The sequence below is a fragment of the Lygodium microphyllum genome, chromosome 21, assembly GCF_053477565.2.
Source record: "Lygodium microphyllum isolate KBCC chromosome 21, Lygodium_microphyllum_v1.1.10, whole genome shotgun sequence".
NCBI lineage: Eukaryota > Viridiplantae > Streptophyta > Polypodiopsida > Schizaeales > Lygodiaceae > Lygodium > Lygodium microphyllum.
The window spans coordinates 125278887-125567244 of NC_141155.1; the positions used below are offsets into that span (position 1 = coordinate 125278887).

A 288358-nucleotide genomic window follows, 5' to 3' on the forward strand; every position below is an offset into this window, starting at 1 on the left:
GGCCACTGATGAAGGGTATTCCTACACCTTGCTTCAAAGGATGTCGACAATATAAGGATAAGGAGAGTTGGCAGATGTTCTACTTTTGTTCATCGAGTGTAATTCATTCAACTAGAGTGGATGAGCAAATTCAGAAGTCTTGTGGGCCAGCTCCACTTCTTTGGAAGGTTGCTAGAGGCACACGTTTGTCTACAGAAGAGACAACCAAACTCATCAATGCGGGTTTTATTTTGGAGGGTGTAAAACACAGTGTTTCCACTACTCAGACAACTTCGCCCAATGAGCAGAGGTGATGGCCGCATCATAAGATGGAAGGAGAAGATAAGCAAGGCAAGCCAAGATTGCATTAACAGAGCACTTATAATGGAAGGAGAGGTAGTGCGTGAGACAATTGTCAGTCAAGCAGAGTCACAAATTTTTGGGATTTCAACAACTGATTCAAAGAAATCTGGAATCTCCTTTGTGGTTAATGTATGTGAGTTCCCAAGGTGCTCTGGTCCAGAGTTTTCTTTGAGGGATCTGAAAAAAGAGTCGTACGTGCCATGTGAGCATATATATTTTGTGTTCATTAGGGTGTTTGGTTTGCAACCTGCAATACACAAATTTATGCATCAAGCTGCAATTACAAAGTTAGAGCTTAGTCAAGCACTCTCTCGGGACACCGCAATATTCCTTCTACTAGTGTTATATAGAAGGAATGTATCTACAATGTTTGGCATTTGGTTGGATTTTTTGATCCATTGCGAAAATACAGAAATTGTATTATGTAAAGCAAGAAATTAGGTTTGCGCCATAGTTAAGTCAGTAACTTTTGGGACATCTGTAATTTCTTATTCTAGTGTCTTATAGATGGTTATATGCTGTCATTCCTTTTTTGGTTCATTAAAACAGAGTCGCATTTTGAATTATGTTTGCACTTTTTTGATTGAGACAATACAAGTTTCTTTTGCTAATGTCAATAAGTTGTTGTTGTGTTGTAAGTTGTTGCTGTGTTGTTCTTGTGAGGGAGAATTCCATTACTAGGCTTGTGTATGCACTTTCTTTGAGAATCTAAAACTTTAAGATATGACTACGAGTTCTAAATGACATCGTCAAAACAACTTACTTGGTCTCTTACCGCTTGGTTTGGGTCCTCGCTCGGTTTTTTCGTGCTCGGTTTTTGGTAATCTTCTTGTGGGTGTAGGGAGTAGGTAGGAAACTTCAAGGACTTCTTGTGGGGGAGAAAATATAGGAGAAAAAATGTGACGATTTGAGTAGCAAAGGTAGCATGAAATTGGTGCAAATAGGCTACTTTAATAGGAAATCAACATTCATGAGGAGGAGGGAGGCAAAAGCTTAGGAAAGGAGGAAGCTTTAGTAAGAGGAAAGAGAGTTGAAGACTTTTGGATCCTTAGGGTATTGTTTGGGGTAGCAAAGATGGGTTCTTATGACTCTCTTGAGTTGTGAGAAATAGGGTAAAATAGGGCACTTGCAAAGTGTGCGCACACCATAAACTTGGCAAAACACTGGCAAAACACCAGAGGCTGTCATCATAGAAAATGCTAAGTTTGGGTACCACAAACATGGTGGACATCTAGAGGCTATAACAAGGGCCTCAACAAGTATACATAGGTTGTAGTATAAGGCTACATGAGGAGTTTACAAGCTTATGATAGAAGCATTTGTGAGGCTTGTTCTTCTCCTGGTGGTCTTCTTCTTCTTCTTTTGCTCCATGGTCTTCTTCTTCTTTCATTGCAGCATATAACACTTGCATGGAAAAAATTCTTGATGTGTCTGGTCCTCTTGCAAAAATCACAAAAAAGTTGGTCCTTCTTGCCGTTGTACATGTTGCCAACATATAACACTTGTTCATCTCTAGAGGTGCTTGGTTCTTCTTTAGTTTTCAGCTTCTTTTCCTCCTCTAATAGTGATGCTTGGATGTCAACAAGCTTAGGGTTTGGCATATTGATTAAGGTTGTTGATACATTATTATATTCAGGGGGAAAACTTTTTAGCAAAACACCAATGCAAACATCTTTTTCCATTTTAATGTTGATTCCTATAAGTTAGGTTAGAAGTCCTTCCATGTAATTTAGATGTGTGGCAAGTGATGTGCTGGACTTCATGTCAAGAAAGAAAAATTCAATCAAGAGACCATACTTTGATGAATTAGACTATGCACCAAACAAAGCGTCAAGTCTCTTCCATGTATCATGTGAAGTATCACAATTATCCACATGGTGGATATATCTATCATCTAGCTTCAGTTTGATAATGGTATGAGCCTTATCATCATTCTTTTTCCAAGTGAGTGCCAGGTACACATCACGAGGATTCTTTTCTTTGCCCCTTGTGATGTCCCAGAGACACTTCTTCATTAGGATAGCTTGATGCGGGTCCCCCACGTGTGAAACCCGACCCCCTTAAAGCGAATTGCCAGAGAGTCCTTGCCCATGTTGGAGTTGTAGGAATAGTAGCAAATTAGCTCCAAAATTCTCAAATTTTAGTAGCAAAAGAAATGATCTTGAGTGTGCTAATAAGCACAAGTGCCCAAAAAGCACTGACTAGTATCAAGTGATACTTGTGGAGCCAGATGCTTGGAAAATCTTCAATCGGTCTTCAAGAACTTCTAGGATCTTCAATGTTGTATTCACCTTCTTGATTTGATGCTGGAGTAGCCCAAAAAATCTCAAATTTGATGTAAGCCAAAGATGACATGAGTGATAAGAGTCACTAGATAAGTGTCAAGAGACACTATGCTTGAATCTTCTTGAAATGCTTGCAAATCTACAAAGATCTCCCCTCCTTGCTGATTTGATGCCAAAATAATTGCTGGGAACCAAGTAGGATGTTAGATCAGAGTGGCAAGAGGTTGATTTAAGTGGCACGAGAGAGAAAATGAAGGAGAAATGAAGCTTTTGAGTTTTGGCTATGGAAGTGAGCTATGAATGCTTGATCTTCAAGTCTTCCAAAAACACTTTCCTTCCTTGATGATTCGAGTGGTGAATCTTGCTTGAAAATTTAGAAAATAAATGGATTAGAGTGGCCTTAGTTGGGTAGGAGAGAGAGAATAAAGATGAGGTAAACTAGAAGCTTGAAGTTAAAAAGCTATGGCTTTCCATCTTAGGCTTTATAACAGGCGAGTGGTTTTTAGCTCTGTGTGAGCTATAAGCTAAATCATTTTCAAAAGTTTTCTTATGGAAAGAAATCTTGTGACATGGGCTTCAAAAGCCATATGCATTTGAGCCAGATTGCTACGTGTAGGGGAACTAGGGGTAGTACGAACTAATGTAGGTGCAACTAGGACAACGACGTGTTGTAGACGAAATGCTAAGCCAATGGAGGCTTAATGTCAAGGTCTTATGTAATAGAAAGCTTCATCCTGAGCAAAAGAATAAGTATCTAGAAGGAAGAGTGCTGATTTATGGCTTGTATTAAGAGATATGAGAGCTCCATTAGAGGTAGGTATTGTGTGGTGATTTATGGTTAAGGCCATCTCTCTATGCCTATGGGATTCCTACAACTTGCATGTCCTTAACCATCTGCTCTTACAAAGAGGCAGCATGGATGTGATTGCAAATCTCAACACACTTGATGAGATAAAGTAGTTGTTCCAAACTTTCAATATGTATTTGTAGTCATTCATAGTAACAGCTCTATTGTAACAACAACAATGAATGCAAAACCTTGCAAAATTAGAATCTACAGTGGTTAAGGTAGGCTATGGAAAATGAAATCAAACTATTTAATGGCCATGATCTTTTGAATTACTAGCATTTGCATGAAAATATATTTTTTTGGGATTACATGGCTTACATGGAAATAGTACTTTTTTTTGGCTCACATGCAGCATGAGTTAAAAGTATGCATTACCGAATTGTATCTAAAGGAGCCAAATTGGGATGAATTCAAAAGGATTTAAGAGAAGAGTTTTACATAGAGGATGCTAATTTGCTTACTCGCAGTATGTTCCAAGAGTGGGTAACTAAGCATGAAAAAGGACTTGTAGCCAATGAATTATTACGTGAATTTGAACATAGTTATGATTAGTTAGATGTAGCAAATTAGTAGGTTCTAGAGGCACAAAATAGTGAGATGTTCTTATAAGCATCTTATCAAAACTTATAGAAAGAGGGCCTAAGATAGAGAGGCATCATGTTTAGAATATCTTTTGGAGGATCAAACAAGAGAAAGGGGGAATAAGATAGAATGGCATCGTGTAAAAGAAGCTTTTAATGCACTTTTGAAGAAACAAAGAAGAAGGGCCAAATTGCATGTTGGTACTTTGCTAGTGCTTTTGGCAAAGCAACAAAATTTGCAATTAAGCCACATGTGCCTATTGAAGGGAGGTGAGCCCTAAAGTGGAAGCACGAGTGCGAGCAAGAGCTATGGTGAAAGACACACACACACACACACACACACACACACACACACACACACACACACACAATGTGGGAATTCCAACAATCACAATGTGTGACCGGCCTTCCCTTTATTCAAATATCACTAAAAGAATAAAGAATGAAATGACAGTGATGGGCGATGCCTGTAGTGTGCATGCATAGGTGCTATCAGTGTAGTAATACATGGGCGGCTAGTAGGTAGAGGCAAAAGTATAGTAGTACATGGGTGGCTATGAAAAATTAATTAAAACTATTTAATGGCCATGTTATTTTGAATTACTTACATTTGTATGCAGTGAAAATGTTTTTTTGGGGATTATATGGCTTATATGGAAATAGTACTTTTTTTTGGCTTACATGCTTGAGTTAAAAGTATACATTACTGAATTGTATCTAAAGGAGCCAAATTGGGATGAATTCAAAAGGCTTTAAGAGAAGAGTTTTACATAGAGGATGCTAATTTTCTTACTCGCAGAATGTTCCAAGAATGGGTAACTAAGCTTGACAAAGGACTTGTAGCCACATAATTGTTATGTGAATTTGAATATAGATATGATCAGTTAGATGTAGCAAATTAGTAGGTTCTAGAGGCACAAAATATTGAGATGTTCTTACAAGCATCTTATCAAGACTTATAAAAAGAGGGCCTAAGATAGAGAGGCATCATGTTTAGAAGATCTTTTGGAGGATCAAACAAGAGAAAGGGGGAATAAGATAGAATGGCATCATGTAAAAGAAGCTGTTAATGCACTTCTGAAGAAACAAAGAAGAAGGGCCGAATTGCATTTTGGTACTTTGCTAGTGCTTCTGGAAAAGTGAAAAAACCTGCAATTAAGCCACATGTGCCTATTGAAGGGAGTTGATCCCTAAAGTAGGTGGGGGCAAAGAGCTATGGTGAAAGGAGCAAGAGCAAGAGAGAGAGACACACGCAATGTGCGAACTCCAACAGTCACACGGTGTGAACAACCTTCCCTTTATTCAAATTTCACTGAAATAATAAAGAATGAAGTGACCATGATGGATGCCACCTGCAGTGTGTAGGCGTAGGTACTATCACTGTAGTAATACATGGACTGCTAGATAGAGGCACATTTACCCTCAACAACCTTCCACTTAAAGGAAAATCTGCCTTAGTGAGGAGAAAAGAAAAAAGAAAAGACAGTACAACATATACATAAATACAACAAGATGAGAAAAGATGTCATCTCATCCAATGCCCATCAACCTCCTAAGCAAGGAAAAGTGCTTTGTAGAGAGGCTTTTCGTGAGCAAGTTGTAATATTCCCACGCAATAAAAATTAGTTGGTTAGTTCAAAAGTTAGTTAGTAAATTAATAAGTTAGTAAGATTACTAACTGAAGACTAAATAAGGTAAAACCTGACTAACATTAATGTCATAATTTTTATTAATTAAAAATATATTTAAAAAAACTGAGAGTTATAATCTGACATTTTTCTCGGAGTGACAAGGATCGTAGCATATTTTAGATATTATCCTAAAAAGATATGGAGATTTCTAAAACTAGATGTCATTTAAAAGAAAAGACAAGTGATGTGTTAGTTAGTTTTGAAGATTTTATAAAAAGAAGAGAGAGAGAGAGAGAGAGAGAGAGAGAGAGAGAGAGAGAGAGAGAGAGAGAGAGAGAGAGAGAGAGAGAGAGAGAGAGAGAGGCGAAATTGCACGCGCCGCAATCGTAGTCTATAGACAGAAAATAACACTTTGAACATGGAAAAGGAGTGAACAAAGAGACTTCTAATCAAGTGTCTTGGGGTTTTACCTTCCTTTCAGAGCCAATTGAACCATCAGATTTATGATATGAGCATCACATCACTGATTTTTCCAAGATCCCCTCCACAAAGAGCTCCAGCTCTCAGCCACAAGCACTCTTCTCTAACTCACTATAAATTTGAGGCATGGGGAGGCACAAGGAGACACAAGGAGACCTTGGGAGGATGTGAGAGAGAGAGAGGTAGAGGGATACCCTCCAAGAGATTATGACAAGGATCTTAAGAGAGAGAGAAAGAAAGGAGTCACCCTGAGAGGCTGCAAGGGAGAGAGTTAACTTAATTCCCTCTATCTCGATCTTTGACTTAGCCATCTTCTCTTATGCTCTCCCATCTTGAACCTATTTGGCCTTCTTTATCTCTTGAATCTACTTGCAGACAACAATGACCCCCAAGCAAAGAATGTCGCGTGCGGATGGCAACCCTACAACCAGCAACGAAGCTTCGGACCAAGGCATCACTGTCAATCCAATTGCGGTATCGGTGTCTTAAAAGTAATGCGTTTCCAAATTGATAGATGCTTGCTTGATTCTTGTATGAGATACGTTAGGCTCCATACTATGATGCACAAGTATAGGTCATTGAAAATGATAAATTTGATCTCACAAATTCGTAAGATGGAGCTTGAAAAGTGTATGTATCAAGGAAAGTTAATTGCACCTGGTTGCATATGGCTTATTCATTGATAGAGCAATTACTAGGAAGAATTAGTCACGGGTTATGCATGGCATAATCATTAAAAAAAATGACGTTAAAAATTGTTCATACAAGTGTTAAGTAAATCTTACTCTTGGTCCTAAGGGGAAGAGTAAATGTGCAATGGAAATGTTATCACATCTATTCTTGCAATGCTTGGAAAAGAATACCATTGCTTTGTTGTTAATCAAACAACATGCTAAATGCTTTTACAATCTAGATTGTGGTTTGGATGATTATTCCAAGTATCTGTGTTTGATGGTAAATTCATGGCAGGGGTTTGTGATGGCAAATTGCCATGAGGATAAATAATTTTTTTCTTGGAAAAACGATATTAGGGCTGAATAGGAAGGATATTTTGCACGGGTGGATCACCTCCATGATCGCACCATGGATTAACCCAAAGGGGGTACTACTCGATTCATGGGCCAAAGGTCAAGTGGTGAAAAGGCCAACCATGGGAATGATGTTTCACTCCTAGATAGCTTGTGGGTCAAGTGGAGCTCTGGACACCCCTTCCTAGGTCTAGAATGGAGTTGAAGACCTCCATGGCCCCCAATGTCTGGGCATGTTGGGAGGCCCTATTCTAGATAAAGGGTAGAATTTGTGGTACCATGTGATTTGGACCAGTTACTTCTGTTGGACAGAAGTGGTACATAATTTCTCATGTATGGGTGCGAGACAAAGACTAATGTGAGGATAAGTTAAGAAATTTGTTTGAACTTGTTTTGCTTGTTCTGTTTTTGTGTCTGTGTTGTAAATTACGTAAATGAACCCTGTTCCCTAAAAGGATTAATTAATGAACTTGACTTTAAGTGTCGGGGACATAAATGTGGTAGGACCTAATTTGAAAACTAAAGCTATTAAGGGAAGCAGGTGGGCAGAACCCCCAACCAGTCTATAGCAGGATGGTCCCAAAGAAATGGAGGCTTCTCACAAGGTTTTGCCGACGATTAACCCTTGGAAATTGTTAGGATAGAACCCTGATTCATGCCGTTTTAGGGGACCAGAATGGGACTAGGCCCTATAGGTAGAGAGGTCGAGTAGTAGCGCATCCGTCTTGTTTCCCATTCTCTTTGAACTAAGTGCGACATGGGTCTGCTTCGGCTTGGGTATCTCTGCATAAAGTAGGATGTCCAGGATCCAATGCTAAAATGCTGTCAAGAGACCTTGGCCACTAGGAGCCTAGATTTCAGGTCGATCCTATTGGGTTCAGTCGCGAATGTTTTGTTGCGAGGAAGACTCGGAAAACCCTAGGCAACAAACCCCAAAACATTCCATGGGAGTACCAGGCAATGACACTTGCATTCATTTCTCAATAGACCACTTAAAGCGTGCCTGGACAACGGGCACGTTACAATTGGTATCAAAGCCAAACTTTGTAATGAGGAGTGATTGCTTAATGTATGGTTCGTAGACATATTCTAAACAGAATAACCTAAGTGGTATGACTTGATTGTCAAGCACCTTTTGCATCGATGAATGCTGACATGCAAGAGAAGAAATTCCTTCTTAAGTAAATTAAGCCACCCAAGTTTGGTGGAGAAGGGATAGATGTCCAGCAGAGGTGGAGATATGGATTTAGTCGATGGATGATTATTTCTCTACTTCAAGAACCGCTTTCCCCAATCAAGAAATGATAAGCAAACTTAAGTTAGTTGGCCAGACGACTCGGATATGGTGGAAGCAATGGTACAAAGATCAAGATATTTCTGAAACCACTGTCACTTGGGCTCAGTTGAAAGATGTTGTATGCGGATGATACCTTTCGACAACCTACCAGATTTCGAGAATGAATGAATTCTTCAAGATAAAGCAACTGGAATTAACCTTGGAAGCCTACTACTCAAAGTTTGTAACCCTACTAAAATACACACCACCTATGGACATTGCGTAGAAAATATCCAAGTTTTGCCATGGCCTAAACACTCCTCTCAACCACCATCTTGAAGCAATGCATCCAACAGACTTGTAAGATGCATTACTTCGAGCAAAGCCAATCATCCAAGAACTTAAATCGGGCAGTTATAGCAAAGATTATTCTCGAGATTAGGACAAGAGATGCCACACGTGGGGAGAGATAGGGGACATCTGTAGGAGATGTCCCTACCGTCAATGCTTCCATTGCAATGAGCTAGAATACGTCTAAGCGGAGCCTTGATGTAAGCCTAGAAGATATTGAGCCTCCAAGAAAATGAGGCTACACAAGTGCAGTCTTTGGATATATAGAGGAATTAGATGAGGATGAAGACCTAGAACCTATAACACCCCTTTAGGATGATTAGAAACCCTAGAAATTTTATCAACATGAAATACAACTTATATTGGAATAAACCTTACTCTTGTAACTACATTTAACTTGAGTAATATGAGTTGCATCTATTTTGAGTCTAGAACTTTTAAATGATTAGAGATACTCTAGTAAGGAGTGCTAGTTATAGCTTGCAATGAATTTATCTTAAGTCATTCCTTCTCAACTAATATAGATTGGGTCTTACCAAAATGTCGAAGCTTGGAAGTATTCTTTAGTATTATAAGCAAAGCTGATTGTCCATGGAGCTCAGTCCTGAACTAAGAAGAGGGCGATCAGGGAACATAATTTCCAAGATAACGGACCACTTCGATCTACTAAAAGGATCCTAGGACAATTTGGTCTAAATAAGAAACTCATGCCAAGGACAACCAAGAATCTTGTGACCCTAAGTGATAAAGCTCCACACTATTTTTATTGCAGGGAGTTAGGTCATTTCAAAAGGGAATGTCCAAAGCACCCTAAACACCGATGCTCTGAGTGCCACAACATTGGACATAACTACGACAATTGTCCCAACAAAACTCAAAGAGAACTTGAACTTACAAGGAATGAAAGTGTACAAGCTCTAGTAATCCAAAATATACCAAGATACTTAGGAAAAACCTAGAAGATATTCATGAGATGTAACTACAATAAAATTTCTCTTGTAATCCAGACTCGGATATATCAAATACAACAAGTTGTTATTTTAAAGACCACGTGCTTGTGAATGGTCAGAGTGTCGCAACGAATGCGTGGAGGGTTTTATTCCACAGATTCCAGAGTGAAACCCCTAGTTCTCTCGAGATAAGGACATCTCCATTTCTCTAAGGGGAGGAGGATGTAATATTCCCATGCAATAAAAGTTAGTTGGTTAGTTTGAAAGTTACTTAGTAAATTAATAAGTTAGTAAGATTACTAACAAAAGACTAAGGTAAAACCTAACTAATATTAATAACTAATAATTTTTATTTAATTAAAGATATATTTTTAAAAAAACGAGTCATAATCTGACATTTTTCTCTGATTGACAAGGAACATAGCCACCCTTCATGCAAGTTACAATGTAAATGAGAGTTATGAGATATATTAATCACTAGTATTAATGTGGTGAAGAATGTCGCATGCAGATGGAAATCCTACAACTAGCAATGAAGCTTCGGACAAAGGCATCACTGTCAATCCAACTGCGGTACTGGTATCGTAGAAGTAATGTATTTCCAAATCGATAGATGCTTGCTTGATTATCGTATGAGATATGTTAGGCTCCATACTATGATGCACGAGTATAGGTCATCAAAAAGGATAAATTTCATCCCACATATTTGTAAGATGGAGCTTGCAAAGTGCATGTATCAAGGAAAGTTAATTGCACCTAATTGCATATGGCTTATTCGTTGATAGAGCAATTACTAGGAAGAATCAATATCACGAGTTATGCATGGCATAATCATTAAAAAAATAAGTTAAAAATTGTGCATACAAGTGTCAAGTAAATTTTATTATTGGTCCCAAGGGGAAGAGTAATTGTGCAGTGAAAATGTTATCACATCTATTCTTGCAATGCTTGGAAAAGAATACCATTGCTTTGTTGATTAATCAAACAACACACTAAATTCTTTTACAATCAACTGATGGATTGTGGTTTGGATTATTATTTCAAGTACTTGTGTTTGATGGTAGATTCATGGCAGGGGTCTGTGATGACAAATTGCCATGAGGATAAATGAATGTTTTCTTAGAAAAATGATATTAGAGCTAAATGCCTTGTTGTGCTTAATTCTTAAAGGATTTAATTAAGGAATTATATTTTGCACGGGTGGATCACCTCCATGATCGCACCATGGATTAACCCAAAGAGGGCACTACTCGATTCATGGGCTAAAGGTCGAGTGGTGAAACGGCCAACCACGGGAATGATGTTTCGCTCCTAGATAGCTTGCGGGTCAGGTGGAGTTCTAGACACCCCTTGCTAGGTGTAGAATGGAGTTGAAGACCTCCATGGCCCCCAACATTTGGGTATGTTGGGAGGCCTTATTCTAGATAAAGGGTAGAATTTGTGGTGCCATGTGGTTTGGACCAATTACTTATGTTGGACAGAAGTGGTACATAATTTCTCCTGTATGGGTGGGAGATAAAGACTAATGTGAAGATAAGTTAAGGAATTTGTTTGAACTTGTTTTGCTTGTTCTATTTTCTTATCTGTGTTGTAAATTACGGGAATGAACCCCATTTCCTAAAATGATTAATTAATGAAGCTGACTTTAAGTGTCGCACATAAATGTGATAGGACCTAATTAGAAAACTAAAGCTATTGAGGGAAGCAAGTGGGTGGAACCCCGTGTCAATATTGTGGGAGAGAAGGAAGGAGTCTCACTTGAAGCTTTCTTGCTTGCACAATGGGGGAATACACACAAGGGTGGAGGTTGAAAACAGTTTTCCTCTTCTTAGTTGTGTAAGCCAAAAGAACTCTAGTACAAAGAAATAGAAGAACCCTATATATGGGTCTCAAACCAAACTCAACTAACTAAGGTGGCATACTAACTAAGCTACGAACTAGAGTAGATAAGGATAGATATCATGTAGCTATTATTCATGGGCGGTGTACCAACCGCGTCTACAACTGACACGTCGGTGACATAAATACACAACGATCACCCTGGCGTATCACGAGTGGAGCTCGATATCTCAACACTCCCCCTCGAGCTCAATCCCAATTCCTGCACACCAAGCAGGTCTCTGAACTTGCACAGCTTCTCTGAGCCCAATGCCTTCGTGAATATGTCAGCTACCTGATCCTCTGTGCTGACATAAACTAGATCAATAAGACCTAGTAAAACCCTCTCTCGCACATAGTGATAATGCACCTCAATGTGCTTTGTTCTAGCATGATAGACTGGGTTATTTGCCAAGTGTATACTACTCATGTTGTCACAATAAATGACAACTGGCCCATTTGTAGACTGATGCATATCATAAAGTAGCTTATGCAACCAAGCTACCTCACATGCAGCCATTGCTGCACCCCTGTACTCAGCCTCTGTGCTCGACAAGGCAACTGTAGGCTGTTTCTTGCTACTCCAAGTGACTGCAGCACTCCCAAAAGAGAACACATATCCACTGGTAGATCGTCTATCAGAAATACTACCAGCCCAATCAGCATCAGTGTATCCATGCAACTGTATCTGAACCCCAGTCTCATAAAATAGTCCATAGTGCAATGTGGACTTCACATACCTGAGTATGCGTTTAGCCGCATCCAAATGTGGTTTCCTTGGAGCCTGCATAAACTGACTTACCAATCCAACAGCATAGCTCAAATCTGGCCTGGTAATAGTCATATAAATCAAACTTCCTACTATGCGTCTGTACATAGTAGGGTCTTCTAGAAGCTTACCTGCATCTGTGCTCAGCTTCACATTCTGCTCCAAAGAAATTGAAATAGGCTTACAGCCTGTCATCCCATATTTGGACAGCATGTCCAATCCATACTGCCTCTGCAAGAGCTGTATCCCACTTGGTGATCTAATCACCTCAGTGCCCAAGAAATAACGCAGCTCTCCCAAATCCTTCATCTCAAACTTCCGCTTCAATAGCATTTTCACATGAAGGATATCTTCATCACTGTCACCTGTCATAATCAAATCATCAACATAAATGACAAGTAGCATAATACATTTCTCTGTTTTTCTCACATAAAGTGAGAAATCTGCCTTGGAAATTTGAAAGCCAATAGTGACAAGATAGTGTCCTATCTTGTCAGACCATGCTCTAGGTGCTTGCTTCAAGCCATACAAGGCTTTCTTCAACCTCCAAACAAACTCAGGATGAACAGCATGCACATAACCTGGTGGCTGCTCCATATAGACCTCTTCTTGCAAATCACCATGCAAGAAGGCATTCTTTACATCCATTTGATGTAAAGACCATCCCTTTGATGCAGCCATAGCAATGACTGCTCTTACGGTTGCCATCCTTGCAACCGGACTGAATGTTTCTTCATAGTCAATGCCATATGTTTGTGCATACCCCTTGACTACTAATCTTGCCTTGTATCTGTTCACAGAACCATCTGCATTGTGCTTCACCTTATAAACCCACTTACAGCCAATTGCATTTTTACCTTTAGGCAAAGGTACCAATTCCCATGTAGCATTTGCTTCCAAGGCATCCATTTCTTCATCCATGGCTTTCTCCCATTTTTCTTTTCCCATGGCTTGCTCAAAAGAAGTGGGTTCTGGTTCCTGTATCACTTTGACCATATATGCATAGTGAATGGCTGTAAATCCATCATATTTCAGCCTATCCACAGGATACCTAGCTCTCGTAGACCTGCGCAAAGTAGGTTCACTCCCAGGTGCTCTCAAAACATCCCTGGTCTTCCTTACTCCAGGTGTAACAATAGAAGGGATACCCAACTCATCATCAATGCTCTGTTCTGAGCCACTGGATTCACCATCCACATAAGAATGACCTGCATTCACATCAAACATGGGCTAATCAACCTTCTCTTTTCCTTTTCGTGATACTTGCATACCACTATCTGCATTGCTTTGAGAAGATTCTCCTGATCTCAATCTGCCTGTCCATGGCGAAGAATGTGAACCATTGCTAGAGGACGCTCCAGGTCACTAATATTTTGTGACTGCTGCTGTGAATTCTGTCCAGCATTACCATTTTGTGCATCTACATCATCAATCACATTTACTGGTTTATACCAGCTACTCATCTCGTCAAAAACAACATCTCTGCTCATTGTAAACTTACGAGTAGAAGGGTTATAGCATCTATACCCTTTTTGCTGCAGAGAGTAACCAATAAAAATGCACTTCTCAGCTTTTGGATCCAACTTAGATCTCAACTCATCTGGCACATGTACATAGGCAATGCAACAAAAAATTTTCAAATGAGAAATATCTGGTTTTCTACCAGTATACCTCTCCTCTGGAGTCATTCCATGTATTGCTGCAGTGGGAGTCCTGTTCATTATGTAGACTGCTGTAGCAACTGCTTCAGCCCAATAAAAATCTGGCAAGTCTTTTTCATTGAGCATGGCACGAGATACCTCTCCAATATGCCTGTTTTTCCTTTCTGCAATTCCATTTTGTTGTGGGATATGACTGCATGAATATTGCTGCTTTATACCATGCTCCTGTAGGAACCTTGCAAACTCATTTGAGAGGTACTCTCCCCCTCCATCTGACCTTAGGTATTTTATCTGCAGGCCTGTTTCTTTTTCAACCATCGCTTTAAGAGTTTTGAAATGCCCAAAAACTTCACTTTTCTTTTTCATAAAATACACCCAAACTTTTCTGCTATAGTCATCAATAAAACTGACAAAATAATGACAGCCTCCAAGAGATGCAGCTTTAGTTGTCCACACATCAGAGTGGATTAATTCCAATGGCTTCTTACTCTCTTGAACATGTCTAGGAAATGGTTTCCTTGCCTATTTTCCAAATTGTCAGGCTTCACATACCTTATGTATTTCTGCAACCTTGAATTTGGGCAATCCTGCAACAATATTTTGGGCCTGCATTGATTTAAGTCGCTGTACATTAACATGACCAATGCGTTTATGCCAGATATCAATATCTGCAACTACACCGGTCCCATGTGCAAACATTGCTGCACTCAATTCAGACATGTCTGCATCCAATGTAAACATTCTGCCCTTCTTCTTTCCTTTTGCTATCAAGCGATCTTTATTTTTCATATCCTCAACAAAGCATCCATGAGGATTAAATCTGACCTGCAAGCCCTGATCAACCATTTGACCAACAGAAACCAGATTCTTTGTGATATTCAAGACATGAAATACATCGGACATGTATTTCTTTTTCCTATCCTGCATAGACAAAGGAATTTCTCCAATCTGCACAATAGGATGTGCAGTATCATCACCAGTCTCCACAAATCCTGGTTTTTCCATTTTCCTTGCATCCTCCATCCATTTTGCATGACCTGTCATGTGGTTTGATGCACCTGAGTCAACATACCATACATCATTGCTTTCTTCTGCACTTGTCACATAATTGTTCATGTGCTGCACCATAAACAAATGCTCATTTCTGTCATCACCCTGTCTACTAGAAGATGCATAATTCCCTTGTTGCAGTTTTCCATTCATCATGTCATTCTGCTTTTTATAGCAGTCTTTAGCCATATGACCCATTTTACCACAGTAGTAGCATTCAACATTACTGTTTGCATTTTGGCCTCTTTGCCATCCACCATGACCTCTTTGGCTCCCCCTGCCTCTAGAGTTACCACGTCCTCCTCCATAGGACTGGTTTTCTTGAGTTTCTACATATTCTGATTTCTTCCATGGCCTCCAAATCGGCCTCCTCTACCTCTGCCTCTATCTCTTCCAGCATTTGAGTAGAAGACAGCTTCTTTTGAAGTTCCTCCTGAAGAAGATGCACCACCATTTCTCTGTTCCTCAGAAATTAGAAGAGCAATCAACTCCTCAAAATCAGGAAATCTTTCACGAACTGAAATGGATGTCCGAAATTGTGCGTAATCATTTCCTAGACCATTCAAGGTCATAGAAACTAAATCATCATCTTCCACTGGCGACCCAATGGAAGCAAGTGCATCTGCAATCTTCTTCACCTTCATGTGGTACTCATTGATGCTCATACTTTCTCTTTGCACATTATGCAACTCTTGCTTGAGCTGCATTTTCCTGGCTTGCGTATTTGTGCTATACATTTTTGACAAAGTGTCCCATGCCTCCTTTGGCGTACTTGCATCCTGAATATGCACAATCATAGAGTCTGAAATGTTGATAGACAGCCAGTACATAACTTTCCTGGCTCTCTCATGCCATGCTTTAAATGCCTACATTTGCTGTTGATTGGGAACATTAGGAAGAACTGGTTCTTCTTCATTTCCTACAACAAATTCCCAATATTCTTTTCCCATAAGGAAATTCGTCATTCTAAACTTCCATGCTTGGAAGTTGTTCTTGTCAAGCTTTTCAGTGACAATCTGTGAGAGAGAATCAGACGCCATTACAGAACACTGCAAAAAATTCTGTCACTGCAAAGAACACAGCAGCCTCACAAAGGCAAATCTGGAAAACTGGCGAAAGTGGTATTTGACCACACACTCACTTCCTAGTGACGATTTTGCATCAACAGGCAACAGGGATGATTCTGTAACTCCCAATGTCTCTGCGCACAAGCCCTCTCCCGTAGCATATACTGCCCTCTTGCTTCACCGCGAAGGGCGTCTCAACCTGAGACAATGCACTCCTGCACTTTCCGGCTGTGCTACCTGCAGAGATCTGCTCCCAAAACAGAAAATGAAAGCAACACTGCTCCTCTTACCAGAACACCGCGAGCTTGGCTTGCTTTCTTGAGCTCCTTACCACGAACAAGGCTTTGATACCATGTCAATATTGTGGGAGAGAAGGAAGGAGTCTCACTTGAAGCTTTCTTGCTTGCACAATAGGGGAATACACACAAGGGTGGAGGCTGAAAATAGTTTTCCTCTTCTTAGTTGTGTAAGCCAAAAGAACTCTAGTACAAAGAAATAGAAGAACCCTATATATGGGTCTCAAACCAAACTCAACTAACTAAGGTGGCATACTAACTGAGCCACAAACTAGAGTAGATAAGGATAGCTATCATGCAGCTATTATTCATGGGCGGTGTACCAACCGCGTCTGCAACTGACACGGCGGTGACATAAATACACAACGGTCACCCTGGCATATCATGAGTGGAGCTCGATATCTCAACACCCCGATGACTCCGTCCTATGGCAAGGTGATCCCAGAGAATTGGGAGTTTCTCATAAAGTTTTACCAACAACCGACCCTTAGAAATTGTTAGGATAGAACCCTCATTCATGCCATTTTAGGGGACCAAAATGTGATGCCAGGAGGCATATTTCACGGTGGATTCCGTGCCATGGTGGATTTCGTGAGGTTTTACGGTGGATTCCGTAAACTTTGATGATCGGGGCTCATACACAAAGTGGATTCTTTGTGCGAGAAGTTGATGGGGACGCCTGTCCTTTTCAGGCGTTTCATTAATTTAGTGTGTACATGGGTGATTCCATAGCAGGTGATTCCACAAAATGCATATTAAATTAATAAATATTTATGAGTTAAGAGTGCGCACTCATAATAAATTAAGGTTAGGATTGATTTCTAACCAGTTGATTTATTTATGTAGCTGAAGACTGCTAGGTATTCACTTTTGTCAGTTTAATTGTATTATTTTACTAACGATTGTGAATGCTTCAGTTGATGTGTAGAGATAGCAGCAGTGGCGGAGGAAAGCATTGGAGGATAGCGAGTATTCGATTTATTGATTATATTTTGATGGGCGCATACCATAGGCATGGCGCCTATATTTTGTTACGCCTATTTATTGAGGCATTGGATATTTATTATTATTTTGTATGCGCATGGCGCACGATTATGTTATTGGTACTTGGACATCGTATTGGGCATGCCAGACTCTTTGGGCACCGTCCGTTAGCTTTATTCCTATTTTGTGTTAAAGCAAACTCAAAAGCTAAAAGCTTGCTATTTTGTAATTTGGGCTATTATTTGAGCTTGAAGATGATTAATACATAAAATACATGCTTTGTGGAGTGCTCACACAAGGCATGGGGGGAGATTGCACCCAATTGGTCTCTTGTTCATGTCGTTCATGCTTTTTACATTGAATTTTGTGCAAAAAGTAGAGTTCTATTGTTCTTGGGGACCTTTCGGCATTCACTACGCGAGCGTACAGCATCCGATCTGCGCATCAGTGGTATCAGAGCGAAGCTGAGATCAAGAGCTGGATGAGCGTATTCCTCAGTACACCGAGCGCTTTTGGAATGCATTACTCCAGTTACACATGCTTGAAGACGTACCTGAAGCGACACACAAGCGCAAGTATATGTCTGGACTTCTTGGGCATTACTACACTGAAGTTAACATGTTCAAGCCTGCTACTCTTGAAGATGCCATTTCATTAGCTCACGACACTGAAGACAAGCTCCGAGGTAGAGACAAACGTCCACAGCAATTCCAAGCCAATGGTAACTATAGATCTAAACAATTCAACTCAAATTTTAGAAGATTTAATCAAGGTTGTTTCACTTCATCATCTTTCCGTAAGAATTGGGCAAAACCACCTGCTTTACCATCCAATGTCAATTAAAACCCTAAGCCTATTCCACATCCAAATCCTAATGTACCTAGACTTCCTGCCATTGCAAACAATGTAACCAAAGCCAAACCTATAGTATGCTATAAATGCCACCAGCCTAGACATCTAGCAGCAAATTGCCATTCAAAGAAGCCATCTGCCCATATCAACTACCTTGGAGCAATGGAAGATGAAGAACTTGAAGATATGCTTGATTTCACGGAAGATGAGGACGACATTACTACTCCTTCGGATACTTTACCATGTATGCCAACTCCACATTCTTTATTGACTATGAAATGTTTAGTGCATGGAAAGGAAAAAATTATTTTGCATGATGATGGTAGTACTCATGATTTTATTTCAGCAAAGCTAGTAAAAGAATTGAAGTTGCAGACTGTACCTATGCATTATCGCATTAAAGCAGCATTCTTAGGCACTAGGTATAATGGTACATAGGAAGTGCATGACTTAGAAATTCAAATTGGTCAATACACTTAAAGAAGAAATTTTCTAGTTGTTCCATTACAGTCGAGTGACATTATTTTAGGTATGCCTTGGCGTCATCAACATAACCCAGATATAGATTATTCCACGCATTCAATTAATATTCAATTTCAAGGAAAACATATTACATTGTCTGGTATGCATGCATCTAATGTTTTTCCACTGCTTTCGCATACTCAAGCTAAACGTGCATTACGCAAGAGTAGTAAACCCTATCTCATTTGGGTGAATGAACTGCAAGTAAAAGAAAATCATATGCACCCTAAGCATAAAGAATTTCTTGCACATTTTAAAGACTGTTTTGCCGAAGATCTACCACCTGGTTTACCTCCTTCACGTCCAGAAGACCATAAGATAGATTTGATTCCTAGTACACAACCACCTTGCAAAGCACCATATAGGCATAACCAGATAGAGCAAAAAGAAATTCAAAGTCAAGTTGAGGAATTACTAAATAGAGGATTGATTAGACCTAGTAGTTCTCCATTTGGTGCACCTGTTCTGTTAGTCAAGAAAAAGAATAATACCTATCGTATGTGCATTGACTATCGAGCTTTAAATAAGATCACAGTAAAGAATAGGTATCCAATTCCTAGAGTCGATGACCTTATGGACAAACTACAAGGATCTGCTATATTTAGTAAAATAGACCTTAAGTCTGGTTATCATCAGGTGAGACTAGATAAGTCAGACATATTCAAGACTACATTTAGGACACAGTTTGATCATTATGAATTTTTAGTGATGCCTTTCGGATTGACTAATGCACCTGCTACATTTAGTAGAATGATGAACCGTATATTTTTGAAATATCAGTATTGTGTTATTGTATTCTTTGATGATATTTTGGTGTTTAGTTAAAATGAGAAAGAACATTATGAGCATTTGTCATTGGTTTTCCAGTTACTAAAAGATAATCAACTGTATGCAAATCTTGAAAAGAGTGAATTCTTTAAAACAAAAATTGACTATTTAGGTCATATAGTATCAGCTGATGGAATTAAAGTTGACCCTAAGAAAATAGATGCAATATTGAACTGGCCTGTACTTAAAAATGTGCATGAGTTACGATCATTCCTTGGTCTTGCTAGTTTCTATAGGAAGTTTGTACGTAATTTTTCATTACTTGCTTTACCATTGACTAAACTTCTGAAGAAAGGTATTGTTTATCATTGGTCCGATAATCAACAGAAATCCTTTGACTTATTGAAACATACATTAACCCATGCCCCTATCTTACAGTTGCCTGATTTTAATAGACCATTCTTTCTAGTAGTGACTGATGCTAGTGGATCAGGAATAGGAGCCGTACTTCTGCAGGACAATCATCCTATAGCCTATTCTAGTTGTAAGTTGAAACCCTCTGAACTAAAATATTCCACATATGACAAAGAATTATTAGCTGTTGTACAAGCATTAAGACAGTGGAAACACTACTTAATGGGTTCAGAATTTATGATTAAGACCGATAGCAAAGTATTAGATATTTACTTAGCCAACCTCAAATATCTGACAGACATATCAAATGGGCATCTTTTATCCAGAGTTTTCATCCTATCATTCAATATCAACCCGGTAAAGAAAATGTAGTGGCCAATGCATTAAGTAGAAGACCTGCCATTCATAATATTTTTGTTATATCATTTGATTCTTTGATTGCTATGAAAGATACTTATCATTAAGATATTACTTTTTATGCTGATTGAAATAAATTAGTTCAAAATAACTTGATTCTTATTGATTCATTATCTTATAATGATGGATTTATGTTTTATGAAAAGAGATTGTGTGTTACAATTTCATTCAGATCTTTTGTTTTGAATGAGATTCATTGTCTTCCATATCAAGGTCATAGAAGTATCATATCTACTTTACGTACATTAACTAAAGATTTTTATTGGCCGCATATGGACACTGATGTATCTAACTTTGTTTCTGAATGTTTGATTTGTCAAAGAGTTAAGAGACATCATGGTAAACAATATGGATTACTTATGCCTTTATCTATTCCATCTAGACCATGGGAACAAATTTCTATGGATTTTATTACTGGTTTACCTAATACTAAATCTAACCATGATATGATTTGGACAGTAGTAGACAGGTTTAGTAAACAAGCATATTTCATTCCATGTAAGAAAACTTTAATAGCATCACATGCAGCACAATTGTTTTTGAAAACTGTTTTCACTAACCATGGATTACCAAAAGTTATTATTTCTGATCGTGATTCTAGATTTTGTAACAAATTTTGGATTACTCTGTTTGCTAACCTAGGCACAAAAATTGATTTCTCATCTGCATTTCATCCTGAAACTAATGGACAAACAGAAGCCACTAATAGCACTATTCTAGATCTTTTATGTGCTTATACTATTTCTAAACCTCAGACATGGGATACACATTTACATTTATTATAGTTTGCATATAACAATACACCACACACATCTACAAAGAAAGCACAGTTTGAAGTGATTTATGGTTATAGATTGTCTACATCTGTTGCATCTTTGTCAAATAGAATTCAGAGTGCTGATGATATTGCTAGTATGCATAATACTATTTTTGATGAGGTTAAAGCTATGATTGCCAAAGCCCAGCAATCATATACCAAACAAGCCAATAAGAAAAGACAAGCAATAAATTTCAAAGTTGATGACTATGTTTGGTTGAGAATAGAAAAAAGTAGACTACAAAGTGTAAATAGACACCCAGTTGTGAAATTAGCCCCTAGATTCTATGGACCATTTAGGATCATTCATAAAATTAATGACAATGCATTCAAGTTAGAATTAGCACCTCACTGGAAAATTCACAACACATTTTATATTAGTTTATTAAGACCATTTAGAGGCCAATTACTTGTACACCCTCTTTATGAAAACCCACCTTTTTTAGAGGAAGAGACTGAAATACTTGAACCAGAAGCTATCATAGATACTAAATTTTTGACCACTAGAACTAGCTGAAGATATTCTAGATATCTAGTTAAATTTAAGAACCATCCTGTAGAGGAAGCACAATGGATGCACGCTAGAGACTTAAATGCTTTCCCCACTCTGTTAGCTCCACATTCAGCTAATAGCAATTGAGGTCAATTGCTATCCCACCCCGGGGGTATGATGCCAGGAGGCATATTTCACGGTGGATTCCATGCCACGGTGGATTCCGTGAGGTTTTACGATGGATTCCATAAACTTTGATGACCGGGGCTCATACACAAAGTGGATTCTTTGTGCGAGAAGTTGATGGGGACGCCTGTCCTTTTCGAGCATTTCATTAATTTAGTGTGTACATGGGTGATTCCATAGCGGGTGATTCCGCAAAATGCATATTAAATTAATAAACGTTTATGAGTTTAGAGTGCGCACTCGTAATAAATTAAGATTAGGATTGATTTCTAACCAATTGATTTATTTATGTAGCTGAAGATTGCTAGGTATTCACTTTTGTCAGTTTAATTGTATTATTTTACTAATGATTGTAAATGCTTCAGTTGATGTGTAGAGATAGTAGCAGTGGCGGAGGAAAGCATTGGAGGATAGCGAGTATTCGATTTATTAATTATATTTTGACGGGCGCCTACCTTAGGCATGGCGCCTATATTTTATCACGCCTATTTATTGAGGCGTTGGATATTTATTATTATTTTGTATGCGCATTGGCGCACGATTATGTTATTGGTACTTGGACATTGTATTGGGCATGCCAGACTCTTTGGGCACCGTCCGTTAGCTTTATTCCTATTTTGTGTTAAAGCAAACTCAAAAGCTAAAAGCTTGCTATTTTGTAATTTGGGCTATTATTTGAGCTTGAAGATGATTAATACATAAAATACATGCTTTGTGGAGCGCTCACACAAGGCATGGGGGGAGATTGCACCCAATCGGTCTCTTGTTCATGTCGTTCATGCTTTTTACATTGAATTTTGTGCAAAAAGTAGAGTTCTATTGTTCTTGGGGACCTTCCGGCATTCACTACGCGAGCGTACATCATCCGATCTGTGCACCAAAATGGGACTAGGCCCTATAGGCAGAGAGGTTGAGTAACATATTCCTCTCATTTCCCATTTTCTTTGAACCAAGTGTGGCATGGGTCTACTTCAACTTGGGTATCTCTGCGTAAAGTAGGATGTCCAAGATCTGATGCTAGAATGCTGTCAGGAGACCTTGGCCACTAGGAGCCCAGATTTTAGGTTGATCCTAGTGGGTTTGGCTACAAACATTTCGTTGTGAGGTGGACTTAGGAAAACCTAGGTGAAAAACCCGAGAACATTCCATGGGAGTGCCAGGCAACAATGCTTAGATTTGTTTCTTGATAGACCGCTTAAAGCATGCCTGGATAGTTGCACATTACACAAGTATGGAGGATTTTGGATAGTTGAGATCTTGACAAGGTCAACTGACCTGTCCTCAATGACCTCACGAATGAAGTGATACCTTATCTCAATGTGTTTTGTCTTCACATGGAAGATATAATTCTTGGCTAACTAGATAGCACTTATAGAATCCAATGCAATTAGGGATGGCATCTGCAATATCAAGGTCAGCAACCAAAGGACCCAACCAAATGGCCTCCTTGCAAGCCTTAGTGGATGCAATATACTCGACCTTTGTAGAAAGGTTTTGCATTTTTACACCCTTGACATCCATGAAACAACACCTCCAGCTAAAGTGAACACATAGCCATAAGTGGACTTCCTACTATTTGCATGTCTTGCATAGTCAGAGTTAGTGTATCCCATGACTCATGTATCTTGGCTATCATAGCATATGCACATATCAGCAACGCCCATCACGTACCTCATGATACCCTTCATGGCATCCCAATATCTCTTGTGAGGTGTAGCCATATAACATGCCACAACACCAACTACAAATGCAATATCTAGATGGGTGGCTATCATGGCATATCTAAGACTTCCCATTGCAGATGCATAGGGAATCTTGGCCATCTTGGCCCTCTGCTCATTTATCTACACACAATCGGGCTATAGTACCTTCACATGAGAATGCAATGGATAGCCAATAGGCTTCACATCCTACATATGGAAGCACTCAAGGACTTTATGGATATACTCCTTCTGTGAAAGATAGAGTAGTCTCTCAGACCTGTCATGCATAATGCGCATACCAAGTATATGAGAGGCATGTCAAAAAATAGATGTAGAGCATGGTAGAAGCTATGGTGGATGGAAGATGAATGTACAACTCATGATGACATAGACTTAAATAGACTAACTGTTACACAAGTGAATTAGGTTCCAAGATAGATTATCTTGGACTCATAAACACATTCTTGTGTAAGATGGACAATGATACTGATAGTGACTCAAATTGATAGTTCCATTACCTTGTTATGAGTGTTAACCAAGTACATGACTTTATAGCTTTTTGGATAGTACCATTCTCCTCACTATGCATATGGGATTCTGAACATCTCTTCCTGGAGCATACATCATTTGTGTACCTTTCATACAAATCCACTCATGGGCAAGCCTCCTTTGGCATACATTTAGCCTCTATGGGCATACATCTCGCCTTTATGGCCAAGCATCATGTGCTATTCTCAACACCCCCCCTCAAATGGTGAGTCTCTTTACATCTTGGTAGGGTTTTTATATCCACTATGGGAAATTCTTTGTTGTTAGCAACGGAAATTTCTTTATCTTCTTCTTGCTTCTTTGACGTCCTTTGGTCTTCTCAATATTTTGGGTCTTCTTGGTTGTCTTTGTCTTCATACTATTTATCTTTGACTTGTTCTTTATTATCTTATGCTCTAGTCTTCTTTGTGAGGTCCTTTTGGTCTTCTTTCTCAGTGAGTTTGAGATGGGTGGGTACATTGTTGTGACTTGACATGAATCGTTGAACAATTACATAAATCTTGGGATACATAGCTTTTGGGATTGATTCATGGCTTGCCATTACATTGGACTTTCTTCTGAGATCATACAACATCTTATTCTTCATTTTTCTTGCTTTGTCACTCTTTACTTTGCTCACGCAGATTCTTTGACCTTGACTTTGCTCTTCTTGTCCCCCTTAAGCAAAGGTACCACCAAATTTGAGTTTTGTATGATGACCAAGGCACCTGGAATGTCTTCAAACACTTCAAAGAAATTTATTGATTGCTCTTCAAAACAAGTCAATCCAAGCATCCCTGCAAATAGAATAAACAAGTCTTCTATGTAGTTGAAATGAGCAACAAGAGTAATGCTACTCTTCATGAGAAAACCCTTCATGCACCGCATTCTCATTACTAAGAATTAGCCTCAAATCTTTGATTTTGCAGCAGAAGAGTTAAAAGATTTTGTGTCAAGAACACAAGTGCAAGGTAGTGTGAAGACACACTCTGTAGTATCAAGAGATACTATGTATGGAAGATCTTGATGTTGGCTTGATGTTGTTGACTTGATTCTTTCAAATATTCTTCTTAAGGGCTGCACTTGGAAAACAAGTAGATATGAATGATAGAGACTTCAATAGGATAGGAAGAGTAAGTAGTTGAAGTGTAAAATGAACATGGGTTGGGATGAGCTATGGTTGTGTTAGGGTTTTTGCACTTGACTGCTCTTTCCTTTCTACCAACGCGACCTGTCGATGATTTGGGCTAAGATTTGGTAGGAAGATAGTCTATAGTATAGGCTTTGAATGCCCCATATATGTAGGATAAATTGTAGCCTCCACAAGTAGTGTTGTGGAATGTACAATTGTCATTAGGCACAGATTTGATAGAGATGACGAATTTGCACAATGCTGCTTCAAGGAAGGGCCAATGTCAGGGTTTGTTGTGCCATGATGAAGTGCTTTGAATTGAAGATGATGTCTCTAGAAGAAAGGTTGCAAGGATATGGTCTCTATTGAGAGATCTAGCTCCTCCACCAGAGTAGGGTGCTCTTGGCTATGGCAGACCAAATAGGAAACTAGAGATTTGAGTAGAAGATGGAGTCACATAGTGGACTTGAGCTCACCAGAGTTTGTGAGAGATTGAGAGAGTAGTGAGGAAAGATAGATAATGCCCACCATAGCTCTGATACCATGTCAAAACATGGATGTAGAGCATGGCAGAAGCTATGGAGGATGGAAGATGAATGTCAACTCATGATGACATAGACTTAAATAGACTAACTATTACACAATTGAATTAGGTTCCAAGATAGATTAGCTTGGACTCATTAACACATTCTTGTGTAAGATGGACAATGATACTGACAGTGACTCAAACTGATAGTTCCATTACCTTGTTATGAGTTTCAACCAAGTACATGCCTTTATAGCTTTTTGGATAGTATCATTCTCACTGTGCATATGGGATTCTGAAAATCTCTTCCTAGAGCATACAACATTTGTCTATCTTCTATACAAATCTACTTATGGGCAAGCCTCTTTTGGGCACACATTCAAACATTAGGAAAAAAATGAACTCACAAATGGGCCTTTTAGCCCCCCCTCTCTCCTCCTTAAAACAAGGAAAAGAGGAGAGAAGAATAGTAAAATAATCCTCTTCTCTCTCCACTTTTGCAATCTCGTTTTGCCTTTTTATATTATCTACAAAGATATACTCAGATTCCTTCTCTCTCATCATTCAAGAAGCCTTTTTCAACCAAATTTTATATTAAAAAATGAGTTAGTTATGGGAGTGTGGTGCTTTGTTTTCAATGAAAAATGATTAGTAGATACGAGGTAATTGATTTTTTAATCGAGAATAAGGAAAACGAAATTTCAGATGTTCCTTTTAAGATATTTTGGGGATTTTTTATATCCTAGCTTTTGGTCAAAAAACAAACCAACTGGTCAAATTTTGTGTTTTTTGGATATGTTTTTGGAGGCAAAATAGAAATGTCTAAAATATGAAAAGTCTTGGACATCCCTACCCTCTTTGAGCTATTTTCCCCCATATCTATACTCTCTCATCGCTCTATTGTGACCTCTTCTATGTGTTTATGCAACCTTCATTAACAAAGTGAATTACTTACACCCTCCTTTCCCTTGGCACCTTTGTGTGCCTCTCTGTGCATCTCCACTCTACCACTTGTGACAAACAAGTAGGCTCCATGTTTCTATTAATAGAAAAATGAATACAGGAAAGAAGGAGCTCCATATTGAGGTATAGTTTGAATATGCCCATTATTCAAAACAACCCAGCGTACCAATGTCAACCCTCAAGTTTTGCAGAGTTACATGCAAATGGGATTGAAACATGTGGATTTGTGGGTTAATGGGGGAATCTACCCAATTGACCCCTTAAACAATAGACCTCCAACTTTCTCGGGAATCACAAATTTGCTAAAGTATGTGTGCGAGGGTGAAAATGGGTTACTTGGTTATACTAGGCGGCTCAATAATCAGGTGTCCAAAGTATTTACAACTTGCCAAGCAATCATAAAAAATTACCATGATGTGATCACTGCACATCAACTTCATATACAACAGCTCATAGCACAAGTGGTACAACTGAATGACATTGTAATTCAACAAAATAATCAAACTATTTCAATGCAGGACACTATCCATGACATTGGTATCTCATATGAGGAGGCAAAGGCACAATCGGAAAACTTGAGAAAGATCAACAGCAAGCTAACACAGGAGTACAAATGAAAGAACAAGCCAATCAATGAGTTACTTATGAATAGTGGCCAGTGGAAGCGACGTATCAAAGCATGTAAGGTAGCTCAGAAAGAGAACCTAGGTGAGGGTGAGGTTGGATCATGTATTAGTAGATTGCTGAAGGCAAGTACATTGGAAAACGCTTTGAGCAATTGTAAGTTTAAGGCTATGAAGAAAAAGGTGATTGAGTGTATATTAAAAGATGTGTCAAATGAGTTCTCAACTGTGGATGCATAATCTATTTATGACAGGGCCGACATTAGCACAACAACTTACTCAAAGATATTCAAAGGTGTGAAGGCTGGGTTTGGTCGTGTGCTAAAGAGAAATAGAATCATACCTCTTCCTCAATCTTCAAAGCTAATAGAGGCCCGATGGCAACTTAATACAAAGGTTTTGGAGTTGATAGGAGATCCCATACATGTTCAATGTGTGGAAACATTAAAGGTTGGGACCAAAAATGCATATGAGATGAAGTTCATCGAACTCAACAATTACTATTTAGATTTGAACAAGGTGCAGCTGGAAATGGTAATGTACTACAATATGTCTATTGAGGAATGTAATGGTAAATTGCAATTTGTTATAAAATTAGATGAAAGTGAGGTCGTCAAAGGAGTAAAGCTTGAAAGGGTTAGTGTAACTCTGATGAATAGAGCTTTACAATTCGACAAGAATAACCTAGGGAACGTTAGTGTTCAATTTGAGCTCCATGTGTGGTGGCTCACTGCATTTGAAGTTCCTAAGGAAACATTTGAGGTGTTGCAGTTATTCTTTATGCACAGAAGCATTCCAAGCATCATCGATCATTAGGAACATGGTGAGATGCTCTCAGTTGAAGGGTATGGTCAATACTTGGTTGAATGGCATCTTGCACGAGACTTGAAAACTTTAAAATGCATGTGTGGAATCTCCAATGGTGCAAATACAAAGAATACATGCCTATATTGCTTGATAGAGAGGGTGGAAGAAAAGGACGGAAAGGAGAACTGGCGAAAGGTGACAAGTGCTGCACCGGCGCGCAATAAAAAAGATTCCACTTGGAAGCCCATCTTCAACATTCCCTTGGATCGTATTCACATTTATTGATTGCATGCTTTTGTCAGAATCGTGGAGAAACTTGTATATGAATACATTTTCTTTGCTTATATGATACAACCAGAAAAAGAAGCCATTGCAACGTGTAGGAATGTGGAGCGAGTGCTATCAGAAATTGGGCTACACAAGCATCAAGTGACGATTGAAAAAGATGAGAAGAGATCAGGAAAATCTGGTAACTTGCCAAAAAAGCCTTACTTTGGAGGAGCAAAGGCTAGGAAGTTTCTCTCAGTACCCATCAATGAGGAAGGGAATGTCATGTTTTGTAGGCCGCAAGACTACGATGGGTGAAAAAAGTTACATTTTACAGTTTCTGATCGAAGTAATGGAGGAAAAACAAGATTGGCCAAAGCTAAGGTTTGGATAAGTCTTAACAAATTGGCTCCCTTACTTCGCAAGATGGTGTTTAACAATGAAGATAAGTAAGAATTTATCAATGCTGTGCATAGCTTCTACGAAAACATGGTGGAAGCATGGGGCAAAAGCTCTATCACACATTACATGGTGCATACTAAGTCAATATTTTAAAATTGTATGAATTGTATAAACTATTGAGCATAGTTTTACTCATGTGTGATATGTGTCTTTGTAGCATATCTTTGAGGCACATGGGCCATACTTTGCAAAAAAGGGAAGCATCGGAATTTGGTCCACACAAGGGATGGAAAATTCACATTGGATAGCACATGGTGCATACCAAAGAAAAACTGATCATGGTGGAGGGGTGAATGGTAGCAATCCAATTATCCAATTTCTATCTTGGTGGTATAGGATTATAGTAGCGGATGAAGCTAAACCCTCACAAAAGAGAGCAAATGAAAGTGCTGATGAATCGGCTGCAGACATGATGGAATCACGCCATATCACTAAAAGAGTGTGTTATGAAGCCTCAAGTGCCAAACAAAACCATGCCAAGTGGCTAGAAACAAGGCTTCGACAAGGTAGCAAATGGGTTCGAAAAGAGCTAAGATAATAAGATGAACAATGTGAGTCAATGTGAATGCAATTCATAGTTTAAGAGAGAAAGAGAGAGTGTGCATCTATGTGAATGAGTCTCATAGTTTAGGGTTATATAAAAGAGGGTTTCACTTTCTATCTTATTCATTGAGTTCTCACATCTCTTGTGCAGGAAAGATGGCTAGGTCTAAGGTAGTTGCAAATAAGCTTCCGCTCAGAGCCTCATATCGTGTTCAGCCCCTTGGAGCATCTACTAGCTCAGATGCACCCCCTTCTCAACCTAATCCACCTTCCTTAAGTCCCCCTCACAAGGGTCCTCCTCAGCATCCCCATAAGAAACGCAAGTGGAATCTAGGTATAGTGGCCTTGAGAGAAATTAGAAGGTATCAATGCTCTTTTGATCACATCATTCTGAAGGCGATCTTCTCAAGACTTGTTCACGAGATTGTGCAAGACCTCTACCGCACAGAAAGCATGAGGTGATTTTTTGCACAAGGTCAGGATAGACCTAATCGCTTCACAAAAGAATGTCTTCATGCTCTACAGTGCGCTGCAGAGGCCTTTTTAGTTGACTTGGTGACTGATGCTCAACGTTGTGCAATACATGCGAAGTGCATCACTGTAACTCCTAATGACTTCCAACTTGTAAGAAATCTTCAAGCAGTGAAGGATGCATTCGTTCCAATGAAATGAACACAGTTTGCAATGTTATCTTTTTTGGCATAGTGTTATCCTCGTGCATTGGACATATGACTATGTCCCAGTGCAAAACTATTGTGTGCACCCTTAAAATATGAATTAAAATTTTACACTTGTCCTTTGCTCTTAACTTTGACTGTACATCTTTGCTGTATTTTCAATTCGTACTTACAGTTTTTGTTAGCACTGTCAATTTCAATAGGAATAACATGCAAAAATTTGCTATTTCTTGTTGTAGTCTTTACTCCTAATGCCTCTATATAGTCTATGTGGTGCGAAGTTTCTAAGGGCCAATAGTCACGATGTTGATTTCTCAATTATCAATCCATCCATAATTTTGGTGTGGGATAGTTTTTAAAATACTCAACTATATCAGAATGTGACGAAACTTCACAGTGCACTCGTTAAGTGGCCAAGAGTCCAAATTATTTTTCTTTTTAAAAAAAGTGCATGCAAACCCCTGGTCCGAAGTCTGGTGTTTGGATGCCAGACTTTGGACCAGGGTCTACAAGCACTTTTTTTTTAAAAAAAAGGCTCTTGGCCACCTAACGGGTGCGCATGTGAAGTTTTGTTGCATTCTGATAAAAGGTTATGGATTTACGATCATATGATGGACAGTGAGTATGAAGCTGTATTAACCCGATTTTGGGGTTTAAATGGGTTAAAAGTTCATTCTTCTTCTCATTTTCACATCTTGATTTCTTTGCTTCCTCCATTTTCACATCCCCAACCTTTGTCTCTTCTCCGTCTTTCCCTCCTTGAGCTTGCACGGCACGCATCAAGCAAGCATGTCGCTGTTTTGGCCCCGGGAAGACATCACGCCAAGGCCCACAACCTAGAGCACAAGGTGGAGTCTCCTCTAGTGCAGCAACAGGTGCTTCCTGTAGAGCACAAGGACCACCACAGAAGAAGAGGAGATGGAAACTAGACACTTTCGCCCTTTGAGTAATAAGAAGAATCCAACACGGATACAAGCTTCTCATCTCGAAAAGTTCTTTTCATAAAGTTATTCGAGAAGTCATGCAAGACTTGGAGCTGAAAGGGATGGGAAGATTTTGGGCACGAGTGCGGGATGGCCCACTAGCAGGAAGGTAGACTATTGCTATGGAGGCCCTACAAACACCTCTGCAGAGGGGTTTCTCATCGACTTGTTCGATGATACACAGCTTGCGGCCATCCATGCAAAGCATGCCACAATCACAAATAAAGACATGAACTTTATCATTCGGCTTCGACATGGCAAGGGGACTCCGCTATAGTTTACTAGATTAATGATACAAGGTTTGTAATGAGTGTTACAGCGCCATAACATCTTGGAAGGCCAAAAAAATTTGTATACTTTGCCACATAACACAATATTAGTGAGTTTGGGAATCTCCCAATTTCCATTTTTTGAATACTAAAAAGGTGGCACCCGGATAACATGCCCATAAGTTTCTCAAAACCATATTATATGACCTATCATTGGAAAGCACTTGAAAAATAGAATCTATTAGGCTATAGAGTGCTTGATTTGGAGTTATAGTGTTCAAGTTATGACAAATCCAAAGATTTGACCACGTGTCCCAAACTTATGGGAAGGCCAAAAAGTAAAGTTGTTTTGTTTTGTTTCTTGAAACTCACGACTCTCAATTTTTGTTTGATGTACGAACGCATCAAAAGTAGTAATACGTATGGAAACAAGTTATGTTATTGCTTATGCACAATTGCAAGTGCAGTATTACGCATTGAATTATGTTAATATATGTGGATGTGTCATTCACGTACCACACATTATCATCACACTTACACAATCGCAAGTGCAGTACTACGCATTGAATTATGTTAACGTATGCGAATGTATCATTCACGTACCACACATTATTGTCACAGTTATACGAACCACACATTTATTTAATAAATATTTATTTGTAGGGACAAAGTAAAGTATCTTATATTCATCAAGAAAAATACATGTGATGGTTGTTAGTGATGGTAGATACAAAAAGCTGATAGCCAACAAGAACTCTCAATTGTTCCTTGGCTTTTTCATCGGTGGAGAGGAGGGGCCAATTTCCGATGAAAATATAAATTCCTTCTTTGCTTCAAAAATTATGCGCTCCCCCTTCAGCTCTTTCCCCAGAAGAAGCGGATCTAACACTTTAGTGAGGTCACCTAATGTCGCAAGCACACACATTGCTCCACCACGCATTTGATCAAACAAGTAAAGAAGCTTTGACCGCTTGATTAGCACCACCTTCTCCAAGGTAGATGCCACAAGTATCGCTCGAAAAGGTCCACAAAGCTCGAATTTTCATGATTATTTCTTGCCCTCTTGGTGAGCACTTCTTATGGAAGACCACCAAATCTACAACAAGGTTATCGATATACTCATTCATAGCTGAATCCTTGCGTCGATCCGCATGCCGAGCTTCTCTTGCCTTGATGTAAACTCATCTATATACAGTATGTCCTGAATGACAAAGTCAAATCAAATAATATATTTAGCGACTGACCTAGAGTTATTAGAAAGTGATGAAACTTGATGGTAGGGTGTGTCGGGTCCTTCGGAGTCCACCTGTGAAATCTTGGCCAAAAAGGATGCCTATAGTTGCCCTGTTCGAAGTCTGGCATCGGGTCCTTCGGAGTCTACCGGTGGACTCTGAGGGACCCGAGCACCCTACTGTCAACTTTCATTGCATAAAAATATATGCTAGTTAGAAATCTCACCTTCTCCAGATCATCTTGTATCTTCATTTCCTCATGTGTCAGGGAGGCACCTCTTTGGGCAAAGGGATCTACAAACTCCTTGGTAGAAAGCTAAGGCCTTGGTCTGAACAAATCATGTTGTAGTGCTTCAAATTCAACATATCTAGCACAAGGTAATCGTCTTCAACCGAGGTAATATGCTCCTATGCTGCTATGATTGCACTCACAGTATCTAAGCTTGTGCCATCATATCTTCCAATCTCTACCATTGTTGGATGCACATCCATGTAATCATAATCGATCAGGTCTTTCATTGAGTCCCTAACTAGGATAGAAAACAACTCTTCTTCCTTCATTTCCAAGTATTGCAGTACATCTGATAGAAGCAAGTATTGTACACCATCTACTTCAATGGGTGTGAAGGAGGCAAGGTTGGGTTTGTCGACTTGTGGTTGTTCTGAAGAAGATGGCACCATGAGAGCCAACCCTTGCTCTGCCACCACTCGATGTTCCTCTTCAACATTTGTGAGCTCTTTAATTGGTTCTTCTCTCGTGTATGTGATAGAAACAACATATGGAGTTGTATGTTCATTGCTCTCCTCCTCTAGGGGTGTATCCAATGCAAGGAGATAACTTGCCAATGCGCAATCACACTCCACGAGATCCAAAGGTGATGTACTTGGTGCACTTTCCATGGAAACAGTGCATACTCTATGCGAAGGATCCACACAGTAGTTGTAGTAGAGGGATGGCCCCTATGATGATGTTCGTTTGGCCTCCAGCCAATTAGTAGATCTTGGCTTACGCTAAGTTGCATGGACTGGTTGTCAGGGAGCGGGCAGGGCTCATCCTTGGAAGGATAGACCGTAAAGGGAAAAGGTGTATAGGAAGGGACGATACCCTGTCCACACCCTCAGAGATGTTGGTCAGAGCTTCCTTTGGTGGTGATGAGGGTTTCATGCCCTCCACTTGGAGGTGGGAATGATCACACAACTTCTAAATGTGTGGTGAGAGGAGGACTTGAGGAGCTTAGCCTGTTGAACCCAACTCTTCTCCCTGCACTTAACTATCATTGCTTGTGTGTGTTGACATTGTCTATACAGGGTCACAAAGTTAATTGTTTTTTTTTAAATGTACATATTTACGAATCCATGTCACTTCTCAAGGATAAAAGCCAATTGTAGAACTCCGGATTGTACTAGAGTGTGGCACACACATCTAGTACTCGTGGCAGCTTACTCAATACCGATAGATATTTTACAACATCGAGTAGCATGGAACCTTGTCCGAGTCTACTAGCAACATGTAACCCCTCCTCAGTGAGAACCTTATCAAACCGAGAGTTATCTTGGCTAATTTCAGCTAAGTCCGTACCCCGAATGGCAGTTAGCACTCGAAAGGAAGTTGGTGCCACATAGGTTGGATCTCTTTGAGACCACCATTTGGCTAATCGCTCCTCTGAGACTGTCATGATCTGGGCTCCTAGTTCGGCCATTGCAACGCAGTTTTCACACCAACGTTGTTCAAATTGACTTCAACCCTCTGATAATCGCTTTAGTTGCTCTATCTCTAAGAGATTTGGTTGGCAGAGCACATCATTGAATGTTACAGTTAAGCGTAGTTCACCGGCTTCCTCGTCAGAGATGAGTCGCATGCATTCATATAGGAGCCTGTTATAGTGCTCGTCAAGATGTTCTTGCTCTTCCCAAGATAATGGAAATGGCAAGTATTCTTCAAGTTGCTCTTTAGGGAATGCGCCCATGTGTACTAGGACATAGACACGTGAGAACACTTTGAGCTTAGCATCCGACTCGGTTAAGTATTCTACGACACTTCTATGTTTCAACGAGGGCTTGCTCAGTTGCTATCTCATGCAAGATTCTAGGAGTTTGCCTAGGCTTTAGCATAGCGGGGGGACTCAGGCTTGGATGATCAAGATCGGTCAACACTAGGGTTTCTTATGCTCTTGGGGTTTCCATGTTTCTCCTGGGGCTTTGTTATTGCGTCATGGTTCTCCTTGGATGTGACTGGTATAGATTTATCGCCCTGTTGTGAAAGCGTTGCATCCACTCTTGATTGGTCGATACGAGTTCTATTGTCAGTGGATTGAGTGTTGCAAGCAACTATTGATGGTAATGACTACTTTGATTTCTCAGAGCACACTGACGTGTCTGAGATTTCACCACTATTAGGAGAGGCATCAATGGGTTCATTGGTGGATGGGCTCGATGCTTTATTCCTCAGCTCTACAGTGCTCTTCATCTCAATGTTCTTGGGGTTCACACCCACTTGCAACTACTATTGTTTTCATTGTTTTCTCCTCTTTGTCTTGGTCAGTGAGGGTACAATTGCCTCCCTCTTTGGAGAGTCTAGCTCTTCAGCCAATTCCTTGTGTTTAACTCCTCTAGCCTAGGCTTTAGGCACTTTGGAAGGGCTGGAGTTGTCAAGGAAGTTGGTTGCGACACCTCCTCCACAGGTAAACTACTAAGGACACGTTCCGCAAGGGATATTGTCACGGCCAAGGGCTGTGACTGATGTGATCCCTGATTGGAAGTAGTAGCGGCTAGTCCAATGGGCTGGCTACTCTTGGTGGATTGCAGTGTCATGTCCCTAGGGCAATCGGAAGTGGTCGTGTCTTTTGTTTCCCTTTGAGCATTCATCTGTGTAGATCGAGCATGTGTTGATCTAGTCACATTAGGTTGCACAGGCATATCCTTGGGCCGAGAGCTACAGAAGGTGTCATATCCCACCTCTTGGACATTTGGAAGCTTAGATGGAGATAGAGATTGGGATTGAGCAACCGCCCTTGACGACTGCTGTAGTGCTTCCTATGTCTGTTTGGGAAAAGAGGGTGTAGTAGATCTAGGACTCTTAGGTGGATGTGGCACTAGCTGAATGATTTGCTCGAGGCTATTAGACGATTGTGCCATTTTCTTTGTTGAACAATCATCCTTCTCACGAGCAGCGTTGTGCCTCTGGTGCTCATTATCCTCTTGGGAAGTCAAAAGCTCCTTGAGCACTAGTGGTCTTTGTGCACGCTCTTCAATGGTCACATATGACATCTATTTATTAAGCATGCTAGGCCGAGGTTCTTTCTTTCGAACACTCATGTTTGGTTTCTTGCCTTGAGACCTAGAGTTTCTCTTAGATTTCCTCCTGTGCTTCATTGCTTTTGATGCAATCTATCCTTCTACTAGAGGTGGTTTAGCAGGGGGTTTTGGTACCCAAACCCATCGGTTACCTACATAATACCCTTGAGCATGTAGCAACGCTTTGGGTATCCATCACGGCATTGTGCTGACCCTCCATCGATGCCTTCGTCTATAAGGCTTGGACTTCTTTTGGGGTCTTCTACGATATTTGTAAATCCAAAGCCCATCCTTGGCATTGTCTCTTGACCTTCTTGTTTCAGGCATGGCCTCACTCACTGGTTCTCGTTGTTTGACATGTGCTTGTATCAACTCTTCCAACAAGTCCTTGCTCTCGTTAGTAGGCTTGACTGTTACGTTAACACCTTCCTTGACTTTCCCTCGAGGTTCGATGAGGTCACCCTTGCTAAAGATTGTGACTATCATCACACTCGGTAGTGTCAAGTGTATCCTCTATGCTACATAGTCGGCCTCACACTTGGTCGCCCTTTTGAAGGGTCTTCATAGGAGGGTTTCCTTCCCGTAATTAGCACTATTTGGAGGAACATGAAATAGGATAGGCAAGCTTTTAGTTTCAATTTTTTGCAAGGATTTTGCACTTCCCTATGAGTGCTGTGGGTGTCCCCCATAAGGGCTAAGAGTTGCATTAGTCGGTGTGGGGTTGGCCTAGTAGGGTCCATGATATTCATAGGTCAAGATATTAAAATTTTCTCCTTCATCAATCAGAGCATTGATAGTATGCTCTCTTTTTGTAGTGAGTTTGACCCTAAGATAAGTAGGTGGTACTATGTCTTTGTCTTGCGGGTCTTGGCTTGTAAATTTAAGCCTTCTAACAAATGCCCTTGAGTCCCCAATTGCACGACCAGATGTGGATTCTCCATTGATGTCTTGGATCGTCAGTGCAGTGCTATTCAAGGAGCATCTATTGTCAGGACTGTCATATCTAGTCATTCTCGATGTTGTAGCTTGATGTTGTCGCTTTCCGCTTTGACTAGATGCAGTCTGAATGCAACACATATGTGTTTTTGCAGTGTGGCCTTTTTACCCTTGTTGGCTAGATCGGCCCATTGATGTTTTAGAGTCTCTGTTTCCCTCTATTTGGGTATGGGCTTTTGGTTACTCTTTTACGAGTGAGAATCCATGCTCGTGTAGAGCCATTACTACACTAGGGTCCAATTTAGAGGACCTATCACGGTGCGTATTTTCTCTCCAACCTACTTGGGGGAGGTGTGGAGGGGGCAGAGCACCCTCTGCGGGGGTTCGGGGGGGCAATCCCCCTCGGCCCGTAGGGCCATTACGGTAAACACCATGCGCAATTTGGAGGACCGTTTATAGCCAAATTTTGAACTACTTGCTCTAAGTTTCAGCCTAGTGATGGATCTGTGATGTGCCTTTAGTTCTTCGTAGCCTTTGGGGTCAATTTGGGGTTTAGATTTTGACAATTTTTTTTTCCGATTCTCAGATGTCCGATTTTTAGGAGTCCGATTATCAAAATTGGACGTTCAATTTTGGGTTGGTCCGATCCGCCTAGTGGTCTGATTTTAGTCACGTCCAATTTCTAGAATCGGACGTCCGATTTTGACAGACGTCCCATTCTGAGCTTGTCCGATTCCTTGCGTCTGATTTTCGTGTGTCTGATTCTCAGGGTCAGAGTGTCCGATTTTCAAAATCGGACAGTTGAGTGTCCGATCAGACATGCAAAGGTAGTCCGATTCTAGGAGGACTGGTCCGATTTTGGGACTCGGATCGGAAAAGTGGTCCGATTTTTGGAGTGGTCCGATTCCCTCACTTCCTACCTATCTACCTCAAGAACCGGTTCGGGGAAAACCCTACTTCAATGCTCGATTCAAAGCGCGCAAGCGCTCAAGGCTTGAATCCATTTGTCCCGGCAATAGAACCAAAATGTGGGAGCTTTTGCTCAACCGCCAAGACCCACGGACCGCTTATTGTTTCAAGCATTCCAAGCCGAGCACTAATGGCTACCTCTCACATAGCCGATGCGCCATCCATATCTATGGGTGTAGTGAGCTTACCTCCATGCCGATTGAGTTACCTCCTCTCCTGCGCACTTTGATAGCTCCATGATCCAAGTGCAAGCTTCAAGCAAGCTCCATCCTCAAGCTCCACGCTCCAAGCTCCATCGCCGCGAGCAAGACAAGAGAAGAGAAGAGAAGGGAAGAAGAGAGGAGAAGATGGAGAGCTTCTCCTCCCCGGTCCTTCTCCCTCTCACACTCACTCCCTCACACTCTCACACTCCCTCTCTCAAGCACAAGCTCAAGCAAGCAAGAAGAAGAAGAAGAAGAAGAAGAACAAGAAGAAGAAGAAGAGCCACTTTTGGCCACACACAAGAATGAGCTTCTCATTCACTTTTCAACTTTATATACAAAGCCCTAAATCCCTTTTGGGCAGTCATCCCCTTATCCCCTTTTTTACATGGCCGTCCGTGGCCTAGGTCCTTTTTCCCATTGTCTTTCTATCTTCCTAGCTTTCTTTCCACCGCCCGTCTATATTTACAAATTACACGGGTGAGAGCCCGACACTCCTTAAATTAAATCATGATGCGCTTGCGCTCTTTTACAAAAGTATTGACTTGCGCTTTTCCTTGTGCGCCTTTTTTCCTTATTTAGGACTTTTCTACACTTCTTGTGTTTCTAGATTTTTCTTGGTGCGCCTTCGTCTTCCATTTCACTTTTGCCTTGGCCTTGTATTCTGCTTCAGCTTTTTCGAATTTTCCACCTTTGTTCATTTGAGGGTTAACATTGGGCAATATGTACTTGGAGTCATAGAAAAAAACAAGGTCCTCTGCGAGTTGCTTAGCTGTACGTCCCTCAAAGAGCAATCTACCAATTTCGAGGTGGTAACACTTAAAAGAACCAGTGAAACTCTCAACATTTTTCCACTCACAGCAATTCGAAGGGTATACTTCTGTAAATACGAGACAAGTTGTTACATAGGTATCATGAAATTTCTCATTCTCAATTAGTTGCAAATACTTACTATTTGCAATGTTTCGTTGAAAGGGCACAGTGGGCACAATATGTATTTGTTTTTGCATGAATACATGTTGTACAAACGCCTGTATTACAAGGTGAGAATCAGTATTCCTTTGTTTGAGAGCTAAAATTTTACCCTTCCAATGCTTTGATACATATGCAATTGCAGATGCTTTCACCCTGAAAGCTCCCTTCATACTTGGAAGCATATGTACCCAAGAGGAGCAATGATACATATCAGTCATCCAATTCCCTTCTTCATCTTTTCTATTGCGTACTTCTATCGAGAGAATGCTTGTTCTTCTCTCATGCATTATAACCAATGCATTATATGTAAAGATGTATTAACCCCTAAATAATAAGCATTTTAAGTCTGTCCAATAATCACCAATATGCCATACAAATCAACATGGCATTAAGAGATGTTTACACTTTTGTAAACAGACATAAACATCGATATCGAAACACATGTGGATATATACATCAACATAAAGTATAGATTTAATTTAAAGACATCACTTTAATAATAGCATTTACATGAAATATAATGAAAAGAATAGCACAAGAATACTCAAAGAATTTTGCCAAAATAAATTTTATTATAATGAAGAGGAGTCTGATTTGACTCAATACATTGTATGAAATGTGAGTATTATAGAGTAGTTGTTATAAGGATAGCAGCCACATGGCAAGCAAATCTTAATAGGCACATTGGATTGACACCTGAGATATTCTAAGACTCAACACATTGTGTGTTATATGGATGATATGATACAAGAGTTTCATGGATCATTGCCAATTGGCATGGAGATCCAAATGGACACATAGGACCAATAAAGTAGAGGATTTTTGAACCATCGACTTCCAGCAAATCCATATCATCCAACACAAAAGAATCACTCACCACATCAAAATAGTTGATGGAGAATTATATGCTTCACCTAAACCTTGTACAATATCTACATGTACAAAAAAACACCTGCATGAATCCCTTTTAACAAAAATACTTGTATGAATCCCTTTTAGCAAAAAATATCTAGATAACTGCATGAATAGAAGCAACACAAAACATGGCCAATTTACCTATAAGCTAATCTGCTGAAGATAAGATTGAATCATTGCTAATCAAAACCTAATGCAAATGATGGACATAAGAAAACATCAATCCCATCAAACATGAAAGTCACTAATTAAATGAATAAATTTTGGCACCACAAAATATGGCAGATTTACCTATAAAATGAGCTACAGAATCTCTGCTCTACCTTGTGTTAAGTGCTGCAACAACAATTGATCCTTAAGTTAGAACTAGGATCAAACCCTGTTGTAAAGATAGTAGAAAAGGGATAATGCAGAGAGGAAGAAAGAGAGAGTGTGTGAGTACGTGAGAGAGAGAAGAAATGAGCACTTATCCAATCTTGCCCAAATTGATATTTGCCAAAGACAATTTTGCAAGAGTTAGTATTTACATGAAGGTATACTGAAAAAAATAGTAGAAAAGAGGAAACATAGAGAGTGAAAGAGAGAGGAGAGAGAGATAAGCACTTATGCAATGTCACCCAAAATGATTTGTGCAATAAAGCAACGACAAGGGTTAGAACTAACATTGTGTTGTATTGAAAAGATATCAGCAAAAAAAAAAAAACAAACAGAGAGAGACATTAACACCTTTGCCTCTTGCTCCAAATAAAATCTGCAAGAAAACAACAATTAGAACCAACATCAAATTCTATTGAAAACACAACATAAAAGAGAAACAACACATAGAGAGAGGGGGGAAAGAAAGGAGAAAGAGATGAGCACCTCTATCTCCTACCCCAAACAACCTTTGCAATAAAATAACAACAGTAAGAAACGACATCAAACCCTATTGAAAAAATAGCAAACAAGAGAAAATGCAAAGAGAGATGGGCATCTGTGTTTTGCCCAAAATCTAGAGCTGCGTGGAGAAGAAAGTGCAGAGGTAAGTAGAACGCTCAAAACCCTAATTACTCTCAGCAGGGAGCTTCAATTGAGACAAAAATTCACGATGTCGGAGGGGTTTTTGTCGAAAGGTCGAATCCATCGGGGATCAGAAGTAGAAGGAAGTAGAGATAGGAGATGGAAGAGAAGATAGAGAATACCCAAGTGGTAAACACTACAAAGACAAATCACAATGAATTGAATCAATATGTATTTGAAAGAACCTGGAATCTTCGCACTACTCAGAAGCAATCTCCAGGCATTAGATCTCCTAGAGCTTCTTCGTAGAACAAAACGTACATAAAAGTTACAGCTCCTTCTCTGTTGCTTGGAACCCAAATCTGATGGCTCGTTGGCTCTGAAAGGGGGGTAAAACTCCAGGCCACTTGATCACAGATCTCCCAGATCACTCCTTCTTCTTCTTTCAGTTCAATCTGCAGTTTTCAGCCTGTTTTCAACGATCGCGACGTGCGCGATTTCGTCAATCTATCTTTTTTATGAAAAATCTCCTAATTGGTTGAAAAAGCCACTTGCTTTTTGGATGCCATCCTAATCTAGAAGCTTTTCTAACTTTTTTGAATTTTTACAATAAATAATATAAAAAATATGCTAAAATTATCCAAAAATCTAGTATTTTTTGATAATCCATGCAACTCATACTAGTACTAATGGCTCAGATCACATTGACTCTCTAGATCAATAAAGAAGTCGGATGATGATGCATTCCATACTTTTTCACACTATGTCCTCATAACATCACGACATCCACCCCCTCTGAACCTGCACATCCTCCGATATGTGCCAAAATCCTAGTTATCACCGGATTCTGAGTCCTCCTCATCCTCTACAACCATATCCTTTACTTCTTCATCTTCCATATCTTCATGGCTAGCCCCTGTATCATTTAATGCAGCTAGAAGTTTGATGGCTATACCATATTCTTTTCCTTGCTACTGGAAGTTTGATGGCTGTCCCATCCAGCTCATTTAATGCATAAGTAGCATTATCAAACACCTGTTTTACCACATAGGGTCCAAACCATCTTTTGGAAACTTTATGCAGCATGGCACTATGCTGGTTATCTAAACTCCTATCATAAATCAATACATAATCCCCATCTTGTATGGTTCTTGGTCTCTGTCTATGTCTTTTATGAAACCGTTTCTTGTTTTGTATCCTTGCTGCCCTTAACTTTGCAGTTGCTGCCTCTATGTCTTCTGACTTTCTTTCCAAGTGTTTGATGCGTAAGGCCAACAACTCCTCTCGATTCAACTCCTCCTCCCAAGGTAACACACTCCATGTGACTATCATCTCTTCTATCGGCATGATAGGTTTTTGACCATACATCAATTCTGCAGGCATATATCCTGTAACAGCACTATGAGTTGTTATGTCGGCCCACAAAGCATAAGGGAGCAATCATCTCCACTCTTTTACCTTCTCTCCACATGCTTTTTCCAATGCCTTCACAATAGGTGGGTGACCTCTTTCACTTTTTCCATTTCCTTCAGGGTTATAGGCTGAAGTTAAAGCAAGCTTTATCCCCAATCGTGCAAAGAAATCATGAGCTTCATCTGCATCCAACTCACCCCTATCTACTATAATTTTTCCCACACAGCCATACCGACAAAAGATCTCTTCTAAGAGAAAAGTACACACAACATTTGTTGTCTTAGTACATAAAGCTTTCCCTTCCACTTGATTAGTCAAGTCTTCATGAGCAAGCACAAGATACCTCATTTGCCAAAGACCTGTAGGCATTTTGTGACCAAATCCACCACCCACTTAAAATGAAGAGACAATGGATATGTGGGTTGTAACCCATCCTGATGTCTCACAATTGAATACATTTGACATGTTATACATGTTTCCACAAAGTGAGCAATATCCTTATACATACCTTGCCACTGTCAAGATTGTGGGAGAGAAGGAAGGAGTCTCACTTGTAGCTTTCTTGCTTGCATAATGGGGGAATACACACACAGGTGGAGGCTTAAAACAATTTTCCTCTTCTTAGTTGTGTAAGCCAAAAGAACTCTAGTACAAAAGAAATAGAAGAATCCTATAAGTGGGTCTCAAACCAAACTCAACTAACTAAGGTGGCATACTAACTGAGCCACGAACTAGAGTAGATAAGGATAGCTGACATCTAGCTATTATTCATGGGCGGTGTACCAACCGCATCTGCAGCTAACAAGTCGGTGACATAAATGCACAACGGTCACCTTGGCATATCACGAGTGGAGCTTGATATCTCAACACTCCCCCTCGAGCTCAATCCCAATTCCTACACACCAAGCAGGTCTCTGAACTTGTGCAGCTTCTCTGCGCCCAATGCCTTCATAAATATGTCAGCTACCTGATCCTCTATGCTGATATAAACTAGATCAATAAGACCTAGTAAAACCCTCTCCCGCACATAGTGATAATGCACCTCAATGTGCTTTGTTCTAGCATGATTGTCACAACTCTATAGAAACATAATTTGTATCATTTTTCATTAATTTGTCTATATAATTATTTATTAAATTTATTTCCTTTGCACTAATTAGATATAAATAAAAGTGCATTGGAGCTGGCCACTGATGAGTGGTCACAGGTTATGGTGGACCCACGCAGTGGGTTAGAGAAAAGATAGTTCACACTTCCACCTATATGACCCGATTGGGCGCCTGTGACTAGAACTCACGCATATCAGGGTTAGACTCGCACACAGAAAGGATTGATGCCTTGAAGTGTGGGCTAGATCCACCAGAATAAACAGTTACAATCAACAAGATGGCATGATCATGAAATGCTTGTATAATGTATATGTGTGGGCTGAAAGCTTGAAATGCATATTTTTTTGCATAGGAAAGTCACATGAAGATTCGGATACCATTTTTGCGATGTACACGGAAAAAGCTTTCATATGACACCCATATTGGGGGGTCCCTAAATTTTAGGAGATTCCTAAATTTTAGGAGGTCCCTAAAATTTAGGAGCCTCGAATTAGCCTAAAAATGCTAGTCCTAGAAAATAGGGATGTCATTCTAAAAATAGTAAGTTATGTACTCTGACTGTGCTTACTAAATTTGGTTGTTTCTATTCTTGACAGTATTCAACCCAAAAAGGAAGGCCATAGAGAAGAGACAAGTGTCAAGACACTTGTCACACAAGTTTCCAAGTATCCCACCACTTGTCACATCTCATGACATGTGGCTGGACACTTGTCTTGTGCTGCTCCACTTTCCCCTTTTGTAGTAGCTCTCCCCTCTCCTATAAATAAGAGCTCGTTTTTCTTCATTCAACATCATTTTTCTTTGCTGTAAACTCAAGTACAGCACCCACAGATAGCCAGAAACTGGCCCCATCCATCCCCATCATCATCCCCCACTTCTCCATTATCAAATTCCTTCATATTCCCTCTTCTATCACTGCTATTTTACAGGACAGCAAGCCTGTAAATTCATTACAGCACCTCCTTCTTGAGCTCTTTCTTCCATTTTAGCTACAAGAAGAAAACCCTATCCATGTACTGCTGATCAACGATGGAGAAAGGCTGAATTTCCCTTTTTCTTCTCTCATACTGTAAAGAAATCAGTTCTTATCATTTCATAATAGATAATGCATGTGTATTTGTACATCTTTGCATGATCTTGTGAGAGTGAGAATTACTTCTTCTCACTCTCAGGTTGATTGTAACTGAGCTCTTCCCTAAGGGACTTGGGTTGAGCAGAAATACATTCCTTCAAGGGGGGGGGGGGAGGGTTGCCCATCTTCAACCCTCAATCTTGTCTCCATTACTTTTACATTTTCATGGCTGTAATTTTGTGAGTAATTTTCATTTTCAACTTTAAGTGTTCATTCTCTTTTATATTAAATCACGAAAACAAGCGAATATCATAATTGCTAAGCATACTACGTTGTTCGGGGCGTTTACAATGATAGACTGGGTTATTTGCCAAGTGTATACTACTCATGTTGTCACAATAAATGACAACTGGCCCATCTGTAGGCTGATGCATATCATAAAGTAGCTTATGCAACCAAGTTACCTCACATGCAGCCATTCCTGCACCCCTGTACTCAGCCTCTGTGCTCGACAAGGCAACTATAGGATGTTTCTTGCTGCTCCAAGTGACTACAGCACTCCCAAAAGAGAACACATATCCACTAGTAGATCGTCTATCAGAAATACTACCAGCCCAATCAGCATTAGTGTATCCATGCAACTGTATTTGAACCCCAGTCTCATAAAATAGTCCATACTGCAATGTGGACTTCACATACCTGAGTATGCATCTAGCCGCATCCAAATGCGGTTTCCTTGGAGCTTGCATAAACTGACTTACCAATCTAACAGCATAGCTCAAATCTGGCCTGGTAATAGTCATATAAATCAAACTTCCCACTATGTGTTTGTACATAGTAGGGTCTTCCAGAAGCTCACATGCATCTGCGCTCAGCTTCACATTCTGCTCCAAAGGAACTGAAATAGGCTTACAGCCTATCATCCCATATTTGGACAGCATGTCCAATCCATACTGCCTCTGCAAGAGTCGTATCCCACTTGGTGATCTAATCACCTCAATGCCCAAGAAATAACACAGCTCTCCCAAATCCTTCATCTCAAACTTCTGCTTCAATAGCATTTTCACATGAAGGATATCTTCATCAATGTCACCTGTCATAATCAAATCATCAACATAAATGACAAGTAGCATAATACATTTCTCTGTTTTTCTCACATAAAGTGAAAAATCTGCCTTGGAAATCTAAAAGCCAATAGTGACAAGATACTGTCCTATCTTGTCAGACCATGCTCTAGGTGCTTGTTTCAAACCATACAAGGCTTTTTTCAACCTGCAAACAAACTCAAGATGAATAGCATGCACATAACCTGGTGGCTGCTCCATATAGACCTCTTCTTGTAAATCACCATGCAAGAATGCATTCTTTATATCCATCTGATGTAAAGACTATCCCTTTGATGCAGCCATAGCAATGACTACTCTTACGGTTGCCATCCTTGCAAGCGGATTGAATGTTTCTTCATAATCAATGTCATATGTTTGTGCATACCCCTTGACTACTAATATTGCCTTGTATCTATTCACAGAACCATCTACATTGTGTTTCACCTTATAAACCCACTTACAACCAATTGCATTATTATCTTTAGGCAAAGGTACCAATCCCCATGTAGCATTTACTTCCAAGGCATCCATTTCTTCATCCATGGCTTTCTCCCATTTTTCTTTTCCCATGGCTTACTCAAAAGAAGTGGGTTCTAGTTCCTGTATCACTTTGACCATATATGCATAGTGAATGGCTGTAAATCCATCATATTTCAGTCTATCCACAGGATATCTAGCTCTGGTAGACCTGCGCAAAGTAGGTTCACTCCTAGGTGCTCTCAAAACATCCCTGGTCTTCCTTAATCCAGGTGTAACAATAGAAGGAATACCCAACTCATCATCAATGCTCTGTTCTGAGCCACTGGATTCACCATCCACATAAGAGTGACCTGCATTCACATCAAACATGGGCTGATCTACCTTCTCTTTTCCTTTTTGTGATACCCGTATACCACTATCTGCATTGCTTTGAGAAGATTCTCCTGATCTCAATCTGCCTGTCCATGGCGAAGAATGTGAACCACTGCTAGAGGATGCTCCAGTTCCACTAATATCTTGTGATTGCTGCTGTGAATTCTGTGCAACATTACCATTTTGTGCATCTACATCATCAATCACATTTATTGGTTTATACCAGCTACTCATCTCATAAAAAACAACATCTTTGCTCACTGTAAACTTACGAGTAGAAGGATTATAGCATCTATACCCTTTTTGCTGCAGAGAATAACCAATAAAGATGCACTTCTCAACTTTTGGATCCAACTTGGATCTCAACTCATCTGACACATGAACATAGGCAATGCAACCAAAAATTTTCAAATGAGAAATATTTGGTTTCCTACCAGTATACCTCTCCTCTGGAGTCATCCCATGTATTGATGTAGTGGGAGTCCTGTTCATTATGTAGACTACTGTAGCAACTGCCTCAGCCCAGTAAAAATGGCAGGTCATTTTCATTGAGCATGGCACGAGATACCTCTCCAATATGCCTGTTTTTTCTTTCTGCAATTCCATTTTGCTGTGAGGTATGACTACATGAATATTGCTGCTTTATGCCATGCTCCTGCAAGAACCTTGCAAGCTCATTTGAGAGGTACTCTCCCCCTCCATCTGACCTTAGGCATTTTATTTGCAGGCCTGTTTCTTTTTCAACCATAGCTTTAAGAGTTTTGAAATGCCCAAAAACTTCACTTTTCTTTTTCATAAAATACACCCAAACTTTTCTGCGATAGTCATCAATAAAAGTGACAAAATAATGACAGCCTCCAATAGATGCAGCTTTAGTAGTCCACACATCAGAGTGGATTAATTCCAATGGCTTCTTACTCTCTTGAACATGTCTAGGAAATGGTTTCCTTGTTTGTTTTCCAAATTGACAGGCTTCACATACCTTATGCATTTCTGTAACCTTGAATTTGGGCAATCCTGCAACAATATTTTGGGCTTGACCATGCGTTTATGCCAGATATCAATATCTGCAACTACACCGGTCCCATGCGTAAACATTGCTGTACTCAATTCAGGCATATCTGCATCCAACGTAAACATTCTGCCCTTCTTCTTTCCTTTTGCTATCAAGCGACCTTTATTTTTCATATCCTCAACAAAGCATCCATGAGAATTAAATCTGACCTGCAAGCCCTGCTCAACCATTTGACCAACAGAAACCAGGTTCTTGGTGATATTCGGGACATGAAATACATTCGACATGTATTTCTTTTTCCCATCCTGCATAGACAAAGGAATTTTTCCAATCTGCATAATAGGATGTGCAATATCATCACCAATCTCCACAAATCCTAGTTTTTTCATTTTCCTTGCATCATGCATCCATTCTGCATGACATGTCATGTGGTTTGATGCACCTGAGTCAACATACCACACATCGTTGCTTTCTTCTGCACTTATCACAGAATCGGTCATGTGCTACACCATAAACAAATGCTCATTTCTGTCATCACCCTATCTACTAGAAGATGCATAATTCCCTTGTTGCAATTTTCCATTCATGATGTCATTCTGCTTTTTATAGCAGTCTTTAGCCATATGATCCATTTTACCACAGTAGTAGCATTCAACATTGCTATTTGCATTTTAGCCTCTTTGCCATCCACCACGACCTCTTTGGCTCCCCCCTGCCTCTAGAGTTACCACGTCCTCCTCCATAGGACTGGTTTTCTTGAGTTTGCTGCATATTCTGATTTCTACCACGGCCTCCAGATCAGCCTCCTCTACCTCTGCCTCTACCTCTTCCAGTATTTGAGTAGAAGACAACTTCTTTTGAAGTTCCTCTTGAAGAAGATGCACCACCATTTCTCTGTTCCTCAAAAATTAGAAAAGCAATCAACTCCTCAAAATCAGGAAATCTTTCACAGACGGAAATGGATGTTCGGAACTGTGTATAATCCTTTCCTAGACCATTCCAAGTCACAGAAACTAAATCATCATCTTCCACTGGCGACCCAATGGAAGCAAGTGCATCTGCAATCTTATTCACCTTCATGTGGTAGTCATTGATGCTCATACTTTCTCTTTGCACATTGTGCAACTCTTGCTTGAGCTGCATTTTCTTGGCTTGCGTATTTGTGCTATACATTTTTGACAAAGTATCCCATGCCTCCTTTGGTGTACTTGCATCCTGAATATGCACAATCATAGAGTCTGAAATACTGATAGACAGCCAGTACATAACTTTTCTGGCTCTCTCATGCCATCCTTTAAATGCCTGCATTTGTTGTTGATTGGGAATATCAGGAAGAGCTGGTTCTTCTTTGTTTCCTGCAACGAATTCCCAATATCCTTTTCCCATAAGGAAATTCGTCATTCTAAACTTCCATGCTTGGAAGTTGTTCTTGTCAAGCTTTTCAGTGACAATCTGTGAAAGAGAATCAGACGCCATTACAGAACACTGCAAAAAATTATGTCACTGTAAAAAACACAGCTTCAGCCTCACAAGGGCAAATTTGCAAAGCTGATGAAAGTGTTATTTGACCACACAGTCACTTCCTAGTGACGATTTTGCATCAACAGGCAACAAGGATGATTCTGTAACTCCCAATTTCTCTGCGCATATGCATACGATGCAATTTCTACGATAACTTTTCACCGACCTGTAGAACAGTGGTCGCACAACAAAAACAGTGCATTTTCTTGAGTGCGTGCAGAAAACTTCCGCTTCCAAAAGGGCGTCTCAATCTGAGACACTGCACTCTTGTACTTTCCGGTTGTGCTACCTGTAGAGACTTGCTCCCAAACTCGAAAAATGAAAGCAACACTGGTCCTCTTACCAGAACACTGCGAACTTGGTTTGCTTTCTTGAGCTCCTTACCACGAACCAGGCTCTGATACCATGTCAAGATTGTGGGAGAGAAGGAAGGAGTCTCACTTGTAGCTTTCTTGCTTGCACAATGGGAGAATATACACACAGGTGGAGGCTGAAAACAGTTTTTCTCTTCTTAGTTGTGTAAGCCAAAAGAACTCTAGTACAAAAGAAATAGAAGAATCCTATATGTGGGTCTCAAACCAAACTCAACTAACTAAGGTGGCATACTAACTGAGCCACGAACTAGAGTAGATAAGGATAGCTGCCATCTAGCTATTATTCATGGGTGGTGTACCAACCGCATCTGCAGCTAACAAGTCGGTGACATAAATGCACAACGATCACCCCGGCATATCACGAGTGGAACTCAATATCTCAATAGCCACCAATATCTTTCTTTGATCTTTGTAAAAGTACCCCAAACACCTCTATGACCAGCCCACAAGCTTTCATGAAATTCTTGCATTACTTTTACTTGTGAAGCTCTGTCACCCAAAACTCGCAATGGCATGGCCTGTTTCTTTTTAGCGTGTTTCCATAAGTATCCATCTTTTAAAAAAAACCCATACGCTTTCCTCTTGATTTTCTTAAATTTCTCATCTGACCATTCATCTCTCTTTGTTAATGTACTGAGGTATTGACCGATTCTTAGCCACTCTCCTGCATATTTGTCTTCCAAAAACACTTCTACACAAGATACAAAACATCTAAAGTGTATTCTCTTTGTTTTCCAAGCTTCTGTTAGTGCTGTAGCAACACCTCGCATTGCTAAATTCACTCTTGCAACATAATTTTCAACCATAAGGAAGTCATCTTCTTCCTCCTCATCCATCATCCCATCTTCATTTTCATAACGTGCTCGAGATAACATGTCTGCCACCCACACTGGGTTATCTCTTCTTGGAATATGTTGAAATTCAAGGTTCAAAGATTTGATGTATGTAATCCACCAGAGCATAGCAATGTCCGAAGTAGCACAACTAGTAATCATACCCAATACCGGCAAACAATCGGTCTCAATGACTACATGAGCACCCATAAAATACTCCTTATCACATTTAAGGGCTGTCACAATTCCCCATAATTCTCTTTTAACCTGTGGATATCTTCTCTGTCGTTCAGTCAATACTTTAGCACCAAAGTGAATTGCATATCTTTTCCCTTCCTCATCATCTTGCCCAATTTCCCATCCAATCCCGATTGGGCTTATATCAACAGTAATAATGATAGGCTTTACATGTGAATAGTCACCCTTTCTCAATGTAGGAGCAGATTTTAAGAGTTGCTTCAATTTCTTCATTGCTTTCTGATGCTTCCTTTCCCAATGAAAATTTTGACCTTTCCTTAGAAGCTGATAAAGAACTTTGGCTACATGTGCAAAGTGAGGAATCCATAGCAAATAGAACACACATGCATCCAAGAATCTACACACCTCTCATACATTCGTGCATACATCTTGCATTCTATCAATCCCATCTATTTTTGCTGGTGATGGCCTTCGCCGATAAGGCCTACACATATGCCCAACAATCAAAACCTCTTCAACTCAAAGATATACTTTTGTCTAGAAAGAGTTAAAGGCACCTCTTCTAGACGTGTCAAAATCCTCTCACAATCCACAATATGGTCTGCAACAAACTGTCTGCATCCATGAGCATCCATCTCTTCATTCTTTTCATCCACTGCACACCCTTTGATTGGAACATCATCCAAGAAGGGCATAGTCAATTGTGGTATAAAATCCCTAAGTACCCTATTCATAGCATTTTTCATGTGTGCCACTGAGTTTGTTGCACCATGTGGGAGAGTGCACATCCATACTAACCCCAAAGGAGTTTTCATGGTTGTGATATCCCTACTTTCAATTGCAAGCTGAAACTAATCATAACCAGAATAAAGATCACCCAAAGAATAGATCAATTTGCTTGCAAAATCCTCTGCAAATTCATCGACCACAGGACCTGCACCCACATTTCTTATGGTCACTTTATTGACCGGTTGCATATCTTGAATAAATCTCAAAGCCCCATTCTTTTTGGGCACAGTAAACCAATGATTTGAGTACGGGGCTGAAGAAGACTCCAAAATCTTCATGTGAATATTTCATTTTGCAAATCCATCAGCTTTGGCAAGTAAGCTTTAGGCACTGGAATAGGCCTCAAGTTCCATGGTACATGTGGTACATTAAATATGACCATAGGAGAGACAACATTTGAATCCACACAACCTATTTCACTTGGCTGAAATGCAAATCCCTTCCCATGTCTAGCCAACATCCACATAAAATAGTCTCTCTCAGCAGGCAAAAGAAACCCTCCTGCTCCAACTTTCAATTCCTGTAATGTTTCAGATGTAAACTGATGACCTATATCTTTAGGATCCCGTAAGCTTGGCTGCCTTAACACTTTTTCATACATGCCCTCACTCTCTGGTGAAAGTGGCAAAGCAATTGGTTTCACCTTTCTGTCAATTGTCTTATACTTTGTCTCCACAAGTGCTTTAGCCCATTGTAATCCTTCCTATTGAGCAAACAATGCTATAACATCATACATATCCAAATAACATACTGACAACACTCTATTTTCAGCCTCATTTTCTGCATTTATAGTTGCTGAAATTTCAGCCATAGTGTCATTAATATCAGCCCATAAAAGATGCCTGAAATGCCATCATTTTTAGCTAACAATCCCAATGCTCTCAGTTTCTTAGTAGCCCATTTCATAGATATGCGTTCAGCCCTACATATAGCTTCCATAGGCTTAAACCAACATGAACTGTTTACTGTAAACTGAGAATTACCAATAGTAAATACATGCTTCATTTCATCAAGAGGCGAGTACACCCACTGAACAGCACTACTGTAGCCCTGCATTATAGCAGTACTTAATGAAAATCCAAGTCTTTGAATTCCCTTGCATTTGGAACAAGAAGAGACTCTTGAAGCGTATCCCGATTTCTAGGATGATTAACACAAACAGTAAGAAATTGGACTGCTTTTCTCCCATCCTTGCTTTTGACTCTTGCATAAGCAAAACCATCATCCAGCACCTTTGTTTCCATATGCACACCTGTAATATAGGGCTTTCCCAAAATCACTTCATATGAGGAATTATCTTGCACAAAGAAGTGTTTCTCTTCGTGTACATCACCAATCGTCACTTTTACATTAGGACATGCAGCATAGAGCTCCCCTGAAGAATTATTTGTAGCCCTCATTCGCCAACCATGATCAGTGTCTACAGGCCATGCACTATTTTCATACAATCCATGCTCAATGACATTTATCTCAGACCCATGGTCAAGTAAAGCAACACAAGGAGTTTCACGTTCCCCTATTTTCACTACCATTTTAGTGGTAGCTCTAGCCGAATGATTTCTTATGTAGTGACTTCGAGGAATAAATCTTAGAGTCTTTTCTCCATATTGTTGCATTTGCCTTACTGAAAAATGCATATTGCTACAAGACAATGCATTTCCATCCACTTTCTTCTCTTTTCCACATGTTGTCCACCACTGATGATTAGTAGCATCTTGCATAGATAATCCAGTACTTACTTCATGCTCATATTCAGCTCAAATACCCAACAAACCAGTTTCCTCTTCAAATTGTAGCAATTCACTAGTAGTATCACCAAGAAACTGACACTTCCTTTTAATTATGTCAATGATCTCATCATGAAATTCTCACCTGGCAATGCCAAGCACCTCTCCCAAGGTAAATTCCACCCGACTGTTTAAGATCCGTTCTTCAAGAACCTTCTTAAGATATGTGGCTGTCTCAATGTCAGATTGCAACTTGTATCCTAGCTGCTTGCCCTTCTTTTTGCCCTCTTGTTTGTTATCATGTTTTTGCTCTTGACTGACCTCTTCCATAACATGCTAGGGAGGTGGCTGATTTGCAGCTTTAGGCTAATCCACACTTCTTCTTGTCATTCTTTTAGATGTCCCTACAATGTCTTCATCTCTTTTTCGTTTTTCTTCCACAAGTACATCCGTATTTTGTACCTTTGCTAAATATGCATACACTGAATACACATCTACTGGTGATTCCCAATCAGTTATGCCACGAATGTCTTGCCCTGTATGAGACATTTCACTATTAGTGACCTTTCTCTTTTTAGTTGTATGTAAAGCATGTATCCATATTTCAGCCTTTGGACCAACCATCATGCATTCTATCCAACTGTAGACCAAAAGTAGAAGCATGTACCGTCGCATAAGCATTTTGGATAGCCAAATATTCCAACAACTTCTGCATACCTCCCTTTCCAAAATTCAAAGCAAGAGGCAATCCCGTTTCTTGTGCATGGATCTTGCCATCTTTCCAAAAGATAATCTGTCGTGCCAAGGCCTCCTGATAGGCAGCACAATCCTTTCTCTCGTCCTGCAAATTGTCACACCACATACATCTTTTTCTAGGCTTAGGGGCTGCTGCCCGTCCCCTTTCCTCTTGTCCTTTTTCGTCCAATTTTGCAACCTTCAATTGAAGATCCCGCATGCCCTTGACCAATTCATCTAAGACATCTTCCCTAACAGAGGGAACAATAGTAGGTACAACCATAGGGTAAGCCACAGAATTAGGTGGCTTACTAGATACATCAACTGTCTTGCTCGTAATAGTGGGCAAGCTAGAGACATGCAATCTTTCTCTTCTTCTATGCTTCTTCACAAGTGTAGTAACAGCTTCCTTGATATGTCTCCACTCTGTTTTCAAACATGTCTCTGTAATCTGATCCTCCAACAAATCATCAAGCTTCTCTTGAAGCTCAAGATCAGCTGCCTGTAGAAACAATTCCATTTTTTGACTTGCAAGAGCTTGCTATTCTGCAAGATCTAACTGTTCAAATTGACTTTCAAATTCTCTTAACAATTCCACAGCCACAAGACCTTGAGTGTCTTCTTGAAGGCATCCTGTAAGTATAATTCAGTAATCCGTGCTTTCAGTTCAATCATGAACAGTAACACATACAAAATACGACTCCATGTAGATTGAGCCACCCCAAAGAATTCCATCTTCTGAGCATCGGTATATATATATGCAAATACATTCTTGCCATTGAATAACTTCACCTCACGCTCAACTACTTGCAAAGCATTCATCACAACACTTTCTGTTTGAGCTGAAGCTTGCATCACCTGTTGTTGTTGTTGTACCTACAAAATCATATTCATATTTTGCACCAACTGCTGTAAAACATCACTGGAGAATGTATTCGAAGATTCTCCCATCTTGTCTTTCCTTCTTCTAACGACCTTTCACATCAGGTTCACCAATGTCGGAGGGGTTTTTGTTGAAAGGTCGATTCCACCGGGGATCAGAAGTAGAAGGAAGTAGAGATAGGAGATGGAAGAGAAGATAGATAATACCCAAGTGGTAAACACTACAAAGACAAATCACAATGAATTGAATCAATATGTATTTAAAAGGACCTAGAATCTTCACACTACTCAGAAGCAATCTCCAGGCATTAGATCTCCTGGAGCTTCTTCATAGAACAAAATGTGCATAAAAATTATAGCTCCTTCTCTGTTGCTCGGAACCCAAATCTGATGGCTCTGTTGGCTCTGAAAGGGGGGGTAAAAACCCAAGACACCTGATCACAGATCTCCCAAATCACTCCTTCTTCTTCTTTCAATTCAATCTATAGTTTTCAGCCTATTTACAGCGATCACGACGCGTGTGATTTCGTCAATCTGTCTTTTTTATGAAAAATCTTCTAATTAGTTGAAAAAACCACTTGCTTTTTGCATGCCATCCTAATCTAGAAGATTTTCTAATTTTTTCAGATTTTTACAATAAATAATATCAAAAATAGGCTAAAATTATCCAAAAATCTAGTATTTTCAAATAATCCATGCAACTCACACTAGTACTAATGGCTCAGATCACATTGACTCTCTAGATCAATAAAGAAGTCGAATGATGATGCATTCCATACTTTTTCGCACATCACGACAACGAGTATAGAGAAGAGAGGGAAAGTGGTCTGTTGCTCAACTTTTGGGTCAAACTGATTTCGTGAGAGGGAAAAAAACCGAAATTGAAAATTCCCCAAAAAAAGGGGGAAAATATGAGGTGAGAGAAACTCAAATTTTGTGTACTATTCATTCTCCCTTTTTTTAATCCACCACTACCCCTTTTTTTAATAGAAAACCCAAGATTTGGAGAGAGAAGATTCACCCTCCATGGATGTCAACATCTAGCCTTTCTATTGGACAATCCAAAAGGCCCACATCTTAAACTATATTATTTTTAAGGGCCCATTTTTGAGTTCATTTTTTTCCTAATGCTCTATGGGTATACATTTGGCCTTTATGGCCAAGCATCATGTGCTATTCTCAAAAAGGCATGTCCCATATATTTCATCTCAAATCTCTTCTTGAGCTTAGCCTTAAGAGCGTCTAGTTCATCATGAGCTTTCCTTGCTAAAAGCATGTCATCCACATAGAGTATCAAAATCAATAATGAACCATCATGGGCTTTCTTTGTGTACAAGCAGCACGAATCCATAGCACTACATATGTATCCTTGTGACTACATGAATGCATAAAATTTGTGGTATCATTCCCTAGGTGCCTACTTCAAGCCATAAAGACTCTTCCTCAATCTACACACTAGGTGTTCCCTGCCAGGCTCTACAAAGCCCTTAGGCTGCTTCATGCATGTCTCATCATGCAAGTCCCCATGTAAGAAAGCTATATTGATATCCAACTGGTATAGGTCCAAGTCAAGCTGGGTAGCCAAAGCCAAGAGTAAGCGTAGGGTGGTCATCTTAACCACACGAGATAAGACCTCATCAAAGTCAATACCACGTTCCTGCTCAAAACCCTTTACTACTGTAGAGGTGAGCTCACACTCAAGTGCCAAGACCCACAGACCGCTTATTGTAGAGATGAGCTCACACTCAAGTGCCAAGACCCACAGACCGCTCACACTCAAGTGTTTCAAGCGAGGACCTATGGCTATCTCTCACCTAGCCAACATGCCTTCGATCTTACTGAGGTGTAGTGAGCTTACCTCTATGTCCAAATGAGTTTCCTTCTCCCTCAAGCACACTAGTAGCTCCATGATTCTAGATGCAAGCTCAAGCATCCTCAAGCCTCCACCTCCAAGCTCCATCCTCCATAGCCATGCGTGAGACAAGAGAAGAGAAGAGAAGAGAAGAGAAGAGAAGAGAAGAGAAGAGAAGAGAAGAGAAGAGGAGCGGAGAGGAGATGGTGAAGAGCTTCATCTCCTTGATCCCTCACACTCACATAATCACTCCCTCACACTCTCACACTCCCTCTCTCAAGCACCCACATAAGCAAGTAAGGAGAAGAAGAAGAGTCTCTTGTTGCCACACACTAAAAGAATGAGCTCTCATTCTTTTTTTGACTTTTATATACATGCCCTAAAATCCAATGGGCACCCATCCCCTTTTTTACATGACCGATCATTGTGGCAAGGTCCTTCTTCCCATTCCCTTATACTCTAACCTATTTCTTTAGCTTATGTCCATCTATCCTTTTACAATTTGCACAACAGGGAGCCTAGCACTCTTTTACAAAAGTTTTGGGGTGCCTTTCACTCAAAAATGCGCTTTTGCCTTTAAATTGATTTTAGAGGCCATCATTGTGCCTTTGCTTGTTCGCCATCCTGCTTCTTCCATTGTCTCCGTATTGTACTTCTTTTTCTTTTGTCTTGAGCTAGGGTTAAGATTACCCCCTCCTAGTATAGTGCCAATCCCATGGCACTGATGTGGAGTGGTAGGAAGTGTTGGGAGTAAAGGCGCCTTCACCTAGCCACCCATGTATTACTACACTAACAGTCACTGCCACTGCAGAATGCAGGTGGCGGGCACCCGTCACCATCACTTTATTCTTTATTCTTTTAGTGACAGCTTGAATAATGGAAGGCTCGGTCACACATTGTGACTGTTGGAGTTCCCATTTCTTGTCTCTCTCTTTCTTGCTCTTGCTCTCCCGGCGTAGCTCTCGCATGCAAGCTTCGATCCTTCTCACCTTTGAACTAGTATCAGATCTCGGCTTCTTGACTCTTGAACTTGGTTTGTGGCATTCTCAGCTTTCCATAGACTCCCCACTCGCATTGGGTCTCCTTCCCGACAGCCATATCCGACTCCTTTGAGCTCCCGTCACTCCCCGGCCTCCCGAGCACCTTCGCAGTCCCTTTGGGCACCCTCAATACATTCACACAGAGGTATTGCTTCACTCTTTACAAGGTTTACCTGAGTTTTCAGCACTCTTGAAACAGGGCAGCCATTACACTCCGAGCTCTCATTTCATATGTGGGCTGCTCTCCCCTTGCTGGAGCTTGTTTGAGGCCTTTCTTGGCTTTAACGGGACCCCTCCGAAGCTTGGCCACCATTTTTTACAGCCCCAGGACCAGTATTTATAGTTGGCACAATCATGCATCCCTCCCATATGTGTCTTCAGCATTGACAGTCACAACAGCAGCTCTCCCCCTCCATTGGCACTTGGAAAGGCTCCATTTTGGGCATATGAACATGCTTTGATGATTGATTTTGATGGTTGATGTGTTGGCATAGCATTTGGACTGATTTAACACTATTTTGGGACTGTCATAATAATAGTCCACAGGCAGTTTATGATAGTGTTACACTGACATTTGATGCTGCAGCTTGTTTGGCATTGTTATTTGATGCCCGGTTGGTCCCATTTGATGCCCGAATGTTAGGGGAATGTATGCCTATTGTTTGGCAACCATTTGGAGCTGATTTTGGTGCTAAAATTCTCAGTTTTGAACAGTAAATCACTGTTGTACACAGTTGGGCTGAATTCATTTTACTCATGTATGCTTATGCCTATGCTTTTCGCGGGCATATATGGTGATGTATTAACACTTGTTTCGAGCATATATGGTGATGTATTAACACTTGGGGCTTAACATAGAGCTTGGTTTTGATTCGGGATTGTTGGTTGAGCTTGAGCTCACTTTGCAAAGCATTTTGATGCTCCGTCTTGGATGTACTTATGGCATGTATGTTGCTTATGTCTGACTGGTCTTGACATGCTTAGCCTATGCCATTACTACATGCTAGTTATATTGTTTGGAGCCTATTGCTACTGGAGCTCGGTCTTGGCTTGACCTTGGATTCCCGGAGCTTACTTGAGCTATTTATTGGCTTGCCAGAGTTGTATCTTGGGATGTAGTTGATGTCTTACAATGCTTATGGATGCTACATATGGATGCTCTACCGCCTACATGTCTGGGATGTACCATTGATGCTTGATCTTGGACACTTGTCACTGGTGCTTGTACATGCTTTGTTTGAGCTTTGTTGCTTGATATTTATGGCTTTTGTGCCAGTGGGAACGTCTTTTGATGCTTGACAACCATTGAGCAGACGGTCTATGCTTTTTGAGCTTTTGAGACTATTTGGGATCTTTTACCCTTTAGGATGATGCATGGTTCATATGTCTTGGTTCCTCTGATACTTATGAGCTAACTCTTTGCTTTGGGTCCCTCTCTTTGTGAGCTAACACCTACTTGTGTCAAGTTTTGGTAGTGGGAGAAACACTTTGCCCCATTGACTGGGGGGTGTGCCTACTCACTGGCAGATGTTTGTATGACATGTTTGGGTGTTGGATTCATGCTTATCGACTGTCATATGCCTATGTTATGCACGGATGATTTCGGCTTTGGTCTTGACAGTATCTGATTGACCTGGGATCCGATTTTGGCACTGTTAGCTCTCATTTACTGAAATTTGTAATTTATTACAGCAATCATATATGTATGGACTAACATGGATTTTTCATGCTGATATATTGTGAAATGATGTACTTTCACTAGTACTTGGTGGGCAGCAACTTTGGTTACACTTTTCTCGCCATTTTCTCTTGATTTTGGTGATTTTTTTGTCATTTTCTACAGTAAACAGCAAACAATTTTGAACTGGCTACAGTCTTCCAGCTTGCATTATGGCAAGTTCATCCACTGAACATGCTATTTTCAACATCACTAAGCTTGATGGTACGAATTACTCTTATTGGAAGAGCCAAATTTGGCAGGTGTTGGTGTAGAAATCGTAGATCAAACCTTTGAGGTTGAGCAGGCATCTGCCTGCAACTATGCCAGATGACGAATGGCTTGAGCTTGATGAGTTATGCAAGTCCACTATTGTATTATCTCTCACAGAACAGGTTCATTACAATGTCTTTGAGGAAAAACAAAGTGCATGGCAGTTGTAGGATAAAATCAAGAATCTCTATGACAAGAAAAGTCCAACGAGTCAGATGTATTGGCTGAAGCAGCTTATGGATCTGTGCATGAAGGAGAATGTGACTATGTCTACTCACTTGAGCCAGTTCCATGCTATCCTCAAGAACTTGACTTCGCAGGACATCAGTTTTGCAGAGGATATCACTCCTCTTTTCTTGCTTGGTACTCTTAATGAGTCATGGGATGTATTTCGCACTGCATTATGTGCCTCTACTACTACCTTGAAATTATCTTATGTTGAGAGTACTCTTCTGTAGGAAGAGGTTAACCATAAGAATTTGGATGCCTCTCGTATGTCGCATGCTATGACAGTTAGAGGCAGGAATGATGGATATGGAAAGCATGGCAGTGGCAGTGGCAGTGGCAGTGGCAGTGGCAGTGGCAGTGGCAGTGGCAGTGGCAGTGGCAATGGCAGCGGCAATGGCCGTGGACGAGATTCTCAGAATTCTCGGTCCAAGTCTCGTTGGAAGTCACGTAGCAAATCCCGTGGCAGGAATGCAAATGTTATTTGTCACCATTGTGGGAAAAAGGGCCATATTAGGCCACAATGCCATGAACTGTGCAATGAAAGGCGCAAAGATAAGGGAAAAGACAAAGTGCAAGATAAGTCTTCTGATCGTAGCATAGTGCCTACAAAGTCCAATGTTAAAATTAAAGAGATCAATGTTATGCAGCCTGAGCATGTTGATGATGATGATTATATCCTTGCAGCTTCTTCTAGTGCTTCGCAGATGGCATAGATACACTCTATGTATGCACAGTGTTGGCTCTTGGACTTAGGTGCATCCTTTCATGTGACACCTTGCCAAGAGTGGTTTCATTCATACCGTACTGTTTTAGGTCCTGTGCGCTTAGGTGATAACAACTCTCTTGATATTGTGGGCATTGGTGATGTTAGGCTGCAGTTTCCTTCTTGTAGCAGTTTTGTTATGCAGGATGTACGTCATGTACCAACTTTGACACGCAGTCTCATGTCAACTGGACAGCTTGATGACGCAAGATATCATGTATGTTTTGGAGACTCTGCATGGAAGATCACTCATGGAAGACTTGTGATTGTGAGAGGTGCCAAGGCTGGCAGCCTCTATCCCTTGATTGTATCAGCTTCTTCCCTTAATCGTGTTTTGTCTATGGGTTCTATCCCACATGTATCTCTTTGGCATGCCCATTTGGGCCATATGTCTTTGAAGGGAATGAAAATTCTTTCTAGTTTGCAATACTTACCGCCCCTTGATTATGCATGTTTTGATTCATGTGAGCATTGTCTTTATGGCTGGCAGACTAGGTCTATGCATAAAAAGTATGGTAGGCCACACATGAGTGAGCCCTTGGCATTGGTACATTCAGATGTCTATGGGCCCATGCGTTGTCAGTCTATGGGTGGTGCCAAGTATTTTGTTACTTTCATAGATGATTTTTCATGAAAAGTTTGGGCTTATTCCATTAAGCTGAAATCCGATGTCTTGGATGTGTTTCAGAGATGGCTTGCATTGGTTGAGAACCAGTTTGGGTATAGGCTAAAATGCCTAAGGACAGATAATGGGGGTGATTATGTCTCACGTGCTTTTGAGCAGTTATGTGATGAGAGGGGTCAGTTGACCGCCCCCTACACCCCCCCAGAATGGTTTGGCTGAGTGGATGAATAGAGCCATCTAGAAGCGTGTACGTAGTATGCTTAGCCACACAGGCCTACCATAGAGCTTTTGGGCTGAGACAGTTATTACAGCTGTGCATATCATAAACAGATCACCTTCTAGTGGTTTGGATTTCCAGGTTGCCGAGGAGGTATGGGCTGGAAAACCTCCCTCTTATGCACATCTCCGTGTCTTTGGATGTGAGGCATTTTGCCATGTGCCCAGGGACAAGAGAAGTAAGATGGATTCTAAGAGTGTCAAATACATTTTCCTTGGTTATGGGGATGCAGGCGAGATGGGTTACCGTCTCTGGGATCCGCAGGTGCGGAAAGTCATCCGTAGTCATGATGTAGTCTTCCATGAAGACAAGATACATAGGAAACCTGAGAGAGTTGTTGAGATCCGTAGGGCCATATTTCAAGAGGAGTCGAGAGCTCCTGCACAGCCAGTTGGACAGCCTACAGCTGTAGTAGATGCTCATCGTCAGGGTGTTGGACAAGCAGCTGGGCAAGCAATAGAGTCTGTCGTGAGACAGTCTACTAGAGACAAACGTCCACCTGCCCTCGCATGCATTATGTCTTGGTTACAGCCAAAAGTCAATAAAGCAAACAAGGTGATGGACACCAGAGTAGGGTCTTAAGAATCATCTGACAGAGGGAGGCTTGGGGAGACTAACTGTTATGGAGCACCCAAGGCACATGGAGCAACCATGTAGGCCGGTTGGGGTTTTTAAGTCTCCAAAATTTGTATGCACTTTTGAGTACTACACTCTTAAGTCTATATACATGGCTCTCTAGAGTACAACTCAAAATCTTTGAATATAGGGGAGTAGATATATGATTGTATATTTCTTGATTATATGTCTATGAGGACACAAGCAAGAAATCGATTGACTCATATTATTGTTGACCATATCACTATGTTGAAGCATCAATTGTTGGGGCAACATAAAGACAAACTCGTTACCAATGGTAATGTAATATCAATGGATTTGGTGAGCCAAGATGAGAGTGGGAAGAACCATCCATGATCATCACCTTGATTACATTTAATGCTAGCATTTTTAAAAGCTTTGTGTGTATACATAGCATGTTTCATCATGATACCCATGTTTAAAAGACCATTCACACTTGTCACTTTTGCCATGTATTGCCAACTCTAATAAATTGTATGTATGTAGCTCCAACTCATGGGATTGTGGTTAGGATTTAATTCCCCAAAAGAGTTCTTCACAAAAACTATTGATAGAATGAATGAGACATTGGGCAAGATGTATATTTTATTGGAGATCTAGGGAGAGAGAGAGGACACATCGTGCATGTTGAGCTAAAACTTCAAACATTTCAAACACTAGATTGATTAATTGTAGTAATTGTAGTGATAATCATATTCCCATAAAATGTATGTTCTTGGAGATGAGAGTGGGAGAGTGCATATCATGCATATTTGTTGATTAGTGGTAGTAGTAATTAATTGCCTAGTTGTTGCCTTGCCCATATGGTTCTTTGCCCATCAATAGACCTTGCATGTCATCCTTAAGCCATTTTTCCTAATAAAAGGGATATTCTTGATAACAAGACCACCTTACTCATTAATTCAGTCCTCACCAAGTTCTTTGAATATGAAAAAATCAATTCAACTTAGACATGTCAACTTGTCATTGATATCCACCTCATTATGAGTGTAAATAGAAAAATGTTGGTTGTTACATCACTAAAGAGAACTAAGTTATGATGGGAATTGCAAAGGAATAATGGAGGTGATATATCCTGTGGATAATAAGGGATGCCACAAAGTAGTCGACATGTTTAAATCTCTTCACTTCTTTATAAGGAACTTCAAGTATTAATATTTTCTTACTCTTTACTAAATAGGTTTATTTTGTAAAGAGATCTCATGTTAGTTGTATGTTACACAAGAACATTTATATCCCTACAAATCTATAGGCATGAAACTTAAGTGTCTGTGTGCTTGACCTACCCGCTTTGAGGGCATGGAGGCATCCTCTAGAAAGAAATTGCCATGCATCCACGAGGTATTGTCTGATACCTTTAAGTTTCTTTATGATTTATGCAAGTAGTGAATGTCCATGTGCTAAAATAAAAAAAAATCAGCATTGTGCACATGTGGAAAATATTTCTTTCAATGAATTTGACTATCGCTCATATGCGGCGTTGCATGAACCTAGCACCGAGAAACCCTCGTGCTACTAGGTTCTTAATTTTTAATTATCGACCAACCTAAATAATATGCATAAAAACCAGCAAGCTTTTCATCATTTCATTCAGCATTTAAATACATTTTATACACTCTACCCACCCCCTCACCCGTTTAGGTTGTGCATTATTGATCGGTTCAGGGTTCATTTTCCATGTTTTTATTATATAAAAAGCAATAAAGACTCACTAGAACATAAAGGTAGGGCTGAATTGAGGCTAAACCTCATACTTCAAACCCCCCATACATACACAAACATGGTTCTTATTTTTCCTTAATTTTCGGCACTCAAAATCCATTTTTTCCCTATTTTCAATGTTTTTTTCTATTTCTTATATTTTTTGCAATATTAAATAACTAAAAATTAAAAATGAGTTGTGGGCCGTGGCCCTTAGGTTCATTTGCAGCAAAAACACAAATTTAGTTTGTGTGTCTTATTATATTTTCCATTTATATATCAAAAATACCCAATTTTCCCATATTTCGCGTGTTCTACGGGTTTTACACCATTAATTTCAGTCATAACACTTATGATTTTTTGATTTTTTGAGCATAAATTGATCAAACTCATAGCAAACAATATCATAATGCATAATCATCCCATGGGAACAAATACTCATGAAGCAAATTGCATAAAACATCAATTTCCTTTGTAAAAATGAAATTACCGTTCTTTACGGGTTGCGGGTTTTTATTTGCCATGTCTCGGGACTGATTTCCAGCAGCCATTAACGCTCATGACAGTCCACAATCAGCAATCTTCATTCCTCTTGAACCATGGAGCAATCCGGTCTTCATTGGACAAGCATCCGTCCTCCATTCTTCTTCTTCTTCTTCACCACATGAATCTACCCTTAGAAGAGAGAGAGGGAGGAGAGAGGAAGATTGAAATTAGAGATCTTCATAGAGACCGCCATTGGAGGAGCGAAGCACGACGAAAAGATAAACATCCAGGGGGAATTAAAGCCCCAATGTCAATTGGTATGGTTGTTTGTAGCCTGCATTCTTCATATGGGAGGATGGGGCGAAAAATGCGCCGCCCTGCTCACGCCATCCTCCCTTCTCTCTCTTCACATTTTTTCCCCCTTTCTTGCTAAGTGGCATAAAATGTTGGGCTCCCAAAAGGCATCACCCATTTGACCACTCTAATGTCCACCTCTTCGCATCTTGCCCGGTTTCTTGGCCATTGCCCCGTCCGGACTCCGAATTGAGCTCTGAAAAATCCTGGGCGTCCGGCTTGGCATCCCGCATTGGGCGGTAACTCTTGTCAACCCACACGAAAGTCTGAAAATTTATGAAAAATCATCAAGTGTCGCTCGGGCGTCTTTAAAGCACTTTGATGCTTAAAATCGTCCTAGATCGAGCCACTGCCTTCGACGTTGAATATTTTTCCCTTGATATTCGTAATTTTTAGCTATTTTTAAGCACTTCTTGGCATCAAAATTCTGCTCTCATCCATTTTCATAAATTCTTGGACAAGTTCTAAGAGCCCTAATATACTTCGTATGAAGGATAATATTCATGGGAAGGATGTGTTTATCTTGATAGATAGTCACAGTACACACAATTTTGTGAATAAGTCCATTGTGTATCAATTGAATTGTCTTCCCACCACTGATTTATAGCATCCCATAAGATTTGAGAAATAAAATGATAAAGAAGAAATCAGCACTCAAATATGCCCACAAGTTTCTTTATAATTGGCTACCAAAACCAAGGCAAAATTACTACGAACTAATAGCTAATTATGCTGCCCACCAAGTACCATCAAAAGTACATAAAATTAGGATGATTCAGCATAAAAATTCCACATCATTCCATGCATAACTTCTTGCTATAATAAATTATAGCCATGTACAATGAGAGCAAATTGTAGGAAAAATGAATGCACCAAGTCAACCACTAACTGTTAAAGTATAACTAGCATCAAGCAAGCATAAATCAACATGTGACAGTCATATGGACATCAAGAAAACACCCAAGCATGTCAAATGAATCTATTAGTAAGCCGGCACATCCACTGTGTAATAGGGAAAAGTGTACACAAAACTAGCAAGATCTGACACAAAGAGGTGTATGCTCAGGGAGTCCAAAGCTCAAATCAGCCCAAGTACATCTTTGAGAACCACCGCATATCAACCATGCAACATCCAAGTGAAGATCCCATTCTCAAGTATCTGAATGCTCAAGTAGCATAAACCACCTACTCAATGTATGTCAAGCATATCAAGATGCTCCCACTAGCACAAAGGCTATAAATATCAAGCAAAGAAGCTCAACAAGGGCATATGATAGCAACAGTGCCATAAGATCCAAGATCAAGTATCAATAAGACCTCACGAGCATATAGGCCGTATAGCATCCGTGCATAGCATCCATAGACATCAAGTACATCCAAACTATAACTTTGGCAAGCCAAGAAATAGCCAAAGTAAGCTCCGAGAAATCAAATGTCAAGCCAAAGCAAGGCTCAATGGCATCCAACTCCAAACAATATAACTGGCATGCAGTAGTGGCATAGGCCAAGCATGTCAAGATTGGTCAGACATAAGCAAAGTACATGCCATAAGTATATCAGAGATGAAGATCCAAATGCTATGCGAAGCAAGCTCAAGCTCAACCAATGATTTGAGAGCAAATCCAAGCTCTATGTTAATCCCCGAGAGTCACTACATCAATGTATACATCCAAGACATAACCCGAATGCAATAGGCATATCCAAACATAAGAAAAAGAGCTTCAGCCCTAAATATTCCAGTAGAAAATAAACGTCCAAAATTGAGCAAACAGTGGCTCAATCCTAGCTCAAAACCATAGAGAAACCATAGGTATACTTTACCATATGTATAGGCACCAACCAAGCATAATCAAGCATCAAATGACTATGCAGCATGAGCATAAAGTGTAATCACAAGACGCTGCTCTGTTTTGGGCTATCTCTACACTCTGTAAAACACTAAGTAAATTCAGTCCCATAATCATCTCACATCATAGGCATACATTCTCCTAGCATTCGGAGTACATTCAAGAATGTCAATGCCAACCAAGCATGAACATAAAGTGTTGATGTAACATTGTTTCTGGCTGCCTATGGATTGTGGAAAATAGTCCTGGACTAAGGTAAATCAATCCACAAATCAATGCCAATGATAACACTAATGTTGAGCATCAAGGGGGTGTTCCCAAATGCCAAATGAAGTGTTTTCAAGTTGCCAATAAGTGCCAAGGGAGGGATGAAGTAAAAAATAAAAATTTTTCAAGTCTTCAAGCTAAGCCCAAACTGATCTGGGGCCTATGGAAGGGCTCGGCAAGGTCAAGGCAAGGTTGGGGGAGTAGTCAAGGACCCTTAGGAGCTCCCTCTTGAAGGGCAAAGTCACTAGTAGAGAGTAGGCATCACAAGAAGCAAGAGGACATGGATGCCTTGCTTCACAAAACCTGTAGACTGAAGTAAAATAAAAAAAGAGAGCTCCAATACCTCTAAAGGAATGCCCTGAGGATGCTCAAATGGATCAAGTAGGTGCTCGAGAAGCTTAGGAGTGATGGGAGCTTGGGAGAGTCGGCTATGGCTGCCAGAAAGGAGACCCAATGAGTGTAGGTAATCGATAGGAAGCTAAAGGAGACATGAACCAAGTCAAAATGCTTGAGAAACCATGCTATGATACCAATTGAAAGGTGAGAAGGATCGAAGCTTGCTTGGAAGAGCTATGGCGGGAGAGCAAGAGCAAGAAAGAGAGAGAGACCAAATGGGAACTCTAACAGTGACGGTGACGGTGACGGGTGCCCACCACCTGCAATGTACAGTGGTGGGTACTGTCAGTGTAGGTATACATGGACAGCCACCACCTGCAATGTACAGTGGTGGGTACTCTCAGTGTAGGAATACATGGACAGCTAGGCAAAGGCGCCTTTACCCCAACATCAACTTATCACCATTCAATAACTCAAGGAGTACAAGAGTTGCTCACAGATTTTTGTTTTGTACATGAATAAAGAGGTTGAAGATCAATCTAAAAATTCAGTAGATCATCTAGCTTTGAAAGCTCTTCTTAAAGAGTACAGGGATTGTTTGAAGTATCTACTTCATTGCCTCCTAAGAGATCACCCTATTAATTTGGAGCCCAACTCAAAGGCAATTAATAAGCCACCCTACAAATTGTTTAAATGAAGAAGTAGCCAAGAAAATCAAGGAGCTTCTTGAGATGGGATTCATTGAACCTAGTTCTTCACCTTATGCATCTCCAATCTTATTAGTGAAGAAGAAAGACGGATCCTTTAGGATGTGTATTGACTATAGGAATCTAAACAAGTTCACAATGAAGAATAGGTATCTAACACACAGAATTCATGATTTGCTTAATGAGCGCAAGGGGGCAAGATTCTTTACAAGGATTGACTTGAGGTCAGGGCATCATTAGATTTGTATGTCAAAGGGTGATGCAGTCAAGACTGCCTTTAGGACTGATCGAGGGCTATACCATTTTCTAATGATGCCATTTGGGTATATTAATGCTCCAGCTACCTTTCCGAGTTTGTTGAACAAGATTTTACAGCCTTTTCTCTTTCAGTTTGTCCTAGTCTTCTTTGATGACATTTTGATTTACAACAAGACTCCACATGACCATGTATCACATATATAAGGACGGTTTTTGATGTATTAAGGCATCAAAGACTCTTTGCTAAGAAAAAAAAATGTTATTTCATACGGATTGAGGTGGAATACACTTGGGCCACATTGTCTGTGAAAAAGGAATCTAGGCTAACCCTAATAACAAGTAGCATTGTGTTAAAGATTGGCCAACTCCTACTACCACTACTTTACTTAGAGATTTTATTGGTTTATCCTTATTTTATCGACGATTCATTTTGAGCATTATGTGGCTATTGCACCTCCTTTGACTAACAAGTTGAAGAAGGAAGCTTTCTTTTGGGATGAACTTGCAGATACTAGCATCAAACCAGTTAAAGGAACTCCTTACTTCTGCTCCTATTCTAGTATGCCTGGATTTTTTGAAAGATTTACCTTACAATGCGATGCCAATGGGTCGTGGCATAGGAGCTATTTTGTTACTAAAGCATGGAGTGATTGCCTTTGAAAACATCAAGCTTACAAATAAGGAAATAGCTATGAATGTCTATGACCAAGAGATATTGGCTACCTTACATGCGATAAAGAAATGGCACCATTTTTTTTATGGCAGTCAGTTTTGAGTTCAAAGTGATCACAGGATCCTAAAGTATTTCCTCACTCAGTCCAATCTTACTCTTAAACAACGTAAGTGGGTAGCTACTTTACAACTTTATGATTTTGGCATCACTCATACAAGGGAAAAAGAAAATGTAGTGGCCGATTCTCTTTCTCGTATGTGAGCATGCAAAGTTATAGCTATGATTGAGCTATATAGTGACTGAATTGAAGAATTACATGAAGCCTATCTTTTGGATAATGAGCTTAGCCATGCTTTTCAAATATTACAGCAAGGTGTCATGGAGGAAAACTCACATTGTCAACTTAAAAATGGCCTAATTTGGTTAAACCCTCTATTTCTTCTTTTACACGGAAAATGATGAAGGAGTTACATACTTTGTCTTTAGCTTGACATCTTGGAGTTTCTAAAACCTATGATAAGATCACCAAAAGCATTTATTGGAAAGAACTATGAAAAGGTGTTAAAGAATTTGTTATGTAGTGTATGCCTTGTCAGGAAAATAAGGATAACACCCATAAGCTAGGTGGTTTGTTACAACCACTACCTATTCTTGTAGGCAAGTGGACACACATTACCATGGACTTCATTACTAGTTCACCTACTACCAAAAAGGGAAGGAATAGTATATATGTGGTGGTTGATAGACTCACCAACGTATCCCATTTTATTCAAAACCAAGACACATTTCACTACTTTGCAAGTGGCAATTTATGGATGAGATTTTTAGATTACATGGATTACCATGGGTGATTGTTCATGACAAAGATTCAAAGTTCATGAGTAACTTTTAACAGGCCGTATTCAGATCTATGACACTTAATTGGCTCCTTCTACAATCTATCATCCACAAACTAATGGACCGACAGAAAGGGTAAATAAGTGGTTGGAGACTTACATTTGCCATTTCTGTCATGATGTGCAGTATTCATGGGATTCTTGGTTGCACTTGGTTGAGTTTGCCTACAATAACTCTCCTCATGCTAGTATTGGAGTTTCATCCTTTGAGGCTATGTATGGTTATAAGGTGCCCTTACCCATAGTCATTTTCAATGAGAAAATCAATCCTCATGGAAAACAAGAATTGGAAAGAATGCAGACCCTTCTTCAGCAGTGTAAGATAAATCTTAGGAAGGCCCAAGATCAGATGAAGATATATATAGATGAGAAGAGGTGACCGTTAGAGTTCCAAGAAGGAGAGTTAATTTTGCTGAAAGTGCCCAAGTTTCGTTACTCTACCTTGAAGAATGGATCCAATAACAAGCTTGCTCACAAGTTTCATGGATCCTACAAGATCTTGAAGATCATTAGAGACTTAGCATATAGATTAGAACTACCCTCTTCTGCTAAGATTCATAATGTATTCCATGTTAGTCAGCTCAAGCATATCTATATGGTGCTTCTATGGATACAGTTGATGAGCTACCACTTGTAGATGAAGAATGACTTATTCAATGCATCCGTGAGGTTGTCATAGGTCAGCGTGAGAAGAATTTTCACGCTCACTCTATCATTGAATATTTGATTAGATAGAGAGTTTTACCACATGAAGAAGCTTTGTAGAGGCCCAAATCTATACTAGATGAGTTTCCTTATCTACAGGGGACACATTCATGATTGGCTAAAGCATAATTATTATGGGGCCAGTTATGGTGCAGACGTGTTAGTAGTCTATTTCAGAATAGTTTGTAATTTTTCCAATTTTCATAATTATGCCACCCATATAGGTCAAAGTACTCTTCTAGAGCTATATTTTGACATGTGATGGCACGCTTTGTTTAGATACTTCTACCAAAAGTTGTGGTAGATTTGATTCAGTATGGTCTATTCTTTACACCAAGTTATTTTCTTCCTTTTGAGTCTATTTCTTAAAGACTTAAAGGCTCCACACTCCTCATGATCATGTATATAGCTATGGCTTACTTCCATCTCTTCATTTCAGTCCATATATCTTCAATCTTTCGTTCATTTCCCTACTTTGTATAGTTGAAAACAATACTCTATTTCATCCATCCTTCCAAATCTTGTAAGTTTTTTTTGTGGGAAAAAACCTTTGGGACGGGCTGGATTGTAAGAAGCTGGGAAGAAGATATGTTTAGTGTAAAATTATTAATAATACCTTGTCACACTAACACAGGTATAAAAGGGAAAAACATGTAAATTTTCATATCTTTTTGGATAATTAATATATTAATGTCTCTTACCTCACCTTCTTGTTCACAGTTTCTATGGCTTATCTCCTTTTCAATATTTCTCTCTCCCTTTCTAGTCTTTCTCTCTCTCTAGTCCTCTCCTTAACAGACAATAAAGAAAAGATTCCTTGGAATATTCCCTAGCCAACTATGGAAGGTTCATAATATGGTTGGATATGCCGACCAAACTACCTTCTCGGGCTATAAAAGGAAGACCCCTCTAAAGCTATCATCAATTCATCTTTCACTTATTTAGAGTTCTTCTAGCTACCTTAAGCTCTTCACCTATTATTTTTTTGGATTGCCATCTAAGCTTCACAATGGAAGTGCACACGGGTGGATAGAACCATCTTTTTATTAGTATGTTTGAAATTAAAACAATCTCTATTCTTATCATATTTGATGTGTGTTCTCTCCTCCTTACTCATATTCTATATGTTACGCCGTGTAATTTCTATAGCTATTAATTGTATGCAAAGTGTGTCATCCATCCTCTATTTGTGAGCAAAGGCTATGTATGACTGCTTCCCATGGTAGCCATATGTTACACTCTATAACATATACTTAGGGAATATTTTATATCCTACGAATATATAGGCATGAAACTTAAGTGTTTGTGTACTTGACTTGTTAGCCTTGAGTGCATGGAGGCCTTTCAGACCTTGGAAGTGGAAGCAAATGCCACCATGTCTTGCTCCATGTGAGAGGACATTAGTCTTAGTAATAAGGGGAGGTGAATCCCTAGTCCAAGATCATGTCCATGTCTAAAACACCATCTACTATATAACCTTCGAAAAAAGTGGTGGAGATTGAGTATTGTGTGTGTGCGTGTGCATATGCATGTGCCGTGTGCCGTGTGCGTGTGTGTGTGTGTGCGTGTGCGTGTGTGTGACCTTTAGTAATAATTTATTGGAGATAAATATGAATGTGAGAGAGAAAGAGAGAGAATGGTTCTTACATAAATTATTATCTCTTTATATTGGTGGAATTTTACAAAACTTTATATGCAGAACACATGTTCCATCCTTTTTTGTCAACAAAGGGAGTAATCGTGTGACTTATTACCTCTTGATATTCATGGAGGTTTACATAACATTATGTTGAAGAATGCTGTTAATTGCATGCAAAGTGCATCATTTATCCTCTATTTGTGAGCAAAGGCTATGTACAACTACTTTCCATGTTACTTGGGGGGAGCTTTTATATCTCTACAAATATATAGGCATCAAACTTAAGTGCTTATGCACTTGGCCTATTTTCCCTGAGTGCATGGAAGCCTTTAGGACCTTGGAAGTGGAAGCAAAGGCCACCATGTCTTGCTCCATGTGAAACAACATTAGCCCTATTAATAAGGGGAGGTGCACAGAGAGAGAGAGAGAGAGAGAGGGTAATACATGACCTTCAATAATAACTTCTTAGATGTTATTTTCAATATCTTTTTTTAAAAAATCAAATCATGGAGTGTGCACTATTTTTTACATAAGAAGCATATTATTTAATTTTTTTGTGAGCGGGAAGTAACTGTGTGATAGCATGGTTGCTTGCCTTTGTTTGCAAAACTGCAAAGTGAATGAGGCATAGCCTTGTGAGCTTTGTAAAGATCCCAACCACGTGAAGCACAATTAGCGGGCCTAGCTTGAAATACCAACGAGGCTAGCTATAGTAACTAGCAAATCTTGTTTCTAAAGCCACATATGTCAAGTGAGGAGTGGAAAACATCAAAAACAAGGCATGAATCTGCTATTTCCAAGTAGTTAAAGGGCATCTACTAATCATTATGCTTAGCTTTGGTAGTATCTCTACTACTCTGAGTGCTCATGTTGTTATTTTACAGCAAATATGCTACTAATTCTACTTGACAAAGCTATTAGCTACCATGGCAATGTTGTTGCCCTATTGGGCAAAGTTTCTCTAGAGCTATTTGAGGATATGGAGGTTGATCAACAATTATAATGCCATCTCTACCTTCGTGGAACATAACGACTAATTGTTTCTTGCATTTCTCTCACTCTATACCTATGGTAGGAGCTTTGGCATGTGTTGAATGAGGTAATCAAGTCAATACATGCTTATTTGCAGAGCTAAGATCAATGTATCATATCACTCCTCAATAATAATTTTGCTGCAAAGTAACCATTCTAGCCATTCCTTTTTTCAACCTCCTTTGCAACAATTTTCATTTCAGCCACCCTTCCCCCCCTCCCAAGCCAAATCCATCTCCCATTCCTTTTCACCCTAGCCAAAGGTTTGGGATTTCCAAGCTATGTAAGGTGGCCATTATTAAGAAGTGTATACAAGCATGCATGGAGTTGTGCAACATGGCATGCTAGGAAGGACTTATGGCAATCTTGAGGATGCCTTTGGAAGCTCTCTCCTCATTTTTCTACTACTTTAGATACTCAAATGATTGAGATGTCTCCTCTCTAACGTGAGTTTACCATAGTAGGTGCATTAATGTATTGCTCATAGTAGGAACTATCCCCAGAAGAGCAAACATGTGATTGCACAAGGAAGGGCTACTCATCCACTTAGAGAAGTTGGATTGATAGGCAACATTTACCTTGAGCCCCCACTTTATGACAATGTGATTTGAAAAAAGGAAGTTAAGTGTTAAGTACTTCAAAGATGGTCATTTTATGAAGTTTGAATCTTCCAATGAAACTTGGAGTTTTTCAATGTATTTGCCAAAACTTGGAGTTTTTTCACAAAATTTGTAACTTTATGAGGGATAATCTTGTTACCCATATTGAAAATTTGTATTACAAGCTATTCAAGGGACCATGTTTTTCAAACTCTCAAAATATAACAAAGAGAGGAAAATGAACAAAATTGGGATGATATCACACATCTCAAAAAGTACCCTTATCAATCAAACTAATGTCTAAAATAATGAGTCAATCTAAACAAAACATAAAAAGAACTCAATATAGGAAAAAATAATTATTTCTCTTGCAACTATTTAGGCAAATTATGAAAGCCACTTATATATAACTATTATATAGTATCGATATGTGGACTTGGCAACAACAAAGGTCAATATCTTCCTCATCTTCTTCACTAATCACTCCAAACCTTCTCATATATGCAATGCTTGTAGGGAGCTTTAACTCTAACATATCTAGAAGGGATATAGACAACCCTTTGAGGGGAATAAAAACAAAGTGATCAACAAGATTTATGGAACAAAATTGAGATTACCTTGAGAAATTTGTTATCACAACTAGCAAAAATGAACTTGGAGAATCAAAACTAAGAAAAATGAAATTTCTTTGTACACAAAATAAGCATAATTTATGATGAGATCCATCACCTACAGATAGGTAGCCCCCTCAATGAATACCAAGCTTTATGGATGTATTCTTCATAGAAAAAGGCAAACAATAAACTTGCATGCTTTTCATAATAGGAGAAGAGGAGCAAGATCTAGATTACCTTGAAAAAAAATTGGCTCAAGCAACAAAAATGAAGTTGGAGCATCAAAATCAAGAAAAGTGAAATTACTTTGCATACTAAATAAGCATAGTTTATAAAGAGATCCCTAACCTACAAATAGATGGCCCCCTCAATGAATCAAAAAAGCATGATCAATAATTCCACTTTTAGATCCTCGTCCAATCATGTCCACAAATGGACAACTGGTCCATGATTAATAATGTCTACTTTTACTAGAGTTCTCATTATGCTCAAAAAGAAAAATACCAAATATGTGGTCCCTTCACATCATGTATCCAAAATGAACATCCACCTTGAGTTCTTTATATGCCCTTTAAATCTTCCATTCACTAGTGCATGGTTCCCATCTCATTGAACAATAGCCAAAATAAAACTCTCAAGTCTTTGATTTGCATTTTATGTGTCAGGGAAGGGCAATCATAAAATTTAAATCAGTTTGCTTAAGGGAAGGTTGATGCATCATCATATGTTGGTTTTTGTCCATCTCAAGCACATGAATGTAGACATAATAGATGTGCTTGCAGGCCAGGAAGGGTTTACTTTTCAACTCTCTCTTTTGAAAGTTAGGACATGTGTAGAAGGGCTTGGGATTGACATGCACCTCATACAAAGGCTCTGACATAACATAAAATATAACTTTCTCATTTTCCACCACTACTTTCTCTTCGATGAAAACTACATCCAATGTCTCAACCAATGCAATTTTTATTTCTACATCCTTAGAAATACCATGTCTCCATTTTTTGCTTTGCTTGCAACTTGAAGAGGTAAGTGGTCATGTCCCATGGGTTGTAGTATTTTTGGGGGTAAGTGAAATGCCATCATGCTTGAATGCAAAACCTCCTTTTGTAAGAATTGAAATCTCCTCTCTACAGAAGCATTGGTGCCCTTGTCAATAAACCAAATCCTTGGTCGCAAGGGCACGTGCTTATTAACTTGTTTATCAACATCCCATGTATGCTCCACATCATGACTGCAAAACCAGAACCATTGTGCAATAGGCTTACCTTGAAATTCCTCTCTAACCAAAATGCACGGCATAATAATCCAGGTGATCTACTTTTTATCACATTGCATCACTTCTTTCTATTTATAATACCAAAATATTTTCGTTTACGATGAATGGGCATTCTCCGAATGGCCCACAAACTTCTATGCATTTCCTCCTCTGAGACAATATTAGTTGGGAGATCCATTTCAATTGGCACTGCATGCACCTCATGGTCCAAGCCTACTTATGTAGCTTGGTCATTTCTATTTTGAAAATTTATCTTGTGTGGTCGTCCTTTTTGTTTTCTATCCCTTGACTCCATTGCATAGCCAGGTTTATGAGAGCTACAACCATCTAGAGCTCTTCTTTTCCTTTGAATTGTTTCTTTGTTCCTAGAAATGAAATGCTCTCCATACATGGGGGTGCCAAGAACTGCTCCTTGAACTGTTTGAGCTATCAACACAGGTGAAGGGGTGTTTCTTGCAACCACCCTATTAATAAGAGCATCCACGTCGAGACCACTTCCAAAATATCTTCTAGTTGTGAAGGCTAGTTGCCTTTAACATTGAATATATGAGTTGATCAAGTCATTGACACATGCATCATATAAACCAATTTTCTTCTTTCCATCCTCCCCTACCAACCAACTTGCATGCACTCTCTTAGAAAGATTTTTGTTGGGAATACAAGCCCTCTCCCAAGGACTCAAGGAAGCTTGCAACCTAATGAAAAAGTCAACAATTCCTCTTATATGTCTATTTTATTCTCGTACTTGGGTATTCCCACCCCAATGATATTAGCACATGTGCATGTAACAAATAGAAACAAATAATAACATTTACATGTGTAGTACTACCCCAATGGTCTATCCTAATCTCCCACCATTTGATCCATCTCTTCAATGCTACTTCACTATCTTGAGGTAGTCCTACTTGTTGCCACCAATTTTGTATAGTTGTGGCATTCGTCTTGCCCTCTTCAATGGATTTTGAAAGGTGCCAGCTCTCACATAAATTCAAGTGATGCTTTCGAAGGTTTGAAGGTACATATTTTGTTGTGTGCTTTGTAAGCTTTGTTCCCAGTGAAACAAACATGATTGCTCTCTTCCTTCTAACACATTATCAGGTCCCCCATTGAAAACAATGCGGACCACCATCCAATTTGCACTTGCTTCATCCACCATAAAACCTGCAAAGTCTGCAAGAGGGTGTCCACACTAGAGCATTGCATTATTAAGGCATCTCCAAAAGAGAATTTTTGTTTATATATCCTCTTCCTTTGTATCACAAATAGAAATCACCAAGATCCCCTTCAAGCTACAATAAAAAATGCAATGATTAGCAACTAAAATATGTCAACGAAAATTGATAACAAGTAAGGTTCCCGAACCAACCATGGATCATACACAGAATAAGACATCGTTGCCCAGTCATCTATTTTGTGTATAAAGTCAAAGTGAACCCAAGACTTGCAAAGGTCTCCATTTCCTGAGCGTCGCATTCGATTTACCAATTCCACTCCAGAGCTAGGTCCTTTGGTAGACATCTTGAAAATGTAACTTTTTTCACTCACCCCTCCTTGTCCTGGAAATCTGCTGCCATGAAAAAAGGAAACAATGTTATCAAAGCCATCTCCAACAATACATGTTTCCTTTTTTTTCTGGCATGTCACGATACTATTGAACCTGTAACCTCAAAAAAAGAAAGTGTGTTGCAATAAACCATAGTGTGCAAACTTGAATAACCAAAACTAACCTTTGATTTTGAACCAATAGCATCAACTCCTCCAAAAAGTTTGTAAGCCCTTGTTCTCCCTCCATCTTTGAACCATTAGTTATCAAACATTCAATGATAATTTGTTTTTCCACAATCATTTGAATCTTCCTAGCATCACAGTGTTGATTCACTTGCAAAATCGGGTGAACTAGAGATCAGATTTCTTCATTGTAAGCATCAAGTTGGAAAATAGCATGCAAGCCTACTTGCTTTCCGGTCAAGGGGTAGAAGTGATTGAAGAAAAAAAAGAGCTCACAAGAATCTTTCCATCCCTCATGGGCACAATACATTCCAATGATTGGGAGCCGATTGACCATTGAAGAGTAACTTCTACCATTGTCTCCCACAAAAGACGGTTGAAAACTCAGTAAACAATGGAGCTGTGAATGTGAAATATTATATCTAATAGCATGCCTATTGTTTATCAATTTCTTTAAACCTAGAAATAATAGTCGGTTACCCCCACCAAATATGGATTAAATGAGCTCTTACTCCATGAGCAAGTTCTTAGTGACGGTTGAAGTTACGAATCAGTCCATTAATGAACCAAATCATTACAAAAGTCTACGTATTGAAAAATCATAACAATTAGTTAAATTATTATTTTTAAATCATGTCTTTTCACAAACAAATTTAGCAAGTATTTATAAATTGTTTTCAAGGTCATTATGCAATACAGATTTCTATAAGCATGTTTTATTTTGTCAGATGTCAGGTGCCGTCATCATTTACATATTTTAGTAAATAATTTTTCAGTGTTCAAGAGAAACATTCTCTCATGATGGACATTCAATATGCACCTATCACTTACCATTGGAAGTTGTGTGTAACAGTTTAAACATATCTTCTTTTTTGTCTTACGTTTTATTACTTCTTCCTCCTCCTCCTCCCTATTCTTGTTCTTCTTCTTCCTTTTCTCTTTTGTTTCCCTCTTCTTCTCTCCCATTGCAAGTTGCAAGGCAAAAAGAAGAAGCAAGAAGGAGAGCAACCCTTGCATCAAGCTCAAACAAGACCAACATTCTCCATCAAAATCACCGGGTCAGCTCCCACTCCATCCCCATGGCTGAAAATCTATATTTCAAGTTTCATTTTTCTCCATGGCTAAAAAAATGGAAGAGGAGGTAGACAATGAGAGGACAAAAATGTGAGGGGAGATAAGGAAAGGGGAGGTAGAGAAGGAGAGAGTAAATTGAAAAAATGGGAGGGGAGGAGACCTTTGGGACACCCGGGGCTGTCTGCGTCAATGCAGACAACTATCAAGGGTTGGACGCAGGCCCCTTTAGAGGGAGGAGGAGGAGAGGGAGAAGGTGGGGAGGGGAAACCCTCAACACCTCCTGGCTATCTATCCACAGGGTGTTGTTGGTGCGATTCGCGGGCAGTTGTTGGTTGCAGCGTTCTCTATCTCTACCACTCCCCTCTCAACCCCTCCTCCCTAAACCACTACACCAAGTTACATACAATTATTGGCTTCAGGTTCAGGGGCATTGCCCCCGAACCCCTGCCAAGGGGCCCCCCGTTGGAACTCCATATAGAGTGGGTATAAATCGCATGAGTCCAAGGTATAAAAAACTAAAACCTTTTTAAATCATATGCAAGTCGTTCTAAAGAAATAAATATAAAATGATTTGGTTTTCATGGATTGGGAATTTTCAGACACTCAACATTGTCTTCATCAATGCAGACAAGAAAAAGGGGTTGGGAGTATCCCCTGCGGGGGTGAAATTGCTATAAGGAGGTTCAAATTATTAACAAAATTTAATACATTTATTAAAACCAAATAACAAATGATATAAAATTGTGTTGTCTGCATCAAAAGGTCATTTTTTTGTAGAGATTAATTAATACAACATGTGATTTAGTTAAGTTGTCTTCATTTTTAAAATCATTTATGATTGGTTTTAGTGCTTTTGAGCATGGCTAGAGGTCGACGTGGTGGTGGTAGGAGAGGTCAAATCAAAAGGGGCTGTCCAGGTAAGAAAAATCGTTTATGATTTGTTTTAGTGCTTTTGAGCATGGCTAGAGGTTGACGTGGTGGTGGTAGGAGAGGTCAAAGCAAAAGGGGCCGTCCATGTAAGTCATTCAATCACTCTTTTAAATTTTCATATTCTATTCTTAATGGTTAAGCAACTCTTTTAATGTTCCATATAAATTGTATATTCTATATTCAAATTCTTTTTGTAGATACTCCAATTACAAGGTTAAGATCCGGTCTATGCAATAGACTAGTAAGTATCGATCAAGAAGCATCATCCCGTGCATTCTCTGAATCTCCAAATAACAAGGGTGTAAAACCAAGGAAAAAATGTCCTTTCATTGATGATGAAGCGCTTGAGGATAGCATGGATGAAGCAAGCAATGACATTCATGCTCATCCTATGAGCACCCACACTACCAACATGGAGTGTGGTCAAACAACACAAGGGAGGTCTTTAGATTTGCAAACTATATATGAGGAAAATGAAGAGGTGAATGAGGATGTTGCTAATGAAGAAAAGAATGAGGTGAGTGAGCATGATAGACACATTTGAGAGAATGTCAAGTTTGGGCTTATGTCAGATGTGTTGACCTCATTTTTTGTAAGGAGGTTTACTTCTCCTCCTATCCCTTTGTGTATACTTGTGCCCTATGAGGTTATAAGGCTTGCATCTAGTTCTGCTACATGGTTGATTTCATCTTTCGATAATGCTTCATATATAGAAACAATGGGTAAATTTTTGGTTTCTTTGAGAAGGCCCACTGGTGAGCTAATGGATGTATCTCCCCAAAATTGGGAAGAGTGGGGCCCTCTTTGGAGAGAAGTCAACCAAAGGTTTGAAGATGAATTGACTGATGATGTTGAGACTTCAAGCTCATATGTGTGACCACCGACAGAGTCTTAGCTGTGTCCAAATGTATCAGCAAGTATGGGACATTAAATAAGTTGGTGGATTAAGGCTATGTGTGAATGGTCTTATAGACTTTAGAGTATTGTAATCACTTTAGTTATATGGGTAATTGAATATGAAGAAAATGAGTGGAGAGCATATGGCTCCTCTTGATGGGTAATTGAATATGAAGAAAATGAGTTGGTGGATTAAGGCTACGTGTAAATGGTCTCACAAACCTTAGAGTACTGTAATCACTTTAGTTATATGGGCAATTGAATATGAAGAAAATGAGTGGAGAGCATACAGCTCCTCTCAGTGGCTCCAATCCTTCTGTCTCTATCTCTCTCTCTTCTAACATGGTATCAAAGCCATGAATGGGCTCTCTAGAGCAGGAGGCTGTGAAGAAGACCTGAAGAACTTGAAGGTCAGATCTTTGTGAAGAGGAGCAAGCTGCCATTACTCATGCTGAGTAAGTATTAGGTCATTTGTATTCCTTTTTGCTATTGGATTGTGCCAAGGTCCTATCTGGAGCATTTGGAGGCTTCATTGGCCACAGTAGAGAGAGTATTAATCATCAATAGGCTGAAGAATTGTTGAATATACTCCTAGGTTGCATCATGTGAATTGCGCCTACTGTCCTAACTACTCCCATGGCTGCAAATCAGTAAAGTAGTCACTGTTCAAGTGATCTACAGCTTGTATACCCATTCTAGAAGGTACTTGAAGATTCTAACATGCAAATGCTTGGTATGGAGATGATATATGAGCTAGAACAACTAGATACAAATCTAAAACTACTAGTAACAGAGAATATACAAAATATGATTTACATTGGAAAGGTTTTGAAGCTCTTGGACATGTTTGGAAGACCTCATTAGAGCATAGGTATGCTCAAGGAGACATGTACATTGGTTCTTATGCTTATGGGCCGAAGTTTGTTGGCAAAAATACTCGGATTTGGAAGTATCTGAGAAGCTAAAATCTATCCTAGAATTTCCAACACTACTACAGGGCAGCATTTGATCCATATATGCCTTGGAATGATGGTTATGACTAGCTAGAATGCTGGGTGAATGTCTGGGCAATACTCGTGTACACTTGGGCATGATTTTATTTTTGGAATGCATTTACTGATCTTTGCCTGAAGCACTACATGACATTGATTGGTCCCTATCAAATGTATGGTTTGGGATATGTCTGGGAATGTTTGGAGCATTAGAACAAGCATTGAATGCTATTGAAAACTAAAGTCTGGAGCTGAAAACAAATGCATTTAAAGTGTCTTGGCTAGTTACAAACAATGAATGTAGTCCATGACATTGTTTCTTGAAGACAAAGTGTCTATGGTTGTATGAATGGTCAGGTATTGACCCCGACACATTGAAGCAAATGTATGAAGTGATTTGAAGACATTTTGGAGTTGGATAAACCTTGCATTGCTGAATATTTTCTGACTACAACTTGCATGCAAGATATTTGACACTTGTACTTGACGTCTATGCACTAATATGTGCCCAAGTGATCATGTATGGAACCCTACATGTACTAGCAAATGTCTGTGAGATTTTGGGACATGTATGACATGCATACACCTTGTTTTTTGTTGTAAATTAGCTGTTGGTCATTTACAGCCTGCAAATTTCAGATTGTATGTATGTATCCTGGCAATAAGGTTGCATGATACAAGACTTAAAGAAGCTACATGGTGACTAATGTACCTACGGGTTATGCAACATGTTTGTGGGTGATTATGAGATGTTGATGGGCTGAAATACTTTGGTTTTAACAATGAATTTGTTGCAGAAAACTATCATAAATAGTCAAAGGCTGTAATTAGTCAATTAGACGTAGCAAAATAAGATACAAGCAATCAAAGATGGGGTAAACTCAATGGATGTTCACAAAGCTGGAAGTTACTCGATATTGTGCATTGATTTTCCCACCATTTTGCAAAGATTGTTACACCCTACATTCATCAACCAAGAAAGAGGGCAATCAATATTTGAACAACTATAGGAGAAGCTTACTATTATTCCTAGTTGGTTTTGATGTTGGATGGGTGTGTAGTTACCTTGAGAGAAATATATTAAATGGAGTTCAAAATAACTATTAGATTTGTGAGAAATGGTTGTTGGTAGGGATAAATGCACGTGACTTGGAAACGCTATCTTCTTGGTTTTGATTTCAAAGTGTAGATGGCACAACACTCTCAAATTTTTTACTACGCAAACCAAGTTACCTGCGGATGTGCTAAATTTTTGTCTAAGATGTGCTTCTAGATTGTCATACGTATGGCAAAAACAATATACAAATTAATGCATTGTCCTAGAAACCACAAGTGTCAATTATCTCTACGCCTTTCATGATAAGCTCAATGAGATAAAAGATCAATATGCCCATGATGATGAATTTGGGAAGAGTCTTGGCTTAGATTTCTTATGGTTAGCAACATGAATGCTATGTATGTAGGGATGGGTTTCTCTTTATGCATGGGAAACTTTGTGTTACAAGGGCCACTTAGGAAAAAAAGAGATAAAAGAGAGTCATTCTCCAATCTATACAAAGCATAGGAGAATTGAATCTACAATAAAATCTTTGAAGATTTTCTTTATTAGCATGTTTTGAGGTCTGATGCTAAGACCTTTGTTTGAGGATCTATCGCTTGCCAGAAGGTGAAATAAAGGTTTGGTGCTAAGACTTTTGTTTGAGAATCCACCATCTTCCACAAGGTGAGGTAAATAACTTTATCTCATGTTAATCAAGGAAAAGATACTATAGAGCAGGTGGTGAAGTTTATCATGTTGAAGATCTTAAAATATCATGGAATGCTTTTATCTATTGCGGGTGAACAAGATTCTAAGCTGAGAATTTTGTTTTTCAGAGATTGGTTTGACAATATGAATAAAACATTCAAGTTTTCATGCCTTTTTCACCCACACAAATAAATGTACAATCAAGAACTACAAATTTAGCATGTTAGACCTTTTGAAGTGCTATGTTTTAGATCATGTACAAAAATGGGACAAATTTCTTCCTTTGGTAAAGTTTTGCATACATTAACATTGATCGCATATGGACTAGTAAAGCACCTTTTCAGATTGTGGAAGGGGGAAGGAAGGCATTATTCATTCTATGTACCAAGACAAGATTTTTGAGGCTAATAGATTTATTAAAAACTTGGATGAAGCTTATCAAAAAGTGAAGTATGCTCTTAAGAGAACCCAAGAAAAGCAAAAATGAGCTACAGATCATGAGAGGTGTTTATTAGCTTTTGAACTTGGTGATTAGGTTCCTTTGAGTCTTTGAAGCTGTGGGTCAAGAAGATGAGGGGAAAAGAGCTCTTACACCCTAAGTTGAGTATGAGATGTTATGGACCTCTTCCAATTTTGAAAAGATTAATGATGTAACTTAAAGCTTAAAGCTACTAGACCATTGGAACATTTACTAATATTTTTGTGCGAGTCTTCTATGAATTCTAAATTGTGAGATGCCCAAAGATATTCTAGACGAGGAACAACCCAAAGGTGGAAGAATAAGACAAAGCTCTCATTTTAGAAACAAATCTTGTCATGCAAGGAAAGAAAGGTTTGGAGTACAGTTATCCACCACTATCTTGTGAAGGTCTATGCACTGATGGATGCAAAGTGGATGAAAGAAGGTGACTAAGTATATTCGCACGAGGTTTTATAGCTTTAGCTTGAAGCCTTTGGGTTATGTCATGTGTACTAAAGGGAATCCAAAAACTCATGGATGAGAATCTTTGATTAAAGAAGTTCTTGAAAGCAAGCTAAAGTTTCTTCTAGGTGTAATTGTGGAGGGATTGAAACATCATGCTCCAAGTATGTATTAGCCATGGCCTCTTAATCTTGAGTAGAATAGGAATGGAAGGGAGTGGTATCAAAAATTATCTCCTCAATGCCCATGGTGGAAACTATATCCATGGAATCCTATAAGGGAGTGGGAATGTGCACCTCCTATAGAGCCACAAGTGGATAATGATGTTAGTCTCTCAATGGATAAAATTGAGGAGCCAAAGGCAACATATCACCAGTATCTCTAGATGGAGCAAATAGGGGAGTTGAGGGCCATTGAAAACATTTAACCCAAAAACACATAGCAAAAACCTTTGTAGCATGTTGCAATAGGCTTGAGGAAAGCTTATTGCCATGTCATGCCTCATAGGCCTAGTGCATGTCATGGTCATCTTATTGCCTTGAGTATAGGACTTTGGTATAGCTAATGTAGAATAATATGTCACCAAGAATGACAAGTGGGTACATGGAGTGAATTTGGGGAGACATATATTTTGATGGTATAGAGAGTAATGGTTGATGACAAGAAGTAGAGGTGGAGGGGCATGTCTTACAACAGTAGGTGGAATTAGTTGTTTGTGTTGTATCTTTAGGGAAAGAAGCCATAGTGCTAGTGTAGCAAACCTATAATGGGAGGGTGGGATGGGATCATAAAGTAGAGTTACCTCCTAAGTTCAATACCCATAATACCCTAATTACCATATTACCACTTGTATAAAATATTATTTCATACAAAATATACATAAGGATTTTAATAATAATAAATTATGCCTTTTAATTAATTATTATTATTTTGTGTTGAATATCAATAATAACTAAAAAAATAAAAAAAGATTAATTTTGATTTATAATTATTATTTAAAGTCAGAAGATTTTTTAAATTTATGTTTTTATTTTTACTTTTGACTTACTAATAATTTGTAGAATTATTGTTATTATTATTATTATTATTTATGAATAATAATTACTAATTATGAAAATATATATTTTTGGATCATAATTTCAAATATTTTTCATTATTGATTACTAATTTTAATTCATGTTAATATTATTTATAATTACCATATTAATATTTGACTTAGATTTTTTTATTGGGTACCTAACATTTCTTCAACTTTTGCTAGGGCGACAAACCACATTTTTGTTTGTCTTAGGGCTCATTCTTTTGAGGGATGCTACTTACCCATTATAGTTATTTCATACTAAAGAATGCTTTTATATGAAATAATCTTTAGTAAAGAATGCTCTTGTTAATATTTTGTATAATCCAATATGGTAATCCACGTGTTTGATGACATATCCCTATATTATAACCCATATTTTTTAAGGCTATCATAGAATAGCCCATATTTTATATATGATATGAATCTCATATTTATATTAATGCAACCTAGGTTGTCTCCCAAATCTTAGTTGACTCTAGTCTTATCCCTCCCTACAACCTTTGTAAGGAAGATGGATTATCTTAGCTCTAAGAGCACCTTTGCTCCAATAATGTAGAGATATAGAACTACCAATATAAATAAATGCAAAATGTATATGATGAACATAATTAATAGAATACTCAATGCAAATGAAAATGAGAATACAAATAATACAATGAGGTGACTTTTAATTTTTATATCACAAAGATCAAGGTAAACATGAATGGTATGAGAGTGTGTCGCACTCATAATGATTTCCAAAAAAAAAAAAAACAAGAATCAACTTGTGATGATGATATCATAGGCTATAGGGGAGAAGCAAGTTGTAGTCCTCTTGGTAGCAAGGTATCAATGTAGACTCCGAGCACCAAAAACACAAAGTTAAGTAGTTGGAAAGAAACTCCATGAATAGCAAATGAGTGACATGAATATGATGTCTATTGGTAGCCCTTACAAGTAGTAGAGCATGGGCTACATAATGACGAATGCAAGTTGTGCTACTTTGAGATTGATGGCAACTTGTAGATCAATAGGGTAGTAGCGGGGTTCGCTAGTGACGTGCTCTAGATGGTTGTTGATGCCTTCAAACAGAAGGTGACAACCTCCAAGATAATGGCAACAACTCTTGTGGGCAATAAATAGGCTAGAGATACCTCCAACAGTAGAGCAATAGCTCCAAATGATGGGTAACATCTTCAAATGATTATATGGTAGGTTAAAGAAAGTGAGGATTGGTGGCTACTATTGAAAAAGCAAGAATATGGAATGAAATGGTATACCCAAAATGCACTCTTTTATAGAGGATTTTAGGGCATTTTCCTACTATTAAAAAAATAAAGTCTGGTAACATTTTTAAAAAAGATTTTCAAGGCTATTTCTAAGGAGTAAAATAAAGTATTAATGCAATACTATTTTACTGTTATTGCATGCCTTAATTTTGGTGGCTCAACACCCTAAAAATGTAAGGACATATAGCCTTTTAACTAGCATCAAAAGAATCTTGCAACATGTTTCATAAATATCCATAACTCAAGAAAAAAACTTGAAAATCAAAGGAAAATACCATGAAATGTCCTTTAAAATATTAATAGATAGCTTTCACTCCTAAAGCCCTAACTATGACTTGCTAAAAACCAAAAAACTTGTTATTTTCTTGCCTTTGTGACTTCACACTAGTGGCATTGCATTCTTCTCATCACAACTCTAGTCTCCAAAAGAAAAAAGCCTCCCAATGCATTCTAACCAAATACTTATTGTAATGTATTCCTTAAACTTTAGGATTTTTAAGGGCCCATTTTTCCCCTAATGTAGTATGTTGGGTTGTAAATATTTGTGAAGCATACTTTTAAAAGGTGACAAACTTTCCTATTACTCATCCATAGTTAGGTTGAGCTTTATAAGTCGAAAGAACTCATTGATTTTTAAAGGATTCAAAAAAGGGCAGAAGATATCTTCCCCTTATAACAAATTTTATCTCATTCCAAGTCCTCACTCCATATAGCACCACATTAATATTATACCATTATTTCCACCACAATTCGATTTCTTTAATGAATTCTAAATAAGTCATCATGGATCTATTCCTTGCTCCAATCCCCAACATTAAAGAAATAATCATTCATAGTGTCAACCCAAATTTTCGTATCTACCGATTTGGGCTCCCTTGCATTGAAATTTAGTCTCTTAATTGCTTGAGAATGAAGTTCTTCTCATGAAGATCAATCACAATATCATCTTGAAGTTGTTGAGATTAAACTATTATCAAATTCATGACATTTCTCATGGAGGTCAACACTAGTATTATCTTGAAGTTCTTGAGATCAAACAATAATTAGATTCATGGCATAATTATCAATTAAGTTCTATCAATATCAATATCTAACTTGGTTATCCATAACACTCTTTTTTATAATCCTCAAATCATGTTGCATATTGGCAATATTATTGTTTGGGTACGACTGGCCAATTACCAATGCACATATTTATGTGTTTTTGTTTATATATGTATAGAGGGAGTAAAAGCAATTAAGTGAAGAAGTACAAAAAGATCTAACTGAAATGGATTGATTATAATCGGAAACTATGGCTTCGGTGGAATACGAACCCATATTCAATTGGTCCAAAGAATCATGAAGTTTGCTTTTGTTTTCTAACATTGAGTGGCTATTGGATAACCACATCTAGCTCCAATGAAAACTAGGAAAGAGGGACAACCATTTGATAACTCACAAGTGTAGAACTCAAAGATAGGGCACCTCTTAGGAATGTGAATAGATTTTCTATTTGTTCATCTTTATTCTTCTCTTAATATTAGAATTCCATTTCATTACTAGAAGTCTACTCAACAATATTTCTCAACTAGGTCCTCTTCAAACAATATTGACTAAGGTTTCACAAAGTAATTCGAATTAACATTATTTTCCACAACAATTCTTTTATATGCTAATGAGTCAAACAAAAGCAAGCCACTTATTAATTAACGCTTTGATACAATATGTGAGATACCTACCCCTACTTAAGTTATATAAACCAACCTTCAGAAGTCTCTTGGATACCTCTCCTCAGGCAACACCATTTGCATCCATGGGATCAATGAATATAGCTAGTCAAATGCTCTTCTAGTCTAGCTCGTAGTGAACGTCAAGGCCTTAACCAAAAAGTATCAAGCATGAGGGTCTCTAGACTTCTTAGGTTACCATACAAATGTGGCAACAATAGATTTCGTTAAAGATTGTTACCTTTTTCTTTTGTTCATGTTTCTTGAAGGATATTATGCCAAATGGCATGAGTTTTAATGAGGCAAGAATGCAATTGGTGTGCTTGTTTAGGGAAACTATGTTCACAGGCTACATCCAAGTTTGACTTGGAGCAACAACATTGATATGTCAATGAAAGAGCATTGCATGTGAGTTGAATCAAGTGCTCTAAAGGATTGGAGTATTTGTCTTCATCTAGAATGCTTTGGGCTTAACACTTTTGGGGTTGCATACTTTTGTAAGTGTTGGTGCATATTAGGCCATGTAAATGAATGTTTGTGGAGTGGAGTAAGGGCTATGATGAACATTACTAAGTATTGAGCTTTGTAAATTGTGAGCTTTGGCCCTTGTCTACTTGCTATGGCTTGGGCATACATCATATATTACTTTCAATAAAGATTAGACCATTTAAACCAGTTTCATCTCTTGATTCAAATTTTAGGTTGGGTAATGATGAAGTTTGCACCATACTAATAGGTAAACCTTTGTCTTTGACATTGTTGTTTGTTAGATATGTTTACTGGCATTTCTTCCTTCACCCTTAGATAAAGGATCATACTAATATTACTTTTGTGTTTGAGTACATTTACAAAGTTGGGGATAAAAATTTGAAGTGCATTTAAGTATGTGAACTTACTCCTAAATCATGCCTTTTCTTATGGAGATGCTTGGCTGGCATTTTGGCATCTACGATTGTCCTTGCTAAGAGAGAAGAATTAAATGTTGCATTACTCCAACCAAAATAGTTTCAAATTTCAAGTTTTTAAAGTGTGATTCCCTTCTCTTCATTTTGACTTGAACCATTTGAAAAATTTATAATCATATGGTCTTTGGTGACACTATTATTTATACTTTCACTTTCTTTAGGACATCTTTGCAATAATTCCTTTGTGGTTGCTATAAACTTCATGATATTGATCAGAGACCAATACTCATTTTTTCAATGTTTTTGACTTTGGCTTTCTTCATACCTAAGGTAGCCATCTTTTTATGCCAATATAATTCAATGAAACAATTCTATTTCAAAGTGTGCACCCAAAAAATTCCCACTCAATCCACATTTATAATGCACATCCACAACCACTCAAAATTGCAATCATGAGAATTGAATCACATCTAATGATGCTTGACACACGTTTAATGTGTACAACACATTGCACCTTATCTTATCACATTGGCACATTCACTCCTACTTTGGAAGATTTACTTGAACCCAATTAAACATCACATATTTTATATAATTTACATTGACAAGCTTGCTTGCATGCTTGATCATCATTATGACTCCAAATTCAAGAGTAACTTTGGTAACATTGTTTAATGCATAAAAGCTTTGTAATGTCAATGTTTTCTTGAAAATTCAAAGGGATTCTTATCTATGTACTTATTTACAATTAGTAATAAGACATTGAATGAGCAAAACCGCATGTGCAACAAGCTTTATCACTTGCAACTTATTTTCTACAAGCAACATGGAGGTTAGATGTCGTAAGATCCTATTATTAAGCTTTATACACATACTATAATGAGACATGACATCCATCACTTTTCTCTAAAGCTCCAATTTTAAGCATGCGATGCACACAAGTACACATGTGCACTTGGAGTGGTGTGTAGCATCAAGCTTTGTATTGTTGTGCTTATGGCTATACTATGGTAGGGAATGATACAAAAGGAGGTGATGTATGCTCATTAATGGTTGCTATTTGTGTATCATAATGACAATAGCCACTCTTGCCGAATACACTACTCTATATAAATGCTAGTCTTGTCCAACTATATTGATACACCTCACAATTCTACTTTCAAGAAAAGGGCACTCAAGGAAAGGCCTCAAGGAACATCTCACCATCTCTCCATCAACCACATCATTCCAACTAGTCCAACTAAGATCCACTCCTAGCAATTGTGTTAAATTGAACAACAAAATCTCCTAAGATAGAAATCTTATCTCGTATTTGAAGCATGGAAAGGTACCTATCAAACTATAGCCAAGTTGACATGAAAATTTCATCTTGCAACGAGATCTATGTGTATTGTGTTCACAAAAAAATTAAGGTCCAATGCAAAGTATAAGTACTGATAGAAAAAAGAACTTGAAATTTTAGGAGATAAGGTTTTAAAAATTCAAACCTGGGTCATTTCAATTAACCCCATGATTTAAAGACCTATAAGTCTAAGAAAAGAATTGCGAGTTGTCAAGGTTGAAGGATTTTGTGTTGGCTCTGCCACACATCAACACTACTTCACTTCACTCACAATGAAGCATTGCTTGCAAAGAAAGCCAACCACTATACACAGTGATGCAATAGCAAAGTTGCATGCAATCAATCACGTAGTGATCTTTGCACACAATAGTATATAAGGACCACTAGTCACTGCACCACAAGATTCATGTCACCAATCCATCAACTAATCAAAATGGGCATTCAATCTTTGGATGTTGAGGATCAAAAACATCACAAAAGAAGGGGTTCTAGATTGGTTGACCAAAGTCACCAAAGTCAATTTCAGCCCATCCAAACCACCTCTCACGTAACCCAAACAAGCTTTCATTAGAAAAGTACCATTAGTTTGGTACCATGTCAAGGAGAGCGCATTGCTCTTCCCTTGATTAAAGAGGCCTCTTCTTCCAAAATGAGCAAGGTTTTCATAAACTTACACCTTTTTTGTGACTATAGATAAGTTCTTGTGCAAGGTTCACATACTCTACACAACAATGTTTAATAACTTAATGAGTCAAACATCCACCCCCTAGGCATCCCAATACTAACCTTTTGATTGGTTTACATCTCAATTTTAATGGCTAAGCATAAGGAAAAGGAAATATACAACATAGGGTAAAGGGACGAATAGAGTAGCAATTAACTTTCCCCCATTGGATATTTATTCATGTGAGCTATAGGAAATTTTTAAAATAGTTAAACTATATGCATCACATTACGCTCGAATTGAGAAGGTTGGGCCATGCTTTATCTTATTATCAAGTACGCTTACTTGTAAGTAAAGGGTTTACAAAAGGGTAACAATGAGAGGCCATTAGGGCGACAACCAAGGATGCATTGTTTTGAGTTCTTTAGAAAATGTAAAATGTAGACATATAACTCCATCAATTATATGACTCGCATTAAAGCTACATTTCATATATGAGAGCTTCAAATGGCTAAAGATTATGCATCTTGATGCAAATTTATTAATGGGCTGGGGCAGGTTGAGCTTTGCTTTTGAAGGGCGTCGAGTTATTACAGAATGCATGGCAAGATGAGACTTGCCATTCATTCTCTTTCTTCCTGACTAGTCTTTGGAGCAAGCAGGCGCAGCGATAATGAATTGGAAACGACTATAATTGAGCTCATGGCCATCATCGCACCTGAACAACCAGACAAGACACCATCTCTCTCTCTCTCTCTCTCTCTCTCTCTCTCAACTGCATATTAAACCTGAGTTTAATGTCAGGCAAATGGGGTAAACAAACCTGCAATAATGCAGATAGAAGGTTACTAATAGTCGAGAAACTGGCAAAAAACCAATAACATTGAGCGAGTCTCTGGCACACTCGTACATCCCTCTTCTATAATCGAACACCCTAACGACATATCAAACCTAACCTAAATCTCAAACCAACCTATAATACTGCAGATAGGAGGTTACTAATAGTCACAGAAACGGCAAAAAACCTAAACACTCCAACAAATTCTAACTCTGACTGAGTTTCCGATAGTCCTGGCAATGCCGGTGGCAAATGTTTGCAAAGCACTTAACTCACAAACTCAAGTCACTTAACATCTCTGGGAAATAAAGTGAATTGGAGTACTTGAAACAAGCTAGAAAAGACCAACCTGCCAAAGAAGGAGACATGACAAAGTGAAACTTCGGATAAAGGACACCAGCAGCAACAGGAATAGCTGCTGCATTATATGCCAAAGCCCATCCCAGATTTTGTCTTACTTTGTTAAGAGTCGCTCGTGAGAGATCTACAGCCTCCACTACCTGCAGAGAATATATAGGGCTAGATCATTTGTTAACACATACAGAAAGCAGCCTCAGACCCACTCCCAAGATTCATGTCAAGTAGTATCATGTAAGCCCCTAAATATAGATTTGCCTTAGTAGTGTTAATGAATTAAGCTAAAGTATGGGGTGGTCATGATTCCTTTCTTATTTCTTCACTGTTTTATCACCATTGACAGTAGTATTAGGAAAGAAACATATGTTCAATGGGCCTTCTCACCAACATGCAGACCCTATGTGATCATTGCCTGTGAACCTCAAATCAAGGTTAGCCATTCTAATGACTCTGACCATTGCCTAGTCACATCAAGTATGTCCATTATGCCTATGCTAGAAACTTGCCAAAGGTATGGTCCTAGAATCCTTGCACACATGAGACCAAATGTCTGATGCAGAGTCCAAATGAAGACATCCCTTGTCATCCTAATGTGCCAAAATCTCAAACAGCGGAATGCCACACCTTACAAGCAACATGGGGCATGAGCAGAATAACTGTAAACTCCCCATCTAATTTTTGTTTTCCTTAGCTGATCCTTACAGATGGCCTCCTCCCACCATCTCTCTCTACCTTGCAAAATGGTAACAGCCAGCCTTAAAAACTTTGTGTACTTCCTGCCAGAAATGCACTGCAACAATGGCCACAGCAGGTGAAGGTACTCGAGTCAATGTAGTTCATGGCATAGGTCCACTAGTAGATGAGCTAGGAGATCTGGTACATAGTTGAGGTCTACTAGTATATATATAGATGAGAGCACAGATGAACTAGTAGATCTATGGGCTGAAGATAAAGAGTAAGTTAGATGGTAAGTGTAGGTAAAACATCTGAATCACCATTGGAGTTTGCATTTGAAGATTCAGGAGGTGAGATGGATGCTCTGATAGGTCTAGATGATGCCAAAGATGATCTGACAGTTGGTCGAGGTGGTGCAACTGGATGTCTAGATGCCATACATAGATGCTAAAAGTAAGATGGCACATGCTATCACGATATGAATCAGAGTAATACTCTGAATCTGTATCTATGGTATCCATCCCTGAGCTCAAACCCAATCCTCAATAGCAGTGTACTAAGCTCAAGAATCCAGATCCTCAATATCTAGCAGTGTACTGGCTGCTGCCAATGTACTCCATGCCTCATAAACAAAACACCAAGCCCTATGAGAGCAAGTGCTATAAATATAGCCTAACGTAACTGCTGATGAGGTGGATGAGATATGCACCAAATAAAATTCCAGTAAGATGTGTGGTAGCTCATATAAATATTCTTGAAAGAATGCGAAGCAGCTGAGAGAAGACAAACTAGGTGTTAAGGAAATACACTAAAAGACACATGCACAAAATTATATAGCAATGCAATGAGGATTCATGCACAACAAAAACTGTTGCACAAGCGTGATGAAAACTAACCTGAGACAAGCAATTACCAAGAAGAATGACTGATGCGGCATCAGATGCAGCATCTTCCCTATTTTGCATCTTCAAAGCCATCCCCACATCTGCAGCTGCAAGAGCTGGAGCATCATTCACGCCATCCCCCACCTTCAGGTCAGAAAATGCACAATGAGCACCAACAGTAAAGACCATTTGGAATTAGAGAGATACTCCTTGGAAAAACATTATATAGCAACATTTCTCTATCCTCCCTTCCCTCCCTCCTTTCGTTTTCCTCCCTTTGTGCAGATATTATATAGCGAGTTCAAGGTCTATGTTCAAACATTATTACTAGATGCATGCTGTTATCCAATCGTTATCATTAGTGCATTCCAGTTTTTTTATAAGCACTTTATACAGCAGATACTGATGACAGTTATAACTCTGCTGGATTTTGGTATGTAGGCATGTTTTGACAGTCTCAGTATTCGTATCAGGCAAAGTACATAAGCTCTATATTTCACATGGTATTTATGGTTGACAGAACCTCTTCTAAAAACAAAGTGTCATGTGCTGTTACATCTAGCTGTCAATGATTTAAAAACAAAGAATTCGTGTGCTGTGACATCTAGCTTTCTCATACTGCTCACAGACAAAAGCCACAACTTAGTAAAGGTTAGGTAATCTATAGTACCATTGCAACAGACAATCCTTGTTGCTGCAAGGCAGCTACGAAATGAGCTTTGTCTTGTGGCTTCAGACCAGAATGCACATGTTCTTCTTTTATTCCCACAATCTTTGCAATACTTGCAACTGCCTCTTCCCTGTCCCCAGATAGCATCAAAGTCTCTATTCCCATTTCATGCAACCTGTCAAGATATGGCATATGTATAAGTAACTCCTCGGAAAAACCCCTTCTACAAAGGTTATGAAAGAGCACAAGTTGCACCTTGACACTGTTTGCTTAGCATTTTCTCTCAATGAATCTGTCACAGCTATGGCTCCTATTATTCCATCACCTTCCATGCCCACATACACAATAGTTTTTGACTGGCTGATAGCTGAAGAGGTCAATTTTCTACAAAGATCAGAATTCAGTTGAATCTCTAGGCTTCTTAGTTCTGGTGGAAGACATTTAGCAATAGATTTTCTTTGACAGCAGCCATAAACCCATTCAAGTGACCCAACTGCCACAATCTTGCCTTCCACTTCTGCCAGGCAACCATATCCAGGTTCCGTAATATGACCACGAGTGGATGGTAATACAAGGCCCATTGCATCAACTGTTGAAAGTATTGCAGTAGCAATTGGATGAGATGTATGTCTTTCAATAGCACCAGCAAGCCCCAAAACAGTGTGCTCATCATAAGGAGTAGCCACAGTCACAGCAGCTACAGTTGGCTTTCCAATAGTTAGCGTTCCTGTCTGCTCTACAACATGTTCAAGACATGTGAAGGATCACAGCATTAGCGATGAAGAAAGGTAAAAGTCAGAGCATCCATGATTTCCAGTATAGGACCAAATGAGTATTTATGTCATATGATCTGCTACCTTATCAAACCCTATCTTTTGGACACCTGCTAACCTTTCCAGCACATCACCCCCACGCAGAAGAAGACCTCTTTTTGCACCTGTAGTAGTATGACCAAAAAGTGACAACACTGAAATCATAACAAAATAAAAACAAAAAGTGACTTGACTTTATGAAGGCATTTAATGATCCACAGAAATGTCCTGGAAATAAAAGAAGACTTTTGCTTTATACTATGATAAACTCCTCACTGAACCATCAAAAACAGCACTCAAATCAAACGAAAAGTGAAAGCATTTAGAAATCTGCATTTTGAAGCAGAAGAGGAGACACCACTATGATTACATGTTTTGGTTGTTAGGATGTGGAGGTCTCCTGCTGACTACTGAGTTTGTCAAAATATAAAATGGAGAGTGAATCTATATAGCATTACCCATCAAATAAAAATACAGATAGCATCCATGCCCTTTTAATTCACCTATAATTAAAGCCTGAAGACCCAACAGAGCAGCCAGCCAAAGGCCCAGAGCTCGCGCTTAACCCTTTCAAATCCTTACGCTCATCTCTCTTGCAACAAAGCTAAAAACGTTAGCTTGGGTTTACAAACAAACCCGACTTGTACTGAAACTCCATCAACCTGTTGAAACCTTAGATAGATAGCACAAATGACAGAATAGTTGCAGCCATGCCCTTTTAATTCACCTATAATTAAAGCCTGAAGACCCAACAGAGCAGCCAGCCAAAGGCCCAGAGCTCACGTTTAACCCTTTCAAATCCTTACGCTCATCTCTCTTGCAACAAAGCTAAAAACGTTAGCTTGGGTTTACAAACAAACCCGACTTGTACTGAAACTCCATCAACCTGTTGAAACCTTAGATAGATAGCACAAATGACAGAATAGTTGCAGCAGTTCATGAGCCAGGAACACTATTGTACAGAATTAAAGAGATCCCCACTGAAAGATCTTCAATTTCCTGAGGAATTTTCAATTGCGTGAGGACCAAAGCCAGCAGCCAGTGCTTTGAGAGGATTCTACATAAGGTCTGGCCGATTCTTTTCTAGAAATTTTTTAAACAATATCTAGCAAGATATGATGGTTCCGCATGTAGAAGCTCAAAAACAGTAGAATATTGGATAAGTGATTCTGGTGTGGTTGAATCTGACTCTGAAAAAATGCATGTTACCCATCCTCTATTTTCTGCCAATAGCAAATTCCCTTGCAAACCTGATTTCAATATCCAATTTATAAGAGAATAATTGTACTTACCAGATCAGTTTACTTTTATCATATCACAGTGGTGGCATGCAGGCAGCCCTGTTTACGTGGACAAGTCTCAGGTTAAGTACATGACATGTAAAATATAAAAAAAATGTGTGGGTTCCCCACTTAGGTTGGGTACGCTCGTTCCCCAATTTATGTTTACAATATTAAATGTGTTCATCCATAAGTAATACTTTGGAGACATCACAAAAGCAACCTATGGATGAGTGGTGCCTAGATTAACACATTTACATGAAAAAGGCTAAAGGATACTCAACTTAAGTGAGGAACCCTAAAGAAAATCCTAATGTATATGACATGTAAAATTGAATAGAGAGCTTATTCTTGTGTTTGAAAACTTTGGAGCTTCGACTCTTCTAACTTCTTGTCTATCTTTTTATGTACCATTCATAGAGAGAGAGAGAGAGAGAGAGAGAGAGAGAGAGAGAGAGAGAGAGAGTACATTTATGAAGATCTTATTTCACTTTTTCAGATACTGGGGATGCTGGCACATTTGGACCACGCGCAATGCTTTTCTCTTTGATTCGGCCTCTAATGTACCGAGACATATTGCCATGCTTAAAGGGCTCTTGCATTGGCAGCTAGATCTCATCCGACACTCCGACTTGCTCCCCGAGAGGATTTGCATCCTTGGCATATGGCAATTGCCTCTGGGTCGTTGCCATGATTGGTGTAACCTTTTTAGTGCATTGCTACGAGGATTTCCCACACGTTGGCCTAGGGCCCTCGTGTCTCTTGTAATCAGAGAGAGAGAGAGAGAGACAGAGAGAACCTCTTCACATGATGGCTTAGTGTCATCGTGTATCTTGTAATCAAGTAATCTTGTATTTTTTTCGTAATTAATACAATTACCTTTTACGAAAAAAGAGAGAGTACATTTACCTTTTACGAAAAGAGAGAGAGAGAGAGAGAGAGAGAGAGAGAGAGAGAGAGTGTGTGTGTGGCCGTTGACGCCTCGGGCTTGCCTGCCTGTCCCGCCCCTGTTCGCCTGTGCCAGCCTGCACCTGCTCGCCTGACGACTGCCCGCCGGAGCCGCTGGTGATCGTTTCCCCTATGTCAGCGTGTAGCGCCCTGTGGCCCCGTCGACGCCCGAAGTTTGAACGCCTTCCGTTTGCAGAAACAGGAGCGACCTCAACTAACCTAACTCGCCCTTTACCAGGACAAGTGTGCAGACAGCAGTATGGCTGGCCTAGATATGGATTTTCTTGACCGGACGGTGGCCGCCCTTGGCCCTGATTCCGATGCAGAGGAGCCGGAAGATATGGTGCCATGCACGGAGGAGTTACCGCCGACTTCTGAACAGCCGCCTGCCGGCAAACGCTCCAAGCATACGCCTGATGAGCCAATGAGCCCTCCGGAACGCTCCTATGCGCAAGTGGCCTCTGATCCTGTGGATTCGCAGGAAATTGACTGGGAGCATTTGCTGGACTTCGCCAATACCCTGCTTGGTGATTATGTCCAGCATAATACCGAATCTTTTTCTGTTGCGGGAACGGATGATGTGCTGGAAGCCACGGTCGACCCCAAATCAGTCTTGCGATCCTTCTCGGTGTTCTATGACCGTGCCGTTATACTTTTCTTCACTGGCAGGATCCCAGTGCTTTCGCACATTCGCCAGTGGTTGCACCATCTGTTGCAAGGGGAGTCGGTTGAGGAGATCTTCCTTGGACCTCGCGGGTTTTATGAGGTCTTGCTGAAATCAGAAACGCATCGCGCTGAGCTCCTGTCCAAGTTGCCGCTATTCTTTGACCGCCGATTGGTTCATGTTGTGCCATGGCGCCCCATGGCCGACTTCCAGCGTCTGCTTCAACGCGAATGCCCGGTGTGGGTGGAGGTGGAAAACTGTCCGGCGGTCTATTGGCCCATGTTGAAGGATGCGATGGCAGTTGTGGGAACAGTGCTGGTTCCCCCAAGCCTCAGGGCGATGAACCGCAACCGTTTATGCATGCTCTGGGACACGGCCAGGAAAAGGCCCGCGTGGCTTCGCCTCAATTGTTCGGGCATGCATCCTTTGTATTTTCGCTTAAAATGGGGCAACTTTGCGGGCCACTGCTTTTCATGTGGAAAACTGGGGCATTTCATGGCCGAATGTCCTGAAAAGCAGACGTCTTCGGAGGATGCGCAGGTTGCGCTGCCCAAGGACGACATGGTGCTTGATGCCACGCCCCAGGAAGCCCTTCAGTCTCCTCATGTCATGGATAAAGGCAAACAACAGGTCCTGAGTGTGGATTCCGGTCGCACTGACTGGATTGAGGCACGTCCTAAAAAAGGTAAAAAGTTGGATGCAGGCCAGCCGGATCCTGGGCCTCCCGCTTTCCAGGATTCCGTGCGCACGTATACGCGCCGGAAAGACATGGCCACTTCACAGCAGGCTGCGCGTCCTACGGCCCCGTCGGGCCCCCGCAATCAGTCTCCAAGGAGAGCCTATACCGACGGCCCCAGAGGCCCACCTGCCAAGCTGGCGTTCGATGCCAAAGGAAATGTTATTACACCCTGGGATCGGCGTTATCCCCGCCCCTCTCCCAAGGTAGTGGATTTCCCTTCTACCTCCAAAGCAGGTCGCCAGAATTCTTTCGCAGTATTGGCTGATTTTCTGGATGAGGGTGTCCTGGATGCTCTCGCGGAAAAGGTGAAATCAAGGCAACAGGTGCCTCATTCCTGACTTCCTTCTTTGAGAATACATGAAGATAGCCACGTGGAATGTGCGAGGCATTTGCTCTCGCCATAAGCAACATGCCATGTGGACCGTCTTGCACGAGAACCAGTGGGATGTATTGTGTGCAGTTGAGCACAAAAGTCACGGTGAAGCAGGAAAAGTGATGGATTGTCATGGATTTCGTCTGTTTTATGCAGGGACGCATGCTTCGCACTATTCGGGCGTGCTGATGATTGTCCATGAGAAATACCAGCCTGTCCTTGTTAAAAATGATGTGCAGGGCCGGTTTCTGGTGATCGAAGTCTTATTTGAAGGAGAGATTTTATGGCTGTTGGGCCTTTATGCTCCGAATGATCCCGCATCCCGACGCGATCTTTGGTCCACTTTGCAAGGCTCCATGTCACTCGGCCGAAGGGGGTTCTTGATGGGCGATTTCAATATGTGTGTTGACTCTTCACAGTCCACTTCAGGGCATTCGGTAATGGATACGCCGGAAAGCCGGGTGTGGAATTCCTTTGCTTTGCACGTGCTCAAGCAAGATCTTTGGTCGTGGCTTCACCCTTCTTTTTCAGGGTTTACTTTTCATTCCGCACAATATGCAACTACCTGGTCGCGACTGGACAGAATGTATATCATGCAGGGCGATGATTTTCTTCCCGAGATGCTGGAGATGAAGGTCTTGCGCCAATATGCGTTGTCGGACCATTTCCCCCTTCAGCTTGAGATGCGAGCACACTCGATTGCACCTTTTGTGCAATTCCTGGATAGGCTTCCTTTACGTTTCAACTCCTCTTATTTGAAGCATTCAATTTTCCAGGGCTATATGCAGCAGCTGATTGAGAGGTTCTTATTGGACTTCGCCTCGGAGGGCTTGCCTTCATTTGCACGACTGCTTTCCAATGTGCAGCGAGTTGCTCGCCAGTATGGGATCCATCATGCCTCGCTTTGTCACCGGCGTCGACATGCAGCAGAAGACCTACTGGCGTTGGTCCGTTCCTTGCTTCTGGATTCCCCTGATGATGATTTTCTACTGTCTCTGGAGAGGCGGTTGGCCCATCTTATTCAAGTGTTTCAGTTGAAATCATATCAACAGGCCAAGCTGCACAACTTGACGGACACAATGCAAGACAGCGCCTGCCAGTCTCATAAGTTCTTTCGCGCCTTGCATGCGTCTCCAGCTCGCGAAAATATGACCAGACTCCAGGATTCGGAAGGTCGCATGGTCACGGATCCGCAGACCATTGTCACTATGTGCAGAAACTATTTTATGGAACTCCTTGGTTCCTCTTCCTCGCCTTCTAGCCAGGTTACGCATGCCCGTTCGGTCTTCTATCAACTGGTCCGCCAGCAGGTTCCACTTGATATGCAAGCCGCTTTGGAGACGAATATTTGCGAGGAAGAGGTTATGGACGTTTTGTTGCACTTGTCGAATGATAAAAGTCCTGGCTGGGATGGCCTCACTAATGAATTCTTTCAGACCTCGGCCACGCAGTTGGTGAAGCCATTGGTGGCCATGTTTCAGCAGGTGTGGGAAACGGGGGTCATGCCCTCCTCATGGAAAGAAGGCCTTATCAAACTAATTCCAAAGGTCCCTTCGCCGTCAAAGTTGCAACACTGGAGACCAATCTCTTTGATGGGCTCCATGTATAAAATCTACTCCAAAGTGCTGGCGAATCGGCTTCATAAACACCTTCCAGCTATTGTGCATCCTCTCCAATATGGCTTCATTAAGGGCCGCAACATTCTGCATAATATCTTAAATGTGCAAATGGCGATTGACTATGCGCGGCACTCCGGTCAGCAAGTGGTATTGATCCAATTGGACTTGGAAAAGGCGTTTGATTATGTGGACTGGTCGTTCATTGCAGACCTCATGTCGGCTATGGGCTTTGGTACCCGCATGTCCCGACTGATCTACACCATTAGTGATGCGGCTTCCTCCAGAGTTATGCTTAATGGTGGAGTTACAGAGCCATTTGTCCTTGCGCGCTCGGTCAGACAGGGTTGTCCTTTGAGCCCGCTCTTTTTTGCCCTGGCGACTCACCCGGTCCTTTCAATGTTATCCTCCATGGCAGCATCTGCTCAGCTGGCCGGGCTGTCTCTTCCGTTGGGTCAGCACTTCGTTAGCCAATCTTTGGCTGACGATACCTTAATGATCTTGCAGGCGGACAGGGACAACATTCGAAGGGCATTAGATGTTTGGACACTCTTTGGTCAGGCCTCTGGGCTTCGCATCAATACCCTTAAGTCAGCCATTCTCAGTTGTACGGAGCCTGATCTGCAGTCCTTAGGCTGGCAAGGCCAGGTGGTTTCCCGTGGCTCCATTGTCAGGCATCTTGGATATCCATTGGGGGTGGATGTACGGCCAAAAGACCTGCTGGAGTGGATTTCACAAAAACTGGCGGCGAAGTTTATGTATTGGAAGTCGCAAGCGTGGCCATTCCATGTCCGCCTCAAAGTGGCCCAGACAATCATGCTTCCGATGCTTACATATTTCCTACCTTTGTTGCCATGGACGCCTACTACTTTGAAGGCCCTCACTCATCCCATCCGTTTCATGTTGTGGAAGAAGGATTCACTGCAGGCCGGCATCTCCTGGATTTCATGGTCACACGCATGTACCCCTAAGCGCATGGGTGGAGGAGCTATTTTGGATGCACATACTCATATGTTAGCTCTCCGCTGGTCCCTTTTTCGTGCCATGTGTGTGGGCCATCACCCATGGACCATCATAGCCCGCTATTTTCTTGAGGACAGCGGGCTCCGCCATGGTAACACACGGCTTCGGGCCTCCTGGTGGCATGTCCTTAATGCGGACTCTCGTGTTTCCAGCCCCTCTTCCTCTTTGTTACTGCACTTGGTCGGCTCTTGGAAAGTGGTGCTCCAAAAGGCCCGTTGGCACCCAGCAGGGGACCGCTTGCAGACTAACTCCTTTCAGCTGGAATTGTTGGCAGTATCGAGACTCCTTTCATGGGAAGATAAACATCAACTCAGACCAAGATTTAATCGCATGGCCCGTTTAGGTGTGACGTCGGTGGCAGATGCTACCCTTGCCACTCGCAATGTCCTCGTATCTTTTCGGACTGCTCGGCGACTCTTCAAGATCCCGCGTGGATACCGTGATTTATGGGAGCAGCTTTCGTCGGAACTTCAGGGTCGACAACCCTTTCCTGCCTTGACTGTGGACCGCCCTTGGCAGGATTGGGACCTTGCAAGCCGCCTGAGTCTGGAAAAGGCCTCTACTAATCAGGTGTATCATCTTCTTGTGCAAGATCACCAATGGCTGGGAGAGAAAGCTAACACTGTTTGGGACCTGCGGAAATCGCTGTCATGGTGGCAGAAAACGCTGATGGAGGGCTGGCTAAATAAGACACCTTTCAAATGCAAGGTTTTTCTTTGGCGGGTGATGATTGGTGGTCTTCCTCTGGCCTCGGCCCTTGCCAAGCGTCGCATCTCGAATGGCAATTGTTTCTTCTGTACCACACCGGCGGAATCAGCCCGACATCGTTTTCTCTCTTGCCCGCTCGCCAAGAATATCTGGTCGCTCTTGTCGCACATTTGGCGCGCGGTCGTGGGATCCTCGCTATCTCCTTTCGACTGGGTTTTTGTGCGCCCGAAGTATCCCGCACCGCCACAGTTGCATGAGAAGATCTTATTTCACTTTTTCAGATATTGGGGATGCTGGCACATTTGGACCACGCGCAATGCTTTTCTCTTTGATTCGGCCTCTAATGTACCCCGACATATTGCCAGGCTTAAAGGGCTCTTGCATTGGCAGTTAGATATCATCCGACACTCCGACTTGCTCCCTCGGGAGGATTTGCATCCGTGGCATATGGCAATTGCCTCTGGGTCGTTGCCATGATTGGTGTAACCTTTTCAGTACATTACTACGGGGCTTCCCCACACGTTGGCCTAGGGCCCTCGTGTATCTTGTAATCAGAAGAACAGAGAGAGAGAGAAAGAGAAAACCTCTTCACATGATGGCTTTGTGTCATCATGTATCTTGTAATCCAGTAATCTTGTATTTTTTTCGTAATTAATATAATTACCTTTTACGAAAAAAAAGAGAGTGTGTGTGTGTGTGTGAACATTCTTATGGAAAAAAAAGAGAGCAAACCTTCTTCATAGCATCCTGAATGCACAGATGACCATAGACTATGTGAGACATGCAACAAGAGGTGGTTTTGGTGCAATTCAATCTGAAAAAGGCTTTTGACTTCTTGGAATGGTCTTTTCTTGCAAAACTCATGCGAGTCATGGGTTTTGGGCCTCGCATGTCTAGGCTGATCTACAACATCAACATGGGTGCCACTTCCTGTGTCATGCTAAATGGTGGAGTCACTAAGCCCATTTCTCTTGAGTGCTCGGTCCCACAAGGCTGCTCTTTCAGCTACTCTTTTTTGCACTTCCTACTCACCCCATTCTTTCTATGCTATCGCACCTTGTTGACACGAGACAGCTACTTGGTCTATCTCTACCTTCACAACAACATTTTGTTGGTCAAGGGCACTGGCTGATGATACTTTTATGGTTCTAAAAGCTGATGCTTCTAGTCTTTGAAAAGCTTTACATGTTTGGGAATTATTTGGGCATGCATCCAAGCTCCGAATCAACACTGCCAAATCTTCCCTTATTTCTTGCACGGGCTCCAATTTGCTAATCTAGTGTGGCAAGGTGTGCTTGTTTAGTAGGAGACATTGCAAGGCATCTTGGTTATCCCTTGGGTGTTGATGTGCAGCTGAGACTTTTTGCCAAAATGGATATCAAAAAAATTGGAAGCCAAGTTTCTTTATTGGAAATCTCAAGCTTGGCAATTCGATGTGCGTCTTGAAGTGGTGCAAATTATTATACTCACCTACTTCTTGCCATTGCTGCCTTGGATCAGTATTGTATTGCTGTGGAAGAAAGATTTTGTGCAAGCAAGTATAACTTGGATATCCTAGAGTTATGTTTACACCCCGAAATCCATGGGAGGTGGGGCAAACATCCTAGATGCATTGAAATATTGACTAAGCAAACAAACAGAGTAAGCTAAATCTAGCCTAGTGTGAATCTATAACAGACCTATAGGTGTGCCCAAACCAAGAGTATCCTTAGAAAGATAGACAATGGGATCAAGAGGCGTGGCCACAGGCCATGTCTGATCTATGCAATGCTGGTCTACTGACTGAAGAGCGTACTTCTCCTGGGAAACAAAAATACTACTATCCTCAAATCAAACTATCTCCATTCCCAAAAAACAAGATAACAAACCAAGGTCTCCCATCTCAAAAGTAGAGCAAAGCTGGGCCTTTATCTCTATTATAGCCTCAAAGTCAAAACCGGTGATAAGTAAAATATCTACATACAACAAGATGTAATTGACCCCCTCTAAATTAGTATGGGCATATAAGTTCAAGTCATAACAGGTAGAATGGTATCCACAAGTCATAAGGAACTTATCCATCGGAACCAAGATCTCAGTGCTTGCTTCAGCCCATAGAGAGCTTTCCATAAGCAAAAGACCTTATCTATCCGGTCAGCAAAAGAAAAGCTCAGAGGCTACTTTGCACAGACTTTCTCCTCCAAATAATTGTTCAAAAAGACACTTTTAACGTCCATCTGATAGATTGGCCAACTATGGTGAGTGGCGACCACAACCAATAGACGAAATGAAGTAAACTATGCTATAGGAGCAAAGATCTCTTCGAAGTCAATACCTTGCTTTTGTCAAAACCCTTGCCCCACAAGGCGAGCCTTGTATTTGTCCAAAGTTCCATGCTCTTGTAACTTAGTCCTAAAAATCCACTTTGTCCCAATGACTTTCTTGTGGCTCAGACGACCCATCAAGGTCCAAGTCTCATTTCATTCAATACTCTCAAGTTCTTTTTCCAAGGCTCCTCACCATTGGGGATGTTGAAGAGCCTCCTGCCAACTATCCAACTCAAAATGTACTATATAATTAGTTGTAAACAGCAACACGAATGAAGCTTGAGGTGCAAGTCGAACAGATCTTCTAGGGCCCTCCAAAGTGGAATATGATGAAAGAATCCCAATTCTCACATGGTCTGCTGGTACCAGTGAGGTAACGGGTCTCACAGAGGGGGCCTAGGGGGTCAAGAGTCTGCGGGTAGTAGAGCCGGCTCAAAAGGCACTATGTCAATAGAAACAATGTGAGGAAAGGACACAAAATCTAGTATAGAAAACTGCACAATGTCCCTCTAATCAAACACTACATCTCTCCTAACAATCACCTTATTTATCCAAGGATTGAATAGATGATAAGCTGTCGCTTTGAAGGAGTATCCTACAAAAATCGAAAGATCAGCTCTAGGAGTGAGCTTACCTATTTTGTCATCAAGGGTGTGCGTGTAAGCACGTCTCCCAAAAACTCTTAAGTGGAAAACTACACGCCATGATCCAAAGAATGCCTCATACGGAGTCCTCTGAGAAACAATCGCAATCTAACACCGGTTGAAGATGTACACCACAACCTCTACCCAAAGGCACTCGAGAAGCTCTATTGTGAACACTATAGAACGTGCCATATTCATAATGGTCCCATTCCTACGCTCTCTAACTCGATTTTGTGAGGGGGAGTTGATAGAGGTAAGCTAGTGGGAAATACCATACTCTTGTGGAAACTCGAAAAACTCATGGAGGTAAACTCGCCCCCACTATCACTCCTTACGCATCCTACATGACGACTAGTCTGGTTATGCATCAATAGCACCCAAGCAAAAAAATATGTGAAGGTATCACACTTATGCTTGAGAAAGTACACCCACATGTAACAGGAATGATCATCCATAATGTGCCCTTCAAGCTGGCGGTGGATGTCGGACCACAAAGATCAACGAATCAATCTGAGAGATGCCTCATCTCTATGTGTAGATTGCTAAGGAAATGGGATAGAGTGTTTCCCAAGTTGACAACCTTCACAGACATCCCGCAATAGCTTTAGCTAAGGAAGGCCATCAACCATCTGTCAACACAACAACTCATCAAGAGAGTCGTATACAAGATGCCCTAAGCAAAAATACCAAATACACTTCATGCTCCTACGCTCACGTGTAGCGGCTAAAGCCTGCCAAAAACTATGGAACTCGAAGCCCTTGGCTGTCACCTCAGAAAGAAATTATCATGTGGTACAGGCCACTAGACTATGCCTTACCATGAGCAATCACTGGTCTGAGAGTCGAGGACTTCAACTGTGGTCACCGTGAAGAAGACTCCTCGACCTAACTGGCAAAGCTAGTGAACAAATAACAAATTCACCCCAAGTTGGGGGACATAGTATATATCATCTAGCATAGCTCAACTAGTCAATGGAAAAACTAATGTAACCGTGAGCCCGAATCGTGACCGAGCAACTCGAGCATGTCTGGTTACAGGGGCTTGGAAGAGGAAAATGTCTGAGATGGAGGTCATGTGATGGGTAGCTCCACTGTCCACAATCCGAGTAGCTAAAGTACTTAGTTGTGACGAGTGGGCCTCTACAATCACCTCGTCAAGAGGCAACTCGCTGATTTGAACAAGACTCGTATCCTAAAATGTCTCTACAAAGATCATATAGGCTTCTATAGACCAGTCACACAAGCCCTCTAAAGTTAAGAGCATTGTCAACTGTGATGGATAACCAATGGCAGTGTGGGTTTGGCCTCGCCACTGCTCCAGCAGCTGAGGGTTACACCATCCTACCCCCCTTGTTGGGAATTGCCACACGGAGAGGCAAGGGTCTGATTCTTAGCTTTTGGTGCTACGCCTCTTGCCTTTGATCAACGCTCATCATCAAAATGGACAACCTTTCTAACGTTAACAATACGGATTTTTCTTCGGTACATTCTACCACCCGTGTTTTAGAGATAACCCAAAGTTTCCTTGGATCTTACTAGTTTGCTTTTGATTTTATTTTTTTTTTCTCGGAATTTTGCTTTTGTTTACCCTTCCCTTGCTACCCCTTTTGAGAAGTAGCAATGACAATCCTCTCTTTAGAGGTCAAACTATGAAACTGATCAAATAGCCAAACGTAACGCAGTAGCTGACACTCAAATTCATAGAATGTGGACATGGTGGGCTATGAGATCACCTACTACACAAAATGAAAGTATTTTCGCAGTAACTTATTTCGAAATAATGTGACCTAATTATCGAAGGACTTAAGAGACTCATGGTAGAGAACTCAGCAAGAAGTCGCCGATACTTAACCAACTTGACTTTCAAGTCATTCCGATCAATGATTTTAAAGTGTTGGAGCTCACGATTCAAATTGATCTGATGGATCCTATCCTAAGCTGCATAACAGTCACTCAAGTGTGCCCAAACTTGAATGCTAAGTCAAAATACTGAAGCTGTAAATGAAATGCAAGTAAGAGACCTTGCACCAACTCGGCAATAGCAAACGCATTTCTAGCCTTCCACGAGTGGACAACCCTATATAGGATAACTGCGGAATTAGGTTAGGGTTCCAATCCTTGCACAAGATCCCATAGGTTCTCAGAGTCAAGGACATGTCTCATTATATTTGACCAAGTAGTGAAGTTCAATCCGTTAAAACGAGTCATATCATTAAAGGCATGTTTAGCTGATGAGGACGAAGAACCATCACATGTCAGATAACTAGAATAGGTAGGAGGGGAATAAGTAGGAGAGGGAGGTGAATAGGTAGAAATAGGTTGATAGTATCAGGTGTTGATTGCTGTGGAGACACTAGAACATGAATGTTTTCATAAAGTGTCAGTGAAGATGGAGGCACCGGAAAACATACACCATGTCTAATAAATGGCTAGGGAACAACAAAATGACCAGAAGGCCCACTAGGTAATGCCATGGAGGCAAATTGTGGAACCAACTGATTCACACTTGGTGATGGTTAGGTGGCATTCCCAAGCCGTGAAAAATCTGAAAGTATGGGGATGGAATGATGAACCTCCATCATGGGGATACCACCCAGCTGAGGAAAAGACAAGGTCTTAAAAGGCGTACCTATGGGTAAAGGATCCCCTTGAGGTAGGATGGGTGAGAGATTAAATGGATTTGTCATTTGAGTTGTTGGAAAAGTGTTAGGTTCCTTTTGTCCATTAAATGCAAGTGAAGAAATAGATACATCACCAAAATCATATCGACCGTGAGATAAAAAAACTAAAGGAAAATATAAAGGAGCACTCACCATAGATTCTTACAATTTTTACTTACCTTTTCTTGAGTGCCATTCGAAATACCTATCCTCTTCAAGGCTAATGTATCAATACTTGGTGTAGATAGTTTCTTCATCATAAGCATCTCCGATATCTTGCGAAAAAGAGGGAGCAAAATCAAAATATTGAGAAGTATCATGCATACTTGATATGGGAGTAAATGAAGGTGGAGCAAAAAATGGCTTGTACTCCATGCCAGTTTCCACATAAGTGTGATCAATTCTTTGAGAAACTTTTGTCCTTTCTACAAAATCATTAGACCAATACACTGAATCTAAAGGGAAAAAGTCAGATTTACCTTCAATCTGCTGTTGAGCTCGATACATAAGAATGAGGTCGTATTCGGCTCGTGAAATCTTGTATAATCTATGGACTCCATGGTGGTCCAAAGACTCTCCGGCCATGTATGATATTAGGTGGAGGACCAAGCTATGAAGCCCACTCTGTCATGTGTCTCGATGTGCTAGGCTCAAGAACATCATGATGATGTGGTTAATTTGTGTTTGAAGTCATCTTGTCCTCCTATTGTTCTTGCTTCTTGCAAAGGGCTTTTCGATCAAAGGCCAAGGTTTTGTGGAAGAGAACCTTGCTCTGATACCATGTGAAAAAATACCCTAAATCAAAAACATGAACCAAAGTGTTCGACAAAGCATAAATTCAAAAGAACACATTTAGGGTCAAGGTAACATAGAGGCAATGAACACAGTGAATCTGAATGAATGAATGACTACTAAATATACAATGCTCATGCAGCAAACAAACCATGCAAGAATGAAAACTGTACCCTAAACTCGTGTTTGGAGGAATGAGGCAAAGGTGCTTAGCAAGAGTGTGTTGTATTTCTGACAGATCCTGAAATGCAGCAAAGGCGGCCTAATACAAACAAGCAGTGGAAGAGAGATTAAAAACAGCAAACGCAAATACCTGTGGAGTGCAAGCAGCCTAGGCAGTAGCAATAGGGGTCAAACGCAGTAAATCTGGATTGAAAAGTCCAAGGCAGCAGCTGATCATGCAAGTGCAAACTTTGGTTGCAGTAGCCAAGCACTAGGCTTCTGTAAACATAGAAAAGCAGGCCACCAGGCTGAATTGCAGCCACCAGGAAGATGAGGAGCAGCAGGCGACAGCTGGTGTAGGTGCAAACTGCAAGTAGAAGGCTGGAAATCAAACACTCCCAAGCTTGAAGTGTGAAATGCACTCTTCTGAGTACCAAAATCCCAACATGGATCACTAATGCAAGTACAAAACTGTTAAAACTATCAGTCTCCTCAAAAAGCGTACCCGCACTACACAAAACAGCACAAAATCTACAGTTTGTAGCAATTCAGTGCTGTACCACTGCATGTGCCTCAAAATGCATGCCATATATTAGATTCAACAACTTAATGCTGAAAATCCCCAAATTTTAATGCGATTTCCCAAGTTTGTACAAATTTCTCCAACAAATCTGACATGAATAGCAAGATAATGCTGTTGCAGCACCTGTTCATTGCTTTGGGATGCATGCCAAGCAAAAATCCCAAATTTTCTAGACAAAATTTCAAGAAATAGAACAGATTTTATACTTACAGCCTTAAAATTTAATATAATGTCGCCTTGGGATGTGAGCAAACAGCAACCAATCATTAAGCTTCACCTCAGGATGCGTGCCAAACCCAAAAATCAAAAAAGCCTCAAATTTCTCGCACCAATGTCAAAGAATTTGCATAATGTTGGCGATTTCGGTAGAGATTCAAGCTTGAGAGCTCGAATCAAACAAAATCCCTAGATTTTCTACAAGAAATTTTAGAAAATTGGGCAAGTTGATCGAAAACGCAGAAATTTCTTGGCACCAAGTGTGAGAAATTCAACATTTCTCTAAAATTGGGGATGAGACAAGTAAGCTGGATGAGAAATTGCACAAAATTTCAAAAACCCCCAAAGTCAAAAATTTTGCAAATTTGTAGAAAATGGCAAGCAAGGCTAAGAAAATGCTGAGAAGAGCTAAGAAAATGGCAAGCAAGGTTGAGAATATCATGAGAAATGCTGAGATAGATTGCGTGCAAAACTGCATACGAGATTCCGTGCAGGCTGAAAACAACAACAGCTTCTCCTCCAAAACAGCAACTTCTCTTCCAAAATAGCAACTCCTCCCTCCAAAACAACAACTCCTCCTCCTTTGTTGGCTGAGTGGACTTCACGTGGGTGGCACCAACTGAGCCATGGCGAGACAGAATCCACAAGTTTAGCTTTGATACCAAATGTTGAAAACGGAGAAAGAGGGAGAGTGAGTGAGTAATAGACAGTGTGAACTGAAAACAATTAAGTATACATGCTGAACTAAAAAAGATAGAATGAAAGTATAACCTTAGGTCTAAGGTAGACCTAACCCCTAACTCAACTAAAGTCAACTAACTCTAGTACTAACTCTAAATGTGGTGACACAACTTATTAATTTAGTTGTGTTCACACAACAAGCTGACTGACTAGAACATTGGGTCCATGCACTGACCATAGAATTGGCAAATTCTAACATCTTTCTCATTTACATGACCCCATTTCCATCTTCCATCTCCATCCTATTCAACACCTACTCACTATACGAACCAACCCCCATCTACACAACTCCCCTCATTCACACCATCTCACCTTGCTCCTCCACACAATTCAACCACTAGAACTCCCCAAACAACTACCCTTATCCCCATCTTTTCACACCATGCAACCTACCACCCCCTTCCTCCTCTATGCGATTACTCACTACCACCTACATCTCTTTCACCACCTCTCACAATACCCCTCTCTGTCCATCACTACCCATCTTTTCCCTGCTCACACCATCTACTAATAGACCCCCCATCACCTCATGATTTGGGCCCCATCTTATCACACAAAGTGAATTACTTAGCCCTTCCCACAACTTTATTACTCTCCCTCCATCCAACCACCTACCATGTGACCACGTCACCCCACTAGTTGGTAGTTCATTTGATCACACAATGTGGACTACTTAGCCCTTCCCATGACTTCATTACTCTCCCTCCATCCAACCAATCACCCACCGTGTGACCACATCACCCCACTAGTTACTAGTCCATCTAATCCCATTCACACTCCCCACCATACTACACTCTCTACCACCTCAAGGCTCCACTTCCTTCTTCCTTGCATCACTTTCATGCAACCAACCCTTACACCTTGCTCACCTCACAACCAGCCACCACTAATACCTACTCAAACAATCATGATCGGGTTCGTGCATATCCAACCACCACCCCACTCGTGCACACCAACCCATCACCTTCTACCTCACTCGCACCCTCAACTACTCATACATACTCCAATAACAAGACCATCACCTCCTCTCACACCACCCCTTGCCTCCGTGCAACCCACCATGTCATCACATCCACCATTTGGCTCATGCGTGGGCTTCATACTTCATACTTCATGAGATCGCATGCCACCTTCCTTGCCCCCACTTGCACCGTGCAACCATCCATCCATCATAGCATCTCACAATTGCCTTGATTGACCGTACAAGGCAATCACATAAAAGCACCACACATGGCTTCTACCATAAAAAGCAATAATCACTACTATCAACCGTTGAACCCTCCTAAGCTACAAACATCATACCACATCATCGGCATCTTCATGACTTTCCTCCTGCACGACCAAACACCCTTGCACCCTAGCCCAATTGCATTTGCATTGCTATCAAGCCACCCTCCATCACTCTTGGCAACTTCCCAGGACCATTTCCATACAATGTCGTACCTCTACATCAATCACCCTCCCTCTCCCTCTTCATCACCGTATGACCCTAACGCCAACATACTTCTAATACACCCCTCCCTTGGCTCCATAATCTGCCTTTGTTGCCATTGTTACCTTCTTCTCCACCACCACATGAAATACTAACCTCCCTTTCCACACTACCTTCTCTCCCACCAACACACAATCCTCCCTGCCACCAGAAAATCTCAATTGTTCATTTCCATACCAACTCTCCATCGCCTCACTAACCACAAACCCGATCTCCATGCTACCTCCCCTTACCCACCACATGGCCACCCCTTCTTCCATTTCAATTCCATACCTTCTATGCTTCCAACCCCATCCACTCCTTGCCACCGTATAGCTCTAATCATCCTCCACCATACTCCACTGCAACACCTACCATCCTTCCCCACCACATGACTACCAGCCCCCTCCACCTCGCCATCATCATTATATCAACAACCACCCCTCAAAGGGCCACAAGTCCAAAGGACGTACATAAAGAGGAGGTTTACACCAGGTTTGGGTTGAGAAAGGATCGAAAAAAAAAAAAGAGAGGAGGCCACGCATGTGTGAAGCATCAGGAGCAGAGCCAACATCGTGAGGAAGAGGAGAGTAGGAGTCCAGCTTCATCATTGATGGGTACAGAGCATCACCGAGCTGTGAAGGTACTTCTTGCCTCCCTCTTACTGGTTGGATGCTTGAATGAAAGGTTTCATGTTTTAAATACTTGCATTATCCTCAACTAGCAATGACACACAGTTGCTGCAAAGTCACACACAAGCACAAGGTAGCACCACATGATTGTCACCCCAAATTGCAATGAGAAGTCATCAAGCTGCTTAGAAGGTCACTAGCTCCCGTAGATCCTGAATTATGGGACATAAATGTCGGAAAGGAGCTGATTGACTGCACAAACCACACTTGTGGCACCGAAAAATTTAAAGTTTCTTAAGCATGAGAAGCACATGTATTCTCATTCACAAACTTCTATCAAGCATAAGAAATAAAGAAACTAGTTGTGGATGGTGATCTAGTCCATAGTTGGACATGAATTAAGTCAAGGTGTGCTAAGCACAAGGAGCATCATCACAAAAAAAATAGGCTAATTGAACATAAAATCATAAGATTAAGCATACAAAACCCAACAAAGTAAACCTTAAACGACAACATAAAGAAACAAAACCCTAAAAATTGCACTCATATTAACCACACCCTAAGCTGAGCCCTACAAGTGAAAATAGGCTACTCAAGAGGCAATAACAAGTGCATGGGCTCACAAAAAGGCTTAGAGATCCCAATTCCCTAGGGAAGTAGGACTCCTAGCCCAGAACGCACCTTAGAGGAGCCAGAAATCGAAAACACTCCTGCACCTCTAGCAATTGATAGAATCATCCACTTCGTAGACAAAGAGACAAATAGACGCAAAGCCAACATCATGGAGAGAGAAAGGTACATGGAAGACATCCTTTAGGACTTACACAAGTCCCAAGCTAGTTTCCATGTTATAGCAGACTTTGACCCAAGTCAAATGACACAAGAGGCCTTAGGATAAGGATTAGTTTTTCGGTTGCTTGCTTGCATAAGGAGTGTGAGAGGAACTACATGGTTTGAAGCTAGAGTACCAGCCAACTAAGCCAAAGATGGTCAGGCCGATGCAACTCACTCTTGAAAGAATAATAGTCTCCATCTGATGTCTCAATGATTGAGCTCTCGTTGAGTCCAATAAACATGGATGGTCCATCCAATGAATAAGGCAACAAAATCTCAGCCATCTATGAATAATGATGAGCTTAAGAGCTGTTAAGCTGTACAAGACTCCCTCTCTTCATTAGGGTGGCTAGACACCACATCACAATTGTGCAACGGAACAACTCCCTCTCTTTGTTAGGGTGGCATTTTCTGAGATTCAAGGCTCGCACGTTGACTCAAATGTGGCAGACACTGTGTTTTGAGTGGCTACTTGTGCACTGGCTGCTTGGCAGACTGCTAGCTTCAAGACCATTTATGCACACCTTGCCACCTGTGATTCTGCAGCTGTGTCAACCACTGCTGCAGAACCACAGCTACTGTTGACCCACTGCTTGGGTCAACACTAGCTGTAGCAGACCATCTAGGCTGCATTAAAGAAATCAAGCTAGCATGTAATAATTTAAGCCATGTCCTACCAAGCACTTTTACAACAATGTGCCCTTGCCAGGCAATATTCAAATAAAATATCACAAGCAAACAAGTATTCAACATTTTTTCTACATCTTCATCTATTTCCTTTTAGCATGTGAGTCAGTCTACAACTGGTCCACATTACCAGCCACTGGCATGTTCACCTACCACTTGTAACATGTGAATCAGTCTACCCATTACCAGCCACTGGCTCAATCCCCTACTGCTTGTTTGATATCTAGCAAATCGTCAGCAAGCATTAATAAAATCTTTCATAGAAAACAAACGACAATTTGTTGCACAACCAAATTTACAAACCATGCAACAGGAATCGTTCAGTTCAAAGTGTGTGCATTAGCATTCAGACTAGTTAAAGCAATGCAGTACCAATCAGAAGGAAAGGTAATATCCCCATTGACTGAAATGGTTCTTGTTATACAGTAAAGGTTTTGAGAGAGTAAACAAGTATCTTACCCATAGATGTACCAACAAGCACTGCTGTTGGTGTTGCAAGGCCAAGTGCACAAGGGCATGCAACCACCTGGTGCAAGACCAAATTAAACATTTTACAAAATGTGAAAGCTTTTTAAAGTAGCACTTGCGCAATTATAACTACACATAGGGTGCACATGCACACACGCACGCACACATGCACACACACATACACATGCACACACGCACACATAGAGGATGGAGCATCCTTATTGCGATAAGACTCTAGAAGTAAACCTTACATTTGCGGAATTCTGCAAGACACCACATAATAATAATTGCTATTTAAGACCAATACACAATTCATTTGGCACTTTGCTCATATCTTTAGGAGTTATGCAGCTATGCTGAAAAAGTTTCATGAACTGCCAACTACAACGGTTCAAATGAGAAAGTAAAACATTCATTCCACCACAATTATTTGAATAAGCCAGAAAGAAGGCAAGACAGTTGGCAATTGAGCTTAAACTTTTTCAAACCTGTGCTGAAAAAGTTTCAAGAACTGACAACTACAATGATTAAAATGAGAAATTAAAGCATTCATTCTGCCACAGTTATTTGAATAAGCCAGAAAGAGGTTTAATAGAGTCGATTCACACACCAACACATCAATCGCAAGCTTCAGGCTCAACAGAAGTGAGCTGCCATCAGAATGGCAAGGATCATTGAGAGATTCAGAAAATTCTGGAAAGAGCTGTGCAGCCAAAAAATTCCTGAAAACCCAAATTGAAAAGAATTTTTAAAAGAACGAACTCCCACAAATCCCTGGTCATAATCTCACAGCAGATGAGGAGAAATGGTGCCAAAAACAAAAGCTTTTGCAGTTTTTCTGGTTTAACAGCATACCAAAACACAAAGGTCGCAGCAGAGGCAGCCATAATTGTGAAGGCAAATGGACCTGCTATAGAATCTGCCAATCTTTGTACTGGTGCCTCTCTTGCTTGAGCCTCCTCAACCTGCCAGATCACAAAGATAGTAGTCAAAAACTACAACAGTTAACATGTCAACCGGAAAAAGGTGTACTGTCACTGCAAAACTGGCTATAATTGTTGTTCAAGAACCTGACAAAGAAGAGTGCAATCCAAAGCAAAAATATACTAGGTTGCAATTGCAATTTCCTCGTACTGTTTGAACTGCATGGGCAAACATTGATTATCCCAAACAACCTTCAAGTGGAAGGAAACTAATGACAAGTTGCTGCCACAAATATAAGCTCTGAAATGTGTGCAGTTATGCTCAACTTATGTGTACGCCAATTTTTCAGAGGCTTGTATATGATTTTGCTGAGCATGTGAGGCAGCAATCACCAGAAAATGTGCTTGGCGATTTCCTGTGGTCAAACCAGCTATGGTCCTCAAGTTAAAAGAAGAAGAGATTGCAGGGGGATAGCAAGTTTGTAGGCCGCAGTGTGCTCGCATAGGATCAGGAGCTTGCAAACAACACATCTCGAAATACCAGGAAAAATGAAAGGAAGTTCCTTAGAATATCCCCATAATCCATTCCTACTGGATGTCAGTTTCCCCTGGGGGCAAACAGTCTACCTTGTTGGAGACAGACCAAATGACAAACCAGTTGACAACGTTACCAAGTTCCAGCAAGAGCCCCCATCCTGGACATCCCAATTACTAAGCCATGTGTGCATGCTCTATAGTGTGAATTGAGAGCAGCACCCAATGTGTTCACACAGTTCTGATGGTTCCAACTACTTAATGGACTACTTGTAACCTTTTAAAGTACCACAAACCTTTGGCCTGTGCATCCACATTTCCAAATTCTTGTACTAAGAACAACAATTTCTTTGACCTACATGCTTCCAGTTCTTCTAAGCAAATTAAAGCATTTACATTGCCACTAAAATAAACCACCTGATATTAAGCAAGAATAAATAGGAACATTTTGCATATGCAAAATTCGCTACTTCTCCTTAGATTCTTAAGTTATTAAGTCACAAATCTGTCTGCATTAAGCAAAAATATGATTTGTCAAAGCTAGTGGAGAGAGTAACCATTTGTATTATGGTGGATATAACACTCTTGAGGCCACTTGTGCTTACTTGCACTCGTATTGGTCCTTCCTGCAAAAAAGAACCAAAATTAATAGCATGAAGAGAAGACACCAGCACACTCCAACTAAAGTAGTCCTGCCAAATACAAAGCAAATCATGGGACAACTATGCTCCTCAACTTTTGTGTGCACAACTGTAGATGTGGATACCTTATACAGTTAACCTACTTTAGCATATCCTTGATCTTACCTTTTGGCAGATGTACCCCAAGGTTTGACTATCTCATGTTCAAATATATGTTACTTCACAAGCTTTTAACCCACTCTAAGAAGTGATGTTGAACTCAGATATCAACTCTGTTGAGACACATAGACCTTATTGACAAGAGACTACCCCACATTATTATAGCATGTACATCTTAAGATACATTGTTTCTAATAGCATATCTATAGAAATAAAATATCATGCAAAAAAGAAGTAACAAACAGAAGCACATGCTACAAAACATGTCCTAAAAAGTCTCATGGAAAAGGATGATAGGAATGTGAAGCAAACCAACTGCCCATGCTGCCTTGTACCCGTCCCACACTGCCCTGCTAATCCACACTGCCTCCTCCACCACACTCTCTGCACACACCACACTGCCTCTTCTGCCACACTGCCCCCTGGTCTCCTGCCACTTGACATGGCCCTGCTCTAGCCACCTACCAGCCACTGACCTGCACACACCCACCTTAGCCTGCTCCTTCGCAACGCCCCCCCCCCCCCCAAAACAGCCAAAAGAAACACCCTCGCCTTCCTTCTCAGCTGAATACCAGCTGCTCCCTCCCCTTGTAGCAGCATTCACCCTCAGAGACCAGCAGCTCACTCTGGCGGGTCCATGGAGAACGCGTAATGGAAACCTCTAGTCTGATGTCGGCACTCTCTACGGGTGCCCCACAATCGAATGCCTTGTGTGTCATCCTCACTATGGAAAAACTTTGGATAGTTCGTGGGACCAAGAAGGAACTAGAGGAGATCACAATCTTTGGACAGGTCATGTGTCACTCCCCCTCCAAGGCACAGCTTCAATACTAGCTTCATTCCACGTTGCAAATTGGCACCTCACGGATAGCAGAGGTGCTGCTGACTCACCCCTTTGGATGCAGCACAAAAGCTTATCAATAGTGTAACATGCCTGCCCGAGCTGTTTCCTCGGTGGTGCATTCTTAGTTAGTAGCCCATCAAGAGATGTCCTAGAAAACGCCGTCCAAGATTTTGAAGAAAACCCTTGGAGTTTGCTAACTAGGCTCACTTGAGTCTACCCCGCAGTGGAAGTTCCGGCCTTTCCCATGAAGATCGACCTGAGTCTTTTTGGTCAAATCAACTACTAACGGTTGATTAGTGTCAGCGGTTCGAGTTTCCACCCCTTATAGAATTTGCTGACAGAAACGGGCTTGCATTGTGCTAGGTTCAAAGAGAACGGGAGATGAAGGGAAGTGTGATACTCTAATCCCTTCTACCCATGGTTCTAAATTGATGCAAGTCAGGCTTTTTGATCTCTAATTGCCTATCAAAAATGTGATTTTTATTCCTTCTTAGGAAAGCTCTCGGCTCACTGAGACAACCCAACCAGGTTTGGATCGGGGGTCCATCCTCCCGCTTCCCTCGAGAGAGTATTTTTAATTACCTACCACTTTAGGTTCAACATATAAAAATAGCTTCTTTGAATTATCTCTTGATACAAATTTGTTACATGCCTTTATTTCACGACAAAAAAACAGAGTAAAGCAATCCCTTCTCAATAAATCCTTTAAGCAAAATAACTTTTTACAATGTTTTCTATTCTAACTAGAATGATGTCAACCCGAAGGTATTATTCTCTCCAAGTTCAATTCCTAAACTAGTATTGGAACTTCTAGGATACTATCTGGAATTCAAAGGGTAGTTGGCAGTTCGTAAACGCCTAAGGAGCTTATGACCAAAGCCCCCTTGTATCCTCACCTCCTCATGCCAACTAGAGTTTCCTACAACAAGACCTTTCGTGTCATGATTGGTTTATACTCACTAACACGAAACAAAAAAAAAAACCCCTTGGAGTAGGTTTTATTCACACTGACCGTGGGGAGGTCTAGCGCCATCAAGAACACTGCTTGAGTCAGCATTCTATGCTCATCGGAATACTGCCTCAGATGGCGATCTGTACCCAATCATCCATCTTTTAGCCTCATGATTTTAGAAAATATTGGTACCTAACTTACAATCATGAGCATCTAATTTTAAATGTATTATACATAAAATTTTAACAAATTTATTTCCAATACAAATCTTTTCTTTCCAAAAATAATAATATCAAGGCAAAACTTAGCGTAAGTGGCAATACCTTCCTATAGTCTTCTCAGATTTCCCCTTCCTCGGGATCTAGTTTGGACTAAATCTAAACAAGATTTCTATTTTTGAGAGTAACTCCCTTGGTGGACTTTTCTCAATGGAGTTTCATGAGTCCTTGCCCGCGATAAAAAAATATCTTGGTTAGTTTTATTACGAAAAGTATTCTTTTGACAATTCCATCTCAAGGTCTTTTATACACCGGAAATTAGCGTCCGTGTTTATCCATCAGAGATTTCGTTAGATCAATACAAATCAAAAATATTATGTCGTTTAAGGATACAGTACCTTCCTTATACTCTCCTTGGTACATCTTGTACAAACCCAAATTACCCCTTGGAATTTTCGGTTAAGAATTCCTTTAAAAGATTATATGCATGAAATAAATAAAATTCTATTTTACGAATGCAGCTTTTTGTTACCAATTCATGGAATGATGGCCTGCTAGTTGCCTTTATTATCAAAATATAGTACTTGGGGATCCACGACGAGAGCTTGGTTGATGGTATTCGCAGCTTCATTTGTAATCCCAGTACTCGTCATTCCATTTATAGTGATTGTGCCCGCAACGTTATTGACAGCTCTTACCTCCGCAACCTTCATAACTTTCTTCTTTGGGGCCATGATCTTTAATCGCAAGATTGTGAAGGGGATTTTGGCAAGGGAGCTTGGGGTTGTTGCAATTGGATTAATGGGAATTTCATTGATGGGGGATGGCGATCACTAGGAATTTAGAAAAATCAAGAAGAGTCTTGATTCCACAAGGAAGTAGGGTAGAAGGGATAGAGGATTCGATTCCAAGAGCCTGCGGAGTATCCTCCTTGTCTTTGTAACGAGAACTCCTGTCCTTGTGCTTCTCTTGCCCCACTCCCTCTTGCTCTATACTCTTGAGAAAAGCCTCTCCTCTCTTGCTCAGGCTACCTTCCATCGACTCCTCATGCCTCATATCTATAGTTAAATTGAAGAAGAAGGGTTGTGGCCAAGAAGAGGAGCTCTTTATGGAGGGTATCTTGGCAAATCAGCAATCTAGAAGCTTTCAAGATGCAATCTGATGTTGACAATTTGATCTTTGAGGTCTAGAGAGGCTGCCAGAGATACCGTGACTAATTCACCTGGCTCTCGGATAATCTTGCTTCAATCTAAGCCTCTCCTCGAACTGAGAAGAGGGGGAGATTGCTGGAGTTATCTGCTATGATTGAGAAGGAAAATTCGGGCTTTTGCTTGTGCATTCAGGGTTCCAAATTTAGGAGAAATTATACCCCGTTTTTTTGTCAAAAAAAGAGGGGGGAGGGGAGGGGAAGGAGAGATGTAAAGAAAATACCCTAACACAGAATCATAAACAGAAACCATACGACAAAGCATAGACTGATAAAAGAACACAGTTAGGGTTAGGATTAGGCCAACTTAGAGACAATGAACACAGTTAATAAATGAAATGATATGACTACTAATAATACGATGCTCATGCAGCAAACACACTATGCAGTGAATGAATATTGTACATCGAACTCATGTATCTCAAGAATCAGGGCAGAGATAATGAGCTGGAGAGTGTGTCGTACTCCGAATGGATCCCGAATCGCAGCAAGGCAGCCTCCGAATGTCAAACACCAGCAAACGCAGCAGTGAGAAGCTAGATCTAATGCAGGCACCAGTGAGGAGAGAGAAAAACTAAAAACGTAGGCAGCAGGTAAGAGAAAGACTAAAAACGCAGGCAGGACAGCCTACAGGAGAAAGACTAAAAACGCAGGCAGGATAGCCGGCAGGAAGCAAACTCAGGGCTGTGATGACGTGGCAGGCTGTATGGCAGTAGGTATGCGCAGAAACAGTAGTCGCCTGGCTGGAATCAGCTCCAAACTGCGTGAAAGGGGCTTGAAATCAGGCCCCAACTAATGAAGACAGCAGTGGATAGCTTCGGCTGAGATGTCCTCCACGAATGGGGTGTGGGCAGCAAGCTGAAACACCTGAAATCTGCAAAAACGAGATTAAGGGTAGAGTAGAGGGCTGGTTGTCAATTTATAGAAAATTAGGGTTCTAGATCCTCCCCCACTTAACTCTCTCGAACCGCTTCCCGTTTTCGGGTTTTGGCTAAAATAAGCCTAAAATAAGCATGTTTTGGGGCTGTTTAAGTGGCTAAAAACAATTCTTAGTACAACAGGGTGGGGGGGGGGGGGCGCCTTTTCGTCGTCATTTTCCTCTTAATCTTCTTCTTTTTTTCATAAAGCTTAAAGCTTTTAAACTTGCCTTACTTGCTAAGTTTTAAATGGATTTAGTCAATTATGACTTATGGTCCATGACTTGCATTCGTGTAGTGACTTCCATAAAGGATAGCTACAGTCTCTATTAAACTCGGAAAGTGTCGGGTTACGAACTTCGGACTATTTTTGTTCGAGACTTCCTCTATTTAATGGTCTAGAATTCTTCAAATCTAATTGCGAGAAGTCAAGTAGATTGAAAATAAAGTCAGAATATCACAATGAGCTCCCCAGTTCGGTAATACAATTGATTCACAATCATGGACTTCACATAAAAACTTTCCCAGATATCCTAATTTCCATTACCTTCCTCTTCCTTGGTATTGTGGTCGAGAACCACAAGCTGATGGGGATGGACAACTTTTTGGCACAATCCTTCCCCTTCGTTTGCTGATCCAATGATGTGTATTGGATGAATCCATAGTTGCTCAAAATTGAGGTAGGATGGCATGAGTTCAAGCAACAGATCATTGTAACAAGATAGCCCAAGTAGCTCCTTCATTGCCATGATTTTGGGCACGAAGCCTTTGAGTGCATACATTTTAGGGCTAAGGCCACGCAACAAGCAGTTGTTGAGATGGAGGATGATGGTTTCAGTAGAGTCTAATGATGTCGACGCAAGAGACAACCACTACATAAGCAACCTATGTAGCCACAGCCCCAACAACCTCAACTAAGTGCGGGTGGTCGTGTTGTGCGCCCCCCCTCCCCCCACCGAGCAACAAGGCCCACCTCAAGAATAGTCCCCCATCCCCCCATGGGAGCGCCATTATGCAAGTCTCCCCACCCTCACCACACCATCCTCCAATCCCATTATTAGTTACACGAAACGCCATTTCTAGCGTTTTAGAAACGCTACAGTGTTTCTAGAAACGGTGTTTTTGCAGACTACGATTTGGGGCAAAACTTTGGCCCGAACGTGAGCGCCCCCAGACTCCCACATTCCAGTCGACTTTTCACCTGCCTACGTTTCTTCTCTCTACTCTGTCAAGCCTGCTCCTTTGTCGACTAAGGACTCTAGAGCCACACACGCACACACACACACACACACTCTCTCTCTCTCTCTCTCTCTCTCTCTCTCTCTCTCTCTCAAAACTAGACATGATTTCTCAGAATAGGATTTTTCTCTCATTACAAGCTTTCAAAATTTGTGAAAGCCACAACGAGTTCTCTACCAACCACCATACTAAAACTGCAACAGAAGGAAAATTGCCTCACGTCAGCATTTCTAATACAAGAGTTCCATAGATGGCATAAATCCCCAAGGAGCTCTACCATCAAAATACCAAAGTCCATCTTACTTCTTCTTCTCACCTCCTCTCTCTCTCTCTTTTTTTTCGTAAAAGGTAATTGTATTAATTACGAAAAAAAAGGTACAAGTTTACATGATTACAAGATACACGAGGGCCCTAGGCCAACGTGTGTAAAATCCCATTACTAAGCCACGAAAAAGTTACACAATTCATGGCAAAGACCCAAAGGAAATTGCCATATGCCAGGGAAGCAAGTCCTCCCGAGGGAGCAAGTCCAAGAGCCGAATGAGATCTATCTGCCAATGCAAGAGACCTTTAAGCCAGGCAATGTGTCTCGGTACATTAGAGGCCGAATCAAAAAGAAAGGCATTCCGCGTGGTCCAAATGTGCCAGCATCCCCAGTATCTGAAAAAGTGGAATAAGATCTTCATATGCAACTGTGGCGGTGTGGGGTATTTTGGGTGCACAAAAACCCAATCGAAAGGAGTTAGTGAGGACCCCACCACTGCGCGCCAAACTTGTGACAAGAGTGACCAGATATTCTTGGTGAGCGGGCAAGAAATAAATCGATGTCGGGCCGATTCCACAGTAGTGGTACAGAAGAAACAATTGCCGTTCGAGATTCTACGCTTGGAAAGGGCCGAGGCAAGAGGAAGACCACCAATCATTACCCGCCAAAGAAAGACCTTGCATTTGAAAGGTGTCTTATTCAACCAACCCTCCATCACAGTTGCCTTCCACCACGACTGAGATTTCCGCAATCCCCATACAATATTAGCTTTCACACCCAGCCATTGATGATCTTTAATGAGAAGATGATACACCTGATTAGCAGAGACCTTTTCCAGACTCAACCGGCCTGCAAGGTCCCAATCCTGCCAAGGACGATCCACAGCCAAGGCAGGAAAGGGTTGCCTGCCCCGAAGCACCGACAAAAGCTGTTCCCATAAATCACAGTATCCGCGCAGGATCCTGAAAAGTCTCCTGGCAATACGAAACGATGCGAAGACATTATAAGTGGCAAGGGTGGCATCCGCAACTGAAGTCACACCCAAACGGGCCATGCGGTTAAATCTTGGTCTGAGCTCATGTTTGTCTTCCCATGAAAGTAATCTCGAGACTGCCAACAATTCCGGTTGAAAGGAGTTAGTATGCAAGCGGTCCCCCACTGGATGCCAACGCGCCTTTTGAAGCACCACTTTCCAGGAGCCGACCAAATGCGATAACAGAGAGGAAGAGGGACTGGAAAATCGAGAGTCTGCATTAAGGACATGCCACCAAGAGCACCGAAGTCATGTATTACCATGGCGAAGCCCGCTGTCCTCAAGAAAATAACGGGCTATAATGGTCCACGGGTGATGATCCACACACACGGTGCGAAAAAGAGACCAACAAAGAGCCGGCATATGAGTTTCAGCATCCAAAATAGCTTCACCACCCAGGCGTTTGGGGATACATGTATGTGACCATGAAATCCACGAAATACCTACTTGCAATGAATCCTTCTTCCATAACATGAAACGAATGGGGCGAGTGAGAGCCTTCAAAGTAGTAGGAGTCCACGGCAACAATGATAAGAAATATGTGAGCATTGGCAGCATAATTGTCTGAGCCACTTTGAGGCGGACATGGAATGGCCACGCTTGCGACTTCCAATACATAAACTTCCCTGCCAGTTTCTGTGAAATCCACTCCAGTAGTTCCTTTGGCCAAACATCCACCCCCAATGGGTATCCAAGATCCTTGACAATGGAGCCACGGGAAACAACCTGACCCTGCCAGCCCAATGACTGTAAATCAGACTCCGTGCAATTGAGTATGGCTGATTTGAAGGCATTGATGCGAAGACCAAAAGCATGACCAAAGAGCGTCCAAACATCTAATGCCTTGCGAATGTTGTCCTTGTCCGCACGCAAAATCATAAAGCTATCATCAGCCAGAGATAGGCTAATGAAGTGCTGTCCCAAAGGAAGAGACAATCCGGCCAGCTGAGCAGAAGTTGCCATTGAAGATAACATTGAAAGGACCGGGTGAGTCGTTAGGGCAAAGAAGAGAGGACTCAAAGGGCAACCCTGTCTGACCGAGCGTGCAAGGACAAATGGCTCTGTAACCCCACCATTGAGCATAACACGTGAAGAAGCCGCAGCACTAATGGTGTAGATCAATCAGGATATCCGAGTACCAAAACCCATAGCAGACATAAGTTCTGCAATGAAAGACCAGTCTAAATAATCAAAAGCCTTTTCCAGATCCAATTGAATCAATACCACTTCCTGGCTGGAGTGCCTCGCATAGTCAATAGCCATTTGCACATTTAAGATATTATGCAGAATGTTGTGGCTCTTAATGAAACCATATTGGAGAGGATGCACAATAGTTGGAAGGTGCTTGTGAAGCCGATTCACCAACACTTTGGAGAAGATTTTATACATCGAACCCATCAAAGAAATTGGTCTCCAGTGTTGCAACATTAACAGCGAAGGGACGTTTGGAAGCAGTTTGATAAGGCCTTCTTTCCATGAGGAAGGCATGACCCTTGTTTCCCAAACCTGCTGAAACATAGCCGCCAATGGCTTCACCAGCTGGGTGGCCGAGCTCTCAAAGAATTCATTGGTGAGACCATTCCAACCATTACTTGTATCCTTAGGCAGGTGTAACAAAACATCCATAACCTCCTCCTCGCAAATATCTGCCTCCAAAGTAGCTTGCATATCAAGTGGAACCTGCTGGCGGACCAAATCATAGAAGACCAAGCGTGCATGCGTAACCTGGTTAGAAGGCGACGGAGACGAACCAAGAAGATCCATAAAATAATTCTGGCACATATTGACAATGGTCTGCGGATCAGTGACCATGCAACCTTCTAAATCCTGGAATCTAGTCATATTTTCTCCACCAGGAGAAGCATGCAAGGCGCAAAAGAACTTATGAGTCTGACAAGCACTATCTTGCAATGTGTCAGTCAAGTTGTGCAGCTTGGCCTGCTGATAAGATTTCAACTGAAATACTTGAATAAGATCAGCCAAACGCATCGCCAATGACAGCAGAAATTCATCATCTAGGATGTCCACCAACAGCGAACGGACCAAAGCCAGTAAGTCCTCCGCTGCATGTCGACGCCATCGACAAATAGAGGCATGATGGATCCCATACTGCCGAGCAACCCGCTGTACATTAGAGAGCAGCCGTGCAAAGGAAGCCAAGCCCTCAGAGGCGAAGTCCAATAAGAACCTCTCAATCAATTGCTGCTTATAGCCCTGAAAGATTGGATGCTTCAATTAAGACGAGTTGAAACGTAAAGGGAGTCTATCCAACAACTGCGTAAAAGGTGCAATAGGTTGTGCAAGCATCTCAAGCTGGAGAGGGAAATGGTCCGACAAGGCATATTGCTGCAAGACTTTCATTTCCAGCATCTTGGGAAGAAAATCATCCCCCTGCATGATATACATTCGGTCCAACTGCGACCAAGTAGTTGCATATTGTGCGGAATGAAAAGTAAACCCTGAAGAAGAAGGGTGGAGCCAAGACCAGAGATCTTGCTTAAGTACGTGAAGAGCAAAGGCATTCCACACCCGACTTTCCGGAGCATCCATTACCAAATGCCCTGAAGTGAACTGAGAAGAGTCAACACATTGAAATCCCCCATCAAAAAACCCCTTCTGCCAAGTGACATGGAGCTCTACAAAGTCTTCCAAAGATCCCGTCGGGATGCGGGGTCATTCGGAGCAGAGAGGCCCAGCAACCATAAAATCTCTCCTTCAAATAAAACTTCGATTACCACAAAGCGGCCCTATACATCATTTTTAATAAGAACAGGCTGGTATTTCTCATGGACAATCATAAGCACGCCCGAATAGTGCATAGCATGTGTCCCTGCATAAAACAGGCGAAACCCATGGCAATCCACAACTTTTCTTGCTTCACCGTGACTCTTGTGCTCAACCGCACACAAGACATCCCACCGGTTCTCATGCAAGACAGTCCACATGGCATGTTGCTTATGACAAGAGCAAATGCCTCGCACATTCCACGTGGCTATCTTCATATATCTTCAAAAAAAAGAGAATCGGGAACGAGGCACATGTTGCCTCGATTTCACCTTTTCTGTGAGAGCGTCCAGGACACCTTCATCCAGAAAATCAGCTAACACTGCAAAAGAATTCTGGCGGCCCGCTTTAGAGGCAGATGGAATATCCACTGCCTTGGGAGTGGAATGGGGATAAGGACGATCCTAGGATGTAATCACATTACCTCTAGTATCAAACGCCAACTTAGCAGGTGGGCCCTTTGGACCGTCTGTATAGACTTTCCTTATAGACTGATTACGGGGGGTAGAAGGAGCCATAGTATGCGCAGCATGCTATGAAGAGAACATTTCTTTCCTGCGCATATACGTGCGCACGGAATCCTGTGAAACATTAGGCCCAAAATCCGCTAGGCCTGCATCCAACTTTGTACCTTTTTTGGGACGTGCCTCGAGCCAATCATTGCTACGGGAATCCAAACCCAAGACCTGTTGTTTACCTTTATCCACAACATTAGGTGGCTGGGGGACCTCCTGTGCCGGAGCATCAAGCACCATGTCATCCTTAGGCAGCACAACATGCGCATCATCTAAAGACGGTTGTCTCTCTGGGCATTCGGCCATAAAATGCCCCAATTTACCACATGAAAAGTAGTGTCCTACAAAGTTGCCCCATTTCAAGCGAAAGTGCAAAGGATGCATGCCAGAGCAATTGAGGCGAAGCCATGCAGGCCTTTTCCTGGCCGTGTCCCATAACATGCATAAACGGTTTCGATTCATAGCCCTTAGGCTTGGGGGAACCAGCACCGTTCCCACAACTGCCATCGCATCCTTTAACAATGGCCAATAGACCGCCGGACAATTTTTCACTTCACATACCGGGCATTCACATTAAAGCAGGCGCTGAAAGTCTGCCATAGGGCGCCATGGCACAACATGGACCAAGCGGTGATCAAAGAACAATGGCAACTTGGACAGGAGCTCAGCCCGATGTGTCTCTAATTTCAATAGCACCTCATAAAAGCCGCGGAGTCCAAGAAAGATCTCCTCAACACACTCCCCTTGTAATAAATGGTGCAGCCACTGGCGAATATGGGAAAGCACTGGGATCCTGCCAGTGAAAAAGAGTATAACTGCACGGTCATAAAACACCGAAAAAGACCGCAAGACTGATTTCAGGTCCACTGTGGCGTCCAGCACTTCATCAGTTCCGGAGTCAGAAAAAGCTTCATGATTATGCTGGACATTATAGCCAAGCAGAGTATTGGCAAATTCCAGCAAATGCTCCCAGTCAATCTCTTGCGAATCCACAGAATCAGAGGCAACCTGTGCATAGGAACGTTCCTGAGGGCCCATTGTCTCGTCGGAAGTATGCTTGGAGCGTTTGCCCGCAGGCGGCAGGTCAGAACCAGAAGGCATCTCCTCCGTGCACGGAACCATATCCTCCGGCTCCTCTGTATCAGAATCAGGACCAAGGGCTACCACCGTCTGGTCGATAAAAGCCATATCCAGGCCAGTCATACTACTGTCCTCTCTCTCTGTCAGGGCGCGCAGCCAAGGGCAACGTCGCAGGTCCGCGGGGCAGGTCAGCCAGGTCACAGGTCAGCCGACGTCTCAAGTCCGCAGGGCAGGTCAGCCGAAGTCACAAGTTCAACAGGGCGGGTTCAGCAGGGCGGGTCAGACGAGGGGCCAGGCGGGCGCACCGACACAGGGAATCGCGGGGCAGGTCGTCATGCAAACGCAGAGACCGCCAGACAAGAAAAACGGCACAATCGTACACCCGGGGGCTCGCAGATGGTCAGGCCGACGTCGGGCAGGGTTCAGACGGGGCGCGAACCAAGGCGGACGGGCGCGGACCAAGGCGGACAAAAAAGGCGCGAACCAGGGCGGACGGGTCCGAACGGGCGCGGACGGGTCAAGCGACGGAGGCAACAGGCCAGAGACCGACGAGAGGTCGTGCGACGGGCGCAGAAACGACAGGCCAACAGTAGGGTTCAGAGCTCGCTCCCCGCCATCACGCTCCTCTCTTCTGCTTCTCTCTCTCTCTCTCTCTCTCTCTCTCTCTCTCTCTCTCTCTCTCTCTCTCTCTCTCTCTCTCTCTCTCTCTCTCTCTCTCTCTCTCTCTCTCTCTCTCTCTCTCTCTCTCTCTCTCTCTCTCTCTCTCTCTCTCTCTCTCTCTCTCTCTCTCTCTCTCTCTCTCTCTCTCTCTCATCATCAATTTGATTCATTTTAAAAACTAAATGTGTTAGTGCATGAAAAAAAAAAATTTTTGATACTTGTAGGATGTGTATGCATCCTAATTTGAATACACACACTAAAAAGTAATGGCCATGTTCATGAAGGAAACCAAAATGAAATCTAACCAATCTCAAAATTTACAACATGAGAAAAAGACAAAAACATGGCATGTATTTTTTTTTAAAGTAATTTTGTAATTTTTACTAGATTTTTAAAAATACATGATTTTTTGTTTTTTCTTTTTAAAGGTCAAAATGAATCAATTAGAGATGCAACCAACAACAAAATGTTTGGAAATTTTCATGGGATTTTTGTGGATTTTTTAATATTTTCTAATATTTTTATGCTATTTTTGACCATTTTTTCTCAATTTTAAGGGTTTTCAATGTATTTTTCAAGTTTTTATTGGGATTTTGCAATTTTCTAAAATTTGGTGTCAATTTTTAACTTGTATTTGTTGTTCAAAAATAGTGGATATTTTTTATTTTTATTTATTTTTTGTATTTGTTAGGTTTTTGTGTTTTTAAAAGGTTTTCAATAATTTACATTGGTAGGAAGGCATGTACCATGGTTTGCTATGCTACACATGAATAGTAGCAATGAGCCCCATAGCACGATCAAAACAATATGTGCATCCTCGCACGGGAATGATAGCAAGAAACTCTCTCTCTCTCTTTTTCATGGCTTCGTACTAGGATTTTACACACGCTGGCTTAGAGCCCTCGTGTATCTTGTAAATTCTCTCTCTCTCTCTCTCTCTCTCTCTCTCTCTCTCTCTCGTCTCGAATCTTCTATCTCAAATTTCTGTGTGGTTGTAGGTTGTAGTGTGTGAATCGTGATTCTGATTCGTGAAGCTGTGACCATCTCACGCTGCAGCCTGGGCCCTGCACTCATCATGAAGGATGCTGCATGCGATCATGTGACGATTCTCATCGAGTATAGAGGTGGTGTTGGCTCCAAGCGATGGAGATGTAATTATTGTGGCCTTCAAAGAGGAGGGGCAGCCACAATGATCAAAGATCATCTTGCACATGTGGCAAATAAAGACATAGGCCCGTGCCTAAATGTACCCGCAGACGTGAAGGCTTCTCTTCAAGCGTGGAAGCTCAGTCGGTTAGGCAATTAAAGTGCATCAGTTATAGGAGAGAGGAGAGTAGATGATGTAGCTTCTGCAGCAACAGGGCCATCAAGAGGAGTAGAGCTACATTGGAGTCAAATACAGCTTCAGTGGGAGGGGCTGGGGCACACACGACTCCTCCAAGCTGCTTGAGTCTTAACTCTTCAGAGTTCAGATATATGCTCTCTTGTGTGACTATGTCTTATCATTTATGTTTATGGTCATTAACTGAGGACTAAGTGGACCGTGGTGTTTTATGGATCATTAGTTATCAACTTATCTTTTATGCTCTTGTATCTTTTTTTCATGATTCATGAATACGATCTAGCCTCCACGTGTTTTTGTGATTCATGTATATCTATTACCATGTTACATGTAAATCGTAATGATCTAATCTTTAAAGTGTGATCTATGAATATCTTTAGAGGTGCTTGGCACTTGCCAATTCAAAGTTTAAGTACACTGTATGAATCCTGATGTATCTTTCAATTTTGGAAATTGGTGCAGGCTATAGGTAACAGGTTATAGAAGTTAGGATTTAGGACCTCCGACCTAGTATGATAGTATCAAATTTCAATGTCAATAATCAATTGTATGTTAATCATGTATGTCAAGTATTTCTCGATCAAGTGACAAGTGTGGCTTATTGTCATCTATTATCTATATTATATATTAAATCGGGGTTACATATTTTCCCCGTTTCTTCATGGAGACGAAACTCCGTTTCCCCACCGTTTCCGTTTCGCCGTTTCCGAAACTCCAAGTAACTATGATCCCATCCCCCACCCCCTACCTCCCCACCCCTCCACAGCCCACTCCATAGCACACACCCCCACCCCCCCTTCCCCCCCAAAAAGGCCACTTCACACACACCCCCCCCCCCCATCTCCACCTCTAGATATTGCTCTCCCTCACCCTCTAGCAACCCCCCAACCCTCAATCACCAACCACAAGTAGTGATGAGCCACACAGACCCATATCCTCTTGAGCAACCCTTACCACTCCACACCACCACCACTACTACCCCGACAACAAGCCGTCTGCTGCACCTTCCCACAACACACCCAGTTCCTACCACAAGATTTCTATTGTTGCGGTCCCTAGACATACATGAGAGTTGCAGGTTATGGGAAGTTGCCATTGCCTTTGGAGCTGGGCCTTTGTAGTACGTAGATCTCAGAGTGAAAGGGCACAATAGCTAGCCACTCCCCATGGGCCAACTACTCATTCCTCCTCCAAACTTCCGACTTTGGCAAATGCACAACTACTCAAGTGGAGAAGATCTTACGATACCAAGTGTTTGAGCATGTTCACAATGGCTAGGAGATGCAAGGCTAGAGTTACTTCTAGAGCAGTAATTGAGATGCAAGTTGGACATTAATTAGAGGGTTGGTGTAGAGTTTCCAAACCTTAGCATCCTCCTTCATACCTTTCCACAGTGGATCTTACTGATGGATATGATCGAGTGGCCACTATCCCAAGCTGCCAAATACTACTAGGCCTTAAAGGCTTGTTTGATTGCTTTGCTCTTGGAGGTGCTCGTAGCATGGCTGAGGGAGCAAACATCACCCTCCACCCACGAACCACCTTGGGGGAGTGGAGTTCACCCTCTAAGCCCACGCCATTCCAAGTCACACATTTCTAGGTCCTCTTCATTCAACCACACTGAGCAAGAGCCTACTCGGTAAACCATAGAGTTTCCTCACAAGTATACACATTGCATCCTAGAACATGAACAACCTTCACTTTAGTAGGGCATGAGGTCCCAAGAAGCTGATTGTCCAACAAGAGCTGCAACCAACCCTCGCTAGATATATCGACATTCTCTTTCTACATGAGCATAAGCTCACCCCTAACCCACAAGTCTAGCAGAGTAGAGAAGGTGCTTCCACGAGGCTCTCAGCTAAAGTCTCTGAGCTTCTCCAAGGTACACATACAGTTGGGTGGCATCCTTCTAGAGCAATTGGATAGGTTATGCATGGGGTACTGAGGCTGCACACGCAGTAAGTAGGTGAGACAACTGGTAATGACAACCTTATCAGACCATGCTTTGGTTCTCCTCTCTCTTGATGACCCTACTTCATCCCTCAATTCCTGCTCATGTCAGATCCTAGATTCAACCTACAAGCGTGAGGTGAGAAGATAAATTAGACAACTTGGACCAAGGAGTGAGCATAGGATGGAGAGATTGAAGAGGAGTTAGTAGAGGACTTGGGAGAGTCAAGTAAGTTTGTGAGGAGGCAGCCCTCTAAGCTCAACACCAATGCTGGGAGGAGGAGGAGGCCCTATGATGGGATCTAATAGCCATTCAAAAGTTGCTACAAGAGTCTCATGGCAATCATATCCTCAACACCTAGAAGATACGGGCACAAATGGCTCTCATGAGCCTAGAGGATAGGAGGACAAAGTTCTTTTTCCACACCTCATTTGCTTTCTGAGCATAGAAAGGGGACACTGTGTAGAGAGTTGTTCCAGGTTCACCAACCTTGCACCTCAAGCCTAGTTGCCAAAGCGGAAAAATTTCAGTCTCAAAAGGCTTCTTGTCTAAAACATGTTCGGAGACAGTGCAGGTAAAACCCCAGTTTCAGCCCACTTTAGGTATTCTGCCCCCTTGTATGCAATTTTCGCATGTTTTGCCCTATTCTCAACCCTGTTTAACTGCTGCTCACTCTCCTTCGCTGCTGTTCAGTTCCTCCCTTGCAGATCTACTGTTATTCACAGTCCCCCTGAACCCTGAATCCTTCATTCTTCAGCTGCCTAATCCTTTTCCTTTCCTGTCCAGATATGTGCAGCTGTTTTAACTTTTCCCTCAGATCTGCAGTTGTTTTTCACTATTTCCAGCTCAACTTCAACGTGCAGTTGCTTTCACCTCTACATCTCTAGTGGCTTCTTAGATTGATGAGGATGATGATGATGATGCCTCCTCTTCCTCTACTAGTAGTACTAGTGCTGCTGATAGTAGCCCTGAGGCGGCCAAGACAGAGGACATACATTTGGATGATGTTGAGTGATTGTCTTTAGATGATAGATCATATATGATAGTAGATAAATCATTATTCATACTAGATAGATCATACTCATTTTGGTAGTTTATACTACACTATACTTTGTAGACTTGTTGATTATGTTTATGGATCATTGGCATTTGGATGATGTTATATGTGCTTATTTTTCACATCATTGTTTATTGAGTACTCTATAAAATCAACTTGCAAAAGTTGGTCGGTTTTCTTATAGACCCAGATTCTAGCGTGAAATGGGGCATCCAATTGGGTTTCACATGGGTGAGCACGGGCCAAACAATCAGGTACATTGGGTTCCACGTGAGACTTAACATCATAGTAGCCCAACAATTCATCCCAATGCTTGACTTCATCTATCTGAAGCTGACATACTCAAGCACCGTCCAGCTCTCCCTAGAAGGCAAGGGCCTAGTGGTCAACCAACGTGGTTCAACTACGCCGCCTAATGTGGAACTTCCTATGAGCTGGCTCGAACAGTCTAAGAACTCCCCTACTAGGGTCACTTAGGAGACCATCACTAATCATCGCTCCGAGTGGAGCCTAGGAATTAATGATCCAAAGAATCAAGATCAACACTTGCTAAGCAAGCTCGTAGTTTGAGGGCTCACTCCAAGTGGGCAAACATGGAAAGTCTTCCTCTAAAAAGGGCTTTCAAGAGTGCAAACCCCAACTAAATAGGGAGTTTGAGTTGGATTTTCACTACAACACCCACCTTGCTACCTACATACTCCTTCCCAACCCAGTACTATAGATCTGGCAAAGTCTATATAAGGCCCTAGAGCAACAAACCCCATCATGCCAAGAGGAGATTGACAAACAACCTATGGTTTGGAACCCACAAACCTAAGATCGCAGTAACATGCAGCTAGGGGAGCATTCTCACATCTAGTGGGCTGGTTGGGAGGCTTGCCCTACCCACTCTCTTGAGGTTTTGAAGGGACGTCTATAGGATAGCAGAGTTGGAAATTATACATCAAGCTATAGGATGTCAAAGGGAGTCAAAGGCCAAGAGCACAAAGATTGATCCAATAATATGCCAAGAGTGGTTAGCCCCTCCTCACAAAGAGCTAGTGCAGCTAGGAGAGGAATGGGCAACATAGTTCTCACTTGTGTCATACTTCTACTAGTTTAACATCCACAAGTGGATCCTCTAGATTTTGGAGAGCTAGCCTCTAGATGCTTGGCTTACATAGCAAGCATTGGCACACATGTTCTGATGTCAACTAATATGGACCACGCACCCTTGTGGAATAGAAACTAGACAAAGCATACCATCATGGGTGCTTTTCCTCGATCCTTCTAGTGATGCCTTTGGGATAGCTAGCGGTCCAAGAGAATCTTATACATCATTTGGCTTCGCGCACATGGAGGCCTATGTGAAGAAATGCTCTGAACACAGAAAACACAAGACAATCATACAACAAAGCACAAACTAAACACAAAACACAATTAGGGTTAGGGTAACTCAAAGACAATGAGCACATTGAATGAGAGAAGTGAATGACAACTAAATATACAATGCTCATGCAGCAAACTAACTGTGTAGGGAATGAATACTAAACCTCAAACTCTCATGTCTCAAGGACCGAGGTAGAGATACTAAGCTAGAGAGTGTGTCATACTCCTAAATGGATCCAAAAACATAGACAACAACCTCCAAAGGTGTCAGACAATAGCAAACACAGCTGGGATAGTTCGATCTAATGCCAAACAAGCAAAAGAGAGAGAGTATCCAGAAAGTGCAGCTGTCACAAGAGAGACAAGAGAGCAAATGCAAACTGCAGTGATGATGGAGACAGGAGGAGAGAGGAAATCAGTAAACGCAGCAGCTGAAGTGAAGGCGACAACTAGGAGAGTCACTGATGGTTGGGCAGCAACTGGAGCCTGAAAAAGCAGCTGTAGGCTGATGTGGCAAGCTATCGACAGCTTGGAGTGATCAGCAAGATTTCACATCGCTAAGAGCAATAAACAGAGGGCTGGAAACAGTCACGAACAATGTGCAATGGCTGGACAGCAGGCGCCTGATGATGGAGGTGATGATGAGCAGCTTTGGCTAAGATATCCTCCACAAACAAGGTGTGGACAACAAAGCTCTATCACGTGCAATTTGCAAAAATGAGATTAAGGTTGAATGGAGGGCAACAGCATACCTATTTATAGAAAGTTTGGGTACTCAATAGTCTAGAACCTCTCCCCGTTTTAACTCTCTAGAATCACTCCCCATTTTAGGGTTTTTGCATTAATTAAGCATGTTGTGGGTTTGTTTAAGAGGCTAATTAGCATGCAATGCATATTTTAGTTCAACACCCCCTCTCAAGCCCAAAATTGAGCTAGAAAGGAAGGCCAACCCAAATTTTATTTGTTTTTGTTCTTACCCCGAGGTATCCCACCCTAAAGCAGCCAAGGTATCGGACAAAGGGTGCATGACGATTGCTGAGTGGCCTATTGAGACTACAAAGGCAATGGTTATCTTATCAAGGGAGTCCAAGTGGTCACCTAAGAGAGGCTAGAGCATCAGACAAAAGGTGCACGTCGGGTGCCAAGTGGCCTACCAAGTCTATAAAGGCAGATGGAACCACAATGAACTTGTTTTTTCTTTTTTTCTTTTTTGATTGTGGTGGATTAAGTAACTAATAGAAGACTAACAAAAAAGTAACTAACAAAAAAGATGGTCAGGATCCAAGGCCTTCACAAAACAAGCAAGCTATCCCTACCATTACTGGATGTCGATGTCAAAGAAATGGCCTAAGGGTGGGTGAAGCAAATATGGTGGGTATTTAGAGAGGCAAAAGAGATGGGTAAAAGAAAGCTAGACAAGCGAAGCAAGCAAAGGGAGACTCCCTTGGAGAACTACCATAGGATGTCCAAGAATATGGTGGATCCGGAGTCGACCACTCAAAAGACCGAAAAGGGACAAATGCACACATATACATGTTTACAAGAACAAAATGCCATGCATGGGGTAATGCAAGGAAAATGCAATGATGTATACTCACACAAAGTGCAATGCAAGTGGTGCCGCTGGACACAGTGCCCTCGCAAGGGAATTGTTTACTTGTCCAATGTCTTTTCACAATCACATCATCTTGATAGTGCAGATGAGAATACAAGAGTACAAAATATCAAATGTCTAAATCAAAAGACTGTCAAACCATCTTGTCACAACCAAGAGAAAAAAGCCGCCCCTTTCAAGCTGGAAGGGAAAGCTGGAGGGTTGCACCCTCTACCCATCAAGCTGAAGAAGGAGAGGAGGTTATACCCAAGCCCATCCTGGATAGAATATACTACAACACTAGCCGCCGATTGACCACTTTGGTCAATATGTCTGCATAGTTGTCAAATGATGGCACAAACTCTAGGCATATACTACCTAGCTCAACATACTCTCCAATGAAGTGAAAGTGGACTCCCACATGCCACATACATGATGTGATGATCAGATTACCCACCACGAGAGCGACGACCATAGTTGCACTCGTACGTAGTACGAACTGGTTCGTACTATAAGGTTCGTACCGTACGAATTCGTACCAAAAAACAAGCACTTTTTTTTGGGTTTTTTTTTATGTGGTGGTGGTTTGGGTTGTTGACTGTTGTTATTGTGGTGGTGGTGGTGATTTTGTAGCCTTAATATCAACCAAGAAAGAGAGTGGAAGCTTGATTAGACTCCTCATACATGTTTTGTTATGATTTATCCTAGAGCCAAAGGCCATACATAAGGTATTCAAGCAGTTCCAAACGTTTCTAATTGATGTCCCATCATTTTTCACAATATGTTAGTGTCATCAATAAATAAATTCAGCGCCATTTGAGAATCATCAAATAGCTTAATCCTATTGATTTTACCTGCTAATAAAACCAGGCCAGAGGATAGCTTGGCCTAATATACCTTTTGAGAGTACACAAATTAGTGAATGTACCATTGGTAGCTACTTTAGCCTTAGCAATACCAAACAAAACCATAACAAAAGTCATAAATCTTTTATTAAAACCTTTGGTGGTTTGTTTGGTAACTGTTGGTCTTACAGGTCATTTTGACCTCTTGTAGACGTTAATAAAGCATCTCATGTCATTTCATCTCTCTCTCTCTCTCTCAAGCATACATGCCTCTTATTTGTATGATCATTCATGTATGATGTATCCACTCCTATGTATGTACTTGTAAGTTGTAGCGCATGTTGCGTATGCGGCATATGCCATAGAGGTTTTGGCATGATACCCTCAAGCATTCATCTTATATACTCCAATAGCATTGCTATTTAGACTTTAAACATCTGTTCTATCATCTATAGTTCAAAATAATGAAGTTTTTTTTTTTTTGTACTAATATCGTACCACACCTTATAAAATCTTAAGGTACCATTTAGTACCGTGTTTTATCGTGCCGTACCGTACCGTACTTTTCGTACCTGACAACTATGGCGATGACACTCTGGTTATTGCAATAGACAACAGTAGAATAGTTGCATTGCAAATGAAACGCCGCCAATAGACTCCTCAGATAGATGGCCTCGATGATACCATCAAAAAATGCCCAACACTCATCCTCGGCCATGAAAGCCACCACCGTCTCCTGTTTGCTGCTTGACAAAGAAATGGGAACCATACCAAAGGTGAAGAGGTAGTTTCCGTGGGAACACCGGGTGTCACGGTCTCCTACCCAATTTGAATCAATGTAACCCTACAAACATAGACCGAAACCATATGTCAAACAATAAGCATAGGTATACTAAATATATCTCAAACCACACAAACAAGCAATCCAATGTGACATGCAAGGAGCAATGAAATACTGATTAAGCAAACTCACTGTGGCCTAGTATGAATCAACCAAAGAAGTTTCCCTACTATGGATCTATAAGTGTTCTCATCAAAGGGCTATCCTTGGGTATCTTTAGAAAAGTGGACAGTGGGATTAAGTGTTATGGCTACAAGCCGTGTCTGATTGGAGCAATAATATTCCACTAGCTAAAAAGCGTACTTCTACTAAGGCACAAAATACATTCCCCAAAACAAACTACCTCCATCCCCAAGAAATAAGACAACAAACTAAGGTCTGTCATCTCAAAGTGGCACAAAGCTTGGCATTGATTTATGCTATGGCAACAGAATCAGAGCTAGTAATCAGCAAATCATCGACATAAAGCAAGATATAGCAGACCCCCTCTGAAGTGATATGTACATATAAGTTCAGGTCATAAGGGGTAAAATGGTATCCATGAGGTTGAAGTAAATCATCCATACTCTAGAACCAAGAACGCAATACTTGTTTCAACCCATAAAAAGCCTTCCACAAGCAAAAGACCTTATCTTTCTAGTCAGCAAAAGAAAACCTAAGTGTTTACTCCACATAGACATTCTCCTCCAGATAATTGTTTAGAAAGGCATTGTTGACGTCCATTTGATAGATAGCCAACCATGGTGAGTGGCAAGCGCAACTAACAAACGCAATGATGTCAATTGCATACTAGGAGCAAAGGTCTCTTCATAGTCAATGCCTTGCTTCTGTCAAGACCCTTGCACTACAAGGCGAGCCTTGTATTTGTCTAAAGTTTTATTAGCTTTTAGCTTGGTCCTAAAAATCCACTTGGTCCCTTTGACTTTCTTGTGACTCGAACAATCCACCAAGGTCCAAGTTTCAATTCAATCAATACTCTCTAGCTTCTTTTCCATGGGCTCTCGCCATTGGCCGTACTGAAGGGCCTCCTGCCAACTATCTGGCTCGGAATACACTATGTAATCATCTCTAAACACCGATATGAAAGATGCTTGAGATGCAGCCCAGGCAAATGTTCTAGGGTCCCTCTGGAGTGGAATCTGGTGAAAGGATCCCTGAATCCCACATGATCTACTAGTACCACTGAAGTGATGGGTCTCACAAAAGGGGCTTGAAAGCGGAAGAATCTTAGATCAAGAGCAGGAAGAAGGCTTGGCTCAATAGGCACTATCTTTGATGGTGTAGGATTAGGAATCGGCTCAAAGTAGTCCCGTGCATAAACTGCACTATATTCCTCTCATTAGAAACTACATCACTCATAAACAATCACCTTGTTCATCCGAGGATCAAACAAACGGTAGGCTTTCACTTTAGAGGAGTAACCTATGAAGATTGAACAAATGGTAGGCTTTCACTTCAAAGTAACCTATGAAGATCAAGAGATCAGCTCAAGGAGTGAACTTTTCTATATAATCATCAAAAGTGTACATGTAGACACGACACCGTAAGACTCTAAAGTGGGACACTACAAGCTAATCGCCAAAGAATGCCTCGTAGGGAGTCCGCTGAGGAACAGCCACGTATTGGGCATCAATTCAGGATGTATACCGTGGTGTTAGCAACCATGACCCATAGATGATCAGGGAGCTCTGCTACTAGTAGCATAGAGCAGGCCATGTTCATGACTGTCCGATTTCCGCGCTCTATGACTCCATTCTGTGAGGGGGAGTTGATAGAGGTGAGCTGGTGGGAGATCCCATGAGCTTGTAGAAACTCTGAGAACTCGTGGGAGGTAAACTCACCACTGCTATCACACCTCATGCAACCAACACAACATCCAGTCTAGTTATGAACCAATAGGACCCTAGCAGAAAAACATATAAAAGCATCTAACTTGTACACCCACATGTATCAAGAGAAATCATCCACAATCAAAAAGAAATAGAGCATGCTATTTAAGGTAGCAATGGGTGTTGATCCACAAAGATCAACATAAATCAATCTAAAAGGAGTCTCGGCTCTATGAGTGGACTACTAAGGAAATGGAATACAGTGCTACTTCCCGAGCTGATATGCTTTACAGACATCGTGTGATAGCATCCGGCGTGGAAGGCCTTTCACCATCTGTTGGCGTGATAACTCACAAAGAGAATCATACTCGAGATGTCCTAAGCAAAAATGCCAAAGATGCTCAACACTCGAAGGGTCCCGTGTGGTAGTGAAAGCCTGAAAGCGATGGAATGCAGAGTTCTCAACTATCAGCTCAGAAAGAAAATGAGTCATGGTATAGATCACTAGGTTGTGCCTCACCATGAGCAATCACCAAACCAATCCGAGAGTCTATGACCTCAACTATGGTCAATGTAAAGAGAGCTGTTCGCAACAACCGGCAAAGATATTGGGCAAACAACAAGTTCACCCCAAGCTAGCGGGACATAATAGACATCGTCCAGCATACAGCAATGCCAGCCCTTGTCCATGGGAAAACCAACACAACTATGAGTCTAAATCTTAACAGAAGAGATGTTCCCAACACAAACTCTCCCAACTACAAGGGCTTGAGAGATGAAAATGTCCTTGATGTTGGTCGTATGATGTGTAGCTCCACTATCCACAATCCATGTAGGTGCTGATGTACTCAGTTGTGACAAATGGGCCTTCACAATGACCTCTTCGAGAGGCAACTCGCAAATGTGAACGAGACTCGCATCCTAAAAGGCCTCTAAAGAAATGATATGGGCCTCAGCAGACCAATGAACAAACTCTCTGGTGGCGTTGAGAACGTTGTCGATTGTGATGACTGGTGGCAATGTGAATCTAACCTCTCCACTACCCCTACGATTGGTTGCCACCACCCTACCTCTCCTGCCAGGAGTTGCTCGACTAAGGAGCGGGGCTCCAAGACTTGGGTTTCGACTATGTGCCTCTAGCCTTTGATCAACACTCATCAACAAAATATACAATCTTTTGACAATATTGACAATACCCTTTTTTTTTAAGATACATTCTGCCACCCACGTTTGAGAGATCACTAGGTCTTGGATCTCACTAGATTATTTTGAGTCTAAGTGGAATTTTGAGATTTCTTGCCTTCCCTTGCTGTCCCTTCTAGAAAGCAGTAACAAGAGCTCCCTCTACAGGAGATGCCCCATGAAACTAATCGAACAACCAAGTGTAACATAGTAGCTGACACTCAAATTCATAGAACATGGGCATAGTGAGCTTGAGATCAATTGCTACACAAAGTCAAAATACTTCCTTGGCAGCTTGTTTAGCAACAACGTGACCTGATCATCATGGGACTTAGGAGCCCATATATCCCAAGCCACATAGTAGTCAATCAAGTGTTCCCAACGCTCACACATTAAATCAAAGTGCTAAAGTCAGGAATGAAACTCAAGCAATAAGCCCTCCATCAACTCAACAATAGCAGAGGCATTCCTAGCCTTCCATGAGTAGACAACCTCATATGAAACAAGTGTGGAATCATGTTGGAGTTTCAACCCCTACACAATATCCCATAGGTTCTAAGAGTCAAGGATATGTCTCATCAGATTTGACAAAGTAGCACAGTTAGACCCATTAAAACGAGTCTTATAATTAAATGTATACTTGGCTCATGAGAACAAAGAACCATGAGGTGTTTGAGAAGATAGGTACAATTAGTGTGTGTAAGGTGATGGAGGTGGAGAAGTAAAGAAATGGGAGGAGAAGGGTAGACAAAAATAGGCTGTGGGTATCCAATGAGTACTGATTGATGCAGAGACACTAGAATATGAATGTTTTCATAAGGTGTCAATGGAGGTAAAGGCACTGGGATACATAAGCGTTGTCCAAATGTCCGTCGAGACACTATTGAATGAGCAGGTGGGCCACTAGGTAAGCCATAGAGGCAAACTCTGGTACCAAATGCTCCACACTTGAAGCTATCTCTAGGAGGGTATAGCCCGAAAGTGTGTGTGTGCAAAGACAAGCCTCCATGATGGATACACCACCTGGATAAGAGAAAGGAGAGGTCCTAAAGGCTATGCCTAAGTGTAAAGAACCCTCCTATGGTTTGTAAAGTGTAATAAGGTGCACTTAATGGAGACGGAAAGGAATCTGCAGCAAAAGATGAGGGAGGGATGGATGGGAGACTAAATGGATTTGTATTTCGTGTAGTAGTGGGAAATGAGTTAGGTTTCTTTTGTCCATTAAATGCAAATGATAAAAAAGATGATTCATCAAAATCAAATTGACCATGAGATGTAAAAGCAAAAGGAAAATTTGGAGAAGCACGCACCAAAGAATCTTGCATCTTTTGCTTACCTTTTCTTAAGTTCAAATGGAGAAATCTATCTTTTTCAGGGCTTATAAACCAATACTTGGTTTGAAGAGTTCCTTCATCTTGAGTTTCACCAAAATCTTGCGGAAAAGAAGAAGTAGATGCAAAAGAATGAGAAGTATGAAACTACATACCTGGCATAGGAGAATAAAAGAGATGTATGGAATATGTAAGTTTGTACTTCATGCCCATATCCACAACCGGATTATGAGTCCCTTATGGAATTTCTGTCCTTCTAGCAAAATAATTAGACTGGTGTACTAAATCTAAAGGGGAAAACTCAGATTTACCTTCATTCTTCTTTTGAGCCCAATGCATTAAGATAAGATTATACTTGGCTTGTGTAATCTTGTAAGGTCAAGGGACTCCATGGTAATCCAATGACTCACCAGCTATGTTGGATCTTTGTAGAGCAGGCTGTGTTACCCACTCTGGCTCGAAAATCGCTTGGCTAACAGCAGCAAGCAAAGGGCTGGAAACAGTCACGAATAGTGTGGAATGGCTAGATAGCAAGCGCCTGACGATGGAGGGTGATGACGAGCAACTCCAACTAAGATATCCTCCGTGAACAGGGTGTGGACAGCAAAGCTCTGTGACGTGCAATCTATAAAAACGAGATTAAGGCTGGCAGCATGCCTATTTATAGAAAGTTTGGGTCGTCAACAGTCTCGAACCTCTCCCCATTTTAACTCTCAAACCACCACTCTCCGTTTTAGGGTTTTTACATTTATTAAGCATATTTTGGAGCTGTTTAAGAGGCTAATCAGCATGTAATGCATATTTTAGGTCAACAGCCTGGCAATCAAGAGTTGGTTGGCCCAGATGCAATAGGGTGCAGTCTATAATCATTGCCCATAGCAACGCTTGGAGACTCTAATGCATTGTCTTTCATCATGTGAGGCAACCTACCTTGTGTGGAGAGGAGTCTATCATCTATCTATCGTGTTGTGCATAGCCTAGGATGTGTTCCTTGGGGAGCCTTCCATTGGCAATCGATTAGGCAAGGCTACCATCTACAATATTAGGCACAGATGCATGGCATGATCTTCATCATGGAGGTAGGCTTTTATGTTGTGGTTGGCCTGGACGCCTTGCCACCCCAACTCACTTGGGGTGGCCATGGCTTTTTTTTCATGATACAGGCGGGCAGCCCTACGTGGGGATACATTTGAGCAACACTGGCATAGCTGAATCCTAAGGATCAACCACAGCTTCCCAAGTGCTTGGAGCTGACAATGTTCTCTGCATGATTCCTGGAACATATTCTAATATCCCCATTGATCCATGGATACAATTTGTAGAAAGACTTCCACACTCTTACACATACTTGTCACTACTTTTAAAGGGCAATCTTACCAGATGGCATGCAGATTGTGAGACAATGGTGTGGTTATAGGTATATATTTGCTGTTTGTATGTAAGATTTCTGCCTGTGACCTTAACAGCTATTAATTCGTTCATTTGCATTAAGACAACCTGGATCCTGCAATTAAAGCACCTTAACGGTATTGAGCAAGTGATGGTTATTTGAATAGAAATGCATGAGACACATGTACAGCCCATGTGCACAACCTAAACTGCTTATTTTTCTGCATTTTCACTCTAAGCTTCCAGTATGCATCACTTAAAATCAAAGCTCCAGGGACAACCAAATATGATTCTTCAGATCCCATTAAATGGGGTGACCATGAGTTTTTTTGAATACTGGTATCTTCTGACTATCAAAATATGGGTCCCTATACAACTCTGCGTGGTGCATACTCAGTCATTAGAGATTTTGGCACTATTACAACAAAATGAACTAATTTGCCTCAGTTTGACAAAAAGGTTGTCAGCTTGCCAAAACCAGACACAAAACAGCATCCTCCTTCTTTGGTGTTGGTCAGCTTTAATCAATCAACATGGTACTAGCAGCTTTAATTCTTTAATGTGGTTGTAACTCACCCAGTTTACAGTTCCAGCTGAAACAGAAGCACCCTTTATCTTGGATACTGGCAGTGGCTCACCAGTAAGCATGGACTCATCAACAGCACTTCTTCCTGCAACAACAGTACCCTGGCAAAATAGTGTACCTTCAATTTTCGGCCTTGAGGCATGCATTTTCTTTGTACAACACTATATGTGCATACATACATGCAAACAGATACGTAGCTACACACACACATATATATGCATTACAGATATGTGTAGGTATATACCCATACAAATGTATGTATACATGTGTAGATCAACCGTATGGATATGGATCTGTATGTATGTGTAGGAACATATGCATACAGGTATGTGCCTACAATCACACAGGTCCATAAATGCAGACAGATACAAATGCATACATATGTAAAATTATTCATTAAATGTGTGGCTGTTATATTAGGCTGAGTGTACAACTTCAATAGATGAATCAGGTGACATCACATGTAAGCTCAACACACTCCGCTCCCTTTGGCTGGGTAGGATATATTGCACATGGGCAAAATCATGACCATGGGACCATATGGTGTAAGGATCTGCCTCCCAATAGGGACATATTCACTGCTTACGAGGTTGTTTATAGAAAAGGCCACATCCAAGACAATAGGTTTAAGTGTGTTTGTATTCCCAACACCCCCTCAAACACAACTCTGTAAGCCAACTGTGTATGCCATAACTCTTCCTAATGTGCTTTAATTACACCAAACATGATTCCCATGAGGAAAGTAGCATCAAGGCAGCAAGGAACAACAGCAATCTTAACTGCAAAAGGAATGTGTAGACCCTTCTGCAAAAACTAACTAGATGCTCCTGGCATTTGTATGCAATCACAGCAATTTGATAACTTAGATTGAAGCTAGATGGAAAAGATGACTTCAGACTAAAGAGCTTCATAACAATGATTATGTACATGATGAACTGTGAGTGTGATTTCATTAGTTCACAATAAGGTAAGAGATGAAGAAGACAGGAAATGAGGTATAGTTATCCACCACTAGTAAAAAGATATAAAGGGCAATTGACAGGAGGTATGTGATGAACCCAAAATGTAAGTTCAAAGATGATGGAGAAGGAAGGTGCAAGGTCACTTATCAGTAGGATCTGTTCCACATCGCATGTCTGGCAGTACTTGCCAGCTGCTCTGATTTGTCACAATAATAACATCTTAAGACTTGGCATTGCTTGAGTCATTACCCTTGAAACACAACTTGATGATAAAAATAGTGCACTCTAAATGCCCAGCCCCATGTCCATGTTCCTTAAACTATGTTCTTGGAGATGGACCTATTTCAAGAAATGCCTACAATCACCATCTTTTTGTATACAGAGATGCATAAAAATCTGGTGACCTAGTTCCCTTATACATGTAAAGACTAAAAATAGCTCTTCTCACATACAAAAACTCAGTGACAATGTGATGTTCAGTTTATGACTGATGTGCCATGCCACAAGTCTTATCAGTTACATAATCTCATTGCATTTTATCAACCAGAATGAATACGTGAAACAGCAATGGGATTAATGCAACAACACTGGAATGATACTTCAGGGAAGTAGCATGTATGAGGTAGATGCTTACATCCACAGGGATAGTCTCGCCCGGCAGTACAAGTACACAGTCACCTGGCCGAATTTGATTTGTTGGAACCTTGACAGTTATAGCATGCTCTGAGAGCAAACTATCTGATTGATCAATACCATCACCATCCTCCGGAATGACTAGACGTGATTCAGAAGGTACTAGAGACTGAAATTCGGTTGCAAAGTTTGGATAAGTTTATCGAACTTTATCTTAATATTCGTAAGGTTGAATGTACAAGCCAAAAGTTTGAACACTATTCTTATTAGAAAACTCACAAGAAGATCATGCATGTCACTTGATGCTTGCGCTCGTGCAAACTCTTCAAGAGCTCTTCCCAGTAATACAAATGCAAGAAGCATTACCTGTACTTAAAAAGTTAGAATAAAGAATGAATAAAAACCAAATGTACACTAGAATGTTCAAATAGCAAGTAGCTCAGAACTCTGGTACGAAACCCAGAATTTTTTAGATATGGCAAAGCAATACCAACATCGCACCGGTTCATCGAAAAAAGAAGCATCCCAATGGAGACCAGGGTTGAATAAAGACACCTGTTCAAAAGGATGGTACACCTCTTAGCTCAGCAACTCATGGAGTGAACTTGGCTGGAATCACAAGGCATAAGAAAGTAGGTTTAAGATATAGCCATACATGAAAGGATGCATACTTACAGCACTGATTGAAAATGCTGCAACCGCACCAAAACCAACAAGGCTATTCATGTTTGGAGATCGTTTATAGAGAGCCCTTGCCCCATCTAATAATAGTTCTGAGACCAGAAAAGAAAAAATATATATATCTTATTGTGAGTAACACAAAACCATTCCATGACTATTTCTATAGCATGTTCAGCATGCTATGTTGCAGAGTTTGAGAACACTGAAGTTCAGACATTACAATATCTTACTTTAATCATTCACAATTCAAGAATTGGACACATTCTACTAATAGATGCTGCAGAAATGAAGAGAGACTCAATAATATCATTAAGCATGTCCATCCCAAGCTACATTCTGTTCTTACCTTATGGCAGCTGGCCTCATCCCATAAAATTAAGCCGAGTCTGAAGAAACAGTAAAAAAGTAAGACACAAGTAGAAAATGGTTTTTCCCAAGAATCAAGAATGCCAGCATGCAACATATCCAAGGGACGGAAGATGCAATGCACAATGGCAGAGTCTCCTGTAAACAGCAGCAAATCTGAAAATCTTAGGTCTAGAATCAGGATTTGAGAAAGTAAATGGTCTGAATGGAATAGGGGGATTTGGCATACAAAAGTTTGGATAATTGTGCCAGATTCCTTGCCCCGGTCATGCAGCCTGTCCAGTCCAAGCAGCCTACTCATACCTACATTTGACAATATCTGCTCCATACCTGCTCGCCACCTGTGTGCTGATGAATCTGCTCCATTCCTCGTGCCTGACAGTCCTGACATCTTCCACCTACAACATTTCATGAAATCCAACTCTGTTGACAGTCCTATTTCAGCCTGACGGTCCTTTTTGCCCAATCATCAAAGCGGTTTATATTTTTAAACATCCTGACACTTTCCAGGCTGAAAACATCATTAGTTATTAACCTTAATCAATCTTTGAGTCCTACAACTGTTCATGTGCAGCCTCTCCACACGTACAAAATTGGGGGATTTTTGTAGCAAACCTCAATTTCCACTCAATTTCTTCAAAAATTTTAGGGCTTTTGTCCAAAACCCCCAAATTTCACCAATATTTTGGGGATTTTACGTTCTATGCTCCATATGGCCCAATTTCATGTCAAAAATTTGAGGCCTTTGACATTCAAGCCCAAATTTCATCACATATCATCAAACAAATTTGAGGCTTTTGTGGAATTTGTCCGAATTAATCAACATTGAGGCAAATTTCATCCTATGCATGGACATTCAGAGACATCTCATCCTTATCGATTGCAAATTTTTCTTCAACATCATCACTTGTGCACAAAATTCTAAGATTTTTGAGCTTTTCCTTGCTTTTTCATATTTCCATACCTACACGTACACATTTGGCAACTACTATTGTGAAACTTCAGTTGTACATAACAAGCAACGGCTGGCCAAAATGACTTGCTAAATCCAACAAATTGTATGGCACAAATTATACAATGTGGTCTTAAATGATGAAGCATGTTTTGGTTGCCAAACGACTTTGGGGTTAAATATCTTGTTCACATATTAGGCATGCAAGCCTTGTTGCACAAAAGGTTGCACATTCATCTAGTTCATCCACTATCACAAGTGGGTCTTTCACTCTAGCTCCTACTGCACCTCCCACTATTGATCAATTGAGATGGGATGGGAGAGATGCCCAAGCACATGCTTTGATTGCTCTATCATGCAAGAGACAAGTTATTCCACACATTCGGTCATGCACAACGGCCAAAGATGCTTGGGATAAACTTGCTTCATTGTATCACGTGTGCAATGAGGCTCATTTAGCCTATTTGCGCAAATAGCTTGAGATGGAGCACATGATTGAGGGTGATTCAATGGATACCTAGATTACACATGTGAAGGACATAATGCAGCAGCTTGCAAAACTTGATGAGATTATTCCCGATGCTTCACTGTTGGGTGTAAAGTCCCTTAATCTCCGTGTGTATAAACTTATACGAGTGTGAACACACCCTTATTTATACCCTATAAATACATTTTATTCTTTGTGTACCGGGACTGGCTGGTACACTCATCTTGGGATTCTCTCACTCTCACTCTCAACACTCCTCCTACGCCATTTCTCACTCCCATTCCATTGCACACTCATCCCAACAAACTGGTATCAGAGCTGCGGCCTGCAGCAAGAGTGTGCATGCTTCCCTAGGACAATGTGGGTCAGTTCAGCGTGCGCGCACAAAGGAATCAAGTTATTCACCTTTCAGTCAGTCCAAGGGGCAGCAGCTATTCGTCTTGACCAAGCAACAAGTCAGGTTAGTCAATCGCAACTTTTCTAGGCCAGCGTGGCAGCAAGAATGGGCAGCGATCGACAGGTCAGTGTTGACCAGACAACAATGTTTCCAGGCAAGCAACAGCCTAGCGGAGACCAAGGGACAGCAGGCAACTGCTCACACCAAGTCAACGGCTACTTTTCCATCACGTTTCGAGCAGATTTTCTTCTTTTTTTTTTTAATTTCTGCAAGCAGACCCCTTGCTCACTGACAAGGGTTCGCACGTGTAAGCACAGTTCTCAAAATTGTGCATATTTGTGCCCAAAAATTTGGGGCTTTTCCCAAATTTGATGTTGTTCATGCATAACAGACTACAGTGACATTGGACCTGGAAATTGCAGAAATTGTGCACATTTGCCTTGATCTGAATTTTTGACATTGGTGCACATTTGGACCCAAGGGCTTTTGCAAAATTTTGCTAAATTTTGCTAAATTTGCCTATTTTATGCTCTCAAGAACATGTATTAATGCAATTGGGGCAGATTGCTCAGTGAAATTTTGGGGCTTTTGCTGAAATTTGTGAATTTTGGCAAATTTGATGTGTGAAATGCACATTGGGAACATTGCTAAAGCAATCTTGGTGCAAGTTTATTATCTCCCACTTGTGAGATTTTGAAGAAATTGCAAAGAACTTTGGTATTTTTTGTGTATCAGAAGTACTTTGGGACACATATGTATCCAGTACACATGTTAGGCAGCTCCTATTGAGTTGATGTATTGCAGAATATTCATGCTGCAGCAATCTTAGTGATCGTTTGCAAATCTGGGATTGTTGCAAAAGTATTTTTGGTGATATTGCTAAAGTGGGAGTCACCTTGCAGTGGTGTATACATGGATTGTATGCTAAAATCTCAGTTATATTGATGAACGTCAACCTTTCTACTGCTGTACATGTATTTGGATCAAATCTTGCTCTTATTTCTTGAAATTTTAGGCTGAAACTAGCTGAATATTCAACCTGTTATTTACTATCATAAAATATAGCATTGGTACTTTGCACTTTGCTGAATAATGGCCACTAATGCTTCTAGCAGCAGTGACACTAAATCCCTTCTTGAAATCAAGAGGTTTGATGGCACTGGCTTTGATCTATGGAAAGACAAGATGCAAGGCATCTTGTTTCTCAAGGACTGTGATGATACTCTCTTGGAAACCAAACCTACGGCTATAACAGATGAGGCTTGGGCTAGACTCAACAAAAAGGCCATTGCATACATTAAAATGGTTGTGTCTGATGATATACTTACAAACATTAAGCATCTTGATACGGCTTACGCCATATGAAAAAAGTTGATAGACAATTATGAGAATACAACTCCAGTGAATCTGAAACCAACCTGCCTTCTTGGAATGGGTGGTGATAACCTGATTTAAGAGTTAATTACAGCAAGAAATAAATGCACATAAAATGAAATACACACTTTACCATAACATTGTTGGACAGTAAACACCCTGTTGGCCCCAAAATTGGCGCCCCTTGCAGTATTATTGGAAGGAGTACAACTTGAGATTCTTCGATCTCCTCCTGCTAACCAATTGCTCTTGCTGTCACAAATGACCAGCAAGACTTTTGGGTCATTTGCCCCTTGATTCACCCAAGACTTCTTCTCCAATTTGACCCTTGGCTGGCCAAATGCTGCCCCAAATCAATTTAGGATGGGCTGGCTCCTGAATTCCCTTGATAATCTTCAATTATCAGCTACTGATTTCAGTCCCTTGAGCATTCAATCTCTGGCATGGATCCCAAGGTGGCTGCTAAACCCTACTTTCTGCTATAAATTAGGGTCTACTGCAGAAATTACAGATCGGCCCACCAAAAATGGCTGAATTCTCCTCCAAATGGCTGAGAATTGCTGAGAATGGCTGAGCATAGGCTGAAGGAGATGAGAGAATGTTGTAAAGAGAGAAAATTTTGAGATTTGTCGCGAAGAACTGATCAAAATCAGTTGTTGCCCTGCTGTACCAACCCCAAATGCACCAACAACAATAGAAGTATCAGAGACTGTGATCTTTCTTCACGAGAAAGTGCATTAGCAGCAATTGTCAACTTCCCAAGGTCAAGAATATGCAATCTCCATCACCAAAATGGTCTCCAATGGCTAGGAATTGGCCCCAACAGCTGGCAGCAATAGTCCAACACCTCTTTCCAACAGCTCCAAAATGAAAAAACAAGATTTTACTCTCCCTTCAGCCCTATTTAGCCTTTCCTCCACTTGCATGGGAAAGTTTTGCCAAGTGGCAGCTTTCTTAATCCATTTTCAGCAATTTCCAGCCATTTAATTAATTTTCAGAATTAATTAATTCTGAAAATTAATTCAGCCCTTAATCCATGCCCAAAAAATTGACCTTGCCCATCCAAAAATTAATTGGCTAGGCCATTTGCAACCCAAAGCGATCCCATGCATTAATTGGCCCTTGGACAAGCATTAATTCATTAATTAATGCCTAGTCGCTAGTGTCACCACTGACACTTAATGGCCAATTAATGGTCCTAGGGGCAAACTGACACTAAAATTCACCTAGAATCTAGCAAGTGTAACTTGTTACAACTTTTGCCTTTGACACCCATCTTTTTCACAGGGTCCTTCGGCCTTCAACTGTGAAAAAGTAGCTTGCATCTCACATGTGCAACACATGTGCATCTTTTAAGTGCACACTTTAATCAAATGTCAATTAAACATAAGCAAAGCATCAAATTTTCACGTCCTCGTGACAGAATCAAGTGCATCTCATGTGCAAGCTTGTGAACATGGAGTTGGATGAGTGAAGAGTCTAAGCCAGCATCTGAATATTTAAGTGCTTTCACAGGGATTTTGAGTCAATTACAAGACTCTAGTTTGCAACCCTTCAATGATAAATTGAAGGCTATTTTCTTGTTGATGACTTTGCCTGATAGCTGGGAGTCTCTGGTTGTTTCACTAAGCAACAACCCTGCTTTAAATTTTGAGGGTGTTAAGGGCTCTATTCTCAATGAGGAGATTAGAAGAAAGTCCACTGGAGAAAGCAGTGGTTCAACCTATCATCTTAGAGGCAAGTCAGAGAAGCGAGATAATGCAAGAAATAAAGACAAAAGCAAGAGTAAAAGAAAGAGCAAACAGTAGGATGTTCCTTGCTATCAATGCGGGCATAAAGTGCATAAAACCCCAATTGTCAATACTATAAGAAAGAGCAAAAAAAAAAAGAAATGGCAAGGAAAGAAAAAGAAGGGTGACGAGAAAGATAATGACAGCTCTTCCTCAAAAGAAGTTGCAAAGGCAAATGTTGCATCTAGTATGGTCATTGAAGAACTCTCTGACACTGGAGAGATACTTGTTGGAGTCTGATGCATTGATGTAGATGTTATGGCAACAGCAAATAATATGCACATCACCAAAAAGGAGGTAATTGATGCTTTACTTTCAGCTCATGATGGGCTATCCCAATCATGGATAGTGGACAGTGGTGCCTCTTGTCATGTTACTCCCTCTTTGCAATCATTTTCAGAATACACTCAAGTTGCCTAGGCAAGGTTTACTTGGGCAACAACTATGCATGTGAGATAGAAGGTGTAGGTGCCATCCACTTGGCCCTTGAAAACGGCCAAGAGCTAATTTTACAGAATGTCAAATATGTACTTGGCATAAAGAAAAGTCTATTGTTAGTTGGGCAGCTTGATGCAAGAGGATATTTTACTACCTTTGGTGGTGGATCTTGGAAGGTCCACAAGGGCTCTATGCTGATTGTTAAAGGCAGAAAAAAGGGGACTTTGTACTATTTACATTGTAAAGCATTACCTGGCAAGTTTTTGGTTGCAGCTGAAGTTCATTCACACATGGAACTTTGGCACAAGAGACTTGGCCATATGAGCAAGAAAGGCCTTCAATTTCTCTTCTCTTTAGGAAAATTTGATGTAAAAGACTCTGGTCTCCATTTTTGTAATGATTGCATACATGGAAAACATGTGAAGTCTCCTTATTACTTTGGTGTCGTTAAGAAGTCCAATGCTCTTGATATAGTACACTCTGATATGTGCACTATGCGTGTTATTTCATATGGGGGTGCACGATACTTTGTTACTTTTATTGATAATTTCAGTAGAAAGTCATGGGTGTATGTGTTAAAGAGCAAAAAGGAAGTGTTGGATGCCTTTAAAAGGTTTCATACTTTTGTTACCAGACAAAAAGGGCTTAAGTCAAGAGCAATAAGAACAGATAATGGAGGCGAGTATGCTTATAATGAGTTCAAAAATATTTGAGAGATCCATGGCATTAAGAGAGAGTTGGCAGCTCCTTATAATCCTGTATCAAATGGTGTGGCTGAAAGATATAATCGCACACTTTGTGAGAGAGTCAGATATATGCTGTCCATAACTAATCTCCCACAACAGTTCTAGGGAGAGGCTCTTAAAACTGCAGTTCATGTATCCAATCACTCTCCCAATTGTGCATTGGAAAATAGCATCCTTGAAGAGGTTTAGTCTGGTAGACCTACTTTATATGACCGCACGTGTCTTTGGTTGTGATACCTTTGTGCATGTTGTTGTAAATCAAAGGACTAAACTAGACATGAAATCCATCAAGGGCATCTTCATGGGATATGGAGATGAGGGAGAGATGGGTTTTAGAGTTTGGCTTCCACAGAATAGAAAGATAGTACACAGCCAAGACATAGCATTTAATGAGGCAAAGTTGCTGAAAAATGCTACACAAGGTAACCTTGACAAAAAGAAGGTCAAATTTCAGCATAAGCAACCAGCTATTCAGCAACCATTAGCTCAAGATTTTGTTCCTTTTGATGCTGAAAATGAGCAGCAACCTATTGTGCTACAGCCAAAGATGATGGACAACAAATAGATGCACAGAATGGAATAAGATAGCAAGAAGAACATGCTGCTATGATGATGTGCACATACCTGAGGATGTAGGCCCATTGCCTAACAATACAGATCATTGGGTGAGAAGTTCTGTCTACACATGTCAAAAGGCAAGCACAGAGGTTGTAGCCATCTTTGGATTGCATTTTATTGACTGATGAAGGTGAGCCTCTGACATTTAGAGAGTCACAATCATGTGAAAACAAGAAAAAGTGGGAGCTTGCTATGCAGGAAGAGATGAAGTTTCTGTATACAAATAACATATGGGAGCTAGTACCTTTGCCTAAGGATAGGAAAGCTATCCCTAACAAATGGGTTTACAAGGTGAATTTATTGATGGGAATCCCAAGTACAAGGCACGTTTGGTTGCTAAGGGATATACACAAAAGGAAGGCATAGACTTCTAGGAGCTTTTTTCACTAGTGGTGAAGATGACTACACTCTGGGTTTTGTTTGCTCTCACTGCATCCTTGGATTTAGAGTTAGATCAGATAGATGAAGATTGCTTTTCTTCATGGTGACCTGGATGAAGAGTTGTACATGAAACAACCCAAAGGTTTTGCTATTCCAAGGAAAGAGCATTTGCTTTGTATGCTGAAATGCAGCTTATATGGGCTGAAATAAGCCCCTAGACAGTGGTATAAAAAGTTTGATACTTTTATGCTCAGCCATGGATTCAAACGCAGTCATGCAAATCGCTGCTTATACACTAAAAAGGCTGATGATGGAAGCCTTATTGTGCTGGTCTTATGTGTGGATGACATGCTGATTGCAAGAAAGCACAAGAGTACTTTGAATGCTCTTAAAAGGCAGCTGATTTCAGCCTTCTCAATGAAAGATTTGGGGATAGCTGAACACATTTTGGGCATGAAAATTAAAAGAGATAGAGGGCAGCCCTTGTTGTTTCTCTCACAAGACAAGTACATCAGCAGAGTACTTGACAAATTTAATATGGCTAATGCTAAGCCTCTTGGTGTGCCTTTACCGCCACATACAAAGCTTAGCAAAGCTGATTGCCCAAAGGATGATGCCGTTGCTAGTGCTATGAAGGGCATACCTTATGCATCAGCTTGTGGTTCTTTGATGTATGCCATGGTTGCAACTCGCCCTAACATTGCTCATGCAGTGGGAGTTGTTAGTAGATTCATGTCTAACCCTGGCAAGCCACATTGGGAAGCAGTGAAATGTATCTTTAGATACTTAAAAGGTACACAAGAGAAGTGTATATGTTATGGAAAGGTACGCTAGAGTTGCAGGGATTCTGTAACTCAGACATGGCAGGAGATCTTGACACTAGAAAATCTACCAGTGGGTATGTCTTTACTTTGGTTGGTGGGGCTATTTCTAGTGTTCAAGGTTGCAAAGAATTATGGCACTGAGTACTATAGAGGCTGAATATATTTCAGCCACAGACTTAGCTTCTAAGGAAACTATTTCTCTTGGTTGTTTGGTCCAAGATTTTGGTCTCTCTTCACATACTCCAAACTTGGTTGTGATAGCCAAAGTGCAGTATGTCTCGCTAAGAATGCCATGTTTCATGCACATACCAAACACATAGATGTTCGGTACTACTTCATTCGACAAGTCTTGGATGATGGTCTTGTCACATAAACTAAGGTTAAAACCCAAGATAACCCTGCAGATGTTCTCACTAAGAGTCTTGCAAAGGCTCAACATGAGCATTGTATCCGATTAGTGGAAGTTGGCTAACTTAAAGGTACTACTTCAGTCCTTTAAGTGGGAGGTTGTTGGGTGTAAAGTCCCTTCGGGTATAAAGTCCCTTAATCTCTATATGCATAAACTTGCATGGATGTGAACACACCCTTTTTTGTACCCTAACATATAAATACATTTTATTCTTTGTGTACCAAGACTGGCTAGTACACTCATCTTGGGATTCTCTCACTCTCACCCTCAACACTACTCCTGCTCCATTTCTGACTTGCATTCCATTGCACGCTCATCCCAACATTCACTTGTTTCTACAATCTTGGAAGACCTTCACCACCACACTTCACTTGCTTGCAAAAGGAGATGTTGATACATACATATAATCACTCCAACATAAGTATGGAAAATCAAACATTTACAGCTAGCCATAGAAATGAAGGAAAGTCATGGAAGCTATCAAATGTTGGGAATAAAGGCCTCGTGCCTTTTAAATGTGCTCAGGTGTGAACACACCCTTAGCACTTGTACTTACACATATATATCTATCTAAAAACCTAAAGGTACACACTTGTCATTGTACCTGAAAACGTGTTCACTCTCTACTCTCTATCTCTCACTGCGCGAAGCGACAATCTATCTCAAACTCCATGCCTAACCGGTCCCTACAAACTGGTATCAGAGCTGCGGTTGAGACGTTTGTGCCTCTCGGAGTTCGAGCTGGTCAGGCGAGCAAGCCGTGAGCTCCAGAAGGTCCAGCGTGAACCACGGCGAAAGCAGGCGTGTAACAGGCTGGGCGAGTAGGCAACGGCCTGATATGGGCGACTCCAGCACACAGGAGACGAGTAGCAGTCAGGGGCAGAACCAGGCGACAATTCCAAGGCTGAACGCAAGTCAAAATGTCAGGCAACAACTGCTACAAATCAAAGGGGGTCACGAAAAAACTACACGCAACCAGGACCGAGCAGTGGGCAACAGACGGGACAGGCTGCGACGTGCTCGACAGGGCTTCAGCGGGCGTCAGCAAACGTGCAATCAGCAGTGGACAGCAGCAATTAGCGCTCGACGGCTATTGGTGCGCAACTGGGCGACAAGCGACGTGAGGGACTGGGCGAGCAGGCGCCTTCAACGTCACACGACGTGACACGGGCACCAAACAGTGACCTACACGACGAGTTCGTTGACCCACCGTTCGACCTTTTTTTTTCTTCTTCAAATTTCTTTTTTTTTTTAAGTTTTCCTACCCAGCGGCACAGCTTTCAATTTTTCATGCATTCTTGGCCCAAAAATTTGGGGCTTTTCCCAGATTTGGGGAATTTGATGCAAGACGAGCAAATCTGTCTCAAAAATTGCAAGAATTTGTGACATTTTGTCCCCGACATTTGGGGCTTTTCATGTACATGAGCAAATTGGGCTGAAATTTCCCTAATTTCTCAACATTGATGCATATTGGACCCCGTGCAATTTGGGGCTTTTGCAGTTTGGGTAAAATTTGTGCAACATTTGGTCATTTTATGTACATACAGGTTGAATTCCACGCAATTTGGACATCCACACTTGGTAAAATTTGGGGGTTTTGCTGAAATCGCTCTATTTTAGCAAAATTGGACTAGCCTACGCATGACAGAGAAAATGCAAATGTATATTTGATGCTTTTGAGCACAAAATTTTGGGGCTTTTGACCGTTCGTTTCAAATTTTATGCTCGTAGGTACATGTACAACAAAAATTGCAGCTGAAATTTTGGGATTCCTCATGTAATGTGATGCACATGCCCTTGGAACACCTGTAATCAATTGGATAATGCTGTAGCACATGGTTTGGTGCTTTTGAAAATTTAATTACAGATCTGAAATCTGTGCTTCTGCGTGGTCATTTATTGCTGATTGGTACTTGTTTGTACCTTGGTCACTTGGGTGACAATTTGGGCCTGTATTTGCTGATTTTTTTGTCACATGTGGGCTGAAAATCATGGCTGGCAGCCATGACAGCAGTAATCTGATGCACATAAAGAAGCTTGAAGGCGCACACAATTTTGCAATTTGGCAAAAGCACTGCTACAATATCCTGTTACAAAAGAAGCAGGCAAAACCGATCAAAACCAAAGGGACAAAGCCCGCGGACATGGATCAAGATGATTGGGATGAGTTAAATGACCTTGCACACTCAACCATAGAGCTATCGATTTCTGATGCCTTGCTCTTCAACATTGAAGGTTTGGATTCTGCATATGCTATATGGACTAGACTGGAAGAACTTTATGCACAAAAGAGTGCTGCAAGCAAAGTGTATTGGCTGAAAAAGCTTATGGATTTGCGTATGTAAACTCAAAAGGAGTTTGTATGGGCTGAAACAAGAACCAAGAGAATGGTATCATAAGTTTGATACATTCATGCAGTCCCAAGGCTTTCATAGAAGTCAAGTGGATCACTGCTTGTACACCAAGAAGACAGCAGATGGCAGCCTAATTATCTTAGTTTTGTATGTTGATGACATGCTGTTTGCTAGCAGGGATACTCATGCCTTGGATTCATTGAAGCAAAGTCTTCATGGCAGCTTTGACATGAAGGATCTTGGTGATGCAAATCACATTCTTGGCATGCGAATACTCAGAGATAGATCAAAAGGCTTTATCTATCTCAGCAAGAGTATATCTCCAAAGTTTTGCAGTGTTTCAATATGGAGGGGGGAAGAACAATTGGGGCTCCATTGCCTCCATATATGAAACTTAGTGCAAAGGATAGCCTTACATGTGATGATGAGAAGGCTGAAATGGCCAAGATACCATATGCTTCAGCTGTTGGCAATTTGATGTATGCTATGGTTTTCATATCATCTTTGTGTAAAGAAAAATACCCTAACACAGAAACATAAATAGAAACCGTACAACAAAGCACATACTGATAAAAAGAACACAATTAGGGTTAGGGTTAGAGTAACTCAGAGACAATGAACACAATGAATAAATGAAATCATATGACTACTAATAATACAATGCTCATGCAGCAAACACACTATGCAGTGAATGAATACTCAACCTCGAACTCCTGTATCTCTAGGATCAGGGCAGGGGTAATGAGTTGGAGAGTGTGTCGTACTCCGAACAGATCCCGAATCGCAGCAAGGCAACCTCCAGATGTCGAACACCAACAAACGTAGCAGTGAGAAGCTGGATCTGATGCAAACAGCAGTGAGAAGAGAGGAAGAATAAAAACGGAGCCTGCAGGAGAGAGAAAGACTGAAAACATAGGCAAGACATCTTGTAGGAGAAAGAAAGACTAAAAACGGAGCCTACGGGAGAGAGAAAGATTGAAAACGCACACAGGACAGCCTGCAAGAGAGAGAAAAACGGAGCCTACAAGAGAGAGAAAGACTGAAAACGCAGGCAGGATAGCCTGCAAGAGAAAGAAAGACTAAAAACGGAGCCTGCAAGAGAGAGAAAGACTAAAAACGGAGCCTGTAGGAGAGAGAAAGACTTAAAACGGAGCCTACAGGAGAGAGAAAGACTGAAAACGCAGGCAAGACAGCCTGTAGAAGAGAGAAAGACTACAGTGACTGCAGACACGAGAGAGAAAACTGTCAAGGCGGCAGTTGGAGCCTACAAACACAGTAATTTGCTGGCGTGGTAGGCTGTACGACAGCAGTGCAGATGAACAGCAGTCAATAGCCAGGCAGAAATAGTAGCAATCAGCGTGTGGAGGGCTGGAAACAGGCGCCAGACTGTAGGGAACAGTGATGGACAGCAAGGGCTGAGATGTCCTCAGTGACCGGGGTGTGGGCAACAAGCTGGTAACACCTGAAACTTACAAAAACGAGATTGTGAAAGAGTGGAGGGTTGGCTGCCAATTTATAGAAAATTAGGGTTTTAGATCCTCTCCCACTTAACTTTCTCAATCCGCTCCCCGTTTTAGGATTTTGGCTGAAATAAGCCTAAAATAAGCATGTTTTAGGGTTGTCTAAGTGGCTAAGTGCATTTCTTAGCACAACACTTTGGTAATGGAAAATGGAAGATTTGTAAGGGATCTAGGGTTATTGTCAAAGGATGCAAGAGTAATACTTTGTATCCACATCATGTATCTAGTGTGTGTGACCATGTTGTTGTCGAGACTGAGCACTCAAGCGTTTCTTTGTGGCATGGCCGGTTGGAACACATGAGTCAAACAAGAATGAAAGTGCTTTCTCGTTTGGGTTACTTGCCTTGTCTTCATTATGCTAATTTTGAGCATTGTGATCATTGTATTTATGGCAAACATGCACAGATGTCTCACAAAAAGTCTTTCTTTGAAATCTTCTCCTCTAGAGTTAGAACATTCGGATGTATGTCAAATGCCACAATCATCTTTAGGGGGAAAGAAATATCTTGTCACCTTTGTCGATGATGCTACACGGAAGGTATGGGTATAACCCATTCGTAGCAAGAATGAAGTGCTTGATAAGTTTAAAAAATTCTTGGCATTGGCTGAAAATCAAACAGATAAGACACTAAAGTGTCTTCGCTCTAACAATGGTGGGGAATATGTATCCAAGGCCTTTCAGGCATTTTGTGACAGCAAAGGGATAAAGAGGGAGCTCATTGCCCCTCATAATCTGCCCCAAAATGGAGTTGCAAAGCGTATGAATCGGACCATACAGGATAAGGTCCGTACGATGCTGTCTCATGTTGCATTACCCCATCGCTTTTGGGCACAGGCTGTTATGACAACCGTTCACTTAAATTAATCGGTCACCAAACACATCTTGGAGGGGGAAGGGGGGTGTTGGGGGGTTCCCCAAAAAGCGTGGTTAGGCAAGCCACCATATGCTCATCTCAAAGTGTTTGGCTGTGAGGCTTTTGTGCACGTTCGTAAAGAAATGCGGAGCAAACTTGAGCCAAAGTCCTGTAAATGCATTTTCCTAGGATATGGTGACAAGGGTGAAATGAGGTATAGATTGTAGGATCCCGAGAAAAGGAAAGTAGTACGCAGCAATGACGTTATCTTCCGGGAAGATCACATGCACAAACAGCCCGAAAAGATTGAGGAGGTCCGTAGGGTTTTATTCCAGGAAGAAATACCTTTTGGACAGCAAACCTGCTGTAAATAAACCTATAAATGCAAGAAATGATGCTGGAAATGATCAGCCAACTATTGCCCATGAAAATGAGCCATTACATGTGCATGAACAGCTAGGACAGGAAGCTGTTAATGCTGATTTGCAAGCTGAATTGCAAGGACAGCATGCTAAAAATGGAAACTTGCAGGAACAGCCAGCAAACAATGACCATTGGGTTAGGAGATCGTCTAGGGCTACAAGACAACCTGACAGGTTTGTTCTTGGTGCAATTAATGTGGCTGATTATGTCATGTTGACAAACTGTGGTGAACCATCTTGCTTCAAGGAAGCAATGGACTGACAAGACAGTAAGAAATGGTATAAAGCCATGTTGTCAAAGATAGAATCTCTTGAAAAAAATGGCACTTGGGACTTGGTGCAGTTGCCTAAAGGGCAGAAAACCCTTTCATGCAAATGGGTTTACAAGATGAAAGTCACTTCTGGTTCCTCACCGATTGATTGCAAAGGGGTACAAGCAGGAGCATGGAATTGACTTTGATGAGATTTTATCTCCTGTAGTCAAGATGATTACATTGAGAATCATTTTGGGCTTAGTTTCAGTTGAGGATATGAAGCTCATACAGATGGATGTAAAGACTGCCTTTTTATATGGTGATCTGCATGAAGACATATTTGTGCAGCAACCTGAAGGGTTTGTTGAACAAGGGAAGGAAAAAATGGTATATAAACTCAAAAGGAGTTTGTATAGGCTCAAACAAGCACCAAGAGAATGGTATCATTAGTTTGATACATTCATGCAGTCCCAAGGCTTTCGTAGAAGTCGAGTGGATCACTGCTTCTGCTTGTATGCCAAGAAGGCAGCAGATGGCAACCTCATTATCTTGGTTTTGTATGTTGATGACATGTTGATCGCTGGCAACGATACTCATGCCTTGGATTCATTGAAGCAAAGTCTTCATGGCAGCTTTAACATGAAGGATATTGCTAATGCAAATCACATTCTTGGCATGCGAATACTCAGAGATAGATCAAAAGGCTTACTCTATCTATCTCAGCAGGAGTATATCTCCAAAGTTTTGCAGTGTTTCAATATGGAGGGGGGGAAAACAATTGGGGTTCCATTGCCTCCATATGTGAAACTTAGTGTAGAGGACAGCCCTACATCTAATGATGAGAAGGCTGAAATGGCCAAGATACCATATGCTTCAACTGTTGGCAATTTGATGTATGCTATGGTTGTTACACGTCCTGACATTGCCTTTGCAGTGGGAGTGGTTAGCACATACATGGCAACCCCTAGCAAGAAGCATTGGGATGCAGTGAAAGGTATTATGAGATACCTCAAAGACACAAAGGAGTTGTGCATCTGCTTTGGAAAGCAGAAGGCATCTGTTGTTGACTTTACGGATGCAGACTATGCTGGTCATACGGACTGCAGGAAGTCCACTTCTGGGTATGTGTTTACTTTCACAAGAGGAGCAGTCTCTTAGATCTCCAGGCTATAAAAGTGTGTTGCATTGTCTACTACAAAAGCAGAGTATGTGGCTGCCACTGAGGTATGCAAGGAGGCTTTATGGCTTTCACGTCTGGTGGGAGAGCTTGGCATCACAGAGTTACCTGTTCTCCATTGTGATAGTCAGAGTGCTATCATGCTAGCACAGAATCCTGTCTTTCATGCAAAGACAAAGCACATACAGGTGAAGTACCACTTCATTAGAGATATACTTGACAGCAAAAGCATTGAGCTTGTCAAAGTGCATACAAATGATAACCCTGCAGACCTTCTCATGAAGGGTCTTCCAGCAGAGCGGTTTGCTCATTGCCGATAGATAATGGGAGTTGGATAGATATATGTATTTCAACTTTGTACATAACTAGACTTAGCTGATTCTTTTCTCCTCTTAACGCACATTGCCTTTAGGTGGGAGGTTGTTGGGAATAAAGGCTTCGTACCTTTTAAATGTGCTCGGGTATGAACATACCCTTAGCACTTGTACTTACACATATATATCTATCTAAAAACCTAAAGGTACATACTCATCATTGTACCTGAAAACGTGTTCACTCTCTACTCTGCTCTTTCTCACTCTCTCTCTCTCACTGCGCGTAGCGACAATCTATCTCAAACTCCATGTCTAACCGGTCCCTACATCAAACTCAAAGACCAAAGGAAAATCAACCTCTTCTATGAGCTCTTCAGAACCAAGGATAAGGGTGCTAAGAAAAAGATATGTAATTATTGCAAGAAAAAGGAGCATGTCATTGAGGAATGCAAAAAGAGGATTGCTAGTAAAAAAAGAAGAAATCAGTCATGACAGTTGCTGAAAATTCAACAAGAGCAAAGGATGCAATAACACATTTAGCAAGTTTGAACATGGGCCAATCTCATGCCTTTGTTGAGCATGGTTCACATGATCCCTTTTCTCATGCACATAGCTTATCAGTGGTCGAAAACAGCAATCCATGAAAGTGCACCCAACTTTGGTCAATTTAGGCAACCTATTAAAGGTTTACAGCAACAAATACATATTGAATAGCAGCTTGATTTTCAGCCCATTGATCAAGGCACTATGGATGATGGAGTGGCCGATGAGAGGGCTGCTATTCAGGAAGTTAAAAAAGTCCCTAGATGGCTATTGGATACATTATGGGACAGCAAATAGTCCATTCCACTTTCGGTAGAATTGGGGCAGTCACTCACCATGCAGTGTAACTTGGTTGAACGTGTGCATACTATGCAGTTAGAGTTGGAATCTATGCATAAAAATGGCACATGGGAGTTATGTGGCTTGCCCCGGCAAGCATGCTAAAGGCACAAAGTGGATTTACAAATTAAAAGATTGATATGATGGTAGCATTAATTGTCAGAGTGCAGCGGTGCGGAAGCATAGGACTGAGAGAGAGAGAACGCAGAGAAAGAAGAGAGAGAAAGAGACAGTGGACGATGAAGATCTGCTGTATAAAGAGTGCTGAATACAAAGATATGCAGATATATACACGGGCGCAGTGCGCTGGACTGCGTGTCTCCACCTCGACGATGCAACCTGCTGTCCACCTCGAAGTCCGCTGCAGTCTGCACTGTCTGCTGTCTGAAATCTGCAAACAGAGACGGAATCTGCGCGTGTCACCGGTCTGTAATCTGCGAGCAGAGAAGTGTGCCAGACTGCTGAAAGTGCCAGGTATAAATAGCTGAAAAACCGAGGGAAATAGGGCGCCAGAAATGGCCAGCCGACTGGCTGCTGGAGGTCGGACTGCCACGTGGCAGTCCGACTGCACCAGCCTGCTGCCCCTGATCAAGCTATGACCTGATCTCTAACATCCCCTCTCAGAGCCTGGGCAGGGCAGAAGCCTGAGGGATCTGGAATGTCTCCGAAGTAGAGCCTGAGGAAGCGCCTTCGTAAACAAATCCGCAAGATTGTCCTCCGTCTTGCAATACTCCACAGTGATGGTCTCATCCAGAAGCTTTTCTCGGATGAAGTGGTACTGGATCTCGATGTGCTTCGTCCGGGCATGAAAAACAGGGTTCCTTGCCAAGGCAATGCAACTCTCATTGTCACATCGCAGCAATGTAGGACGAGTCTGGGGGCACCCAAGCTCCTCCAATAATCGCCGAAGCCACACAACCTTGCATGTGGTGGAAGACGCGGCCCGATACTCCGCCTCAGTAGACGAAAGGGCTACCGTGGGCTGCTTCTTGCTACTCCATGAAATAACACCTACACCCAAAGTAAAACAGTAACCTGTAGTAGACCGCCTGTGGTCCACGTCACCGGCCCAATCCGAGTCGCTCCAACCTGCAAGTACAAGATTTGAACCATCTGTGCCTGCGGGGTAATGAATCCCTAAATCAGACGTCCCCCTCAAATACCGAAATATCCTCTGAGCAGCCTGCCAATGCACCGTCTTAGGTTCACTCATGAACCCTGCTAAGAGCCCAACAGCAAAACATAGATCAACCCTGGTGTTGAGAAGCCAAATCAAAGATCCAATCAACTGTCAATAGCGGAACGCATCCGCCAAAGGAGAAGCTGAATGGGAAGTGGCCTTCCAATTCGGATCCATATGAGTAGATAGGGCCCGACAATCCTCCATCTCAAAAGACACCAAGAGCTCCTATACATATCTCTGTTGAGAGATAAAGATCCCCCTCTGAGACTGATAAATCTCATGGCCCAAAAAGAAATGGAGTAGACCCAAGTCCATCATCTCGAACGTCCGATGTAAAGCTGACTTCATCTCCTGGACCTGCCGTGCATCATCACCTGTGACAATCAAATCATCAACATATAAGACAAACAGCACACAACCATCCTCGGAAGTGTGTACATACAGTTGCGGATCGGCCTTGGACCGCCGATATCCCAACTGAGATTGGAGGAACGAATCAATCTTCTCGTTCCACGCACGCTGAGCCTGCTTGAGGCCATACAAGGCCTTCTTCAACCTGTAGACTTTCCCATCTAAAGATCCAAAGCCAGGAGGCTGTTCACAACATAGATCTCCTCCTTCAAATCACCATTGAGGAAGGCCGACTTCACATCCAGCTGATAAACAGGCCATCTCCTATGGCCAGCCAAAGCAAGAACAGCTCTAATGGTCGCCATATGAGCTGTGGGGGCAAAAGTGTCATGACAGTCAATCCCTGGGCACTGTGCAAAACCTTTAGCAACAAGGCGAGCCTTGTGCTTATCCAAAGTACCATCGCTGAGGTATTTGGTCTTGAAGACCCACTTGACTCCAATCACCTTCTTCTTCGGGGGGCGAGGCACGAGTGACCAAGTGCCATTCCTCTCAATAGCCTCCAACTCGGCTTCCATAGCTTTCTTCCATGGTGCGGACTATAAAGCCTCCTTCACGGAGGTGGGCTCTCGATCCTGCATAACATGGGTCATCAAACAATAGTTGGAGCAAACAAGCTCCGTAGAATGTGCCTGGTGCCTCCGTGACCGCCGCGGACCATCCTGCGGTCCCCACTCCTCAGGAACCCCCTCGATCCCTGAATCACGGAGTGTGTCACGTGCCCAGCAAGGAGGAGGCCGAACCTCCCCTCGTCTTTCTCCATCAGCAAAAGACTCTGGAATATCCACCGGCCGTAACTCCTCAGAGGTGTCCGGTGGAACAGTAGACTCTGTGTCAGAAACAGAATCATAATCAAAAGGCACGGGCTCCAGTGGAACTGTGGAAGGAGCCCAACTCTCCCCTGGATCTCCAAGAACGGGATGCTCCTCACCCGTTGAAGTAGCCGGAACCTCCACAAACCGCACATCACGGCTAGTGTACACATCCCGCTTCACGGGATCATACAGTCGGTAGCCTTGGGACTGGGAGCTGTAGCCAACAAATACCTGTTTTCGGGAAGCCGCTTCAAATTTATCACGGTGAGCCTTGGGAATGTGAACATAGGCATCACACCCAAAGACCCGAAAGTAAGAAACATCTGGCTTCGTCCCAAAATAAGCCTCAAATGGGGTCATCCCTTCCACGGCCGAAGTAGGGGATCGATTAAGGATGTGGACTGCAGTAGCCACAGCCTCGGCCCACAAAACCTGAGGGGTCTATCGGTGCTCCATCATGGTGCGCGCCATCTCGATCATACTGCGGTTCTTCCGTTCAAGAATACCATTTTCTTGAGGAGTATTGGTATTGGCAAACTCCTGGTGAATTCCTCTATCTGCACAAAACCGAGCAAACTCATTAGAAACAAATTCACCTCCCTTGTCGGATCGCAAGGTCTTCAACTTCCGGCCCGATCGGTTCTCCTCAAAGAGAAGCCAATCCTTGGAAGTGCGAGAAAGCTTCTGACTTTAATGCCAAAAAATAGGCCCATGTCATCCTGCTGTAGTCATCCACGATCAGCATGAAGTACGAGCTCCCACGCAAGGACTCATTCCTCATAGGGCCACATAGAGCCGTAGATACTAGCTCCATCGGTGAAGTAGACCGCCGCGAAGCTGTGTGGGGAATGGCATCCCTATGCTGCTTCCCCCGAATGCAGGAGACACATGGCTGCTGGCTCACCACTATATCCGGCAACCCTCGAACAAGCTGTCCACGTGACGCCCTCCGAAGATAGTCATAGTTCAGGTGACCAAACCGAGCATGCCATAACTCTGACTGTGACTGAGAGGTAAGAAGAAGAGTAGAGAGGGCGGTGGAAGACTTCAGTTTATAAATGCCATTCTCCTCATATCCGGATGAGAGAACCTTCCTCGATCCACGATCAAGGACTCGCACCGTTGTACTGTCAAACTCCACCAAAAGGCCAAGGGAGAAAATCTTATGAACTGAAAGGAGATGGTACCCTAAGCTTGGTACATCCAAAACCTCTGAGGTATGGGTACCACCTCGTCCATCCGGAATAAGTTGCATCTTACCCCGACCTGCAACAGAAACTAAAGAGCTGTCTCCAATGAGAATCTGCCCACGCGAGGGTCGCAGCTGGGCAACACCATCTGATGAAGGAGTCATGTGCCGTGAGGCACCACTATCAACAATCCACTCTCGAGCCTGGGGAGCCGTCATCGCAGCATCAGAAGCATTCAGTGAAGCGTCCTCAATGACAGCTAGATGAAGAAATGCAGCTGATGAGAGTGCAGCCACCGCTCCAGAATCCTTGGTGTCCTTCTTCTTGGTGTCCTTCGTGTCTTTGTCAAGGCAATCCTTCTTCCAATGGCCAGTCTTTCCACAAATATGACATGTGGAGTCTTTGTCCTTCTCCTTCTCCTTGTCCTTCTTGGACTTCTTATCCCCCTTCTTCTTCTTTTGGTCCTTCCCCTTCTTCTGAGAGGCTTGACCTGTCAACGCCTCCAACTTGGAAGCATTATGTCCCTTTAACTGTTCCTCTTGGTCCAAGACCATAGGAACCAACTCTTCCCACCGAAGAGTAGACTCTCGCCCCGAAGCAATAAGGGCAGAGTAAAATGTACCGAATCGTGGCGGCAACTAGGACAATAGTGTGATCGCCATGTCTTCGGAGGAAATCGGCTTCCCCGCATTCTGAACCTGCATCTGAAGCTGCCTTAGCTTGTTAATGTGCTCCCTTAGCGAAGAAGACTTATTTACGGACAAGGTCCGCATCTGTATCTCCAAAGAAACCCGCTTCATAAGGGTCATCCGATTGTACATCTGATCAAGCTCCAGCAATATCTCCCGAGCCACCGTCAAGTGCTCGATGTGAGCGATCACGGCTGTCGTGCATGATAGAAAGAGAAAGGATCGAATCCTAGCATTCAGTTTGTCCCAATGAGACTGGGCCTTGGCAAACTCCGCACGAGCATCGGAAGAGAGTTTGGACTCATCTCTTACCGAGGGCCGGTCAATCTCCTGTACCAACTCCGCCAAATCATAGGACTCAAGGATGGCCAACATCATGACGCGCCAAATGCGGTAGTTGTCGCCGTCGAGCTTCTGATCTGCAGGAAGAGCCGATAAGACAGGCACCTTCCGGTCCATTATCGCCTGGAACTCCAAGTCAATCTCTGTAGACATCTTCACCTGCAATGCCTTCACAAACGCAAAAGCAGCCCCCTCTGACTAGGAAAACTCAGCCTGCTAAGACTCTTCCGCGTCCTGAAGCATCTTCACCCACCGGAGGCGATGAAAAAGCAAAACCTGCACTTGTAGGCTGAAAACTCAAACTTCCTCCGCGTCAAACAGCAGTAAACAGCAGCAAATCCACCACCTGTACTCCTTTCCTGTGCGCCCACACTCGTTTCAGCCTTGTTCCAAGGCACAGCCCTCCTGTCTGCCCTTAATCGCAAAAACCGCAAATTTGTGTCACGATGAAAACTCCTCTTCAGGTTGATTCTGCGCTCAGTCAGCCCTCAAACACTGCTCTGATACCATGTCAGAGTGCAGCGGTGCGGAAGCGTAGGACTGAGAGAGAGAGAGAACGCAGAGAAAGAAGAGAGAGAAAAAGACAGTGGACGATGAAGATCTGCTGTATAAAGAGTGCTGAATACAAAGATATGCAGATATATACACGGGCGCAATGTGCTGGACTGCGTGTCTCCACCTCGACGATGCAACCTGCTGTCCACCTCGAAGTCCGCTGCAGTCTGCACTGTCTGATGTCTGAAATCTGCAAACAGAGACGGAATCTGCGCGTGTCACCGGTCTGTAATCTGCGAGCAGAGAAGTGTGCCAGACTGCTGAAAGTGCCAGGTATAAATAGCTGAAAAACCGGGGGAAATAGGGCGCCAGAAATGGCTAGGCGGCTGCATTTAATGCAGCCGACTGGCTGCTGCAGGTCGGACTGCCACGTGGCAGTCCGACTGTGCAGTCCGACTGCACCAGCCTGCTGCCCCTGATCAGGCTATGACCTGATCTCTAACATTAATTCCTACAAGGCATGTCTCATTGCCAAAGAGTATGCCTAGCAGCATGGGACTGACTATGATGAGACATTTGTAACCACTTCACGTATGACCACCTTTCTAGTGTCATTGATTCGGCTTCCCATTTTGATTGACATGTGTATCAGTTGGATGTGAAGACTACTTTTTTGAATGGTGATCTTCATGAGAAGGTTTATGCCATACAACCTCTTGGCTTTGGTTTAAAAGGCTCAAAGAGCAAAGTGTGTTGGTTGCATAAGGCCCTATATGGTTTGAAATAGGCACCTAGGGTATGGTCCGAAAAGATACATACATATTGGATTGCTCTTAGCTTCAATAATGCACATGCTAAAAGCTCATTTTATGTCTGCAAAAATGGGGATAATCTCTAAATTCTCATTCTTTATGTGGATGATATGTTGTTCATTGGACCTCATGAGACATAGATCACAGCCTTAAAGGCTGAATTGCAGCATGCATTTGATGTCACAAATCTTGGCCACTTGCACTACTATCTTGGCATACAATTTACTACAATTGAGAGGGGCATTGTTTTTGCAAATATTAGGCAGCTCCTTAAATTTTCACATACAACACTGCGAACCTATCTATACTCCAGTTGAGACAGGCCACAGATTTACACTTGAGGATGCATGAGATCCATTTGATGCTTATCTCTATCAGCAAGTTGTTGTCTATCTATTGTATTTGTGCAATATATAGCTGGATATTCCATTCTAGGTCTTTCACTTGGCATGTTGTATGCATAGCCCTAGCAGTACGCATTGGCAAGCATTCAAACATGTCTTTCACTATCTTAAAGGCACTCAGACATTGGGTCTTTTCTATCTTAAGGGCACTTTTCTTTGCTTGCATGCATTCAAAACAGTGATTGGGCTTAATATTTTAACACACTAGTGTCCACTAGAGGTAAAATTGTTTCATACTTGAGCAAGAAGCAATCTACAGTGACCACATCTAGCTATACATGGCAACATTTATAGCTACATTCGAATGTGTATGGCCCAAATGTATTTTGGTCAATCTCAAAATGGAATAGCAGTCACCCACTCTTATCTATATGGATAGACAAAGGGTGAGAAATGGCACAAACTATGGAGGAGGGAGAAAAAGAGGCTGTGACAGTGTGTGAGCTGAAGCAAAAGAGTAGAGTGTACTTGCTAAACTGAAAAGATAGAGTGAAAGCACAACTAATGTTTATGTCCAGGGTTGACCTAACCAACCTTCCACCAACTAACTAGAGTAAGATTTATTACTCTAGATCCCAGTGTCACTACTTTAATGTCGTAAGACACTAGGTATATACACTGTACATTGACACTTTTATAAGTGTCCATACCACACGAATTACATTGGGCACTGCCCAAAATTGCCAAATTCTAACACCCCCTGTAGTACCAATGTGATGAAGTACAAGGATGATCAATCACCAAAGGATAGTTTTGAATGGAGATCTACGTGAGGTTGTTTATATTTCACCACTACCAAGGTTTGTGGTGAAGGGAAAGAAGCACATGGTCTACAAGTTGCATACAACTCTTTATGGTCTTAAACAAGCTCCTCGTGCATGGTACTCTAAAATTGATACTTACTTGGCCAGCAAAGAGTTCAAAAAAAGTCCAATTGCTCCCAACCTCTACACTCAGAATGAAGGGGGGGACTTGCTGGTTATCATTCTTTATGTGGATGATATGTTGCTCATCAGACCTAAAGAGGATAAAATTGCAGATTTCAAGGCTGAATTGAAACATGCAATCACTATGTCAGATATAGGCTCTTTACACTACTATTTGGAGATTCAATTCACCCAGCATTAGCATGGCATAATCATGTCAAAGTCACAATATGTAGACAAGCCTTTACGTAGGTTTAATATGCAAGATTGCAGACCTATGTGCACTCCTATGGAGCCAAGGCTAAAGCTATCTATGCATGCTGGTGAAGAGATGTCTAACGTTACAATTTACAGCCAAGCTGTCTTATTTATCTTTGCAACACACGCACTAACATTGTACGCAATATCTCAAGTGATCAGGTTTATACACAACCCATGGACATATATTGGCAAGCTGTTAAACGGATCTTCAAATATTTGCAAGGTACTCAATCACATGCATTATTATTTCGTGGGGGGGAGACTTTCATCTATAAGCTTACAATGATTCAGATAAGGGTGGTGATTTAGATACCACACAGTCTACTAGTGGACACTATTTCTTTTTGGGCCGTTCATGCATTTCATGGCTAAGTAAAAAACAACCTACAATGGCTACTCGTCTTGTGAGGCTGAGTACAGGGTAGCCTTCATAGCAAAAGTGAAATGTGTATAGTTGCATAGATTGGCTAATCTACATAGATCGTTGGAGGGTCCTACACCCATTCTTTCTAACAGTCAAAGTGCTATTGCTATGGCACAAAATCTTGTGTTTCATGCTCACATGAACACATTGAGGTGAAAAATGTTTTCTTCATGTCCAACTGATGTACTTTCCATCAATAATTTGAAGCCATAACAATGACACATCTCACTCATATGAAATGTGGAAACAAAGGTATCCTCATTATCTATGCCCTTCTTTTGTGCATAGCCTTTTGCTACCAAACATGCCTTGTACCTATCAAGAGTGCCATCAGCCTTATATTTGAGTTTAAAAACCCATTTTGTGCTGATAGCCTTTTTACCAAGTGATAAATCAACAAGATCCCATGTAGAGTTAGTGGCAATAGAGCCTAACTCTTCTTGCATGGCTTGCATCCAATGCACATCTTGCTAGGCTTCGCCCAAAGAAGTAGGCTCATCATCATCTGACAATGAGCTCATGAACACATGATTATCACATACATCATCTACTTCCGTAAAATCAATCAAATGTGTCCCTTGCATTATATGTTGCATGTCTAGCAACCCTTCTAATTCTCTAAGGTAAGGGAGCATTCAATCTACTCTCCTAGAGAGTTTGTGATAGCCATCTAGGGACTATTTTAGATGCATTTATAGTAGCCCTTTCATGTTGTACTATATCTTTCATTACATGAGGCAATCTAAGATCAAGTGCCTGTTGTTCAGGAGCATGCAGTGCAGCAACAACTTGCTATAATAAGTCTGTCTGGCCATTCACAACAAGCATGGATCCCGAAAAAAATAGTAGAAGACCCTCAAATTTCATCAGAATTGTTTGCTAGATGCAAGTTATTAGTGGGAGTCATAGATTTGTTCAAGCTAGAGTTGGTAATTGAAAATGGTTATTCTAGAGCTTTTATTATTATTTTCTCAAGGTCACGAGGATGCTTCCTTAGCTAAGTGTGGGGATATGTTGAGTGTTGAAATGACTGTATTTTGAGCTTTTTTTTTATGGATTTTGGGTGTTTTTTTTATTTTGTGGTTAATTAATTGGTTTTTGGATAGTTTTAAGGTGTTTTGAAGTGTGTTGAAATGGGTTGAGTAGGTTTGAGAAGCTTATGATGGTTTTTAGTTGAGTTATGATGTCTTGATTGGTTCTATGGTGTATCTACTTGGTTCTAATAGGTCTATTTTTTGTCTCTGTTTTGGTTTGTTTTCTTTTTGTTTGAGAGGTTATGGTTGTAGATGAGTGATTTGAGGAATGATTGAATGCATCACCTGTGTCATAGGTGGCTGGTATCTCAATTTGATTATGTGAAAATGTTGTATTTTCAGCGAAGATAACATCATGACTAACAAATACTTTCTTTGTGCATGGATCATACAAACAATAGCCTTTGCCCTCCAAACTGTAGCCAATAAAAATACATTTTACTTCTTTGTCATCAAGCTTTCCGCAAACCTCCCTCGGGGCATGTGCATAGGCTATGCATCCAAAGACTCGAGAGTAAACAACCTTGGGTTTCTTTCCATGCCAAGACTCAAATGGTATGACCGTCTTTAGTGCTTTTGTGGGTGTACGATTTAAGACATGATTCGCACATTGAAGGCCCTCAAGCCAAAACTTGTGTAGCAACCCTTTGCTCTTAAGCATACAACGAGTCATTTCAATAAGTGTCCGATTTTTCCTCTTAGCAACACCATTTTGTTGAGGTGTCATCCTGGCAATGGCTTGATGCGTGATACCATTTTCAAGCAAAAATGTCTCAAAGGCACGAGACATGTATTCCCCCCCATATCCGTGCGAAGTGTTCACACCTTCAAGCCAATTTCAGCCTCAAGCTTTGCATAAACACATCAGATTTGGCTGTCAGCCCATACACCCATGTATATCTTGAGTAGTCATCGATAAAAATAACAAAATAAAGATAACCCCCAAGTGCATGTGTCCTCATGGGACCACAAACATCGGAGTGTATTAGCTGCATTTTTTGGACAACATGCATGACACCATCCTTCTTGAAAGCAAACCTCTGCATTTTGCCTAAGATACATCCTTCACACACATGGGGAGGTGGGATCTTCGTAGAAGCCAATGCATCTACCATCTGACACTGTTGAAGAGTCATCAAAATGTCAAAACCCGTGTCCATAATGGGCAAGCCAAAGCTCCGCATTCTGCATTGCGGCTGAAAGAGTACTCACTACCGGAGCATCATGAGACCATCTATCATACATATCCAACAAAAGAGACCCTTATACAAGGTGCCGGATAACTTAAGGGCATAGTCCATCTCTATATCTCTAACAATGCATTTGTCATCTTCAAAGATGACCTAAAAGCCATGCTTATTGAAAGCAAATATAGACAAAAGATTCTTTGTGATACCATGCACAAATAAAACATCGAGAAGCATGAAATCTGAGCCATTTGCAGCAATAATCAAGATTGAACCAATGCCAAATACATCATAATTGCTACTGTTTGCACATGTAACACTCTTCCCTACAAGGGCTGAATGCAAAGATGTAAAGAGACACTTCCTAGAAGTGATATGCTTGGACGCCTCACTGTCACAATACCAGATATGCTGTGTTTCAGCAGCATTAAATTCTGAATCAGCCATCCAAGAATCAAAACTGCATGTTAAAAATGCTAGCCCTCCTCCACAAAATTGTAGCATCACCATCAAAAGATTTGCTAGCTAATGTCTCCTAGACAGCTAGACCAAAGTCTTTCTTCCTTTCTTTGGCCAATTGCTTCCTACATTCATCAATATAATGACCGAGCTTTTTGCAGTAATGACATTCCCCCTTTCTCTTTGACTTTTCTGTGTCTTGGGCAACATTATTTGATGGCTGTCCCACATCAAGCCTTTTACTAAAATTTCACATCCTACTTTATTTTCCCCTTGCCTTTGTACTTACAAGAGCACAGCTACATCATCTGAATGCATTACAACTTTCTTTCAAGTTTGTCCCTCCTGTAACAAGAGGCCTTTCAATTCCACAAATATAACGGATTGCTTACCCCCCCCTCCCCTTCAAAGACAACATCAACAAGGTGAAGAATCCAAGATACAACTCAAGAAGTGAGTTCAATGTGATATTCACCATTTCTGCATCCTGAATGACCTCACCAGCATTCAACAGTTGTTTGCGCAAATCCTATATATGTGTGAGGTGATCAATCATACTGTCACCCTGAATGACCTCATCAACATTCAGCAGCTGTTTGTGCAAATCCTATATATGTGTGAGGTGATCAATCATATTGTCACCCTCATCCATATTTGCATTAGCCAGCTCTCTACGTAGATAAGATATATTGGCTTCATTACGCGCTGCAAATGTATGTTCTAGCATATCCCAAGATGCTTTTGAGGTCTTACAAGACCGAATATGTAGAATAATCTCTCTCTTTATTGACAAGGCAATCAAAGATAGGGCCTATGCATCCTTGGAGTCCCACCTCCAATGATCATCTATAGAAGGAGGGGGTGTATGCAGCACCAGCACTAGTAGTCTGTCCTCTAGTAGTATGCTGAGATGTTTGAGGTGCAAGACCTCCTAGTCATTGCAAATCACCAGTGATATAGTCACATAAATCCTTCGCCACAAGAAGATTACGCACCATAAATCTCCACACAGGGTAGTTGGTGCCATCTAGCTTGTCCTCCTGAGTGAGGACACCTAGGATGTTGCTTTGGTCATTATGCCCCTGATGTGCCATGTTGCTTGTGATACACAAAAATCAGCAGCCAAACACTTCACGCTGACGTATAAAATGTACTCTATTGAGTACAAAAATCCCCAGACAGGATTGCAATGCAAGTACCCAATTGTCAAACTATCACAATTCTTGACAAACCTGCCCAAATTTGCACAAATCAGCATTCAGCCTATAATTCATAGTGATACAATGATGTACTGCACTTGCCTTGAGGTGTGTGCCCAAAAAGACAATTCACAGCAATTTAATGCTGAAATTTCCCAATTTTACTAAAAATCCCCAAAATTCACTAACAAACCTGACATACACAGCAAGATAATGCTGTTGTAGCACATGTTCTCTCTCTTGGAATGCGTACTAGGCAAAAGCCCCGGCTTTCTTCTCAAAATTTTTAAGCAATTGAAGAAATTTATACCTTATAGTCTTAAATTCTATCAAAATGTTGCCTCACGACGCATGCCAATAGTAAGCAGCAGTTGTAATGCACCTCATGATGTGTACCGGGGCCAAAAGACTTAAAAGCCCCAGATCTCCTACACAAAACCCCAAGAAATTGTGGAGTGTCGATGTTTCTCGCGTAGATTCACACATAGGGCTGCAAATCGAGCAAAAGCCCCAAATTCCGGGTGACTCACGATGCATGCATAGACTTTGGGTGGCACTCATGAAGTTCATTGAATGCAAACGGGACTGCACAAGTTGTGCAGCTGGAGCTAGACACAGGCTAGCAGCACTGTGGAGCAAGCGGAGGTGGTGACTACAAAACAAGTGGCATAGAGGCAGCACCTGGCAGGGTTGGCAGCGGCAGTGCTGCTTGCAAAAGCAGCATAGGCGGTGCACACTAGAGGAGGTGCCTATTGGCTAGCAGGCATGGCAGTGCCCCACGGAGCTGGCAACAGGGTGCAGGCTGACAGCACCCAAGTAAGGCAGGGCGAAGGTGGCAGGCAGCTGAAACAAGGACACTAATGTGGCTGCGCTGCTGGACTGGCGGCTAGAGGCAGACAGCGGCTCTGACTTGGCAAATGGCAACTGACTTTTCCCTTGGGCTAAGAGCTAGTGGCAACAGAACCTCAGCAGAGCAGCACCAACTAATGGCAGCTATTCGGAATCCATGCATAGAAGTTGCTCTAATAGCAAATGTGAGAAATGACACCAGCTATGGAGTAGAGAGAGAAAGAGACAATGTGTGAGCTAAACAAAAAGTAGAGTGTACTTTGCTAAACTGAAAAGATAGAGTGAAAGTACAACTAATGTTTAGGTTAAGAGTTGGCCTAACCAGCCTTCTGCCAACTTACTAGAGTTAGGTTTATTTACTCTAGAGCCTAGTGTCACTACTTTAATGACCTAAGACACTAGGTGTACACACCCTACACTAACACTTTAATAAGTGTCCACACCACATGAATTACATTGGGCATTGCCCAGAATTAGCAAATTCTAACACAAAATGCCATGGCGATTGCAAGGAATCTAGTATTTCATACTCGCACTAAGCACATTGAAGTGCATTATCGTTATGTCAAAGAGCGGCTCCATGCAAGGGAGATTGACTTGTTTTATATCCCTACACCTGACAACTTGGCAAATGTGTTTTCAAAAGCTCTCTCTAGGAAGAAGTTCGAAGCCTTTTGCAAGGCTTTAGGTTTACTACCATTTGGGGATTGATTTGCCGATTCCCTGTATATGTTCACATCATTCACTTGAGAAGGTTTGTTACACTTAATGTGTTTCTCCATTGTTTTGGTATGAATGCTCCCTTATCCACACATACTTTTTACCTTCTAGCTAGAGAAGGGTTTCTCGTCAATGGGATGTGGTACATTACTACCTTAGGGACTATACTTTCATTATCATTCTCACATAGTGGATGTGACCTTCCACTAGTCTCCTCTCTTGTTGTTCACTTGTTCATTGTGAGTGTATGTGAATGTATGCGTATTGCTGGATCCTAACTTGTGTTCCTAGTTCTAGTGTGAACGCTCCCTTATCCATGGGCACTTTTAACCTTCTACTTGGAGAAGATTAAAAGTGTGTGTGAATGTATGCGTATTGCTGGATCCTAACTTGTGTTCCTAGTTCTAGTGTGAACGCTCCCTTATCAATGGGCACTTTTAACCTTCTACTTGGAGAAGGGTTTCTTTCCCTCGTGTGAATACCCGTCAATGAGTGTGATACTTTAGTGCCTTCAGGATTGTACTTTCATTATCATTATCGCATAGTGGATGTGAACTTCCAGCACTCTTCTCTGCTACTATCCACTTGTTCACTATGAGTGTGTGCAAGTGTGTGCATGTTGTTGAATCCTAACCTAACATCATCAAGGGCAAGAAAATTTTGCATAAGATCCTAAATGTACAAATGGGCATAGATTATGTTCAGCACTCCAACCAAGAGGTTGTTCTTCTCCAATTGGATTTTGAGAAGGCCGTTGATTATGCAAACCATGGGTTTTGGGCCACACATGTTTCAATTGATACACACTATAAGTCGTGATGCTTCTTCACATCTCATGTTGAATGGTGATGTTACTCAGCCCTTTACCCTTGCATAGTCAATCAAGCAAGGCTGCCCTCTGAATCCCGTCTTTTACCCTATGTGTGCTGCTAGGGAAACCTACCAATCCCAAAAGTAATTCCATGCATCGGTTGCATCTTGCATGGCACATGGAAGCAAAAGGAGGAAGTACATACAAAAGCATGAAAATACAGCCATTGAGGTTGCACTTTCACCCTCAAGTAGCTACAAGATCATGACGAGACATCCAATTTCTTGGTCGTGCTCCATACGTAGTAGGGGGAACCAACTCACTCTCACTCTCTCTCTCTCTCTCTCTTTTTCGTAAATCTCTCTCTCTCTCTCTCTCTCTCTCTCTCTCTCTCTCTCTCTCTCTATCTTTTTTTTTTTCGTAAAAGGTAATTGTATTAATTACGAAAAAAATACAAGATTACTTGATTACAAGATACATGATGACACTAAGCCATCAGGTGAAGAGGTTCTCTCTCTCTCTCTCTCTCTCTCTCTCTCTCTCTCTCTCTCTCTCTCTCTCTCTCTCTCTCTCTCGCTCTGTGCGCCCTTTCCCCCCTATGTGTGTGTGTACTCCACTTGGCACCCCCCAAACCTTGATGGAAGTAATATACATAGTATTTAGATAGTGAATATACATTAAATCTTAACAGTAAATTTATCCTAAAACATCATACCATGTTACATCAATAAATGTAACTTATTGGGAAACAAGCGCGAGAGATGACCGTCTGGGGGCCTTGGGCACCCGTACAGGGTTAGGGGAGCTTAGGAAGTAAGTGAGTTATAAAATTAGTATAACTCACTAGGTAATGACGGCTGGCAAGAGTCACGACGGGGGTTTCTCTAGCATCTTCCTGAGCGTGGTTGGGTGGCGAATGAGAGCTCTCGTGCTTCACATGTGGAGAGTCGACAAGACACAAAGTGGGCGTCTATAGAAAGACAGTTCTGTGAGTCACGTAATACTCGTATCAGAGCCATTCGCGACCTGGAGACAAGCGAATTATTTGCAATGGGAGATGGGCACCATTGCTAAGGGCCACTCTTGATTTGAAGATAGGCGACGTGGCTCGTGTCTGGTGGTCCAAGCGTCACCCAAGTTCAAGCGTCCCCATAATTCGTCAGGGCCGTCGCCCAAGTTCAAGCGACCCCGTAATACACGTGGCCGGTGACGTCCACCCCTTCGGCTGTAAATTTTCTCCTCTTCGGGTTGCAAGCGACATAATACATTCAGGACCGCATCCAGCGTGACAGGGCAGCAAAGCTTTCCTGCTCGACAAGAAAGCACGAAAACTCCACCTCATCTTCCACAGTCCATTTATTGTCACATTGCCTGACAAAAATTAGGAGAACGAAATGCAAGGTAGTGTACCACCCTTTGTTTCCAAATTTCTTACAGTTTCTTTCCAATTCCAATTCTAGTGTATAGATGGAGGGGAAAGAGAGAGAGGAGGTAATGGAAGGCTCTAGTTTCAGGGACCACCCTATGGTGAATCCCCATGAAACTGAAATGCAATAAGAACCTTGAGAAGAATTTTTTGCTACACGAGCAATTTGATGATTTAACTGCTCGTGTGCAAGCACAGGGGGTTCAAATGGAGTTGTTAACTCAAGCACTTACTGAAATAAAATCCGAATTAGTCCAATTACTAGAAAGGGATAAAGGTAAAGCAAAGGCCTCAAATATTCCATCTTCATCGAAAGATGTAGATGTGATTATGCAAGACCCAAGGGAACCCCACCAAAAACTAAGGGATAATCCAATGTTAAAGGACATGAAACCCTCTCAGTTTCATGGGGAGGAAAAAGATAGAAACAAAGACACTATCCTTAATTTCCTCCAAAAACGGGAGGATTTACAAAAATTAAAGAATACTCCACCACATCTCCAAGCGCTGGAAGCCAGTTTAACCTTGGGACCAAAAGCATATAAATGGTGGAGAACTTTAAAGGAGGCAAATAAATACCTGAAACTTGGGCTCAATTTGAATCGGTCTTTTTGAAAGAATTCCTTCCTGAAAATGAAATGGAAAGAAATTAGGAAGATTGGGATTTTGTTAGACAAAAAGGAAGACCTTTGCTAACATATCTCGAGGAGTATCGTGAGATAATCCTCAAATTGGAAGGAACAGATGAATTTCAAAAGACAAGAGGATTCATAAGAGAACTAGATAAGGCCTGTAAAAAGAAAGTGAAAAGGAGTTCACCTAAGACGCTTGAAGAGGCAATTAAATTTGCATTAATCAATGATGAAGATAATACGAGTCCAAGTGTACTCACTAGTCTCACCAACACAAAGCCCAAGACTAAGGAATTTGAGACCTCAAAATTTGTAGGTAAATCCAAAAGGAAAATGCCATTCCTTAAGGGTAAGAAACAACCCTTTGAAAAGAAACAATATGTACGGTCGAAGCTAAGTCAAGATGACTTTGATAAGGCCAAAAAAGAAAGGTTGTGTTTCAATTTCCCATCTCCTAACCATACTGCTTGGAATTGCCTTCAAAGGAAAAAGAGGGAAGATAAAGGAAAGGATAAGAACAAGGGCAAGGGAAAGGAGAAACAAATCCATGTAGTGCAGACCCTAGAATTAAAGGGGCATGAAAAGTATAAATCTTTAGAGATCCTGCACAAGGATGTACAGCACAGGTGTTGTATGTCAACTTCTATGTGGCAGCCTACCTTCGGGCCACATGATTTAGTTAGAGTGCATGGATCGATAAGTGGGAAGAGAATTAGAGTTATGATTGATGACTCTGCCACCCACAATTTCATAAGTTATGCACTTGTCAAAAAGTTGAAACTTCCCCAACAAAAGAGTGAGCATCAATATGTTGTTCGTATGATGCGAGGTCAAGATAATAAAATATGGCATACAATGGTATCCAATTTGGAAATTGAGATCCAAGTATATAAAGATAACCTTGATTTCCAAATTATGAATATGGAAAGGGTCGATATCGCTTTAGGGAGGGAGTGGCTATGGGGATTGAAACCATCCTTAAAGTATAGTTATCATCATAATACACTGGAATTTGAAAGGGATGGTAAGACTTTTGTGATTCAAGGTGAACATGAAGTATTTGATAACCTGTTGATGTGTTCCCTTGAAGTTCAGAAGTTGATAAAGAAGGAAGCTTGTGAGGTATATATGTTATGGTCCCTTTTTATACATGACACTTTTACTTCTTGTAATATAAAGAAACAATTTTCTTATGTTTGTGAGTTGAATGTAAATAATGAATTAAGTGGTTTGTTAGATGAATTTAAAGATATGTTTCCTTCTGACTTACCTAGTGGCCTTCCACCAGATAGGGGTGATGTAAATCACCCAATTGACATAGATAGGGATACATGCCCTTTTTCTAAACCACCTTACAAGCTAAGTGAAACACAGCACCAAGAAGTCGAAAGACAAATCAAGGATTACCTTGATAATGGGTTTATACAACCCAGCAATTCACCTTGGGCTTCGCCAATTTTATTGGTGAAGAAAAAAGATGGTTCTATGCGACTTTATGTTGATTATAGAGCACTTAATGAGATAACGGTGAAGAATAAATTTCCTATGCCCAGAATGGAAGATCTTTTTGATCAATTACAAGGGGCAAAATTCTTCACAAAGATAGACTTAAGATCATGCTATCACCAAGTAAGAATTAAGGCCCAAGATGTTCCTAAGACGGCATTTCGTACTAGATACGAGCATTATGATTTTTTGGTGATGCCTTTTGGCCTCACAAATGCACCAACTACATTTATGAAGCTGATAAATAATGTGTTACGGCCCTATCTAGGACACTTTGTAGTAGTCTTTTTGGACGATATCTTGATCTTTAGTAAGTCAAGAAAATAACATTTGAAACACTTACGGTTAGTATTCCAATTGTTAAGAACCCATTCCCTTTATGAGAAGAAAACTAAATGTGAATTCTTCGCACAAGAGGTCAAATATTTGGGGCATATTATCTCGAAAGAGGGAATCAAGATGGATCCAAAAAAAGTAAGGGCAATTATTGAATGGCCATCTCCAAGGAACCTGGAAAAGCTGCATATCTTCCTAGGTTTATCTGGGTTTTATCGTAGATTCATTCGAGATTATGCCAAGACAGTTGTTCCAATGACGGACCAACTTAAAGGAAAAGGAAAGAGCTTTAATTGGGGAACAGACCAAAATGAAAGTTTTCAAAAACTTAAGGTAGCCATTGCTACAGCTCCAGTACTATTAATTGTGGATCCCAATAAACCATTCGTGGTTGAAGTTGATGCCAGTGACAGGGCAATAGACGCGGTCTTATTACAAGAGGGTCGACCGGTTGCTTTTGAAAGCACGAAATTAGACCGTGCAAAACAAAATTATTCCGTCTATGAGAGAGAGTTGTATGCAATAGTACGTGCAATAAAGAAATGGAAGCACTATTAGTATGGTGCCAAACTTTTGATCTTGTTGGATCATGAAAGCATTAAGTGGCTTAATGACCAACCAGATCTACAAGGGCGTAAAGCCAGATGGGCCGAACTCCTTCAAGAGTTCGACTATGAGATAAGGTATAGAAAAGGAAAGTACAATATAGTGGCTGATGTGCTCAACAGAATGCCCATCATAAATAAATTGAGTTTTACTCAGTTCACTTCCGATTTGCTTGAATCCTTAAAAGGGAAATGCCAAGCTGATCCGGCATATTCCAACATATGGGAAGCAATTGAAAATGGGGATCCAAAAGGAAGGGCCTCCATTGAGGAAGGAACATCTGATGATGTTCAACAAGGAAATGGAGCATCAGGGGTTGCTCAAATGGGATTCAAGTGGAAAAATTTTACCATTGATAATGGTTATTTACTCTACAAGCGTAGGGTATGTGTCTCGAAAGATGAAGAAATAAGGCGCCAGATACTCTTTGAGTATCATGATACCCCTAGTGCGGGACATCCAAGAGTTAATAAGACTTATAGTCTTATTAAAAGGCAATTCTATTGGTCTGGAATGAATAAGGGTATCCTTGACTATGTAGTCAAATATAATAAGTGCCAGGTTAATAAAGCTAAAAGATTGAAAATGGGAGGACTTCTCCACCCATTAGAGATTCCTTCGAGAAAATGGGAGAGTATCTCCATGGACTTTATTATCACATTACCCAGGACACAGAGGGGGCACAACTCTATGTGGGTGATTGTGGATAGGTTAACCAAAATGGCTAGGTTTATTCCAATTTCAACTAATGTTAAAACACCAGAATTGGCTAGATTGTTCATAGAGAACATATACCGATTGTATGGCCTTCCGGCAAATATAGCTTCTGATCGGGATAGAAAATTTGATAGTCAATTTTGGCATGCGGTATTTAGGAAGTTAGATACTAAACTTAGCATGAGTACGGCGGAGCATCTGCAAACTGATGGGCAAACTGAAAGGGTTAACCAAATCCTTGAAGATATGTTGAGATCATATGTAAGTAAAAGGAAAACTAATTGGGAAGAGTATTTACCGATAGCAGAGCTTGCATATAATAGTGCAAAACACTCTTCCACTGGATATAGTCCATTTATGCTAATGTATGGGTTTCATCCCAAAGCTCCTCATGTAGTAGGACTGCATAAGGAAAGGGTTCAAGCAGCAAAGGATTTTTTGGAGGATATGAATAGTATGTTAGAATTTGCTCAAGAAAATAATAAGAAAGCTCAAGACCAAGCTAGAGCTTATGCATATCCTCACTGAAGAGACATCTCCTTTGAAGAAAGGGAATTGGTCTATCTTAAAGTGCCTGGACAAACTAAAACTATAAAAATGGGACGATGTCCAAAGCTTTCACCCAGGTATTGTGGTCCTTTCACAATACTTAAGAGGGTGGGGGAACAAGCTTACAAGCTCCAACTACCTACTAGTAGTAAAACACATCCAATTTTCCATATAATCAAGCTAAAAAGAAGCTGGGTGATATGGATAATCTAGTCTTAAATGATAACATTGAGGAGCTATTCGGTGACCAATCTATTCCACATGAACCAGAAAGAATTTTAAATGTTCATAATAGACGAACAAGGCATACTATTTATCAAGAATGTCTAGTGAAATGGAGGGATTGTTTAGAAAAAAGCTCAACATGGGAGCAAGTAAGCACCTTAAGAAAAAGGTTTTCCAATTTACAGTTGGACCTTCCAAGTACCGTTTTCGAGGACAAAACCGATTCTTAAGGGGGAGGAAATGTTACATCAATAAATGTAACTTATTGGGAAACAAGTGCGAGAGATGACTGTCCGAGGGCCTTGGGCACCCATACGGGGTTAGGGGAGCTTAGGAAGTAAGTGAGCTATAAAATTAGTATAATTCACTAGGTAATGACGGCTGGCAAGAGAGTCATGACGGGGGTTTCTCCAACATCTTCCTGAGCGTGGTTGGGTGGCGAATGAGAGCTCTCGTGCTTCACATGTGGAGAGTCGACAGGACACAGAGCGAGCATCTGCAAAAAGACAATTCCATGATATCACCAGTCACGTAATATACCCATCCAGTTCTCACCATGTTGTCACGTCTAGTTGAGATTGGGCAGCTAGCTAGCTTATCCCTCCGGTGAAGTCAGCATTTTGTCGGGCAAGCATTGGCTGATGACCCTTTCATGATTTTGAAAGCTGATAGGATAACCTCCACAAGGCAATAAACATTTCGGACTTGTTTGATCTAGCTTCAAGCCTCCATATTAATGGCACTAAATTGTCTCTCATCATTTTTATTGAATCTAATTTATAGGCCTTGGGGTGGCGGGGTGAAGCGGTTTTGTGGGGCAATATTGGGCAATATTGCATATCATATGGTTTACCCTTTGGGTAGTGATGTTCAACCTAAATGATTGCTGCAATGGATTTATCAAAAGGTGGAATCTAAGTTGCCTTATTGGAAATCTCAAGCAGGGCCTTTCCATGTGTGCCACAAAGTGGAACAAACTATTATGCTATCTATGCTCACCTATTATTTCCTCTTTTTACCTTGGGCCAAGAGTACTTTGAGCAACAATACCTCGCAAAATTGTTCCATGCTATGGAAAGAGGATTTCGTGCATGCTAGCATTTCTTGGATTTCATGGAGCCATGTCTGTACTTCAAAAAGCATGGGTGGTGGAGCTGTTTTGGATATTAAGATTCACACAGTTGCTCTTTGTTACTCATTTTTTCAAGGCATGTGAGTCATCAGCCTTGGGTCTCTATTGTTCCGTTTTTTCTTGAAGACCAAGTAGTTTTAACTTTTGTATGGGAATACTAAAATTCAAGGTTCATGGTGGCACATGATCAACACTAACTTCCAGCTCATGATTCCTCCTATTCTCTTGACCCATTTGGTATGCTCATGGAAGGTTGTCCTTCAAAGTGTGAATTGGTATCTAGCAAAGGATAGATTACATGCTAACTTCTTGTAGATTGAGTTGTTGGTTGTGTCTTTGCTTCTCCCTTGGGAAGGAAAACAAGGTGATCGCTTCAAACTCAATCGACTGGCACATCTAAGCTTGGTTTCTATTGCAAATGCGACTCTATCAACTCAAAGTATGTTGATGTCTTTCCACAAAGCCAAGCGGGTTTTCCAAATCCCCTAGGGATACTGTGATTTATGAGACATGATCTATACACAATTGCATGATCGATAGCCCTTCCCCCCCTTGATTCAGATCGTCCTTGGCAAGATTGAAAACTTGTAGATCGGCTCGGTCCAAAGAATGCTTTAATTAACTAGATTTATTGTCTTTTGATTACATATTGTCATTGGTTAATGACCAAGGCCAATGTTGTCTAGGGACTCCACAAAAGCAAGGCCTAGTGGACATTGACTATTATGAGAGAGTGGATCCATAAGACTCCATTCAAATGCAAAGACTATTTGGAGAATGTTGACTGGTCCTTTCCCCCTCACCTCAACCCTTTCTAGGCACCATATTTCGAATGGCAATTATTTCTTTTGTACTACCAATGTAGGATTTTCATGCCACATATTTATTTCGTGCCCATTAGCCAAGAAGATTTGGTCCCTCGTATCTAAGATTTGGAGAGCTATGATGGAACCTTGCTACCTCCCTCTAATTGGATCTGACATATCTAACATTTGGAGAGCTATGGTGGGACCTTGTTGTGTCCCTCTAATTGGATCTTTGACAGGGCAAAATATCCCAATCCTACACAAGCAAATATGAAGATATTGTTTCATTTTCATAGATTTTGGGCTTGTTGGTACAATTGGGTCACCCGAAATGCCTTCATCTTTGATTCCACATCCAAGGTTCAAAGTCATAATACTAGGCTGAAGGGTCTTTTCCATTGATAATTGGATGTTGTTCAATATGCTAACCTTCTCCCTCAAGAGGATTTAGTTTCTTAGCATGCAGCAATTTATTCTACTTCTTTCCTGTGACTCTTGTACTTCTCATGTTATAGTACAACTACCCATTATGGAGAGAGAGACAAAGAGAGAAATGAAATCATATGATAATATAATTACCTATTACTAAAACAAAAAAGATGAAATGATATATTAACATCTACAAAAGGCCAAAATGACCTATGAGACCATGAGTTACAATCATGTATATGATGATATAATTGTCCAAAAACAAACACTAGTACAAGTAAATGAACAAAAAGAAAACTACATCAACATGTAGAAGAAAGAACTCCAACTAGTAAAGACGGCCCCAGGTGATACAATCTCATGGGGTTGTAAAGGGTCTGGTGAGAGAGAGAGAGAGAGAGAGAGAGAGAGAGAAGTACAAGAAAACTACAAAAGTACAAGACAAATCGAAGTAATAGACAGATGTGATAGATGCAACTACCAAAGCCTCATTACATAGGCTTAGGTATTCACTCAAACCTTTGACCCTTACTAAACGTTGAGTGGTGTAGAAGATGTTCACACCTAGATACACACTCTAACACACACTTAAGTGTATTCACATGCGAAGGTCTCACATAAGTGTACTATATAAATGACGAACCCCCCTTCGAATCATGGGTGATTGAACCCATGATACAAAACATAAAAAGGAAATTGGAAGTTTTTACCTCACAAGAGGCATTGTCTAATCCCATTGAAAGGTATAACAAGATAGAGAGGTTACTTGCAACTACAACTAAAACATGGCATGGTGTACTAATGACAAGCTCAAGGACTTAAAAGTTCGATACTATCCAAAGGTGCATGTGCATGGCTCAAAGATTGATCAAAGACTAATATGGCTCAAAGGCACAATGCACCTAAGCAAGGGCCCAAAACCCAAAGTATGACTCTTGTGCTCAATGTAAAGACCATGGTTTATCATTACAAAACCCCCCCCCCTAAAAGATATAACTCCTTCAAGAATGGAAAAAAATATGAAGACGTACAAATAATTTTGGATTTAATATCTGCACAAAGTACCCCATGCTTGTATGTGATAGAAAGGTCTGAGCATTTGCACATGCATACCAAGTGTCTAGTTTCAATCACATTTCTATTGTCATACTCTTGTTTTGAAAAATCGACTTAAAAAGGAAGGTTGTATTTTTATCCACCATTGCCAAGAGACAATGATGGATTGGTGATTGTCATGGCTTTGTCAGTGGCCAATGCAAGCTCGTCCTTGTCACTCTCAGTGTAAGAAGTATTGGCCACATAGTTTGCATTTGTTTCTCTTGCTACTTCCCTTTCTTCTACTAGCATTGGTCAATTGTATGACCAATTTGCCAGCAATATCTACACTTGGGAGGCTTGATTTGAATTGTAGAAGGCAACGAGGATCAAATGTGTGTCTTTGCTTCACTATTCTTCGTCCATGAGAATGATGACCGTTTCCTCATAGGACATTTGTTCTTCTACCTTGAAAGTTGTAAAAATCTCTTTGATTTTGTCTTCTTTCGCCAGACTATTAAGAAGTATGACCTTTCTGCCATTGTTATCTCGACAACTTTTTGGCATGTTGAGTGTTGAAAGAGAACGCTCGGTGCATCTAAATATTACTTGAGGGAGTCCAATGAATTATAAGGAAGACTACAAAGTTGCATCTCCAGGAAAAAAAAAAACTTTGAATTATTTTCATTCCCTCAAAAGTAATATCAAGGTCTTCCCATACCTCTTTGGTCATCTTGCTAAGGTCGAGGCAGCGAAGAAAGTTACCCGAGATACCAAGCCCAATGATGGCCAACCCACTCACATTCTATTTTAAGCAATCTTGATGGAGTTTCGAGACTAGAATTTTCTGCGCTCGATTTTAGTTTTCCAGATTGAGAAGCCAACGCTAGAATTTTTTAATGCTGATTCCATACTTTGACATGCAAACGGAGAATGACATTTTGCCCAAAGATCTCCCATCTAAGTGTTGTTGCTGGAAGAGCTACAGCTGCAAGCTGTTGGTAACTTACTAGAGTGGCAGTGTTGGAGCTAATTGAGGTTAAGCTCAGACAAACAACTGCTATTGAGCAAGGTGGTGTAAACAGAAGTGCAAGCAGAGCAAGCTGGGAACCAACAGGGCTGAGAGTGATGGAGTAGCAGTCAGGCAAAGCTGACATTGATGGCAATGGTGGTTTGGAGCAGATGGCATTAAAGATGGAAGCAAGGCAATAGCTGAATAAGTAGAGGCAACTGCAACTGGCACAAAAGATGGATGTAGGGCAGCACATGAATGAGAAAAGTTGGCTGCAGGTGGCGTTGGAGATGGAAGCAGGGTGGCAGGTAAATGAGTATAGACGGCTGCACAAAGGCAGGATACACAGCAACCCAAGAAGATAGAGTTGTGGCAATGGCGTCTATGGAGGTTAGCGCATGGTCGGGTGGCTGCGAGGTGGCGTATCAAGAGGACAAGGCACATGAATGAGAAAAGCTGGCTGCAGGTGGCATTGAAGATGGAAGCAGAGTGGCAGGTGAATGAGTAGAGGCAGCTGCACAAAGGCAGGATACATGGCAACCCAAGCGGATACGGTTGTGGCAATGGATTCTAAAGGTTAGCCCTTTGTTGGGTGGCTGCGAGGCAGCATATCAAGAGGACAAGGCAAATGTGGAAACAGCTAGGACTGGGGCCGCACAACAATGTGGAGCTGCCAAGAGACAAAGCGACCAAAGCTATGAGGATAGCGACATGGGGCTGCCAAGAAAGAAGCAGCCATGAAGCCCACAGCCAACACACAAGCAAAAAGTGGTTTTGAGAGTGAGAAGGCAACTATGGTGGATGCAACTCCATGAGAGAGAGAGAGAGAGTCATCCAGAGTCATGTTGCTCAAGAGACTTCTTCAATGGCAGCTTGATCTTATTCAACATGCTGATATCTTGACCAAAGATGATTTAGTACCTTGGCATCAGGCGATCTCTTCAATGACATTATCCTGACTTTTGTACCTCTTTGTAATCTTTTAGTCATGTGACTTTTGTACTCATTTGATATAATATAATTACTCGTTACGAAAAAGAAAAATAGATCTTGCAAGTACAAGGCAAACTGAAGTAATAGATGGATGTGATAGATGATATGAAAGTACTAGGGCCTTGACCCTCAATATATAGGCCTAGGTATTCATCCAAACGTTTGACCCTTATTAAATGCTAGGCAGTGTAGAAGGTGTTCATACCTAAACACACACTAAAGTGTATTCGCACATGGAGGTCACATAGGAGAAGATCAGCTAGCCCTTCTCATTCACTTGCAAATTCTGGAGATTTGCTTTTGGTGCATCAAATTGTTCACAAATCCCACCCATCCCAAATTGCTCAAAATATCCTTTCCTCATGGCTGTCATTAGGCTTGCAAAAAATACATGGATAAATACTTCCCTATCTCATTTCCACTTACAAATTTCCCAAGGGGTGGAAGAAGAGAAGGCAATTCTTTATAACCCCACTTGCACATTAGAGTCATTCAATGCAAGAACAAGCTAACGTATACAAACCAAACTTCAACACAGCTTACCCTGGAAAAGCCCAACACACAACAACATTAATGAAGAAAGGCAATAATTACGTATATTCATAATGTTGCAGATCAATTCATATTCTGCTCAGTAAGTAGAAAAATATAAACTGAACCTCATAGCATCACAAATGAATACATTGATCATGAGGATCCGCCATAATACTAGAAAGGAACTCTCAGCTGCAACTATCTTACCTCGTGCTGGTCCTATCAGGGTTGTCAAAGAGACTCCACATTTGAAAAGTGGATGGTGAACAAAGTCAAAAGGAGAGCCTGCATAGAGAGAAGAAGTAACTTTTAGCGTCTTGCTAAGTTTACAAATCAAAAAAGCACATAGAATCAAACATCAATATCTGCAGAAGAAACAACACATGTAATCAATGTTGCAATCTAGCTACTAGCCTTGGTATGGGCCTCGAAAAGCACACAAAATTGAACCTCACATCTGCTAAAGAAATAATGCAAGTATTCCTGACACTTTTAGCTAGTAGATTTAATATGGGCCTTAGAATACAAAATTAAACCTCAAATCAGCTAAAGAGCAATGCAAGAAATCAAAATACATCACATAGATGACTTTCTTTAATCTGAAACCACTATGCATCAATTCATTATCTATAAGAAGAATAGACTTTATGTCCATTTGAGAATTGTCTATATCATCAACATGGCAACATCATATAAGCATTGCTACAGTGAGCATCACAAGTAGTTGTAGGGCTGAAATGACTTAACTCCTGAGAAAAGTGTCTAAGTCTAACAAAAAAGAGGTTCAATCACAAGGCCTTCATCCACCGGCTCCTCCATGTCACAATGTCACTTGGGTGCCATCTGATATTATTCTCAAGCATGGAATAGAATGAAGGCGGCAAATATCTATCCCAAGCTCCATATAAGTCTAATTCCTCAATCGCATGGATCAAGCTATTCTTTTCTGGGTCTTGGGCTTAAGATCCTTGGGTTTTGTCATTGGCATTGTGGAGATATGCTAGGGTTTGCAAAAGAAAACACAAAGTGCATGACCACAATGGAAACACAATGAACACGAACACTAATGCAAAAACACAAAAAATGCAAAAACGCAAAATGAAGAGAATTGAATAATGAATGAAAATATACATAATGCTCAAGGGGAGAGCTGTCCAACAACCGATGGCTCTCATGGGAGCAGGCAAAGGGAGGTGCCAATGTGTGTCATCCGCAGAAGACGGATCCCGAGTGTAGTAAACCACTAGTCAAAGTGTGTAATGGTTGATACAAATCTCCAAGAACAAGGTGGCAGCAAAAGAGGCTAATCTTAATCAAAATGCATCAATATTTTCCCCAAATCTCATCAAGGCAGCAACTAGGAACTTCAAATTAGGGGCTCTCACAATCATAAAGCCTATCCAAGTCAAAGGAGATGTGCAAACTTATACACCGCATGGGAACACCACACATGAGCTCTTTTGTACAACGTAAAAAAGCTTTGAGTTCTATTTCAGACTTGTATACAGCAGCAAAAATGTTCGATTTGTACTCACTTTATAAATAGCATAGGAACAATCTTTTATGATTGTCTAACTTCTCTGTCTCTACAACATTCTCTCTCTTCCCTCTAAACTTCCCTTCCCATTCCTAGGTTTCTCTCCCCTCTTCTCTCCCTCTGGTCCTCTTTGCATTAGCATTCACAAGTTCATTCGATGGGTCCAAAACACCATTCGTTCATCTTGTATTTCCCCTCGAAGCAACATTCAGGAAGTCAGAGGCATATGCATTGATTTTGTAGAGCAAGTATACTATTCTAAGGAGCCCTCCATACCTCATATATGCACCGAAAAGAGGACCCCTATAATTTGGCAATCACTGTTGAACTAGCTTTGCAAGTTGCAAATTGTTGGAAGTTCTGGAGTGTATATCTATGACCCGCTTTGAAATATCCTTCAAGGTAACTCCTATTTCCACTCCTGAAACTCCTCTCCGAGTTCTTAATAGGCATCAAGTCCTAGGAAGCTCTCCCCCATGCCAAAACATAAACAAGACCTAGATGACTAGCACAAGTAAGGGAGTTGGTAGTAGCTCGAAGCCAAGAGTTGGTGCCCCTAACCTCTTCACAAGGCGCTAGGTAGAATAAATATAAACTTGTCCACCTTCAAGGGGCTAGCCATTGAAGATCCTAAAGACCATGTCCGCCAATTCCAAAGTTCTCATGCTCTCCCCTCTATCCTAGAGGACACTACACATGAGCAATATAGCCAATTTTAGGAGAACCACTCTGTGACTTGAGCCTCCCTCAAGGACAACTTTAAGGCTTACCATTAGGGAAATTGTGAAGATCCCATCATCCAAGAGCTCAACTCACTCAAGTACACTCATGAAGACATTGTCCCTAATCTCACATGAGTGAAACAATTAGTGGTGTGCCTTCCAACTTACCTTGGAGACTTCATGGTATGACATTGGGTTACTAAAGCATGTTCGCTAAGCACTCAACAAAAGATTCGCGAAACTTTGGACACCTCTACCAACCTGGATGCATTTCAACAATTGGTAGTAAAGATCGAGATTGCATGCAAGCTCTCCTTACAAACAAGTATGTTCTTACCCTCATCACTAAATACTTATAATGATGTTGCACGATTAGCACATGAGTTGCAAGCCTTGAAAATGGAAAAGGCACAAAAGGAAAAGCAATGTGCACTAGAGCTCTTAAGAAAGGAGATCGAGGAACTCAAGAGTGTAGCTACTTCTAGCATAACGGCTACTGCCCCTTGGTGTATCCATTGTCAACAACAAGGGCATGTGCCAAGTGAGGTCCCTTAGAGTAAATTTTACAATTTTTGTTGCAAGATGTGCCATGAAGATCGCAAATGTACTACCTCAAAGGACTCAAATCACTTCCCCAAATAAGTCCACTTGCACCCCCACATCTTTCTCATCAAGTTACCACTCAAGTTCCTCATTTACAAAAAGCCAACAATTCTTATTACTTAGCATCCTACCCCACATTTCCACACAGTGTGCGCATTAAGAAGCAATCTTTCAAACAAGGCCAAGCCTTCTACTAGAAAATCACACAAAAAGCTTTCCACCAACTAGCTCGTGTATCCCTTGAAGACAACACGACTTAAAAAGAAAGAGTTAAATCGCAAGGGCAGCCTACCTAACAGACCCAAGAAAGCATCCACAAGCTACCTAATCATACCATGCTATAAAGGATAATGATCTAATAAAGCGTATTGTTGCAACACTTGCATTTCCAAAATTTCTAATTAAAAGGAATACTCATGCATAGTATAGATATGATCCAATCGAGACCACGTGGCCAAATATTGGGCTGAGTGAAATGTAAACCCCAAAACCAATGGAGAAAGCCACGATCAAAGATCCTCTTTGACAACATCCATTGCAAAAGCATTCCAAGCCTAGCTTTCTAGGGTATTCATCAGTGAGTACTTCGAAGTAGAGTGGGAAGGGTCAATACACATGTTAAAATCATCCATAAGCAAACCTGGCCTACCCAAAGACAAAGAATCATAAAACCAATTACACAAGGTTTGACAATGCAAGGAGGCATTAGGCGCATATAGGCCAACCAGCCATAAAACCTCTCCTTCAAAAACAATTTCAATCATTTAAAAGTGCCCATGGACATCATTCTTAGTAAGCACTAGCTGGAATTTCTCATGCACCACCACAAGGACACCCAAGTAGTGCCTTGTCTCAGTACCAGAATAAAAAAGACGGAAACCATGACAATCCAAAATACGACCAGTATCATGACTTTTGTGCTCAATAGCACACCACATCCCAATTGTTCTCATACAAAGTACACCACATCTCATGTTGCTTACTACAAAAACAAATCCTATGAACATTCCAGGTGACAATCTACATAACTGAAGCCAAAAATAACAAGGAAAAGGCTGCTCACATCTCGCTTGAACTTTTTCTACCGATGCCTCACAAAGTTAAGTGAGGAGCAAAGTAACTCCCCTCCAGGACTGAAACCAGGTTGGCAAACTGTCTCCAAAAAGAATAAATACTGTCAACATAGCCAAAAGACCGGCCATTTTGACAACAAGTATTGCTAAAAGGTCAAGGGCAGTCACTAGACCCTCTTCCCTGCCTAGGAACTCAAGCACATCAAGAGAGGGCACTTCAGCCCCACCTCCACAACCGAGAGGGTAGACCTGCTAGTCACATGGCGACTAGACCGTCTGCCCCTACTACACCTGAGGGGTTATTTTTGAACTTTGATCCTCAAGCACTCCTTATCTCCCTTGAGGATAGACTTGGTGAGTCCTCTTCTTTTCCTCTGTTGCTCCCTATATTGAGTGCAGTTTGTAGTCCCTATTTTATATGTTTGCTGATCAGCGTCACATATCATCAGCTCTGCGGCCTAGGTCTACCACCTCCCTCGTCCATCAACTGATTTGCAGCCTTCTCCTCCAGCCTGTTGATATTCAGACTGCTGTGTTTTGCTGATTCAGGTCATTCCAGCCTGCATTTGCTGACCAGAAGCTGATCCAACCTGTCACATCATCATTGCAGCCTGTGTTTACTAATATGTTGCAATTTCTTGGCTACCACATCAGCGTCTGCAGCTGCATTTCCAGTTTCTGCTGGCGCCCACATCATTCTAACATTTTTCTCAGCTGCTGCCCACTGTTCAAGCTGTCCTACCTTTGCCTGACAATGGTCCAAACTCTCTTGATTGCATTTACTGTTGCTGTATATATTCAGAGGCTGTGTACTGCATTTCAGGATCCTTACAAAGGACAACACACTCTCCAGCTCACACTCTTTGCCACAGTCATAAAGAAACGGGAGTTCAAGGTTTTGTATTCACCCTGCATAGTGTGTTCACTACATCAGCATTGTATTTATCCATTATTCTTCATTCATCTTCACTGTTCATTGTCTCCAAGTTACCCTGACCCTATTAAGTTCTTTTGTCAATTTGTGCTTTGTCGTACAATTGTGTCTGTTATCTGTAGATGAGCATTTCTTTACAGTATAGTGAGCATTGCCAAAAGACCGGTCATTTTGATGACGAATCTCGCTCAGAGGCCAAGGGCAATCCTCCCAAAACTCACCTCTCTTCCCCACCTAGGAACTTGAGCAAGTTGGCAAATGAATTCACTAGCTGGCCTCTAAAAACCCCAAACTCATACCATTGGAAAAGGACCAAGAATCTCCTTGCTAACAGTCTTGTCTAGACAGCCCAATGGCAACCATGCTGGACTTGGGATCAGTTCAACTACCTCTTGATGAATGGTAGACAAGTTTTGCTATCCTAGCACGCTCAAGGACTGGTATCATTTCAGGTCAGCAAGTCTACAATCCTTCTAAGGCTGCTATTGAGCAAGGAATTCACTATTGCTGCAAGTTGAATCTCTGGCAAGACTATCTCAGTTGTATGCAGCTTCAAAACACCAAGATTAACTGAGCTTCACTGCTCGAAATGAGCCTACATCTCAAAGCATTTATAACAGCCCCTGCAACTCCAAAATTGTATACATAAACAGAGTCATATAATAGTAAAAGGAGCACAAACATTCTTGATCAAGTGTGAAGATCTGCACTACTATTCACTGCATGAGCCCGTGTACAGCAGATAAGCTTAAAAAACCAAGACATAATTCATTACCATTTTGCATTCCATCCGGATTCAAGTACATTCATCAAGGCTGCTTTCACTTCAGGCATATCACATTCTTATACTTGATTTCCAACCCTGTACAACATATAGGCTCTACATACATGAATGTATGAGACATGGAGCAAGGATTGTAGCATAATTGTAGGCGTATGCTTTAAGAAGAGCCATTTACAGCTGGCATATTTTCTTTCTACCACAGAGATCTCTTTAACATCAATACCACATGCTTTCTTCAAGTTTTCTATCAGTTTGGAGTACGTGTTCAGCCAGCAATACATGGTCACCATGCAAACCTCTGCAACAATCCCTACCAGCATCCAAGGGATGATCAACCCAATCTTGCTTTTGCAAATATTGCGAATACATTCATCCAGTAGCAGCCATCCTCCAATGGATCAAGAACATCTATATCCTCAAAAGATTAACATCAGTAGGCACTGATGCAGCATGGAAATTCCTTCAGCCATACATTCAAACTGCCTTTGATTAGTGAAAGTCTGAATTGTTTTATGTTGCTGTTGGCAGCCTTACAACCGTTGCCCTGATCTGAAACAGGTATAGTCTCCTCTATTTTCATCTTGGTATGCATTCGATGCTAAAAGAACAATGGTATCCCATCATCCACATGCCACATCCTTTTCATAGTTACCTTCCAATAGTATTTTGGACACTCCTATCCACAGCACCACCTAGAGCAATCTGTCCATATTTGTTCCATCCTCATCAAAATACTTTCCCAGTATCTATACCAATTGCAGTATATCAGGCACCACAAGGCACATGTATTGCATGCTAGTTTTCAAGATTCAGCGCTTGCTATAGTCTGGGAAATATCTCTGCCTCATTCCCCCCAGTACCAACTGACCAAATTGGTTGCCACCAAAAGAAAACACATCTCCAGATTCAGGGATACAAATTGTGTGCCACCAGCCTCCAGCTACAACTTTAACTGGAAGTCCTCCAGGTCAAAGAATAAGAGCCTTCCAAGACAAACTCTCAAAGCAGTAGCCTAAGATCAGCCTGTGAAGCATTGAAAAATCTCCGTATCTTTGGGCCTTTGAAGACTTGTTCATTTCAGCCTTTACTGCTATTGAAAGAAACCTGACCATGTGAACTTCTACTGAAAGTTGGCAATGCTCCAGCCTCTGTCAAAACTGCATCAAGTCGTCCCCTATAAGCTATAGCTTTCACTGAGCTTTCTTTCGCTGTAGCAGTCTACTGGCTTCTGCATAAGTCGTCCCCCATAAGCTATAGCTTTCACTAAGCTTTCTTTTGCTGTAGCAATCTACTGGCTTCTGCATCCCTCGTGCTCTCAGCAGCTTGAAGCTGTGTTATTGGCATTAATTCAGCATCCTTCTACAACCTGTCGCCTCCAGAACAACCCTGTAACCCCAGCCTGCAACTCTATCGATGCAACAGTAATGGAAACCTGTGAATCGTGATATTCAAGTTTTGGCAGCCCTACTTCTGTGATATTCGTTTCCACCCCTAGATCAAAGCTTAGCCTGCACTCAAATTTTCACATTATGATGCTCTGCAGATCCTCCATCTTCAACATACTCCAGTTGAGGTGATACATCCACCCTTGGATATTCTAGTCATAATTTAGCATCCATATAGCCACCCTTGCACTGTCCAGTTGATCTCATCTACAAAACAGCCCCACCCAATGGTATTATGGCCTGATGTTGAAACTTCTTGCAACATGCAACACATAATGTTGCAACTCTCAGACTTACTCCTTGAACTACATCTTAATTGGCCGTAATTTCCCCAATCTCGTAGCATTCCACTGGTCTCAAAAGAATGATAGAAATGTCCTGCACATCAATAAAACACAGCATCCAACTGCTGAAATTTTGAAGGATGGTTTCACATGCTCAAAGATTCCCACATGCAACACCTCTAGCATTCCCATAATGGCTATCTTGGCACCCTCAAACTTCATGTATCTGTTAGACAGCAGCAACCAAAAAGGCATGTCTCTTTTTCCAACTGTCTATTCTCTCTTCCTTTGTTCAAGAAAGGAAATGCAACAAATGGACAATATGCACGTGAAGACCCCTTTCTCCTTTTCAACTCTCAAGATTCTTTGATTTTATGACCTCTAACTCCCATACATGATTCACTTTCTGCTTGGGGAACACCTCAAAACCCAAGAAAAAGATCAAGCTCACTCTCTACAGTCTATCTACAATTCATGTCCTAGCCAGGGGTCATTGATTTTCACCCACCATGATCAGTCACCCCCCTTGTCTGGAACACAGTGTGAACAGACATTTTATTAAGAAACCCAAATCAGACTTAACAATGACTATTCCCCTACTCTTGAAATCCTGTCAATCAAGACATCTCTGCATAAAACTGCTCATAACTTTGGATTCGTATCTCAGATCACTGAGTTTTTTGAAGGAAAAATTTAGTCCTCATTCCGAACTACAAGTCCCTAGAAAACACAAGGGGCAAATTCTCAAAGCTTCTGCCTCAAAAAAACTCTGTGCAGTCTGCGGTATTCTTTTCCTGCATGCAGCCCACTACAGTCATCAAACTTCCAAAGCATGCATCTCCCACATAGTGGCTTGATTTGCTACCAAACTTAGTAGGGCTATTCTTTAGGTTCAAAGCATACTTTGGGTATGTTCGTCACCATCAAAAGCTCTCTGGTCAACACCAGATTTCAAAGTGCTAAATCTGCCCAGAACAGCTTACTATAACAATCTAACTTTGTAACATTGTATTCTTTATGTTCCAAGCATACTTAAGATATGTTCACCACCATCAAAAGCTCTATGACCAACACTAGATTTCAAAGTGCTAAACCTGCCCAGAACTGCTAACTACAACAATCTAAATCTGTAACCTTGTATTTACACTATGTACAGCTTCATACCATAACCACCCCCTGGGTCAAATTGCATGTATACAACCTCCACAATGTATGGACCATAGACATATTCACCTAGAACAACTGCATAAAATTCGTGGGGTCCACCAGGGTCAAAAACCAAGCTACAATGCAAGCCATCCCAATGGAAACACATCCAAATGCATATCCTGCTCCTCATAACTAGTCCAGCTACTAAAACTGTCATCATTCTCGTCAAAATTAACAACTTTAGTCTGTTCAGCAACTGGACAGACAAGATTCACAGCCACATGCATATCTGCAATGTTAACACTAGAATCCTGCTCATCTTCACTGCTTACAATAGTAGTCTGAGATCCAAGATTCATATAAGTTTCATCAACAGTAAAGTTATCTTTCTGGCTGTGTTCCTGCTCACAAACACGACTCATCACTTACAACATCGACATTATCAATAAGTTAAACCCTATGCAATGTGGAACCATTGTAGTTGCTTTCTTGTGTCATCTCAGACTCACAACCATCAACTCAACTCTCAAGGCGTTCCTTACCTTCCAAAGCATACTCATCCACACAAACAGGACTACTATGACGACACAGCAAGGCATTCTAATCCACTTGTTCACCACTAATCGGTTCCTTTCAAGCATAAGCATCCTCAACCATAGTTACATCACTCTTAACACCAACTACATCATCAGCCACATCAGAGAACACACCTAGTTCTCTTTGCTCACAAAAATCACAAGTATAATTTCCCACGTGTTCATCTCCATCATCTATAGGACTAACATTTGTATACAATGCAATCCTCATGTCTATTTGAATCTCCTTGCACTTCATCTATTACAAACTTTTGTACCTGTGGCTCAACCAAAATGACATCTTTATTAGCATGCATCTCTTGACATCTCTTGAAGTGCCTTCCTCTTGCTATATCCGTCAAGCAAACCTGCCCTAGAAAAATTCCAATCAACTTTGACTTTCTACAATTATCTCTCACACCATAATCTAGCTGAATCTTCTAAAAACATATCCAACATGCGCAATCTATCAGCATTTGTGTATTTCTTTAGATGCAAAGCAATCCAATCCAACTTCTTAAGAACTTATCAACATCTTCAGCATCTATAGCTGTGAACGAGCAATACTCAAAGCAAACCATGGCTTGAGTCTGTGTATAGATTGGACTCCAAACCTTACACTTACCAACTAATAGGATCAGAGACAGATCCTCAGTGGGGCTACCATACTATGGCAGGTGAATCAGCAACAAACTATAACAGCACTGAACCCAACTCCAGTAAGAAAGATGATAATCTCCCTACTAACAAACAATCCAAGTAGGCACCATAGCAAACACACCATCGCCCTTCCTAAATGACCTGCTCTACAAATACATCTCTGTTCAAACTTCCAACTATTCAGATTTACAGATTTGCAGGGTTTACAGGTTTACAGGATTTACAGGATTGCAGGTTTTCTGGTTTTACAGACCAGCAAACTGTCAAAGAGTTTTGAAACCTGCAATTCTCAAGACTCCATCATTTTCCTTTTCTTACTGACGTGAAGATCCACAAAGAAGGCACAATTAAAATGTTAGCGAGAGCTGTAAATGGATAGAGATGGTTAAGTAGCAAAACATCATGAGACTGCACATGTCATTAACTTGGGCTTTATGTTGAGCAAGTGTTGAGCTAGGAAAAATAGGTCAAAATTAGCCCTCAATTAATGACCAATTTATTCAGGTCCTTTACAACTCCAAATAGGAATTTCAACTAAATTCAAATTACACCAAAACTTGAGAAGTCTTGGTATGATGAGATCTCTAAATGTTCTAAAAAAGAGGACCAAAGGATAGGCCACTCGCCATCCCACATTTACCAAAACTTCCACCACTAACTCTCATCACCATTCTTCACCCTTCACGGCCATTCTCTATTCCTCCTATACAATCATCTCCAACATCCCACAACCACTCCAAGAGATGGGCATAACTATCTACTATCTATGTGGCTACCTCTACATCCGGTTTTATTGTAGTCATGTCAGGCCTCACACATCATTGAGTACTTTATGCTGTAGTGATGGCCCATCCTCTTCCTTGAGGTTAGATGCAGTGATCTTTGAGGAGATCTTAAAAGGGGGAGAGAGAATATTATATGCAAAGAATCATTTGTGCCAAGAGGGCACATTACCAATGGTGACAAGATACAAGTGAAAGTCAGCTTTTCATCCTTGCCAACATATAGTTGCCTTTACTAGAGGATCTAGAGGGGTGGTTGTCCCTATTAAGAGATTAAATCTTGCATCCAAGTAGTACAACAAGATGAGAAGGCCCATTTCATATGACTCGTGATGGAGACAGGAGGGTCTAAAGATGTGTATCTGCCTATCTGCTATTTTGGTCAATCCAAATAGTGTTTGTGAATTAAGAGGTACAAAGCCTAGATATTTAAAGGGTATCAAAGGGCATTGTAGACTGCACTAAGTACAGTGAGCATCTCCTAGCATTGGGTGAGACATGCAGTTCCCCCATACTTTAAAATGGCCCTTCAAGGTGGCCGATTGCCTCAACATGGCCAAGCTCTAGACCTCTAACTTGTTACTGTATGAGATATGGAGCCAGCACAACTGAATATATAAATGCCCCCCTCTCCCTCATACAGCGCAATGAGACTTGTCACTATTTGTCCTTTTTGGGGTGATTAATGACCATGTATGCGTACCTCTCTCTTTGGATTGTATCCACATCACACAACCACTCGTCCTACATAGAACATGACACACAAATTACCCCAAAAACCACTCATGTCTACAGTACATAATTTTCCAAACTAAACCACCATACACCCATCAAGCAACCTTATAACTACGCTTGCATCCTCACTACAAACCTAATGTGATTCCTTCCCAATCCTCTCTTGTCACATGAACCATAGCATGATGATTAGTCGTGCATGAAAGGGCCCATCTATAGAGAAAGTAGCCCTCACGTCCACCACTTGAGGCATGGTGTAACTTCTTCCTTTGTCCCATTCAGTGCAAGAGAACTTCCTTGACCCACTATGAGAGAGAGAGAGAGAGAGAGAGAGAGAGAGAGAGAGAGAGAGGAGCTAGTATACCACCACCCGTTAGAAGATTACAAATCACCTCACCCCAACCCTCATCCGACCCCAAGTTGCACCCACATGTCTCTACTTTCTTCACCCTAGCATGGTGTATGATCCGATTGACGAGAGAAAATCTCCAAATCATAATACTTATGTGAGAGATATTTTGGCACCCTTATTGCCATATATGATTAATAGGGCCATGTGTGAGGGTTGACCATCCAATTGGGATGCATACTTCTTTGAGTGCCTCCAACTTTGGAAGCCATGACACCATGTTTTAAGCAAACAAAGGGTTAATTAACTTTAACCCCCAATTTTCAGTTCATTAAACATCCCCAAAACTCGAAGATTAAATGTAACTAGAGTGTTTGAGTGCCACATTTAATGCATTATGCACCCAAAAGTGTCTAGGTGCCACCCTAGACGGTTGGTTGGCTCATGTGTCTATAAATAGGGATCTGTCCAGCCACTTTCCACATCACAAATCCATTTTGCTAGCCTTCACCATCACCTCCATCAACCTCCACAACTGGTTCAGCTCTACACACTTGAGCTGCGGTCGCATCCTTCAGACTGTTGTGTTTGCTGTCTAGAGCAGGCCATCCTATTGTCGCCAACCCTTGTAGGTTCTCTACTGCTGCATCTACTTCATCCTTGAGCCGTCCAGCCTGCTGGTCACTTGTGCAGCCTATCACCATCATCAAACTAGGCTGCATTTACAGTTTCCAGTCACTTATCAACTTTGCCCAGCTGCTAGTGTGCTTCAAATGAGGGTTGATCAAGCTGCCCTAACTGCCGCACCATCACTCTGTTGAGCTAAAATATGCATTGCATGCTGATTAGCCTCTTGAACAGCCCCAAAAATGCTTACTTAATGTAAAAACCCTAAAACAAGGAGCAGTTCGAGAGAATTAAAACAGGGAGAGATTCTAGATTTGTTGAGGACCCGACACTTTCTATAAATAGACATGCTGCCCTCCATTCAGCCTCAATCTCGTTTTTGCAGGTTTCAAGTGATGATTGTTGCATGAGAATTGTATATTCAATATTCATTCACTTTTTCATTCAATATGTTCATTGTCTCTGAGTTACCCTAACCCTAATTGTGTTTTGTGTTGAGTTTATGCTTTGTGATACACTTTTATTTGTTTTTTGCATTAGGGTATTTCTTTGCTTGGTATCAAAACCCAGTACTCTCAGAGAAACCTTGGCCTAGATCCGAAAGCTCCTCACAAAAGCCAAAACATCAAAAGGGAAGATGACTTCGAACACATCTTCACCACATCATGATGCTCCCAAGCCTAGCACATTGAGATTCAAGCCAGAGTGGGTCACATAGCCTACTCCGCAAAGATCCGACATAGTCACAGAGTCATTGGACTACCATGGAGTCCCTCGACCTTACGAGATTACACGAGCCGAGTACGATCTTTATCTTGAGATACCGAGCTCAACACAGCAAATTGAAAGTAAATCTGAGTTTTCCCCTCTAGATTTGGTACACACTTCTAATGATTTTGTAGAAAGGACAAAAGCTCCACAAAGGACTAGCCATCCTGATGTGGAAATTGGCATGAAGTACAAACCTCTCATCTCTCTACCAACTTCTTTTTCCACAAGATATTGGTGATGTTCAAGATAAAGGAACTCTTCAAACCAAGTATTGGTTCATAAGCCCTGAAGAAGATAGATTTCTCCATTTGAACTCAAGAAAAGGTAAGCATAAGTTACAAGATTCATTGTTGACTACTCCTTCATGGTCAATTTGATTCCAGTGAATCATCATTTGAATTTAATGAACAAAAGAAACCTAACTCATTTCCCACTACTATACCACTTACAAATCCATTTGATCTCACATCCATCCCTCCCTCATCTTCCGCCGCACGCTCCTTTCAGCCTCCATTAAGTGCACCTCTTTACACTACACACACCACACCAGGGAGTTTCTCACACTTAGGCACAACCTTTAGGACCTCTCATTTCTCTTATTTGGGTGGTGTATCCGTGAGGGAGGCTTGTCCTCCCCATACACACACTTTCTGACTATGCCCCAACAAGTATAGCTGCGAGTTTGGAGCTTTTGGTACCACAATTCGCCCCTATAGCTTTACCTAGTGGACCATCTGCTCATTTTGTAGTGTCCCAACCAACATTTGAATAGGGCTCACGTGTCCCAGTGCCTCCACCTCCACCGGCACCTTATAGAAACATTCATGTTCCAATGCCTCCACATCAATCGGCACTCATTCAACACCCACAACCTATTCCTGCCTACCCGCGTCCTACTCTTGTTTCTTTACCTCCTCTACCTCCACCATCTTAGCCACACTATCCATACCCATCTTCTCACACACCTCATGGTTCTTCGTCCTCATCAATCAAGCATGAATTTAATGGTAAGACTCAATTTAACGGGTCTAACTATACTACTTGGTCAAATCTGACGGGATATATCCTTGACTCATAGAACCTATGGGATATTGTGCAAGAGTTGGAACCCCAACGTGATCCCGCACTTGTTTCATACAAGGTTGTCCACTCATGGAAGGCTAGGAATACCTCCGCTATTGTTGAGCTAAAGCAGGGCTTTTTGCCTAAGTTTCATTCCCAGCTTTAGCACTTTGACCTAGCGTTCAAGGGTTGGAAACACTTGACATTGCTATGTAGCTCGAGATAGAACCTGTCACATAAACTTGAACCATGAGCTTCAAAACTTCAAAATCACTGCTAGGGATGACTTAAGGGTCAAGTTGGTAAAGTATCAATGACTTCTCGCTGAATTCTCTACTACAAGGGCTCCTAAGTCCCCTGATGACCAAGTCACATTATTCCTAAACAAGTTGCCAAGGAAGTATTTCAACTTTGTGTAGCATGTGATCTATAGCCCACTATGCCCATGTTCTATGAATTTGAGTGTCAACTACTATGCTCAACTGAACGATCAATTTCATGGGGCATCTCCTATAGAGGGGCTCTTGTTGCTTCTTCCCAAAAGGGGCAACAAGGGAAGGGCAAGAAAACTCTAAATTCCACTCAGTCTCAAAATCAATCTAGTGAGACCCAAGGGAACACCCAGTTATCTCTCTAACCCACGTGGCAAAATGTACCTAAGGAAAATAGATATTGGCAACATTGTCAAAAGGCTGGCCATTTTGACGACAAGTGTCGATCAAAGGCTAGAGACACATAGCCAAAACCGAAGTCCCAAACCCCCACCCCTCAGTCGCGCAACCCCCAACTGGGGAGACAGGGTGGTGGCAACCAATCTCAAGGGCAATGGAGAGGTCTGACTCACACTGCCACCGGTTAGCCATCACGGTCGCGACAACATTCTCAACACCACAGGGCTTGTCTTACTAGTCTGCAGAGACCCACATCATCTCCATAGAGACATTTGAGCATGCGAGTCTCATCCACATCTTTAAGTTGCCTCCCGATAAGGTGACTGTAGAGACCCACTTGTCACAGCCGAGTACTTCAACTACTCCTTGGATTGTGAACAATGGAGCTACTCATCATATACACCCCATAAAAGACATCTTCATCTCCCAAGCCCCTGCAGCTAAGAGAGTCCAAGTTGGGAATAGCTCCTCGATCAAGATTCAGGCTCACGATCACATCAATTTTTCCACTTGCCAAGGCATGGATTGTGCTACATTAGATTATGTATACCATGTCCCCTAGCTTGCCATAAACTTATTATCCACTCAATAGCTTTGCTAATTGGGACAGTGGTCTTCTTTACATCAACCACAATGGAGGTGCTTGACTCTCAGGGTGGTTTAGTGATTGCTCATAATGAGGCACAACCTAGTAGCCTGTACCACATGACACAATGTCTTTCCGAGCCAACAGCCAAGGGCTCTAAGTTCCATCACTCCTAGGCATTAGCCATTGCACGAGAGCCCACAAACACTAAGCTTCTCTAATATTTTCGCTTAGGACATCTCAGATATGATTCTCTTTGTAAGCTATCATGCCGACAAATGGTGAAGTGCCTTCCACGCCTAAAGCTATCTTGAGATATCCATAAAGCCTATCAACTTGAGAAACAACACCATACCTCATTTCCACAACACTCCACTCATAGGGCTCAGGCTACTTTGAGATTGATTCACATTGATCTATGTGAACCAACACCCACTACCGCCTTGAATGGCACGCTTTATTTCTTTTTAATTGTGGACATATTTCTTTAGATACATGTGAGTGTACTCTCTCAAGCATAAGTCAGATACTTTCACATATTTTTCTTCTTGGATACTACTGGTTCATAGCCAGACTAGACATCATATTGGTTGTGTGAGGAGTCATAATGATGGTGAGTTTACCTACCACAAGTTCTCTTGAGTACTTCAAGAGCATGGCATCTCCCACCAGCTCACCTCTACTAACTCCCCCTCATAGAATGGGGTCGTAGAGAATAGAAACTCAAAAGTCATAAACATGGCCCGCTCTATATTGCTACCAGCAAAGCTCCCTAATCATCTATGAATGAAGATTGTTAATACTTTGGTGTACATCCTCCATTGATGCCCCGACCGCGGATGTCCCTTAGCAGACTCCCTTATGAGGCATTCTTTGTTGATCGACCTATAGTGTCCCACTTTAGAGTCTTCAAGTGTCATGTCTACACACACACTCTTAATGATCGCATAGGAAAGCTCACTCCCCAAGATGATCTCTTGATCTTTATAGGTTATTCCTTTGAAGCGAAAGCTTACCATTTGTTTGGTCCTTAGACGAACAAGATGATTGTTAGGAGAGAGATATAGGTTTCGCCGAGAGGGATATAGTGCAATCTTCTACACCAGACTCTCAACAGATTCCTCATCCTATAGCATCATAGATAGTGCCTACTAAACCAGGCCTTCTTCTCGCTCCTGACCCACGACCCACCTACAAATTCTTCAGCTCCTAAGCCCCCTCCGCGAGACCCATCACCTCACTGCTCCTAGCAGACCATGCAACATTCAAGGATCCTTCCACCAAATTCCACTCCAGCGGGCCCTAGAAGATCTACTTGGCTTGCCCCTCAAGCCCCATTTGCATCATTGCTTACAATTGATTATATAGCGCATTTTGAGTTGGATAGTTAGTAGGATGCTCTTTAGCACCCCCAACGGCAAGAGGCCACGGAAAAGAAGCTAGAAAGTATCAACCGAAATGAAGCTTGGACCCTGATGGATTGTCCGAGTCACAAGAAAGTCATCGGAACAAAGAGGATTTTTTTTAACAAATCTAGAAGCTAATGGAACTTTAGACAAATACAAGGCTCGCCTTGTAGTGCAAGGGTTTCGACAAAAGCAAGGCATTGACTATGAAGAAACCTTTGCTCCTACTACACAATTGACATCATTCCTTTTATTGGTTACGCTAGTCATTTACCACGGTTGGCCAATCTATCAGATTGATGTCAAAGTGCCTTTCTAAATGGTCATTTGGAGGAGGAAGTCTATGTGGAGCAGTCCCCTAGGTTTTCTTTTGCTAACTAGAAAGATAAGGTCTTTCGCTTGTGGAAAGCTCTTTATGGGCTAAAGCAAGCACCACGGTCTTGGTTCTAGAGGAAAGATAAGTTCCTTCGAACTCATGGATACATTCTACCCCTTATGACCCGAACTCATATGTACGTATCACTTTAGAGGGGGTCAACTATATCCTACGTTATGTAGATGATTTGTTGATTATTAGCTCTGATTTTGTTGCCATTGCAAAAGTCAGCCTAGCCCTCATTGAAGGAGAAAGTCGGTTTCAGTGGCGCATCATAAGAGAAGACCACTCCCTTGAAGGAGTCGGATCTATATCCAAAAGCAGTCCATGGTACTTTCATCTACGAAGTGGAAGGTGAAAAGCAATCAGCTTTCATGGATGTTGATGGTACTAAACGTCACCTGAAGGTGGGTATTAGTCTTCTAAAAGAAGAGCTATCAGTCTTGCGTGACCTTTTGAAAGAGAACTTAGATATATTTGCATGGTTATATAAAGATCTAAAGGGGATTGATCCCACGGTGTGCCAGAATCACATCGACCTAGAGCCTCATGCAAAACCTGTGAGGCAAAGCCACAGACACATGAATCCAAATTACTCCGCCCTAGTGAAAGCTAAATTACTGAAGCTCCTTGAAGCTGAGTTTATCTATCTAGTGGCCAATAGTAAATGGATTTTGCCCATCATGGTAGTACCCAAGAAAAATGGAAAGCTACAAATATGTGTGGACTTTCAAAAGATCAACTCCAAGACTAAGATGGATCATTTTTCTATTCCTTCCAAAGACCAATTGTTGAACACAGTAGCAGGCCATGAGCTTTATTCCCTCTTGGATGGATTCAATAGATACAACCAAGTCTAGATCACAAAAGAAGATTAATCCAAGACAACCTTCACCACAGACTGGGAGACTTATACTTATTGAGTGATGTCATTTGGACTCTGCAATGCCCATGCTAGATTCCAATGAGTGATGATAGCCGCATTTCAAAATCATTTGCATGATTTCATTGAGGTATACCTAGATGGCTTTTATGTCTATAGTCTAATCTGTGAGCATTGGGAAAACCTAGAACACTGCTTTGACAAATGTTGAGAATATTGGATCTCCCTTAACTCTAACAAATGTATCTCAGAGTCTCTTTAGGAGTTCTTTTGGGCCACATTGTCCTAACACAAGGAATAGCAACAGATCCTACCAAGATCAAGAAGATTGTAGCTTTAACAACATAACCAACCTTAGATAATTAAGGGGATTCCTCAGCCATGTGGGCTATTACATACAGTTTATTGCACACTTTGTGACAAAGGTAACCCCTTGCATAAGCTCCTGAGGAAAGATGTGGAGTTTATCTGGACAGATGAGTGTGACAAGTCCTTCAATACTTTAAAGCAGTGTCTGATTGAAGCACCCATCTTGCAGCCTCCTAATTGGACGAAGGAATTCCATGTGTTAGATCAACCTATCTATTATGCAAGCCAAAAAATAACTAATCAAGAAAACAGAACTATACACTGACAAAGCTTGAGTGCTTGGCAATGGTGTTTGCCACCTTAGAGAAGTTTCAACACTACCTACTACTCTCAATGCGTTTCAAATTCTATGTGGACCATGAGGCATGTCCTTCTTAATGAACGAAGCATATGTGAAGGGAAGAATGATGAGATGGCTCCTTCTTTTTTAGGAGTTCGACTTTGAAGTGGTTGTTGAGCCTGGTTGCATCCATGTCATGGCTAATTATCTATCACGAATCCCTCAAAGCGACAAAGAGCAGAAGGATGACCCAAATCTCCTTGAAGCTTCCCTTTTTCTAGTAGAAACTATAACCCTATGGTTTGCAGACATAGCCAAGTTATCTTATTTTTTGGAAATGGAGGTCATTCAATCTAGGGGAAGTATTTTTGTGTCATGGTAGAAGTATGCTCTTCAGCTAGTGGACCAGTATTACTCTGATCAAAGCGGCCTATAGGCACACCACTTAATCCCACTATCCACTTGTCTAAAGATACCCTAGAAGAGCCCTTTAGTGAGCACACCCATAGATCTATAGTAGGGGAATTTCTTTGGTTGATTCATATTGGCCAAATTAAGCTTACTCAGTCAATCTACTTAGTTAGTATTTCATTACATCTTGCATGTCACATTGGATTGCTTGTTTATGTGTTTGACTTTTGAGATATGTTAGATGTACCGATACTTATGGTTTGACTTATGGTCCTGGTTTATGTTTGCAAGGCTATACTAATTCAAATTGGGCAAGGAGACCTCAACACCTAACATTCCCACAATGGCTTCCTCTTTACCTTGGGCATAGCTCCCATTGCTTGGTCAAGCCATAAACAAGAGACGGTGGCAGCTTCCACGGCCAAGGCTAAGTACTGGGCATTGTTTGATGGTATCACTGAGGCCATCCACCAGAGAAGTCTACTAATGGCATTTCATCTCCCATATGACTCTCCTACCATTATCTACTGCAACAACTAGAGTGTCATTGCCCTTGTGGGCAATCCAATCATCACACCATGGACACGGCAAGTGGGAGTCCACTTCCACTTCACCAAAGAGAAGGTCAAGCTAGGTAGTATATACCTAGAGTTTGTACAATCATCTGATAACTATGCAGACATATTGACCAAAGCGGTGAATCAACTATTGTTGCAATATATTCTACCCAGGATTGACTTGGGTATAACCTTCCCCTACTTCTTTAACTTGACAGAAAGAGAGTGCAACCTTCTAGCTTTCCCTTCTAGTTTGAGAGGGAGCAGCTTTCTAGTCTTAGTGGTGACAAGATGGTTTTGCAATCTTTGATTCAAACATTTGATATTTTGTACTCTTGTATTCTCATCCACACTATCAGGATGATGTGATTGTAAAAGGGCATTGGACAAGCAAACAATTCCCTTACAAAAGCACTATCCAATGGTAACATTTGCATTGCACTTTGCTTGAGCATGACATCATTGCATTTTCCCTTGCATTACCCATGCATGCCATTTTGTTCTTGTAAACATGCTTCTATGCATATTTATCCCTTTTCAATCTTTGGAGTGGTCAACTCTGGATCCACCATATTCATGGCATTGCACATGGTAGTCTCCCTTGCTTGCTTAGCTTGTCTAGCTTACTATTTACACATGTTTTTAACCTCTCCATATATCTACCATATTTACTTCACCCACCCTTAGCCCATTACTCAGCAGAGGCAACAAGAATGGCCCGCAATTCAACGTGAATTGAGCCTATTTGCTGCTCCCCTTCTCTAATCAGTTTGCTCCTCATCTCCAGTTCCTGAGCCCTTGAGCACTCTTGGGCATTCACTTAATATTGTATTCAACACTCTACCTCATTTGAAGCTCCCAGGATCAGCCATTGATTCACACTTTGTGACAGTTTGCTGTCATACAATTCAAAACAACACTTCATTCATTGTCTCGAGGTCACTTTTGCTTCTCGGGATATATATTTGATGCTTAATCATCTGGGGATGTTATGCCAATGTATTGGAATGCTATGGGACAGATTTGAGCACCCTTTTGCCCAATTTTACAAAGGTTTTTCATTGCTGTAATAACCAGGGCTAAAGCTCATTTGGTTAGTGGAATACATGCCTATTGCTTCTCAAGTGCTTACCGACTACTTGGGTTAATATATTGATGCTTATGGTTCATGTTACATACTTTGTTGTGCTTCTGGCTTGCTTCTGAGCTGAGATTGGAACTTTGATTATTGACAATATCTATCATTGACCGTTATGTATGGCTACTTGATGCTCTAGTAAGAGCTTTGCAAGTTACATGGGCCGAATGCTCCCGGATATATGCTACTTGGATCTTGGTTGTATGGATGCCTTCCACATGATGTTTTAAGCTTTGTTTGCTCGTCTGACATTCAACTTTTGTTCTAGTGGGAGCCACTACTTGACACTTGGATATTACATTGAGCATTTGGTTATGTAATTAGGCTTGATGGTCTTCCAATGAGACTGTGGAACTTGGTAACATGTACATACTCTTGTCATGCTTTATGTACGCAGTTGATGCTTAGTAGGCTGATCTAACATTCCAATTGAGGCATCACCTATCTTTGTCACGATGTTGTCAATGGTGTATGCATCTTGGTTGGTTATGTATTGAGCTTCCGTTACATTGCTCAGTCCGTTGTGCCTTTAGTCGGTCTATTCCTGTTACCTGTGAGACCCACTCTATGCATGATGGTTATGCCTATGTGATGTATCTCAGTTTGACACACTGATTCTTTGATAGTTCTTGGTGCTAGTTGCATATTCACTCACTGCTAGTTGGAGCTATTCCCTAGCAGTTGCAATTTATCTTATATCAGTGATTGCTCATCTTTGGCATTGATTTCTTACTATTATACTTCATTTTTAGCATGCTATGATTGCAATTTACTGCACTGTTTATGTGAGCAATCACCTCCATTTGGCAGTTCTTTGCATTGAGTTTGTAGATAGTTCATTACTTGTTTAATATCCCTTGTTTTTCAGCTTGATTTAGTAGTGGTTTTAGAGCTGTTTGTAGTAATTACAACAGCTTGCTTTGACAATTTGTGCACTTGTTTGTCTTCATTATGGCTGGTGACTCCAGTGATAGTGCTATCTCTAATATTGCCAAGATGGATAACACTAACTACAGCTACTAGAGGGTCCAAATCTAGCAAGTTTTAGTGCAGAAAATGAAAGTTAGCCCTTTGAAACATAAGGGTATCAAGCCCGAACCTATTGATGTAGAGGATTGGGCTGAATTAGAAGAGCTATGTAAGTCCACCATCATATTGTCCCTCTCTAAGTAGGAGTCCTATAATGTTATCTCTGATGGGCGGTCTGTCACAACTCTATAGAAACAGAATTTGTATCCTTTTTCATTAATTTGTCTATATAATGATTTATTAAATTTATTTCCTTTGCACTGGTTAGATATAAAGAAAAGTGCATTGGAGCTGGCCACTGATGAGTGGTCACAGGTTATGGTGGACCCACGCGGTGGGTTAGAGAAAAGATAGTTCACACTTCCACCTATATGGCCCGATTGGGCACTTGTGACTAGAACTCACGCATATCAGGGTTAGACTCGCACACAGAAAGGATTGATGCCTTGAAGTGTGGGCTAGATCCACCAGAACAGACAGTTACAATCAACAAGATGGCATGATCATGAAATGCTTGTATAATGTGCATGTGTGGGCTGAAAGCTTGAAATGCACATTTCTTTGCATAGGAAAGTCACATGAAGATTCGGATATCATTTTTGCGATGTACACGGAAAAAGCTTTCATATGACACCCATATTGGGGGGGTCCCTAAATTTTAGGAGCCTCGAATTAGCCTAAAAATGCTAGTCCTAAAAAATAGGGATGTCATCCTAAAAATAGTAAGTTCTGTACTCTGAGTGTGCTTACTAAATTTGGTTGTTTCTATTCTTGACAGTATTCTGTCAGAAGTGGAGCAGCGGTGGAAGCATAAACATGTGCTGAAATAAACTGCTGAAACACAAGACAAAAAGAGAAAAGAAAAGAACACAATACAGATGAGAACTCAGATGTATGCACGGGAAATGGAATCCATATATCTGAACACGAGACAGTCACATACAACAGTGAGTCACTGGCTGCGTGGGCACTGGCACTGGCTCCTCTGTCCACAGAGTCTGCAGATGGTGAAATGAAGTGACTGACTGAGGAGGAGCCACTGAGTATAAATAGGCTGAAAAAGTGGGGAGCAATAATGCTGGTCGGACAGCATTTAATGCTGGCCGACTGGTGCATAAAATGCCCCAATGGCATAAAATGCCACACCAGAAAAATACCTAAAATACCTAATAAAAATGCCCAGCCCAGATCAAGCTCAGACTCACACATGAGCTGACAAATACTCTGCTAACACCCTCTCTCAGATCATGAGTGATCTGATACAATATAATAGTACAATGAAAAGGGATCAGAAACTATACAACATAGAACCACCAAGTAGAACAATGGATACCCAAGCAGTGGGTGATCAAGCCACCACCAAGGTGCCTCGGAGAGAACCTGATGTCGATGTCGATCGTACCAAACACCTGAAAATAGAGAAGATCATAGCATGTCTCTGTATCCATCACCAATGTCTCGCAGTAGCATACAAGACCATCCTGTCAAAAATGCCTCTGAACATAGGTGACCACGGATTCCCTGCCTTTGGCTAGACCGCCAAAGTGTCCCCTCATGTGAGCTCCAGACGAAAGCCTCCCGCTCTCTGTCAGATAACCAGCTCAGCATGAACTTGGATGTCAATCCCAGCTCCAGGATTTGATTCCGCCAGACTGAAGTCGATGCGTCAGGGACGTCCCTCTCTGGAATCTGTGCACCTGTATAAAAGTATAGATGAGGTGCGGCTGCCATATGTTTTGCTACTCTTAGTCTGTCACATCATCATCAATGGCTGCGATTCCTTGGTTTTCTCTCTCCTCTGCATGTCTCTCAACATTGATCCGGCATCATCCTTTGATGCATTTGCTAATGTCCAACATCTTGGAGACTACCTTGCTACGATTCGGGATCCATCACGAGTACAACACACTCTCCAGCTCATTACCTCTGCCTCACTCCTCAAGACACGAGAGTTCAAGATTAGTATTCATTCACTACATTGTTAGATTGCTGAATGAGCATTGTATATTCAGTACTCATTCACTTTTTCATTCAATGTGTTCATTGTCTTTGAGTTACCCTAACCCTAACTATGTTCTATGTTGAGTTTATGCTTTGTCATTGGCTTTTATTTGTGTTTTCATGTTAGGGTATTTCTTTACACACTTCAATTGCCAATTGCTGTGTTTTCAGTTTTCAGCACTTTTCGATGTTAATTTGATCTGTGTTTTCATGTACATCAAGTTGTTTTTGCATTTTCAATACTTTTCTTCATTGGCCTCTACTCCAACTAATGGTTGCTTCACCAGGGATCCGTCTCCAGTCAGTGGATGACAAACATTAATATCTCCCTTGACCAACTCCCACGAGAGTCATTGGCTGTTGGATTGCTTTGCCCTTGAGCATTGTGTACGCTCACTCATTTACATTCAGCATTCATTCAGTTTCATCAAATTCCACTCTTCCATATTTTTGTGTCTTGGCATTGTTTGCATCTTTGTCTGAGCTATTGTGTTTTAGTCGTGTTCTTAAATTTTGCATTTTCTTAGTGTAAAACCTAGTATATCTCCACACTATGGACTTTAAAATTTTATGATTCATGTTGTTAGAAGGTAACTGCTCTTAGCGAGCATGCCAAATGGAAACATTTATCATGAAAAGAGCAAACTAGAGCCAATAATTAATACAATTGATAAAAGAGAAGCTTGAAACTTCATCTTGGTATTTTGAAAACAATCAATATATCACTACGTGGGTCACAATCTAGGAGATGCTGATGCATCATATAAGCATGAATTATAAAAATGTTCACTCTGATCTCTTGAGCAGGAGGTAAACTTGTCTACTCGTACTCTAAATTGACAAGAAATTGGTCTCTTTGACTAACAAGAGGTCAACAAATTGACTCTCTGGTCACTTTGTTTGGATTTTGCTTAGCTTCTTGCAGATGTGCAATGCATAGGCAAATGCTGGAGAATTTGGGGGTGACACAAATGTTATCAACCTTACCTTGCACAAGCAACTATATCGTTGCCATGTGCCATTAAGATTGTTGGGCATCACAAAGCATCCAATGTGGCACAAAAGCAATGTTACACAAAGGAGGTTGAGATAGTCTTGATGCCAATAATGAGTGAGTCGGGATTGGGTAGACATTTTCCACAGGAATGAGCTCATTGATATTGTCAACTCTCAACATCAAGACCTTCTGTTGACTTAGAAGATGGCATAAGGTGATAAAGGATCCAACCTTCCTGTACTTTGCCTCCAATAGAACCAAAATGAGAAAAAATTGTTGTGGACATAGACATTTCCATATAAAGAGAACAAACAACACGGCCCAGAACCACAAAAGTTTATTGGTTGTAGCACCAAGTGACATTTGTAACACCCCTCTACAAACCACAATTTCCAGAATGGAAACACTTCCAGTTCCCCACTGTAAACTGCCACAAACCTCTGACAGTTACCAGTTTAAATTCATCATATTTCGGATTTTAAGAGCATATGTGCCAGGCAAGAAGGGAAACAGCTATTGATCAAAACTGTAAGTCCCCTATCAAGAAAGGCCTGTATAGAATTGCATACCATGTGCTGCAAAATGAAACCCAAGAGAGTGCAGCCAATGAGTCGCATGTGTTCCACAGCACAATGCAACAAGAGTCCAGGCAAATGCCACACGGCCTGTGCTTTTCTTCAGAGCAGCTTCTCTTTTCTTGGCCAGATCAGATATCTTGTTCTCTGTGCTGCTACCACCAGCTGCAATCCGCCTCTTGGAAGGGAAACCACATTCTGTGAGCCGCACTGCCAGGCCGTCAGCCAAACCTATTTTGTCCTGCAGACTACCTGGTGAGCCGACAAGACGGATTGCTGCAGTCTCAGTTAGCATGTTCACAGCTACAGATTCCACATGAGGCTCTGATTTAAGCACATTTCGCACACGCGCTGCACAGCCGCCGCACATCATCCCTTCAACGTCCAGCACAAATGAGAATGATTCATCCCGGCCAGATTTCAGTTCTGGATTCAGCTCCAAAGGCTCTGCTGCAACAGCGCAAACAGGAGGAAACCTCCTTTGCCGACACCATTTCCGCCTTGTAGTGCTGCAATGGTGGAATATTTGTCCTCTTGATAAGCTGAGTTGTCTCCTGTCAGCCGATTCTGCGGGCGAGAGCCTGCCGTTTGAGGTGCTGAAGGCAGAGGCAAGGTTGTCTGGGGCTGCGTGAGATGCCAGCTGCTTGAGAGCGAAGGAGCAGGCCATTGAAATAAACGATTGGAAGCTGAATGGAACTGATTATTCGAGAAATGCGATCGATAATGGAAATTCCCTGCTAGGATGAAAGGAAGGAATCGATTGAAAGCTGTAAGGGAGCGTGGATGGCACGGATTATTCGTAAAAAAACTGTCGATAATTGAAATGCTCTGGTAGAATCAAAGAAAGGGAGCTACATTGGTCGTCGCGCAAATACCTGATCGCACCAGACAGGTCGCAAGGCGGGGCGGGGGGGGCTTGGCGGTGCGCGTTCAGACACAGAGAGAAGGGGGACGGGGAGGAGGGGCTTGTCACGGTGTGCGTTCAGACACAGAGCGACTACTGGTTCCTTGCTTACAAACCAACCAATGGTATCCATGTCAGCCGCCAGCCCCGTCACATTTTTAAGACCACCTGAGAATAATCGTCGCCTCATGATTTAGTGTGGACTTTATGATACCTTCGGACTCCCGACTCCCCATCGGAGTCCGGATCGCAAACGGGGCCCAACTGGTGGCAATGTGGCATATTTGTCACGTTCCTTAAGTATATGGCCCTATAAAGCAGCAAGGACCGAAAATTTGTTGATTCTAAGCAACATTGGAGGGCCAATTATGTGACGAAGGTCATTTGGCTTAGTTGCTAGCATCGAAACAATAGCAAGTCTTGATTGGTTGCCCGCCATCAATTTTCTGTGCTCCTCTTCGTCACATTTTAGAAGGCTTCTTCTCAACACCGGGTTTTCCTTTTTTCACTTCAATTGCTCATGCAAGTCTATCAATCATCAAGTTTCTCTTTTTTGGGGTGGATGTCAAGGGGGTCTACACACTTGGGCTGAGTGCAACAAATCACCATTTGAGCTTCCATGGAGGAAAAGCATCCCCGCCTCTTTGTAGATGGCAATCTATTGGCCCTTCTACCCAATGGCCTCCTAGTTTGCAATTGATTTCAAACCAAGGCCACAATGAGCCAACAAGGCAAAGCCGTGGTACAATGAAATTTACACAACTAGTTCATTGATTTTTTAAATTGGTTTCAAAACTTTATTATACATATTTTTCATACATTGTAAGATTTTTGAAACTTCCAATAAATATTTTAAACATTAAATTTTATATTCGTAAAGTAGTAAATCATTGTGCATTGCAATTGATTCTAGGAGAAGTTATAGAAATAGTGTGAATTTCATTATAGAGAAGGATAACAATTCATTTTTGTACTTTGTAGAGTACTTGGATACATTGGATCTTAGAGGTGGATTCCCCCCTTATTGAAGAAGATTGATGCACCTATATTTCTCCTTAGAAACCTGAATCCAAGAAAAACATTTGTGTGATGGCATAAGATTGATATGCAAGGCTATTTACAGTAAGCTAATAAATACAAAAATAATTATAGGGACAAATATAGGGGAAACAGTTGTTATTCTTAGGATCACATTCATTCCTAGCCATTTTAAGGCTAGACTTTGTGGGTTGCTAGCCTTTATTTAAAAGCATCAGTGTTTACTCATGGTCAGTTATATAGAGCATTTTCAAGTATAAAAAGTGTCATTTGGTGTGAAAGTCTTACTAGAAGAAAGTGTAGAGGCCAAAAATGTCACTCCTACAAACATTGTGTGTATAAGGATGTACTTTATAAAGTGCAATGATATGAAATGTTTTTCCTAAGATAAATATTTATCGATATTGCCTTACAATCACTTGCCTCTCATATTTTTAAGATATTGTTTATAATGTGTTTGAAAAATGGTTTTTAAATTGTGGATGTCTCTCTTTCTTATGTATTTGCTTGACTTTTGCAGGTGCCTACTCCGACTTATGGCTTATCTAGCTTATGAGTATCAAAAACATCTAGAATGTACTTTGCATATTGTTAGTAAGCATGCTATTGTAAGACAGACTATAGCTAGAGTCGTTGAGCATGTGGAGTTTGATGACAATATAGACATTATGTTTCCCCTATTTATTGAGATCTCACACATAGGGTGTATTCAATGTTTTCGTGTTCACTTGGCTACACCTAACCAAACCCACAAATATAAATGATCTCATGTAGATAAAATAACCATGGGTTAGAACAAGTGTGAAAGTATGGATTTGGGATGCTTTGTCATTGTACAACAAGGTCACATAGCTCCTACAAAGTGGTCCAAGAATGTAGGGCTAGCTATGCTTATTTTGTAATGTGCATACAATGTAATGAACTTTGTTAGTTTTGTATTATCTTTGTTAAGTCTAATCTAATGGTGTTTATTCTACATTGTGTTTTTCTTTAATTGTAGGTTCAAGAAGGAGGGAATAGACTGGCACATCATTCATAGTGCCAACACAATAGCATATTGTAGCTTCACCACCCATGTTAGGTAGTGAGATCAAAATATTTCAAAACCTTCTACAAGAAAGAGAAAGATCCATTTTAATTAGCTAAATTAGAGAGTTTCTTCTTTTTCATTGACATTGGAGCTCTTCTACATTGCTTGGATACATTTGAAACTATATATTATTGTTGATATCCAAAAATTGGTGTTATATTTTAGTATTCTTGCTTTGCTATATTTTTGTTTATAGGGAGTTACATTGTTTGGTTCTCATGCAAATAATAGTAGAGAGAGAGAGAGAGAGAGAGAGAGAGAAACCATGCAATGGCACCATGAAAGTAACAAAAACTTACCATTCGATTGCATCGTTTATTGGTCATAGTGCAAAGTTGTTGCAAAGTTGCCAAAATGCCAGTTATGTAATGTACCCGCCTTTATTACATTATGAGTAACGTTTTAGTAGTTGCCCAGAGTTTACCTTCCAGCCGTCACCATCCGTACTCTAACCAGAATGATCAGATTTTGTATGGCTAGTTAACCCTAGGTCTACCCCGCAGGGGGAGCGTCTTGCCGTTACCCACAGAGGACCGCTAACCTGAAGGTTCCTAATTTACCTAACCATCACCTATCAACAACTAGCTCACATCCAGAGGTGTCCTTCGAGAGGCTTCTTGTCTAGAAGGAGCAACTACCATTACCCTTGGTTCATGGAGTACAACATTTTTTTGCAGTAGCAAACTAAGGAGTTATGAAATCCCTCGTAGTGCTCTGGCACACCCGCCATACCTTTCCCCTAAGATAATTTACAGTTTGGGTTATGAGACCAAACCTTAGGTAAGTCAGCGAATCGGTCATTCCTAGAGTTTCTTTCTGGAGTTTGTTTTTCAGGAAACCTCTCTGCTAACTAAGCCATCCACCTACTTTCCTCTATGGAAGTTCTTAGTTATCTAATTACCTACCACATTACATGAAACATATAAAAATAGCTTCGTTAATGAAAAAAGAATCATTTTATGCACAATTGTTCGTTTGCGTAATTTATTCACGGACATACAATCAAAATAAAACAAATTCATTGATTATGTTCCATAATATGTGTTCTCCCACCCATACAAGAGAAAAATTACAATTTCACGTGTTGCCTCATTCGATACATCTGCTCGTCACCAAGATCAAATCCACCTATAGCTAGCGTTTTTAGGTGTCCCAAGTAGAACTTGGGCCATACAAGGGACCAAGTAGTTCCTAGGTGTGTAAAGGATTTACTAGCTAGAGCACCCCTGGCACCCTATCCACCTCCTACTTAATACAATCCCTCCTGGGAGACCTCTCGCCATTGGAGCCGGTGCAGTAAAAACATCACCTCTTGATATGGGGATTCAATACCTATCCTTGGGGGAGGTATAGGGCTCCTCAATTTTTATCTATTCTAATACTTAATTCAATCAAGATCTAATCTAGAAAATCACAAACAAGATTGATGACTTCAAGCAGCTATGACTTCAATCAATCATGCAACTTTCAAGTGATGACTATTTTAGTAGCTATCGATACTTGAATTTCACATAATGAACTCTTCCCCTTGGAATTTAACTAAGAGTTTCTAGATTTTGGGGTCTCTAACTTCCCAATTTAAGGTTTATTCTTATAACCAAGTTTCTTATCCTTAAGTCAGTTTCTTTAACTTAGAGTTATTTTCGTTTTTTTTTTTTAAATCTTCTATTAGAGCTTCTAGATTAAAACTATATCCTTGGCTAGTTTCTTCAGGGTTTCGTTCTTAGTAAATTTGTCTTGAATTCACTAGTCTTCTTTTCTATGGGGTTAACATCAAAATTCCTCATGATTTCTCTTGAGTTTCAGGTTTTCATAGTTTCCCTAACAATTTCTAGCCTATAAGATGTTCTAATAATTTACCAAGTGAATACTCTAAGATCAAGAGACTTATCTTATTTCTATTGAATTTGGATAGAAATTTTTAGAAAAACCTGTGGTATTGCGATTGGTAAAGGGTTGTTATCTGCGCCTGTGACTCTATTAGTGACTTCAGTGCTCGCAACTCCAACTGTTGCTTCCACGTTAGTAGGGTCATTCACGATTTTCACTTTTTAATTCTTTTTTTTGGGGGCCATGACAAAAATATGATTCATAGAAGAAGAAGAACATGGCAGTAATACCGGTTGGCAAGGGTGTAAGACTCTCGATGATGATGATGGATATTGTGGGATTCAATGATATAGGCCTCGCAAATGGTTCTTCTTGCCGCATGGAGAGCAATACTTCTCTCTCTATGGTAGACGGAATAGGGACGAGAGTAGAGGTATGACTACTAAACGAATTGATAGAATAGGATAAAGTTCTTTAGTGTCTTCTCTTCTCTAACCGGACTGATAGAATAGGATAAAGTTCTTCAATGTCTTCTCTTCTTGGATTAGAGTAGAAGAGGATGAGAGATCTTAAGCGTATCCCCTTCCTTGGGTTGAATGGAATGATGTCTCTTCGTCTCGTAGAATAGAGTCCTCGATCAGCATCTCGTCCTCATTAAGATTGCTCTTATCGCTCTTCCCTGGTCATCCCCAATCCCTCAATTTATAGTTTTGCATTTTTGGGGGGTAAAAAGAGAGGATACTTGCTTTTTAGTGTTTTTCGATGACATTATCGATGACAAAGTGAGAACACTTTCTTTTAGCACTTTGATGATGTTAGAGATGGAGCTCCATTTTTGTAGCACGAAGATAAATATTTACGAATCTATGGGCAAGCACTGTGTGGCATGTCATCGAGCAGCTGTCACTCTAAGGTGGTGACCAAGGCATAGACCTTGGCATCTTGGCCTTGGCATACTTGGTAACAGGCTACAAAGGCTTCGTTGGTGTCGTTGGCTGCGCGTGAGAAGCTCCCACTAGTTGTAGAAAAAACTTCTCGGTAGGTCATCCATCCCGGTAGTGTCGTCACCCAAGTACACTTAACTGCCAAGTGACTATCCACTAGGCTAGTTCTTTTTGTTGTTCTTATACTACAAACATAGTTTTAATAAGCTAGTCTTGGGAGGTCTCCCAAGTCTTTCTTCCATGAACTGGCATATAATATCTCAATAATTATTATTATTATCTTCATATATAATGAGAGTCAGTTTCATAATTAGAGCTAGTTTTTAAAAATGTGCAACATAAATCAATTTTCTTTGGAATCTATACACACATTAAAATAAACTAAGTAATGGGGACATTACAAGTTAGTAGTTATAGACCATATTCATGGTTGCATAGTAGTTGCATATCCCAAAATACCTACTTAAATAGAAATTTAGAGACTGAGAGTGAAATGTTATGGATGTGTTTACTAAGATATTCGCACATTGAAAACAAAAAAGGAAACGAGTTGTATCATGGTTTATGCAAAAATAGCATGACTTTTCTTATAATGCTAAAATTGTACTTAACCTAAATATTGCTATATCAAATAAAGTCCAATGTAGTTTCCATAGCACGCTTGACATTCATATATGCTAGACACCAATCTCAAAGGTATTGGACAAAGGTTCATTGGCTATGTAGATGGATACAATAATCAAAAGCAGGCAAAATGTGGTGTGTAGAGCATTTTTTGCAATTGAAGGGTACTTTATGACACCTTTCCTTTGCTCCTAAAAGTGACAACCTAAGTCATAAGTTGGAAGAGCCTTAATTATTGCTACTCAAGCATTTTTAGATAGTTGCAAGTTTCTTCTAATAATATTTCATATGTATAGTTAGTGATGAAGGAGTTTTAGGGGAGGGTTTAAGCACCATTGCTTAACATGCACCTTAATGACCCATCTAAGCACATAGTGCTAGTATATTCTTATTGAGAACTAATTGCTAGCAAAAAGCACCACGATTTAAAAAATAGCAAGGGTAAGGCTCAATCTTTATATTTTGTGATGCAAGTATGGTATGATGTCTGAAACATGTTCTAGCATAATGGATGCAAGCATGATAAAAGCAAGCATAATTAGCTTTTAAAGGACCTTGTTGTTTTTGAGTTCTAGGATAAAGTCTATCACAATAAACACATGGTGATACATACTATTACCCAATGCTTTAATACATTATATTTCCTACACCATACTATATGGAATATGCAACTTGTCATAATCATCTTTAATGCCCACTTGATCCCCTATTCCTTGAATCCAACTATTGAAACCATAATCTTGTACAACACTATTGATAAATATGCACATATTCTCGGAAAGTTTTAACACCTTAACATATTGCCATAAATGAGGATAGCATAGATTCACATTGATAATATCCTCATAAGAACCCTTAATCACAACTAGTAAGATCTATATATAATCTCCTTCAAACAAAGTAAACCTTTTTAACCAAATGATTTGTCATACCCTTATAATTTATGTTAAAGTTCTATGAACTACATCAAAGGCATATCAATGGATCATGGGAGCCTCATCTTATAGAATAAGGCTTGATTATTTCAATAACTCAGCAAGGTCACTTTGAGTAGGAATATTATAAGTGGGTTGACTGTCTAGTTTGAATGGGATTTTGAACCTCAAGTGAGTAGTATGACCACCGAGTAAGAGCAATATAGCAATGCCACATGATATTGTTGCCAATACTATGCATCAATCACTACACAACTTAGGAAGCAAACACTTGTAAAGACAAGTCTTTTTCGACCCATTAGGACCATTGAAAAAAGAACAAATCCCCAAAGTTTGAATCCATAGCATGTATAACTTCATGATATGCAACTTAGACTATTGGTGCAACATCGTTTGGTACAATCATTAATAATCTCTCTCTCCCCTAACCCATGGTGTCATGTCTCAAGACTAAAGCATATCTTGTTGAAAATACATTGGTCATGTTGGCATAGCTTGCTAAAAATATTATGTTCATAACTTGCTTGCCATGCATTTTGGACACATATTTTCAAAGAGACACCAGTGTTGGGGTCTTTTAGTTTATATGGATGTGCATGTGTGGTATATGGTGTGCACTGTTTGGAGTGTTTCACACATAATGAGGCTAATATGTGCATGCTTTCGTGTTGGTGTGGATCTATTGGTGTTTGTGTGGATGTTGTATGTGTGATCAAGGGTCTATGTAAGGGTGCATATTTGAATGTGTTAGTGCGCAAATGAGTTGTGTGTGTGTGATGCACATGAGACTAAAGAAGGAAATATATGTCTTGAGTGTGGGTTCACAAAAGAAGTGCCAAAATAAGAGTCCAAATCAGTGATTGTACATGCATACACACTTGCATGTAGCAATTCTACTTTGTTGCGGTTGTAGGGCATAAGAATATGTAAGAGTATGTTGGGATTGGGTCTATATGGGGTATTAGATTGAGTGTTTGGCCATGGTTGGTGTGTAATTGTAAATACAATATGGATGCACACACAAAAGAGTTCCACTTTGGTGCTCTTTCTCTCTTTTTTGTTTTTTTTTCCGCGGGGGGGGGGGGGGGGGGGGGGGGGGGTTGAAGTGTCATGCTTAAGAATGTCATGTATATATCGAATTATGTTTTTCACATGGTCTCAAAATATGCACAAGCCATAAAGCCCCTCTTTAATAAGAAGTATTTAGTCTTTGGAATGTCAGATCTATTCAATGATGACCTTAAGAGCCACATGAATTTTTCAAAAATGTGTACTAAGATTATGAAATTTGAATTTGAAGCTTGTCAATATGGAGAGGGTTCTATTTTGCCAAGGATATGGCAATGACAATGTGAATAATATTGGTAAAACTACCACCAAATGATTCGATACATTTTTCCTTACAATATCAAGTATGCTTGATCATCAAGTTTTACTTACAAATTTGGTTGTTTGATCGGATCACTCAAGATTGCAAAATCAATTTTCATTAGGGATTGAAAAAGCAACTAAGATTTGAGACTATTCGAGAAATCATTCTAAGAGGGTTCATTTATGTGCATATTAAGTAAGGTGTGAAATTTATGGAGTATGAACATTACTTGAATATTGAAAGTATCATGTGACTCAACATGTGACTGAAGCTTAACATAAAAATAGCATGCATGAATGGCATGTTATTTAAAGTATGCATACATACACATCAATCCAAAACTTGTATCACATATATCATTTTTATTTGAGTTTTATGTGGATTGCATGCTTTATAAAATATGCAAGTGTTACATAAACTTATGAATTTACAATATGTATAATATTTATTGAGCTTGCCATGCTTAAATTCCTCAAAAAGACAAAGTGTGCCATAAACAATATATGTGGATTAGAGTGGAGATCTCTCATGAGACCAAATCTTATACATTACCCTTTACAACTTTCCCCCATGGGGATCAAGATATGCTATTCGGGAGCCTAGTAGTAAGAGAAAGAGAGAGAGAGAGGAAGATGGAGGAGGGGAGGAGAGTCCCCTTTCATAGACCTCTCAAAAAAGATTGTGCACTACTTCTGATTGGGAGAGTTTATCTTAGTAGGGTCAATGCTAGGATGCATAGCAGGCAATGTGACACATATGACTTTGAGGATCCAAGGTAGTTATAGGTTATGGACATAGAGGAGGTAGGCAAAAATAGGGTATGAGCTAAGGGGAAATAATACTCGTTGTGGTTAGTACCTACTAATGCTAGGGTTGCGACACCATCTCGTTATCTATAGTGGGATGAGAAAGTGGCCTAGATCTAGAGCACTAGCTTGTTTCTAGCCCGTTGTCTCCATCACGTTTGATTATGTACTATGCTCCACTAGGACGATGAAACTAATTAGATCTTTCACCATCCCCCTTACCTCATCAAGCAGATCATACCAATTTATCCCTCACCATATCTCCCTCCCCACGCTATAAGGTGCCAGCTCTCACCCACCAAACCCAACCCACCACTTTCTATTTCACACATGTGGTAGCTCACATATACATCAATCACATTTATGATGGGCTTACAAAATTTGAGCATGTTGCCTCCCTCAGCACACTCACCTCCATCCTACACTCAATTTATAATATATATGGTATATATTATATTACTATATATTATATTATATATATAAACTGAGCTATATACCCAAATATTATTCTATTTATATATATGATTAAAATAAAATAATATTTATAATTAAAATTAAAATAATCACTATAATGTACAAATGTAACATAATCAATATAAGTCTTACAATAGATAAATTATAACATACATAATACATACACATTATAATCATAATTGTATGATATATATTAATACTATATAATATACATGTACTATATCAATATTATATAATATATGATATTTGGATGATGTATTTGATATATAAAACATACAATATATTACATGTCATATATATGTTATATATGATTAATATAATATATAGCATACATAATGTAATTACACATTAATAATATAAATTTAATATCTATTGAATATATTGGATATGTGTAATCATTTAATATAATCATTCATATAAATGTTACATATGTTTGTGTTGTTAATTATGTGGATATATGTGTGTATAATGAGAAATTAAAAAGTGACAAAGTACAAGGTACACATATGAGCAATAGGATGAAGAATAGACGTCCCCTCATCCTACATCCATCAACTTCCTAAGGAAGGCATAATGTTCCACTAGGAGACTTTAGTGGGCAGATTTGTAGGATTCTCATCCATAAAGATCTTGGCAAGCTCTATGGGCTTTTCCTCAATTACATCTTTGATGAAGGGATAACAGACCTCAACATGCTTACTCTTATAAAAGATCAGATTGCATGCTAATTGAATGGCACTCATAGAGTTAGAATGTAATGTAGGAGTTATAGTCATACCAAGGTCTACAACTGGATGGCCTAACCATAGGGCCTACTTACAAGCCTCACTTGCTGCAATATACTCAGACTTAGTAGTAGGGCAAGGCTGTGCATTTCTACACCCTAGACATCCAAGAAATAACACCTCCCACAAAGGTGAACACACAACTAGAGGTGGACTTTTTATTGTCTGCATATCCTACACAGTCATAGTTTGTGTAGCCCAAGAGTCTAATATCATGGGGGTATCATGGCCACCATAGCAAATTCATATATATAGAAGTGACCCTAAGGTAGCTCATGATACCCTTCATTGTACCCCAATGTCTCCAACCAAATATCGCCACACAACTCCCCCCACTATAAATGCTATATCAAGTGTAGTGTGGCTATCGTAGCATACATCAAGCTCCAACATCTAAAAACATGCTAAATTCTCAACCTTTTTTTAAAGGACATAAAATTCATGAACTCTAATTGAAATAATAAGAGAAATGAATAGTTTCCTCTCGATTTTGTGTAATGCATTATGTCCTAAAGATTTATACACAAAATTAGCTTTTTTAATCTTTGGATTTGATACAATGTATCAATATTTTTTTTAAAAAAAGTAAAATTTTAAACGATTAATTAACCATAAAGGATAAAATATGCCTTTCCTATTTTGATTGAAAAAGCTATATTTGCCTAGTTTCAAAAGTTAATTCATCATGCCTCAAGATGCTATGAAAGCGATGAAAATTATAGCCATCTCACTTGTCATTTATGTAGCTAGCCCAAAGAATGCAATTATGGGACACTAAATAGCACATGTAGAAGGTCCTTGTTATTTAAAGGTATCCTTGAAAAGTTGGAAAGGTGAATATTATAATACAAAGCCTATTTCTGCATATAGATATGTGGTTTGATTCATGATAAAATTCAATATTTCTTTTAAGAAAGATTAAAGGTATCCTTGAAAACTTGGAGAGGTGAATATTTTACTAATATAGAGCCTAGTTCTACATATAGATATGTGGTTTGATTCATGATAAAAATTACTATTTCTTTTAAGAAACCCCTTTTGTATTATTATCCACAATTTCCTAAAAATACTTTACACTTACATGCTCTTTATGTGTGCTTCATCAAAAGTATTTCCTAGCATTCATGCTACAATATTCCATTATCTAGGTATATATAAATAATAGGGTTGCTTAAGACTTATCATTTCTATATTATTTGTACGTTATGATACTATCATTCCAACCTCATGAGAAGTAGCTTTAGGATAAACTTTCTTATGTATATATTATTGAATTCTTGAGAAAGGGATTTGCTAGCATAGACTAGTTTTTCTAAGTGGCTTTAAACTATAAAAGAGAAGAATAGAGTGAATAACTAAGATGCAATCTATAACACTATATGTTCTTACAATATAAGCTTTTAGATGTGTTGAATCATATGTATCTAAAAATGACAGCAATGAAATTTAGGGTATTTTAAAAAGTACAATGTAAATAGAGATCTATATTTCAAAAAAAACCTTAAATTTTATGTTTTTGATAAATAAGCACATTGTTAATCAAAAGGTTTTGCAATGGTGTTAATGGTAGAAGTGCATATATGTTGTATCCTTATGCATAATCCTAAATTGCTATTGAGACATCACTTTAGGTTTTGCAAGGGGGTCCTCATTTTGGAATATAGTACCATGTCTTATCCATATAAAACCAACCTTTGTGATGTAATTTGCCCTTCAATTAGAAATGGTTATAAACCTTTGTATCCCAAGGAGAGGGCTGAGAGAAGTGAGAGAAAGGAGAGCAAAAGAGAGAGAAAAGATGAGAGAGAAGCCATGAAAGTTGTGAACAAGGAGGTGACAAGCTCAAGCTCAAGCAAGCAAGAACAAGAAGAAGAAGAAGAAAAGAAGAGAGCGAGTTTTGGCCACACATAAGAATGATCCTCGCATTCACTTTTTCCCCTTTTATACATGCCCTCCTCCTCTTTGGGTGCCCATCCCTTTTTACATGACCAATCGTTTTGGCCTAAGCCCTCTTTCCTTATTTCTTCTTATTTTCATGGTTCCTTCACCCATGCCTGTCTATATTTACAAATTGCACAGGAGGGAGCCTCGCGCTCTTTTACAAAATGAATTACAATGCACCCAATGCTTTTCTTATGCTATAATATTTGGTGTAGTTATTGTGTGCTTCCTTTTATATTGAGGATTTTCTTGCATTTTTTTCATCTTGCTTTTCTCTTCCATTTTTTTCTTGTCTTAGTTGTCTTCCATTTTTGTCTTTTTGGGGCTTTTTCGTTTGTCTTCCATTTCTGCCTTTTTTTTGGGCTTTTTCATTCCATCTTGGACTTACAAAGGTGTAATATTATTCCGCTCCTAGCCGAGTGCCAGTCTCGTGGCACTTGTTGGTAAAGGCTTGGGTGGTTGAAGTTTGCCATATAGGTCGATGATGGGGTTTTGGGGAGGTTGTCAATGGAGAAGAACACACCAAAATGGATGAGAGGTTGTGGAGGCCAAGGACGGATTGAGTGGATGATGGGGGTCTCTGATGTTGGTGGTTGATCACGAATTGCTGAATGTACCTGAAAGGAAAAGGAAATGCACTACCTGGGGGTATGCCTACCTCATTGTGCAATGCATGGTGTCCATGCTAGTGGAACTAGGAGTTGGGTCAAACATTATGCACAAGCCATGGTGTTGTCCCACACTTGAGGACCCAGTTCATGTACAAAGGGAGGTGTTGTGGATATGACTTAGGGAGACAAATCTAACTATAGGGAGTGGGAGCTCCTTAGGTGTGTCTTTCCCTTAAGGTGCCCTAAGTATATGAAGTGGGGGAAGGGCTAGGATGGTCCCTAGGTGTAGTACTTGTGATCGTAGAGTATATATGGGCTGATTTCCTTGCTATGATTCTTTTCTTTCTACTTCTTTCCTTCTTGTCCTTTGTCCTTTTTTGCATCTTTTCTTTTCTCTTTTGTTTTTGTTTTTCATTTCCTTTTTTTTTTTTTTTCAAATGAATAAATTTAATAAGCGAGCATGCTAAGAGACATCTTGTTGGTGAGTAGGGGCTAGGTTGTGTGGCGGCTTGAGGTTTTTACTGAGGAATGCCTTACTCTGCAGATACCCCTTTAAGTTGGTTCTTATATCACTACAAGATACATGCCTCATACTGATGTTCAAAGCGATATAAATGTTCATTAAAAAATTGCCCCTGACTCATCGTTAAAAGCGTCGATATAAGTGTCTCTACAAATTCGTCGCAGAAGGTGTTGCTATTAGCATTGTTGTTAGTATCACATGTAGCTTCGTAAAAGCAATGTAAATAGTGATACTAATAGCGATGTGTGCATTAAATTAATGCTGCAAATAGCGATGGTTACAGAGGAAAAGAAAAATTGAGGCCTTGTTGCCTTGCCACCCATAGCTCCATGTGCTATATAAGATTCTACAAAGCAATTACATATTGGATACACAATCGTTGTCAAGACAGGCACAAAAAAATTACATGGAACCATGGAGAGGAGAGCCAAAAGAAATATGAAAATTTATATGTAAATATCGCAAAGTGAGATTTTATACAAAAGATGATAAGTACATCAAAGGAATGCTACATGGGAGAGACCTGCATAGATCATAGTACCAAAAAAGAAGATGACATATGCTCCACAAATCCAAGTGCGTGTTACAAATCCTCGCCATCTGAAAGCTCGTCCCGATGCAAAGGAGCATAGAATGAACTTTGCAAAATGAACAACCAGACAATTGGTCCCCTATAGATAATGCATCATTAAACAAACTAGTGAATACCGACAAGAAAGAGGATTGACTCACTGGGCCGCCGCGTGCGTAGAATCTATCGATAAGTGCAGTGAGACCATGTCTCTCTATATATCATGTCTCCAAACATGTGGGATCACGGTTTGTGATGGAGTGCTGCAAAGAAAATGGAATAGCATTGTTAGAAACACAATTGTTAGTACACGTGACATTCCAAATAAGAAAGTGAGAAGAATCAAAAGAAAACTTACAAAGTCCTCCAAATAAGTCTTGTGGCCGTCACTCCCTAGATGATGTGTGGCCCCTACCTCCAATCATGCCCTCACTGCCTCCTGCTCCTACCGCCATCATCCCAGAGAATTTGTGGCCTCCTCCCTAAGTCTTTGCCAATCCTCTCCATCCAACCACTTGGGCTTTGAGGCACCACTCTTAATTGCATTGTATGCGTTTGTTCGTCTGTATGACATGTATGCATGCATACACTCCATCATCCACCCAATGAAAAACATCTCTGCCATCATAGGTACTAGAAACTCCTCATGCAAGGATGCCACCACATAGTCCTTGCTCCTCTCAGGTATATTCTTCCAATGGTCCAGAATGTTTTGCCTAAATATTTGTTCTCACAACTCCTTCATGTGAGACATCACCCTCCTCCCCTCATCATTCATGATTACAGCACCTATCTTATCATCTACGAGGTAAATGTACCCTACTGGGGTATGTCTAAGGTATGGTCTCTCCCACCTACAACTATGCTCTTGAGCATAACTAAGAGACCCATGTATGTCTGGCGTACTTGTAGGAGTAGTACCTCTCGGAGTAGCACCCACAAGGGTGCCACCTGCAGATGGCTGGAGCAAAACTCAGAGTCACAGGAATAAATATCCCTACAGGCATGACAAATCCTAGAGGTGACAAGTATCCACCAGATCGACGAGTCGGAGACACTACATTGGTGCCTCTAGAAGTAGTAACCCTCTTTGGAATCGACCTCCATGGGCTCACATCATCCACATCTCTGTAGCACCCCCCAGAACCACTCCCTCCATTTGGGACGAGTCTAGAGCATTGATCTCGTTACTAGAAACTGAAGCATTAGAGTGTACTGAAGTAGACCTCAAAGATTTGGATTCTTTATAAGAGTGAATCAACGTTTGTACTGGTTGCTTCCAAAGAGGGTGGTTGAGATGTGGATACTGGGGGTTCTGCAGAGATGATAGAAGATTACCTGTTCAATATCACATATAAGAGTGAATCAACATTTGTGATTGTTCCATGTCATCATGGAAAAATTAAAAAAATAGGTCATGCACTTGCTCACAATGACCCAGTAGGACAAACGTGTCATATAGATTCGTCCATCTTTTCTCGGAATCTATTTCCAAAAATCTAGATGGACCTCAGTGAATGGTTGCCCCAACTCCTTCCAACACCACTTTAAACCACTGTATGTCAAATATGATCATGGAGAAGCTATGATAATCCATTAAGATAACGCTTTGCAAGTTTTCAGAATACTCCATCTCATCTGCCATGGTATTTGGATCCATGGCCTACCGTCGGCTCTCTTGCTCGAGCTTTGCCATGACACCACAATCTGTTGTGGAGTGCATTTTGTCAATACGCTCAACATAGAAATGTCGCCCGCACAACCATGCTGCACTATAGATTTTGTACTGTACATCAAAATGGTTAGATTAGTTGTGTTGCGCATGAAATCTAGATACGACAACAAATAAAGAATGCGATCACCTTCGGACTATATCCCCTCGGGAATTCCCACTCCTTGATGGAGACCTCTACCCCTTTGTGAGAAGTTGCGATCAAAGCTCCATGTAACCACTGCATAGACATAAACCGCGGCATTTTGCAACATATAAAAACGATTCAGTTTCTTCTCCATGATAGTATCTATCCTTTTTTCTACTCCATTTCCAATCACCACATCTCTGGTCAATCTATCATCATCCTTCAATGACCATAGCATATTGTTGTCTGAATCCACCATCGGTAGCCACTTTTTGAAATATGCACCATATTGTTGTCTGAATCCACCATATTGTTGTCTGAATCCACCATTGGTAGCCACTTTTTGAAATATGCACTAATGCCTCCAACACTAGCCAACCTTCAACCATGCTACCTTCTGGAGGGCTGAGCTCATTGTCGCACAAAGCTCTTTAGGGTTTTCATGAAGCACTCTAAGAATAACATCCATAACATGTGGATAGGTCCTGCAATCTCCACTTCATCTATCTTATAAGATGCATTAGGAGGCGAGTCTGTATTGTGAGCATACTTGTGAGCAGGTACTCCTCAAAGAGACAATCCATCTCCACCACTCCATGCCTTGTGGATTCAATAGAGGATGTCTTGATCTCCTTCTGTGAGATCCATTGCATTAATTTTGACAACTTGTAAATCGCCTCATGTATTTCTGGAGTGAGGCACCCCACGATCACGATCGGTAGTACAAACTGTCACAAATGGAAAAGCATTGCAAACATCAAGTAGATACTAAATAACGAAATATTGAGGCTACTTGCAACCAACATTAAGACAAAACTGTCATATCTGATGCCAATCATGGGATTTCAACCCCGATAGTAGCTGGTCATCTTTAGAGAAAGCAGACCTGAGGGAACGCATCATACTCATCAGGGTGCGGATAGACTTGATAATTTGCTTCACGATGCGCTCTTCTTTAGTGGACGGGACCCAAGGAGCATGAGGTAGTTGCAAGCAACCATCGATGCTCGTCGACTGTGGCCAAAGTGCCTCCATCTTGCCTACCTCCTTCAAATCCATTTGTGTCCCTATAGTGTCTCTCTTTCTCGTGATGTGGTCCTATAATAAGCTATCCACATTCTTGAAAATACACATGGGATCCAACAAATGGTTGATCTATAAGTGGGTCCAATATGGCAACTCATAGAAAACCAAGAACCGTCACATTTTTCCCATGCGTAAATGCCTACAATGTCAAGCATGACCATTGATGGAGTCAATTGCTTTAATTAGTTCTTGATCTTGATGCTTTTAGAAGGGGTTTTAATTACTCCCAACCAGTTGAAACTATGTTCTCTATGGGTCATGTGGTCTGTCAAGCATCTCTAGCCATCAACTTGGGTCTCTAATCGGTTAGCAGCCAAAAGTCAGATCTCTTAGTTCCCCATGGACTGCTAGATTGAGGTTCCTTCTTTGTTTGAGTGCAAACAGTCCTACAATTTCATTTACAAGTTCAGACTCTAGTGTGATCACTAGGGTCAGTTGGAAACATGCCCTAGCAAGCCCTTGAAGGTTTAAAAACCCAATCAGATAGGGTTTTAGATAATTGGTTTGAGTCCCAAACTCGAACGTCTGAGTAGTCAGGCTGCTCGGACTTAGACAAGGGGTGCCTATTCGAGTGTCTAAGATTGGCCATCCGAGGCCTAGACTTGGCTCTCTGAGGCCAAGTGGTTTCAATTGAACTAATGATGAAAACAGCTTATAGCACAAACAATAAAGGATAATTACCTATGTCAATAAATAGATATTCACACTCGGCTAACGAAGAAATGAAGAAAGCTATGAAACCTATAGGTTGGCGCCAAGGAAGATTTGATGAGTAGCAATTCTTCTCTGGTTGCCTCTATGGAAGCGACTTATTCCGGCATCACAATCGAAATATTTTGCACTTAGATCTAATCAGAATTAAAAAATGAAATTTGATGAACAGACAGTGTCGTTAATTGGAATCATTTGGGATGTTCGGCAATGAAATTACGATTTTATCTTATTCTTGATAATCACTCCCTGAAGAAAAAACCTGACAAAAACCTAGAAAACCTGTGCCTAAGCCCGATACATCCCCAGAGTCTTTTTGATCTTTTCTATTTCTACACTTTGATCTTTCTCTATTTGTCCAAGTGTGCCCGATCAATCTGCCAATTATTGACTAGAAATTAATGAAGAGTATTAAGAAAAAAAATTAGAAAATTATAGCATTGATTTTGGTTTGGATTCCGTTACAACATTAGGAGTCTTGTCCTAGTCGAAAATTTGAGACGGTCACTCAAGTGGCTCAAATGTTCGAGCCACTATTACGACTTAGCAGTCTGAGGCCGGTGGTTGTTGTCCAAGTGAGAAAATTCTATTTAATGATTTAATGCTATTATTCAATTCATCTAGGTGTCTAGATCAATACAATAATCAACAACCAAGATTCAGAACATGGAAGTGTCAAGGAGAAGGATCCTTGGTGCAGTAGTCTGTGGACTTGTCACTCCATGTCTCTCACTCACTAGCTCTCTCCCAGTCTCACTGAATGCAAATGACCTCTCTCTTCTCCTTGTTTCACTTTTTTTGTTCTCTCTTCCTCCCTTTACCTTCTATTTTTCTTCCTGGACTTGCAAAATCTAATTCCTTACTTCCCCTATTTCCCTGTTTTTTGGTTATCTAGAGAGTTATCTTTTTCTTATTTTTCCTTATTTTCCAAACCTTAGTATTTCAAATCTTATACAAATAGCCTACTTTAACCAATGCACATAAAGCTTCCTACACCTAAACTAATATGCAAAAGAGATTGAATAGCCTCCGACTCCCTTGCTTCCTACCTAAACCAAGTGCCGTTGAACTCCTACTTCGTTGCTCGATTTAAAGCATGCAAGCACTAGAGGCTTGAATCTATTTGTTCTAGCAACGAAACCAAAATGTGAAAGCTCTCGCTCAACCACCAAGACTTAAGGATCACTTATTGCTTCAAGCATTACAAGCCAAGTGCAATGGCTATCTCTCACATAACCATACGCGCTCTCATACCTACGAGTGTACTTAGCTTACCTTTCTGCTCAATCGAGTTTCCTCCTCCCCTAAGCTCTCCAATAGCTCCACAGTCTAAGGTGCAAGCTCAAGAAAGCTAGATCCTCACGCTCCAAGCTCCATGCTCCATTGTTGCGCATGTGAGACAAGAGAAGAGAGTAGAAGAGAGGAGAAGATGGAGAGCTTCTCCACCATGGTCCCTGACCCTCACACACTCACTCCCTCACTCCCTCACTCCCTCACGATCCCTTTCTGAAGCACAAGCTCAAGCAAGCAAGAAAGAGAAGAAGAAGAAGAGAGCTAGTTTTGGCCACACATAAGAATTATCCTCTCATTCTTTTTTTTCGCTTTTATACATGCCCTCCTCCTCTTTGGGTGCCCATCCCTTTTTACATGACTGAACATTTTTGCCTAAGCCCTCTTTCCTTATTTCTTCTTATTTTCATGGTTCCTTCACCCATGCATGTCTACATTTACAAATTACACAAGAGGGAGCCTAGCACTCTTTTACAAAATGAATTGTGTTAGAATATTTGGTGCACTTATTACTGTTAGCTTCCTTTTACATTGAGGCTTTTCTTTCATTTTCTTGAGCTTGCCTTTCTCTTCCATTTTTTTCTTGCCTTGGCTGTCTTCCATTTTTGCCTTTTTGGGGCTTTTCCGTTTGTCTTCCATTTTCACCTTTTTGGGGGCTTTTCCATTCCATCTTAGACTTCAAGAAGAGTACTTTGACCATATGTAGGCGTCATATTTCTAAAAATTAGATGGAGTAAAAATTGGTTTAAAATAGATTGATGTCTAGGCCCTGTTTATACCACAATTGGCTCCCCTGTTGACTATGCGTTAGCCACTAATACATCTCATATAGTTAGAGAAAATAGTTCAATATAGAATCTAGATGCCAAGAAGCTTCCTCAAGTGGCAAACCTTTCCACTTGATCAAATACTCAATGATAGAATGAGAGCGAAGCTTCTTTTCACACTGACTTATGATCTCCTTAGGTATGTATCAAATTAGACATTCTTCATCCCCATAGGAGGCAACTTATCAACTATTTCCACCTAAGTACGATAAAAAGGTTTGAGCTGGAAGGTATGAGCCAACTAACATGAAATACATTATAAATCTTAGTGAAAGAGGGAAGTTCCAATATATATGCCAAGTCTCCAATATGCTTCAAGTTCCTGACATAAGGTCCATAAAACTTACAAGAAAGTTTGTTATTGGATCCAACCTTCAAAGTAGAGTAACGAGACTTGGGTACTTTTAGCAAAACCAACTCTCCCTCATGGGACTCTAAAGGTCGCTGATTCTCATCAACATACATCTTCATTTGATCTTGAGATTTTCTAATACTCATTTTATATTATTGAAGAAGGGTTTGCATTCTTTCCAATTTCTCTTTTCCATCATGAGGGTTAATCTTCGCATTGAAAATAACTGTGCGTAAGGGCACCTTGTAACCATATATAGTCTCAAAGGATGAAACTCCAATACTAGCATGAGTGGAGTTATCATAGGCAAACTCAACCAAATGCAACCATGAATCCCATGCATGTTGCACATGACAAAAATGGCAAAGATAAGTCTCTAACCACTTATTTACCCTTTTTGTCTAGCCATTAGTCTGGGGGATGATAGGCTATAGAAGGAGCCAACTTAATATTCATGGAGCTAAATGCCACTTGCTAAAAGTTTCTCATGAACTTGGTACCCCTATCATGCATAATCACTTGTGGAAATCCATGTAATCTAAAGATTTGCTCCATGAACTGACTAACCACCTGTGAAGTAGTAAACTAGATTCTCGTAGGAATAAAATGGATTGCTTAGTGAGTTTTTCCACTACTAAATAAATGCTATTCTACGCCTTTTTGGTATTAGGTAAGTGAGTAATGAAGTCCATAGTAATATGTGTCCATTTGCCTTCAGGGATAGGTAATGGCTGCAACAAACCACCTCGCTTATGGATACTATCCTTGATCTATCTTGACATAATCCTTAACATCTCTCCATAATCCTTTCCAATGGAAACTTTTGTTGATCTTATCATGGGTCTTAAATACTCCAAAATGTCCAACTACTATAGGTGAAGAATGTAACTTAGTAAGTTTTAGCCTGAAAGAAGAAGTAGAGGGAATAACAATCTTGCCATTAAGCCAGATTAGGCCATTTTTAAGCTATTACTGTGAGTTTTTCTCTATGTGACATCGCTATAATTTTTAAAATATATGGTTGATCTTATCATCCAAAAGATAGGCCTCTTATAACTCCTCAATCCAATCACTATGTAGCTTAGTCATAGTTGAAACATGACATGTCCACATTCTAGAAAGGAAATCAACTACCATATTGTCCTTACCTCATATATGAGTGATGTCAAAAATCAAAGTTTTGTAAAGTAGCTACCCACCTATGCTACTTAGGAGTAAGATTTGATTAAGGAAGTACTTTAAGACCTTGTGATCACTTTGAACTCTAAATCGATTGTCACATAAATAATGGTGTCACTTGTTTATCACATGAAGAATAGCCAATATTTCTTGGTCGTAGACATTCATAGCCATTTTATTATCTATAAGCTTGCGACTCTCAAATGCAATAACTCCATGCTTCCATAGCAATACAACCCTTATGCCATGACCATTGGCATCACACTATATGGAAAATTCTCTAGAGAAATCCGAGCATACCAATATTATATGAGCAAAAGTAAGAAGTTACTTTAACTGATTGAAGCTAGAATCTACAAGTGCATCCCAAAAGAAGATTTCCTTATTCAATCTATCAATCAAAGGAGTTGCTACATCTACATAATGCTTAATAAATCTACGATAGAATGATGATAGCCTAAGAAATCTCCTAAGTAAAATAGTGGTGGTAGTAGGTGTTGGGAAATCTTTGACACACTGCACCTTCTTAGAATGAGCACATGTTCCTTTGTCACTCACAATATGGTCTAAGTACTCTAGTTTTGTTTGCATAAAAGAACACTTCTCCTTAGTAAAGAGTTTATGATACCTCAATACATAAAAAACCTTTCTTATATGTAACAAATGATCCTAGTGTTCCTTTGTCACTAACAATATGGCCTAAGTACTCCACTTATGTCTGTATAAAATAACACTTCTTCTCCCTAGCAAAGAGTTTATGATACCTCAATACATAAAAAACCTTCTTTATATGTAACAACTGATCCTATAGTGTCTTGTTGTAAATTAGTATGTCATCGAAGAAAATGAGGATAAACTAAAAGAGGAAAGGTTGTAAGATCTTATTCATCATACTTTGGAGGTAGCTGGAGCATTGGTAAGCCCAAATGGCATCATCGAGAAATGGTATAACCCACGATTAGTCCTAAAGGCTATTTTAACTTCATTACCTCTCATATATGGATCTGATGATATCCCGATCTCAAGTCAATTTTGGTAAAGAACCTAGCTCCCTTGAGCTCATCATGTAAATCATTAACTTTGGGAATCAAATGCCTATTTTTCATTGGGATCTTGTTTAGATCCTTGTAGTCAATACACATCTTGAAGGATCCATCTTTCTTCTTCACTAGCAAGACCAAAGATGCATAAGATGAAGAACTAGGCTCAATGAACCCCATCTCTAGAAGCTTCTTGATTTGCTTGGCCACTTCTTCACGCTCACATTTAGATAATCTATAGGGTGGCTTATTGGTTGGCTTTGAATGTGGCTCCAAATCTATAGGGTGATCCACTACTCTCTTGGGAGACAATGAAGTAGGCACTTCAAATAAGTCCTTATACTTCTCAAATAGAGTCTTCAAAGCTGGATGCTTAGCTTAATTCCTGGATAGATCCTCAACATCTTTATTTAGGTGTAAAACAAAAATTCGAGGACAGTTCTTAAACTTTTTTTTGAGCTACTTTATGGTGATAAGGTGAAAATCAAATTTACTAAGGCTTCCCTATAGATGGATAGGTTGCCCATCAATGGAAAACTTCATGTACAACTACGAGAAATCCATAACAATCTTCCCTAAAGTCATCAGCCAATCATTTGTATGCACAATATCTATGGTTCCCATTTCCAAAGTAATTAGGTTCACTTGTGTCTCACATTGTGGACACATTTGAGTGCCAATTTTCTCTTCACCATTAGCTACTTGTACTCTTATGGGCTACTATAAATTAGTAGGAAAATAATGTAACTTGTCCACAATTGACTTATTCATAAAAGTATGAATACTGCAATTGTATATTAAGATAAATACAATTGACTTATTCATATGAAGTGTATTAGGGCTCTTTGAACTTGACCAAGCATCCATGGAAATAGAACAAAGGGTAGTGCAGCAGTGGATAAAATTGTTCCATTAGGATCAAAAGAAACATACCCACCAAGGTCAAATGGAAATCCATCTGCAACCTCATAAGATCCTCATCATGCTCTTCAAATTTAGCTTGTGCAGTCATTGTTGGTTCTTTAATGACCTTATCATCCACATCCTCAAGTATAATCATATTGTAATTCTTGGTCTTGGCATTCTTGCAAGTGCTCTTGGATACATGATTAGCTGTACATTTTTCACCACATTTGAAACATAGATCCTTCTCTTACACTCTTTAAAAGGATCCATAGGCATAAACTTGCCATTGTTTCCTACATTATTTCAGGGTCTATTATCACATTTCTTAGGCTCTACTTTATGGATGATTGCTGACTTTGAAGCACTTTGCTGTCTTCAAGCATTGAAAGTGGGGTATGTAGGAACTTTATAGGACTGCTAAATGAAGCATTGGATCCTTCATAATTGCCACCAAAGTTGCCCTATTTAGCAACAACCCTTTGCTATCCAAAAAAATCTTGCATGAGAATATCTTTTCTATACTTATACTTGCTTACAAGTATACCTCTTGCTAGCTCAACAGCTTAAAATATACTTAGGCTCTAGACCATAGATATACTTATGCAACTTTACATCATCACTCACACTCCCTACATACATGGTGCAATTCAAAAACTAGTTAGTATACTCTCTAATTGATAGGCTTCTTTGGTCCAACTAATACCATATTCCAGCCAATCTTTCATTCTCAATGGGAGAGAAAGGTCTACTACTTGAAGAAGTTGATGGACCTTTGCATGAAGGATGGTACAACCATATCCGTACATCTCAATGAGTTTAACTCAACTTTTAGCCAGCTGGTTGCTTTGAAGTTTAACATTGATGATGAGTTCAAGGCCACTTTCTTGTTATGCACTTTGCCTGAAATTTGGAATACATTTAGGATAGCCATGAGCAACTCTAATGCGATGTTGATGTACTCCGATGTGGAGAGCTCTTTGCTTATGGAAGAGTTGAATAGATAGAAATACTAGAGGCAGATCCAAGTACAAGGGAAAGTCTAAAAATAAAGGTTGCAACAAGTCTCGTAGAAAAGCTGTAGAGTGCCATCATTGTTGCAAGAAAGGACACTTTAAGCGTGATTGCTATAAGTGAAAGAAAGAGAAAGGCAAGGATAAAAAGATTGATGATAGCAAGGACGAGAAAAAGGACAGCTAGCCTGCAAAGAAGAGCAACGTCAAGATAGAGGAAGTCAACATAGTCAGTCATGGGAGTGACAGTGGGCATTGATGCCCTCTTTAATTCTTCTTTTAGTGCATGATCTTTGATTGCAGATTCTGAGGATGACATGCACACTTGGATCCTTGATTCAGGTGCTTCATTTAATGTAACCCCACATCGTGAGTGGTTCACCAATTACAATGGTGTGGCAGACATGGTGTTGTCCACTTGGGAGATAACTATGCATGTGATATTGTTGGGATTGGTAATCTGCAATTGGAATTTCAACATGGTTGAGTGTTTACCTTGCATTATGTGAGGCATGTAACCCAACTCAAGAAAATCTTGATAATCATAGGTCAGCTAGATGATGAAGGCTATCACACCACTTTTGGGGATAGTAAATAGAAGATATGTGAGGGATCTAGAATCATTACTAGATATTCTAAGAGTGATACTATGTATTCATTGCATGTATCTAGTGTGCATGACCATGTTGTTGCTATTATCAAGAAGCTAAGTGCTTCTTTGTGGCATGGGTGATTGGGACACATGGGTCAAATTGGAATGAAAGTGCTTTCTCATTTGGCTTATTTGCCGTATTTGAGGTATGCTCATTTTGACTATTGTGATCATTGTGTCAATGTGATAAACATACTCAAACATCAATATTTTTTTTATTAAGGAGAAATATGGTAAAATGCGTTTACCAAAACCATAACCAATGCATTGGATCTTCTTCTTTTTCTTTAAAAACAAATGTCCTTTGGTTCTTTCTTATCTCTCTCACATAAAAAGTATATTTTGTTGAAATCTTTTCCTTTAGAGTTAGTACATTCAGATGCATGTCAAATGCCAAGGTCGTCTCTAGGGAGAAAGTACTTTATCACTTTTGTTGATGATGCTACATGCAAAGTATGGGTATATCCTATCCATTGTAAGGACAAGGCTTTGGATAAATTTAAGAAATTCGTGGCATTGGTTGAAAATATAATTGGTAAGAGACTCAAGTGTATTCGCTCTGACAATGTTGGGGAATATGTGTCTAATAGCATTTAAAACTTTTGTGACAGTAAAGGGATAAAGAGGGAACTCATTGCCTTCATAATCCACCCCAAAATGGAGTTGCAGAGTATATAAATAGGACAATTCAAGATAAGGTCCATACTATGTTGTCTCATGGTTTTTGGACAGAGGCTATTATGATAGCTATTCACTTGATAAATTGATTACTAAATATGCCTTTGGGGGAGAGTCCCTTAGGAAGTGTGATCGGGCAAGCCACCTTCGTATGCTTACTTGAAAGTGTTTAGTTGTGAGGCATTTGTGCATATTCACAAAGAAAAACACAATAAAGTTGAGCCAAAGTCTTGTAAATGCATTTTCCTAGGATATACTGATGAGGATGAAATGGGGTATCGATTATGGGATCTCGAGAAAAGGAAAGTAGTATGTAGCAATGATGCTATCTTTCGAGAAGTTCACATACATAAATAACCTGAAAAGACAAATGAGGTTAGAAGATTGTATTTTAGAAAGATATACCTATTGGATAGCAAAGAGTGCTTGTTGGATAGCAAAGCAAATACCTACTGTAATGACCCTAAAAATGTAGGGAATGATTGTGAAAATGGTCAGCAAGGAGTTGCCCATGATGTACTAAGGCATGAATTTTAAAGCCAAAATTTAAGTGCAAAGGTGACTCAAGAGACGTAAAAGAGATGGTTTTTGGTGAAAAATGAAATGATCATGGATCAAGATGCTGGAGTTTCCCCAGATGCATTTCGAAGCCAGGAATCCAACCCAAGTATCCCTTCAATTGGAGTCTGTTTGACCTCCATTTAATGGTCACGAGGTTTGGTGTTATGAAGCAACTACTAGATCGGGAAGCCGAAAAGCACACAAGAGACCAAGGTGGTGATACCAAAAAGTTGTTCGTTGAGTCGAATCACGATTCCAAGGTTGTTTGCCCCTTCGTTTAGCTCGAAAACACTTTCGCAGACAAGTGTGAATATGCAAATTTAAACCAGATAATTTAAGGGCTAAATTGTAAACATGATTAAAAGAGAGAAAAAGCTCAAAAATCACATGAGTGGGAGGGGATAGGTTTTTTTAGTGCCCCTTTCTCCTCATTAAAAAACGATTTTCCATGCTTGCTGTAATCTTCCTCCATCTTCCGGCCATGAGGTACTGATTTTCTTTGCTCTCCAATGCTCTAGGCCAAGTGGGAAATGACATAGCAAATGAAAAGATCCAATTTCAGTATTTCTCTCTCCTCTTTGTTTCTTATTCATATGTCTGCATATGAGAGGGAGAGGGAGGGCTGATTCGATGAATTCAGGATGGACGATGGTTCGAAGAATAATGGCACATAAATAAGGTGATTTGGATGCATCAGTGGTGGTTGGGAAATAGCATGAGTGGCTCCACTTTTTTGAAATACAAGAGGTATGCATGTGGGTTTTAGAGTAAGTCACTCTTATTTAATTTTTATGATAAGTCTTTCCTGTATATGATGGAAATATGATTGAAAATGGTTGAAATATATTTGTTGATTTTTATAATTTTAGAAAATCATTTCTTTTTCTTCATGCATATTAAAAATAATAAAAATATAAAATTTGAAACACGGGATTTAATGAAAAAAGTAGAACAAATGATATTCACATGGCATGAAAATGAGTATAATGATAGATCACACTTCATATAAGTCATAAAAATGAAAAAATTAGAAAAATCAATAATTTATATTAAAATAATTGAAAAAAGTTATAAAAAATAGTTAAATAAAGAAAAAAAAGAAAAAATAAGTTTTTGTATATTAAAAATTATAGAAAATTAAGATAATATTTGTGATTATGTAATGAAGATAAAGCATGAGGATTTGTCTCAATTTTCCTTTATTTATATGTTAAAGTGCATATTTAGGGCTTGTTTCTATAGAAAGTTGTCCATGAAATCTCCTTACACCTATGCAAGCAAGCAAAACGTAAACGATAGGGGGTGTGGGACTAAAATGGAAATATATTTGATTAAGTTATTGATTTGTTTGTATTTCTTAGCATACAGGCCATGGTAGATATAAGTTTTAAGGGATTCAGTAGTAGCAAGGTTAGCCTGATGCTGTTCCTTATTAGCAATGCAACACGATGCTAGTAGAAAGAAATCATGAAAAGATTGTTTGTGCAATTCACATTGATTGGGTTTTAGTTAAGTTGTTTGAGCCCATAGTGCCATACACTTTACATATGCAATCTAAATGTGGTATCAAAAGATAAATTCCTGGATGCATTGCAATTGTATATCTAGGTGATGATCAACGTTGAGAGTGTAAGTTTTCCCTTTGTTGTAGGGCAATATGATATATTGGAAAAATAGATCAAGTAAGGAATACATATAGTCTCTTGGATTGTTACGTCTATATTACAAGAGGACTCTGTTATGCTTGTGTTTTATATTGGAGAAGTGCATCTTGGGGCCAATCCTCAAGGTGTAGGAGAGCCGTGGGAGCCACAACACTCTACTGGGGGGGAGCTCGTTGTGTATGTGAATCAAGGTATTGATCATCCACATGCTTTGTCAATTATCAAATTTAGAATAAAGGACATCTCATGATGTTTTTCAACATGACTCTTGAAGGAAGAATTACACTGATATGATAGTAGAACAGTATAGACAAATAACCATAGATGTTAAATTCCTAAAGAAGCAACAAAAACTTGATATGAAGTCGACGTTCGGAAGATGATGGTGGTCCATTAAGATTTAGCTATAAGTGATGTGGTGGTCAACACTTTTTGAGAAAGTGTCCTATTATTAAATATAACATATGTGAGAAGTTCGGACATCTAGCTAGTACGTGCTGGAGGAAGGTGGTGGCTAGAGGTCCTACCATTCCTCATAGTAGGCAATGTAAACCATCTATTACAGTATGGTGCAAATGAAGAATCTACAATATCCATTCTTATTCTTCCATTTAATAGATCTATGAGTTTGGGCAAGTGAGACCTAAACACTAATATGGGTTGCAAGTTTCAAGGTATGCGTGGCATGGTAAAAATCACCATGGGTGCTACTACTCCTAGCTTCACACAACCTATTTCATCTGCTTGAAATCAGAATGCTATGCCATGCCTGGATAACATCTCTATAAAACTCTATCTCTCTACTAGTATGAGAGAAACTCTTTCCTTTCACGCTCTTTAGCAAATGGAGTAAGCAGCCAGGTTGGATTAATCATTGAGCACAAGGGAATAACCTTTAGTAGGATGAGAGACCAAAGTAAATATTTTAGAGCGGAAAAGCTATGGTAGAAGAGCTGTTTAATAGTAGTTGTGTTAGCCTTATCAAAGCTATGCATATTAGCACCACTGAGGCTTTCAATTTACAAGCCATTATAAGAGGGTAGAAGGTTAAAGAAGGCATTAGAGATAATGTAAGACCTATTGAGGCAAACCCTAAACAAGATGATAAGGGAACATAAGTCCTTAACCTTGATGTGAAAGTTGGTCCTCTAAAAGCTGTTGGTGGCAAAGCTGACTCTAATAAGGAGCTACCAAAGAGAAATGTAAAAGCCAAGAAAGAGGCACCCAATCCTATTCAGTGAGACCAAGAGAAAGAATGGTCTGGTGGGAGAAGATGTAATATCCCCCCCTTTGCAGAGGAACCCCCCCCCCCCCCCCCCCCTATGATTGTAAAATTATGCAAAATTTTTTACTTTCCCCCTTATTGATGTTGAATAGGTGGCGGGGAGGGGAAGAAGTGGAAGATGACAGGAAGAAGAAGTAAAGATGAAGATGACAATGATGTTGATGAAGGGGAGGCCACGTGGCCTACCACCCCTCCTAGCCCTCTCGGCTAGTCCATGGCCACCGTGACCAACTAGGAGGCCCAAAACTCCCACCACCATGCACCACCACCACCACTCCACTTCCTCCCCACCTTTTCCTTGCTATAAACCCCCTCCTCCCCCTCCCCCCTGCATTGCAAGGAAAAAGATATGCCCGATACCCTGGAGAGAGAGAGAGAGAGAGAGAGAGAGAGAGAGAGAGAGTGTGTGTGTGTGTGTGTGTGAAGGGAGCTCTCTAGCTCAACCCTCAAGAACTGTGGACCTCTTATTGGTCAAGAGTTTCAAGCCAAGTGGCCATGGCTATCTCTCACATAGCTGGCACATTATCCCTACCCATGGGGTGTAGTGAGCTTACCTTGATGCTCAATTGAGTATCTTCCTCTCTCTTGAACACTGGTAGCTCCAAGATCCTTGAGGCAAGCTCAAGAAACCTCAATCCCTCTTTGTCAAGCTCCATCCTCCATAGCCGCACGAGACAAGAGAAGAGAAGAAGAGCTTGTTCTCCTCGATCCCTCACTGTCATGCACTCACTCCCTCACTCTCTCACACTCCCTCACTCCCTCACTCAAGCACAAGCAAGAAGACAAGAGAAGAGAAGAAGAAGAAGAAGAAGCTTTTTTCCACATGCCAAGAATGAGTTCTCATTCACTTTTTGAACTTTATATATAAAACCCTAAATCTCTTTTGGGCGGTCATCCCCTTATCCCCATTTTCTTACATTGCCGGCCGTGGCCTAGGCCATTTTTTCCATTGTCCTCCTCTCTTCCTAGCTTAATCCTACTGCCCGTTCATGGTTACAAATTGCATAGGAGGGAGCCTGGCACTCTTTTACAGAGGTTTTGGCTACACCTTTATATTTAAAGGTGCGCCTTTTTGCTTTTGGCTTCTTGTGACTTCCATGGTTGCATCTTGTACTCATGGTGGTTGTTTCCATGCTTTTAGATTTCTTTCGGGTCTACTCTCTTGTAGAACACATTTTCCATTTTTCTGCCTTGCACTTTTCTTCTTGATGCCTCGTTTTTTACTTCCTTCGCTTTGCACTAAACATTACCCTCCTCCCAATTGAGTGCCAGTCCCATGGCACTGTTGGGTGGTGAGTCAGATGGTGTTGTTGGAGTAGCCAGGTAGCTTTTTGAGTTTGTATACAAGACCTGTTGGAATGTGTGTTGGAGGGATTTATGGTTCTGAAAGGCCCTTGAGTTGGATATGAGCCCTGGTGTTGGAGGGATCTATGGTTTTGAAAGGCCCTTGAGTTGGATATGAGCCTTGGTGTTGGAGGGATTTATGGTTCTGAAAGGCCCTTTTGAGTTTGTAGACGAGCCTTGGTGGAAGGTGTGTTGGAGGGATTTATGTCTTTGCAATTGAAGATAAAGTTCGACAAATCCTTGAGTGGAGAGAGGTGGATGTGCGGATCCATATTTGAAATTGAAGATAAAGTTGGACAGATCAATCGTTTGGCCCTTCGTGGTTGCCTTATCCTGCATTGCTCCAAATGAGCTTCTTCATTCACTTTTTGACTGGGACTGTTGCATCCACCCCTTGCTTTGTTGTGCCTGCATGGTGACATGTCACATAAGATGGGGAGTGCATTGCATGGATGATGGGGCCTCTAGAGCTGGTGGTTGGGGCCTTTGTTTATACCTAGAAAGAAAAAAAGGTGCACTACCTAGGGGTGTTTCTGCCTTACCACGGAGTGCGTGGTGCTCATGCTTGTGGAACTGGGAGATGGGCCAGCCCTCCATGGTGTCCCACACTTGAGGACCTAGTTTGTGCATAAGGGAGGTGCGATGCAGGGGGCTTAGGGTGACGGGTTGAACCATAGGCAAGAATTACCCTGCTAGGTATGTCCTGCCCTTGATGTGCTCGAAGCATGTGTCGTGGGGGACATGGCTAGGTATGGAAACTTGAGATGCAGTGGTTGTGGCACTCAAGGTGCTTTTTGGGGGTTCAGTGTTTCCACTTTTTTTTTAAATTAGATTATTATAGCCGGCATTTGGATGTAAGGGGCACTCTTAGGCTCTACTCTGATCTTCCTTGGATGATTCGTGAAGTGGCCTTAGGGACTTAGTTAAAAAGGCATAGCTCTGCAGGTATTCCTTGATGCTAGCCTTTGCATTAATAGGTGTGGTTTACAAGAAAGGATGATTACACCTCATAAAGTGGCTATCGCTCATATCTTCAAGGATCCTCATACAAAACGAGGAAAACAGGGTTGCCTCATCATGAGCCTAGCCATAGTGCAATTATCTATTCCTAGGTTAATGTAAAAAAAGAGTGGGGGAAGGTGGGCTTCCTCGACTGATGGTCTTTGTTTAAGCAAAAACCTAATGGTCCTAAGGTAATTACAAGTAGTTATGAAGGTTGGGTCTGAGTAGGAAGAGAAATCCTTGAGGAAGTGATTGATGGATGGGCGCAAGTCCCCTACTCTAAAGGTCATGCATTCCTCAGGAGTTGCTACATTGACATTGTAGATCTTTAGAAAGTCATACCTGCCATGCATCCCCCCTATTGTAATCCACTTCGTGTCTGCGAGGGTAGGGCAAGTAGATAGGATCATTCCATTCTTCCTGTAGCGTGCCGCAGAAGGCCATCCATGCATCAAAATTGGTGTCCCAAATCCTCCACCACCACTTTGGCTACGCCTCGTAACCTCGAACGGTTTTGGGAACCTGATAGACCTTATCATGTTAGTAGTCTGTGGGTTCTCGCCTCCATTGTGTGATTACAATGCTCTGCTCCTCGACCCATCGGTTTGCTAGAGTATCGCCCAAATGAATGATCCTTTCCACTACCTCCAAGGGTAAGATTCGGTCCAAGGTTCGTGGGTAGAGGAAGGAGAACTTGAAGGGTCAGGATTGGAGCTCCCGCTGTTGCTAGATAGTCAGCTCCTACAGCTAGTTGACAGGATGGAGATCCTCACATAGTGGCATAGGCTCATCAGGAAGCTGTTGTGGCCATGCTCATGCTCTTTGCTAGGCTTGCTCCACAAGTTATCGTCTTCTTCTTGTTGCAGCAATAACGTGCTCGGGAACTTGGGCACCCTTTGGCTCTTCTGGGGATAGATCGAACTGGGCTCTCTGATTTGCAGTTCTTCTTCGAATGCTTGCTCAAAGTTCAGCCCTTTCTCGGTGTCTCGTTCCATAGTGGGTTGGATTGGGGATAGATGGGGCTGCTATTGTTCCTCGAATTCAAGTTCCCTGAGCTCATAGATAGAAAGGCCAGCTTGTCCAAGTAGCTGCGTTGCTATTCCTTGGTTATGCCTATGCCAGTTGGGAGTGTGCGCTCTTGTAGGCCATACCTTAAAGCTGTGGTTGTCAATTCCAACTTCCTTTTCATTCTCTCCACCGAATCCTCACCTTCAACTTGTGTGACATGAAGCATAGTGCTCAAAAAGTCTTGCCTCTGCGTGTTGCGGCCTCAGCTCTGGATTTTACGAGCACCCTCTTGCACTCCGTCACCCACTCCTAGATGCTCTATCAACCCTCGCACTCTTTCAAAGCTGCACCTCTCCCACTGCCGTGCCTTCTCTTCTAGATCTTACTTGCCCCTTTCCATCTCCTAAGATAGCATCATTACCACTTGTTGTTGCTCATCCCACACTTCCAACATTTGGGTCTTCTCTTTATCCTGGTGGTTCAACTGCTCTTTAGCTATTCTTCTATCTTGATCAGCTAGAGAGAACTATTGGTGGGCCTCTACAAGCCTTTTTAATAGATCTTCAGTAGTGTGCGCGTGGCTGTCTAGCACCGCCAGGTGCAGTTTTCTCTCGGTCATGGCCATGGGCATTAGTCCCTCCACTTCCTGGTGTGAATTTTGCAAGTTGCCCTACAGATTCCTGGTCGCTTCTTTTATGGCCTCTTTCTTCTCCTTCGACACAACTCCTATCTCTCTCTCTAGCCTTCCTTGCTCCTCCATTGCTGACCACAGTTGGAATACGTGGGCATCATCCTATTCTTGGCGTCGTTTTTCCGATGTTTGGGTCTTCTTCTCGCTGGCTCTCCCGTAGTTCTGCATACATAGCTTCCACCCGTGCTATTCGTTGTTGCTAGAGCTCAACATGTTGTTGGATAAGTAACTTGTGGCCCCGCTGTTCTGCCACTAGGTCTTGGGCTTCATCCTCTAGCCTTTGCCTTAGGCTATCTTCATTCTCTTGTGCCTCCTTTTCTTTGGCATTGAGTTGCTCTTTCAGGTTTCGAATTTCTTTCTAATGCTCCATGGCTTGCCGTTTTATCTCTAGCCTTAGAGCCACGGCAACTTCTCTTTCGGCCTCTAGTTCTACAGCAGCGGCCTTCTTCTCTTCCTTAGCCTTCTCTAGTTGGGCTAGGAGTTTAGCTATGTAGGCATCATAGTCCGTAGCCAGGGGCTTTGTTGGTGATAGTGCGGTGGTGGATGCTTTCAACCTTTGCCACTTTGGGTCTTGCCTTGACTCAGTGTCTGCTACAGCCGGCCTTTTGGCTCCTACCCCTAGTACTATCTCTTGTACTTTTGTGGCTAGGAATTGCATCATAGACATGAGTTGAGTGGTGTCTATGGTAGGCATTGCTCCTGTGTTGTGGAGGTGGTGGTGGTGGTCTAAGGTGTGAGAGTTGAAAGGAGGGAATGCAACGGGGTTTTTCCATTTCCTGCAACAATTGGGGTTGCTTCAATGTTGCCGCTTGGTCCCACCCTCGTGCCGTGGACTCAAGGTGGCCATTTCTCTGGGGTTGTGGTTCTCCTCTATAGACCTATGCATGGCCTCCGCCATGTCTTCATCCTCCTTTCTTCTTAGCTCCTCTGCCTCTTCTTCCACTCTCATTCTCCTCTCCTCTCCTCAGCTCTTTGTGATTCTTCTCTCACTTTCTTCATTTCTTCCTCCTCTTTTTGCCTTCATTCTTCTTCCACCCTTTTGGATTGTTTTTGAGCTCTTTTTAGCTTGGCCCGTTCTTCCTTCATCATCTCCTCTCTCCTTTGTTGATGGGGCTTTGTGGCCTTCTTTTTCTCTTGTGCCTTGGCCTCCTTTTGGGTAGCGTGCACTTCTTGCCCTCCCTGGTTGTTGATGGTTCTCTCGCTGGATTGCTCTACATTAGGGCGTGGTGACTCTTGGGGTGTCTCTCCTACCTTCTCCTCAACTTCTTCTGCCTCCTTTATGGCCTCTTGGATGATGGCCATTAAGATTCCACCGAAACTGATTGTGGAGGCCTTGGAGGTAGGCTTCTTACGCGCTAACTTGGCCATTGAGGCTGGGGACTCCCCTCCTACTAATGTTGCACTTGTGGCTAGGATGGCAGTCAAGGTCTTGATGGTTTTTACGACAAACCCATTCCAATCCACCTCTTCAGGGGACCCTACGGCTATGCTCTCTAGCAATGGCATGTCAATCCTGTTCATCAATGAATTGTACCTCTGTCCTAAGAAGAGGGCATGGCCCATCTTTGCTTGCAACCTCACTTCTGGGTTTGGATGTCTGCCAGACTTATCCCATCCACCGTATGCACATCATTGTTATTCATACCCAACATTGAGTACACGTCTCTTTGATGACATTTTTCTTTCTTAGAGGCCAAACCTAAGGCCTTCTCCACTATTGTAGCACTTATGGGCACCTCCACTTGGCGTTCTTCTCCTCTTGTCTTCCTGATTGTTATCGTGCTATAGTTTCTTGCATCATCAAAGCTTCTCAAGAACTCTAAGCACATGTTGTAGTCAATTGTTTGCCCTACTTTCTCCATGTACTTCTGGAGGGTGCATTTGTCCACCAATTGCTTTACAGTCAGCTCTTTTAGGATGGATTCATCCAGTCTCAACATGTGCTTAAAGGTGAATTGAATAAAGCCCCTTGTTTCTACGCTTAGGCCGCATCTCGTTTGTTCTTCCTCTGTGAAGAAGAGTTTGCCACCTTTATCTTGCCCTGCCATTGTGGGTACCTGTCATTTACTATAGTCTAGCATTAGTATTCCTCAGATGGATTTTCGATGAGTAGGAAATTGATTTTGCTTCCATGAAGAAAATTAACAAGATGAATTAAAGACATGAGATTTTTGAATAGCAACCTATTCATTCCCACTCTTTCCTGCTTTTAACTTTAACTAAGTCTTTTTGTTTTCTTCTTACCTACATTTACTTTATCACCTAATCACCTTACCCCCCTCAGAAAATGATGAGAATTCTTCCTAGGATTGGACATGGGAGAGGGAAGGGCGTTTAACTGCCGTATGGTGCTATCTACTTTGGCATGAGACAATTTTAAAATTCGGGGTTGTATTCCAAGTGGGCATGACGATTGAGATTATGAGGGCTAATGCATACTTGGGTAATGTAAGTTAGGTCATCGATTAGAAAATCACCTGAGTTAATGTGGCTAGCCACATGTAGTTACATAAGGATGAGATCAATGTAAGGGTGGGTGAAGACCTGGTCATCTAGGTGTTTGTTTCGAGTGATGGCCAAGACCCTGAAAGAGGTTGGTGCTATGTATGTTGGGTCATATTCGGTTGTTTTAATTGCACGTCACTGCTTAGCATTAGTCATTACTTGGCAACCCCATTTCTCCCATTGGAGACGTAGGTTACACCATTTTTGAAGGAACGATGAGTCAGATTCAGTGAGGTGAGTGAGTTCCTCAAGCTTAGTGGGGTAACGCAGGCCTTTGGGGCTTGTGGTATGATGTTGAGATTTCACCATTATGAACTTGTATTCTTCCCAAGTGCAGGATAAAGAACGAACATTAGAGGCAAGGGGTTCATCAAGCAAGTTGAGGTCAAGTCTTTCATAGCTCCTAGAAAATGTGGTGAAAGTGTTGTCCAAGAGCTTGATGCAAGTCACCAAGTCATCTCGCATATTCTCAGCAAGGTCCTTGGTGACCATTAGGAACGAAAATCGCTCGTAGGAAGGTCTAAGACCTACTGGTGGTTGCAGTGGAGTTGGGCTAGATAGTGATGGTTTTAGTGGCAGTGGACTTGATAGTGGTGTGTATCTAAGGGTAGGTCCATAGTTAGATCCATGTGTCCAGTGCTGCTTTGGGGTACTAAGGGTGGATCCAGTGGCATAGATGGTGAATTTGTCTCTTCTTGCGCAGCCACACTGGGGTGCCGAGCTCTTTAGACTTAGATGATCTCGGGGTATCAAGCTATTGTTTGGGTCGATAGATTGGTTGGGGTTTTTTGACCGCAACCGTCATGGTTTTGTAGGCATTGTAGCTCGGGTTTTTTGGTTGTTCTCTGCCTTAGCAGGAGTATGGCTTCCTTGAGATGGGGTGGCAAGCGATGGTCGTGGTTGGGTTATGCCTCTAGGATTTCCTTTCTTGGGCACCCATATCCAAGTGCTGCCTTCACAGTGTCCTTGGGCTCACAACAGATCTTTGGGGATCCATCACAGCTTGATTGTGCACCTACGTTGATAGCATTATGTTGGTTTTTTAGGTCTTGAATGATAGTCATTAGCCTTGCGGGGCTGGGAGCTGTCCCGATTTGAACGTTGCCAATGACAAGGTGAATATACTGTAGTCGTAATCTACATTGCAGTGTGTTTGATTCTTGAAAGTGCGTCCTAATAGCGATTCTTGAGCTACATCCTTCGTGTTTGGCAATACATAGAAGATGACTGATAGGCTCTCAGACTCGATAGAGATTGCGATTTTGCACTTCCCTAGGAGTGCATATGGCTTTGCCCTTGAATGGTCTGAGTTTAGCATTGGTGGGCTATAACTGTGGTTGACCAATGAGGGTCCAATGAGCATAATTCAAGCCATTGAAGTGAGCTCCCTCATCAATTAAGACCTCAAAAGTGTGTGTGCACCGAGTGGTGGCCATGATGCATAGGTATGTTGGTGCTACTACGTCTTCATCCTCGTCCTCTAGTTCGGTGATGGTGGCTACGCGGACATTGATAGGGGCTTCTAGCATAGGGGGCTCATGCAGTGGGTGTGTGGGAGGATAGTATTTCTTCATGCGACTGCCATTAAAGAAGCCTATGCCCTCACCTTCAAGGGTTTCAAGTTCTACATTGCTCGTCCTACTAATGGTGTGCACTCGGAAAGGTCCCAACCCTCAAAATTTCATCTTCTGCTTGTGGCCCTTTACCAAGTAGAGCAAAATAAGGTCTCCCTCCTCAAAGTTGTGTTGTTTGACATGCTTGTCGAACCACATCTTCCATCTTGCATTTTCACAAATTAGGGCGTGGGTGGCTAGGAGCCAAGTCCTAGTGAGTCGTACCAATTCCATGAGGCGGTTGGTCCAAGCTTCCTTCCCTTCCCATCTCTCCTGCACTACTATTCTCAAGCTAGGGACAAAGAATTCTAATGGAAAAGTTGCCTCAGTCCCATAGGTCAGCCTAAAGGGCGTCTGTCCCACAGCCGTGTCCAATAAGTCCATAATGTTGCCATAAGTTTGTTGTCCCAGTCGCTTTGCGAGGTAGAAATTGCCTTCGTAAGGACATTGACTAAGATCTTGTTCATGGATTCTACTTGGCCATTAGCTTGAGGGTAGTAGGGTGAGGATTTCCTGTGGATGACTAAGAAGGTTGAGAGTAGGTGGGCAATCACCTCATTGATGAAGTGAAGTGCCTTTGTTGCTTACTAATTAAATAGGGCAACTAAATTGTGAAACTTTGCTATGGTCCTAGCGTCATTCTTCCTGATGGCTCGTGCCTCAACCCATTTTGTGAGATAGTCAGTAGCTATGATGATGTATCTAGCTTGTGAGTATTGTGCTATGGGACTGACGGGTCCAATGAAGTTGACTCCCCATTTCTCAAAGGGTTGTCGTGCAATGATAGGAATCAACTCCATCTTATCCTTTCATGTAGGAACTTTAGTCCTTTGGCACTCGTCGCAATGCTTTATGAACTTAACAATGTCATGGAATAGGGTGGGCCACCACAACTGAGATTGTAGCACCTTGCGGGCTATTGTATCCCTGTTGAAGTGCCCTCCAGCAATTCATCCATGCGATTTGCTCAACATGGTGTGCATTTCATATTCGCACACACATCGCCATAGCAACGCGTCTTGCCCTAGCATATAAAGTTGACCGGCTATCAATTGGTAAGGTTGGATTTTTAGAATAAGTCTCCTAAGCCTGGCCTTCTTGATAGGTCTATCAGGCAAACCTGCTCTAGTACTTGGACTATATCATCTGCCGAGTATGGCATTAGATCAGATTTGAACAAATCTTTCTCGCTAGACAAGCTAAAAAGATGAGCGTCTAGCAAATCGTCAGCTATGCCTTGTCCAGCAACTTCTCTTGTAGGTATTCGGACATGTGATTAGCCATGTGGTGCTGCTTGCCCTTGCATACCACCACAGAGAAATCAAATTCTAGAAGAAGAAGCAACCATCTAGCAATGTGTTTAGCAGTGCAAGGCTTATTCACGAGATACAACAATGCTTGATGGTCTACGAAAAAGGTGAAAGGCGTGGCCAGGAGGTAGTGTCGAAACTTCTTTATAGTGAACACCATGGCCAGCCCCTCCCATTCTGTGGTGGAGTAGTTCATCTCTATGTCAGTGAGTTGTCTTCTAGTGAAACTCATGGGGCAATCCAAGTTATGTTCACCAAGCTGGCACAAGACAGCTCTAATAGCAAATTTAGACTTGTCGATATGGACGTGGAAGGTGGAATTCTAGTTTGGGGCTTGTAAGATTGGTGCAGTTGTAAGAGCCTTCTTCAACTCCTCATATGCTCATTGGCACTCATCAATCCACTCAAATATGATCAACAGCTTATACAATGGTCTTGCAATCAATGTGTAGTTCAACACGAAGCACTGATAGTATCCGGTGTGACCTAAGAAACACTGAACTCCCTTATAGTCCTTTGGTGGCGCAAGTTGACAATGACCTTGACCTTCGAAGAGTCAGTGGCTATGCCATTCTTGGACACCATGTGCCTTAGGATGCATCCATGCTGGACCCAGAACTAGCATTTCAAGGGGTTCAATGATAGATTGTAAAGCCTGTATCATTCAAAGACTGCTTGCAGCTTCTCCAAGTGTTCTGCCTAGCTAGAGTGCACGCATAGGTCATCTATAAACACCTCTAGCTCTTGTTGAAGCATATCTTTGAAGATGGTGCACATTAGCTATTGAAAGGTTGCAGGTGCGTTCATCAACCCAATGGGCATTACAATGTAAGCAAAGATACCCCACTCAATAGCAAACACGGTCTTGTGCCTATCATCGGGATGTACTTGCACCTGGTTGAGAAGCCGTCTAGAAAGTTGTAGGTCTCTTTGCTTGCTACCCTTTCAAGCATGTGCTCCATGTATGATAATGGGTAATTATCCCTTTTTGTTGCAGCGTTATCCTTCTTATAGTTCATACACACTCGTATCTTCCCATTCTTCTTCATGATTATCATGATCGGTGATACCCAGTCCTTGTGCTCTATTTCATAGATGAATCGTACCCTCATTAGCTTATTGATTTCCTCCCTCATGGATCGGACATGTTTTGGATTCATATGGTATGGTCATTGTTTTACAAGCATCACATTAAGGGCCATCGGTATGTTATGCATCACCACTCTAGGATCCACTCCTTTGAGCTCATCTAAGGACTAGGCGAACGCGTCCACGTACTCTTGCAAGAGTGCAATGAGACTGGCCTCTTCCCCCTTGGTTAGGTCGTCAGCTATAAACACATGTTGAGGCTTCTTGCCTTCCCTTGCCAAGTTGACTTCCTTGACCTTGGCGGGTCCCTCGATCGACTCACTTGACTATCCTTGTCATTTCACCCCTAGCAAGATCACTCCCCTATCACCTTTCTTAAACTTTGTGAAACATTTTGGTAGGCCATGTGGTTTCTTCTGCTATTCTACCTCCGACTTCTTTGTCTGTCCTTTCTTGTCTTCCTTCAATTGTCTGCGCCTCAGGTGGACTAGTCTCCCTTGGTGTGTTTGGTCCTAGGAGGTCAAGTTATCTCTGGGTCACTCTTTGTACTAACCTCCGATTCGGAATTAAACTCACAATTCTCGCTAGAGAAAGGAGTTTCCCTTAGTGATCATATCTCGGAGGGTGCATCTGTCCTAAGCAAGGGTGCTGGTGGTGGTTAGGCCACTCCTACTTATTTTTACTCCACTGGTCCAACATGCTCCAACCAAGAGCAATCACAATCCATCTTCATGACTTCTCTCTCAACCTTGCAGACATTCCCTCTTTGGGGCTTGGAGTCTGCTCTTATCTGCTCTATTACCCTTCCTTCGGTGTCATATTCTATGGTGTCTATTTCTTCCTTGATTTCCTCACTAACAAAGAGGCATAGTCCTTGTACTCATCATTGGAATTGCCACCTTCTGACTGCTCATCATCTCCTAGACTCTCATCTCTAGCTTCTTTCTCATTAGTGACCAAAGCCCAATTGTATTCTAAGTTTAGATCATGCATCTTGGTCCATCTCCACTTAGGTTCGTCCAGGAGGTCTCTGAGAGGCTTGAGATTAGCGGTGAATGAAAGTAGATGAGAGATTCGATGGGGATGAACAACGAAAGGTGGTTGAGACAAGGAGAGGCTCAAGCTTTCTTCATACTCTTCTTCTTCAATATTCTCCCACCATATCTCAAAAACAGTCCACACACTAAAATGGTATCCTCAAAATATAGATACCCCCAAACTTAAGGACACTTTACATACAACAATATGATAAGGCTTAGACTATGCCTTAGACTTTGGCTTATTTCTCAACACTTCCCCTCAAGATCAGAATGAGCTTGCACACATAAGACTCCAAGTGCACTCCTGAAGTACTCAAACTTATCTTTACCTAATGCTTTGGTAAAGATATCAGCAACTTGGTCATTGGTCTTCACTTGGACCAAGTCAATCTCTCCATCAATGACTTGTTCTCTAATGAAATGATGGTGCACTTCTATGTGTTTTGTCCTTGCATGGTAGACTGGGTTCTTTGCCAACATAATGCTACTAACGTTGTCACAATACATAATAACTCCACCATCAATCTCTATCCCCATGTCATATAAGATCAATCTCAGCCATGTCTGCTCACATGCTGCCAATGCAATGCCTCTATATTCTACTTCAGTGCTTGATAAAGCAACTGTAGGTTGCTTCTTACTGCTTTAACTTACCATGGTTGATCCAAATGAGAATGCATAGCCACTAGTAGATCTTCTATCTATAGAGCTACCTGCCCAGTCTGCATCTAAGTATTCAAACAATGTAGGCTTGATTCATTTTTCATAAAACAACCCAAATCCAGCTGTCTTTTTCACATATCTAAGAACTCTTCTCACTACATCCAAATGTGATTTGCATGGTTTCTATGTAAACTGACTTACCAATCCAACATCGTAACTCAAGTTTGGTCTTGTAATGGTCAAGTAGATAAGACTACCAACCATCTTTCTGAACATAGTAACATCCTCAACATAAGATCCATCAACCATCAACTTAGCATTTTGATCCAATGGTGTTTCACGTGTTTGCATCCTGTCATGCCATATTTTTCCAACATCTCCAATGCATATTGCCTTTGTATCAGCCATATACCATGAGGTGTGTCAATAGCCTCAATACCCAAGAAGTATCTCAACAAACCAAGATCCTTTATATCAAACTCTTTATGTAACCCATGCTTGACTTCATTAATCTCCTTCTCAAGTGTACCTGTAATAATGAGATCATCAACATAGATGACCACAACAACCATACCATCTTCTGTATGCCTCACATAAAGTGAATAATTAGCTTTGCTCTGCTGAAATCCCATACTGCATAAGAATTTGCTGATTCTATCACACCATGCTCTTGGTGCTTGCTTCAATCCATATAAAGCCTTCTTCAACCCGCATACATAATGTGGGTATTTTGGATCCACATAGCCCTTTGGTTGATCAATGTACACTTCCTCTTCTAAGTTGCCATTCAAAAATGCATTTTTCACATCCATTTGATAAAGCCTCCAACCATAGATAGAAGCCAAAGCAATTACCGATCTCACTGTCGTCATTTTAGCTACTGGACTGAATGTTTCTTCATAGTCCAAACCATAAGTTTGTGCATATCCTTTTGCAACTAGCCTTGCTTTATACCTTTCAAGAGACCCATCCGACTTACATTTGACCTTGTAAACCCATTTACATCCAATGGATTTCTTGCCATAAGGTAGTTTCACCAAATCCCAAGTCTTGTTTTTCCTTAGTGCATTCATCTCTTCATCCATTGCTTGTCTCCACTCTTTGCTCTCTATTGCTTCTTCAAAGCAAGTAGGTTCCACATGTTGTACATAAGAAACCATGTATGTATAATGTATCTTCATGAACCCATTATAAGTCAATCTATCAACTGGATACCTTACTCTTTCTGACCTTCTCAATTGAGGTGCACTACCATGTGTCTCATCTGATCTAGCATGTGGTGGCACATACTTTCCTGCACTTCTAGTGCCAGGTGTTTGAACATGCGGAATGCCATACTCATCATCCATAGATTCATCTTCTGAACTTTCAGTCATTGGTCTCTTACCTTTTGCAACTTCTGCACTCCTTTGTGCATTTCTCAATCTACCACTCCATGGACTGTAGCTGCCACTGCTTTCCACATTCTCTTGAGGTCCTGAAGCATCTTCCACATGCTGATTTTCAGCCTTGCTGTTTGCTGAAATTTTTCTTTCATAGCCATTATCATCATTGCTTTCATAGGAATCAACATCCACTGCAATTTTGGGCTTGTACCATGATTCATATTCACTGAATTTGACATCCCTGCTTATGTATACTTCCTTACTCACTGGATCATCATAGCATTTGTATCCCTTCTTCTCATCAGGATATCCAAGGAAAATGCATTTTACAACCTTAGGTTCCATCTTCTTTCTCAAATAATCCAGAACATGAACATAAAAGACACATCCAACGACTCTAAAGTATGCAACAGTGGGTTTCATGCCATACATTCTCTCATATGGTGACATATTATGAATCAAGGCTGTAGGTGTTTATTCATAATGTGAACTGCAGTATGCACTGCTTCTGCCCAATTTGACAATGGCATGTTCATTTGGTTCATCATTGCCCTTACAACCTCTGCAATAATCCGATTCTTCCTTTCAGCCACACCATTTTGCTGAGGTGTATACCTGCATGTCAATTGCCTTTTGATACCATGATCTCTCAAGAAGTCACAAAACTCATATGACATGTACTCTCCACCATTATCTGACTTCAAACAATTTATGCAGCATCCAAACTACTTTTCAGCCATAGATTTAAATTCCAAGAACTTTTCAAATGCTTCACTTTTATGCTGCATAAAGTACACCCAAGTCATCCTGCTGAAATCATCAATGAAAGTGACATAGAATCTACATTTTCCGCTCATGGAAACATTCTGACATGGGCCCCAAATATCTGAGTGTATTATTTCCAAAGGATAGCTGCTTATTCTCCCCCTCTTTGGAAATAGCAATCTGGACTGCTTGCCAAATTGACAAGCCTCACATACATGATCAAAATTCACATATCCTAATGCAGTAAACCACGGACTATCTGTTTTGATTGCATTTGCTTCAATCTTTGCAAATTAACATGACCAATCCGTCTATGCCATAATTCCACATCCTTATCTTGCCCATGTCCTCTCTCAACATACATAGAGTTTTGAATCACTGGGGTACCTGCATCCAAAGCAAACAATCTCCCTTTCTTTCTACCATGAGCAATCACCTTGCCAATTCTCCCATTATGGAACTCTTCAATGAAACATCCAAACTTATTGAATCTCACCTGCAATCCTTGATCTGCCAACCGATGCTAGGTTCTTACTTATTGTGGGCACATAAAGTACATCACCAAGCTTGTTCTCAATCCCATCTTTAGTAACAAGTGGCACACTACCAATATGAGTAATTTTGTGTAAAGTATCATCACCAATGGCAACATATTCATCATTCTGCACTTGCTCCTTGCTATCAAACCACTTAGCACGATGAGTCATGTGGTTTGTAGCTCCTGAATCCAAAAACCAGTCATTCTCACAAGGACGATGAGTCATGCTCCCAAGCACATGCTCCATAGCAAATAGATGACCTCTAGGCGATCCACCTCTAGGTCCATAACCTGTACCACCATAAGTGCCTGCATAGTGGCCATATTGGGTCCTTCCACGACCCCTAGACATAGCATTCTATTTTTGATAACAATCCCTCTCAAAGTGACCAAAATGCCCACAATAATGACAAGTGCCATCTCTTTGTGAAGAAGGACTAGACCGTCCTCTACCTCTAGGGAAAGATCTTCCCCTGCCTCTATGCATGAAGTCACCACGACCAAAGTTACCTCTTCCACGAGCAAAACCATAATTACTACGACTAGGTGAAGAGCCTCTAGCTCTAGATGAGCTGCCACGACCTCTCTAGTGATAGAGAACACTATCTCCACCTGCATTTTTGCCACTGCTAGATGCATTCAATCCCAACTTGATTTCTTCTGTAAAGTAGCAATCCAATAAGCTCCTCAAAGTCAGGCATAGAGCCTCCCCTAACGGAAATAGAGGTATCCAAAGATTTAAAAGCTGGTCCAAGCCCATTTAGTGTCATTGACACTAAATCATCATCATCAACAGGTGCATTAATGGATGCAAGGTCTTCTGCAATTTGCTTGATTTCTGCCACATAGTCACTGATACTGCGATTGCCTCTCCATGCACCATGTAATCTCTGCTTAAGTTGTATCTTACGAGCCTCTGTACATGTTCCATACATTTTTTCTATGATTTCCCATGCCTCCTTACAAGTACTTGCCTTTTTGATATGAGGAATCAATGTTTCTGAAATACATATGGAGATCCAATGCAAAACCTTCTTGTTCTTCCCAGTCCAATCCTTGTACGCTTTCTTTTGCTCTTTAGTTGGATGTTCAAGAATTTCTGGACATTCATCATCACCTGTTATGAGATCCCATAGACCTCTACCTATCAAAAAATTCTCCATCTTGTAGGACCAAACACTATAGTTGTCTTTGGTCAATTTGTCCCCCATGATTTGAGTGATCTGTGCCGTGTTAGACATTATGACTGCTGCAAATTCAGAAGAAAACAACAATACAATCTGTCCAGAAATGGTATTCAGCAATATGACTGTCATACATGTGTCCAAAAATTGTCATATACATCCATCCATGATGCCAACATGTCATACATTCAATTCCCAGCAAGAACCATCCAAATCGGATTCCACACGATGTTTGTATGACCCAAAATGCATTAAAACATGGGTCTAAAGTTGACCACTTTTCCTACAAATTTTAAATTTCTTTTGGCTCAAAAGGAAGAGAGAGAAGTTTTCTCCCTAATCTGTGTTCTCCCAGCTCGACTGGCATGAAGGAAGGATGGCGAATGCCGCTGCTCTTCCTGGACATGTCCAACTCTCTGCTGTCCCAGCCTCTCAGAATTAACTCTCGTAGGAACAGAGCACACCACAATCCTACAAACACTATGCCCAGACCACTGCTGTAAAGGCCTTTGAAGATAACTCAGCACTAGTAGTTGCAACCTTGCATGAAGTAGTTCCCTCAGCTATAAACCCTTCTTTGACATCTGTACATTCCTTTAGAAGTATAGCAACCTACTTTGGAGATCAGAAGACTCTTTGTTTGTAATTGCCAGATCACGCTCTCTTTTCCTCAGCTCAGCCTTCGATTCTGTAAGTGTATTTTCTAACATTGCGCAAATCCTCTCCACGAGCTTCAGCTATCAATGGTCCATTATTTAACTGGAATAGACCTCGAGCCTTGATCTCCTTTGCATAAAGTTGTTTGTACATACCAACCATCCCTTGAAGTGATGTTATGAGCTCAGTCTGTTCCTCAGACTTTTTTTTAGAATTGCAGAAACTTTTTGAGCAGCCTCTTGCACTCATTTTTTAAGTTCTGAATCAAATGCAGCCTTTAGCTCCTTCTCACACTCCTCATTTTGACGACTAAGAGACCGGTATGAAGTTGACTATTTTGCTCAACCAATCCTCGAATATCAAGATGATCCAATATAGCAGCATCTGAAGCTGTAGTTGCTCAGAAGGAAGAAGTGGAGACTCCTTGGTAGGATGATGATGACGATGATGATTGTATTGGCTGCAAGAAGGAGGCACTCTCTTTCCTTGTCGTTTGAATCGGTGGCCTAAGAAGCTCTCGTAGCAGCAGCTGCTCCTCTGATGCACCGAGCAGGGTCGATGGCTCAGTGAAGTTCCTGGATCAATGGCTTACACTTAGGAAGACTGGGATTTAGGAGCATGTCGCCTAAATAACCAGCCATGGTTCTTGTTTTAGCTCTCGGTGATCTGCATATCCCTCACAGGGCAGGTGATTTGCCAATCAAATTCAAGTCGATGCTTGTACTTGGCAAAATACAGCATAGATGGGTTCTGAAGTGCCTCAGCCCTTTGTGCTCTCGGCATCCATACATGAACCGATTTTGCCATCCAAAGTGAACCGATTTCTTGCTATTATACATCATTTCTAGCCTCCTTTGGCTTCTAGAAAACCCTCAATGCGAGCTCAATAGCCCACAAATTTGAGCCCCAATAGCTCTTCCAATTGATATACTTGCTTTGAATGGTTTAGATAGGGATTTTTACCTCATTTAATGACGAACAACAAGCTTTCAATCTGATGTAGACCTCGATTCGACGCGCTCCTCGCGTCAATCCTTCACTCCCGCTCTGATACCAAATGAAAGTAGATGAGAGATTCGATGGGGATGCACAACGAAAGGTGGTTGATACAAGGAGAGGCTCAAGCTTTCTTCATACTCTTCTTCTTCAATATTCTCCCACCATATCTCAAAAACAGTCCACACACTAAAATGGTACCCTCAAAAGATAGATACCCCAAACTTAAGGACACTTTACATACAACAATATGATAAGGCTTAGACTATGCCTTAGACTTTGGCTTATTTCTCAACAAGGTTGCCAATCAATTTGCCAGTTAGATACTCGAGGATCTTGTGAAGTTCTAGCCTATTGCTAGGAACATGAAAAGAATAGGCCTTGGTTGGCTGCTTGAGCTCTGGGCCATCATGCAGAGTGGCACTGAGGGCTCCTTCTTTGACACACTCATAGTTTTTGCAGCCTGTTTGTACATTCCCTCTTTGTTGGACAATGGGAGATCGATGGTCACTAGGATGTGTATCAAATCTCGCTTATCCTCAAGACAAGGGATGTATTTGATCAAAGGTCCATAAGACTTCCTTACTGGCTCGTCACCTCTAAGCATGGCAGAGATGGCATCTAGGTCGACAGGGGTCACCTTCCAAGTGTCCATCTCAACCCTTACTACTTCCGTTCGATTTCCTAAAGATTAAATCGTTGCCCCTAGTCTTCAATGACTTGAGTGTTCCTCATCTAAGGTCAGCCTAGTAGAATGTCATAGTCCACTCCCTTCATGACAATGAAGTTCACATGGAACTAGATACCCGCCATCTTCACTGGCCAATTCTTCAAGACTCCAAATGGCCTTACTTTCATTTCATTAGGTAGAGTGATGTTGAACCTAGTTGTTTTGACAGGAAGATTTCCCTAAGCCTGGAGCATAGCATGGCTCAACACACTCACTCTTGCCCCAGTATCTATGATTCCCTTTCGTGTTACATCTCCTAGGGCTAGGATAGGCAAGATTGTGTGTGTCTCAGTGGTTTCCCAAAAGCCGTTGATGTGTAGTGACTTTGGCATTGAGTGTAGCATCAAGTTGGGTATCTGCATGACTACATCATGATCTTGCAAGTCAGCTACAGCATGCTCCATTGGTTCTTCCACCCAATGTTTTAACTCCTACCATAGTGTGGGGTGCTTGCTGAGCAGGTCTCCTACACTCAAAGTCACTGGGGTCGGGAGGAGGTTGCTGGTTGCTTGCCTCTCTCCTAGTGTTATGGCTCTTGGCCATTGGTCTTGAATGACTGGCTAGTCCATAGCATCTAAACTTGGCCTCGGAGGGGCCACCTGTGGCATGGGTGTGTTTCTTGACCTTGGTCGTGCAGGCAAGATTGGCGTGCTCAAGCTAGAGAGATTCCTGATCTCGTCCTCTAGGATAGGCTCAGTGTCCTTGAGGTGCTCTTGGGCTTCCCTTACCCACTCTTTTACTTTGGCTATTGCTTCGAGTTGGTGCTAGGATGAGGATACTCCCCTACCTTGGCACTTCCTTCCTTTGCCGTCTTTGGAGCGGTAGTCTCTGCCTCTCCATATGTGACCTTCTTGTCGGTCACTAGCATTGTCGCATCCTCAGTCTTAAGTGTGACATTTGCATCAGTCTTTTTCTTCCTTCTCCTTCGGCTCTTCTTTCCTATTGAGGCTACATCTAAATTGCTGGGACCTGGTAGTGATGTGCATGCCTGCTTTGTTTGTGCTTTGGTCATGACATGCAGAGCGATGGGTGTATCCTTACTATTGAATGTCTGGACTCTGAATAGTCCCAAGGGTACTGATGGCACGATTGCTGAGCTAGGGGATGGCTTCTGTCTAGCACAGAGATGAATGATGCTGCACTCGACACATCTGAGGTCGGCATTTTCCTTATTTGCTTATCCTCTCTCTAGACAACGTGATGAGATATGGCCTGGGTGACCACAAGTCCAACATGAGATTGGATCTTGGGTCAACCCTGCGAATCCTCTTTTCCTACCTCTACCTTACACCATCACTGGTACTGGTTGATAGTCCATTAGGATTGGATTGCCCTCTTTGTCATATGAGATGTAAGGGTTCATATAGGCTTCGTCTTTGTTACGCTCCTCCACATAAAGGACATCACTCGGTGGATGGGTCACGTAGGGTCCAAGTGGCCTAGGTATGCCTATCAGGTTGATCTCCATCCTAGGGCTGGCTAGTTTTGCATCATTTGGTGCTAGGAGCGCTAGCTAGGCTCCTCTTCCAAATAAATTTGGTGACCTGTTCCCTAGGTATGGTGGATTGTACTATTGAACATAGGGGAATCTCCTAGGCAACCTACAGTGCATGGCATCATGGCCGATCCTACCACAATTCGCACAAGGCCTAGATCTAGGAACTTGGCACTCAGCCGGAAGGTGGTTGCCACCATAATGCACACATTGGACGTGTGGTTGCGTTCCAATTCCTACAATCATGCTAGTCCATTCTCACCTTGACTAGCACTTGGCCTTGATCTACACTCTTCCCCTTATCCTACATGGTAGGGGTTGATCCCTTGCTTGAGATTGTGGCCCTCTCTCTGAGGTCCTCTGACTAGGGTTGTCAAGGCTCGAACTTTGAGAGTTTCTCAGCTGATCATCCACCCTAATTGGTTCCTCAAAGACCCTAGCTAACATGACTCATTGCAAGCTAGAGTTACTTGCCAAAGCCTTGTACAACTCCTCGTTGCGGATTCCATTCATGAACACGGTGGAGATAGCTCTTTCATTGGGTTGCTCATTCATGGGGATTCTCTTGAAGAGGCTACGCACACGAGTGATGGACTATGAGGTTATCAAAGTATCCTGCTTTCGAGAATCTCTTAATAAAGAGATCTTTTAGTCGGGCAAAGTTTGCACACTCTGCCACGTCTATGTTAGATATGATCAATGCCCCACCCTCATTAGGTGCTACCAATGATCCATGGTGCTCAAAGTTGTAAGGCTCCCATTATGAGGAGAAGCCAAATGTGAGCCCGGACATTGGTTGAGTCCTGACTTGTATATCAGATGAGGTCTATGTGACCGGATGGCAAAAAGGTGACTGTTGTGGGTCTAATCTTTGGGTTAGACAGAGTGGTTAAGCTGGTAGCAACTCGAGGCACATTGCATCGAGTTGCGGTGTAAGGGAGTTAAAAGGGGCCCCTATTGTGGGGTCCAGGGGCCGCGGAAGCGGCCCCTGGCTGGGGGGTCCCAGGGGGGCCAGCGGCCCCCCTGGCCAGGGTTCGGGGGCAGCGCCCCCGACCCGATGGTAAAGGGAATATTCCCTGGAATATTCTCTGGCCGACTAGTGGAGGCTCATATGGTAGGTCGGTCAGCACGCTGACCTAACGACCTTCGCGGGCTATAAAAGCTAAACCTCTTCGCAGCCATCACTCACTCATCTTTCACCCAGTCAGAGTTGTTGTTCCAGATAGCCTTAAGCTCTTCACCTATCTTTTGTCTAGATCGCCATCTAAGCTTCACACAGTGGAAGCGCACGGGTGGACAGAGCCATCTTTGTATCAGTTGTTTGGAGTTAAAGAATTTACTGATTCTCCTCTTATCTGTTGTGTACTCTCTATCTCTTTCTCAGATTCTGTTCGCTGTGCCGTGTAATATTTTACAGTCTAAGCCGGTGTACTATGTCCTACCTTTATCACTTAAGCAGAGCCCAAACACCTAGGAGCATTGTGCAAGGTCCATGAGATCGTTTGCCTTGTAAACTTTCTCAAACTACTCTATGAAAATGTACGGGTTGCTACTAAGCTAGTACTTGTCCAGCTGCTTAGTTATTGTAGGGATTTTTGATTGGCTCTTTGTGCCCTGAGTAATTCCTAGGCCCGAGTAGAGAGCTCTCTAGTGCTTTTGCATTCTGTTCAGCAACCGTGTTGTCCATGAGCCTCTGAGTCACAAGCTCGCTCAGCATGAGGTCTGCAGCACTCTCTCACTCTCTGCATTTGGTCCCACCTTGCTTTTTTCGGCTAAGGCTAGCACGCGTCGTGCTTCATGGACATCTATGTCTTGATGCAGCTTCCTAGCTCTCTACTCGTGGTTGTAGGCTGCTATGCCCAGTAGTGCTTTCTTAACTACTTTTCTCTCTTCCTCTAGGCTTGCCACTACCTCCTCTAGTAGCCTATCGTGGATTACTGTTCTAGTCTATAGGTCGTATTCTTTGACAATGTCTTGGACCATGATTGGGAACTCACCCAAGTCTAGTTGATCATCTCTCTGGTTTGGGTTTGCTCCTGACATCATTCCTACTTCCTGCTTCACGACGTTGTCAATCAATCCGAGTAGCTCTGGTAGTGCTTTGCCCTCAATCTTGATGTTCTTTTTGTCCTACCATCATCTTTGAGGGTCCTATTAATGGGGCTCTAAGGTACCTGGTTGTGTTTTGGGGTCTCCTCCTAATGGTGGGTTCCTTCGAGTTATTATGTTTGAGTGTGTTCCTTGTTATTGAAAACAGTCCTCAACTTGTGTTCACTCAATGCTGGGTGCTCTATTGTGCATGGTGCAAATTCAGGCTTTCTGTCCTTTTGGTGCACTTATGTAAAAGAGGTCACTATGGGGTGTGCAAACAAAACAAAACAATCATACAGGTATGGCTACCCCCTTGGGTTGTCCACGACCTAGTATGGCTCTAAGCCAGTTTGGTCTCTTGGGTAGGCTGTTAGAGGTCGTTTCTAGACTACACCATTGTGGTTTTCTCAGGTCTTTGACTTCGGTGATCTAGGTTGGGTTTCTAGGGTGGGAATGTGTCCCAATCGGTCCTAACATGGGGGGTGGTTCTATTCCTAGTTCTTTTGTCTTCTGCCCAACTGGTCTGATTCTAGTGGTCCGATTGGATGGTCCGAGGGGCAATTGGGTGTTCGATTGAGTGGTGGTCCGCCGACTGGACCAGTCAGATGGTCCGATTGGGAAAGGTCTGATCGGACCAAAGGGCTTGGTCTGAGTGGCAATTGGATGTCTGATTGAGTGATTGGTTTGATTGGACCAAAGGGCTTGGTTCGACTATCAAAGTGTGTTCGTGGATGGGTAGTCCGATAGGACTCGGGGTGGCGGTCCGACTCTGGTGTCGGATGGTCTGATTCTCCCAATCGGACGATCTGACTGCTCGACTCTGGGAGTTGGGGACAAGGACGAAGTGGTCTTTAATCGACTGCGAGCCCGATGGTGCATTGTGATGCATCTTGGCCGATTTCTCCACACAGTGGTTAAAGCTGGCTACAAGACTTTCCTGATCGACGAGCAAATACACAATAATGAAAGTTTGTATTTACTTGGGGTGGTCAGAAAGCTTTGAATCAATGGGCATGATCTCTTCCTTGACTTGCAACCCTCTCTCTCTCTCTCTCTCGCTCTCTCTTTCACTCTCAGTGTGCAGAAATGAGCTCTTTCTCCCTATCCTTGGGGTTTTATGGTCCTACCTTACTCTGTCCTTACCTCCCAACTCACCCTCCTTAGTCATTAGGCTTGGAAGCCTATCTTTTTTCCGCTCTTTCCTGGTTGTACCTTGTTTACAACAGAAAAACCCTATTGTTTTCTCACAATCTTTTAGTCCTATCCTACCTTAATGCAAACAAAAATCACAAGTCAGTGCTTGGGATGAATCATCTTACTCGTCTACACATCAGAAACCTAAAATATTTATTTCATAGATTAAAATGCGTAAATCTCCTATCTACCTCAAACATCGGTTCGGGGATGAAACCCTACTTCCATGCTCGATTCGAAGCATGTGGTACTCAAGGCTCGAATCCATTGGTCCCAACAATGGAACCAAAATGAAGGGAGCTCTCTAGCTCAACACCCGAGACCTATGGACTGCTTTTTATTGGTCAAGCATTCAAGCCGAGCGGCCATGGCTACCTCTCACATAGCCGATGCACTATCCCTATCCATGGGGTGTATTGAGCTTACCTTGATGATCGAGTACCTTCCTCTCTCTTGCATGCCGGTAGCTCCACAATCCTTGAGGCGAGCTCAAGCAACCTCAATTCCCCTCTGTCAAGTTCCATCCTCCATAGCTGCATGAGACACATTCTATGAAGGAATTGAAGATTATGGTTGATTCTATCAAATCCGTTGGAGATATCTATTATGATGCAGCCTGAACATTTGCTGTTTCTTTGTTTTGGTCATAAAAAAAATGAAATAAAAGCTTGTTGATGTTATAAGATAGATTTTCTTGCAATAGAATCCCTTTTCCCTTGGTGTTCCTCTTGGGGCTCCATGTTTTTGGTGCGCAGCCGGGGAAACTTGTCATCAAGAAGCATCAGAAGAGGCTGAAAATGAAAGAAATGCTATTGCCAAGAAGAAAAGAATTCAATGGATGTTTGCAAAGTTCATTCTTCCATTGAAGAGTTGGAGATTCTCATTATCAAAGCCACTTTCCACAAGAAGTTCATCCCAGAATGGCGGAAACATATTACCATCATGATGCAAGCTCTATGCGGTGGACTATTCCCTCTTCCTGTTGAAGCAATAGAAACTTGCATCTTGGTGGAAAATTGTTTGGAAACAAACTGAAGAGAAGAAGTAGAGAGAATGACCATTCATGGAAGATTTGGTACTCATTGAGTAGTTTCCAGATGTCATCAAGTGGGAGATTGTAATATTTCCACACAATAAAAGTTAGTTGGTTAGTTTAAAAGTTAGTTAGTCAATTAATAAGTTAGTAAGGTTATTAACTAAAGACTAACTAAGGTAAAAACTAACTAACATTAATTATTAATAATTTTTATTTAATTTAAGATATTTTATTTAGAAAAATCAAGAGTTTATAAATTTGATATTTTTCTCAGATTTGCAAGGACCGTAGCCACCCTTCACATAAATTACAACGTGAACGAGACTTATGAGTTATATTAATCATTAGGTTGATGTGTATAGTTTAGATGGTCCAAAAATATTAGATTTTGGGCAAAACTAGTATATTTTAGATACTTTAGATATTATCCTAAAAAAAGATATGGAGATTTTTAGAAACTGGATGTCATTTAAAAGAAAAGACAAGAGATATTTTAGTTAGTTTGCAGATTTTATAAAAAGAAAAAAAATAAAGAGAGGATTTGTGAAATCGCGCGTGCCGCGATCGCAGTTTACAGGCAGTAGACAGCACTTCGAACAGAGAAAAGAAGGAGTGAATTGAGAGCTTTCTAATCAAGTGTCTTGGGTTTTTACCCCCCTTTCGAAGCCAATGGAACCATCAGATTTATGATCTGAGCATCAGATCACTGATCTTTCCAAGATCCCCCTCCACAAAGAGGTCCACTTCTCAACCACAAGCCCTCTTCTCTAATTCACTATAAATATGAGGCATGGGAGAGGCATAAGAAGAATAAGGAGACCCCAAGAGGCTGCGAGAGAGAGGTAGAGAGAAGGATACCCCTCCAAGAGATTGTGAGGAAGAGCTTGAAAGAGAGCTTGAGAGAGAGAGAGAGAGAGAAGAGTCACCCCGAGAGGCTGCAAGGAAGAGAATTAGCTCAATTCCGTCTATCTCGGTCCTCGACTTAACGATCTTCTCTTACGATCTCCCATCTTGAATCTATTCTACCTTCTTAATCTCTTGAGTCTATTTGCGGACGATGGCCTCCAAGCAAAGAATGTCGCGTGTGGATGACAATCCTGCAACCAGCAACAAGGCTTCGGGCAAAGGCATCATTGTCAATCCAACTGCGGTTCCGATCGTAAGTAATGTATTTTCAAATTGATAGATGCTTGCTTTGATTCTCGTATGAGATACGTTAGGCCCCATACTACGATGCGTAAGTATAGGTCATGGGAAAGGATTAATTTCATCTCACCTACTCGAAAGATGGAGTTTGTGAAGTGCATATATCAAGGGAAGATAATTGCACCTAGTTACATATGACTTATTTGCTAGTAGAGCAATTACAAGGAAGAATTAGTCAAGCGTTATGAATGGCATAGACGTCAAAAGAACGACATTAAAAGATTGGGCATACAAGTGCTAGATTAAGGTATAGTCAAGGGTTACAAATAGCATGATTACTAAAAGAATATGACATTGAGAATCATGAATAGAAAGTACTAGTTTAAAGTTTAGATACTTCAAAAGTACTTAGCCTAAGAGCCAAATATTAAAAAAAACTAGATTCTAGCTCAATGCAAGGCCTGTTGGAGTCTAATTACTTGAGATCATCTCGCACTTATCTTATCAAATTTCCTAGTTGCCTCATGACTTGCCTAAAGCTAGTATAAGAAATTAATCATAAGGGTTAAAACTAAGATGTCTCGAGTTTCGTTCGATAACGATGACTTTTGCCAATCCAAATCCAGGGTTGGGTTATCGATCAAGGTAAGTGACCTATAGAACTTACATCATGAATAGTGTTTGAACCCTTAACATATGCCGTAGCCAAAGGAAGGAAGTGTTAAGATCATGTTTGCATAGTATTGCTCTTAGATCCCAAGGGGAAGAGAAAATATACGATGGAAATGTTATATCATCTATTCTTGCATTGGAAGGAAAGAATGCACTTGGTTTTGTTGATTGATCGAACAACATCCTAAATGTTTTTATATTCAACTGGTTGTTAGTTGTTGTTTGGATGATTATTCCAAGTGCTTGTGATTTATGGTAAATGCATGACAAGGGTCTGTGATGACAAGTCGCCATGGGAATAAAAGAATGCTTTCTTGGAAAATGATATTAGGCTAAATGCCTTGTTTGTGCTTGATTCTTAAAGGATTTACTTAAGGAAGGATATATTGTACGGGTGGATCACCTCCATGGTTGCACCGCGTATTAACCCGAGAGGGCACTGCTCGATTCATGGGCCGAAGGTCGAGTGGTGAAAAGGCCAACCACGGAAATGATGTTTCGCTCCTAGATAGCTTGCGGGTCAGTTGGAGCTTTGGACATTGCTTGCTAGGTCTAGAATGGAGTTGAAGACCTCCGTGGCCCCCAACATCTGGGCATGTTGGGAGATCCTATTCTAGATAAAGGATTGAGTTTGTGGTGCCATGTGAATTGGACCAGTTACTTCTGCAGGGCAGAAGGGATACTTCAGTTGGACAGAAGCGATACATAATTTCTCCTATATGGGCGGGAGACAAAGATTAACTTGAAGATAAGTTAAGGAACTTGTTTGAACTTGTTTGTCAATAGACTGCTTTGCTCTGTTTTCGTGTCTGTGCTATAAGTTATGCGAACGAACCCTGTTCCCTAAAAGGCTTAATTAATGAAGCTGATTTTAAGTGTCACACATAAATGTGGTAGGACCTAATTAGAAAACTAAAGCTATTAAGGGAAGTGGGTGGGCGGAACCCCCGACGGGTCCGTTCTATGGCAGGGTGGTCCCAGAGAACTGGGAGGCTTCTCATAAGTTTTTATTGTCATTCGACCTTTAGGTATTGCTAGGTTAGAACCCGATTCATGCCGTTTTAGGGGACCGGAATGGGACTATGCCCTATGGGAAGAGAGGTTGAGCATCGCATCTCTCTCGTTTCCCATTCTCTTTGAACCAAGTGCGGCATAGGTCTGCTTCGGATTGGGTATCTCTGCGTAAAGTAGGATGTCCAAAACCCGATGCTAGAATGCTAACAGGAGACCTTGACAACTAGAAACCCGAATTTCAGGTCGTTCCTAGTGGGTTCGGTCATGAACGTTCCGTTGTGAGGCGGATTCGGGAAACCCTAGGCGACAAAACTCGGAACATTCCCTGGGAGTGCCGAGCAGTGGCGCTTAGATTTGTTTCTGGATAGACCGCTAAAAGAGCGCCTAGAAAGCTGATGGGCGGGCACCTCACAGAGATCGTGAAGAAGCTTCAGGAGTCATGGTCGGGAGGTTCACAAAAACAAGAATGAAAAGAGTTGGAATTTGTTCGTGGATGCTCAACAACAAGATATGTGGGATGCCTAGTGCACTGATAATCTTCTGTTTGTCCAATTAGCAATCCACTAGAAGTTGGTAGATAGAGTGTTGTTCACAAATTACACTATTGGAACTATCAGAAGCTGACATTATCATGATGATGGCACAACAATGATCCTAAGAAGAATGAGTTTTGATACTTTTAGAATGGAATATCTCCCCCTCTGTAGTTGTTTGAAAGCCAAATTCAGAGATGTTGAAAAGAAGGAAGTAGAAGAGATGTTGGCCAAAGAATCCCCAAAGATTGAAGCCCCTCTCTGATTCTATTCTGTTGAGTACTGAACAAGTGGTTGAAGCCAAGCCTTTGATGAATGACGCAATCAAGAGGCAAGCGTTAGAATGAGTCCAGAGGTATGTGAGAAGAGAGAAGACAAGAATCAAGGCTAAGAATGAGCTCACAGCAGAAGCCTCCTTTGACCCCCTAAAAGCACTCTTTATAGAAGTCCCCATGGAGACTCAAGGTCCCCTTCCTAGTCAGATTTATCCTAGAAATATTGATGATAGGTCAGCAAATGTAGTCCCATTGCAAATTTTAAGGGAGAGTACAGTGAAGACCCCGATCTTCATGTAGCAGAATTTATGGTAGCATGTATAGCTAACAATGCCAGAACCCCTGAGCATTGGTTAGCGATATTCCTCGCCACTTTCAAGGGCATGGCATTTCAATGGTACGAGACACAAGCAGCAGGAACTTTTGGCACATGGAACAACCTGAAGTTGGCCTTCCTCACTAAATTCAGGTGTGAAGGTTTTGAAGAGCGGATGCGAGAGGAGTTCATGAACCTAAGTCAGGAAGAGTAGAAGCTCATGTCATCTCACGAATGGAATCCATCCTGAAGAGATGGACTAACCATCATTTGGACGAAGGTATCTAGAAAGGAGTGTTCCTCAGAGGCCTACAACCAGAAGTTCGCAAGTTCGTGGAATTGAGAATACTAGTAGTAAATCTGCAAGCTACAGTGAAAGGTGCAAGATTGTATGACGAAGTTGAAGCAAGGTTGTCAATGACTCCAGGAAGAGGAGTCTTACCTTCTCCCATGCCAGGAATGGTATACCCACCAAATGCAATCCCAGGGATAGTTTGCTACCCCTATCCCCATATGCAAACAGTGCCACAGTATAGTGCACCTAATCCACTGTGGTCGCCACAGACAACAGTGCCACAAATAATGGTTCAACCACAACAACAGTGGGCTCAAACAGTTCCTCCAACGACTCAACAACAGTGGAACCCTACCAACTGGAATCAACAACCCCAAGTCTCAACAGGAATTTTGAATCAGAACCAGAACAGAGGATCCTCTAGATTAACCCAACCAGTGTATGCAGTAATTACAGAAGCTTTTCGAAATTCTACTACAAATACTCTAGGAGGCAAAAATTTGAAGGACTACTTATCCAACTCAGTTGCAAGTATTAAGAAAGAGCTTATGGATGTGATTACAGAGCAGCTACAGACGTTGAAGGTGAATATCGCTAATATATCTACTCCTGCGGGAGCTGGGAGAGATGCGATGCATTCTAATACATGGTGCAAAAAGTGTCATCAAGCGGGACATTTAGCCACTGAATGTACCCGAAAACCAACCATTCCTGGAGCCTTTTGTTCCTATTGTTTGTGGAAGAACCATACAGAGGATATTTGCTCTTTGAAAGAGATGCACAAACAAAGATAGAAATATGAAAATGCAAGATTCAACTTGCTAGAATCCAAAATGACAACACAAGACATTGGACCAAAGCCTAGGGAGTTTGGTCCTAATTTCGGTCCAAGGAGGTTTCCCTCTCAAAGTTACAGAGGACGACAGTCTAGCGGTGGTCAGAGATTAGAGGTGGAATGTTACAGATATGGAGAAAAGGGTTATATCTCACCGAATTGTCCAAAGCCCAGAATATCTATGGATTATAATCCCTTATGCAACTGATGCAAAGGAGAAGGCCACACTGCAAAAGACTGTCCAAGTCTAGCCCCTGTCAAGGCCAATGCCATTAATAGCCAATAGAAGGCACAAGAGCCTGCCTCCAATTTGGTAGAGTTGGAAGTTATCGCTCTCATGCATGCCAAGAAGAAAGAACTAGTTGTCCAGAAAGAGAACAACTCCCCTGCCAAGACTGTGAAGTTCAACCTGCCAACAGAGGGATAGAGCAGTACAGGACATAACAGTGTAGTACAAAGCACTGTAGTGCCACAGAGAGTTACAGAGATAGTCCCTGAAAAAATAGGATCAGAGGTCCAAGAGATAGACGCTACAGAAGCACCTCCAGAAACAGAGGAAGTGCCGATGCTTCCATTGCTAGAAGAAAAAGGAAAGATGAAAATGGGTGTAGCCCCATTCCCCAACAGGTTGGAGAAGCCCGTGGATCCTATCAAAGATTATGACTTGGTCAAAGACCTAGACACCTTTAAACCAAATCTAACCTTCCGACACTTGCTGATGCTATCTCCCAGCTCCCGAAAGAAATTCAAAAGCATATTGACAAGAAGACGTGGACTAGGGATTGCTCCTTCAACAGCGAGACCAAGACTAATAAGGCCCTGGAGCTTGTAAAGGAAGTAGATGTGGCTAACGCTTTCCTAGATCCTAGAACCCCAGAGATTAGTGTATAGATAGAAGGATGCTTTATTTCAGATGCATTGATTGATGGAGGCTCATTAGTAAACATAATGACAAATGTGACAATGAAGGACTTAGATTTGTAAGGAATTCAAACTACACAGTGGCTTATCAGATTGGCAGACCAAAGTAGAATTAAACCGTTGGGCATCCTCTCATACGTAAAAACAACCCTTGAAGGAAGAGACTATTGGCTGACATATTTGGTGGTCAAACCAAATTCTTATGGGACCTCATACCCTATGTTGTTGGGAAGACCTTGGCTTTTTGAAGCAAGAGCCATGATGGAATGGTTCAAAGGCACCCTAACCCTAGGCAGAGGACCCAACAAAGTGGTGTTGAAATTGTATGGATCGCAAAAAGGCAATGGATCCACATCCATCGAAGTCATAATTGACTCCTCCAACGAAGCAACATATGGTACATCAGGAGACGAAGAGGTTGTTAAATAGTTTTTTCTCAAGAAAACAGAGGCATAGTCCCTAATAGTGGGCACTGTAAGCCAACTACTAAAGGAAGCCAAGTCTTTGTCTATGGGAGATTACCTCCTGTCTCAACTAGAATTGACTTCTAAAATCACTTCTGACAGCAAGATAGAAGCATGGATGTATTGTTCTCCTTGTTACATGGCACTCACAGAGTCAAAAGCAGAGTCAGAAGCAGAGTTAGAAGTAGAGTTAGAAGCAGAGACAGAGCTAGAGGCAGAAGCCGAAGCAAAAGCAGAAGCAGGTGCAAAGGCGGAAGATCTATTCTTTTCCTACAAAGCCTCTACAGAAGTAGAGATAGAGCCTCCAGAAGAGGAAGAGGATGAAAATGATGAGAAAGGAAACGAAGCATGTTATGAAAGTGTAGTTGAAGAAGATCCTCTAATAGTGGATGATCTTGTTGATGTCCCTACAAAGACCTTGGAGGCTGAATATCTCAGGGTGTTGGATGGAATGACCATGGTTCCATTTGGGTTGACCAATGGACCACAAAGTATACGGAATCTGCATAAGCAATGGATCAAAGGCATAAAAATTAAGTTCACCAGTGGCTCTTGTTGCCCTGACCGTTCAGTCTTGGATCAAAGACATTTATACGTGAAGTGAAAGGTGAAAGACAAGTAACATTCTTGGATACTGACGGTACCTAATGTCACCTGAAAGTGGGTCTTAATCCTCTAGAAGAAGAACTAGTGGTCATGCGAGATCTACTAAAGGAGAACTTAGACGTGTTTGCTTGGTTGTACAAAGACCTAAAGGGGATTGATCCCATAGTATGCCAACATCACATTGAACTAGAGCCTGATGCCAAACTTGTAAGGCAAAGACAAAGGCATATGAATCCTAATTATTCAGCTCTGGTGAAGGCTGAATTATTGAAGCTTCTTGAAGCCGAGTTCATTTATCTGGTGGTTAACATTGAATGGGTTTCGCCCATTGTGGTAGTACCTAAGAAGAACATAAAACTTTGAATATGTGTGGACTTTCAAGAGCTGAACTCGAAGACGAAGAAGGATCATTTCCCTATCCCTTTTACAGACCAACTATTGGACACAGTGGAAGGCCATGAGCTGTGTTTCCTCTTGGATGGATTTAGCAGATATAACCAAGTCCAAATCGTAGAAGAAGACCAATCCAAAATAACCTTCACCACAAAATGGGGGACATATGCCTATAGAGTGATGCCATTTGGGCTCTGTAATGCTCCAACCACCTTCTAACGAGTAATGATGGTTGCCTTCCAGAATCATCTGTATGATTTCATTGAGGTGTATCTTGATGACTTCTGTGTCTATAGCTTAATACGTGAGAATTGGGGACACCTAGAGCAATGCTTTGATAGATGCCGACAGTATGGGATTTCTCTCAACAACAACAAATGTGTCTTTGGCATTTCATTAGGAGTTCTTTTGGGCCATATTGTCTCTACACAAGGGATTGCAACAGGCCCGATGAAGATTGAGAAGATTACCGCCTTGACAGCACCAACAAACCTCAAGTAATTGAGAGGATTTCTTGGCCATGTGGGCTACTACAGAAGATTTATTGCATATTTCGCAACCAAGGCAGCCCCTCTACACAAGCTCCTAAGGAAAGATGCGGATTTCCTTTAGACTGATGACTGCGAAGAAGCCTTTAGTACTCTAAAATGTGTGAGAAATGCGGGATCTAGAGCATGGCATAACCGGAAGCTATGGAGGATGAAATAAGAAGTGTGGACTCATGATGGAGACGACAAGGACACTGTTTGTTACACAAGTGAATTAGGTTCCAAGATTGAGACTTGGACTCATAAACATAATCTTGTGTATGTGGACAATGACATTGACACTTCACTGAAAAGAAAAGAGTACTATCATTTTCATTAAGAAAGGAAGCAAGTACAATGCTTTATAGGAAAGTAGGAAACTGCAGTAGGCACCATTGTGCATATGGGATAAGTTAGCCTGCATGTTCTTGGCCCTGAAGCTCCATACAAAGTGGCTGTTTAGTGAGTGTGATTGCTGAATCTCAACACCCCTCCTCAATCACAACTAGAAAAGGCACAAAGTGTGTAGAGGCTATAATGAGAACCACCTGCAAAGTGTGGGCATACCACAAACATGGCAAAACACCAGAGGCTATCGCAGAAAAGGCTAAGTGTGGGTACCATAAACATGGTGGACATCTAGAGGCTATAACAGGAGCCTCACAAAGTGTACAGGGACTGTAATGCCAAGTTACATAAGGAGTTTACAAAGCTTATGGCAGGAAGCATTAGGGCAAGGAAAATACAAGGCTATTAAAACAGTCTATCAGAATTATGAGAGTACAAGGACTGATGAGTCTTGTCCTTCCGATCCTGGTGGTCTTCATCTTCATCTTCTTCTTCCTTTGCTCCATTTTCTTCTTCTTCTTTGACTGCAACTAGATAGGCCTTTTGGGATCTCTTTCTTGCATGGCAGAACTTCTCGGTGTGTCCGGTCCTTTTGCAGAAGTCACAGAAGAGCTGATCCTTCTTGCCTTTGTACCTGTTGCCAACATATAATGCATGCTCATCTCTAGAGGTACTTGGTTCTTCTTTAGTTTTTAGCTTCTTTTCTTCTTCTAACAGTGATGCCTGGATATCAACAAGTTCAGGATTTGGCATGTTGATTAAAGTTGTTGATACATTATTATATTCAGGAGGCAAACTCTTAAGTAGAACACCGATGCAAACATCTTCATCCATTTTAATGTTGATTCCTGCAAGTTGGGTTAGGAGTCCTTCCATGTAATTGAGATGTGTGGCAAGTGATGTGCTGGACTTCATCTCAAGCCTGAAGAACTCAATCAGGAGACCATACTTTGATGATTTAGATTGTGCACCGAACAGGGTGTCAAGTCTTTTCCATGTATCCTATGAGGTCTCACAGTTATCCACATGATGGATATAACTGTCGTCTAGCTCCAGTTTGATAATGGCCTATGCTTTGTCATCATTCTTTTGCCAAGTAGTTGCAAGGTCCGCGTCCCGAGGTTTCTTCTCTTTGCCATTTGTGATGGCCCAGAGACCCTTCTTCATCAGGATGAGCTTGATGCGGGTTTGCCAAGTGTGAAACCCGACTCCTTTGAATCGAGCATTTGGAGAGTCTTTGCCCATGTTAGACTTACGGAAACAGTAGCAAATCAAATTTAGATTTGAGCAACAGAAGAATTGGTTGAGAGACACAAGTGCTAAAAAGCACTAACTGAGTGTCAATGAACACCCAATCTGCAAAGTCCTTTACTCTTTTTAAATCCAAGTCTAATCTTCCCCTTCTTGATTTGATGCTGATACCTTCAAATCTGAGTGACAGTACTTTAATGAACTTCAGAGAGTATTGCTCAGTGATTAAAATCACTGTTGATAACTTCAGTGAGAGAAACAGTGAAAAATGTCAGAATTTTGAAGCTTTGGCTATGGTGGAATTAGGGTTTCTGAGACAAGGGCCTGGTTTTTCTCAGATTACAGGAGCTACACTTGATCATTTTCAAAAATTTTTACATGCCTAGGAAGCTGACTTCATGGGCTACCAAAGCCCTATCATAATTGTCAAGATTGTGGCCTGTATGAAGCACGCAGACACGTCGAACAGAAGTAGGCACAGTTCTGACAGATCTCCGCGATTTCCGCAATGCTGGAGCTAGGGCGCAGTAATGCAGTCGATTTTTGTGCCAGGATGAAGCACCTTGAGCAGAGGAACAACTCCCTAGAAGAAATCATGGGTTGAAATGGCCTGGTTGAAGAGTTATGGAAGCTCCAAGTAAGGTAGGTCTTGTCTGGCTATGGCAGACACAGAGCAGAGATTGAGGATTTTCACAATGCTGAGCTCCAGATGGTCCAATGTCCTGGATTGATGTGATATAGGGAAGCTTTGTGAGTTGGGGAATACTTTTCCAGAAGGAAGCTCCAAGAGATTTGACCTGTGGAGTGAGATATAAGCAGCTCAATCTGATAGGGTGCTACTGGCTATGGCTGCCATGGAAGCTTCAATGAGAGTAGAGTTGGGAGATGAAGTCATGAGTTGACATTGAGCTAGACTGAGGTTGAAAGGAATCAAGAGAGGCTAGACAAGCAATGCCATGCCCAACTGGGCTCTGATACCATGTGAGAAATGCGGGATCTAGAGCATGGCATAACCGGAAGCTATGGAGGATGAAATGAGAAGTGTGGACTCATGATGGAGAAGACAAGGACACTGTTTGTTACACAAGTGAATTAGGTTCCAAGATTGAGACTTGGACTCATAAACACAATCTTGTGTATGTGGACAATGACATTGACACTTCACTGAAAAGAAAAGAGTACTATCATTTTCATTAAGAAAGGAAGCAAGTACAATGCTTTATAGGAAAGTAGGAAACTGCAGTAGGCACCATTGTGCATATGGGATAAGTTAGCCTGCATGTCCTTGGCCCTGAAGCTCCATACAAAGTGGCTGTTTAGTGAGTGTGATTGCTGAATCTCAACAAAATGGTGCCTCATCCAAGCACCTATATTGCAGCCTCCTAATTGGATGAAGGAGTTCCATGTGCACACAGATGCATTAGTTGAAGGGATAGGTGCTATCCTATGTCAAAAGGGCCCCTCTAAATTAGATCAACCAATATATTATTCAAGCCGAAAGGTCACTGATAGGGAACGGAACTACACAGTGATAGAGCTTAAGTGCTTGGCCATGGTGTTTGCATTGGAGAGGTTTTGTCACTATCTACTATCAACGCATTTCAAGTTCTATGTGGATCATGAAGGCCTATCCTTCCTGATGAACAAAGCAGATATCAAAGGACGATTGATGAGATGGTTGCTCCTATTCCAAGAGTTCAATTTTGAAGTGGTCACTAAGCCTGGCCATTCCCATGTCCTAGCCGATCATCTGTCATGGATCCCTCAAACTCCAGAAGAGGAATAGGATGATCCAGACCTTCCTGATGCTTGCTTGTTTCTAGTTGAAACAACTACTCCTTGGTATGTAGACATAGCCAACCTCCTAGTAACTCAACAATATCCTCCTGGAATCTCAAGCCATGAGAAGAAGAAGCTTCTGTTAGAATCAGCCCCCTACACTTTGCTAGGTAGTGCACTGTACAAGAGAGGCAAAGATGAAGTATAGTGAAGATGTGTTGTAGGGGATGAAATCGGCATGCCATGATGGACCACGTGGTGGACACTTCGCAGGAGAAGCGACAGCCAGAAAGGCTCTGTTTTGGTAGGATACTGGTGGCTGACCCTCCATAAGGATGCATATGACTACTGCAAGAGATGTGATGCTTGTTAGCGAATGGGAAAACCCACCAAAACAAATGCCATGCCATTACAACCTATTCTTCCCCTAAATCTGTTCGAGAAGTTGATTTTGTGGGTCCCATTGATCCACCTACCAGACGGAAGCAGAACAAATACATCTTAGTATGTATGGATTATGTCACAAGGTGCTGTGAAGCTAAAGCTCTGAAGCGGGACGATCATAACAGCCTAGCTCTGTTCATATACAAGAATATTATTTCCCATTTTGGCAGTCCCCTTGAGTTGGTAAATGATAGAGGTACTCATTTCCTTAACAAAATCATGGAGGAGCTGATGGAGTTGTATAAGATCTGCCATCGCAAGTCCACTCCTCACTACCCTAGAGCCAACGGCCAAGTTGAAGTCACCAATTGCATCCTCTGCTCGATTCTGATAAGAACTATTTCTGCACATCGTCGTGACTGGGATGATCGACTTACAGAGGCCCTCTGGGCATACAAAACCTCCCATAAGGCTGCTACAGGACAAACTCCTTTCCAGCTATGTATGGTATAGAAGCTGTTTTTTCGATTGAACTGGAATTGCCATGAGTGGCATTTAAAGAACTCTTGGGAGATGATGAGTCATTGCAACACTGCATCCTACACTTGGAATGTTTCAACGAGACCCGTAGGATGGCTCTACCAGTGCATAAAAACCACTCAAGCGTGACGCAAGGCCTATCATGATAGCTTCATCAAGCACAAGGAGTTCAAAGAATGTGATCTTATCCTAGCCTATGATTCGAGATTTGGCAAGTTTCCTGGCAAGCTTCAACAATGGTGGATGGGCCCGTACAAGGTACTTGCTGTCAATCCTAATGGCTTTGTTTAAATGCAGACCGTTGATGCCTCTAATGATCCTTTTCTGATGAATGGCTATCGTCTGAAGAAGTACTTCCCTCCTTGGGGAACTTGACAATCATAGTCGACCTACCCTCTCCCTTTTGGGCATCGCACTATCATTCTCTTCGTGCTTTTGATAGCCCTTATGATCTTCCTTATGAGGCGGTCTCGTTCTGCTAGCCCCTCACAGATACCTCTCAACCCTACCTTATTCTCTTCTTGTCTGATCCAACAACGGTGGTGAGATTGGTCCTGACACATGGTATTTCTACCATTCTCTTTATTAACCAAAAAAAAAAACATACAAAACTGTTATGGGAGAAAAGGAAGAAATTCCATGCCATAACAGGCCTCATTCCAAGAAAAGGTGGAAACACCCTTGGGCATGAAGCTGACTGTGGAAAAGGTGACAACACCTCGCAGTTCAAGATAAGTGAGTCACTAGCAGAACCTTTCCAGCAAGTAATTTGAAGCCACCTCCCTTGGTGCGCTGTCTCTGCAATATCAGTCTGCCCTTCTTAACAGATGACCTTTCTTACAAATCATTGAAGTACCAGACTTGTTGGTTGTCTCCCTGGGTATGCCTCGTCTTCAATATCTTGATGAAAACAACAGCCGACACGATTTTCATCACCAACCCCTTGAGTGATGTGAGCTTTCATCCTAACAGGATGGGGACGTGAGTATGGGCTGCCCTCTGTATCTATCAGTGAGTGTGAGACAGAGGTGGGCTGAGTGACTAGTCTTTCCCTTCAAATCAAATGAGAGGTGAGATATGTGACTTGAGTGTTGCACACATGGGATGGGCCTCTCAATGCACAATGCACAATTTGTTTCTATATGCACTGCACCATAAGGCTCCCTGGGCTTCCTTCTTGCACTGTATGCTGGTACAGGGCGGGATGCACAGTTGCACCATCAAATGTGCACAATGCATACAACCTTTGCACAAGTGATAGTGAAGATTATATCAATGGGTTTCATGAATAGGTTGCCCTCTTGTATCTTTCAACAGAGAGTGAGACAGAGGATGGCATGAGTGTGGCTGGTGTTTCTTCAATCAATTATTGAGAGGTGAGGCTTGAGGGACGTTATAACAATTGGCATCAGGTACGTTTCTGTTTTCCTATGCACCCACGGGATGGGTCTTTGCCATCATCACAGGACATGCCACTCTGCTTGACCTTCCTCCTTGCACCTATGCCAAATGGGTGGAACGCATGAATACACCATCAATTGCGCACATTGGCATACTCCCTCTAAATTATTTTTCCCTTGTTTAATTATACACTGGTCGTGAGTTATGGGATTTTATGCTTATTCATTAAGCGATGTGCATCATGGGGTGAGCGAATATTCTATCATCCTCTTGAGTGCCGGTGAGTTGAGTGATTATCCTTCGTCAACAACACCTATCCTGACAGGCTTCATCAAGCAGCTACCTCCCTGGGTGTTGTTGCATGGTCCCTGCCATGTTAGCTGAATGTTGGAGTGAGCAGTGGTACCTTCTGCAGCCGACTCCAACCCTTCTGTAGCAGTGACGGTTCCTTCGACCATACTTGAAGAAACGGGCCAAGTCTTTCTAACCTTATCCTTATGATTGCAAGTGTACGTTATATTTTAAGTGTGGGGATGTCAGAGTCCAGTTGGTTGATGAGTCCTAGGTTGTGTTGATGCATCTAACCTTGTCCGTTAATGTTTAAAGTGTCCGGACACGTCCCTGTGCATTTATGATGCATACCCCCCTGCTGCATATGCCTCACTTTAATCTTGCATGTATACCATGATCCAATTTTACCCTGATGGGGTCCCTTCCCCACTCACCCGTCCCTGTTCAACCCTCCCTTGGGCTATTTCTTCTCTTTTGCCCTTTATTCCTTGTTGTGATGATTTTTCATGTGAACGCATCCTACATGCATCAAAACCCACATCCAACCTTATAGCCATGTTCATCCCTTTGGCTAGATTATTTTTCATTTTTACCAACCCCTGTTCCGATCACCGGGTTCTTGAGTTATTAATTTTTGAAGCGTTTCTTGTAAATTGGATGGTTTTTCATGTGAACACACCTTTATTGTTTCGGAACAACAATCTGACGTGACAACCCTCTCCTCCATCTTCCCCTTGATATTTTTTCTTTTTGCTTCCTGTCCTTCCATTGCACAGTTCATTTGATATTAAATTTTGCGTGTTTTCGGGTCATTTTAGTGCATATTTTTAATATTTATCCATGTGAACATGTCCTATTTTCATTGGAATTCTAGTTTCATTTGACTGCTGTGTCCCGCTAGCCTTTCCCCATATTTTTTTTCTCCACTCTATTTTGACCGCTGTAATTTTTGTTATTAAATTTTTAATATATTTTCAGTTCTATTTTTTATGTTTTTCACATGTGAACCCCTTCTAACTCCATCGGAAGTGAGTTTTGACATGACAACCCTGTGCATCCTCTTCTCGCGAAATTTTTTCCTTTTTATAGCCCTTCATTTCGCTGCTCGGTTCTTTTCTTATTCATCTTTGAGCCCATTTTCAGGTCCATTTTTTGGGTTTTTTCCATGTGAACGTGTTCTCTTTCGGTGGGAACCGTGTTTTGACATGATAGGTTTGTTGAGCACGTTATTTTTTCCCTTTTTCTTTCTTTCCGCCCTGTGTTTCGGCGAGCGGATTTTCTCATATTAATCCCCGTATGTATTTTTGGAGTCGTTTTTCGTGTTTTTCCCATGTGAATACATTCATTTCGTCCCGACACCCGTGTTGCATTTTTTCCCAATCTCCCCCTCGCCTTCTAGCTCAGTTTTCCTTTTTATATCGTTGTGTTTCGATGCACGGTTTGTGCATTATTAATTTTTCTTTGTTTTGCCCAAGTTTCCACGTGCTTTGCCTCGCGTGTGAATGCGCACGTTTTTGAATTAACGCGCCTCGCAACGCCCCGTCGCCTTTGTGCCTTTTTGTCTCGACGTCCCGGCCATGTTCAATCCCGTGTCTGTAAAATTTTTTTACCCCTGCCCCGTGCATGCGCGTGAGATGGAGACAGCCTCCATCCCTTCTTTTTTTCTTTTCTTTTTCTTTCTTTTCGTTAAAAACAAAAAAAAAAACCACAAAAACCAACCACCAATCCAAAAAAAAAGAAGAAAACACACACACCAAAACAAAAACAAACAACCAGCAACCAACAAAAAACACAAAACCAAAACACATAACACCCAAATTCCAATTTTTATTTTTTTATTAAAAAAACAAAGTTAAAAAAATTCCCCCCCTCCCCACCCGACGGTTTTTCCCTCTCTCTCTCTCTCTCTCCTTCTCTTTCTCTCTCCCCGTCTTCTTCTTTTCCTCCTCCTCCCTGCTCTTCTTCCTCTTCTCCCTCCCTTCCCCCACTTTCTTCTTCTTCTTCCCTCCTCCTCCTCCTCCTCCCCTTTTCCTCCCCCTCCCTCTTCTTCTCCCGTCTCCCCCCCCCCCCCCCCCCCCCCCCCCCTTCCTTTTCATCATCATCTTCTTCCTTCCCCCACCCACCCCACCCCACCCCACCCACCCTCCTTGCCTGCCTCCCTCCCTCCCTTCCCCTCCTTTTCATCCTCCTTCTTCTCCCCTTCTCCTGCCCGTCGCCATTTGCCACGCCGCCGGCTGTAGTGCCGCTGCCGTCGCCGCCCATGCGCCGCCGTCTGTAGTGCCGCCGCCTGCTGCTCTCTCCCTCCCCTCCAAGCTCATCCTCCTCTTCGTGTTCATCCACCCTCCTCCTCCCACGCCTCCATCCTTCCCCCCCGCCCTTTCTTCCTTGCCCACTCCCCCTCCCCCCCCTTTTGCCCACCCCCTTGTCCCCCCCATTGCCACTCTCCCCACCCCCCTAATTTAACCCTTTCCCCCAATTTATCCCCATTCCCCAATTTAACCCCATCCCCCTAATTTCACTCTACCCCCCCATTTTAACCCCCCTCCCCAAATTTACCCCCCGCCCCATTTGGCACCCTTCCCTAAATTTCTCCCTACCCCCACTATTTTACTCCCCCCATCCCTATTTTTACCCCTACATTTATCCCCCCTCTAAATTTACCTCACCCCCCACCTAAGCTCCCTGTCCCATCCCCCTACCTCAGCCCTTTAACCCTAAACACTTGTTCACCCCCCTTCGCGCGCAGCGGGCGATTTTTTGGTGCGGCTTGCATGTCTTCATCGTGATTGGTCAACCACACGCCGTTGTGCGTGGTCGTGGTGTTCATGTTGTTCGTGTGCGTTCATGCACGGGGACGCGCGTCCGCCTTATTCGTGCGGTAGGGTGTTGCAGCCATTCATACGCAGTCACAGTCATTAGCAATCGTTCATATGCAGTCACGGGTACTTCAAATCCCGAAATCTCTAAAAACATATACAAAATCCAAAAATTCATTAAAATTCAATTAAAATTCATGAAAAATCTCCAATATTTTTGCAAACAATTGAAATATTTTTCGAACTGGAAATCTCAGAAAAAAATCACAGAAAATTCAAAACTTCAACATTCTTTTCAAAAACATGCAAAAATGGACAAAATTCATTAACAATTGATAGCAATGCCAATATAATTTCAAAAAATTCCCTTGTACCTTTTGAAAATATTTTCCAATTGAAAATGCTTCCCTAATTGGCCAAAGTATTATTTGAAGATAAAACCCTAATTTTGATGCTAGAATTCTCGAAAAATTCATTTTAAATCCCAAAAATGAGCTGAACAATGTGAATTAAATCTGATTACCTTTTAGACACTTGATGCTCATGATTGGTTTTGAAATTTCATGTTCACATCCTTTAAATTAAAAAAAAAACCAAAACATATTATTAAAAATAAAACAAAACAAAAAACCAAAAAACTCATAACCATAAATCCCAATTAATTGAACATTCCAACATATCTATCTTTTTGTTTTGGTCATGTGTATCATTTATTTTATTATTTTTGGTCAATGTGTTAGTTATTTTTTCATTTTTTTGTACGATAGGACGACTAGTTTTAGTTGACCTTTTGTCTTTTTTGTGGAATATTTGTGGATTATGCCTTTCCTTTTTCGAGGACGTCGTCTCAGATTTCACAGACAGACCCACACATTGCTAGGTTTTTCTCTTTTTCCCTCTCACGTTGCACCATAACACACATGTAATGGTAATAAAATCAACCGACCGTTGCACCCACCAAATAAACAAAATGCACTTCACTAATTTTTAATTTAAAAGGAACACGACCGTTAATTGTAAAAGGAACCCCGCCGTTGCACGAGCAAATGGCACAATAACCCACATAATTTTCTAAAATTTATCCCCATCCCCCTGATTTAACCGTTTCTTCCACTTTCTCCCCACCCCCCTAATTGAACCCTTTCCCCCAATTTATCCCCACCCCCCTAATTGAACCCTTTCCCCCAATTTATCCCCACCCCCCCTAATTTCACCCTGCCCCCCATTTTAACTCCCCCTCCCCAAATTTACCCCCCCCCCCCCCCCCCCCCCCCCCCCCCCCCCATCCCTATTTTTACCCCTACATTTATCCCCCCCCGCCCCCTTCTCTAAATTTACCTCACCCCCCACCTAAGCCCCCTGTCCCACCCCCTAACTTAGCCCTTTAACCCTAAACCCTTGTTCGCCCCCCTTTGCGTGCAGCAGTCAAATTTTTGGTGCGGCTTGCGGGTCTTCATCGTGATTGGTCACACGCCGCTGTGCGTGGTCGTGGTGTTCGTGTTGTTTGCGTGCGTTCACACACAGGGATGTGTGTCCGCCTTATTCGTGTGGTAGGTTGTTGCAGCCGTTCATACGCAGCCACAGTCATTAGCAGCCGTTCATATGCAGTCTCGGGTACTTCAAATCTAGAAATCTCTAAAAACATATACAAAATCCAAAAATTCATTAAAATTCAATTAAAATCCAAAAAAATTTACAAAAAAATTCATGAAAAATCTCCAATATTTTTGCAAATAATTGAAATATTTTTCAAACTGGAAATCTTAGAAAAAAATCACAAAAAATTTGAAACTTCAACATTCATTTAAAAAACATGCAAAAATGGACAAAATTCATTAAAAATTGATAGCAATGCTGATATAATTTTAAAAAAAATCCAAAAAATTCCATAAACTCCCTTGTACATTTTGAAAATATTTGCCCAATTGAGAATGCTTTCCTAATTGGCCAAAGTATTATTTGAAGATAAAACCCTAATTTTGATGCTAGAATTCTCAAAAAATTCATTTTAAATACAAAAAATGAGCTGAACAATGTGAATTAAATTTGATTACCTTTTTGACACTTGATGCTCATGATTGGTTAAAATTTCATGTTCACATCCTTTAAATAAATAAAAAAACCAAAATATATTATTAAAAAAAACTTAAAAACTCATAACCATAAATCCCAATCAAGTCAACATCCCAACATATCCATCTTTTTGTTTTGGTCATGCGTATCATTTGTTTTATTATTTTTGGTCAATGTGTTAGTTGTTTTTTCATTTTTCTGTACAATAGGACGACTAGTTTTAGTCGACCTTTTGTCTGTTTTGTGGAATATTTGTGGATTGCGCCTTCCTTTTTCGAGGATGTCATCTCAACTTTCGCAGACAGACCCACACATTGCCAGGTTTTTTCTATTTTTTCCTCTCACATTGCATCGTAACACACATGTAATGGTAATAAAATTGACGAACTGTTGCACCCACCAAATAAACAAAATGCACTTCACTAATTTTTAATTTAAAAGGACCCCGACCGTTGATTGTAAAAAGAACCCCACCGTTGCAGGAGCACATGGCACAATAATCCACATAATTTTCTAAAATTTATCCCCATCCCCCTAATTTAGCCCTTCCTTCCACTTTCTCCCCACCCCCCTAATTTAACCATTTTTTCCAATTTATCCCCACTACCCCCTAATTTATCCCCACCCCCCAATTTAACTCCACCTCCTAATTTTACCCTGCCCCCCCATTTTAACCCCCTCTCCTTAAATTTACCCCCCATCGCATTTGGCACCCTTCCATAAAATTCTCCCTATCCCCACCATTTTACCCCCCAATCCCTTATTTTACCCTTACATTTATTCCCCCCCACCCCCCTCCCGAAATCTCTAAAAACATATACAAAATCAAAAAATTCATTAAAATTCAATTAAAATCCAAAAAATTTACGGATAATTCATGAAAAATATCCAATATTTTGCAAACAATTGAAATATTTTTCAAACTGAAAATCTTAGAAAAAAATCACTAAAAATTTGAAACTTCCAACATTCTTTTTAAAAACATGCAAAAATGGACAAAATTCATTAACAATTGATAACAATGCCGATATAGATTCAAAAAAAAATTCAAAAAATTCCATAAACTCCCTTGTACATTTTGAAAATATTTGCCCAATTGAGAATGCTTTTCTAATTGGCCAAAGTATTATTTGAAGACAAAACCCTAATTTTGATGCTAGAATTCTCAAAAAATTTATTTTAAATCCCAAAAATGAGCGGAACAATGTGAATTAAAACTGATTACCTTTTTGACACTTGATGCTCATGATTGGTTGTTGAAATTTCATGTTCACATCCTTTAAATAAATTAAGAAAACCAAAAAATATTATTAAAAAAAACCAAAAAACCAAAAAACTCATAACCATAAATCCCAATCAATTGAACATCCCAACATATCCATCTTTTTGTTTTGGTCATGCGTATAATTTGTTTTATTATTTTTGGTCAATGTGTTGTTTTTTTGTTTTTCTGTACGATAGGACGACTAGTTTAAGTCGACCTTTTGTCTATTTTGTGGAATATTTGTGGATTGCGCCTTGCTTTTTCGAGGA

General features: G+C 41.2%; 1 protein-coding gene across 2 annotated transcripts; it reads right to left on the minus strand.

Annotated features, from left to right (window-relative positions):
* Positions 1 to 90910: 90910 nt before the first annotated feature.
* Positions 90911 to 215122, minus strand: LOC148018520 (copper-transporting ATPase PAA2, chloroplastic). Of its 2 annotated transcripts, none has more exons than XM_087661821.1 (18): positions 214937 to 215122; positions 214056 to 214795; positions 188898 to 188975; positions 145977 to 146074; positions 145803 to 145856; positions 145581 to 145667; positions 145303 to 145470; positions 143697 to 143807; positions 116435 to 116503; positions 115276 to 115385; positions 115031 to 115142; positions 114412 to 114478; positions 94919 to 94998; positions 94317 to 94792; positions 94062 to 94236; positions 93404 to 93535; positions 91825 to 91975; positions 90911 to 91355 (listed from the first exon to the last, which is right to left on the minus strand). In XM_087661821.1, the coding sequence occupies exons 2-18, from the start codon at positions 214726 to 214728 to the stop codon at positions 91261 to 91263; spliced, it is 2736 nt and encodes a 911-aa protein (XP_087517947.1). In that variant the 5' UTR covers positions 214729 to 214795; positions 214937 to 215122; the 3' UTR covers positions 90911 to 91260. The 2 variants fall into 2 exon arrangements, with proteins under 2 accessions (XP_087517947.1, XP_087517948.1); XM_087661822.1 differs by having other exon boundaries at positions 214056 to 214828.
* Positions 215123 to 288358: the final 73236 nt, after the last annotated feature.

Bases quoted from the DNA above. Each gene is read 5' to 3' on its own strand.
- LOC148018520 (XM_087661821.1), bottom strand. From the start codon at position 214,728: ATGGCCTGCTCCTTCGCTCTCAAGCAGCTGGCATCTCACGCAGCCCCA. The intron at 145,668-145,802 runs GTGCGATGTTGG...TTTTAAGTACAG, and splicing joins CTTCTTTTTTCGATGAACCG to GTAATGCTTCTTGCATTTGT. The intron at 91,356-91,824 runs GTTGGTCTTTTC...CTGGTTGTTCAG, and splicing joins CATGTCTCCTTCTTTGGCAG to GTGCGATGATGGCCATGAGC.